At 37.8% G+C, this 245,048-nt stretch overlaps 5 protein-coding genes and 1 long non-coding RNA gene across 16 annotated transcripts; 2 read left to right on the top strand and 4 right to left on the bottom strand.

The window, feature by feature from the left end:
* Nucleotides 1–46,218: 46,218 nt before the first annotated feature.
* LOC124983262 (uncharacterized) lies at nt 46,219–59,595 on the bottom strand. 2 transcript variants are annotated; one of them, XR_007108388.1, is made up of 4 exons: nt 58,187–59,595; nt 53,529–53,634; nt 49,824–49,891; nt 46,219–46,394 (listed from the first exon to the last, which is right to left on the bottom strand). It is a non-coding gene; the product is annotated as an uncharacterized LOC124983262 (long non-coding RNA). The 2 variants fall into 2 exon arrangements; XR_007108387.1 differs by lacking the exon at nt 46,219–46,394 and having other exon boundaries at nt 49,542–49,891.
* Nucleotides 59,596–60,066: 471 nt separating this feature from the next.
* On the bottom strand, nt 60,067–91,183 carry Ndufa9 (NADH:ubiquinone oxidoreductase subunit A9). The gene is made up of 11 exons (XM_047550957.1): nt 91,069–91,183; nt 87,271–87,441; nt 86,876–86,973; nt 83,227–83,318; nt 82,052–82,193; nt 77,752–77,854; nt 70,472–70,539; nt 69,574–69,650; nt 66,991–67,086; nt 64,129–64,195; nt 60,067–61,650 (listed from the first exon to the last, which is right to left on the bottom strand). The coding sequence occupies exons 1-11, from the start codon at nt 91,115–91,117 to the stop codon at nt 61,480–61,482; spliced, it is 1,134 nt and encodes a 377-aa protein (XP_047406913.1). The 5' UTR covers nt 91,118–91,183; the 3' UTR covers nt 60,067–61,479.
* A 90-nt stretch (nt 91,184–91,273) lies between these two features.
* Nucleotides 91,274–114,701, top strand: Akap3 (A-kinase anchoring protein 3). 2 transcript variants are annotated; one of them, XM_047550676.1, is made up of 5 exons: nt 91,274–91,432; nt 96,543–96,652; nt 98,892–98,987; nt 105,383–107,677; nt 114,427–114,701. In XM_047550676.1, exons 3-5 carry the CDS (start codon nt 98,892–98,894, stop codon nt 114,580–114,582), a joined length of 2,547 nt encoding a protein of 848 aa, XP_047406632.1. In that variant the 5' UTR covers nt 91,274–91,432; nt 96,543–96,652; the 3' UTR covers nt 114,583–114,701. The 2 variants fall into 2 exon arrangements, with proteins under 2 accessions (XP_047406632.1, XP_047406633.1); XM_047550677.1 differs by lacking the exon at nt 91,274–91,432 and having other exon boundaries at nt 96,516–96,652.
* A 1,965-nt stretch (nt 114,702–116,666) lies between these two features.
* Nucleotides 116,667–164,668, bottom strand: Dyrk4 (dual specificity tyrosine phosphorylation regulated kinase 4). 2 transcript variants are annotated; one of them, XM_047551315.1, is made up of 15 exons: nt 164,631–164,668; nt 157,820–157,913; nt 141,455–141,535; nt 140,740–140,856; nt 139,319–139,457; nt 137,383–137,546; nt 134,766–134,902; nt 134,296–134,436; nt 132,289–132,427; nt 128,343–128,424; nt 125,872–126,044; nt 123,764–123,824; nt 120,054–120,183; nt 117,618–117,793; nt 116,667–116,911 (listed from the first exon to the last, which is right to left on the bottom strand). In XM_047551315.1, the coding sequence occupies exons 1-15, from the start codon at nt 164,666–164,668 to the stop codon at nt 116,667–116,669; spliced, it is 1,917 nt and encodes a 638-aa protein (XP_047407271.1). The 2 variants fall into 2 exon arrangements, with proteins under 2 accessions (XP_047407271.1, XP_047407273.1); XM_047551317.1 differs by having other exon boundaries at nt 116,667–116,908.
* A 1,824-nt stretch (nt 164,669–166,492) lies between these two features.
* Nucleotides 166,493–184,248, bottom strand: Rad51ap1 (RAD51 associated protein 1). 3 transcript variants are annotated; one of them, XM_047550557.1, is made up of 9 exons: nt 184,138–184,248; nt 180,859–180,908; nt 179,007–179,148; nt 176,641–176,750; nt 175,230–175,313; nt 174,576–174,725; nt 173,388–173,549; nt 169,671–169,820; nt 166,500–167,541 (listed from the first exon to the last, which is right to left on the bottom strand). In XM_047550557.1, exons 1-9 carry the CDS (start codon nt 184,152–184,154, stop codon nt 167,396–167,398), a joined length of 1,011 nt encoding a protein of 336 aa, XP_047406513.1. In that variant the 5' UTR covers nt 184,155–184,248; the 3' UTR covers nt 166,500–167,395. The 3 variants fall into 3 exon arrangements, with proteins under 3 accessions (XP_047406515.1, XP_047406514.1, XP_047406513.1); XM_047550559.1 differs by lacking the exon at nt 169,671–169,820 and having other exon boundaries at nt 166,493–167,541; XM_047550558.1 differs by lacking the exon at nt 175,230–175,313 and having other exon boundaries at nt 166,498–167,541.
* Nucleotides 184,249–184,603: 355 nt separating this feature from the next.
* C4H12orf4 (chromosome 4 C12orf4 homolog) lies at nt 184,604–227,218 on the top strand. Of its 6 annotated transcripts, XM_047551692.1 has the most exons (15): nt 184,657–184,683; nt 186,849–186,974; nt 188,413–188,607; nt 190,047–190,192; nt 193,936–194,117; nt 198,768–198,867; nt 199,314–199,435; nt 205,179–205,285; nt 205,651–205,848; nt 206,655–206,783; nt 211,249–211,323; nt 214,465–214,667; nt 223,095–223,152; nt 223,712–223,779; nt 224,298–227,217. In XM_047551692.1, the coding sequence occupies exons 2-15, from the start codon at nt 186,938–186,940 to the stop codon at nt 224,388–224,390; spliced, it is 1,713 nt and encodes a 570-aa protein (XP_047407648.1). In that variant the 5' UTR covers nt 184,657–184,683; nt 186,849–186,937; the 3' UTR covers nt 224,391–227,217. The 6 variants fall into 6 exon arrangements, with proteins under 6 accessions (XP_047407649.1, XP_047407650.1, XP_047407648.1 ...); XM_047551693.1 differs by lacking the exon at nt 186,849–186,974 and having other exon boundaries at nt 184,604–184,683; XM_047551694.1 differs by lacking the exons at nt 223,712–223,779; nt 224,298–227,217 and adding an exon at nt 223,580–223,691 and having other exon boundaries at nt 184,654–184,683.
* The last annotated feature ends 17,830 nt before the right edge of the window (nt 227,219–245,048 follow it).

The raw sequence follows: 245,048 nt of genomic DNA, 5'->3' as shown, positions 1-245,048 counted from the left end.
TGAATTTGAAGGTAAAACAATGGAAATCATCCAATCTACTGCCAGGTGAGGTGACACATGCCTGTAATCCCAGTGGTTTAGGAGGTTGAGGCAGGAGGATCACAAGTTTAAAGCCAGCTTCAGCAACTTAGCAAGGCACTAAGTAACTCAGAAAGACCCTGTCTCTAAATAAAATATTTTTTAAAAAAGTGCTGGGGACACAGCTCCACGGTCAAGCACCCCTGGGTTTAATCCCCAGTACCAAAAAAAGAAAAAAGAAATCAAGCAAATTGAACTATGGCAAGAAAATAGACTGAAAAAATAACAAGAGTCTCAGAGACCATAAGGCTATAACAAAAAACTTAACATGCACATTATTTTCATGGTATTGAAGCATATGAAGGAAAAGAGAAAATGTAAGACTAAATAGGAATTTTAAGAAATAAAGGTTATCCAGCATACTACAGTAATGCCGCCACATCAATGTTTATAGCAATGTTTATGTTTTCTCTGAAGTGGATGATTATACATAACAGCGGGTAGGGAGTAAGGGAAGAATGGAGGAAGGTTGGATTGTGTAGAGGGAATTGAGGGGTGGGGAGCGGGGGAAGGAAAGATAATGGAATGAGACAAACATCATTACCCTATGTACATGTATGATTACACAAATAGTATGACTCTACTTGGTGTTCAACTAGAGAAATGAAAGTTGTATCCCACTTGTGTACAATGAATAAAAATAAAAATAAAATTAAAAAGAAATAAAGGCTGAAAGTTTCCCAAAGTTGGCAGAAGCCATAAACTTACAGAGTTAAGCAGCTAAATAAACCCCAAATAGATCAGTGTAAAGAAATCCAAGCCAGAAAGCATCATAATCAATCTTCTGAAAACTAAAAGAAAAATCCTTGAAAGTAGCAAAAGAGACATAATAATTTCCACAATGAAGTTCTCTTGAGAGATCACAAAGACTCAAAGGAAGAAAAGAACATTTTTCAAGCACTGAAAGAAATCTGCCATCAACCCAGACTCTCATATCCAACAAAAATATCCTTCAGGAATGAAGAGGACATTCTCAGACAAAATATCTCACAAGATTTGAAGCCAGTAGACATACTATAAAGGAATGGATACAGAACTTTTCCAAAAGAAGAAATGATAAAAGAAGCAATCTTGGAACATCAGGAAGAAAGGATGACCAATAAAGACAGTAAAAATATGAATAGTAAGGCCTTCCTTTCTCCTCTTGAGTTTTCTAAATTATGTTTGGTAGATGGAACAAAAATCATGATGTTGACTGATGTTGTTCTCAAAATACTTAGAAGAGTTATTAAGACAATTATATTATATATGGGAAAGGGTAAAGGAATTTAAATAAAGTAAGGTTTCTACATGTGGCTTGAACTAATAAAATTGTGTCCCAGTACTTGGTGATGAGTTATGTATGTATAGTGATGATGGAATTGTTGTCAAGTATCTTGATTGCAGTGTGGGTTGCAAGAATCTATATATTATAAAATAGCCTGGAAATAAATATGCATAGTACCAATGTCAATTTTCTGGTTTTACTGTGCATTATAACTGTAAAACATATATATTCATTGAGGAAACTGGGTGAAAGACACATAAACTGTTTTGTACTATTTTTTCAAGTTTTTGTGAATCTATAATTATCTCAAGTTTAGAAATTTTTTTTAAAGCCTGGTCCCAACCCTTCACAAACTGACTGCTTACGTATATCACTTTCAGAAATTACAAACCACTTTAAAATGCAGAAAAACATAGCGGCGCCCTCTGGAGGTGCAAGGATTGGAGAACTGAGGTATAGAGGTGGGAAAGACTAACTTTTCATTGTATAGTTTTTTATACTTCTTAAATTCTGTATCATGCTATACAAATTATCTATTAAAAATAAAATAATGTGATTAAAATTGCATCATAATCTATGTCACTTTATTGCTATCTGGAATTGGACAGAAATTCACCCAGCTTGAAAGACCAGCAGGTGTCCCTTTTTCTGTGGTCCTTTCACCTGTCCTTCTCCAGTGGTGAGACTCCTCAGGAAAGGGGTCATGTGAATGTCCTTCTGGAAATACTAGGTGACCTCTCATGAATTCATCTCATCATTGCTCAGAAACCTAGGGTCCTGTTCCTCCAATGTTCAGTTTATAAAAATCACTGGGTAGCTGGACAAAAATGCAATTCCAGGTTTTAAGCCCAAAGAGTCTAACTCTAAAGGTCTCACGTGGGAGCTGGACATCTCCATTTTAACAAATGTTAAATTGCCAATTGCCTTACAGCTCAGCCCACTAGGAGCTCACAAATCCATAGGGGAGCTGGACCTATCTATGTAAGTCAGTGTGCTCACCACCCTGTAGTGGGCACTAACGTGGACTGCTGTTCACCTCATTGTGTATATAGTAGCAAATAATTAGTCACAATAATAATAATAATCTGACCTAAATGTCCCAACTACAGAAGGACTATTAAATAATTTATGGTGCATAACAGTTAATAAATTATGGCACCTCCACTCTGTAGAATATTAGAATACTATGTGCACTGAAATGAGACTACTGGAGAAAGTATGGAATTTAGAGTGAGATAGATTGTTTTACTCACTAGCTTGGGAAAATAAGGTAAGTTAGTTCTTCTTACTCGACCTGATTTTTTTCTTATCTGCAAAAGGGCATGTGTAACACGCCCCTTTGCAGAGTTGTTATGAGACTTGAGAAAGCCTTGGGAAGCACATGGCATTTTAATAAACACAAGACATTATCATTGCTGTGGGCTACATTTGTAAAAGGTCTTGAAGGTCATACTCTGACATGAAAAATGACTTGTAATAAAATTCTAAGTGAAAAAAATAGGCTAGAAAATTATTTAGGACACCTAAACCTGAGTTTCCTACATGATATCTTACAGGAGTTCTAAATAGCATCACCGTACCAGTAATATCCTAAATTTATTTAGCCTTACCACATTTGCTGTTAGAGGATCCCAGGCCTCTGCAAAATCTCCTTAAGTATTTCTCAAAGTTCCCAGAAGGATCTCAGAAACAGTCCAGCCAGGCTTCAGGTAGCATCTTACAGTTTTCCTCCCCGATAACACCACCTGAATGGTCTTTCCACCAACTCTGCAGCCTCACATCCCACACTGCTCTGTTCTGTAGAATACCCAGGCCACAGAATACCCAGGACTCTGAGTTATTTGCCTGAGCAAATTGAGTGTTGGTGGTGTCCCTAATGAAGGGAGAGAACGAAAGGGAAGAGAAGATTTGAGGGTAGACCATGAGGTCACATAGGTGTGATCCATTGGAAAGTCCTTTGTAAGAACAGGTATAACCAGTAAGCAAAAAGAAATATGAGTCTCAACCTCTGAGAAGAGAGATCAATAGCAGAAAATTCAGAGAAAATGAATAGCGTTTTTGAGAATAGAAGTGTGTTGGACTTAAACATAACAATGGAACATTCAACAAATACAGAAATATTTATGTTTACCATGTCCTAAACCCTAGCAGGGAAAAAAGTGATGATTCAACCATCAATAATTTTTTCTCTCCCTTGCCACAAATTTGGCAAGTGTTCCCATCCTATCTTCCAGGGGGAAGGACATGAGATGATATAACCCAGGAAGAAAAAATAGTAAGACTTCTGGTTAAGAAAACTTTCAGGTATAACAAAGCTTAAAGATGGTCTTTCCCACAATAACCAAGAGGATTAGAGAAATCTCTTCCACCACAACTCAAAGAAGAGAAAGAATAATACTGCAGAGTTGGAGAGCATCCTTGAATCTAGTACATTTGTACATAGAGTATTCATACATAGTGCATTTGTACAAGAGCTGATGGTGTAGTCAACAGAGTTGATAAATATTTAGCTTTGAGAAGTGGCACAGTAACAGAATTCTTTGCAATTAATTCATCAGGTTTGAGTGTCTATAAGAGAAAGATATTGGCTTTGAAAAACACACCAATATGAATTGCAGAATAAGGCAACAAAAGATGAGGAGAATCGAACCAGAACCAAAACATGGTTTTTTCATCTCATTCTTTATCTGCTTTGTTGTTTTGCTTTTGTTATTGTTCACCACCTCTGGTTGTGAGCTTTATGTGACAAGCAAGAAAGACTTGGCCAACTACCATCAGAACTACACTCCAGGATATGCAACTTTATACAGTCATGTAATTTACTTCCATGAGCATTTCGACTTAATTCTCTGAACGTTATTTGATGGATGATTTGAAGCACTGCCTTACCCACCAGCTGCCACCTGCCAGCAAACGGCTTAGTTTCCATTTCATTTAGGCGTTCCACTGATACTTTAAATAATTTAAGGTGACACTACCAGTTTGTACAAAAATTAGATAATGCACTTAGGAAAAGACACTCTTGGATTTCAGACAAGCAAGGGCAGTTGGTTAGGTGGGCAAGAAGGCCAGCTCTGTGTTACATTTCATTGACTGAAGAATCGACCAATGGCAGATGAAGAAGCACCACTGTACTTTTTAACTATCTGGAATCTACTTCTGCTTCCAACCATAATAGTGCAACTGAGACTGAATTTGCTCACCTGCCATAAACAGCTATACAAGTGAATAAAATATATGAGACAACTAATGACAGGAAGCAAATGGGAAGTAAAACAACTGTGATCCCTGGGAGATGGGAAACATGAGGGAGCTCTGTGTTTGCCCCATCTCTCAGTCTGGGGACCGTTTCACAAGCATGGCATAGGATGGTGAACCCGGAGCAGAGTAGGACAGTCCCAGTGACTGAGGCGTCAGAGCTGTTTGGGAGCTGCTAAAACACTCATAATGTGCAGTGGAGGGTACAAAGTTAAAGAAACTACTTAGAAGGAAGGGACATCGAAGTCTGCCTGGGGATTCCCTCTGGTCTGGACAAGTAACAGGTTGACTGGGTCTAGGGAGGAACTACACAAGGTCTAGCCTTGAGCCACTGCACAGGGCTGAGCACATAAAAGAGACACTGCAGTTCATAGCAGAGAAATCGTACTAAACACCCTCTGTATTCTGGAAAAGACCACTACTTGGGAGTAAGACCTGTGCCCTAGGGTAAAGACCACTCTCACCTACTCTAACAAAGCCCACAAGCAAGTCTCAACAACATCAAAATGAGTAGCCAGGGAGTAGCAGCCAGGATGAAACTCAATACGCTTGTACAACCAGAGAAACGGTAGTTATACTCCATTTGTGTACAATAAATCAAAATTAAAATGAAATAAAATAAAAAAGAATCATAACATTTCCAGGCACTGTGTTTCCTGTGCACACCTGTAATCCCAGCTACACAGGAGACTGAAACAGGAGGATTGCAAGTTCAAGACCAGCCTCAACAATACTCAACAATATAGCAAGGCCCTAAGCAACTGAACAAGACCCTGTCTCAAAAAAATAAATAAATAAAAGACTGGGGATATGGTTCAGCAGTTAAGCACCCCTGGATTCAATCTCCTGCATATATATATATATATATATATATATATATACCAGATATGCATATATATATACATATATATGTATATATATAATAAACCATATGCTTTAAAATGAGTGATTTATAGTCAGGTATGTTAGTATGTGCCTGGAATCCAGTTACTTAGGAGACTAGCCCTGGCAACTCAGTAAAACCCTGTCTCACTATGCATTTTTATTCATAAGTGATGAATCCTCTGAAAGAGAAATTAGGAAAACTACCCCATTAACAATAGCCTCAAAAAATTAAATATTTGGGATTCAATCTAACGAAAGAGGTGAAAGACCTCTACAATGAAAACTACAGAACACTAAAGAAAGAAATTCAAGAAAACCTTAGAAGATGGAAAGATCTCCCATGTTCTTGGATAGACAGAATTAATATTGTCAAAATGGTCATACTACCAAAAGTGCTATACAGAGTCAATGCAATTCCAATTAAACTCCCAATTATATTCCTCATAGAAATAGAGAAAGAAATCCTGAAATTCATCTGGAAGAATAAAAGACCTAGGCTAGCCTAAGAAATCCTGGTCAGGAAGGGTGATGCAGGAGGTATCACAATACCAGAACTTCACCTCTACTACAGAACAACAGTAACATAAACAACATGGTATTGGCACCAAAATAGACAGGGAGACCAATGGTACAGAATAGAGAACACAGAGATAAACCCACATAAATACCGTTATCTCATACTAGACAATGGTGCCAAAAACATACAATGGAGAAAAGATAGCCTCTTAACAAATGCTCCTGAGAAAACTAGAAATCCTTATGCAGCAAAATGAAATTAACCCCCTTTCTCTCACCCTGCACAAAACTCAACTCAAAATGGATTTTCAGGACCTAGAAATTAGACCAGAGACCCTTCACCTAACAGAAGAAAAAGTAAGTCCAAATCTTCATAATGTCACCTTAGGACCAGACTTCCTTAACGTGACTCCCAAAGCACAAGAAATAAAACCAGGAATCAACAAATGGGATAGATTCAAACTGAAAAGCTTTTACTCAGCAAAGGAAATGATCAACAATGTGAAGAGAAAGCCTACAGAGTGGGATAAAATCTTTGCCACACACACTTCATATAGAGCACTAATCTCCAGAATTTATAAAGAACTCAGAAAACTTTATACCAAGAATACAAATAACCCAATCGATAAAAGGAATTGAACAGACACTTCACAGAAGAAGATCTACAATCAACAGATGCATGAAAAAATGTTCAACATCTCTAGTAATAAGAGAAATGCAAATCAAAACTACCCTAAGTTCATCTCACCCCAATTAGAATGGTTATTATCAAGAATACAAGCAACAATAGGTGTTGGTGAGGATGTGGGGAAAAAGGAACACTCATACATTGCTGGTGTGGTTGCAAATTGGTGCAACCACTCTTGAAAGCAGTATGGAGGTTCCTTAGAAAACTTGAAATGGAAACACCATCTGACCCAGCTCCTTGGCCTATCCCAAAGGACTTAAAATCTGCTTACTACAGTGATGCAGCTACATCAATGTTTATAGCTGCTCAATTCACAATAGCTAGATTGTGGAACCAACCTAGATGCCCTTCAAAGGATGAGTGGATAAAGAAACTGTGGTATATATACACAATGGAATATTATTGAGTCATAAAAAAGAGTAAGATCATGGCATTTTCAGGTAAATGGATGGAGTTGGAGAATATCATGCTAAATGAGATAAGTCAATTCCCAAAAATCAAAGGCCGAATGATTTCTCTGAAGTGGATGATGATATTTAAGGCGGGGAGGAGGTAAGGGAAGAATGAAGGAAGGATGGATTGTGCAAAGGAAAAAGAGGGGTGGGGAGGGGGCAGAAGAAGAAAAGATAATAGAATGAGACAAACATCATTACTCTATGTACATGTATGACTACGCAAATGGTGTGACTCTACTTCATGTACAACCAGAGAAATGAAATTTGTACCCCATTCGTGTACAATGAATCAAAAATTAATTAATTAATTAATTAAAAGAAAAAAAATTGTATCAAGAATTTTTTGCCATGACATTAAACATTGTTAGGAAATTTTTTAAAAATCACCCTTTAGATACTTACAAAAAAGAAAGAAAGAAAGAAAGAAAGAAAGAAAGAAAGAAAGAAAGAAAGAAAGAAAGAAAGAAAGAAAATGTCAAAAACAAAATTTGCCAAATATTTTAAAATGGCATTTTATGATGTGAAAATAGCTTTTACAAAATCCGTAGATATTCATATCCTGAGAAGTTTTTTAAAAAGTTGACAGCCTGTTGATATTTTCCCTAGTGCAAATCCATTCTCAAGAGTGACCTCTTCCTGGAGTACATGTTAGAAACTAACATATTTAGCTAAATTTAATTGTGCATAATGTCAGTTATGTGAGAGAAATGAGTGATTTGAACTAGAATATTTCTACATAAATAAAATAATTATCAGGAAGGGAATAATAAATATGAAGTCATAGAAACTAAGCAAATGGAAAAAGCAAGAAAATTAACATTATGAAATATTTGTTCGTGAAATATCAAAAATATTTACACAAAAACATCTTGTACAAGTGAATTTGTATAAATATCTCAATTATACAATGGACAAATGTTTATTCTAGCTTCTTATATCATAGAGACAGTGATATTTACTATGAAAAGCACTCTGTAAGGAACCGTGAATCCTGGTGTCAGAACCTTCCACCAAGTCTCCATTTCTTTAAATGACATGCCTATAAGGGTAGGATCTACCTGAGAAAAGGAACAGCTTATGAATTACTTCTGAGGCTCTTTACTAACTATATAAAATGTGAATCATCATATCCTGTAAACCTCCTCTTAAGATGCTTACTACTTTCTATTATATAATTCAGTGTTAATTATTTTATCTCAACTAATAGCTTGTGACTTTATGGAAGTCAGGTTTATATTTCCTTTTCCAAGTGTGTTGTAAGGAGTTGATAATTTTTATTTAGTGAATAAATGTAATATATATTAAAAATTTTTAAAAACAGGTTGGGGACCAATACAGCTCAGTAGTAGAGTGCCCCTGGGTTCAATTCCCAATACCACAAAAAATAAAATAATTCACTTATAATGGTCAAGATATAATCACAAATTACAAGAAAACATGATCCATAAATAAGAAAATCAGTTGATATTAAACTAAGCACAGGACAGCCCAAATGTTGTAATTTAAATAGAATGACTTCACATGGTTCTTATAACAATGTCCAAGAACTTAGCTAAAAAAAAAAAAAATGGGCATAATGAATGAATAAATGGGAAAATCTCAAGGAAAAAAAAACCTGGAAATTCTAAAAAAGAACCAAGTGGAAATTCTTAAGCTGAAAATGACAGTATTTGAAATTAAGGATTCACTGGATGAATTTAACACCAAATTGATAACTGCAGGTAAAAAGGTCTTGAGTTTCAGGACATTACAATAAATTGCCCAATCCAAATGGGGGAAAAGGATTTTTTAAAAAATATTTAATGCTATAAATTTCCCTCTGAGCACAGCTGTCCCTTCATCTCACAAATTTTGGTAAATTATAGTTTCATTTTCCTTTAGTTCAAAACATTTCTCTTGAAATTTCTTCTTTGACCAATGTGTTATTTAGAAGTGTGCTATTTCATCTCAATGCATTTGTGAATCTTGCAGATATCTTTCTGGTTTAGTTCCTTTATGTTATAAGAGCATACATCTTATGGTGTTTATTCTTCTAAACTTGTGAAGTTGTGCTTTCTTGCTTAGACGTGATCAATTTCATGTGAGCTTGAGTTGAAGTATTACATACATGCCAGTTATACCCAATGGACTGGTGGTGTTATGGAGTTCATGACTCTATGCCTACAAAAGCTGTCTATTACTGATGGAAGGATGCTGGAAGTCTTCAGTGCTAGGAGCTGGTTCATCTGTTTCTCCTTGTGGTACTGTGAGGTTTTGTCTCATATACTCTGATGCTGTTATTAGGTATATACATATTAGGCATCACTATGTCTTCTTAGAGTATTGGCTCCTTTATCATTATCTACTACTTCCCATTATGCCTAAGAATGCTCCTTATTCTGAGTTCTGTCTGAAACTCCCACTTCTTTTAATTAGTTCCGTTATGGAATATCTTTCTCCACCCCTATACTTTCAGCCTGTAAGTATCTTTGGACTTCTTATAGACAACCTAAAGTTGGGTCTTATTTTTTGGCCCACTCTGATGATTTCTATCTTTCAATAGACATCTTTAGATCATGGATGTTGTAGGTGATCATTTGTATAATTTATTAATAATCATATTATATAATTAACAAGACTGTTGTATATGTGTGTGTTTGTTTTGTTTTGTATTGAGGTGATGTGTTACTGTGTTGCCCAGGCTGGTCTCAAACTCCTAAGATCAAGAGATCCTCCTGCCTTAGCATCCTAAGTAGCTTAGACTGAGATCTTAACTAGAAACTTTAGGAGTCACCATGATGGGACTACAGTCTCATCCAAAGTTGGGATGGCATGCAGCAGCATCAGAGCAGGAAGAGAGATGGTGAGAGAAGCATCTGCAGGTAAGGGGAAGGCTCCATACTTGTGCAGGGTGGTGACGATGGTGGTGGTGGTGGTCGCAGCATGTGTGTGTCTTTGTAGTGCTCTGAGTGAGGACTGATATTTTCACAAGGGTTTGGAGGCAGCCTGGGGTGTAGAATGCTTCTGGGGTATCTATAACTACAATTGTGAATTTTCTTAGCAATTTCTAATGTTGCCACAATGAGATTATTTGGAAGGTGGAGAAAGAAGAATGTGTAAAACCTTATCTAGAGATTTTTTTTTCATATTTATAGCTCTCTGAGAACAGTTTCCCACCAATCCTTCTTGAACTATATCCTATGGATTTTCTTATACCTTTTCAAGGAAAGCAGGAGAGAGCAACATAGAAGATAGATCATTATGAATATTTTTAGGTGAGTTTATATATGCACGTGATTGATAGCTGTTTTCATCGGCTTTTGTGTTGCTATGGCCAAAATAACTGACAAGAACAACTTGGAGGAAGGAAATTTTGTTTGGGACTCACAGTTTCAGAGGTCTCAGTCCATAGATGACCAGCTCCATTGTTCTGGGCCCAAAGTGAGGCAGCCTATCAAGGGGGAAGGGCCCAGTGGAGGAAAGTTGCTCAGCTCCTGGCAGGGTCAGAAAGCAGAGGGCCTGGGGAAGGGGCCACAGGGAGGACGCATCTTTCCAGGGCATGCTCCCAGTGACCCACCTCCTCCAGCCACACTCCACCTACCTACAGTTACCACCCAGTCAATCCATTCAAACTAGGAAGGACCAGTCAGATTACAACTCCCAGAATCTAGTCCTTTTACTTCTGAACATCCCTGCATTAACAGCAATTTTGGGGGGACACCTCATACCATGACAGAAAGCATGATTCTAAATATAGTTCATTTATTCAAACAATGGCATGACTTAAACTAATGGGGTGGCTCTGTGAAAGGCTCAGGCTAGGTTGATCCTGGGAAAGTCTTCTACCTTCCTCCCCTATGTTCTTTCTTCCCTCTCAGTGCAGCAGGAGATGAAGTCTTTCTGGCTTATCATTCTCTACCCTGGGCACTGTGTCATGAGGACACTCTCCTACCAGTTGACAAAGCTAGTTCTTCCTTTCCAGGGTTCTTGGATTGTTACCCCTAGTGCTTTAGGTCAGCGGTTTTTCTAGCCATCTTCAAGAATCTCCAGGAGCAACATAAAGATGCCCTCAGGGATGAAGCAAAGTCAGAGAGTGAACAATGAACTATCAGAGAGCTCAGGCTTCCATCCTCTTCACCAATTCTTGCTCCCACCACAATATCTTAACCCTTCCCTGTTCCTCCATAAGCTACTAGAGAAGGAAGATTTCAACTGAAGGAAGTTCTTTTAGTCAGCTCTTTCACTTCTGGGACTGAAAGACCAAACCAGAACAACTATAGAGGAGGAAAAGTTTATTTGTGGGCTCACAGTTTCAGAGGTCTCAATCCATAGACAGCAGACTCCATTCCTTGGGGCTCAAGGTGAGGCTGAGCATCATGGTGGAAGAGAGAGGCAGAGGAAGCAGCTCACATGATGATCAGAAAGCAGACTCCATTCTCCAGATACAAAATATATACCCCATAGCCACACACCAATAAACCACTTCCTCCAGTCACATTCCACCTGCTTCCAGTTACCACTCAGTTAATCCCATTAGTAATTAATTCACTGATTAGGTTAAGGCTATACCCAGTTATTTCTTTTCCAAACCATCTTGCATTGTCTCACACGTGAACTTTTGGGGGACACCACATCTAAAACATAACGAAAGTGTTAGGCTCTTACCAAAAAAAAAAAAAAATCAAAAACATTAGTTTTCTAATGTTCAAAATGTTTTATTTACTAAGACTGTAGGTGGGAAATCTCTGGTTGCATTACAATCTTCACTTCTTTGGTTACCAATTAGTAACTTAATTAGATGATCCCATTAGGATGATCTCTTCATAAGTTTATTTGTCAAATATCTTTGTGCAAGTGTTTCCACCTGGCTGTTGCACAGGCAAAGTTTATTCATCTTCCTCCTGTATAAACCTGTTCCCCTACCAGTGTTCCATGTCTTGGTCAATGGTATTACACACCATCCAGGTTCCCAAACCAGAAAGCTTGAACCCTAACTGTTCACCTTCATTTTCCACATCTAGTTTATCACCAATATGTGTTGATTCAACATCCTTGATTACTTTCGAACTGGTCTACTTCTCTCTCACTCTTGCAAGTTGTCTTATTTGAGTGACCCCAAATCCAGTAGGCCTCTAGTTCTGCCTCCTTTTGATCTCCTTTTGCAGTAAAATCAAAGCAATCTTTCCAAAGCACAAATCTTGATCTTGCTGTTTTCTTATAACACTTCAGTGTCTCCTGTGTCCCACTGGACCTGTCCAAAGCTTGCATGACTGACCCTGATACTTGTCCATCCAATTTCTCCATTGCACTCTGACTTTGTTTCCCCAGCTGGAAACATCCTTCCCTTTTCCTATCCTGCAAAGTCCAGCTTCCACATCAGCTTCCTGGAAATGGTTTTTCTAACTCCCCATTAAGTGGGCACTCCTGCAATTCCATGGTGCTTTGCTTGTATCTCTGAAACAGCACCACCTGGCTGTACTTCATCTGTTTATGTACCTATCATCCCCAAGACTTTGGCTCCTTAAAGACAGAGAAAATACATCTCTTTGTCTTTGTTTTGCATAACTTAGCATAGAGTTGGACACAAAACAGTGCCTCAATAAATACTAAATAAAATACTTAATAAATAAATGAAACAGAATGGTGAACTTGTGATTCTTCAAAATGTTTCTTGAAGAAATGTGTTCCTTTCTAAATACAATTTTATTTCTTCTCATTCATCTGAAGTCTTGACCCATCAAGTACCAAGATGGATTTTAAATATACGTTTCTGAAAATTCAAAAATCACTAACCTAAGCAGGGCACTGTGGCACATGCCTGTAATCCCAATAGCTTGGGAGGCTGAGATAGGAGGATCCTGAGTTCAAAGCCAGTCTCAGCAACTTAGCAGGAACCTCAGCAACTCAGAAAGACCTTATCTCTAAATAAAATATTAAAAAGGGCCGGTGATGTAACTCAGTAATTAAGCACCCCAGGGTTCAATCCCTTGTACCAAAAATAAATTAATTAATTAATTAATTAAAAATAAATCACTAACCTAGAAATCACTGAGGTTGGGATTTGAAACCAAACAAGCATTTAACCTCTATCCTGTGACATACATGGTATCAAACACCATTGACTGAGGAAAAGGTCACTTAGTAAATAACAGAAAAAGAAACACAAATCACAGATTTACTATATACTGTGTCATGAAATAAAATTCAGATATTTTAGAGTTAAATGCTAAGAAGTATAAGACAATACAGGTGTTAGTTTGGATCTGAAAGGCTCATGTGTTAAAGACTTGGTCTCCAGTACAGCAATGTTCAAAGTGGGACTTTTGGGAAGTTATTGGGGCATGTGGGCTCTGCTCTCATCAGTGGATTAATCCATTAATAAGTTCATTATTTGATGGCATTATTGGGAGGTGGTGGAAACTATAGGAGGTGGAGCCTCATTGAAGGAAGTGGGTCACTGAGGGTGCCCTAGAAGGTTATATCTTGCCCCCCACCCATTCCTTGCTCTCTCTCTCTTTCACTTTCTCACTCTCTCGCTTCCCAGCCACCATGAGGTAAGAAGCTCTGGTCCATCACACTCTCCCTGTCATAATGTTCTGTCTCACCACAGATCCATAACAGTGGTGCCACGTGACTACAGACTGGAACCTCTAAAACTTAAGCCAAAATATATCTTTCCATTTCTAAGCTTATTTTCTCAGGTATTTTGTCATGTCTATGAAAAACTGACTCACAGATTAGATATTATCTTAATACTAGAAAAGAGAAGAATAGCAGAATCCACAAATGAAATATTGAAATATTTAATAGATTTGACCAAAAAAATTAAATTTCTCTGTTAAAGTTAATTAAATAGTAACCAACTGGAAAAATATTTGCAACATATGGTATATGGTTAATAACTTTGCCATATAGCATGTTGTTACAGTCAGTTAAAAATGATTAAGAAAATATGCAAATTTCCTTCATAAAAGAAATACAATGACTAAAAAAACATAAGATATTCTGATCATGAATGATCAAAGCAATGCACATGAACAATCCAGTGACTGGGAAGACTGAGGTAGGAGATAGCAAATTTGAGACCAGCCTAGACAATTTAGTGAGCCCTGTCTCAATAAAAATTTTAAATGGGGTGGGGATGCAGCTCAGAGGTAGAGTACTCTGGGTTCAATCGCCAGTACAACAACAACAACAACAACAAAATGACAAAGATTTCAAAACATAATTATATATTCACCATTAGCAAGGATAGGTTACTGTTGGTGGGTATTATGGTTTGGATATATGTTGTCCCCCAAAAATTCATGTGTGAGACAATGCAAGAACATTCCAAGGTGAAATAAAATAGATTATGAGAGTTGTAATCTAATCAGTGTATTGATTACCTGTAACTGTAGGCAGGTAGGGTGTTACTGGAGAAGGTCAGTCACTGGGGGCTTGCCTTTGGGGGTTACATTTTGTCCCTGGTAAGCAGCTCTCTGCTTCCTAATTGTCATGTCCTGAGTGGCTTTCCTCAACCATACCCTTCTGCCATGATGTTCTGCCTCACCTTAGGCCCAAAAATATGGAGTCAGCCATCTATGGAAAGAGAACCCTGAAACTGTGAACCCCAAATATATTTTTCCACCTCTGCATTGTTTTTGTCACATCTTTTGGTCACAGTAACAAAAAAGCTGACTAAAACAGTGGGTATATTAGGCAGCCTTTCTAGAGACCTGTTTCTCAAGGATTATTAAAATGTTCACTCCCATTTAGCTCAGGAATTCAATTTCCTGAGGAAATAATCAGAAATGTGGGCAAAGCATACAGGAAATTTTTGCAGAATTACTTACAGTGTTGAGGCCACACATAACACTTTTGTTTATAGTATGCTGGCCCTCATCTCCAAACTGGGCAAACATAATACATATTATTGTAAATTACCTGCTCTCCTGAAACAATTTTTATTCAGGAGTGGAAATAATTTGCACCTCAACTTATGTTCTGGAGTTTCTATCTTAGGGATCTGTTTCCAAAATTAGCTTTGCCATTTCCTTTAAGAACAAAGGAGCCTAACATCCTTGTATAGAAAGGACTTGAGGGGACCATGCTGAGATCCCAGAGACTGGAGAGATTCTAAGATAATCTGCCAACATCTTTGGCATATTTCCAAGCATATCCTCATTCAAGGGTTGTTGACTCCCATGTGCTTTTCTTCAGCACTGACGTATGGTGCATGTGCACTGTGCACATCTGCACATCCAGTCCTGAGTTTAGCCAAAATGCTAGTCTCACTATGAAGGGATGCTAGCCTCACTCACTATGAAGGAATGCTTTCTGTAATAGTCTTTCCAAGAAAGAGCTTCATCAGATGTCAAACACGTTGCTCAAAGTTTTCAAATTTGCATACAAAATAATTCTCAGACCCATGCAGTACTTTCCCCACTTCTGAAACCTGCCCAGGGTTGGAGTACATATCCAGAGGAAGATTGGCAATTAGGCCTTACCCAAATGCCCTCTAAAGCTGGGTATAAATAGTTACTAGTATCGATAAACATTTTTACAAGGGTGGATGAAAGCCTTCCCAGTTAGAATAGCAAGTTGGTGGTGCAGCTCCATAGTAGAGTGTTTGTCTGGCATGCATGGTGCCCTGAGTTTGATTCCCCAGAACCCCAGGAAAAAGAAAAGGTACCAACTGGAACAGAAAAAGCCATAGAAGTATGCAAATGCATTTTAAAGGAAATTATCCTTCAATCTGACCTCTCAAATTCCCTCTGAAGTGATAATGGACCTTGTTTTGTTTTTAAGATAAACCCAAACCACTCCACAACTCTCTTGAAATGAATTATAAGCTACATTAGATCAACCTGGCACCCCCAGGCCATAGAAAAGACAGAAATGGCCAATCATATTCTTAAACAGACCTTGGCCAAGTTGTACCAAGAGACCCAGGAGCCCTGGATTAAGCTGCTTCCCATTGCCCACAAGAGTTTGAGCTTCCCAGGTTGTCTCTCCCTCTGGAGATAGCCCATATTCTCCCTTGAATGCATATTCTTTTAGCTTATCCCAAAGGCCTCTCTCTCTCTTGAGATTGTATGTATCTACTTTCCTAAATAAAGCTCTGTCTATGCCTTGAAGAAGAAGGAGGAGGAGGAGGGGAGGAGTAGGAAGAGGAGGAATCTGAACCCCGTAAGGAGCTGCCTAAAACTAAGCTCTTTGGAGATGCTGTATGGCAGGCTGTTCTTCACTGCCACTTTTTTGGCTTAATGAAGAAACAGACCACAGTTTACAAAATATTATTAATCTAGGAAAAATCAAGCAGGTTCATTTAGACTATGTAAATCAAATTTTGCCTGGTCTGACACAGGATCTTGCTCCACTTCCACAGGTGCAGCCAGGAGGTAAAGTTATGCTCAAAACATGGAGGAAGGGACCACCAGAGGACCAGCTTCAACCCAGTGGAAAGGGCCTCTCCAAGTGATGTTAGCCACTCCTACTGTGGTGAAGCTGCAAGGGATCCCCAGCTGGGGTCCTTTAACAAGGATAAAACATGTCCCACCTGATCTCCCACAGGATTCCTCAGAATCACATGAAGATACTTGTGAACCTATAGAGAACCTCAAGTTCCTGTTCAAAAGGCTAGACCTAGGTTTCAAGATGGCGGACTAGAGGGCGGCTGCATTTCATGTTGCTCCAGGACGCAGGATTCAAAAGAGGAGATAGTGAGAGACTTGGGACCAACTCAAAGCCGCCGGGTGAGTCTCTCCCATTGGGGAGGCATCCCGGATGGGGCAGTAGCCCCAGAACGCAGGGAACTTTGTGAAGTAGAGTTGCCCGGCGAGACGCCCCTCCCCCCACTGGAGTGGTAAACACGGACCACTGGGAACATCATAGAGGTGGCTGCTCAGCACAGCGCTTGGACACGGAGCAACCACTGGGGCTCCGGGCGGCTGCCTGAGGAGGAGCTGCGTGGTGAGCTGTTTGGACTCAGAGCGACCGCTTCTGAACACCAGGGAGCTGCCCGGAGGAAGAAGAGGAGGAGTGCAGTGGGTCGCTTGGTCTAGGAGTGACTGCATCAGAGCTACAGGCGGTTGCCAGAGGAGGAGCTGCGCGGTGAGCTGTTTACACTCAGAGCAACCGCTCCTGAACACCGGTGGCCTGCCTGGAGGAGGAGCGTGGTGGGTCGCTTGGTCTCCGAGCGACCGCTCCTGAACACCCGGGGGGCTACCCCAAGGAGGAGGAGGAACAGGGTGGGTCACTTGGACTCGGAGTGACTGCCTAGGGCTACGGGCGGTTGGCAGGAGGAGACTCGAAGTGAGTTGCTTGGACTCCTAGTGACTGCGTCGGAACACTGGGCAGCTGTCCGGAGGAAGAGGTGTGTGGCGGGTCTCTGGGTCTCGGAGCTATTGTACGGGGCTCCAGGTGGCGGCTCAGAGGAGGGGCCGCATAGCCAGGTGAATAGGTGCAGAGCAGGGTCCCAGGACCTAGGCGGCTTCTTGGTGGAAGAGCCGCACAGAGACACACCTAGGGGCGGAGTGAAGTTTCCAGGACTGCGGGCAGATTCTCTGAGGAGAGGCAGCCTAAGGAGACTCGTCTGCGAAGGGTGAGGCTCCCAGGCCCAGGAGGTAGGTCCGGGCCGCTGGGAACATTGCAGAGGAAGGCAGCCCAGCCCAGGCGGTAGTTGTAGATTGAGGGAAACCTCTAGGAGGGGAACTGACCAGCGAGACCTCCCCACCAGGTGAGTCTTCCCTGCCAGGTGTGGTTTTCCCACAAGGACAGTAAAACCAGAGACACAGGCACAAACAGGCCTTGCCTCAGCCCGCAGCCTAGTTCCCCTTTGGATGACCACTGGTCAACAAGTGGAGGCACCTCTGCCCACTATCAGGGAATATACCCCACCTGAGGGTCACCAACCCTAGAGAGGCAGCTTCCTTGTGGAGCACCGCATTATCAACTTCCTCCAAGACTTCGGGCTACTGAAGGATAAGAGGGGATATATTAGCAATCTTCAGGGACATTATAAGTCAATAGAGGAAATCTGCAATATCTTAATGACCCACTGATTCCTGAACAATACGAGAAAACAAGGGAAGAAAATGCCCCAAACAAATCTAGATGTTACATCAATAAAATCCAACGACAGCATGGCAGAAGAAATGACAGAAAGGGAGTTCAGAATGTACATAATTAAAATGATCAGGGAAGCAAACGATGAGATGAAAGAGCAAATGCAGGCATTGAATGATGAGATGAAAGAGCAAATGCAGGCATTGAATGATTGCACCAATCGACAGTTAAAAGAGCAAATACAGGAAGCAAAAGATCATTTCAATAAAGAGTTAGAGATATTGAAAAAAAACAAACAGAAATCCTTGAAATGAAGGAAACAATAAACCAAATTAAGAACTCCATAGAAAGCATAACCAATAGGATAGAACACCTGGAAGACAGAACCTCAGATATTGAAGACAAAATATTTAACCTTGAAAACAAAGTTGAACAAACAGAGAAGATGGTAAGAAATCATGAACAGAATCTCCAAGAACTATGGGATATTATGAAAAGGCCAAATTTGAGAATTATTGGGATTGAGGAAGGCTTAGAGAAACAAACCAAAGGAATGAACAATCTATTCAATGAAATAATATCAGAAAATTTCCCCAATCTGAAGAATGAAATGGAAAATCAAGTTCAAGAGGCTTATAGGACTCCAAATACACAAAATTACAACAGACCCACACCAAGGCACATTATAATGAAAATACCTAACATACAAAATAAAGACAGAATTTTAAAGGCTGTGAGAGAAAAGAACCAAATTACATTCATGGGGAAACCAATACGGATATCAGCAGATTTTTCAATCCGACCCTAAAAGCTAGAAGGGCCTGGAACAACATTTTTCAAGCTCTGAAAGAAAATGGATGCCAACCAAGAACCTTATACCCAGCAAAACTTACCTTCAAATTTGATGATGAAATAAAATCATTCCATGATAAACAAAAGCTAAAAGAATTTACAAAAAGAAAGCCAGCATTACAAAGCATTCTCAGCAAAATATTCCATGAGGAAGAGATAAAACAAAGAAGCAAATCAGCAAAGGGAGGAATTATCCTAAAGGAACTGTCAAATAAAGGAGGAACCAAGGTGTGTCAAAAAAATAAATAAATAAATAAAATTTTAAAAATGAACCAAATGACCGGGAATACAAATCATATCTCAATAATAACCCTGAATGTTAATGGCCTGAATTCATCAATCAAAAGACATAGACTGGCAGATTGGATTAAAAAGAAGAAGCCAACAATATGTTGCCTGCAAGAGACTCACCTCATAGAAAGAGATACCCATAGACTAAAGGTGAAAGGATGGGGAAAAATATACCATGCACATGGACTCAGCAAAAAAGCTGGAGTACCCATCCTCATTTCAGATAATGTGGACTTCAAGCCAAAGGTAGGCAGAAGGGGTAAAGAAGGACATTTCATACTGCTTAAGGGAAGCATAAATCAGCCAGATATAACAATCATAAACATCTATGCCCCAAACAGTGGCTCATCCATGTATGTCAAACAAATCCTTCTCAATTTTAGAAACCAAATAGACCATAACACAATAATACTAGGTGATTCTAACATGCCTCTCTCACCACTGGACAGATCTTCCAAACAAAATTGAACAAAGAAACCATAGATCTCAATAACACAATCAATAATTTAGACTTAACAGACATTTATAGAATATACCATCCAACCAAGAGCGAATACACTTTCTTCTCAGCAGCACATGGATCCCTCTCTAAAATAGACCATATATTATGCCACAAAGCTAATGTTAGCAAATACAAGAAGATAGAGACACTACCTTGTATTCTATCAGATCATAATGGATTGAAGTTAGAAATAAATGAAAGAGTAAAAAACAGAAACTACTCCAACACCTGGAGATTAAACAATATGCTATTATATGATGAATGGATAACAGAAGACATTAGGAAGGAAATTAAAAAATTCTTAGAGGTAAATGAGAACAAAGAAACATCATATCAAAATCTCTGGGACACTATGAAAGCAGTATTTAGAGGAAAATTTATTTCATGGAGCACATTTAATAAAAGAAGTAAAACTCAACAAATAAACGACCTAACACTACAGCTCAAAGCCCTAGAAAAAGAAGAACAGACCAACACCAAAAGTAGTAGAAGACAGGAAATAGTTAAACTCAGAGCTGAAATCAACGAAATTGAAACAAAAGAAACAATACAAAAAATTGAAAAAATAAATAGTTGGTTCTTTGAAAAAATAAACAAAATTGATAAACCTTTAGCCACACTAACAAAGAGAAGACGAGAGAAAACCCAAATCACTAAAATTCGGAATGAACAAGGAAATATCACAACAGACACGACTGAAATACAAAACATAATTAGAAGCTATTTTGAAAATCTATACTCCAACAAAATAGAAAACTTCGAAGACATCAACAGGTTTCTAGAGACATATGAATTACCTAAACTGAACGAGGAGGACATACACAATTTAAATAGACCAATTTCAAGTAATGAAATAGAAGAAGTCATCAAAAGCCTACCAACAAAGAAAAGTCCAGGACAAGATGGGTTCTCAGCCGAGTTCTACAAAACCTTTAAAGAAGAGCTCATTCCAATACTTCTCAAAGTATTCCATAAAATAGAAGAGGAGGGAACCCTCCCAAACTCATTCTATGAAGCCAATATTACCCTGATACCTAAACCAAACAGAGACACATCAAGGAAAGAAAATTTCAGACCAATATCCTTAATGAACATCGACACAAAAATTCTCAACAAAATTTTAGCAAATCGCATACAAAAACATAGTAATGGTGCACTATGATCAAGTGGGTTTCATCCCAGGGATGCAAGGTTGGTTCAACATCAGGAAATCAATAAATGTAATTCACCATATCAACAGATTTAAAGTCAAGAATCACATGATTATTTCAATAGATGCAGAAAAAGCATTTGATAAAATACAGCACCCTTTCATGCTCAAAACACTAGAAAAAATAGGGATAGTGGGAACATTCCTTAACATTGTAAAGGCCATCTATGCTAAGCCCATGACTAATATCATTCTAAATGGTGAAACAATGAAAGCATTCCCCCTAAAAACTGGAACAAGGCAGGGATGCCCTCTTTCACCACTTCTTTTCAATATCGTCCTTGAAACTCTAGCCAGAGCAAAGAAATTAAAGGAATACGAATAGGAAACGAAGAACTCAAACTATCCCTATTTGCTGATGATATGATTATATACTTAGAGGAACCAGGAAATTCCACCAGAAAACTTTTAGATCTCATAAGTGAATTCAGTAAAGTAGCAGGATATAAGATCAATGCACATAAATCTAAGGCATTTTTATACATAAGTGATGAATCTTCAGAAAGAGAAATTAGGAAAACTACCCCATTCACAATAGCATTGAAAAAAATAAAATACTTGGGAATCAATCTCACAAAAGAGGTGAAAGACCTCTACAATGAGAAATACAGAACACTAAAGAAAGAAATTAAAGAAAACCTTCGAAGATGGAAAGATCTCCCATGTTCTTGGATAGGAAGAATTAATATTGTCAAAATGGCCATACTACCTAAAGTGCTATACAGATTCAATGCAATTCCAATTAAAATCCCAATGATGTACCTTACAGAAATAGAGCAAGCAATTATGAAATTCATCTGGAAGAATAAAAAACCCAGAATAGCTAAAGCAATCCTTGGCAGAAAGAGTGAATCAGCAGGTATCGCAATACCAGATCTTCAACTCTACTACAAAGCAATAGTAACAAAAATGGCATGGTATTGGTACCAAAATAGAAAGGTGGATCAATGGTACAGAATAGAGGACATGGACACAAACCCAAATAAATACAATTTTCTCATACTAGACAAAGGGGCCAAAAATATGCAATGGAGAAAAGATAGCCTCTTCAACAAATGGTGCTGGGAGAATTGGAAATCCATATGCAACAGAATGAAACTAAACCCATATCTCTCACCACGCAGGAAACTAAACTCAAAATGGATTAAGGACCTCGGAATCAGACCAGAGACCCTGCATCTTATAAAAGAAAAAGTAGGTCCAGAACTTCAACATGTCGGCTTAGGACCAGACTTCCTCAACAGGACTCCCATAGCACAAGAAATAAAAGCAAGAATCAATAACTGGGATAGATTCAAACTAAAAAGCTTTCTCTCAGCAAAGGAAACTATCAGCAATGCGAAGAAAGAGCCTACAGAGTGGGAGAAAATCTTTGCCAATCATACTTCAGATAGAGCACTAATCTCCAGAATCTATAAAGAACTCAAAAACTCTACACCAAGAATACAAATAATCCAATCAACAAATGGGCTAAGGAAATGAACAGACACTTCACAGAAGAAGATCTACAAGCAATCAACAAACATATGGAAAAATGTTCAACATCTCTAGTAATAAGAGAAATGCAAATCAAAACCACCCTAAGATTCCATCTCACCCTAATTAGAATGGCAATTATCAAGAATACAAGCAACAACAGGTGTTGGCGAGTATGTGGGGAGAAAGGTACATTCATACATTGCTGGTGGGGCTGCAAATTAGTGCAGCCACTCTGGAAAGCAGTGTGGAAACTCCTTAGAAAACTTGGAATGGAACCACCATTTGACCCAGCTATCCCACTCCTTGGCCTATACCCAAAGGACTTAAAATCAGCATATTACAGAGATACAGCCACATCAATGTTCATAGCTGCTCAGTTCACAATAGCCAGATTGTGGAACCAACCTAGATGTCCTTCAATTGATGAAAGGATAAAGAAACTGTGGTATATATATACAATGGAATATTACTCAGCCATAAAGAATGATAAAATTATGGCATTTGCAGGCAAATGGATGAAATTGGAGAATATCGTGCTAAGTGAGATAAGCCAATCTCAAAAAACCAAAGGAAGAATGATATCGCTAATAAGTGGATGATGACACATAATGGGGGGTGGGAGGGGTTAGTGTTAGGATTAGAGTTAGGGTTAGGAAGGGGGGCAAGAATGGAGGAAGGAAGGACTGTATAGAGGGAAAAGAGGGGTGGGAGGGGTGGGGGGAAGGGAAAAAATAACAGAATGAATCAAACAACATTACTCCATATAAATTCATGATTATACAAATGGTATGCCTTTACACCATGTACAAACAGAGAAACAACATGATGTATCCCATTTGTTTACAATAAAAAAAAAATGGCTAGACCTCTGACTCCTTAAGGAATGTGGTGGCAACTTGTGGGGTTGTTGGGATTTTTTGTTTGTTTGTTTTGGTTTTGGTTTTGGTACCAGGGATTGAACCCAGAGGTTCTCAACCGCTGAGCCACATCCCCAGCCCTTTTTATGTTTATGTGTTGATACAGGGTCTCCTTAAGTTGCTTAGGGCCTTGCTAAGCTGCTGGGTCTGGCTTTGATCTTGGGGTCCTCCTGCCTCAGCTTCCTGAACTGCTGGGACCACAGGTGTTGTGCCACTGCACCCAGCTGTGGTTACTGTTATTGAGCTCCTATTTCTATACCACTAGGAGCCAGCCCTGCTTCCAGGAAAACACCTTTTCTGCCTCTTCTGGGTCTAAGATGAAATAACAGACATGCTTTCCTTCCTTCTCTTTTCCTGCCTGATTGTATGACTAAAAAATGGAATGACACCCTCCTAGTTGATATCTCTCCTAGTTGATATAGTGGCAGACAAAAAAAGTGCATCTAAAATTTAGACATGTCACCCTGGCTGAGGGGGCTCCCAGATATTAGTCTTTCCCCCAAACTCAAAATAATATCTTGGGTTCAGTTGTCATCCATGATTTCTCCTGTCACCCAGGAACCAGTGGCTTCTTCCTGGCACCATCCAGCCAATCTCCAACCCGTAGCTTTCACTGGATGTTTCTCACCCAGGCCCCTCTTGATTCCCTTGGTGCCTCTCTAGTCTGCAGTAGCAGGGGCTGTACCCCTGCACAAATAACACCCACCACCCTGAGATGAAAGGAGGGGATGTTTGGACTAGCCTTGATAGACGTGCCTCAGACCAGAATATTAACATAACTTAATCACATTTCAACTGGACAAACATTATAGCTTTTCCCCATCCTGCCTCTTAAACAAACTGTACCCCCAATCACACCCACACATGTATAGATAAGATTAACTCCCAGGGCTATAACTATACTAGCGTGGGTCACTTCTTGGCCTGGAAACTAGAGTCTATGGTTGGATTTGTTCCCAGCTTCTCCCTGCTCCTAGCATATTCTAATAACACTATTCTTCATCCTCAGTCCCATGTCACCAAACTGGTCTTCCTTGACCATCCTACTAGGGTAGGCTAGGAGAAATAAAAGATAGGTAGAAAGGAGACAAAAGGTAGGAAATATTTAAATTTCCACATACCTTTCCAAATCATTCCTAAAGTTAGTTCTTCTCCCAGGGTTATCACTCCTGAATTCCTTGGAAATCTATAAATCTTAAAGTTATTGTAAATTCACTCTCTTATGATAGATCCATTGTTAATTATCCAATGCAATAAGTAGTTTAAGAACAAAGTGTTATGATATTTTAAGATGTAATTTAGGGGACTTTCCAGCATTATTTATTGATCAGACAATGGCGACTACAACAGCCTAAGGATCCTAAGACTGACCAGAGCACTACAGACTTGTGATCACCAGACTGATGTCATCTCCAAATACCTCACCAAGGATCCTTTAAATGAAGAGCCTAGGACCCCAAAAGCATCTCTCACTCTCAAGATGACCTGAATTCTCCCTTGAATATGGCTCTGCTTTCCTAAATAAGTTTCTGTCTTTGTTCCTGATTTGCAGTGAAATTCTTTTCCTTCACATCAAGGACCACTCATCCTAAGGTGACAACCCTCTCCCTGGGAGCTCCCTAGACCTCTTCTGGTGACACTTTGGGGTTTGTTTGTTTGTTTTATTTTGGGGTCCTGAGGATCAAGCCCAAGGGAGTTTTACCACTGAGCTATGTTCCCTGGTACTACTTTTTTTTGTGTGTGTGGTACCAGGGATTGAACTCAGGGGCACTCAATCTCTGAGCCACATCCCCAGCCCTTTATTGTATTTTATGTGAGAAACAGGATCTCACTTAGTGCCTTCTGAGACTGGCTTCAAACTCATGATCCTCCTGCCTCAGCCTCTGAAATTGCTAGGCATGAGCCACTGCACTCAGCTTCTTCTTCTTTTTTTTTTTTTTTTTTTTTTAAGATAGGATTTCACTAAACTGCTGAGACTGACCTTGAACTTTAAATCCTCCAGGCTCAGCCTCCTGAGTCACAGAAATTACAGGCATGCACTTCCAAACCTAAGAGATTGGGTTTTAGATTCTACCTGAGCTCAATCAGTACATCCTCCCCAGGGCTATAGATGCATGTGTGCATGTCACTAGAGTCCTCCCAGATATTCAGATAGGACTTCGTATGGTCTCTTTTAAGTTTAGCCACACTTTGTAGGGGAACTGATTTATGGACATGTTGTCCCTGCATAAGTAGCAATCTACTATAAAACTGCAGACCTCCGGACACACTGGTATAAGCATGCTGTAGGACTGTTTCTCACAGGAGCCACAGGGGTAGTCACATCTCTTGCTCCCTGGAGCAGCTTTAGTTACCATGAAATAACACCAAAAGCCTTAACTTAAAGTCATTGCAAATGAGAAAAAGTGTGACTGATATACAGGCTGTCCTATAGCTCTCACTAAATTCCTTGGACAATATTTTCATTGAAAATAAGATGTTAGATTTCTTATTAGCAGAACAGGAGTTTGTGCACTTTTAAACTCCACCTGTTGCACCTGGGTAAACACTTGGGGCACCTGGAGGCTAAAACTAAGGAGATAAACACGGAAGCTAAGTGGCTACCTGAGTATAACCAAAGAGGATCTATGGAAGGCATATGCCAAATATCACCTAATCTCACCTGCTATGGCCTCTTTTGGAGCCATTAATCACCATCATCCTACTTATAATTTGGGGGCCTTGCATAAATAACATGATTGTAAGAATCGTGTCTTCCAGACTTCACCAGTTTCAAGACATGCCCATGTTCACCTGGGGATTTCAACCCATCCTGTTATATAGCTGGGGCCTTCTGGGAAACTGAAGCAGCATGAAGGTCCCCTCTTCCACCCCAATTCTTGCAATCAAATCAGAAAGATTTTAGACATGTTGCTCATAAACTCAGTAATAGGCACGAGTATATTAGAAGGAATGAGAAAAGAAAAAGGGAACACTCTCAAGGGAGGGAGTGGGTCTCCTCAGAGAGGACAGGAAAAGTGCACCTCTCCTGCCCTCCAGTTTTTTTAGGGGTCCTAGGGAAGTTTCCAGAGAGTCCCACCCAGGTCCACCTCTTGACTTTTGACTGACAGCAGGATGACATCAGACTTTTAAGTTCCCCCTGCCATGATAACTGTAGATCACGTCAGTCCATGCCAATTGGTTCTAATTGGAGCCTGCTCTCACAGATTTTATGGTCAGAGGAATGATCTTTATCTCCCTGAGTACTGGGATCTGATCTGTGTAAGTTCACAAACAGCCCCACCCCGACCCCTGCTTCAGATAACTTGTATTCTTGTAATTGGTGTTTTGGGGCCTGCCTACCTACCTGTAGATAGCAGGTGGTTTGCTGAGGAGTGGCACATACACCCTGGACTTAAGCCGGGCAGGGCTGCAGGTAAACTGCTTCTTAGAAAAGAAAGCACATGGAAGTCAGCACAGTGGCCCATTTTATTGAGATATTCCCTTAACCACATGTTCTCATCACTCAACCTGTCTCCTACTGTTGGAAATATTAGGGTGCTAGGCACCCAAGGATCCAAAATAAACACTCAGAAACTAATCAACTCTGTTGACAAGGCAAGAATTTTACTTCCACCAACAGAAGGGTGCATAGCAATAAAAAACTAAAGCAGGTACACCAAGCAGGCATTCTGCTCCACCTTTATCCCTGACCAAGGGTACTGGGTCTTTGCCTGTTGATCAGGCTGACCACACAGTCTTTGGTGCAAAAGCTATTGGGGAAAGAGGGTACTTAACCACTACTCATTGGTCAGGGCGACTGCACTATCTCCTATTGGGTGATTTAAAGTAATACATCTTTTGGTTCTCCCCACTTCCCTTTGCTCTCTCATGGCAGGAAAGTTCCCTGGTTTGAGAGCCTTTGGCACTTACTCAACTACGGAGGGAGTGAATGTGGACAGGGGTGCAGATTTTAGAAAGATAGGCAGTCGTTATAAGATGGCAGTCAGGAAGTGAGGGGGTTTAAAACAATTTCTCTGAATGGGTTTCTTTTTCCTCAATTTTCCCCTCTTGTTTTATTATACCATGTTTTCTTCAAATTCTTGTAGCATGGTCTTACTCTGATATTCTGGATCTTCCATTAACCATAACATGTTATGATATGGTGGGGGTCCTGTTTCAATCTGCTGCTGGGTGAGCCCTCTTGACACACGGAATGGCACAGCAACCCACAAAAATTAAGACTCAGACAGTCATAATAAAAGAAGTAAAAATAGAAGTCATTAACCTTTTCCATTTCCAAAACCCCTGTTCTGTTGGGCTTGAAAAGGGGTCATTGAGTTCAGGAGGCTGAGGCAGGAGGATGGTGAGTTCAAATCCAGCCTCAGAAACTTAGTGAGGCCCTAAACAACTCAGCAAGACCCTGTCTCTATATAAAATACAAAAAAGGACCGGGGATGTGGCTCAGTTGTTAAACGCACCTGGGTTCAATCTCTGGTACCAAAAAAAGAAAAAAAGAAAGAAAAGAAAAAAAGGAGGGTCATTGCTCCCAGGATTTTCTGCTAATTCATTAGCTAGCATGGTCAGTTCCTGTAAAACTTCGGGAATGATGCCATGTGGAGTGTGGTGTTGGAAACCAAGGTGCGGCATCAAATCACTATCATGACACAGGCAATTCCTTTCTTTGCCAACATCATGTCTAATGCTAGTCAATTTCCCAAGCCATTGTAGAGGTGGGCTTAGTTTTTCTGCAATTACCTCAATAGCATACCTGGTATAATTGACAAAACCGTGTCAATTATTGTACATATAATTAATCCAGTCTCCATTCTTATTTATAGTTGGCCACCAGAATAGTTCTGACTCAAACCCTGCAGCTATTTGGTTTCTAGCTGTAAACTCATTTGGAACTCCACAGAGGACCCCCTGGAGCATTAGTATAAACATGGGGGTCAAAGGAGCCTCAGGTGATTTTAATCTCGCCTGGACCATGTAGATCATGTGCTTTTAGATGGAGCTCAAAATGCCAGGGTTAAAGGGATTGTCAATTGAACCAAAGTACAGGTCTCACTCCAATTTTCCAGCAAGGACCTTATTAATGGTCCTCCACAGTACCACCAATTGCCTGCTCTTGGAGTTGTCAAAGCACTGCTATTGCCCAAACTTCCAAAGAATCGGCTTTCACTGCATCCTGTCACCTTTCTCACGGACATCAATCTTCCTGAACCCAGTGAGGCATAAGTTGAAATTGGCATCCTTATCTGGAGGTAGTATCATTCTTGGGGTTTGACCCACAGGTCTTTCAGGAAACAATAGTGACAATGTCGTGCATGACTTACTGCTCTAAGCCTTGGCATCCTGAAATAGAGCAATCTGAAACAGAGCATTCCAGAAGGGTGGGGTGACCATCCTAGTGAGAACAGAACAATTTGGGCAAGCATAACAGTTGCTTTTGTTTAAGGTGCAGATGGAATATTTTATCCACTCCAACCAGGCATTTGTTTCTTCATACCCTATTTCTACTTGAATTGTTTGTCTTAAGTCATTAACTTCTATCATACTTCAGCAGGATCATTTCCAGGAGGATAGAATTTGGGGGGCTTCAAGTAGTTGGCAAGATCAGGTTGAGGGAAGGGGTTAGCATGCAGGTAATCTGGAAGGTCACAATAGGGTCCCTCCCAGTTACATCTGCTCCCAATCCAAATTTAGGGAAAGGAATTCCAGTTGGAGTGAGAAGTGGTTGTAAGATGAGGAATGGGCGGGGGTGGGGGGAAGATAGGGGGAGCACTTGTTAGTTTTGCAGTTAGGTGGAAGGGTTCCTCTGACTACTGTAATCTTGTCTCAGTAAGGGATGAATTGAGTTGTGGGTGAATGCCCTGGTCCAGTGGATCTAGTTGGTTCTGTCTACCCCTGATATTGGGTGGTCTACCAGATATCATTCCAAAATCCACATGGGGCCAACCTGTTTGTTAGGGGGAAATGTACATGTCTATAGCGGTTGTCATTGGGCCTGTAAATTACCACAAGAGATTACCAAACAGGCATCAAAGTCAATGGTTAGAGGGTTTGTTGATTGTAAAGTGCCCACTATTACCCTGAACCAGAGAGTCAACAATACAAAAACTAAACAGAGCCACAGTTTTTCTCATAGTGACCAATCAGGTGAAGCAACAGTATATAGACCAGTAGCTCAGAAGAAAATCAGGAGAGCAAGTAGACACCCTAGAAAGCTTACAAAGAATATAAGATTTTAAGTCATTTTATGTGCATTTAAAAATTAGCTTGGTATCAGAAGCACCAGAGCTGACAGTTCAATAATTATCAGAGTCTGCAATCAGACTCTTCTTAACTCTAGTGTGGTGAGTTCATCCTCTCTCCACTGGATAACTGTTTCAGTTATCAGCAACACAACAAAAGGTCCTTCCCACATAGGCTCAAGTTTTTCTTTCTTCCCAGTCTTGATTAGGTCTTTGTCTCCAGGATGGAACCTGTGGCCTAGAAAGTCAAAGGGAGAAGTCTGGACTAGACAGCCTCAGTTCACTTTAAATGAGTTTAATTCTAGCCTACTTTGGAAAGATCCTAATATGGAGTAAGGGAGAGGCAGAGTCTTAAATCAGTGAGATGGCACTGTTGACAAATCTTAGGTAAAGTGGTTTTGGTTTTGTTTTTCTTCTGAAGCTGATCTTTCCTCTTAAATGTCATTTTAAATGTTCTCATATATTGTTTCCTGAGTCTATACAAATATCAATTAACACAATACAACATTACATCTGAAACAAGAATCAAACAAAAGCTAAGAGAGTTCCTAACTTTCTTTGTGTGGACATGTTCCACACTGTCAACCTTTAAACAAACCATGCTCTCCTATTATCTTCCAAAAATACATTTAAGTTCCCATCCCAGTGTAAAGAGTAACACAAAATTTTATGTATAACTTATTGATGACAGGTTATTTTTATTCAATTACAAAACAAAAAATGGCAATAAGAAATCCCCAACTAAATTTGTAATTTCTATATCAGTATGAAGGTAAGAGACTTGCTACAGACAACTTTAGTTTGGAGAACACCAACTTGATAAAGTATACTCCTATGCTTTGCATTTTAAGAGATTTGTCTATTTGGAGGACATGAGTATATCTAGTATACAAAGAAGCCAGTAACAGTTGGCATCACAATTACACTGATGTCCTTACACTAACCAAGTTTAACTTTTAAAGAAAAAATTAGAATCCATAGTGTAGTGTCATAATTGAAAACAGTTATTGGTTTAACCAGAGTTGTACAACCCCTAATTCCTTTAAGAGTAGTTCCCCTAAATAATAAAATCTAACAGACACAAGAAATTATCTTGATAGATAGGAGCAGAGCATGTTTCTAAGTAACCCTTTTTACTTCTACATGTAGAGAATTAGATTCTGGTTTACATCAGTACATTAATATTTGACCTTAGAAGGGAAAAAAACTTAAATAACTTAAACTGATGGTGCTAATTATAGCCAACTTAATCATACACAAACTTTTAGAGATTTACCCTCCACAAAACTTGTGCAACTTAGACACTATAACTTGTTTACAACTATACAAAATATTTCTCATCCAGAAACAATTTTTCTTCTAATTTTCCATACTAAAATTTATTTCCATACCTATAACTTCCTTATACCTCTCTTTTCCAGGTGCTGGCTCTTTTTAAAAATTTATATTTTGAAACAATCCTTATGAAATTTTTGAATTTTTTCCCAATTACTCCTCGTAAGATGAAATACTTTATGCTACTTAAAGTACTTTAATTGAACCATAGCTGACACTTTTTGTATCCTTTGCATATAGAATTACACCTGTTAGAATTTTAACTCTCAGTAACCCTGCTTTTAGTGAAGACCCAAAAACAAGACAATCTTAACCTTTTTTCATTTATCAATTTATAAAAACACATTCTGTTACAAAGAGCTGAGTCCTTGTCCCCAGTGCCAACTTATGCCAATTTATTAATGAGGATACAGTTTTGAGAAAAAGGAAAAAGAAGTTTTATTGCTTTACTAGCAAAAGAGAAACACAGGGTACTCCTGCCCCTGAGGCTGTGATTCTGCCCATCAGGAGGAACAAGGGGATTTTAAAGGAACTCTTCAAGGGTTTTAGTCCAGGCGTCCTCAGGTAAGGGGTCTCAGGGCGTCCTGATGGCATGTTAGATATTCACTTCCTCCTGGGTCCCTGAGCTCTTACCATTTATAAATTCTATCACTAATTGACAGATCCAGTGTTTGTCTGAGCCAGACTTTGGTCAAGAGACAGAAGGTTTTAAGATGGGTCCCTGAGTCCACATAAAACAGTAATATCTAATCATTAATTGCTTCTTTCAGCTTTAGTCCATGGATTCTCAATCCGTTAAGGAAGCATGAATCCAAGTGAACTGTCTGGGGGTATAGGCTTCTTTTGTTTCTCCTGTTTAGGAGTTCTCTCTTTTCTGGTTCTTTCCCATTTTTAAGTTGTAAAGAAAAATAGAGGAAAATCCCTCCCCCCAACCCCCACCAAACAATGGAGGAATTTGTTCATTCCTGATTGCTTGAGCTTTGTCTATCTCTGGCTGCTGCCCTTGGGGAAAGTTGGGTACCTCTTGACATTGGTGGGTCAATATAAACCCCCCGACTAGGAATCAATCACCCAATTGATTCCATCCTGAGTTATACAAGGCCAACACGGAACCGTGAACCAAGACTCCACACTTGCTTTGAGTCACCAAACATGTCTCAAGCACAGTCACAATCAGTCCTCTTAATCTCCCAACTACCAAGGTAGTCCCAAGTCAGGTCATCACCTGACAATGTACTTACCCCACTCCCAACCACCAAGGTGATGCCCTCTCACCTTGGCCTGTTGCACAGGGTTGCCTGATCATGGAGAAACTTCCTTCCTTGGGCCCTTTTTCCTTGCCATACTAAAGAGGCTTCACCATCTGGAGTCCATTCGCTGCCCAGGGGAGGACCAAATCCCAGGTCCTGAAGGTCACTGCAATGAGGCAATGGGACACATATCCTTGGGAAAAGGAATGGGCCCTATCCTGGTGGAACATGATCCCAGGTGAGCTCCCAGAATTGTTGGAAACACTGGGGGTCCTGGACACCCCAGGAGCCAAAATAAACATTCAGAGACTCATCAGCTCTGTTGGCAAGGCAAGAATTTTACTTCCACATGCAAAAAGGCACACAGCAATAAAAACCAAAGCATGCACACTGAGCAGGCTTTATTTTTATCCTTCACACAAGAGTACTGGGACTTTGCCCATTTGATTAGGACTGACCTCACATCTTTGGTGCAAATAGCTATTGAGGAAAGAAGGTACTTAACCACTACTCATTGGTTGGGGCCAACTATACTATCACCTATTGGATTATTTTAAGAAATATACCATTCAATTGTCTCCACTTATCTTTTGCTCTCTTGTGGCAGGAAAGTTCCCTGGATTGAGTGCCTTTTGCATAGTATACAACTAGTAAGGAAGTAAAAATGGAGGAGGGGTGCAAATTTTAGAAAGATAGGCAGTCATTGTAAGAAGATGGCAGTTATGAAGTGAGCAGGGTTAAAATAGAGTTTCTCTGGTTTGACAGAAACGACTGACAGTGTGGTAAGAGCTCTTCTGGAATGCAGAGGATCATGACTTGCACATGGCCACTAATAACTGTGCACACGTGCCATCAGTAACCAACTGTGCAGGAACCCCAAAACAAAGAGAAGGTAGTATGGTGCACTAGGTGTGCAAGTGCAAATTTGCTGTAAATCAGCTACAACTTGCCATAATCCTATCCAAACTCTGTTATAATTTTGTAGTATAGAATGCCCGATCAAAATGTATGTTGACTAGGGAAGACAAAGAATACTTTTTTGTAAGGGGGCATATATAAGACAATGCCAGCTCGGTGATCAGCCTTTGGATGCAAATCCACTGAGCCAGTGCCAGTACTAATAAAACGCTGCTCCTACTGAACACTCCAGTGCCCTTTATGTGCAAGAAATCCACATCATTTCTTGGGGACTTATGTCTGGAATTTAGAGGGTGATTATACGTCCTTTGTTTAGGGATGTGGGGCGTGGGACACCTGAAGAAGTGACTTCACCTGGTGCTAGCAGACCAATTGATCCATAAGGGATTAACTCTCTCAGGAAGCCAGCAGTGCAAGGACCCCTGGAAACAAAAATGAATCTGGTGGGACCCCAGGAACCAGCTCAGGGAGCTCCCCCATCGAACCTATAGGAACCCAGGTTAAAGAGGTAGACCTGCCCCAGGTGACAGAAGGGAAGCCTGATCAACTTCCAGAGTTGCCCCAGTAGTCTAGACTATGCAAGATGAAACTGCAACCCTAAGGTACTGAGCATTGGGTTGGAGACTTTGAATGCAAGTAAATAGTGACTGAGTGAGGCAGGCTAAGCCTGGAGTGAATAAGGAGTCCTGATCCGTGGGTCCATGGTGATCTTCATGTGGCTTATGGTAGCACCAGGCTCTCTACAAGGTCTATGAACCTGGTCTGGGTCCAGGTTTATACCGACCTGTCAATATTAAGAAATGCCTGAAAAATTCCCACAAGAGGACCAGAGAGGGACAAACACTCCCTTCCCCTTTTTACCCTCCTCCTCCTGTGTGTGATTGCTGTCTTTAAGGAGGAAAAAAATGTGGCAAACAGAGTAAGCTTATACCCCTAATATATATAATAAAAATTTCATAAAGAGATATTCTAGGGACTATGGAGTTAAGTCGACTCCCAGAAAACTCCAAACCTTCCGTGAAGTAGTTCATAGTTGGTTGGCCTGCCAAGGGTCACTAGATAAAAAACTATTTAGTAAGGTGTTCAGGGTTGTTGTAGGGGACTCCGGCCATCCTCTCTAGTTCTCTTACATTGACTGTTGGCAAGACACAGTCTTCTCTCAACCTCATTGGCTGAAGGCTTATCTGGAAGAGAATTGTAAAATTATGATGGCCCAGGTGATGACTCCATCAAAATGACAACCAGATCCAACAAGCCCATTGCATCTGGGGTGCCAGAGGAGATTCCCTCACCTTAAACACTCCTGTATCCTCTGCTGCTGCCTGCACTCCCTACACCTACTGCAACAAGAACCCTGCCAGAGGCTGCTCACACCCCTGCCACTCCTGCCACGAAGTCACCCAAAACTCCCCTGGCCATAGCCACCCCGGAGCTTCCAGTTTTAACCCATTATACTCCAGCTGGGAAGTGCCAGGAGAACTCTACTGGCAGGCCCCCCTCCCAATAGATGCTGAGGCTCCCTGCAGATACCATTGAGAGAAACCCAGGGGCCCACCTACTATGATCAAGATAGTCAGGTGCAAGTGGACAATGAGAAACTATACTCCTTCTTCACTGAGAAGCCTCAGGCTATGATTGATTTAATGCAATTCATCATTCAGATCCACAAACCCACCTGGACTGATTGCTGCCAGCTACTCCTGACTCTGTTTAATATTGAAGAAAACCTCCAAATTTCCCAGGCTTTAAGTGGTTGGAGGAACACGCCCTGGCAGGAACCATAAATGCCAAGACTAATACCCAATTTCCCAAGAAAGATCCCTGGTAGGCCCCTAATAATAACCAGGGATTTCAGATGCTCTTCTCTCACCTGAAGAGAGCCTAAGTCAATTCTATGAGAGGCTATGCAAAGCCTCCCATCTTTATAACCGCTTTGACCCAAAACTGCTGAGAATCAGCAAATGGTTAATGCAGTCTTCTCAGTCAGGCCCAGAGAGACATCTGGAGTAAACTGCAAAAGTTAGAGCGCTTCACTGAAAAGAATACAAGCCAACTCTTGGAGGTTGAGACAAAAGTATTTGTCAACTGAAACTAAGGCCCAGCAAGAGGCCAAAGAATGAAGAGGAAGTTAGATCTGCTTGCTGCTTGCTTACTTCCTAGTGGAAAAGTTGGGGCACTCCCAGAGTGGTGTCCAGTTGAGCTGGAGCTGAGGCCAAAGTAGGAGCCAACAAGAAGGACCATCTCACCCAGAGGTGAGATTAAGTTGGAACCAGTATGCTCACTGCCATCAAGGAGATCGCTGGAAGAATGAGTGCCCCCAAGTCAGAGGATTAGCACTTAGTCCCTAGAAGAAGGGGAAGGCCAAGTGATTCAAATATGGCACCAACCACCATGGCAACCATAAGAAACCCCTGAGGATAATTTTGTTGGGTTGGCCACCATGGGAAACAATGAGGAAGACTAGAATAGACCAGTGTTAGGTCCCTAGGAGCCGATGGTTCAAATCACCATCAGGTACTGGCCCATGAGCTTCATGATCTGGTCAATTACCAGTACAGAACATTCTGTGATGACTCAACCTTGGGCATCCCCCTTTGCAGAGATAAGCCACTATTGTGGGAGCCACAGGTAGCCAAGTTTATTACCCCTTCTTACTGCCTTGACAATGCAATTTAGGTAGCCATAAAGTTATTCACAAATTCCTATACTGTGGGGTTTTCCGGGAACCCCAGCCTCGGGCATGGTCAAGATGGCGCCTGACGCTGAGCCAGAGGCGGCCAGCTATACAGTAAACAACCAGCGAATTCCAATAATTGGCTAGTTAATGATGTGACTAGGGCATGCCCCCCCCTCGTGCACCCGTCCTGTGCCTGCAGCTGTCCGCGTTTATCTTGTGTACTCTCCCCTGATTGACTGAAGTGTATATAAGCCTGGTGGGTGGGAGAGTAGGGAGAAGCTGAGGAAGGGACGGAAGAAGCGGAAGAACCGGCGGCGGCGACAGCAGCGAGAACGGAGCTGGAAGGAGGAAGTACGCGGGAGTGGAAGGAGCTGGGAAAAGGAAAGCTGAAAGTGCGAAGAAGTTAGGGGTAAGAGAAGCGTAGGAAAGAACCTGTGCACAATAAACTTCCAAAGCTTCAGACGTTTGCCGTGTCTCTCTCTGCGGGCAGAGGGGACGCGACACTATACCTCCCTGACTACCCTGGAGCTTTAATGTATCAGGACCTATTGGGAAAATTTAGGCCCAGATAACTTTCAACTCTCACAACCAAGATGCCTTGACCCTAGGAAAGCCAAAAGTAAAAATCCTGACCCTCCAGTCTCCCAAGGAGAAAGGTGATGCCTCTACAGTCTCCTAGAAAGGCCATAACAGACACCTGAGATTCCTTTCAAGGTGCCTGGGGTGTGGACTGAAGACAATCTTCCTGGACTGACCCAGAACGTAACTCTAATAGTAGAACTAAAGTCAGGGGCTGAGCCTGCCCCACCAAAAGCAATATTTTATTCCTCACAAGGCACAGATTGGGATCCTAAGGCAGCTGAAGAGACTTCTCAAGTATGGAATCCTCCAACCCTGCCAGCTGGCCTGGAACACACCTCTCCTGCCGGTCCAGAAGCCAGGAATGGATGACTATCGGCTGGTTTGGGACTTAGGAGCAGTAAACCAGGACACCATTACCCTGTACCCAGTCGTCCCTAAACTTGTTACTGTCCAGGGTCTCACCACCACTGAAGCTGCCTTCTTCACATGTCTGGACCTCAAGGATGCCTTCTTCTGTATTCACTTGGCCCCTCAGGGTCAACCAATCTTTGCCTTCCACTGGGAAAATTCTGATGATGGAGACAAAGGCCAGTTGACATGGACTAAACTGCCTCAGTATTTAAAAATTCTCCAACCATTTTTGGCACCATGTTAGCCTCCAATTTAAAAGCCTTCCTAGTGGACCAACATAGCTGTATGCTGTTTCAGTATGTGGGTAATTTACTGCTGTTGGACAGACACAAGAGGATTGTATAAAAGGGATATAACAACTCCTCATCCTCCTGTGGGAAGCTGGCTACAAGGTTTCAAGGGAAAAGGCCCAAATCTGTCAAGAAAAAGTCAAATATCTCAGGACAACATCAACTCAGCCTAGAGAGAAAACGGGCCATCTGCTCATTTCTGGTTCTGTCAACCTGATGCCAGATTCACAGATTCTTCAGGGCTACAGGTTTCTGTAGACTCTGGATACCTAACTTCCTTATCTTGGAAAAACCACAAAGGGGGAAGAGCCAGAACCCTTGTTATAGGAACAAGCCCAATGAAAGGCCTTTGAGGAAATCAAGTGAGGTTTCACCAACATTCCTGGCCTGGGACTCCCAGAAAGAAGCCTTTCTTCTGAATGTACATGAGTGCACTGGTGTTGCGGTGAGAGTCCTAACCCAGATGTTGGGCTCATGGCATCGTCCAGTGGCATACCTCTCCAAGCAACTTGACACTCACTCAAGGCCAGCCACCCTGCCTGTGAGCACTTGTGGCCATGGCCCTCTTGGCATCAGAGGCTGACAAACTGACTATGGACAAAAACTAATGACCCAAGTGTCAGTACTGACGTTAATGAAGTAGGAGAGGCAATATTGGCTGAATAATGTGCAGATGGTCAGATATTAGGAAATGCTGTGTGAAAATCCACACATCCACCTACAAGTAGTAAGGACTTTAAACCCCATGACCCTACTGCCTGTCAGGCCAGGTCCACCAGATCATGACTGCATCAAAGTCATGGATGACAAGCAGTCTCTCAAATATCCTGATGCTGAGTATTTTACCAGTGATAGCAGTTTTGTGGAAGAAGGAGTACTCTGTGGTGACTCTAAATTCCACCATTGAGGTTAAACCTCTACCAAAATGAACTTCAGCACAAAAGGCAGACCTCATTATGCTGACAACCCCTTCCACTGACACAGGGATATGTGTCAATATATACATAGACTTCAAATATGCCTTCCCCACCCTCTATGTACTGGAGTTTTATATAAAGAAAAGGGCCTAATAAACTCAGGATGGAAAGACATAAAGTTTGGCAAAGAAATCCTTGAATTCTTAGATGCTTATGAGATCCTAAAAAGGTGGCAGTCACTTTGATGTCAGGGACATCAAAGGGGAAATGCCATAGTTGCTTGGGGAAATCATAACTCAGACTGAGAGGCAAAGTTCATGGCCTCCAAGAGGGCAACAGAACTAATGGCCCTGACTGTGGCCCTAATCCCTAGTCCACTGGCAAAATAGGACACCAATTACTCACAACATGAGAACACCTGGTTTAAAACTAAAAATGGAAGTTACCTCCTGGGTGGAAAATTGGTAAACAGCAATTCCTGAGGCTCTAGTCCCAGTCTTTGTCAAGCAGTTCCACCAGGAGACCTACAATTGACTGGATGGCTCTCAAGGCCACAATGGGCTGACATTTCTACATTCCCTGGCTCTCCAGCATAGCCCAAGCAGTGTGTGAACAACATGAAATATGTGCCCAGAATAACCCATGTCAGCACCTAAGGCCTTCCTTGGGGTACAAAGTATTGGAGGGGCCCCATTTGAAAATATAGTTGTGGACTTCACTAAACTTCCCCAGGCCCATGGCTATAAATATTTTCTGGACTTTGTACTTTCTCAGGCTGGGTAGAGGTCTTCCCTACTCACACAGAGAAGACACATAAAGTGGCCCAATGTCTCCTAAAGGAAATCATTCCCCAATTTGGAATCCCAATCACCATGGGATTGAATAATGGGCCAGCGTTCATGACTGAGGTGGTGCAATTGGTTGCAAAGGGATTGAAGATCACCTGGAAGTTACATACTGTATACTGTCCCCAGAGCTTCAGAAAGGTGGAGTGAAAGAACTGAACTCTAAAGTTACAATTAAGTAAACTGTGTCAGGAAACCCCACCTACGCTGGGATCAGGTGTTGCCAGTGGCTTTGTTAAGAATTAGGTCTAGCTCTACTAGACAGACAGGGTTCTCCCCTTGTGAGATTCTCTGTGGATGCCCTCTTCCTATTTTAAGAGGTATTTGAGGAGATCTGAAGGAACTGGGCAACATTATGCTGCGGCAGCAGATGCAGGCTCTTGGCTCAACCCTAACCACTATACATCATTGGGTTAGGGAACATCTACCCATGAGCCTGATCACTGATGCCCACCCTATTAAACCAGGAGATGCTGTTTGGGTAAAATCATGGAATGTCTAACCCTTAAACCCCTCTTTGGAGGGGTCCTTTAACTGTCTTTTTATCCACCGCTACTCCAATGAAGGTGGCCAAAGTGGTTCCCTGAATTCATCACAGCAGAGTGAAACCAGCTTCTCATGACTGAGAGTGTATTCCTGATCCAGCTGCACTGTGCAAAACAAGCAAGCTGCACACTGAGAGACCCCGAGGACAATGGCACTGCTATAGTCATCTCTGAGGCTGACTGATCTATGCATGGTAGAGGCTTGAGCAGTTGAGAGCCTACTAGGATGAATGGACGATTCTCATTTTCTGTGTTAGTCTTTTTACTGTAATGCTTTGGCACTGTCGCCCCTTACCCTCCCTGTTGCCATAATCTCAGCCTTAATTTTCACCGTAGGATTAGCAGAAACTGCTCTGGCCAACTGTCACTGAGTTGAAAATCTCTATTAGCAGTCTTTTACCTCCTTTTGATAGGATTTTCATTGCTACTGGCTGTGTCTTATCTGGCTCCCATTTGAACACTTAAGTCCCTCATCCTGTGACCCATGCTTTTGCATGACTTGATCAAGCCAAGGTATCACCACAACCCTACTTTATCATACCATTTCTCCTGCCAAGGAACAGTCTCGGGAACATGCAGGCATAATAAGACCATCTATTCTATCTGCCAACATGGGGATCAATATACTTGTTTCAATCCACAGTATTCCCCAGCTGAGAATGATTGGAAGTCCGAAGCTCAGGGGAAGACAATTTGTAATAGGGCCCATTAATTTACAGAGTTCATTTTACTAATCTAAAGCAGCCATACGGGGCATGAATGAGACTTGGGCACTTGCTGTGACACACCGTACGTCCAACACTTCATGTGAAGACTTATCTTGGAAAAGGAGGTATAAGTTCAACAAGTATATGTGCCAATAGCCTGCAAAGAGTATGTGGTCCGTAAGTACTGATTATGCCAAGTATTTTTGTCCCTCTTGGAGGTGTGTCACATGGGCAACTTGACAGAGTAATAGCAAAACTGCTATCCTTTGAAAGTGTTGCTGCACCCAACTGTAAACTGGGAGCCTGTAACTCTGTTAATTTTATTATTCTTGACCATGAAGACTCAGGATGGAAAACAGGCCACAGAATAGGCACAGATATAGCTGAATGAGGTACTGACCCAGGAACCATGGTATACATCAAAAGGGTCACAACTTCATTTAAGTATCCTTCCCACCAGGTCTTTCATTCCTTTTATGAGGAAATGGAGAAAATTCCACCTCCTATCTCCATCACAACTAGACACCTATTCCTAATTTGGCAGAGACTATAGTTCAATCTCTGAACATCTCTTCTTACTATGCTATGTGTGTGGTAGAACCAATATGAACGATCAATGGCCATGGAAGGCTAAAGAGCTAGACCTCCCCACAACCCAGGAGCCCTATAGTGAAACAACATCTCCCTCTTCAACTACTGGGTTTGGTTCCTCAAAACCTCAATTATTGGAAAATATTGTCTTGCCCAAGAGGGAAAACAGCTTAACATCACAGTCTAGACTCTAACACATCTGGGTCAAAAATTCCCCAGTAGCGGGGATCCTCAAATCACACCGAATCAAATCCCCACCCCCTATCAAATTTGTCTAACCTCAAACAGGCCTGGGACAATGCTGCCATAGAAATCAAATGTCAAGCCCCGAGTGGAATGTACTGGATATGTACAAGGGCTGCCTAAGCTAACCTGCCTGATTCTGGTCCTGATCTTGATCTTGTGTACTGGGGAGAATTCACCCCTCCTTTTTCCTCCTTCCATTAGCCAGGAGGAGCAATTGGGAGGCCCAGAATAGGAAGATCAAGAGGACCAAAGAGAGTGGCGAGCCCTGGCAATTCATGACTGGAAAGATGACAAATGGCCCCCTGAACAGATAATTCACTATTATGGCCCAGTCACCTAGGCAGAGGATGGGTCCTGGGGGTACCAAACTCCCATCGACATGTTAAATCGCATCATTAGGCCACAAACTCTAGTTGAAATTATAACTAACATGAGTGCAAAAGCCCTCCATTTATTGGCCAAACAAAATACTCAAATAGGCATACTATCTGTCAAAACCACTTGCTTTTAGACTACTTGCTTGCTTCTGAAGGTGGGGTATGTGGGAAATTTAATCTGAGCAACTGTCACTTACAATTGATGATGAAGGCAAGGTCATAGAAGAAATCACAGATTGTATGAGAAAGATTGCCCAAGGCCTGGCCCAGTCCAGACCTGGAAAGGTTGGAATCCTAGAGAACTATTTGGAGGATGGTTTTTAACTTTGGGGGGATTCAAAACTCTCATAAGTATTTTGGTTTTAATTCTGGGGACCTGCCTATTCCAACCCTACTTGCTATCCCTGATTATAAGATCTGTCTCCAATCTAATGGAGGCTATGGTTGAAAGGGAAACAGTCACACATGTTATGATGTTATGGAAATATAAGCTGTTAAATCAGAATGATGCTCTTTGATCTTGAAGGGATCTGAGCATCAAAGGGGGGAATGTGGAAAGATTTCTCTAGAACAGACAGAAAAGTGACGTGTGCATGCACCATCAATAACTGCGCATGCACCTTCAGTAACCATGTGCACATGCACCCTGAAACAAAGAGAAGATAGCAGAGCATACTCTGTACAGGCCCAGTTCTGCTGTAAATCTGCCTTGACTCTGCCATAATCTTGTGTGCAACAATGTTGCAAATCTGTTAAAATTTTAAGTATAAAATACCCAACCAAGGAACCACCATTTGACCCAGCTATCCCACTCCTCCGCCTATACCCAAAGGACTTAAAATCAGCATACTACAGAGATAAAGCCACAACAATGTTCATAGCTGCTCAATTCACAATAGCCAGATTGTGGAACCAACCTAGATGCCCCTCAATTGATGAATGGATAAAGAAACTGTGGTATATATATACCATGGAATATTACTCACCCATAAAGAATAATAAAATTATGGCATTTGCAGGCAAATGGATGCAGTTGGAGAATATCATGCTAAGTGAGATAAGCCAATCTCAAAAAACCAAAGGACGAATGATCTCACTGATAAGTGGATGATGACACATATAGGGGGTGGGAAGGGGGCAAGAATGGAGGAAGGAGGGACTCTATAGAGGGATAAGAGGTGGGGGAGGGGAGGGGGGAGAATAAAAATAACAGAATGAATCGAATCAGAAACTCTTACCCTAGGTAAATGTATGATTACACAAATGGTATGCCTCTACTTCATGTACAAACAGAGAAACAAGATGTATCCCATTTGTTTACAATAAAAATGAATTAAAAAAAAAACTTTGGGAAAAATAAATAAATAAAATAAAATACCCAACCAAAATGTATGTTACCATATAGGGAAGACAAAGAAAATTTACATGTAATGGGGGTGGTATACAAGACAATGCTGCTGCACTCGGTGGTCTTTGGATGTAAACCCACTGAGCCCGTGCCAGCACTAATAAAATCCTGCCCTGCTGAACACCCCCAGTGCCCTGACTGTCTGAGAATTCCACCACAGTGAGCTTGTTTTTCTCACTACCAATCCCAGGCCAAGTCTGTACTGCCAATCTTGCCGTTTAGATCAGGCAGTAAGAGACTGAAGGATCAACATCCATAAGTCAGCCTCAAGCAGCCAGGAAGACAGAGACCTCTTCCTTTTTTTCCCCTTAAGAATAAGGAGGATAATATCTGTCACAGGGGAATTAGGAACCAGAATCAGGGACAAAATGGCAAATTATAGAGGCTTAAATCATAACCTATTGCTTAAAGTCTTCCTACACCCACCCTTATATACAATGTGCCTTTTCTCACCCACCTGGTGTTAATCAAATCAACAATAAGCAACAGATGTAGGTGACTCCAGGAGATTATCTCAAACTCTTGGGCCTTTTTTTGCCTCTGAATGCTGGAATACCAGCATGATTATTTAATATCTTCTTCATTGCACACACATAAACATATGAACTCATGTACACTTATACATACATATATATATATACACATCTATGCACACATATGCACATAAGTACACAAATACAAACTATAGTATTTATACTATATAATATATATTAGTGTATTTTTTAGGCAAAAATGGGACTATATTCAAATGCACTTTTGAAACTTGTGTTTTTTCCATTTAAAATATCCATTCTCCATGTCATTCACATATAACAGCATTGCCTCTTTGGTTGGTGGTTTAATGTTCCACTGTGGGATGAAGAATTTTTTTTTTAGTGTCAAATCCCTTCTCTCTAGACCTTTGTGCTCTTCCTCTCCCCCATTTTTTTGAGGGGTGATACTGGGGATAGAACCCAGGACCTTGCTAGGCAAGCACTTCACCCCTGAGCTATAGCCCCGGCCCTGTTTCCTATTATTTTAATCATGACATGGAATTCTGCAATAAACACATATCCTGGCACATGTTTTTCCTAGAAGTGGAATTGTTGGGTAAACAATGCATGTCATAATTTGTTGCCTGTAAGGTATAAAGCCACCTTTCTCTCCCGTTACAGGAATTTCCGGCTTCCCCACCACCTGTCAATCTGCATTCTGCCCGCCTCTTGTTACAGGAATTTCTGGCTTATGCTGCCGCCATCTTGCTGCCTCCCACGTTCCGTTCTAACATGTTATTGGTCCATCAGTCAGTCTGCAAGAATTCTCCTCCACGATTGGTTCCTCCAAATACCTGGAAATTCCAATGTCTGGGAGAAGCCATGTGCCATGTTCTTCTTTTTCCTTTTTCCACCCTGAGTGGACCTTATCCGTCCCCATAAAATAAAGTCTTTTGCGTGAGTTCTTGTGTCTGTGGAGCGTTTTTCTGGGAGCTACCGGTGAGCCACAACTGAGCCAGCGACCCCTAACGTTACCCGCTTGTTAGGAAGAACTTGACACAGGCAGTGCCATTTCGAAACATCCTCCATCTTAGAACAAGAGTCACATTACAGTCAGTCTGACTCAGCCTGATCTAAACCCCAGCCAATACTTTATAATGCAAAGAAATCCCAGATAACAATTCATCATCATACAAAAAAAAGCAAATTGCTGTCTGGAACTGGAATCCTGAAAACACCTGGTTCCACACGGAACAGTGACCACCTCCAAGAATGGAGGTGACAACCACAAGGACCCTTCCCTTACAACCCCCTCACAACGGCCTACCCACAAAAGTTCCTGCACTCCTTCATGCCCCATATCTACCCCCGGCAGTAAGTGGAAGACAGGTTCCAGTCTCCACTGGCCCCCACCACAGGTTTGTTCCAAATAACCTGTGTCACTATTGAGCTGCCTCTCCTCTCTTTATTTCCTTCACTCGGTTCTTTCCTTACACCACAACAATTTTTTTCACTCTTGGGTCTTAACTCAAAATCTCACTGAAATATTTCACTCACAGCTTTAATTCACAGTCTTCACCTGCTAAACGTCTTTTCTTACTATCCCACTCTCGCAATGTATGAAATGTGCCTCTTCTTACCCTCCCAGCCTGAACCAAAGGTGTGGGATGGTGTTAATTGATACTAACAGAGCCTCGCCCACCAGAAACTCAAAGAAATTATCATGAAATACCAGACCCTTTCCCACTCACCGTCGCTGCATAAATAGCTGGCTCATTTTTTTCTTCCTTGGGGAATGGGACAACACTGATTTCTCTCTCAATCCACATTGTTCCCCTTCTGCTCAGGGTGAAGCCTCCTCCCCTCTTCTCTTTCTCTGACTCAACGTTGGCCTGTATATTTGTCTTTGTTCAACTCAGACTCCATTTCTACTCCATTTCTAGCCTCAATCTGTCTCACATGGCTCAGACTTAGGCCGGCCCAGACAAAACGATAATGCATGTCATGTCCTCCACCTCCCACTGCTCATGGGAAAACTGCTGGACGAAAAACCTGGGCCAAGTCCTGCTGCTGCCATTTACTCTCTGACACTTGGCACATTGGCCACTGTCCCATAAAATTAAGTATTTACTTCACAGGGGTGCTGTGAAAATAAGGACATATGAGGAGCACTCAGTTGAATTTAGGTCAAGTATGTCACAGGAGAGTAGGGAGCTGAAGCCCCAAGCCTCAGTTCTCATGCCTCCATGAAAGGAAACTTAGAGACAGATACAAAAAGTCAAGCAAGATAATTTTATTATGAGTGAAAATAAAGTTAGACTCAAGAACACTCTCAAGAGAGAAAGGGGATTGACTCTGAGCAGAAAACAATAAAGGAAATGCCACATCCAAATGTATTCCTGTTTGATGTTAATCAGAACTGGTTTCCACCTTCTGCAGTCTTCACCAGATGTTTTTCTCCTCCTTCATGTCAAGTGGGGGATTTTCGACCCTCCTTGGTCCTTTCCAGAACTCTCAGGGTAACTATCCTATTCAAGGAACTTCATCTACAAGTCAATTCTATGTGAATGCAGGTGCTGGTGATACAGTTTAACCGTGACGAGTTCTGCTCCTTCTAATGTTGAAGTTTGAACACTAGAGAAGCACGCCATGGCAAGCATATTAAGTAGGTTTTATTTAAAGGTAATAATACAGACTTCTCCTGGGAGGAAGACGGGGGCCATGGCTGATGTTCTAAAGTCCCCAGAAGTTGAGCGCACCCTACATCTTTTATAGGTTAAAGTCTCTTTTGTTCTCCAGTTCTCTCCCCGCTTATCTCTCCTTCCTGCCTAAGTGACTAGGCCTGGTTTTGCATTAAGTGAGAAGCCATGGGCAGGGGGAGGGCCAAGGTGATTCAGGCAGGTAAGGGTCCAGGGGGCATTAATTAGCAGCTCCTTGCTTGCAGTCCTTGATAAAGAAAGGTAAATTCTGTAATCAATGGGCTCTGGAGATCCTGGACATTCCATTCTTCCAGGGGTAGTCTCCAACTTCCAGAGGCAGATGGCTTCATGGCTTCATTTCCTCGATTTGACCCGATCCCCTATTTCAACACGAACTACCTGTCCTATATTCTGGCTTCACTAGGGTCAATGACTCGGAAGACTTCATCTTAATGCACCTGCTGAAATAAGTTGAGAAACCTATGACCATAATTCCTGACTTTACAATGACCTCAGGAGACCCTGTCAGGGAGACCCTTGATATTTCCTTTTAATGTATTTCTTAATTGGCTCCCTTTGTTTTTATCTGTTTATTCTCAGGGTTAGTACACCTGTTGTTTTTCTACAAGTCACCTGATTATTCATTAAAGGCAATTTAAAGAAACCCCATGACCCTGCTATATTACTGACTCACATTCCACTGTTCATTACTAACTACCACCTAACAATAATGCCAGAATTTATTGGTTATCAATAAATTCACAAACCACATTACTTTCATCAGTTTCAATTCCCCAAATATTCATTGTCTACTTGGTAGTCATAAGCCAGACAGTCATAGGTTATTTTATTCCAATCTAATCTCTATAATACTCAAACACACATAACAATTTACACAGTGTTACATACTACAGAAAGGCTAAGAAAGGGTTAAGGTAGTCATGGTTTTAGGAGGCTGCACTGTGAGCAAAGGCAGGAAGCAGATAGAAATGCAAAAGAGTCACAGGGAGATAAGAATGTGGGGATACAGAGAAAGATATATAGAATCTCAAAAAAGAAGCAGCCATGAGCTGTTGGAAAGAAACACCCATTAATCATTTGGAAAGCAAAACAAGCAATTCATAAGCAACCCATTCACCCTTGGCCCATGTCCTTGCCCTTAAAAAAAAAGTAACAGGATACAAAGGCAGTGTGCAAGTGCTAGAAAAACCCGTGTGAGATTGTGTTAACTCTACCCCAGTTTCACCTCTGGTCCAGTCACTAGCTACTGTCCCTTTATACATATTAACTTTAAGTGTGAAAGGACAGGAAGCAGAACTCCACGGATTCAGAGAAGCCTTTATTCCTTCCTGGTCTCGGGCACTGTTGGGGCTCATTTTCCAGATGGGAAAATGGCTGTCAGTTACAGAGGGGATTTTGGTTTTATGGGGTACAATGAGGAGGATGTAATCATTGGAAGCTGTGTAAGTGCAGTTTTGACCATCAGGGACTAGTTGTACAGGTTAAAACCAGACCCTGAGTACTCAAATCTTGCCCATGGTTATTTAGGACTAATTTGCCATAGGGGAAGTTCAAGGTTTAGGACTTGGCACCTTAATCCACCCCTTTCCCTCAGGGCCCATTGTTATCAGAATGCACTGGGAGAGGTTTAATGTTTGACCAATTTCCCCTCCCTTCTCCTGAGCCACACCATCCCTTTATTTTTCTTGGGGAGCTGTCTTATAGGAATATTATTTTCCATAACCCTTCTTTAACTCCAAGACCAAGAGGTCACTGTCTCTCACAATGTGTCATCTCAAGATGATCCACTTTCTCCCTTGAATGTGTATTGCTCGCTTTCCTGAATCAGTATTTGTGCCTCTCCTGACACAAGCTGAGATTCCTTTCCATCACAAATGTCAAGGGCCCTACTTGTCCAGAGTCTAAGTGTCCCTCTCCAGGACAATTGCAGGTGGTAAAATAAGATTATGCACTCTGCAGAGCAATCAGAGTGCAGAACTTATCAGAGTGCCAGAGTCCACTTAGCAGGCAGTTTCAAAGTGAGCATCATCAAGCAGGGGGATGGAGCTGAGCTGAAGCCCAGGGACAGAGAGTGGAGTTCATTCCCTGGTGACCCTGTGACATGTTCACAGATGGTCTGATGATGGGTGGGTGTGTGCTGCTGCAACCAGTCTTGGGGTACTACTCCTTTTATGGGTCTTGGGTGAGGGAGTTGCTTCATTTCGAGTTCTGGTGTGTTTGATAATCTCATGGACCTGATTTTTTGAATACCGGGTTGATATGCTCATGCATTCATGTGCTTCTGATTTAATTTGGTAAGTTCACAGGTGGTTATTATTAGCATGATTAATTTATTTATTTATCAGTTTGTGCCTCATGGTTGGCTAGGCAGATGGTGGTTGTTTACTTGTACAACAAAGGTGCGAAGTTGTTCTACCTTGGCACTTATACTCAGAATGTAGGAACTCAAGGCAAACTGCTGTTTCATAAAAAGGACTAACTCAGGGTTACGCACTACAACTGTTCTATTCATCATAGAGTGACAGTATGGTACAGCCTGCTCTCCACATCTGACAACCAGTGAGTTCTCTTTAACACACATTAGTGCTTTCATTAGTTGCCAAATTTTTAAACAAAGAGGTTTCACACATTCACAAAAATTATATTTTCAGCTTCCCTGGAACAACTGGAGATCTGGTGATACTGACCAACATCCCCTATAGCAAGCAGGTGTGAGCTGCCTTGTTCACCGTCCCCTTTGTTACAAAGTAATTTTGAAATGGAGGTAAAAATTGTGACTCTCAAGTAGACATAAAAATAAACACATATCAAATACATTGTTCAACTCTTACAACAATTGTCAAAAAAAAAAAAATCCAAAGATCAGCAACACAGCAATAAATGTGCCCATGGAGGGAAAACTGGGAAGGGAAGTTAGCTAAATCTCCACTAGACAAAATTGATTCACATCTCTACAGACAAGAACTATTTTGCACTGCTACCGGTTGTCTGTATCTTAGAGTTGTAAAATCACTTCCATAGACTCAGAATCAGATACCAGGAAGGTTGTATTTTCATCTGGAGTCTAGACCCCAAGCAATGCACAGTTTTCCCCCTATACTTATAGTTTCTATTGTCTTAGTTATGATTTGTTTTCCCTATCTAGATGCTACAAAGCTGTCACTTCTCTTGTTTTTCTCCAATAAAAAGTGGAGATTGGTCTGGATCATCTAAATTCTCTTAAAAATCCTTCATTCTGTTATAGGGCTGGGGGATTCTGGGAATCTAAGGCAGCACAAAGATACCATCTGAAAGCACCCAGAAAGCACTCCGGATGCCAGAACTCACACAAGAGATTTTATTAAGTGTACAGGCAGAGTGTCTCCCTACAGAGTGTGTGTGTGTGTGTGTGTGTGTGTGAGAGAGAGAGAGAGAGAGAGAGAAAGAAAGAGACAGAGAGAGAGAGAGAGAGAGAGAAAGAGACAGAGAGAGAAAGAGAGAGAGAGAAAGAGACAGAGAGAGACAGAGAGAGAGAGAGAGAAAGAGACAGAGAGAGAGAGAGAGAGAGAGAGAGGAGGAACAGAGAGAGAGAGAGAGAAAGAGTGAGAGAGGAGGAGAGAGAGTGCGAGTGAGAAAGGGAGCAAGAATGAGAAGAGAGAGAGAAAATGGTGGGGGAGCCAATCTTAAGTAGTGGAATTTCACTGGCTAATAACAATGGACCAATGACTGGCTTAGAAGTTTATGGGCTAACAATCTGAACCAATGACTGACTAGGAGGTTCAAGGGCTAACAATCTGGGCTGTAAAGTGATGTAGGGGAGGCAGAATAATGGTGGCAGCAAAATAGCAGATATGATGCCAATATTTCTCCCTTTTTGTTTTTATAGATACCAGGGGTGGGACGACGATCTTTCTTCTGTAGCTTCTTCCTGCTGGTTAGGGGGCGAAAAGTCTCATTCCTGTTAAAAAAAAAAAAAAAAAAAAAAAAAAAAAAAAAAAAAGAGGATTAGGGAGGGGTTTAGGTGGGAGCAGAGTTTTTGGAGTCAGAGGTGTCAATAGTGAATCACAGGTCTCAGCTTTGGGTGTCAGGGGCTGGTAGTCTTGAAGGAGAAGCAGTTGATTGGCTGATTGGTTGGTGAACTTGTATGTGTGTCCGCCAGTTCTGGAACTTGTGTATCTGATCTTGTAGGAACTTCTGTAGGAAATTTAGTAGGCATGGGCCTGTTTAGAAAGATCTGTAGACCTTAAAACAACCAAAAATTTCTGACTCTGGTAGTTTCTCTTGATGGTTATCAGGCACTCCTGCCTAAGATTCTCTTTAATAACCACCACTCTTATTTATTCTTGGGACTAACATAAGTGTACACCTTAAGTTATGTTTAACTATTGTTTTTTCTTTTAAATGCCCAGGAATGGCTATGTTTTGGTTTTAACTGCTAGGTATTCAAGATCAAGCTGGTCAAATTGACTTTGTTCTTATCTGTTGTTAAGCGTCAGGTGAGTTCCCACAGGGGTTCACGGGGAACTTGAGAGCAACTTAGAGAAGTTCTCCCATTCCCTGGGTTCAGGCTGACTCATAGGGCAAGAGGCAAATCTTGACCCTTTTGTGTTGGGGGCTATGCCATATGGACTATGCCAAGATGGCGCCTGGCAGTTAGCCAGAAGTTGTTTTGGTCACATTGGCAGTGAGGAGGTTGATTAATCACCCAGGTGATTTGTCATTGGCCCGTATTCAATTAAGTCCACGCACACAATGTGTGCGTAGGTGTTCCCGAGTGCTCCTAATTGTGCCTGCTTGGACATCTGGCTCCACGCCTAATCTTCGCACAATTGGTGTCAGCCCTACCCTTTGCCCCTTGGAGGGGATATAAACCGACTCTCCTCGACGCAGAGTTCCCGGGTTTCCTGAATCTACAATAAACCATTCCGAATTCAGAAGCCTCGCTATTAGTTTGTCTCCCGCGCCAAACTGACTCCACTGGACGGGCGTCACTTTTGTGTTCTTAAACTTGAATATCCAGCAAGCCAGTCTCACCAGTCATAAAGTAAGAGTACTGGACCTTAACTCTAATGTTTATGACTTTACAGTCATTTATCACCTTCTATTTAATTGGGGTCTATATTATCTGTTTGATAGGTGATGGATTATTATCTCAAATTATATTTAAGTTGTTTTTTCTTGAAATAGTACTTCTGCAAAACATTAATCAGGCAACAGTTATAGAGTTTACAAGGAAAATAAAAAATGAAATTAACAGTAAAAACATAATTAGTTTGTGTCATAGCTATCTTGAATTTTGGCTGAGCTATACATTATATTCCCTGTTTGAGGTCACAGTCATTCTGCAACAAAAATCAATCTTTTGAATATAACTTTAAATGAGTTGAAGTCTGGTTTACTTTGGAGCCACTGTGACATGTAGTAAGGTGCGAGGCAGAACCTTATCTCAGGTAAGATGGTGCTCTTCACAAATCTTAGGTAAAGAGTTCTAGTTCTAAAGCTGATCTTTGCCTCTTTCTTAAATGTATTTTAAGAAGTTTACATGTGTTGTTTCCTGAGTCTATGTGAATGTTAGTTAACACAATGACATTACATCCAAAATATAAATCAAGGAAAGGCTGAGAGAACTTTTAACTTTCCTTTTGTGTGGCAAAATGGCAAAATGCTTTCATGTTTCAGGATATTAACCTTTAAACAAATAAGACTCTAACAGGTCCTGTTATAGAACATTAAGTGATATAAATAAATCCCCAATACTATTCTTATTGACACAAAGAGGGGCAAGAGTGAAGAGAAGAACATAGGTGACAGCGGCAGCAGGAAGAGGCAGAAACACCCTATGGTGGATATTGGCCAGGGAGGAGGGGGCATGGTCAAGGCAGCTCGGGCCCTGATGAGGGGAGAGCCAGCAGGCAATAACCATGGACCCCAACCTGGGTTTCATCTCAGAAAAAGACTTTCCTACCCAGAAACATTTTCGTCTCCCTTCTACTAAATATATTTTTATACCTAGAACCTTTTATTTTTCTTTCCTATATGTTGACCCCTTTTTGTTCACATTCTGAAACAACTCTTACAAAATTTCTGAATTTAGATAAATTACTCCTTTTTAATAAGATGAAATATTTTGTTATATACAGTACTCTAATTGAAACACAGTTGAAATTTTTGGATCCCTTTGTATATAGAATTGTACCTGTTAGGACTAAAGTCTTAGTATCCTTGTTTTTAGTGATGACACAAAGAAATTTTAAACCCCTTTTATTTACCAATCTATGAAAACACCAATAATGTTTAAGTATGTTACTCCATGGAATTTAAGGAGTTAAGAGTACTTGACGTTATTTAACAGCATTTTAACTTTTTAAATTAATCAGTTGTCTCTAACAAACACATTTGAGTAATCCCATACATGTCAAATCTAATTTACTCATCTTATTGTAAAAAAAACAAGATATCAGACAAGTGTATAGAACAGTATCTGCCATCTCTTTCCTGTTGAACAAAAGTTCTAGAAACAATTGATATTAGACATTTTATAGACATCAACATTTTATTAACTTGACCACCTTGAGACTTGTGAGGTAAGTAATCTTAGACATTTTACCTTCATTTGTTTACCCAATTTTAAATTGAACATTTTAAAAATCATGTGAATTAAAGGTATCTGGATCCATTTTTTAAAATTTTAATTTTATGAGTGCTATATTTGGATGCACACATATAGACAGACAACAGTATCACATAACGCAAAAGCAAAGGCCTTGTAACCTTTTATAGGTGAATCTACATTGCAATGTAACAGATGTTTAAAAATAACTCTCGAGTTGAAAATAGGACTGATCAAAAAACCATTAACCTAGGTATGTAGGATCAAAATTGCGAGCTTCAAAAATATAGCATTTAAGAAAAACAAAACGAGTCCTAGAAGAAAAAATGATAATGGCCATTGATGATTTTATTAAGATAGCATGAGAGCAAGAGCAAGAGAAAGGCAGAGAGAGGGAGGGAGAAGGAGAGAGAGAGAGTTTGGGTTTGCCGGAAGAGCAAAGATAATGTAGGGAGATCTCTTTCCATTTCCCTGGGTGCTCTCAGAAATTAAACATATCCCTAAAAATGTTGGGATCTAAAGTGCCATTTGGTTTGCGGTCCCGGGTGAGGCAGAGGGACTCTTAAATTAACTAAGAGGCAACCCAGGGCGGTCTGGGTGGGGACTGAGAGGGAGCTGCCCATTGTGAAAGAGGAATTGGCGAATATAGAGGCGTCCCTCAGCCCCCAGGGAATCACCCAAGCCAAGGACAAGTTATCCAGGGAGTCGTCACTACCACTAGGTAAGTGTCCAGGCTAAGCCTGTAGGGGTACCTGGGTACCTGGGGCTTTCGTAGAGACGAAATGTCATTGAGAAAACCCAGGACCAGAGTAGGTCTTGAAAGAGGCAGTCCTCTCAGAGTCCCTGTCAGCCAGGAGCTCTTCCCCAGCAGTCAGCATAGGGATTCAGCTGTAGTTGCAAGAACCGTGGCTGGGGGTTCCCACAACCTGCAGAGAGCCTCGGGGTCACTTCCCAGGTAACCAAAGCCAGGGGAGAAGCTACTTACCGAATGAGGCCGGTGTCTGGATGTGGAGAGTGTCCAGGCAAATGGAAGGTGAGACCAGCGCCTGGGGCGGGGGTGGGTCTGCGGCAACAGATGGGATTCCACTTGCCTAAGTGGCAGTAGAAGAGCCCACCTGAGTCATGGCACCAATGAAAGCACCCAGAAAACACTCCAGATGTGGGAACTCATGCAAGAGATTTTATTTAGTGGACAGGCAGAGTATCTCCCTGCAGGGTGTGAGAAAGAGAGTGAGAGAGGAGGAGGAGGAGGAGGAGGAGGAGAGAGAGAGAGAGAGAGAGAGAGAGAGAGAAAATGACGGGGGAGCTATTAAGAAGTGGAATTTCACTGGCTAATAACAATAGACCAATGTCTGACTAGGAGATTCATGGGGTTAACAATCTGGGTTGTAAAGTGGTGTGGGGGAGGCAGAATAATGGCAGCAGCAAAATAGCAGATCTAATGCCAATTCTATCCCCCTTCCAAATCCTGATTCTGAAAAAGGAGAAAAGGGAATACTTTCAAGGGAGAAAATGGGTCCTCTCCAAGAAGAGAGAGACAGCATGTCTCTGCTTCACTCCAGTTTTATCAGTGATTCCAGAGAAGTTTCCAGAGAGTCCAATCTAGGTCCACCTCTTGACTTTTGACTGACAGCAGGATGACACAGACTTTCAAGTTCCCTCTGCCATGACAACTCTAGGTCACTTTGGTTCATGTTGTTGGCTGGTTCTAATTTGATTCTTAACCATAAATTCTGATTTACAGTTAAGAGGAATTATCCTTATCTCCTTAAATTCTGAGATCTGGTCTGTGAAAAGGGTCACAAAAGTCTCCTCCCTTCAGGATAGTTTGGGTTCCTCTTAATAACTTTATTTCAGGACTGCATTTCTCCTGCAGAAAACCAGTAGTTGGCTGAGGAATGTGACATATCCTGTTCACTTAGGTCAGGCAGGATTGTAGGTAAATTGCTTCTTAGAAAAGAAAGCATGTGGGTATCAGCACAGTGGGCCCATTTTATAGAACAATTCCCTTAACTTTGTGACCCACCACTCCCATTTATCTGTCCTCTTTCAGTTCCAGTTTCTTACTACTGCTTCCATCCAATTCCCTACCCACACTACCTCCATATTAACCAGTCATTCAGGTCATTATCAGTGAGGTGTACTAGCAGTGAGCTAGCAATAAGCAGTGAAATGCACGGCAAGGTCACAAGTGTTCTTTAAATCACTTTAGGGTCTTCTTTAAACTACTTTCAAAGTGGATGAGAAAGCAAAGGGTTAATTAATTTGTGGAAAAGGGGTAATTTATAGAAAATAAACAAGCAAAAGGAGCTAATTGGAAAATATGTCAAAAGTATTAATGGGATGAACTCTTGACAGGGTCCACTGAGGTTGGTGTGAAGCTAGGAATTACAGCTATAGGTGTCTCCACTTGTCTGGGAAGGAAGATCCTTTGGTAATGCAGGCACACTAAGATAACTTCTGACAGGTTACTGAACCCAGTGCCCATATTACCATGGGATTGTCTTACAGATTAAGTTCCCTACATGGATGGCCTCCATGACAGTTCTGGAGAGGACCAACTAAGGTCAGAAACTCCACCATCCAACATGACAGAATTGCTGAACACCTGGTTGGTGAAGGTTGCTAAAGTGGTCCCCAGTTCTCCTGGTAAACATCAAACAGTAATAAATTTGGAGACAGCATTATCTCCTTTGTCATTCTCTCTTTTGAGAATGCTCTCTGCTTGAGCCTCACTTTGCTTTTACCTTACTTTCATCTCACTTTCACTCAATAAAGTTCTCTTGCATGACTTTTGGTGTCTGACTTTAAATTTTCTTTTGTCCGAATATAAGAACCAAGGTTTGGAGTTTCAGCTCCCCACTCTTCCATGATGTAACTACTTACATTTGTGTTGAAATGTTAATGGGTGATGTTTTATTAATATGACACTTTCTCCTCAACATCTACTCCTACAGATTCAATTACCTTCCCAAATCATCATCACTTTCCCAAAAGCACCCCCAGGATCAGCTTTAAACATCTTTTTCTAAGAAGGCCAGTCTTGGGTCCACCAAGACCCTTGCCCCATAAGACTGCCCTTTTCCCCTTAACCTCTTCTAGTCCTTGGCCCCATTTCTGTTGGAGAAGAAGAATCTCAGTTGGTAAGCTGGGGAGGTAGATAAAGGAAAACACAGAAAAGTAGTAGTAACAAAGAATAAACTTGCACTTTAATTACTCAGGGGAGTTTTATTTAATATGCTGTCATATTACTGTTACCATCTTCCCACATCCTGGTGTTTGAGGCTAATTGCCTGTTTGTGCTTAGGATTCTATTCCTTGCACTTACTCCAGAGGCAAGCACCCTGATGGAGGCCCTCCCTATCAGCATCACTTCTTGCTCACATCAAGAAACTTAAACCTTCAAATCCTCCTAACCAAGACAGCTGTCTTAGCATTCCCTTCCATCTGACCAAACTGCCTAAAGTTCTTCCTGACATTAGGCCCCAACTTCCCATTTTTTATATAGCCTTTTTTTGGGGGGAAATTAGTAATTAAACATTCTTTCTTTGCCTCTTTGAAATATAAATCTTTTCCCAGCTTCTTGACAGTTTTACAACTCAACAATGTCTTTCTCAAGGACCTGGGAGCCCTCCTTTATGGTGGAATCATTAAAAGAAACAGCATCCTTATCTCCCAACTTCCATGGGTAAGATAAGGTACCTAACTCTGGTGCACACTTGGCTCCCATCTGCAGAACAACTTCTGTTTTAAAGAGCAGTTTATTTGTCCTTAGGATAAAGTCACTCAGATAGCCTGTTACCTCCCTTGACCCTTATAGAATTCATGTGGACTTATGTCCTCCAGGTCTTTTCTTTCCAACTTCTTCCTGGTCTTTGTATTCTACTATAATAGTCCCTTTGCTTCCCTTGCAATAATCTTTTCAAATAAGTCTCTTCTCACTCAATCTGGGTTTATCTTTTAACATCCTCAAACTTTACAATTGAGAGCTCTTATCCTCTTTCTCTCTCGGGTCTTTCCTCCACAGGGAAGGTTTTTTTCAAATATGCCTTCCACTTCACCCTCACTCCATGACCTTCTTGACTGTAAATCTGACAATGTATTTCTCCTGAGCTAAATTCTTAACTCTTTCCTGGAATAAGCCATTCGTTTGGTTTGGTTTGGGTTTTTGGTACTTGGGTTTGAACCCAGGAGCTCTTGACTGCTGGGCCAAATCCCTATCCCTTTTTTATTTTTTATTTTGAGACAGGGTCTTGCTAAGTAGCTTAGGGCCTAGCTAAGTTGTGCTGAGACTGGCTTTGAACTTGTGATCCTCCTGCCTCAGTCTCCTGAGTTGCTGCAATTATAGGTATGTGCCACCATGCCTGGCAAGTCATCAGATAGATCCAGGTCAGAAAACTCAGTTATTTACTATTGGGTAGGTGATTTACCTACCTGAATTGTGGCTTCTTTTTAATACCCTGTCTCTGCCATCTTGGTGTCCCTGAATTCCTACCTAACATTTTGTTATACTAACAGGAATGGACTAAGACAGTTAATAAAGGTCTTCAACCTCAAAAGACTTAAAATTTAAGTATAGAGAATGTAGTAATTCAAACTCTTATTTATAGTTTATGTAAAATCTAGGGATGATCTGTGAAAATTGGTATTTAAAGTATTTGTAACAACTAAGAATTTTGCATTTCAGAATCTAACATTCAGTGATTCTAATATGTATACTTAACTTAGATTTTTATTAAGTTGAAATGCATGAGAATTTTAGTAAGTTTACAAATACCATCATGATTGCCAGACTTTACAATCACTACCTATACAGCTAATTTATCAATCTTACTAGAATTTTTAAGTACTTGACAAAGTTCTGTGTATTAGCTGCAAAACTTTAAAAAGAATTAAATTTGAAAGTGCAGTTTAAAACATCCAAAGAAATTTAAGTAGTTCAATTACAAGAACTAAATGCTAAATCCACTAGATTTATAAATAATTAAATTGTGGATTAAATTTAAAAGCTTAAAAATTTGATTTATCGCTGGATGAAGTGGTGCATGCCCATCATCCCAGCAGCTCAGAAGGCTGAGACAGGAGGACTGCAAGTTCAAAGTCAGCTTCAGCAATTCAGTGGGGCCCTAAGCAACTTGGTGAGACCCTGTCTCAATAAAATATAAAAAAGGACTGTGGATGTGGTGCAGTGATAAAGTGCCCCTGCGTTCAATCCCTAGTACCAAACAAAAAATTCGTTTTATTACTTCAATAAATTACATAATTTGGAAAATTCTGTACTGATTAATTGCCCTCCTGGAAACCTAAAAATCTGTATGAGATGCAATGACTTGATATCACTTTTCTGCCATTAAACTAAGAATTCATTGAGTAATACAAGTGCTATCTTCCTACTTGTTACCTTGAATGAGAATGGCCACTCATGATATCAGCAGCTAATATTTATTGAGTACTAAGGGCCAGGCACTGTGATAGCACTTTATAATCTCAAGAACTCCTCACCACAACCCATTTACAGTTGAGGGAGAGAACAGCAATGACCCAGAAAGTTTCAAAAATTCCCAAGTTCACACAAAGTGTTGGACTACTGGGCTTAGCTCCAGGTTCTCAGACTTCAGGGTTACGCTTTCCCTTAACCCTTACCTTGTTGGTTGAATAGATGAAATTTCTTAGTAGTAGGGCTTGCGTCATTTGATCTGAGATGACAACATGCAATGCTAGATGTGAATTGTTCCAAGCAGACAGGTTAGGGATCCAGGATCCAGGTGGAGATTCCTGGACAATGTGAGAAAAATTAAAAAGCTGTGTCTTCCTTAAAAGACAGAAGACATGAAGATTCTGCAGGAAAGGAGAGAAGGGTGGAGGAGGAAGAGGTTTGGCTTCAATTGAAGCCGAAATGTTCACATTTTATTTGTGGAGATCCCGGGAAAATTTCTTTCAGAGTCTGGCATTTTGATTTGGAGCTGAGATATAATGCTGGATAGCCCAAACTAACCAAAATATGGTTTCTCAGGGGCAAAGGAAATGAAAGAGAAATCTTTGGTATCCGTCTAAAGAAGTATGAGAGGATAGGTATGGCTGGACAAATAATCCAGACCAAATAATTGTTTACGAGGGACTGGCCTTGAAGCGAAACCAAGCAAAACAACAAATCGTTTGACCGCTGTATTAATTTATGGCAAATTATGAATAGCAGGTCCATACTTTCAATCCACCCATCTGTAGTTAGCATCCAGATACAAAGATGCCATAGTTGTTTTTTGCATTCTGAATCTCAAATGTGTAATGATCGAAAAATCACTGAGAATCAGAATTAAAGTGGGAAGGTTGGAAACTGGAGTATGCCCAGAGCCTATCTGACAACAAAGCCAAAGAGAATATTATGTGCTCGGTTGGACAACTGGCAGGTAGGCAGGGCTACTTAACTCTGGTGAAATGGCTTCAGACTTTTAAACCATGATTATCTTGCCTAATTTCAACCAAGTCTCAAGACAAGTGTATAGTATAATGCCTTTCAAAGATTTTCATGGTGTAGATCATAGCCCTAGCTACAAAAGGAGTGGTATAAGCACCTTGGAAATCTGTTGTGCAATATTTGATTAGTACGATGATTGAAGAGCCCTATAGGCATTCAGTAGGAGTGATCTGGAAATGGTATATGTACCATGGTGTCAGAATATGAAAATGAAGAACTGAAACATATCTTAAATGATTTTCAAAACCAATCGATAGTCATTCCAACTTAGAATCTGTTTTACAGGTATAAATAATCTTTGGGTATTGGTTTAATATATTCTTTGTTTTCTAAGAGTGTAAATTCTATGTAAATCTAGGAAGGATTATATTTTGTTTTGTTCTGAACTTTGCAAGAAGTCATTTGCTATTTCAGAAGTTGATCTTACTTTCAAATAGCAATGCAAGTTATTACAGGCAGTGGTACATGCCTTGTAATCCCAGCAACTTGGGAGGTTGTTGCGGGAGGAGCCCAAGCTTAAAGCTATCCTCAGCACCTTAGAAAGACGCTGCCTCAAAATAAAAAATAAAGGCCTAGGGTTCAGTAGTAAAGTGCCCCTACCCCTCTGGGTTCAATCCCCAATACCAGAAGAAAAGAAAAAAAAAAGCAATGCAGCTCATAGTATAAAGTGACTAATAACTCTAACCCCTGCATCAAACCAGTCTGTATCTGTTGGTGTAGCATCCAATGATTTTCAGATGGATGGAAGCCACTGACAACTTCATTATGCTATCATTGTCACTGTGCTCACACATCTATTATCATTCAGTATATTACTTTCCTTTAATTTCTTGTTTAATTTACTACCTTAATTGTGTATTTTTCCTTCTTTATAAGATAAGGCATTATATTATATTTTGATTACATGTGCAGACAGGTTTTAGTAACCATAACTTAAGGGAAAAAAAACCCTGGTTGAATTAGTCTTAGAGAAAACAAGTATGTAGTATCATAAATTATGACACAAATAAAAGAGAAATAGCACTGCTAGAAAAATGTAAGTACTCTGTACATTATAGAATTACTATTTATTTCAAAGCAAATCTGCCCATCTGTGCCTATTGATCAGTTTATGGCCAACAGGAGAATTATCTAAAATAAAAAGAGATATCTATTCTGAAGAAAAATACATAAAGTAGGAGTTGAGCTCCTTTCCCTAGTATGCTGATTCTCACATAGTAATGTGCATAACAATAAAAATAAAATTTCAGGGATTCTGACTCAGTAGGCCTGGGGTGGAGCTGAAAATCAACCTGGATTAATAACAGGAAGCACACTGATCTCTGTAGGACCTCTGCTGGACAGTAGTGCTGTTCACATTTTAAAGTGCACATAGACTTCCCAGGAGCCTGGTTAAAATGCATATTCAGATTCAATAGATCTGGAATAAGACCTAGGAGTCTTCACTTCTAATGAGCTCCCAGGTGATACTGATGCTACTGATCCACGGACCAGGCTCTTGCCTACTTAAGGACAAAAATATTCTGGAACATGCAGAGAGAACAGATGGAAAATTCACCTTCGACATTCATGTACCTTCCTCTATAAATTACTATAACTGGACAGGGTTTTTACTGGCCTTCCTGGCATACAGATCAGGGAGCTGAAATCCAGTGAATAATGACAAACCTTGGGGTCCTTAGGATGATGATGGACTGACTTCGCCAGAAATCATGGAAGTTTGTAACCATACTGTACTGAGGGATTTGCCAACACTAAACCAATCATTCATTTGGATCTTGGCTGCAATATTAACAAATTATGAAAAAGTTCTAATTTGTAAGAGTTGACATCGCTGATAATAGGCTGAGGCATCTCTTTGCATGGGAAAGAATCTGTTTATACCCAAGTGTCTGAAATAATATAAAGGTGTTCCTAACAGCATGGGTGGGGACCTCAGCACAGATCCCAGATGACCATAGAGCTACTATAAGAGTTTGAGAATCCATGTCCACAGACAAGACTGTTAAATACACGTACTGCTGATTTTTTAATGTATAAACACCTTTAAAATAAAATTGTAAAATAGCATGAATAAATTTAGATTCCTCATGGGACTACATATTTTCCTAAAACTAAAAGTCAGTTATATATCCTCTGAGATCATCAATATTTTGGCAATAAAGAGGGAATCAAGTTTTCTAAAACAAGCTAGAAGTGGCTCGACAGGGAAATTCAAACCCTCCAACATTTCAGAGAATAAATAATATACATGTCATTGTTATATATATTTTTAAAAAATTATACTCAAGTTCTAAATGGCTGGAATTTCTTATTTTATAAATCAAGAAAGAAAACACAGCAGAATTTACTCTCGGACATTTAATAGAAGGATCTTATTCACTATGTATAGGATCCTCTAAAGAATGTAGGTTGCCGGGTAGCCCAAATGACACCAGAAATCAAGGCTGCTCAGGGGGCACTAATAGTTGATAGTTTTGGCGGGCTTCACATCCTCAATTTCAGAAGACAGCCAGCGATAAGTGCGATGACGCCGCAGCACCTCAATGGCCTTGAGTTCCAGCGGAGCTGCCTCAATACCAAGGTCTTCTAAGCCGGGCAGATGAGGCAATGTCAAGTCTGTGATGTGCATCTTTGAATAAACAAAGGACCATGCTGAAAATTAGCCAAGAACTCAAAGTGCTACCCTAGCAAACAGTCCAACATTAAGCTGGCCTGAGTCTCATTATTGAGACTCAAGTATTTTCAAAGAACACAAGGCAATTTTTGATTATTGGAACTTACTAAAAGTAGAACACAGAAAGAGGACTTATGCTGGAAAAAAAAGGAAGATCACCAAATATTAGATAAAAGTACTCAGCGCTACACACAACATAGGACATTGGCAATGGACCTGGTCTATGTACAGATGTAAACAGAACTAAATCTAGTGCTTGGAAGCACCAATCATCACATTAGACAGGTGGTTTAACAGGAAGGCTCAGGAATAAAATTGGAGGTAAAGCAGAGCACATCCACTCCCCAGTTCTCCTTTGTGCAAATTCTGAGCTAGGGTCCTATGCTTCAGTTTTAACTTTTAAATCAAGGAGATCATAAAGAATTTGTCCCTTGCCCATTAAGAGATAACCCATTAAACTTTTTTGCTCCAACTATACTCACCTGGTTGATCAATGTTCACTGTAAAGTTAAATACCAAACCCATCTCGTTTAGGAAATGAGAATGAACTGGGAAGTCCCAGCTCATCCCAAAGTCCTGAAATTGAACCAGTCTTCATCTAAATCAGCATCAATCCCTCATCCTACCCACCCCCACCAAGTGCTGAGTGCTGTAAGGCAGTCTCCAAACTAAATCCCAAATCCCTCTGTCCACTGTATCAACATCTTCTCAACTGTCAACTTAAGAGGCATGTTAGTGTCAATCAGGTCTCTTGCCCAGGGTTTCAACATAGAAGGGACATCACAGAAATGACCTCAACTTTCCAGATATACCCCTCAAAGGGGAGAATGAGCTGCCTATTCACATCTGTTTCCTGATGATATTTTCTCATCTTCTCTACACTGTAGCTTCTAGGTAACATTCAGACAACAATTTAGCTGCTGCTTGTCAATGCAAGGTCTGCAGCATTTCTAAGGTATACCTGGTATAGGATTTTTATTTTATTTAGCATCCTCCCTACAAGCACTTGCACACATAGTGGGCAAATGATCAATGAGTTAGATGAGTGCAAGAGACAGGAGAGTCAGGGTTTTGGAGTTCAGCACACTGCAGGACAAAAGTGGTGGCAACAATAGCAAGAGCTAGCTAAAAGAGGAAGAAATGATGTCTGATGGATTAGGGTGGGTAGAGGACAGACAATTATACACTCTGCTTTTCTGTAAGCTGTAAGCTTCCAATATTATTACAAACATTTTCATAATAAAAAGAGGGGAACTAAAGAAGGAGTGCTAGATCTGGCATCTACTTTGAGAGTTGCTGAGGGTCTAGTTCTGTGAGACCCAGTATAATAAGCCACTCATTAAAATTAAATAAAATTCAAATTTTATTTCTGTGATCACAGCAGCCACACTATTAGGTACTCAACAATCACATGTAGTCAATGGCTCCGTATTAGTACAAAGACGGAACATTCCCATCATGCAACAAGTTCTACTGGTTAGTGCTCATTTAAATCTAGAATTTGGGAAAGGAATCAAGGGGGTTACTAGATTTTTGGCATAAGCACTGGAAAGTAGCACTATTATTGAAACAGGTTTGCAGTTCTATTTATGGAGTTAAGTTTCAGAAAATTTAATATAAATTGTTAGATGTAAGACTCAAGCTCAGGGGGGTAATTCGGGGCTAAAGATAAAATTGCAGCCATGACCTTAAAAAGTCAGCAGCTGGAACCTGAGATGAGGTGAGCAACATTTACAAAATGAATAAAGATAGAAAAGAAAGACACAAGGACAGAGCCTGTCGGTGTCCCATCACACAGAAATCAGGAAGCGTGTGAGGGCAGGTGAGGCAGAAGGGAAGCCCTGAAAGCAACTCAGAGAGAGAACAAAAAGCAAGAGACAGAATGCAGATGGAAAGATAAGTTTCCAAATGGAGAGAAGGGTCCCCTCTGATAAATGCTGTTCACAGATGGAGTGAGATGAATTCAGAGAACTGACTACTGGATTTGATGGTGTGGCGATCATGAGTGCCCTTGGAAAGAGCAGGTTTAGGGCACAGAAGAGAATAAAATCTGAAAAGGCTAAAATGATGATTAAAAAGCTATGAAGAGGACGTAGAGAGGGCTCTTTGAGCTTAGGAGGTAAAATGACAAACAGGAAAGTGGCTAAAAAGGACATGTGAGGTTTTGGCCTTTAATAAGCAGTGGGGTATTAGACATGTCCATATGCTGCTGATGGGAAGGATTCAATGAGAAAGAAAACCTGATAGTATCAAAGAGAGGATAATGGAGCAAGATGAGAATGAATGAATTTTCATGCATGAGTAGAGGGGCTGACCTTAGCCAGGCCGAGTATCAGACAGGAGTATAGTAATGTTCCCAGCAGGCCAACAAAAGTAAATTTCACTTGCCCGTCTCTACAGCTTTCAGTCCAGCATGTGCCTGGGAAGACTTACCCGTTCCACTTTATCCCTCGTTGTCCAAGGCTCAAATGGGTTTATTTCAAAGAGTCTTGCTATCAATCTGGAAAAAGGAATATATATGGCACATGTGATAAGCAGTATCTCTGTGCCTAATATTTAAGTTACCCTGTAAGACCCACAGAAGAGGGGCTTCTGGAGAGGCAGAAATTCAATGATTTTTTTTTTTTTTTTTTTTTTTTTTTAATTTAAGAAAATAATGAAAATTCCTGGTCCTGGCTCTACTACCTGTAAGACTAGCTCTGCTTTTGATTCCTTATTTTCTTTCAAGAAAACCCAGCTGACTGCTAGAACTGAGGGCACATCCTATTCTCCACAAAGAGACATCGAATCTTAAAAACTGAAAATTAAATAACATATTACCAATGAACAACAAAGCAAAAAAAAAAAAAAAAAAAAAAGACAGAGAGAGAGATTACAGCATTCAATCAAGTCTGTGAAATTCAATCTAATCTAATTCTCGTTCAAATATGATGTGCAGGATGTAGGACAAGCTAAGTGGTGTGTAAAATACAAAACATAATCCTTAAAAGGAGGGGCCTTTGGAAACAAAAAATTTAAAATTAAAGATAAGCCTAAGGTCTAACTCAAATCAGGAAAGAATATAATAACGCAGGACAAGAGGGCTCTGGGCTCTGCAGTGCTAATGACAACTGAGGGTTTTCCTTAGCTCTCGTTGGTGTTCCCATCAGTAGCATCCTCAGGATAGTGTACTTTCAACTAGCACAGGTGGAATCCTAGGAATTCCTTGGGCCCCCAACAGAAGCCTGGGGGTCAGGGATAGGTAATATTCCTCTGTCATAACAGCTAGACTAGCTTCTCTTTTATCTCATTTACCTAATGGAGTTATATGTAAAAATTTCATGCTATGAGGCTCCAAATCTTTTTTGTTTGTCTGATAATGAGGATTGAACCCAGGGGCACTCTACTACTGAGCTACATCCCCAGCCCATTGTTTTAATTCTTAAATTTTGAGAAGGGGTTTCATTTAGTGGCTTAGGGCCTTGCTACGCTGCCAAAGCTAGGCCCAATCTCCTGCCTCGGTCTCCTGAACTGCTGGGATTACAGGTGTATAATACCATACCTCACAGCTTCAAAGTTCCACAGCTTTTTTCTTTGGCAGGTACTGGGGATTGAACTCAGGAGTCTCAAACACTGAGCCACATCCCCAGCCCTATTATTATTTTTTTTTTTAAGAGACAGGGTCTCATTGAGTTGCTTAGCACCTCGCTGTTGCTGAGGCTGGCTTTAAACTTGTGAACCTCCTGTCTCAGCCTCCTGAGCCACTGGGATTACAGATGTGTGCCACCACGTCCAGCTAGCTCCATGGCTTTTTAAGAACTTGAAAAACATCATTTCCATGGATGGAATAAAGAAGTAAAAAAGGAAGCCAAAGGTTGGCCAGAATTTCTCTAGCATCATATAAAAATCTCAGATTCTAGTCAACCTGTCCCAATGGCAGAAAAAAGTAATTTACTGGGCTAACATAACTTAAAAAAAATTAAACCCCTTACAAGCTTCCAACTCCCCATGCACTGGTTTTACACTACTATCTCCTCTGGTCTCTATTTTAGTATCCTCAGTGGGTCATACCACATGCATATGCTATCTCTGTCTTTAACTCTCAATTTTATGTACAACTACAAAAGTACCTTATTGCAATCTGGTTTTAGCCCCTCCATTACATTGATGCTACCATGGGTATCTTTTGTTCCTTTATCTTATTTGGCTTTTCTGGAGCACTTCTGTGAATAAATATTAACAGAGTACCTTTTAAGTGCTAGGCATGGTTCCTGGTGCTAGAGGTACAGATGTGAACAAAACAGCAATGTCCCCTTCTCTCGAAGCATTCATTTTCTTAAAACCTCCCTTAAAACCTTTGGTATCTAGGCTTCCAAACTCTTTTCACTTGCCACTTAACTGATCCCTCTCTGAGCTGCTGGGTAAGTCGTACTCTGCTGGTCCTTTAATGGAGGCATATTCTCCAGGCTTCTGTGGCCGCCCCCTTCGCTCCCTCCACACATTTTCCCTACCTACTTTGTAGAGTCATTATAAGTATTAGATGAAGAAAACAACACTCTTGACAAATGCTGTACTCTAATTCTCTATTTTTCTTTTTTTGGGAGGTTGGGGGAGGTGCTGGGGATAGAATTCAGGACCTCATCATGCAGCTCCCTCTGAGCTACACCACTAAGGCCCCTTGTCTATTTTTCTAATAACCCTATAGACCATAAGGTTTTTGAGGGTTACTACAACATCTTGAGTAACTAGCACATTACCTAAGGCATAGTAGTCATTCAATACATACTTGTTGAATGAATGAATATGTTGAACAAAGGAATAAGAGAGTGAATTGCCAAGTTGATTTATTAATCAACCTCTGAAAAACTAGAGGTGAAAATCTCCCTTATCAGACCACTATGGTGTGACCTGAGGAGTCCAAGATTTTAAACACACAAAGGGAAGAACTGAACTAAGAAGCAGGAGAAGAGAAGGCAACCACAGGACCAACTCTGAATCAGCTTTGCTCCTCTCCCCAAAAACTTCACTGGAAGAGTTTAATAAAAAAAGAGCCTGTTCTCACCTCTTGGAGAGCAGTATGAGAGAGAACTGTGATTGCTCCCTTACACAATCTGCCAAGAAGGACACTTCCCCAAATTAAAACTCAGTCTTGATTCTTCCTAGGCTAATGTCATGACAACAGGAGTAACTCCTTGTGAAGTTCAGACTGGCCCTTCACTGTCTGGCACATACTCCCCATTACCCTAAGGTGGCAGTCAGGAATAAGTGTAAGGAGTTAGCTCTTTTTCAGATGGTGCATAAAAGCACTTTACTTACCGATAGGCAAAACGTGGCACGGGATAGGGGAGAAAGGGTCTGTGAGCCATAGCAAAGATATACTGTACCAGGTCAAAGAGGAGGTAACGATTGGGTCTAGAAAAAGAAAACACAGTTCTTCAAATTATTTGCTCCTTGCAAATTTTTTGATTTAACAAAATAACATTTCTCTTATGAATAAAGAAAACATAAACACTATAGCCAATATAGATTAACCCAAAGAAAAATCATCCATAATCCCATTGCCAGAGATAAAATTAATATATTTAACATATAGCCTTTTCATTCTCTTACATATATATACGTTACCTTTCACAAATATAAGATTATACAGTACATCCTGTTTTTAAACATTACACCACAATCTTCTTTCTGTGTGATTAAATATTCTAATGCATCTGTAATGATGACACATTTTGTATAATTATTTTACCAATTCCCACTTCGGGACTATTTAAGCTAATGAAAATCTTTATCTTTTATGAAACAATGCTTGAAACATTCTTATAGTAAATATTTGTATGAATGCATATTATATATTTAGGATACATTTCTAAATGTAGAACAGGGTCAAACCATATTTTGAAATTTTAAGGCTTTTATTGAATATTTCTAAACTGCCATACAAAATGGTTATATCAATTTACATAAAGTGATAATAATAATGCCCTTCACAAAAATGAGTTTAATAAAAAAAACATAATTTCACTTCCATAAGTAAAGTACTTTAGTGTTTTATTAGCATTTCTTTAATACACAAGATTTAACTTCTTCATCTATTTTTGGTGATTTACACATATATCTTTTCTTTGCTCTTGGGAGTTCCTGTCTCTAACAATGATTTGTAAGAATTCTTGTTTTGGTGATACAACTGGAAATACCTTTTTGTGTGTCTGTGTTATGTGTGTCCCACATGGCATTGGGGATTGAATGTAGGGTACTACACACGCTAGGCAAGCAAGGTTTTATGCCTCTTTCTTGGCCTCAAAATAACAGAAATAAAGTGTTTTCCTGTGGCTGAAGAGAAAAAGAAATGTATGGTACATATCTACAAACTCCTAAGAAAAAATCCTACACTGACACGTGTAGTATTAATTTTTCCAAAATAATGCCAAACAAAAATAAAATACTGGAGCTTAGCAAAGAGACTAGACTTAGCAAAGAGACTCATTTCCACTGAGCAGTAGGCAAGAAAAGATCATAGAACTATTTCTGTTCATTTATTCCTAGGAATCATAGTTTTATACCTCTTCAAGGAAGTCTGATGTCTTTTGAGTCTAGAGTTCTATGGAACCTGGGCTAAATATATTTTTTTGTGAATAATTTTCCTAGAGTATATGACTGATTGCATGCTAAGGTACCAAGCAGGGAATTAAAAAGAGATATATTTTGCAACAACTAGTTGACATAGAAAAATAATATATGCAAAGAAAAAAGATTTTCACTAATCTAAATTAATAATGATAGTGAAATATATCAGTGTATATATTCAGAATACTAGAAATATATATTATCACCTCTAGCTTAGAGAGAAAAGTGTCATTTTCTCTAGAAGCAAATATTTCTGGGAATCACTTAATATTTCCAGGCTATCACTTAATTGTTGAATAAGATTCCCACCTTTCATAGAATATCAGATATCATTAATTTACACCACAGACTGATGGGTTCTAGACCACTTGAATTTGTCTCAACTTAGTAGACTGATTTTCAGTTTTCAACTTTTAGTTAATTCAGCAAAGTGGTCCTCTACCTAGCTATGACATTATCCTTAATAATTTCAGATAAGTCACATAGCTTAACTATACCTACCTATTTCTAAGAGTAAATTTTAACAGAAAGAGCAAAGAGCAAATGATCACTCTAGCATAGCATAGTAACTATATCTATCAAAACTAATTTGGTTTGCAACCATAGTCACTCTCTAAAACACTCTCTTATGTTTTAGAATTTATTGCAATATCATTTTATATATTACAAAAAAATCATTGTAGTAGTAACAAAACCAACTTTAATGATCACTGACCAAAGTATAATCAGGGAATACATTCCAGCACCCTCCAATTGACACCAAAATCTGTGAATGCTCAAGTTCTTTATATGAAATGACATAGTACTTGCATACAACCTAAGCATTGATCATCCTGTGCACTTTAAATCATCTCTAGGCTACTTATAATATCTGAAACAATGTAAATGCTATGTAAATCACTGGGGAATAATGACAAGGAAAAAAAGTGTACATGTTCAGTATAGAAACAAATTTTTTCCCCTATTTCTGACCTGAAAAAGGTTGAACAGACAGATGAGGAACCTATAGATTCAAAGGGTTACTGATTTAATAGTCTAGGACAGTGGTTCTCAGACTTTGATGGCAGAAGAATCATAAATTAAAGCAGATTCTTAGGTTCTCTCAAATTCTGAATATAAGCATACAAGAGTTTCTGATACTATAAAACTGTAATAAATAAATCTGTTAATGAGTTGTTTAGAAAGACTGTCATTATAAACCAATATGATTCCTTCATTAAAATAATTATGATTCTTTCATTGAAGTCAAATTTGTTGGGTGAAGGCACTTACCCAACAAAGGCAAAGGTTTTTCCTCTGGCATCTGGGTCTTTAATTGTATTAATAATTCCTTTGGATACATCTGAAACCTACAGAAATTTAATATGTTTAAGTAGCTACTGAAAGAGAAAGAAAAGGAAGTGGAGAGATAAGAAAGGAGAAAGGGAGGGATGGAATAACAAAGGAGAAGGAAAGGGATGACATCTTCACAATAAAAATCTGACAAAATTTTTTAAAAAAGGCATTGTATATTTTCAGAAAGCTTTTTAAAGAACCCACCTTTTCAAGAGCTCAAATAATCTCCTCATTTGAGGCTCACCTAAGTAATTTCTCTAGAAGCATTTATCTTTAGATGGCTCAGGCCTTTCTGATTAGTCTTTGCCCACTATCTCATCAAACTCATCTCTTACCACTTCTCCCAACTCTGTTAATAAGCCATCACAAACTACTATCCTGAACCATATGGAATAATATGTTAGTACTATCAATAATGCTAATATTCTACCTTTTTATTTTAAAAAATAGTAATTTTATATGGTTTTAGGCCCATGGGATGATTCTGGTCCCCAGAGAACATCTGACACTGTCTGGAGACATTTTTAGAAGTCATGGAGGTGGGGTGCTGTTAGCAATTTGAGGATAGCAATTTGTGTCTGCCTAGTTAATATTTCTATATTTATAGTGACATGTACAATAGATTCAACAGAGGATTTAATGAAACCTTCTAAAATAAGTGAATAAGTGAAGACATGGAAAAGACATGCACTTCTTAGTGAGAGCCAACCAGTTGAAGCAAACTGACAAAGAAGAAAATGATGAATTTACTGGATTAGAATTAAATGAGAAAATTGATTACCTAAATCTGAAGTTAGCTAAAGTCCACTTTAAGCCCTTTCACCAGGGTACTTACATACACTGGTTGTTTCTCAGTCTTCCTGCCCAAGGAAATAAGAGGTACACCACCAAACCAACGAATATCTGACAAGAGAAACGAGAACAATCTTTAGAAGGCCTAAGCTACTATAAAATTCACCAATCTCTAGGCTAACAATTGTTTTACATAACAGAAATCATGGCTGGAGCTGCAGCTCAGTGGTAGAGCGTTTGCCTAGCACATGTGAGGCACTGAGTTTGATCCTAGCACATAAAACTAACTAAATAAATAAAACAACAGAAATCATATAATAGATGTAGCTGATTCTAGGAAAGCTAATGATCCTAATAAGGAGCAATCATGTGTTTTTCAGACAATAAACATGGAAAATAGAAATAACAAGTATTTAAGAACATATAGAGCAAGACAAACCAGTCAAGTGGCTTGGCAACCACACTCCCATTCTATAGTGCCAAATGCATGTGCACTCCCAGACTAGACTGTAACTGTATCCTAAGGAAGAACACAGAAATCAATAGATGAGTGATACAGGAATCAACAGATGAGTGATAAAGTATAGGTAACTTAGAAAAAGAAAATGGAAATTTAGCATATGACGAATACACTATCACAAATCTGTGGCAAATGAAATGTTATTTAATATATGATGAGGAGACAATGGTTCTACTATTTGTAAAAACAATTTTTAAGATAATGGCATACTTCTCACTACAAACCAAAATCCCAAAGGAATTAAATAAAAAGTAAAAATGTTTTTAGAAGCATTTAAAAGTAGAAATTATTTACAATAGCATCAGAATATTTAGAAATAGAGGCTAGTGTTGTGGTTCGGTGGTAGAGCATGTGCCTAGCACATGTGAGGCACTAAATTCCCAGTACCACATAAAACTAAAACAAAACAAAATAAAGGCATTAAAAAATACTTAGAAATAAATTTAATCAAAGAGGCAAAAGATTTGCATGCTGAAAAGTATAAAATATTGCTCAAAGAAATAAAAGAAACAAGCAAATGGAAAGACATCTGAAGTTCACAGAAGTCTTAAAGTTGTTAAGATACCACTATGGCTTGACTGTGTCTCCTAAAAATTCAGGTGTTGCAAATGTGATATTAATGAGGTGGGGCTTTAAAAGGGCATTAGGTCAAGGAAGCTCCTCCCTCACAAATAGGATTAAGGCCTTTATAAAATGGGCTTCATACAGCATTCAGCTAGCTTGCCCTTCTGACAGTATGGTCTCTTTTACTATTCCACCTTCCATCATACAGCATCACCAGATACTGACCACCTTAATCTCAGACTTACTAGCTTCCAGAAATGAGAAATAAAATTTATTTTTATAATAAATGACCTAGCCTCAGGCATTTTGCTGTAGCAGTTCAAAACAGACTAAGACAGATGTCAAAACTATCCAAAGCAATCTTCTGACCTAACCCAATCTCTATCAAAACAGCAAGGATGGTCTTCACAGAAACAGAAAAATCCATCCTGAATTTCACACAGAATCTCATAGAACCCTGGACAACCAAGTTAATCTTAAAAAGGTACAAAGCTGAAGGTCTCACGCTTCCTGATTTGAAACTCATGAAAGGTCACAATAATCAAGAGTGTACAATAATCCAAACAGTGGCATAAAGACAGACACTGATGCCAATGGGATAAAATACAAGAAAATAACTTATATGTATACATGGTTAAATGATTTTAAACAAGACAAGACAACCTAAAGTGGAAAGGATAGTCTTTCAAAAGCGTTGAGAAAACTGGATATTCATATGCAAAAGAATCAAGTAGGACCACACCTTATTAAAGTTAATTCAAAATGGAACAAAATCCAAACCTAACTGCCCAAATCATAAAACTCTTAGTAGAAAACATAGTGAAAAAGCTTCATGATATTGGACTTGGTAAAGATTTCTTGGATAGGATACCAAAAACAGCAAAAGTAAAAATGGATAAATTAAACTACATCAAAATTAAGATCTTCTTTTCTGCAAAGGACATAGTTAACAGAATAAGAAAAATTTTTTGCAAATCATATCTGATAAGTTAAATATCCAAAATACATAAAGTGCTAAACTCAACAACAAAAAATAAACAATCCAATTTAAAAAATGGGCAAATGACAAGAATAGACATTTCTCCAAATCAGACATTCAAGTGACCAAGAAGCACATGAAAAAAATGTTCAACATCATTAACCACCACCACCAAGCAGGCACATGTAAATTAAAACTACAATGAGAAACTACTTCACACCCATGAGAATGGCTACTATTAAACTAAATAAATAAATAAAAGTGTTGGCAAGAATATGGAGCAATTTGAATCCTTGTGCACTTCTGGTAGAAATATAAAATTGTGCAGCCACTATGAAAAACATTACAATTGTTTGTCAAGAAGGTAAAAATAGAATATTGTAAGGCCCAGAATTCTATTTCTCACTATATACCCAAAAGAATTGAAAGCAGGGTCTCCAATAAATATTTGTACAGCCATGTTCATAGCAAACTTATTCACAATAGTCAAAAGAAGCAACCCAAGTATCCATTAATGGTTGGATCATGAAACAAAATGTGTTCAATGAAAGGAAAGCATATCACTTAATATACCTAGGATGAACCTTGAGGACATTACGTGAAGTAAAATAAGTCAGTCACAAAAGGACTGATACCGTAAGGTTCTACTTACATGAGTGCTATTATTTGAGTATGTTTTGACCCTTCCAAAATTCATGTTGAGATTTAACACCCATATTAAAAGGTAGAACCACTGAACACAGTGGTGCATGCTTGTAATCCCAGCAACTCAGTAAGACCCTGTCTCAGAATAATAAAAATGGGTGGGGGATGTAGCTCAGTGGTAAAGCCCCTCTGGGTTAAAGTTCCAGTAACCATCTCCCATTGCCCACCCCCCCTAAAAAAGGTAGGAACAAATGATACTGTAAAGAGGTGATCAGGGTTCTGCTCTCATAAATGAATTAATCCACTCATGCAATTAATGGGTTATCTCAAGAGTGGATGTTCTAAAATGTAGGCAACACTCCAACAAGTCAGCTTAAGAAGACTTCTAAAGCACAAGAAATAAAATACAAAATCAGTAAATGGGATGGTATCACAATAAAAAGCTCTGTATACAAAGGAAACAATCAAGAGTGTAAAAAGTGAGCCTACAGAAAGGGAAAGCTTTGTCACCTGCACCTCAGAGAAGGCGTTAACTTCCTAATATACAAAGAACTCAAAAAGTTTAACACAAAAAAACCAAATAACCCAATCAATAAATGGGCAAAGGAATGAAACAAACACATCTCAAAAGCAGTACAAATAGTCAAGAAATAGATGAAAAAATGTTCAACAGCTCTAGCAATAAGAGAAATGAAAATTAAAACTATGCTGAGATTTCACCTCATTCCAACTGGAATGGCAATTATGGAGAATACAAGTAACTAAATGTTGGCAAGGATGTGCAGAAAAGGGTATGATCATATATTGTTAGTGGGACTACAAATTAGTGCAACCACTCTGCAAAGCAGTATGGAGATTCTTAAAAAACTAGGAAAGGAACCACCATTTGATCCAGTTATCAGACTTCTCAGTATATATCCAAAGGGGTTAAAATCAGCATACTGTAGTGATGCAGCCACATCAATGTTTATAGCAGAACAATTCACAATAGCTAAACTATGGAACCAAACTAGATGCCCATTAACAGAAAGATGGATAAAGAAATTGTGGTATATATACACAATGGAATATTATTCAGTCATAAAAAAGAATAAATTATGGCATTTGCAGGTAAATGGATGGAGTTGGAGAATATCATGCTAAGTGAGATAAGCCAATCCCAAAACACCAAAGGCCGAATGTTTTCTCTGAAGTGGATGATGATACATAACAGGGGGGTGCGGAGGAAGGAAGGTTGGATTGTGTAGAGGGAAATGAGGAGTGGGAAGGGGGCGGGGGGAAGGAAAGATAATGGAATGAGACAAACATCATTACTCTATGTACATGTATGATTACACAAACGGTGTGACTCTACTTCGTGTACAACCAGAGAAATTAAAAGTTGTACCCCAAATGTGTACAATGAATCAAAAAAAATAATAATAATAAAAAGAAATTCAGTGGAGTAGACAAAGGGGAATGAAGGAAAGGGTGGGGGGGATAGGAATAGGAAAGACAGTGGAATGACTCTGACATAACTTTCCTATGTATATATGTGAATACACCACATATATATATACATTGTGTACATCCATAAGACCATAAGCTGGGATCCTAATTAGAGTAAGATATATTCCATGCTTGTATATCAAAATAGATTCTATTGTCATGTATAACTAAAATCAACAAATAAAATTTTTAAAAAGATAAAGAGTAGATGGTTTGGCTAGGTCTCTCAGTGGCCATTCTGGTTTCTTATCACATGGTGGCCAGCACAACCTCAAGAAAAATCACCAAGAGCCCTTGACCTTGGACCAAAAGCATGAGTCGAAATAAACCTATTTTCTTTATCACTTTCCCAGTCTGTGGTAGAGTACTATTAACAACAGAAAACAGTATAAAACAATGAAGTACTAGCTATAGTAGTGGGATTAGTAGAAATTAGAAAGTGGAATGGTGGCTGACAGACACTGGGGGAAGAAGAGAATGTGGAGTTGTTGTTTAAATGGATATAGAATTTCAGCTCTGCAAGATGAAAAAATCCGAGAGATGGGTTGTACAGTTGTAGGTGATACTTGGTACTCCTGAACCAATACTCTTAGAAATGGTTAAGAAAATGTCTCAGTCTTAAGCCCTAAAAGTCTTAACTCCAGCATGAATTCTGATGTCTAAAATCTCATCAAAATATCATCTACCTCAGATATGGGCAAGACTCAAAAGTACAAGTCATTCTGAGGCAAAATACCTGTCCAGCTATGAAACCATATATGTTATGTGCTTCCAAAACAAAATTATCAGCTGGTATAGGATAGATATTCCCATTCCAAACAGGAGAAATAGGAAAAGATAAAAAGGTGATCAGATCCAAACAAGTACAAAACTTAGCAGAGTAAATCATATTAGATCTGAATTCTCAAGAATAATCCTCTTGGGGTTGGGGAGATAGCTCAGTTGGTAGAGTGCTTGCCTCGCAAGCACAAGGCCCTGGGTTCAAATTCCCGGCACCACAAAAATAAATAAATAAATAAATAAATAATCCTCTTTGCCTCAGTGTCCAGCCTCCCAGACTCACTGCGATGGTGGTCTCATCCTTTGGGTCAACCCTGGTAGCTCCAAAGGCTCCAGAGGGCCGGCCCTCAAAGTTCTAGGCATCTTCACCTCCAAGACTAGGTAGGCTGGCCTCACCCGCAAGGCCTCTGGCAGAAGTCATCTGACTTATTGAAACCATGGCCCCACCCTTGGAAAGCCAAAGCAGCCCTGAACATAACTGGAATGTCTTTGGGGCCATTATTCACTTTTTTTTTTTGAAGAACAGCTCTGTGATCCAGTCCTGAAGGTTCTAAGAAGTCTGGCAAACTTTCCTCATTCTATCCCAGTATCTCTGTCTCCTCCAGTTCAAATTGGCAGTGGCTTAGTTGATATAATCCCACCTCTGTTCTTGGTTTCTGCTAAGATAGCGGTCACACCTATGACTTCTGTATCAAATGGCTGTGCAACCACATCCTTAGGGTTCCTTACAAAACAATCTTTCTTATTTTCTGCAATAAAATTAGCTGAGAATTTTTCAAATCTTCAGGTTCCGGTTCCCTTATGCTTAAGAATTACTTCTTCAAAGCATGTCTTTCCTTTTACATTTCACTATAAGTAGTTAAGAAGAACCAAGGCACATCTTTGACACTTGGCTTAGAGATCTTTTCACTTATATAACCAATTTCATCACTTTCAAGTTCTACCTCCCACAAAACATAAGAACACAGATCAAATTCATTTTATAACATAGATAACACTTCCTCTATTTTCCAATAACATGTTCCCTATTTCCACCTGAAAACTTATGAAAATTTCCCTTACCATTCATATTTCTAGTATGTACCTCAAAATTCTTCCAGTCCATACTTACTATTCAGTTTGAAAGGCACACTATATTTTCAGGTATTTATTATATCAGTGCCTTGCTTCTTAGTGCCAAAATCTGTCTTTGCCTGCTCAGGATGTCATAATAAAATACCAGAGACCAGGTGGCTTAAACAATAGAAATTTATTTCTTCAAAGATCTGAGGCTTGGAAGCCTAAGATCAAGGTGCCAGGACAATTTGATTCCTGGTAAAGGCCCTCTTCCTGGCTTGTGGGGCTAATTTCTCACTGTATTCACAACATGTGCACGGAAGAAGAGATAGCTCTCTTTTCCTCTTCTTACAAGACCACCAATCCTATCAAATTAGGACCCTTATAACCTCATTTAACTTTAATAATCCCCCAAAGTCAAAACTCCAATTAAAGTCACATTGGGAGTTAAGGCTTCAACATATTAGGGGGACATAATTCAATTCACAGTGAGCAGTAAATTTTATATTTATGTATATTGTACCACAATCCTAAAAGCAAACTGGAAATGAATACAGAATGTCAGAAGACATAATCAGGGGAAAACACAAACAAAAACATCAAAACTGGATGAAGAAACAGATACACCCATAAAGAGAATACTATCCAGCTATACAAAGAAATGAGGTATCAAGCCACACATATACACACAAAACAAACAAACTTGGACAGACCTTAAATGCATATTGCTAAGTAAAAGAAGTCAATCTGAAAAGGTTATATATTGTATGATTCCAACTATATGATGTTTTGAAACTGGCAAAATTATGGAGACAGTGAAAAGATCACTGGTTGCCAGGTGTCTAGGGTGGGAATTGGGGGTTGGGATAAGTATATGGAACTGAAAGGATTCTAGGTCAGTGAAATTACTCTGTGTGGTATTCTAATATACTGCCAAGGTTGCTGAGCTAGTGAGGCCAAGATTTAAACTCAAGCCTCTGACTCCAAAGTTCATGCTCCTACTCATCTAAGTTGCTCCCTGGGCCATGCACTCCTACTGCCTTCAACAGCTGCTGGAAAACAAATTGTTATCTAAATAATTTCATTGGCACCACCAATTTAACTGAGCCTTCACCACTTCCCAGAAACAGGAAGGACCATATTAACAATAAAATTTACCTTTAGAAGAGAAAAATGCAACTGAGGGAGAAAAATACTACCTTATCTGTCAAGTCAGAGAATGCTGTTATTTGTGCTCATCTTGAACTTGGTTAACCAATATCCCTCTCTTGTATTAAGAAAGAATACATACTTGCAAAATGGTTGAGGAATCTATCCTCTCTTCCAAAGATGTCTGATGGTTTTATGATGGTAGCTTCTGGAAATGCATTTCTCACTTCCTTCTCTCCAACAGCCTAAATAAACAGTCAGAAACAAAACTGTTCTGTTCTGAGACTATTGAACAAAGCTTCCATTCTTTCCATTATTGGGACACTACTTATATTTCAAAAGTCATATTTCCTTTGAGATGAAGGAATAATATTACTCACAAAACTCAATTACACAGAATGGTAAACACACACACACCCTGCCTCTTATAACCTTTTTTGGGCTTCTTCCCATTTTCATTCTGTAAGAGCTTACACTGAAAAAGAAAAAAAAAAAAAAACAGTAGAATTTTCCAGTCTCCAATTTTCCTCTTACTTAGAGATTCTCTGGATTGTGTCAACAACCTAGCAGTCTGACAGAGAAAGGACAGCATGGTGGCAGTGGGCTAAACCAAAGAAAGTGGTGGCAGTGCACACCTATCCATAGGTCATTAACCTTTCTAATCTCAACTACTTGTTATCCACTACTAACCTCCCACACAAGTCCTTTGTTCCATGAACACACTGGCCCCTAGTTCAATCTTCCTTTTCAACCTACAGCACATTCTGGATGACATCAACACCCATGTGGAATTGGACCTCTCAGATTCTTGAGTTTCTGAGAATCTCAGAAACTCCACTCTTAACAATCTCTTCGTTCTACTTCTGTCACTCACAACTCAGTTACATCACAGACTTGATCAATGTTGGAAAGTGATCTTCTTCTGAAATGTTAAATGAAGACATACTACACTTAGATGAGAATCTCCTACATATTCAGCCTGTTTATTCTTGGTTTATCTATTCCTGGGACACCTGTTCCTCAACCTTCTCAGAGACTGTAGTACACTAATTCTATTTCCCCTATAATCAGCCCCTCCTACCTTTCCTGCCACCCACCGGCTGCCAGTTCAGTATCACATATTAGAATCCAAGGCTCATCTTTTCAATCACTCTCTTAACAATATTGTAAACGACCTTGTCCCTGTGTCCTCTACTCCATCCACCAGGTAAAATCCTAAGGGAGGAATGCCATTAGCCTCCTTTAAGTCATGTACTTCCACAGCCTTTAGCAGGTGGAAGAAAATAAATAAATAAAAATCATAAATTAGGACTATGCCACCAACTTAAATGATCCCAACAATGTGTGTTTTCCTCTAATTAACTTACTTTTCCTTTTTTTTATTATTATTATTTTATTGTAAACAAATGGGATACATGTTGTTTCTCTGTTTGTACATGGCGTAAAGGCATACCATTTGTGTAATCATAAATTTACATAGAGTAATGTTGTTTGATTCATTTTGTTATTTTTTTCCCTTCCCCCCCACCCCTCCCACCCCTCCCACCCCTCTTTTCCCTCTATACAGTCCCTCTCTCCTCCATTCTTGCCCCCCTCCCTAACCCTAACTCTAACCCTAACACTAACCCCTCCCACCCCCCATTATGTGTCATCATCCACTTATTAGCGATATCATTTGTCCTTTGTTTTTTTGAGATTGGCTTATCTCACTTAGCATGATATTCTCCAATTTCATCCATTTGCCTGCAAATGCCATAATTTTATCATTCTTTATGGCTGAGTAATATTCCATTGTATATATATACCACAGTTTCTTTATCCATTCATCAATTGAAGGACATCTAGTTTGGTTCCACAATCTGGCTATTGTGAACTGAGCAGCTATGAACATTGATGTGGCTGTATCTCTGTAATATGCTGTTTTAAGTCCTTTGGGTATAGGCCAAGGAGTGGGATAGCTGGGTCAAATGGTGGTTCCATTCCAAGTTTTCTAAGGAGTCTCCACACTGCTTTCCAGAGTGGCTGCACCAATTTGCAGCCCCACCAGCAATGTATGAGTGTACTTTTCTCCCCACATCCTCGCCAACACCTGTTGCTTGTATTCTTGATAATCGCCATTCTAATTGGGGTGAGATGGAATCTTAGGGTGGTTTTGATTTGCATTTCTCTTATTACTAGAGATGTTGAACATTTTTCCATATGTTTGTTGATTGCTTGTAGATCTTCTTCTGTGAAGTGTCTATTCATTTCCTTAGTTACTTTTCCTTTTGAGCATTTTCTATTCTACTCAAATCTCAAGCTCCTGTTTCTTTCCTCTTCTTTCCAAATGCCCTCACCTTCTAATTTGAAGAGAAAAATATAAGAGCAGAAGAAAACCACCTCAAGTTCTCACCACGAACTACCAATTTCTCCTCTGGCAACTCACCCTTCACTCTCTATATTCTAGATTCCACTTCAACACTTGCACTGAAACAATTTTTTATAATATCACTGATGACCTCCATGTCCACAATTCAAGACATTACAGTTCTCATCAATGGCACTCCTAAGTGACTCTTCCCTCCTCCCAACACTGTCTTCCCTTGGCTTTCATAACATTGTACTCTCCTGTTTTCCTTCTACCTTCCAGTGTCCGCACCTGTTTCAGTCTTTTTGTTTGTTTTGATTTGGTTTTTGCAGGTACCTATTCCTCTCTCAGATCACTAATCACTGGTATTCCTCTAGGCCAAGTCCAAAATTCTCTTCTGAATCTACATTTATTCAGTAGGTCATCTTATGCCCTCTCATTACTCCAATTATGGACAAATGCTGGTGACTCCAATTTCTATCTACAACACAAACTTCTTATCTGAACTTTTCATAAAGTCCTCTTACCAGTGCTATCTGAATGACTGTTACACATCACTGAAGCCCAAGACAAGAACAGAATCACCTTCCATTCTCTCAAATAAAATAGAGCCTCTCAATCTTTGCTGCACCTTCCACCCCTGTAGATTCTGTTTTTATTTGTGACTATAGTGCAGCCTGGGCACTGGGAATTTTAAGAGCTCTCTCAGTGGATTCTAAGGAACAACTAGGGTGAAGAAGCACTGTCCTAAAGCCTAGTACCTCTCAAGTATTTCTTATTCAACAGTGCAACCACCACCCCAGTGGCTAAGCCAGAGGGCTAGGTTTTGACTCTTCTCTTTCTCACCACCAACACTCCCATTCCATCCCAAATATCTGTGAAATCCAAATCATTTTTAAAATGATAGGGCAGAGGCAAGCACAAGTGCTCTCATGCTCATTTCCTCTTTCTTCAGTGGAGCATACAAGTGGTAAGACATGGACATGCTGTGGGCCAGTTTTGTGACTGTGACAGACAAAGCTCACAGAAGGAGAAAGTCAGAGCTAAGAGAAGCAGAAAAGCAAAGCCAGAGGCCCAAGAAACCTTGGCAACAATTTGTGGTGTGTATTCCCTATTGCCAGATTTTTCAGATACATGAGCCTACAAATTCTCTTTGCATTAACCCAGTTTACACTGGATTTTCTGACACTAGTAATTAAATGCTCCTAACTAATAGGTGCACTCTCTCCCTGATTATACACTCCTGTAGCACCCTTTGCTACTTTGCAACATTTAATACATCTGCACTAGAAACTTAATTTAGACAAGGACATGCCTCTTATTCACTACTATATGCACAGTGCCTAATAATATTTAACACACAAGTCAGTGACTGGTAAACAATTTGTTCAAGAAGTAAATGCCAAGAGTAAAACATCTGGAGCCATTGTCAAGGTTTGTTTTTTTTTAACAGTACGACTCAAGACAGAATCATTATGGTAAAAAACAAATGCTAAGAGCAGTCAGACACTGACATCCCTTTTGACTACCTGATAATGAAGACATTTCAGGTTATAGTCTGACTTCAAACCAGAGTAATCAAGCATAGTATTATCTAGACTATGTGTGGTTTCTGGGAATAGAAGAAGACTAAGCCTTATGTGAAGAGCCCTTTGCCCTGGCACATATTTGTCCCTGTCATTCTCTTCACATCACCCTTGTAAGAGTGGCATAAACTCCTGACTATGTAAGAGGTTTGAGGGAAAAGATGGTCCTTTACCCCTAGCAGGTAACACAGGTTTGCCTCTTTTGGCAGAAATCATACCCTACCTTTTCTGATCTTTTCTGTATAATGATACCATGGCCCAAAGAAACTTTAAGCATCTGAGGGCAAGTAATAATACAGTCTATCTTTGAAACCCCTTAGCATTCAAACAGAAGGCACTCAATCAAAATGTCACAATAGAGCACACATGCACATCTCAATCTGGATACAGAGAATTAGAAATCCCTTTAATTCTCAATGCATTGATGAGAAACCATTCTCATTTACACCATGTTTCAAAGGAACTAAGAAACTCTAGCTCTGTGAAACCCAAAATAACTTGTTAATTACCTTATTTCTCAGATATCTAGAAGAGCTTCTAATGTCTGCATTCAGATGGGAAACATGGATGAATTTTTCAACTCCAGCTTCCTTAGAAATTTGAGCTATTGTATGGGGAATCTTCACAAAAACATCCTCGAAATCAAAGTTTCTGGAAGAAAAGAAAAGGGATTAGTTCAGAACTCAGGATTTCAAAGCTCTCCAGGCTAAGCTGGTTTTCATAGAAGTTAAACTTTAAAACAGTAATGATTTAACTATAAGCCAATATTAATGCTTTTATAGAGCTTACAGGCCTTATTGCTGTCATTATTATAAATAGTTTGAGGCCTATTCTGAGTTGTAAATCCAACAAACATAATATCCCATGTTCTCAAAGAATCACGAGGTTGAGGTCCTATAAGAAAACCTGACTATAATGGTTAGTAGGAGGAGGAAAGTGTGGGGACTTGAAAGGAAATCACTTTTTATTCCTGAATCTTTGTTTCTCTCAAGGGAAAGAAAGAAACTCAAAAACTCAGTCACCAATTCAATTTCCAACATTAATTATATGCTTGCTCTGTATAAGTCACTATGTTGGTCATGATGAGAGACATAAAGTTGAGTTCGACTCTGCAAAAACTTAAAATATTTGGTGAAACAAAGAAATCGAAGTCCAATTTTAGTAAATGCTAAAAAAAAAAGGTGTGAATAAAGTGTTACTATGGAACTACAAAACATTGCTTATTGATAACTTACACAAAAGCCAAACAGAACTATTCAAAGTAATACTTATGCCATCTTCAATTAAAATTACAGAGAAGCAATCTAGAACCCTGTCCACAAAAGAAAAAGCAATGGTTAGCCTGATGAACAGAACAGGCAAAATCCTACTTCTAATTCCCCACTAGACCGACAGATTCAAGCACAGCCCAACATCAGTCACTATCTAGCTGATATCATCAATCACACTGACAAAACCCACACTTGCTTTTTAAGGGCGTCAGATCACAACGACTTATACCAGACATACTCCCAATTGAATTTAACAAGTGTCACTACACATATATACATATGGGTCAATTAAACAATCATTATTGATGGGCTAACTGAAAATGTTACAACTGAGCCTGGCACACAGAAGGTGCCCAATAAAAGTCTACTGAACCTTTAGATTTACACAAAAAAGTATAAGAGACTAAGATTACCTGGTTTCCCAATCTCGTCCAACAAGATTGATGACCACATTACTGTGCTCCACTGCTCTTCGGATAGAATCTTTGTCTCTCCCATTCCATTCCTATAGCAGTAATAGCCAATCAGATGAAAATGTAAGGGGCCCAACCTTGCACCTAATGCTTCTATAGACACCTAGGTAAATTTTAAAATGGACCATCTACTCTAGTCTCAATATGGTGCCATTTCATACAGGTTCCACTGATTACAACAGAAATGAGGCCAAGGTCTCAAAACTCCTTGCTAATTCTCTGACTCTCCTGGGGCAAACAGGTTAAAAACATTTTACTCAGGAAGCCAAATGACAGAACTAGAGGAGAGGCAGTTCATATTTAAGATATTAATTTTTGTCTACCCAACTACCCAAGTTTATGAAGGAATTCAGTAATCGAATTTCCCTTCCTGAAACAACCAAAGAACCAAGGATCATTTAGGAGACAAAGATGCATCCCCTATTTATCAACCATTTACAGACTGAAGATACAAGGTCTTTTAAAGTCTAGCATTATTTGGAGGTGTGGGGGCGTTCTGTGACTATTTCCTTATTTCTTTGTAATTCTTTCCTTTTCTATAATCCCAGATCTAATAATTTCTACTTTTTTTTTTTTTTTTTTTTTTTTTTTGGTGCTGGGGATCGAACCCAGGGCCTTGTGCATGCAAGGCAAGCACTCTACCGACTGAGCTATATCCCCAGCCCCAATTTCTACTTTAAAGACATGAAAACTAGAGTCAGAGAGAAGTAAACTAAAACCTCAGGTTTTGTCATAAAACTATACTTTTAAGCAGTTTATAAATCATTTAGGATTTAAGTGTCAATGATAAACTTATCCAAAATAATGACTAAGAATTAAATGACCCAGACAAAAGGACAAATTTCCTATATTAAAATGAAAATTGAAACTTTGTAAACACTTCAATGAAAGGTAAGTTAACAACAATTTTCTAGAGCCAAATATTAAGTGTATGTATGAGTCAGTACAATGAGACAGGGAAGGAGAAAGAAGAGGAGCAAAACAGGGGGAAGGAGGCTAGGGAGCAGTGGGAGAGAAACAAAGAGAAAGAATGAACATGAATGTACAAGAAAAAAAAAAAAGGAAAATCAGAATCAAGAACAAAAAGATGAAGCCCCAGCAAGAACCAGTTGGAACTGATGATGGAGTGTGGGGCAAACAGTATAAAAAGGTAGCGTTGGAGTCAGACAGACTAAATTTGTACAAGTTAGCTTTCCAAGCTCCAGGTAAAATTAGAAAATACCAAAGTTGGGTATAGTGGCCCACACCTTTTAATTCCAGTTGTTATTAGGGAGGCTGAGAGGGGGATTACAAATTCAAAGGTCAGCCTAGGCAACACAGTAAGACCCATTTCAAAATAAAAAATAAAATGGGCTGAAGGAATAGCCCAGTAATAGAGTACCTATGGGCTCAACCCTCAGCAAAAGAAAGAAAGAGACAGAGAGGCAGGGAGGGAAGAAATACAACCTACTTCATGGGGGTACTCTAAGAACTACATATACATCAAGTCTGCTGCACAGTGAATGATATACTTAAAAAAAACTAGCTAGAAAAGACACCAAGGACAGAAGTATTCCAAATGACTCAGAGTAGAAGAGCTTGAGGTATAACTGTGTGAACTGTCTAACACCCCAGGAGAGAAATCAAAAGGAAACCAAATTCTCAAGGATAAGGCCCAATGGGCATAGGCAGGCTAAGAAACCAAGCAGGCATTTAGATAACAGTTTCAAATGGACTAAAGTGGGGGAAATCATACCCCATACCCCAAACGGCCCATCTTTCTCAAAAATAAACACATTAAAAAAAAAAAAAAAAACTCAACACACAGGACTGAGTTCCCTTATATCTTATTCATCAAGACATGCTTTAAAGCTCACCTCAATATTAGGTACTCAGTAAATAACTATCTGCAGGAAGAACAAAATAAATGTCATATGGCTCAATTCTAGTGATTCCATGTTTGCAAGCTAGCCAGAGGTTTCACCTATCTCTTGTGAAATACTTTTTAATTCAGAGGCACTAACAAGGTGACCAATAAAATTAAGTCACAAATAACTAGAGAAAGTTGGGTGCAGTGGCACATGCCTGTAATTCCAGTGAGTTAGGTACTGAGGCAGGAGAATCACAAGTTGGAGACCAGTCTCTACAGTTTAAGGAGACTTTGTATCAAAATAAAAAATAAAAAGGTCTGGGGATGTAGCTCAGTGGTAGAATTCCCAGTGCAAGGAAAAAAGATTTAAAAAAAAGACAAACTAGTTGAAAGCTTAAGTTTCTGAAACTATAACCCCAAGAAGATATTTGATAATAAAATATTGGAAAAGAAAAATATTTAAGAAACAAGAAAGGTCAAACATAAATATTACACTTAGCTTGTGAGTATTCAAGAAGGAACAAATGAAAATGTCATCAAAACTTAGTCAAAATTTAAAAGGATTTCAAATCATCTGTATGAATATAATGTCAGAGATGTTAAAGATGTTTAGCAGAATTTTTTAAAAGGGAAAGGTATAAATGGAAGAGCTCAGTTTCATAGAGTATAACAAAAGTAGGAAGTTGGCTGAAAGCACAGTTGAGTCAAACATCAAGGTCCAGAGAGGGCAGCAATCAATAAGACAGCTGCAGGCATTTTGGGCAGCAAAATTCTTTATGGGAAGGGACTATTCTGAGCACCACAAGATACTGAGCATTCTTGGTCTCTATCTGATAAACCATTATGGCTCTATAATCACTGTACAACTTAGGCAATTTTAATCACTCCCTTAAAGGTTCTCCCCGTCGCCCTCTCCCTGCCTTGCCCTATTGGCAACTCTGGCCTAAAGAAGACCCTGTAGATTAAAGAATGACAACAAGGAATGTTTAGGAAAGCTGTTTTAAGTTGAATCCATGCTAAGTAAACCAAGTTATAAAATAGCCTATTGGAGATGGTTTTCTGATAATAAAACACCATTCCACAGAAATATAACATGAAGTACATACGCAATTCTGAATTTACTACTTTCTGGTCTACTTTCTAAATTTTCTAATAGCCACATTTCATTTCAAAGAGTAAAAAGAAATAAGAGAAACTCATTTTAGTATACTTTTATTTACCTTGCTATATCTGATACACTATTTCAATGTGTAATAACTATTAAAAAATCACTGATATATTGAATATTGTTTTCTTCATACTGAGTTGTTGAAATTTGCATTTTACACTTATAGCACATCTTACATTTCAAGTGCTCGAGAGCCACCATGTGGCTAGTGCCAAGCATATTAGACAGAACAGGCCTAGAGTAGGAATTAGCAAACTATAACCAATAGGTCAAGTCTGGCCTGTAGCCTGATGTTGTAACAAAGTTTTAAAGGAATGCAGACATACCATTTGTTTATATATTACCTATGTCTGGCCTAAAAAGTCTAAAATATTTATTATCTAGCCCTTGCATAAAACACCTGCCAACTGTTGCACACCAAGACAAGAGATCCAAGAGCCTAACTGAAAGAACTTGCAAATACAGGGTACCCCTGGTCCATTCTAGGATAAAATTATACTGCCTCTTTCTCTTAAAAATGACCTTAGGAATTTACATTTGTCAACTCTAATTATCAGTCATGAAGGCCTTACCAGAAAGATAATCTGGCCCAGGTCACCCATGGGTCGAAGATGCATAATGTCATAAGGATCACATCGATAGGGTATGATCACCTGTGACCCCATCCGTCCTAAAAAATGGATTGAAACATGGATCAACATTGATAAAATATGGATATGTTATACAATAATGATATGGTAAATAAATTCTATATGATATTTAAATTGACAAAAAGCATATTTTGCCATACTAAAGATGCTGTAACTCTTCAGTCTTAATGTCTTAAGTAGGAAGCATGAGGATGTTCATAATAACACAGAAGTAACTAGTAATACCATTAAAATGAAGAGAAACAGCTCATGGCCTCTCACTGGGCAATTCTAACCAATGGCAGGGGAACAGACTGAACTCAAGGAACTTTACTTACCGAGATGGTTGACAACATATCGGCCAAGGAATCCTGTTGCTCCAAACACAGTGGCCACAACCCCACTGACAGAGGAACGTCCACCTTTTCCATGAGGAATGAGAGCATGATGAAGCTGGCGACAGGATGGGCCATGAACCACAGATGTGGCTACTGCAGAAATGGCAGAACCTTGAAAAAGAAACCCAAGATATATAAAAACAGCACATGATAATATAAAAATAATTGTGAATACATATCTTTCTTTTCCTGGAAACATTATTTTGTGATCAATATATCAGTAATTTAGCAATAAATTAGCAAAAGCAATAAAAAACATGAATTATTGCAACACAAAATCCCTAGGACATGAGGAAATATATAAAAATCAAAAAGTAAACTTTCTGCCCTACAGGATATGATTTACCTAGGAAGATAAATCACATTAAGTCATATTGTCATGAGGAAGAATTCCTGAATAAAATGTCTTCAGAAAGGTTTTAAAGAGGAATAGCAGAAAGAATAGAGCTCCATGAGAACACATCATGTATAACAATGTAGAGGTTAGAAAGAATAAAACTAGCGCAAGTTAACATTAAAAGACCTATCTGGAACAGATTCTGAAATGATGACTAATGAAAAATAAAGTTGATGATGTGAGTTAAAGGAACAGAATTGTTAGCACAGAGCATTAAGGGGAAAAAGATGCAATTCAGACAATATAAAACCACTGGAAAACATCAAAAATGATGACTTAAGGAGCAAAGTATTTGCAAAAAGATTTTCTAATTTTTGAAAAGTTAATAACAACTGTTTTTTGTCAAACCTCCTACCATTTCTCTTTAATGGACTTGGTTTCTGGGTAGTTGAAGAAACCCTCAAAATCATATTGGTACTTACAGCTCTGCATAGTATGTGTGCAAAGAGACTACCTGGCCTTAGCAGGTGCATATGCAGGGTTGGGAAATTCACTATTTTCTATAGTAGCCCATTCCAATTTGAGCCATCCTAATCATTAGACAGTTCTACCATAAGGGGGCTAAGTGACTGATTCTCAGTACTTTTATTCCTCATCTTCCTCCAGAATAACAAAGAACAAGTGTAAATCCTCTTCACGTCTAACTGCAGCAATTACAGTCCCACTAAGTAGTCTCGTCTGCAGTTTAAACATCTCTACTTCCATCAACTACCCCCTCCTACAGCAGATATGTAAATCTCCTTTGCATATGTTCTGATTTCCTAGTCTCTTATAACTTATTAAAGGAGAATTTTAGAGCAAGTTACCCAACTTTCACATAAGTAGGAATAACTAAAAGGTTGAAAAGGCTGAAGAGCTTCCATTCCAGTCAGCAAATTTTGGAGTTTATCATTGGCACTGTGTATACTTGGAAAAAAATGAGAGACAAATGGTAATTTCTTTAGAAAATCTGTGTTTATTTTCTGGGAATAACTTCCCAGTGGCAGTCTGTACAAAACTGTTTTTCCCTATCAAAAAGTAGGAAATTATGGCCAGGCATGGTGCTGCATACCTGTAGTCCCAGGTACTCAGGAGGCTCATTCTAGATCACTTGATCTAGGAGTTCAAGGCTAGCCTGGGCAACATAGCAAGACTTCACTGCTATGTTGCCCAAAAAATAAAAACAAAACCAAAAACCAAAGTATAGAATTGGAGAAATAGCCTGGCTTACAGAATAATAATTGAAACCACAGAAATTAAAAACAAACAGATCAGACCCATAAAAACAATGTAACAGTTAAACTTAGAAAGATCTTACCAGGTGTCCAGCATCATTCTAAGTGCTTAATAGATATTATCTTATTAAATGTTATCTTAATCAGATGAGGAAACTAAGGCTTAAAGAGGTTAATGACGAGCCCAAAGAGCCAGTAAGAGAATGAAAAACAGATCAGTGAAGTAAGAAAAAACAAAAGGAAATGGTATCCAGAAACCAAATGAAATGTTTCAATGAGAGAACAATTAGCTCTATCAAATGCTGCTGAAAAGCGAATAATGGGGAAGATCACAGAATCTAGAAGATGGTGGTGACAATATCTTAACAAGCAATTCTGTTGTATTAGTGGGAATGCAAGCCAGAGTGGAGCAAGTAAAATCTCAAGAACATGAAACAAGAAGAAGTAAGAGGAATACATATAATTCTGAGAAGAAATGTAAGGGGCAAAGAGAAATGGGACTAGACATGAGGACCAGGAAGGACTGGTTTTTTTCATAATATGAAGTATTATATTGATATGCTGACAAAAATGACCCAGTAAAGCGGCAGGGGCAGGGTAGAGGTGCTACAATTCTCCACTGGCATGCCAATGTACCCTGGCTACCTCAAATGACATTACTCTTTCCCTTTTCTAATTTCATATTTTATTTACTAGTTTTCCACACACAAGTGTATACAATTGTTTTACAATAGTTCTGTTCTACATAAGTGTATACAATAGTTCTGTTCTACGATGTCTGGATAATACTACATACTAAACTTGCCTCTTCAGAGTTTACCCCTTACTTAACTAGAGACAGTAAAGCACAGTAGTTAAGAGCATAAGTCCTTAGTAGACAAAAGGAAAAGCCCAATAAAGAAAAAATAATCTAGAAAATATCTAGAACTGTGTTAAACAGACAGCAAGTACTCAAAAATATCAGTTATCATTCAGTCTCATTATATCTAATCCAATAATTTAATGCCTTTGCAAAGAAGTCATGGCTACAAAACCATCCACTATTACTGACATGCAATGCCACATTCCCAGCAGTATGTAGGAATCCTAACCAAGATGGAAAACAAAACAAACAAACAAAAAAGAATGCTGAACACTCCTGAATCTTACCTCAGGTGAACATTAGAACTACCTGCAATGCTTTTAAAAATTTGAGGTGCAAGGAGCTAATTCTGATTCCACAGTTCTACAGGGAGTCTCCACTTCTATTCTTCATAAAGCTCCAACAGTAATTCTGACATGAGGCAATTTTAAGAACAAGTGACTTTCTTAATAACTAAAATATACAGAGAAAAAATATAACTCTGGGGGATTGATTGGCATGTTTATGGAGGAATAGAGTGAAAAGATGATAATGGAGTGTAACTGAATTCCTAATGTCTTTGCTTTCCTTGCCTACTAATGACGGGAAGAACAAAGGTATGTTTTCAATTTGAGAACTGAAAACAAATCCAATGAGAACAAGGGAAAATAAACAATGGTGACAAAGTATAAGATATCCTTCATTCTTCACATTTCTTTCCGCCAATCTCCTTATTCTTTCTCCACCAACATCCCCCTCTCCACACAAATCACGGAGCCTCGACCGAACATTTGTAGAGGCACTTTTGGTTAGAAAATTACTTTTATAAACACTTCATCTTTCATAGAGACTCCCTGACGTTGTGTGATTATCCATTACATTGTGACATGAAGAATCTAAAGTAAGACCGATTAAGGGTTTGCAGAGGTAATAAAGTCAATCCATGAGAAATCTCTCTCGTTTCCTCTCCCTCAAGTTCCTCTCCCCGCTCCACTCAAGTGTTTCTCACAACCCCAAACCCTATCCAAATTCTGATTATCTCGATCCTTTTGTGTTCCCTACTTTTTTCCTTTTCCCTTCCCAATGCTCAAGTTCTCAGGGCGCCTTCCCAAGGGCACAGTTTAATTAAGCAGAGAAGGAAAAGGAAAGGAGAGACTGAACACCGGCAGCTCAGAACCTACACAAACGAGGGTGCCGAAGGAGTCGACGACACGGCTCCACTCCCCAAACCTTAGATCCCAGCTTCAGGATCCCGAACCAGGGCATCAGTTGCCAGTGACACTTACGTGACATTGGCAGGGCCCGGACGAACCGGGGTTGAACGGCGGCCGCCATCTTCTCCCACAATCCCCCACGGCCGGCCTCCGACCAACTACGGCTCCTGAGCTGGCTCAAACGTCCTCTTCCTCTCCTGTCTGCGCAGACGCTAACCGGAAAAGGACCGGGCAGGGCGCAGGTTGCAATAGAGTGCGATCGAGAAGGGAGCCGGAAATGAGAAAAAGTGAAGCCGGAGGAGAAGAAAGGGAAAGAAAAAAATTGGGGGACCTCAGGTCTAGAATGGTCCGTAAAGATAAGCTCATTAATCAGGAACCTGAAGTTCAAAGTCAACCAGGGACTGACACAAGGGCATACAAAATGGCAGAACCCGAGGTAGAGGAGCTCAACTTTCTTGACTCTGAGTTCACTGTGCCCTGAAATGTCAGGGCAACCCTGGTGAGGCTGGGGTTAAGGAGGAAACGTGGCCCTGCGCTTGCGAAGTTCCAGGACCCAAGAAAGAGAAAGGATGTAAAAGCGGGATCGTGGGGGTCAGGGGGGGGACAAGTGGAAAGAGAAATAGAAATGAGGATGGGCCTCCAGCGAATAAATACACCTCGAGTCGTGAAGCACGTTTTCTCCTGCCCTTGTGCTTGCTGTGCCCATTTCTGGAATGCTTACTGTGATAACTGTAACCAGTTCAAGTCTCTGCTCATAGGTGACCTCTTCGGAGGTGGTGATCATTCCACCTGTCCTGTTTTGTTTGGGTTTGAGTTTTATCTACCAAAACATTTACCACCTAACTTGTGAATCCAGGATTTCTTAAATGAGAGGGCAATTCGTGAGTGGGCCTAAGAAAATCTGCCAAAAAAAAAAAAGCTATCTTACCATTTTTCTACAAGGAAGCTGCAGATGGCTCTCTCTAGAACAATGGTTTGTGATTTTTTTTTAAGTATGGATCCCTTTGAAAATCTGCATTGTTCTAGAAAGAGCCACTTGGTACTGAAAGAAATTCCAGAAAGATGAACTGCTTGCATTTACTTTATTCTAGTAACCTCTGGAGATCCCTGAGTAGAAGATAACCAGTGATCCTAGGAACATACCTTGGGCTTAACAGAAAACAGCCTAGTTTGGGGGATCTTTCTACCCTTGATAATTCTTTTAGTGCTTGGATTTTTCAGGAAGAAAGACCTAGTATTGCTGAGATAAACACCAGGCCAGCAGTGAGTAGGGGTTGACTTTTGCTATGTTATAAAGTGCTTATTTCCACTCTATTCCATCCCTACTGTTTACTGAAGTGTCACCTCCACATCAAATGGGAAGTGGAAAGAAATCATTAAATTTCATATGAGAAGCTTAGTAATACTACAGCCTCTTCTATGTTTACTTTCCATTTACAATTTGCTAATACTTGATTTGGAGATTGATATGAATGTTAACATTCTTTTCTGGTTCTGGTCTATTGAGAGACCCTGCCCCACTATCAGCAGCTTCTAACCCCTTAATAACAAGTATGCTATTTAACATTTCTTAAGTCCAACACTGACTCATGTTCTCATTTTTAGTTCCAAGGTGTCATGATATTGTTGAAAGAGCACTAATTTTAACACCCAATATATAAGATCCAGTCCTAGTTCTATTAGTTACTGGTTGTGACATGAACAAGCTTCTATACTTATCTGACACAGAAAATAATACCTTCCATGTTAACCTCAAAAATTCTTGTGAGGATCAGATGACATGGACATGAAGTCGCTTTATCAACTGCAAAGTTGTTCAGTAATGTGTAGTTCTATTCAAATACACTGAAGTATCCAAATCATAGAAGCTAGAACTGGAAAGGATCATAAAGAGATCTACAAACTCAATTACTTTATTTGAAAGATGAAGAAACTAAGACCTAATATAAAAGATAAGCAATAGATAAATTAACTTTGAGAAGGAAATCTATAATAAACCAGTCTTGATTTATTCCATTACAGTTTTAATCTCGTTTAATAACCTTGACTAGAAATTTTTTGTCATGAAAACTATATATTTTATACTTAACCATTATTTACACAGTGTCTATGGTACATTTTCAAAAACAATATACTATAAAGTCTTCTTCAAGTTTAAAAGGAATCACCAGCCAAACTTCTCTTGATCTGATTTATCCCAGCAACCTCTTCAGGTCAAAATTTACAAAGGATGGATTAGTACTACTGTGTCTTTGCCCAACTAAGAAAAATATAACCTGGAGATGGTCAGGTAAAGAGAATCCAGCCTGGATCTTACAAAATGAAGTGAGTCCTTGGCTTTGTATAAGAAGTTTAGTTGACTCAGAATTCTTTTATATATACATTACTCTCTGGAGCCATCTGGATTTAATAAATAATACTTATTCTGCTGTTTTAAGTGAAATCCATTGGCAAAAATTTCCTTTCCCATACTCCCCCACTTAAACACTCAAAGGGGAGAAATAATTAGGAGAAAACAATCCTAGTCCTGTCAAAGGAAACATGGAATCTTAAGAGTATATCTTCACTCCTCCTCTCACCTTTTGCACTATTCAATTTCTGGCAGCTTCACACTGTTGCTATAGAGATGGTGATATCACCAGTTGTGATTCTGATGTCACTCCCCAGTCCCAACAAGGGGGAGGTACATGGAAAACTGGCGGAGGAAACAAGATCTTGAGCTGAGCAAGAACATCCCAGCATCTTCATTGACTTTTAAAGTGTTTTCTGGCGTCTTCTGTGGTTCACTATTCCAGAGCTACAGAGGTAGGAAATCCCATTGGATAGGTAAAACAGCTCTTTTCCATCCTCTCTGGTTAGAAGGGAGAATTCAGTGACAAGTGATGGACAACTTGATTTATATTCAACCCAGTCTTGTTCTATCCAGCTAGTTTTAATTTTCCATTGAATTTTCTGAAAATAAATGAGTTTCTTCTTGAGCAGCCTTCCACCCATCATCTTTACTGCTAAAATTTTCTTTTATTACAGATTCGATCAGATATTCCTGGCCATCCTGCTGAGAGCATGAGGGTTCTTCTTACTCCCTGTTTCTCAATGTTACACTGATGGTAGAAATTTACCTACCTATTGACTTTTCCTTTTCCTTTTCCTTTTTTGGCTATTCCACAAGTTCTTTCCAGTGCTCTGAGAGTAAAATCAGTATGGTTCTGAGTCCAGTTCTCAACCATTTTAATCTTGTCATTGTTATTTCTGAAGCCTTAGTCATACAACAGAGTACTAAGAATGGGTAGGATATATATACATGAACCCTAGATGAGAGAGAGAGAATATCTATACTAACAGGGCTCTAGAGAAAGAAGCTATTACTGAGGAAAAGCAAAAATAAAAATAAAAGAGTTCCACAGGAAAACTTAACAATGAATGGTCAGACACTCTCTCTTCTAATCTTTATTTAAACAAAATCTATTGAACCTTTCATTTCAGCAACAACCAAATTTATTGAGCTGTAATGTACCAGGCACTTACAGAAAGGGAGGAAGAAAAAGAGAAAGGACATAATAAATATATTCATCCTTCTTAAAACTAGTCATAAAACCTGGTTGCATAAGCCTCAAAACTTAATCAGGTATGTAGCAACCTTATAAGAGCTCCATTTATGCTACCTATAATTTAGCTTTTTAATGACTTTAGGAATGGAGAGTGAACAGAAGTCTTTTAAGATTGATACTGGAGAAAAATGTCTTGAGAAGGAGCTGTGGTCTAGGGTACAAGCAACCATAAGCCCACCCCTGCATTGCTTATGTCCTCCTCACTGCCATTCATGATTTACACTCTTCAAGTTGTAATAATCTCATTGGCATTCTCAAGGAATGTTTCAGGTCAGTCCTGTGGCCACAAAAATCCCCCTACTGGGAGCAAGAATATATCACAGCTCCTGTGATGCTAAACTGCAATTAGAGACTAAAGGCATATATTCACTGGTTCTAATATTCCCTTCCTGGGCATCAGGCATTAAGATGAGGTATAAGAATAAATGATTTCTAAGATTAGTTAAACACCTGACATTTTGTATATAGAGGACTGTCTCTCCTTGTGTTAATAGATAACACGAAGTATCATTTTCTCTTATGTTTCCCACACTAGGTATATTACTTTCAGGATATTATTAGCAAGTTGTGAACTTCGAACTTTATGAATACATTCATTGAATCCACTTAACTCTTAAACTCTTCCTTTCTTCATTTCCATTTCATGTTGGGAAATGTATGCATTGATTTGGAAAAATGAAGGTTTTATCAAAAGTATTTAAGTATCTCTTGATATATGCTATCATCCAGGACGAGTCAGTAACAAGCTTCATGGATGCAAGTAAACACAAAGAGCAAAGAAATAGAATAAAAACATTGGGACATAAAAGTTAAATACTAAATATATTTGATTAGTAAGTGCACTTTCTGTAAAAAGACAAGCACTTTGGGGATGCTGATCTATTTATACTGAAACTGTAAGATCTGTTAGGAAATTACTTGATAAGCCTTTGGGAAGAACTTATTCCCAAAAGGAGTCAACATCAAGAAAACTGGAATATATAATTTATCACCATCACAAGTTTCAGCAAACCATTTCTTTTTTGTTCTCAGATTCTCCAATTTGAGAAAGAAAGAAAATGAGCTATCTGGAATTAGAAATGGGAAGAATTTGTATATTCATTCTTTCAGCAGTAATTATTAAGCACCAACTTTAAGGTACTAGCTATTATCAAGGACACTGAGATGAGTAAGAAAATGCCTCTGTCCTCATGGAGCTATCTAATAAAGGAGATAAAATATATGTTAGCAATTAAAATATTAGATAAGATGTAAAGGTTGAAACAAAATAAGATGGAACTTCAATGAGGCAGTGATCATCATATTCAATAAGGCATTTAGGAAATATTTCACAGATGGTGTATCTTTTGTCCTGGGCTCTAAAGTAGGGATGGGGTTTAGAGAGACATTATTAGGGAGAGAGGATGCTGAAGGATATTCCAAGGAGAGAGTATAATGCCTTCTGTTGGAATGTCTTGACAGAGATAGGAGAAGGAAGTTAATTGAATTGAAAGACATTAACTGTGACCTCCCTTTATGAGGATGTATATTTCAAGTCTTTAAAGGAATGTTTGCTATTTTAATATCCATGAATTCAGGGCACTTACTATTCTCCATTCCATCTGTCTTCCAACTTTCTATTCAGATTTGAAATTAAGCTAAAAACTTTGCAGTGTCCTCATTGTTAAATAAACCTATATATCAGTGATTGCAGGTGGAAAATAACAAGTCATGTAAGAAATTATTGACCAGGAAATGGAACCCTTTTTTGTCATCTGGGCCACTGTCAAAATGTGCCAGGAATAAGATGTGGATTCTTTCTATGAGATTTGAATGTCGTTTGTACTCATCACTTGTGATCACATATAAAATGTCAAACAAATCAGAGTTATTATTTGTTAATAAGAGCAATTGGGATATGTAAAATTAGTCATTTTTATCTTTGTCTTTCCATTGCAGATTCCTTATCTATTATTACATGGCAGGAGGGGTGGGTAAACTTAGGGACAGAGAAGACAACAAATTAATCAAGAACTTTCCTCTTATCTCAGATCCTGTTCTCAGTAAAAGTAAGTAATCACTTAATTTATTAATTTTCATCTTTTTAAATTTTAGTAGATTGCTTAAATAAGGCAGTAGATCCTATTGATTTTGTTGTTTTCTATCAGAAGCTACTCATTAGGATGAAATATAAAATGGAAATTAAGAGACACATACTTGGCTCTCACTTGCACTGTCAATGATCTAGGACAATCTGCTTTCAAGTCAACCCGTTCTTTGGCCAAACATGAGTGCCATTAATTTCTTTCTTCATGATGCAAGCATAAGAATATTTTTATATAGTAATGAACTGCTAAGGACAATACAGGGTCTATTTCATAAACATTAACAATCCCTTATTAACGAAACATTAAAAGATGACACTAAAGAAGGTTAGAAAATCTATCTCAGAAAAAAAAATTAAGAAAAAAAGAAAATAATTATCTTTATGAAGCTGGCCAATCTTTCTCAGAGATGTTCTATCCAGGGAAACCCTAGCCCAGTAATTAATTCTGGATGCACATTAGAATCATCCAGGGGGGCTATTAAGAAATTTAATGCTTAAGTTTCCCCAAACTAAAACCCATTGAAAGAAATTTTCTGGAAGATTCAATATTTTTATGGTTTTCTGAGTGATTCTAATGGTTAATCAATTTCAAGAACCTACTATTTACCCAGGAATCTATTGTATTATGGTACCTGGAAGAGTAATAAAAAGCTGTTTTGCTAGCCCAATAATCTGAATCCATGACTGAGGTGTGAAAACAGGTACAAAGCCTTTGGGGACAAAGAATAATAGCTCTAGAAGATCTTACATTTTCCTTACAATAATTATCTGTTATATTCTCTGTAACAAAAATTGTATATCGGGGCTGGGAAGATAGCTCAGTCGGTAGAGTGCTTGCCTTGTAATCACAAGGCCATGGGTTCAATCCCCAGCACCCCCCCCCAAAAAATATTGTATATCAGCATGTGTTCTTAACCATGTGTGTAGTCTGTCTGAACTTGTTGACTTTATAACTGAGGGAAGATGTCTACCTCACCACAGCCATTAACCAGATAAACACTCTCTAATAGTATTTCACTTATTTCAAGCAGTTCCTTAATAAATAGTTTCACTATTAAAAATTAGGATAAGTGTTGGGCTTCATTGTAACAGAATTTTAAGCTAATGTAAAAGTGTATGTCTGTTTCATAAAGATGTTGAGCACATTGGGAAGGAAATAATGGACATCTTATTCCATCCCACTCTTTGAATAATATAGATCTGAGCAAATTTTGTAATGAAAGAAAGGAAATTTCAGTGGAGAGTCCTAGAAGTGAAAGTCTAACAAGGAAAATGAGGGCAAAGAGAAGTTTCTCAGACCTTTAGATTATCAGTTGATAATGTAAGTCATTGTGATAGCTGGCCATGTTTTCAGAGAGTGTCACGATGAAATGTGGAGAGTAGAAAAGACTAAAGACAAAGGTGAAAAGAGTATGTGGAATAAGGACTGTGATGCTCGGTTGTGAGATGAGGTGATGAAAGCAGCAAGTACAAGTGATTTAAGAAAAATAACTACAAATGGAAGATGATAAAAGTAGTAGCTAGAGGGAGGCTTAAGGTAGAAGAAGACAGGTCAAATGAATCTGTTTTCTGACTCATAAGACCAGATAGATGATGGAATCATTACTTAGATTAGAGAATAGAGCAAAGTATTGGGAGAACTGTGAAAGAATCAACATTAGCACAGACATCCCTGCATTTGTGGACACTGAATAGTGAATATGATATCTCTGTTTTAGCAATCAGAAGTTTGACTGAATCATGGAGATGGAGAATTCCCCCAGGATCCTTGTCAAATTGGAGGGGGGACTAGTTTTAAGAGCTCTAAGAGCTACTAAACTTAATGATAATATAAGTATGTTAGTGCTCTAGCAATTAATAGAAATAGAGCATCTTTTACTTAAAAATAAGAACAGGCAAGTTAAAGACTCAAAGAGCAGAACAGGGCTACCTAGGTTCATTCATTCAACAAATATGTATTAAGCTCATATAGCATATACCAGGCACCAGCATCATCACTAGAGAGGTTAAGAAATATTTCTGCAGTTGAGAACTGAGAATGAAAATACCCAGAGTTAAATGGGTTTGAAGTAACTCTTGAGATAGGTCTCTATTGAAATCATTGCTCCTATTTTCTATACCTCGACCTTTCACCTTTCTTCCCCTTATTTTGATATAACCTGTCCTTTTGATGACTTTTCTCATTTTTTTTCTACTTCCAGATGTCAGAGAGGGTTGACTGGTTACAAAGCCAAAACGGAGTGTGCAAAGTTGATGTCTATTCACCTGCAGACGGCCAACCCCAGGACTGGAAAATGGTAAGGGTAAACCTCTTCATGAACACTAGGTTAGGGATATGTGGGCTTATCAGAAGTAGCCTTATTCTCTCTGCCACCACCACCACCCACCTCTTACTATTTTGTAGTTTGATGGGATGAATGTAGACTGTATAGACAGAAAAGGAAATGTAGGTACTTAGTTTTCCAGTCAGTCACTGTGGCTTGATTCTTGGTAGGAAAAAAATGAGCTCCTATGGAATAAAAATTTCCCAATTTTTCCCAACAAATTCTGTAGTTTTGTATTGTAAAAAGTACCTGTCATATGGTCTTTAGAAGGAGAACTGTGCTATAACTAATAAGGAAAAAAAGGAATGTATTATACCTGTGAGATTCTTAGTTTTTCAGACAGATAAATTTTGGAAATGTCTGCAGGCCTCATAGAAAATATTTTCTTAAATGTAAGATGCCTTAAAATTCTGAGAACTTTAAACTTTCATCTCAGTAGCATTGTCAGTTCACCTTTACCATTTAATGAACATTTTTAAAATGTTTACTTACTATCAGGCAGTGTAGCAGTCAGGATCCCATCAGAGGATAGAAACTACACAGTAATTTAATATTTAAAAATTGTTTACTAGTAAAAGATAATTAACTACTAAAACAAATATAAGAGGATTTTAATAATTGAGAAATAACAAATGCAGAAAGCAGATACTACCCACAGACTGAAAGAGAGTGAATAAGGAAGAAACTAAGAACACAACAAGCTCCCTCTCCCTCAACCAAGGCTGCTTCAGGTTTCTATGGAGGGAGTAAGGCTGCCACAGGAAGCTTGGCAGAGAGTTCCCAGGGACCAGAAGGGTAGCCCTTTCCTCCTTCCATGACCATGCCCTTCCAGTGTTGTCTATTAATGAGGACAGCTACCAAAAGAGAAATGTTTGAAGGACCCAGCCCAAGCATCACACAGGAAGGCAAAAAGGGGTGGATTTGGAGTTAGAGACAATAAATCAACTGGCATAGACACTGTGTTGAGTGTTAGGGTCAGAGACATAAAAGTAAATTAGAATTCTCTCTTTTTAAGGATCTTGTAAATCTAATGTAATCACTATTGCAGTCTTCACCCTTGGCATTAACATTTATCAGACACCTCTTTGTATATAATATTATATGACCCATCTTCTGTTTACCCCAAATCTATTTCCTTATCTATAAGCGTCTAAAAAAGAAAACATTAACAAATCTACATAAGGCATTAAAACTTATGGACAATAAATATTGAATTCTGGTAGAGTAAGGATCAACCCTAAAATGCTTCTATTCAATCTTTTATTGACCCCTGCCTTTCTATGTAGAGAAATAAAAGGCAGATCAGAGTCAGAATTAAATCAAGTGAATCAAAATCCTTGATATTTTCACTGAGAAGCACTCTGAGGAATACAAAAAAGAATAAAATGATTTCTGTCCCTCTGAGCTTTTCTATTCACATGTGAAAATGTAAATGTAATTTAAAGGCTCTAAGAAACTGCTGCATATTAATAAAAGATAGTTCATGATTATTTGCCAAGTGGATTTTCTAGATGGTAATTGCTCCAGGTATTTAAAGAAAGGAACATTTCAAAATGGAAGGTGGTCAGAGAAATTTGTATTGGTATGTTTAATTGAGTTAGATATGGAGAAGAGTAATAGGACAGGGAAGTTTACAGTTGGCTTCAACTAAGTTGCTGAAGCAAAAGATAGCTGAGCAAAGAAAATTAAACCATCAACCCTTTTCTGTATTCTCCTTCACAAACATGAAATTTTGCTTGGCCTTAAGAAAGACTCTGATATGATTTGGCATCTTCCTTCCAAACTCCTCAGAATACTGTTGTATAAGAGGAGGATGGCTGAAAGAGGCCAAAGGAGATTGAAGGGGATGGATGGTAGACTGGATTGACAGAAGAGGAAATGTGGGTACTTAGCTTTCCAGTCTGTCACTGTGACTTGATCAACCACTTTTGCAAATTTCTTGTGAATTTGGTGGAATAATTGATATAGGCTGTGCACATTTTAGATTTTAACAAATAGACAGTGAAAACCTATAAACACAGCAAGCTGACGTAATTCTGTGTACACCATTGTATGCTGTAGGTTTGTCATGGTTTAGTGTTCTGCAAAAAAAAATTGAAAAGAATTAAAGAATAAACCCCACATCTGCATTATAGTAAAATCTTCACTGTAAATACTACAGCCCAGTTATGGAACCATGCCTATTTGTAGGTCTTTGTTCTATCTGGAAATAACTAAGTAATATTAAAAGGTAATTTTCCACAAAGGGCCAAAATCAACATCCTCATACAGATATGAAAATGAATATATGTTAAAAACTTTATTTAGCTCATTAATGAGGAGTTTGGTGGGGTGTCATAATCAGTTCAAAGGAGAATTAGAAAAGATATTTATACATCAGGAATATTGAAATGAATAATGTACTGAGGCAAAACTGGCCTCTTCCACCAAGAGAAAAGGAGGTCAGCTGAACCTTCATTAGGCAGAATTTGCATGTCTGCAGACAAAAATTATTTTGCATTGCTTTCAATTATTTATTGTAAATAAGCTCCCACAGAATCAGAATCAGGTAATGTGAAAGGCTGGAGACAAAGCTTGTTCTATAGACAATAGTCTATAGATGATACCTAGTTCTCTATTGAAGCGTAGATTTTTCCCAAGTCTCTCCTCCATTTTGATAAAAATAATTGCAAAGTAAGATTTTTCTTGATCACAAAATAAAGTTGTTCTCATCAGATTTGAGCTGATTACATAGGTGCAACAGCCAACTAGGTTGACCACCTTAAGTGAGTTTTAATGAAAGTTTTCAGAAGAAATCTCAGATTGGATTTTTAAAGCATCTGTTGTTTGCTATCCTGAGATCAGAAAGTCAAGCCTGAGAAAACAGTCTCCACCAGATTTCACTTGCAGTCTTAGAAAAACAGTGCTGCCCACAGTTCACTTTCTCTATAACTATTCTTTCTAAGGATAGTCTCTACCACCTCTTTCAAGCAGAACTTTTAACCAGAGTACTTTGTATTCTTTATACTTCACAAAGAGAATTGAGTGAGGGGCAGTGGTGTATATCTGTGAACTTTCACACCAACTAAAATGCAGATGAGCAGAACTCAGGAACACATGTGAAGTCAGCTTCCTACAGCCACAAATATCCCTGCTGCAACATCTCTAAGTGGCAAAAATGAACATATTTATTAACAGACCCAAAGATATAACCTCTCTGTAATAAGAAAAAAGCATATAAGCTTTCTGTTTAGCCTTCAGTGCTTCAGTATTTAATGTTATTAGAAACATATCCAGGGGCTGGGGATAATGCTCAGTTGGTAGCATGCTTGCCTCGTAAGCACAAGGCCCTGGGTTCAATCCCCTGGGTTCGATCCCCAAGCACCACAAAAAAAAAAAAAGAAAGAAACATATCCAATGAATATACTAACTCAGCTTAATACCAATCTAATGGTATGTTATGTAAGATATTGGAAAGCTATAATCAAGCCAACACACTGTAAAACATAATCACTGTTGAAGTGAAGTGAAGTACAAATTTACATTTTTCATAATCTTAAACATTAAATAGAAAGAGGGGTGGGAGAGGTTGGGGGGAAGGAAAAAATAACAGAATGAATCCAAACACCATTACCCTATGTAAATGTATGATTACACAAATGGTATGCCTCTACTTCATGTACAGAGAAACAAGTTGTATCCCATTTGTTTACAATTAAAAAAATAAAGAAGGAAAGAAAGAAGTAATGCTAGATTATTAGATCTATATAACTTGTATAAATTTATGAAAGACAAATAAAGTAAAATAAAAATGTGTATTTGTATTATACTTAATACTGATAAATTAGAAAAGACAAAATTGTTTTTATTAAACCAGAATTATTAACCCATTCTCACTTGCCAAAGGTTTACCTAACTTATGTGAACTTGAGTTCCTAAAATGTTTCTGAGGTTAGGCTGTATAAAAATACTTTTTCCCCTAGCACAGGTAAAATATTAGAAGTTTGTTTTCTTTATTTTAGAGTGTCTCTAGAATATTCAGTGTATCTAAGACTTATTTATATATCTAATCCACTTGGAATAGAGACTGACTTTATAATCTAACTTTTAATACTAATTATTAGTGGAGGTAGGAAGATATTACTACTTATGTTCCGTACTTTTCTGAATTACAGACACATAATGATATAGACAGTGGTAGATACAGTTTATAGATTCAATCTAAACTTTTAGCCAAGGATCAAAAGTAAACACAGAAGCACAAAACTCCCCATATCAAAAAGCACTTCTCCTTCCAAATTGGCATAAAATTCACAAAGATTTAAGCTTCAAATGAAAAAAAAAATACTAGCAAAACAGATTTTCTGTTGTCTCTCAGTCAGTAAAGGATCAATCTGTAAACTATTAATCCATTAAAGAGATTGCCAAAAGTAGTCAGGCAATAAACCAAATTCCCAATTACTGCTGCCACCAATGATTAGTAACTGTAAATGAACCAAAATGAAAACTAAAAGCAAAATTAGTGGGTAGGAAAATTAAAATTAGAAAAACAGAACCATCTGCAAAGTCCTCTTGCCACTCTGGGGACCAAGAAAAGAAACATCTGCTGTACCTCTCTCATGATGACACCTTAATTCATTGAATCTACTGGGTATCTTGGTGGAAGGCCCAAAACCACCAAACAGTAATTTTCAGAGAAGGGTAAAATAATGGGTAAAATATGTATGTAAAAATAAATGCGTGTTAAAGATTTGTTTAACTCATTAAAAAGAAACTGATGAGATTCAAGAGTCATATATAGATCAGAGATATTAAAGTATATGTGCATAGGGAGGCAAAGCTGAGGAGGAACTCCTCAGCTCAGTCAAACCTCTCCTTGACTATAGCAAGAATTATATTGCCTTGCTGATAGTTATCTACAGTTTACGGTATTGTAAAATAGCTCCAAGAAAATGAGAGGTGATATGGAAGGATGTGTTATAGGCAATGTGCCGTTTTCCATTGAAGCACAACATTTTTCCTATCCTTCTAATCAGGAGAACCATTAGGAGGATTTTGAACCAAGCTATTAACCCAAACATGACAACAGGGAGCTTAAAGTAATTTAGCAAAGAAGGAGTACAGTCACTCCTCTCCTTTCCAAGTTGTCAGGACACAGCAGGGAACCCTAGGGATAGACAGCACCAGTTTTAGAGGAAGAACTGGATCTGAACAAGAGTCCCCATCAGGTACTCTCTATGAGATGCTAGCCAAATTATTGAGCTTCTCCATCTCTGTTCCCTTACCTGTGAAGGTGGAAGAGTGAAACCTTACAGAATGAGTATGGGGTTTAAGTATATGTAACCATTCAGCACAGTCCCTGGCAAACATTACAAGTATTTAACAAATGGTAGCTAGTAACTTTTAATTTGGTTATATACTGTTAATTTGGTGAAACACTAGTAATTCAGTAATAAAAAATACTTATTTATTCTTTAAAGATGGACCATATTTGTGGTTATTCCTAGATAGGCATATGAACCCCAAGGATCCTTTATATTTGATAATACATAAGACACTCCACATACATTGTCTTATTTTATTCTATGTTCAAGGGAAGACTTTTTCAACATCCAGATTACATTATGTAAACCTACAATATATGCATATAATTATCATGGCTAGTGTCCATCAGTCTGTATTCACATAAAACTAATAAATTGCTACATATAGTTAACTCCTCAATTTTGAATCAGACCATTAATTTAATTGGTATCAGCTAGACCACTGGAAAGCCATTTAGTATATCCACATTGTGCTTGTGTAGCCTGGTACTGACTCATCATGTACAATTTTCCTTGTGAATTTTCTCAGTTTTTTTAAAAACTATACTTACAATGAGACCTAAATAAAAATGGATAAACCACAAACAATAGCAATTAATATCAATACAAGAAAAAAATAATCTGATTCATTTCAGATGCTAACTCTTCTATGGAGCTTGTGACTATCGGACATATGTTCTTAGAAGCAACATAATGTAGTTAACTGAGGGCACAGGCTCTGGAGTCAGACTGCCTGGGTTGGAATCCCTCCTCCATCAACAATTAACTGTATGACTTTAAATGAGTACCTAATCTAACTTAGTTCTTCCATTTTCTCCTTTGTAAAATGAAGATAATAAGAGCTCACATTTGAGTTTAATATGAGAATAATACTGAGTGAAATAATAGTCTTAAAATATCTGAACCAGTGCCTGATACATAGTAAGCACTTAATACATGTTATTTTTTTGTGATGATTGAACCAGCTTGAGGGATGACAATTTTTGTAACTAGCCTTTAAGGTTGTCCTGAATATCCCATATCTTTACTTTATTATAGTCAGATGAAACCTTGTCTGTTTTTAAGGAAGCCGCAACAGATCCTGTCAGAGTGCTCAGCTGGCTCCGCAGAGACCTGGAAAAAAGCACAGCTGAATTCCAAGATATTAGATTCAAGCCTGGAGAACCGTCTCTGGGTGAGGAAACCACCAACTCAGGAAACAAAGGTTTCTGTGTAGACTACTACAACAACCCCCACAGGGGCAGTCCAGGGAGACTGCATTTTGAAGTAACTCACAAAGAGAATCCCTCCCAGGGCCCCTGTCCTCAGGCTGGTAAAGGGAGTTCAGTAGATGAAGTTTCCTTCTATGCTAATCGCCTCACAAATCTGGTCATAGCCATGGCCCGCAAGGAGATCAATGAGAAGATCGATGGCTCTGAAAACAAATGTGTCCATCAGTCATTTTATGTGGGGGATGAACCTGTACCCAACAAGAGCCTGAGTACGGTAGCATCAGAGCTGGTGAATGAGACTGTCTCTGCATGTGCCAATAATACTGCCCCAGACAAGGCTCCTGGCTCTGGAGACAGGGCCGTGGGATTATCACAAAGTCCCCCAAATTTGAAGTACAAGAGCACTTTGAAGATCAAGGAGTGTACCAAGGAAAGCAAGTGTCCAGATGACAAGTCTGCTTCTAGGAAGTCTTTTTTCTACAAGGAAGAGTTTGAATCTCGGAATGCAGGTGATGCCAAAGAGGGTGGAAGGCCCCTACCTGGGGAGAAAAAGATGTTCAGTGGGCAGGAAAGGCCTAGTGACTTTACTGCTTCTGTTAGTCAAGGGATCATGACCTATGCCAATAGTGTGGTATCTGATATGATGGTTTCCATCATGAAGACACTGAGGATCCAAGTGAAAGACACCACCATTGCCACCATCCTACTGAAGAAGGTACTGATCAAACATGCAAAAGAAGTTGTCTCAGATCTCATCGATTCCTTCATGAAGAACCTCCACAATGTTACTGGGACCCTTATGACGGATACAGACTTTATCTCAGCTGTGAAAAGAAGTCTCTTCTCCCAAGGAAGTCAAAAGGCTACAGATATCATGGATGCCATGCTAGGTAAACTATATACTGTGATGTTTGCCAAAAAGTTCCCTGAAAATCTCCGGAAAACCAAGGACAAGTCAGAGAGTTATTCCCTCCTCTCCATGAAAGGAATGGGTGACCCTAAAAACCGAAATGTGAACTTTTCAATGAAATCTGAAGCTAAACTGAGAGAAAAAATGTATTCTTCATGCAAACCAGAGAAGGAGAAGAGTTGTGCTGAAACCCTGGGTGAGCACATTATCAAAGAGGGGTTGACCATGTGGCATAAAACTCAACAGAAAGAATGTAAATCTCCAGGTTTCGAGCGTCCAGCTACCAACAAACAGAAAAATCCTGTGCCAGACATTCCCTTTGAGTGTCTGGATCCTTGCAACCTCAGCCCTCCTCTGAATTTCCCAGAGAAACCTGAGAATTTTATGTGTGATTCAGACTCCTGGGCCAAGGACCTGATTGTGTCTGCCCTACTTCTGATCCAGTACCACCTGGCCCAGGGAGGAAGGATGGATGCACAGAGCTTCCTTGAAGCTGCTGGCACCACCAACTTTCCCATCAACAAGGCCCCTGTAGTTTTAGATGAATCCAGCCTCAAGACTCCTCATGTGGTATGTGACCAAGAACAATCTGAAAAGAAGGATCTAATGAGCGTTTTCTTCAATTTTATCCGGAACTTACTTAGTGAGACCATTTTCAAGGGTGATCAAAGCTGTGACTCCAAGGTTCCAGAAAAGCCAGTTAAGGAAAAAGATCGCAACCAGTGTGAAAGACCCATGACCCCTTCTGTCAAATTCTGTGAAGGTGATGACGCTGGTACCTTTTCTGGGCTGACCAAGATGGTTGCCACTCAGCTAGATGGCCACATGAATGGGCAAATGGTAGATCATCTGGTGGACTCAGTAATGAAGTTGTGTCTCATTATTGCCAAGTCCTGTGACTCTCCCTTGGCAGAGCTGGGAGATGAGAAATGTGGGGATGCCAGCCGGCCAAATTCAGCCTTCCCAGAGAGTTTGTACGAGTGTTTACCAGTTAAGGGCACAGGGACGGCAGAGGCTCTCCTACAAAATGCCTATCAAGCCATCCATAATGAATTGAGATGTGTATCAGGACAGCCCCCTGAAGGCTGTACAGCACCCAAAGTGATTGTCAGTAATCACAACCTATCTGACACAGTTCAGAACAAGCAACTCCAAGCTGTTCTTCAATGGGTAGCTGCTTCTGAGCTCAATGTCCCTATTTTGTACTTTGCTGGTGATGATGAAGGGATCCAAGAGAAGGTAAGGAAGAAAGGTCAAAGGATTTTGGAATAATTTATTAAGGGTTAATTGGGATTTTAGGTTCTTTGTGCTTTCTGAATGGAAATATAACCACAGGAGGGGTGGAATAGGAATGGTAAGAATTTTAAGAATATGCCTCATGGCAGAGATAATCAATAAAGTAAAATTAGATTTTGCCCAGAGACATATCAAAGAGGGGAAATATAAATGATACTTTTCTCTGTTTTCTGCATTTATTGATGGGAGTACACAGATGAGGAGCCTCCAGAGAATTGATGAAGGAGTCAGATCAAGGTCTGGGCCTGAGACTGACTTTCACATAGAACAGAATTGTCAAAGAATAAGACAGAACTTTTGGAAAGTATCCCTGGATTATCTCTTAATTGAGAAAAGTGGAACAATGGCTGTTATCAATCAAGTACTAAGGGGGTGGCACAAGAGGCTAGGGTTTTTTAGAACAATTTATCTTCAGGGCTGGGGGTGTAGCTCAATAGAGCACTTGCCTAGTGTGCACAAGATCCTTGGTTCTATATGCAACACCAGGAATAAAAAAAAAAAAAAAAAGGGAAGAAGGAAAGAAAAAGAAAAATCGTACTCACAGAAACTCTAAGATATGGAGAAAGAGTCTTTCTCTTTTGTAATAACTAGTGTTAGTAGCCCTTGTAACTGGGTTACTGAGTTTATCTAATAACTTGGGGAGACAGGATTAGATAGCTTCCAGATAAGGCTACATCAAGCCTATACAAGAAATTGTATGATCTTGATTTTAGTCTTAGCAACACTTTTAATCTTAGCAAGACTGTGTTTACTATTTCAAGTATTATCTGTGGACTACCAGCATTGGCATCCTTTGGGAAATTGTCAGAGGTTTAGAATCTCAGGCTTTGCTCTAGATCTATTGGATCGGAATCTTCATTTTAGCAGAATACCAGGTGATTTGTGTGTATGTTCAAGTTTGGGTTAGAGGACAGAACATGAAGTTCCAATACTAGATATACCCCTAAGGGTTCTTGGCAAGCTCTGTCTCCTTATAGGATTTTCAGTGTATATCAGACAACTATTTTGGTACATGGCAATTAGCTGTGCAGAGAGTGGGGAGAGGGAAGATGAAGGCTATATTCAGGCAAAAACTTTAGACTGATGAAAAGAAATCTAAAAGCAAGCATAACCTTCATGTGCATAGGGTGTGACAAAGCCATTTGTTTTGTAGTCCACTGAGGCTGGCTTTGAACTTGCAGTCCTCCTGCCTCAGCCTCCTGAGCTGCTGGGATTACAGACATTTGCCACCTTGCCTGGCTGTAGCCAGCTTTTAAGTTGAACTCATATATAACACATTCCAGTCTTTGATAATTCTGAATTAGAATATCTGTAATATTTTCATCTAAAATAGGAACAGGAGACGTGCAGTCCCTCCTTACACACACACACGCACACACACACACACACACACACACACATAAACACGCACGCACTTTTGTCCACTCTAAAGATACAGTCCTCTATTCTTAAAGGAAAAGAGTAGAAAGAACAGCAGCAATACAAACTTCAACGAATGAGTAAATTTGCATTGAACATTAGCATATTTTAATAACAGTTGTATGACATATACACCAAAGAAATTACATAAAAGTGATATTTTTTGCAAAGTGATTAGTTATGCAGATATTCTCATGTTGATCCAGGTGATGGAATTTAATAACAATGGAATGCCTGTGAGCCCAATTCCTTTAAATAAATTTGTATTTATTTTTAGATAGATGTTATGTTTGTGTAGTTCAGAATCCAAAAGCACAAAAGGATGCACAGTGAAAATTAAGGGTGTTTCTTCATCCTAGTACCCTCCTGGAGAAAAAACTATTCTGATCAATTTCTTGTTTATTATTCCAGAAGTGCATATTCATACACGAGTGTATGTATGTTTTTCTTAACAGTCATAAATGGAGTGTGACACACACACACATATAAGATACATGTATATATGAATATGTCTTCTGCAACATATAGAGCTGCCACATTTTAATGGCTTTTTATTACTTTATAGTTATGAAGATTTTGTAATTTAACTCTCCCCTATGTTTAAACATTTCAACTGACGATATCTTGCTACTATGATCAATGCTGCACTGGATATCCTTGCCTCTACATAATTTTGCACAGGTTCAAACGTACCCATATGTGCTAAGTACCTAGGAAAGGAATTTCAAGGTTACTTTGTGTGTAATTATGTATATTTGACATATATTCCCATATTGCCTTCCTTAGAGCTTGACCAATTTGCACTTCTATTAAAATAATAGAAGAGAGTGCCTATTTCCCCATGTTTGAACCAACATAGTACACTAAACTTTGGATCTTTGCCAACTGTTGCTTTACTTTGCATTTTTTTAAATTAGGAATGAGAGTGCATATCTTTGCACATGTTTAAAAATCATTTGAATTTCCTACTTGGGGGATGAATTGTTTGTTCATAACCTCTGCCAATTTTTTATTTGTGTTGTAGGTCTCTTTCTTCTTGATCTTTAAAAATTTTACATATTACAAGGAATCAGCCATTGTGATGTTAAATACTAATTTTTCCTTTGCCATTGGTCTTTTGATTGTTGTTTTCTGTTTTAGGTTGGTGTTGCCATACAGAATTTAGTCAAATCTAAGATAGTTTTTCTTTTATATTTGCTGGGATTTGTGTCAGATTTTGGAAAACATTCTTTGCTATACAATATTAACAAACCTTCCCATGTTTTCTTTTGATGGTTTTAATGATTTTTAAAAATATTTAAGACTTTAACCCATTTTTAATACTTTTTTTGTATAAGAGATGAAATAGGGATGCAAATTGGCTACCTGTCTTTGATTCTTTTTCTGAATTTTCTGTTGTTCTATTGAATAATCCATCTCTTCTTGGACCCATTACATACTGTTCTAGTCACTGTAATTCTACAACATTTTTAAATAACTGATAGGACCTGGAGACTCTTCAGTCTAGCTTCTTACCTGTTTTCATTCCCAGTTTCCACTCCCATCCACAGGCAACCACTGATCTGTTTTCTATATTTTCGTTTTGCCTTTCCTTGACATTTAATCTGATGGAACCATAAAATAGGTAGTCTTTTATATTTGACTTTTGTATTTACCATAATGTTTTTGAGAATTATCCATGTTGCATGTTATTAGTAGTTCATTTTTTTACTAGTGAATATTATTTTACTTTATGGATATACATTTAATTTGTCCATTCATCAGTTAATGGAATTTGAATTATTTCTGGTTTTTGCTATTATGGATAATGCTACCATGAGTATTTACATGCAAGTCTTTGTGTAGATATAGGTTTTCATGTCTCTTGAGTAGATACTGAGGAATGGGAATGCTGCATCTTATAATTTCTTAAGAAATTGTCAAACCGTTTTCTAAGGTGGCTATATCATTTTATGTTCTCACTAGCAATTTATGTGAGTTTCAGTTCCTCCACATTTATGTATAAAGTAATCTTTCATTTGTTATAACAAATTATAGTGGTATCTCATGGTCGATTAATTTGGCATATGAAAATTAAAATGACTAAGGATATTCAACATATTTTATGTGTTCATTATCCATTCATATATGTTCTTTGGGAAAAAAAACTGTTAGCCTGTATTTTGATTGAGTTTTTTACTTCTTGATTAGTTGCAAGATATCTTTATATATTCTAGAAACAAGATCTTTATCTGATATATGATTTGCAAATGTTTTCTCTTAGTCTGTGATTTGTGTTTTTACTTAATGGAGTCTTTCAAAGAGAAAAACTTTTAATGATGAAATCATAATTTGTCATTTTTTTGCTCTTATTGCTTTTTGTACTTTTGGTGTCATATCTAATAAATCCTTGCCTAACCAGTTGTTCTTGATTTAGGGAAAATTTTGATCCTCAGGGGATACTGGCAGTATCTGGAGACATATATGGCTGTCACAACAGGAAAGAGGGTTCTTTCCTGTGGAATCTAGTGGATAGAAAGGCCAAAAATATTATTAAACATCCTACAATGCACAGAACAGCTGGCAATAGAATTATCTGGCCTATAAGGTCAAAAGCAGGAAGAATTAGAAACCCTGACCTATCCCAAAGTCTTGAAGATTTTCTCTTTGTTTTCTTCTAAATGTTTGTTAATTTTTAGCTCTTATATCTGTTGATCTACTTTGAGTTAAATTTTTTATATGATGTAAAGGGGGGGTTCAAATTTATTCTTTTGCTTGAAGATATACTGGTGTCTTGGCACCATTTGTTGAAAAGATCAATGGGTTTCTGGCTCCTCTGAATTATCCATCCCCTTTACAAAAACTCAAATGACAGTAAACATTAAATTCAAGCTTTATGATAATCAATGTTTGCATGGCACATTTTTTTCATGATTTCACTTTTAACCTACATGATTTTACTTTTAATCTACTTATTATATTTGAAGTGCAGTTTTTTTGTAGGAAGCTGCAGGTGGGTCATGTGTCATGCTCATGTTCATATGGACAGAAACACGAATAACTGTAGGTTGACTAATTTCTTATGTGTGGATTTAAGTATACCAGTTTATTATTTGTTTGTTTCTTTTCTTTTTCCTGAGCCATCCATTAGTTGAACATTTTTAATATTCCATTTTAATTATCTTTTGTGTTTTTTTATCTTTGTGTAGATTTTTAGTGATTCTCTATGGATTATAGTATATATATGATGTGTGTGTGTGTGGTTTTTAACTTTTCAGAGTATAATTAGAATCAATAGTTTGCCACTTAAACTAAAATGTATAAATATTGTTATGATGTAGGTTCCTATATATTCTTTATATTCTAGTTGTCTTCTTTGTTTGTTTAATCTATATACATTAAAAAAATCCTGAGATGATGTTACTCTTTCTTTCAATCATAAAACACATTTTAAAGAACTAAAGGGGCAATCTCTTATTTATACTGAGAGTTTTACTGTTTCTATTGCATTTCAAGTGTTCCTACTATCCTTCTGATATCACTGTCCCACTCTCTGAAGAACTTCCTTTAGAAATTCTTCTAGAACACATTTTTTGACAATAAATTCTCTTTAACTTTCTTTAATCCAAAAATGTCTTTATTTACCCTTCATTTCTGAATTTCTTCTGGACCTAGGATTCTAGTTTGGTAGTTTTCTTTAGCAGTTCAAAATGTGCCACTTCCTTCTGACCTCCATATTTCCTGAGGAGAAATCTGCTGTCATTTCAATTGTGTGTTCCCCTTTGAATAATGCTCTGGTTTCTCAGGCTATTTTGAAAATTTTATTTCTTTTTCTTTAGTTTTCAGCAATTTGATTATGATAGATGTTATAGTGAATTTCCTTGGGTTTGTTTTATTTTAGATACACTGAACTTCTTGATTCTATAGGTTCAGTCTTTTGGTGAATTTGAGAGCTTCCATTCACATTTCTTTAAATATTTTTTCTGCACCATCCTCTCCTTTGGGATTCTAATGATATAAATGTCTGAAGATCTTGGGGTTCTGCTTGTTTTTTCAGGCTTCAATTTTTTATGTCATTCAACAGAGATAATTTCTGTTGATCAACCTTCAAGTTTACTGACTTTACTCTGTTGTCTTTGTTTTGCCATTTAGCTCATCTAATACATTTTTTAGATATTTTTATTCTAAACTCCATTTAGCTCTTTTCATATCTTTTATTTCTTTGTTGTGACTGTTTTCACTCATCCTCCAGAATATTCACATCAGTTTCTCACATGACAGTGTCTCCTCCTGAAAGCGTGTTCATGATATGTGGCCCATTTATTTTGACCTTGAACTCATTCTTCCTTTTTCTTGCTATTATTTGGGGTGGGGCAGTGTGGGGGTGGAACTGAACCCAGGGCCACACACATACTAAGCAAGTGCTGTACACTGAGCTGTATCCCCAGCCCTTTTTATTTTATTTTGACTCAAGGTCTTGCTAAGTTACTGAGACTGACCTTGAACTTGTGATCCTTCTGCCTCAGCCTCTTGAGTAGCTGAGATTCCAGGCATTTCTTATAAAGAATCAGGAGCAGAATGCACAAAAATCTTATTACTTGAAATAATTTGTTGCCTGTAGGATTTCAAATGAATGACAATAATACTGTGTTCATATTAGAATGCTTGCCTCAACTAAGTTTCCTCCATTTGTGTTTGGAAAGAGTTATAATGAGTGTGAATTTTGACCCTATGAAATACTGGCAGTGACACTCTGAGGTCTCTTCCCTCTCTGGGTCCCACCTCTCTGAGGTCAAATTGATCTCTGATGTGTCTTCCTGCTGTAACATTACAGAATTCGCTGGTCTATGGGGCATTGTCCACATTTGTCTACTAGATATTTTTCTCTCACCCTGTTGGTCTTAGGGCAATAATAGAGACTATTTTATGATATTTTGGTTTAAAACTTTAGAAGCCCTAGAAGGCAAGAACACTATTGATGAACATTCACTGTAAGCATCTCTTTATAGGGAAATAATAGGACAATTTTAGTCTTAATGAGAAATCCCATTTTACGTGTCATGGCTGGTATATATTAACACCTTTCTTTGAATTAAGGGTGACAACACCGACTTCCTTCTGTCAGACAGGCTGATAAACTACTCTTAAGGAAGTCTTCTCAATTCTAACTTGAGTACCTTCTGCTGCACTTTCCTGAAGTCAACCTGGCCTCCTGGTTCTAACCATGTCAGGTTGTCCCTGGACTGCCTGGGAACCCTCTGTCCCTCCACTACTGTTTTCTCTGCTTTCCACAGCTACTTCAGCTCTCCGCTGCTGCTGTAGACAAGGGACGCAGTGTAGGGGAGGTTCTGCAGTCGGTGCTGCGCTATGAGAAGGAGCGACAGCTGGACGAGGCGGTGGGAAATGTCACACGGCTGCAGCTGCTGGACTGGCTGATGGTGAACCTGTGATCGTGCCCACCCACTGCATCCCCTCTTCCAGCAGTGGGCCCAGCCCTTGTCCCATCATTTCCACAGCTCCCCTCTCCTTATCCTCACAGAGCCCTAACATTATCTTCATACCACTCACATGAAAGACATGTCATCTAATACTAGTCACTGGATTTTGCACATTTTCCTGTCCATGCGAGCAAGGACATAAAATTAAAAAATTAAAATTAAAGGGCTCCATGTGTTTGGTTTTCTTGGGATCCAAAGGGTAAAGATTCAATAAGGTAAAGATATCTCAGGAATGAAAAAAAAGGTAGATAGCAGAGGAGGCAAGCGGAACTGCGCTGGACTGAGGCCCTGACAAATGTTGATGTTCACCATGTATCTCCTGTCTATGTGCCACAATTTACAACTCCCTTCATTTTAACTCTTGCCTTAAAATAAGCCACAATTCATCAAGAATTCATTTTTACCTTTTATAATCATGAAAATCAGAAAACATTTCTAATACCCAAACAAAATCAGTCTAATGTGGTCAAGGACTTTACTTCTTGTGTGTCTGCTGAGCTGTAGAACCACTGTCAACCTGCAACTGTATCCATGGTTGAAGGTGGTGACAAAAGAGGTTCCTCAAGGCTGAGGGTGTAACTCAGTGGTAGAGTGCTTGCTGCACATACAAGAGAAGCCTTAGGTTCAGTCTCCAGCACTGGGGGGAAAAATTTCCCAAGACCTGAGTTCTCTTCCCCAGTTCTGTGACTTTCTAGCTATAGAACTGGGACAAATGGTGGCACTGCTCTGACTAAATGCCCATAATACCCCACTAAACATTTTCCATTCCTACCCACCTCCCTAGAAATGTTTTTCATACTTTTCCTCCTCCTAGAAACTTTTTCCTCTTTGTCTTCTAATTTTCCTGTTTCTCTAGATCTCTTGGGGTCTCTATCATGTTCTAATTTTTTATCTTTCCCTGAACTTTCTCTTGATTCTGCTATTTTCACTGTATCATCTTCCCTGAATGATCTCATCATGGATCTCAAATCCATGGCTTCAACTACTTGATATCACCATTTATGGAATATTATGAAGTATTTAAAAAGGAAACTATGAAGCCAGGTATATTTTCAATGTTGTTTTTGATCTTAAGTTTCATGTCATATTTTGTCTGTCACGTGATATGATCATATAGAAATTGTGATTTATGTTGACAGAACTGAGAAGGGAAATATGTGGACATTATTGAATTTGAGGGGTGGTGGATGAGTGAACATATCCTGCTTACGTACTCAACTTCCCTCCTTTTGGAAGCACTCCATCCCCTACTCCTTCCTAGAGAAGCGTCAGTCATGGCATTTTCAACACAATTTTACAAGGTGGACTTATGATGCAGGTGAGGACCACAGAAGACCACAGTCCGACGCAGTTAATTGGTTCAGATACAATCATTTCTGAGACTTCCATGCCAGCAAGGAAGACTATATCTTTTGACTGATTGTTGGTGGTCATCTTAACTTCTGGACTGAGCTTCCAGTTGTAAGGATGACGCTAACTATAGGAATATCAAGGCAGAGGAGAAAAAGAACAAGAAGAAAGAGAAAGATGGAGAAAGAGAAATAAGACTAATAGATCTGAGCCCTTATGGCCTAATTTGAATTCCTAGGTACAGCTGTGCCTGAAACTGCATCTACCCCTCCTGATTCCACAGTGATATAAGACAACAAATGTCCCTTATTGTTTAAATTAATTTGAACTTAGCTTCTGTTATTTCCAAATAAGGATTTTGATTGACTTAGGTTGACAACCATGGGCAAGAAGAAAAAACATTTAAAGTAACATTAATGATGCTATATCATTAAGTATTTAAAACTAACCTCTCCCCACACACACACATACACAGATAGCTACAGAGTGAGTTCAGGTATGAGGACATCCACCCTCATCATTCATAAGAGGAATCAGGCTACTTGGCTTTGTGAATAGAGTGTTGATTTCTTAAAAACAAACCTTTATGCATTGAAAAACAACAATCTGAAGTATTGTACAATATAAGTGCTGTCTTGAATACAAATCACTGGAAAGGAACAGGACACAGGACCCTTCAGCAAGGGTCATACAATACGTGGTAAAATGTTTGTATTATTGGGGGAGGAGTTTTGGTCACTTTGTTCTGTGGAGGTGCTGGCCACCTCTGGTTCGACAACAGCCTCTGGCTTTCTGCTAGCTTCTGCTAGAGGAGGCAGCTGGACAATCTCAGTCGTGTGCTGGAGAGAGTCCTGATGATCATCTGAATTCTGAACATGCTTAGTGGCACCATCTTTTATTTTGTCTGCAGTCTTTTTGGTGATTTCATCTGCTAAAGGAAGAAGGCAGAAAGACTGTGTTCAAATGCAAATTACTTCATATTCTAACTTTCTGTTAGGCTGTAAATCACTTTTGGGAAATTGTGGTTATAATGCTATAAAAATAGTTCATTTGTAAAGCACATTCTAATGTGCCAGGCATCATTCTAAGCGCTTCACTGATTCACTTGATTTTTTCAGCAACACTACAGAATAAATGTTATTCTTATTTTCATAAATAGGCAAATGGGTATGCAGCATGGCTAAGTAAATTGCCCAAGAGCCAACACCTGGTAAGTGACAGAGCCAGAATTTAATCCCATGTTTTGGTACCAGTGGCTTGTACTTTACCTCTAAGCTATATTGCACATAAAAGATTTGCGTAATGCCAGAATTTGTCACTGGTAAAAATTCAAAAGGTAATTATAGGGCATAAAGAGGTGGACACAGTAAAAGAAAAGGGGAGAGGAAAAGGAATTGAGTATGGGAGAAAAATGGAAAATCCCTGATAAGAGGGGGGGAAATGTGGCTAAAACCCAAGTTTCTTCAAAGAGAAAAATTCTCAAAATAAGAAAGAGCAGAATATAGTAAGAATGTAAGAATGTCACAGCCAGAAAAGAGTTATTGAAGATTGAGTTCAGAGAAATTGACATGTAAATTCTCCAGAAGTACCTGTCTCCCTGAGCTATGGGAAGAGGACTGACTGGCTGAGGGCTGTACCTGTTTTGCTTGAGTGATGATACTCTTGAACCTTGTTCTTGCTTATCTCAGAGGGAAAAGATAAATTGGATTTCCTCAGGGTCTGGGGCCTAGGTCGTGGTTTGAAGTTCCGTGGTTCATGAATCCAAGCATGCTTGAGGGCCTGATCAGGGGTCATACGAAGAGAAGGTTCCCATCTGCACATCAACAAAACCTGGCATGGATTACTCTTTCATTTTCTTTTAATATTAAAATAACTTTAAGAACCCAATAAAGATACTTTTCAGTCAACTGTGTCATAATCTCAAAGATATTATCACAGAACAAAGATTACATCATATAATCTAAAAGTACCTGGAAACAACTATTAGAAACAATTTTTTAAAGAAAATTTGTATGTGAACTGGGGAATATATTAAGTTTTTTAAGTTTTCTGGATTTCTAGAAATTCCCTTATAAGAAATATTATTTAAAAGTCTTAACTGTTGGGATTTAGGATTATATAAGCTAAAAAGATACTTAATTTCAATTCCCAATATGTGGAATTTGGACCTCCAAAATATCATAAGGAAAATTATAGAATTTTAGAATATTAAGATTTATAAGGGGACTTGGATATAATTCAGGCAACCTAACACAGTAACCAAATACCTTTGACAGAATTTCCAGCACAAAATTATGCGGCCATTCTCAAGTAATATCAGTGACTTGGCATAAATCACAGATCTTCCTATTCCAGTTTTGAAAAACTCTCATTCTTTAAAAGTTCTTCATTTTTATTGGACCAAAATTGGTTCACTTCTCAGTGAATTTTACCCAGGTCCTAATTCTACCCGTTAGCATTAAATAATCATATATGTCAGAGTCCCTCAACTACCTGAAAACACATCACTACTATTAGTCACAGCTAATAGTTTCCACCATCTGACTATCTTCCAAGGTGGGAATTCTAGCTATTGTCCATCATGCTGGGAATGAATAGCTGCCAACTGCAGGGAGATGGTATGAACAGTCCAGACTCAAAGTCACAAGCAACTCAAGTTCCCAGTTCTTTGTCAAATGAACTGCTTCTTAAACTTCATCTCCCCTCTTCTGGACTTCTGTTCTGGAACCTGCCAATAAAACCTAGACACAAAGCTAGGTGTTTACTAGCCCTGTTGACTTAAGCTTAAAAAATTTAGTCTCTCACTCCATAAATTGCTGATTAGCAAATATATGGATTAGGGAGTAGAGACCCCATCAGCTTGACCACCTCTTACAAGTTTTGAGCAATTGATCTTTTACGCTAAAAAGGAAAATAATATTTTTCTTGGTGCTGAGCTGTGTTCAAGATGGTTGGGTTTCTGGGCAACTGACCTGTCTCAGTGGGCAGTTTGTGGCACTTGTTAAGGCATATTCCCTCTGGCTTCAGCATGAAGTTGGGGGACATAGTTGTAAAAATAGGGTACAGAATCCTCTATCTCGGTTATTCAGAGAAGTAAATAGTGTGACACTCCCCCAGATGAGAATATTTTTAGTGGTACCTGATGGTTTTCCCTCTAAGCTAGCACCTAAATTATAGAATGCACAAATGCCAAAGGAGTGTTTTGCTAAAATTACTCTACCCCACTGGAATAATGAGAGAATAATAATAAAGATATGGTCTTCTAAAAACAAACAACTGTAAAACTGATAGAGAAGGTACTTTAGAAATGCCCCCATTTTACAGAAAAGGAAACTGAGGCCCAGAGAGAAATGATAGCTCGTCAAATACCACTCAGCTAATACTTGCACTCAGTGGAGACAGACTTGCAAAACCTCTTTAATGGTAGTAAAATAGTAGCAATAGCCAGCGTTTTCCAAGCACCTTATAAACTGGACACTGTGTTGAGTGTTTCATGTGATGATTCCTTTTTCACTGTGACTTGACCAAAGTACAGAACCTAATTTTTAAGATTCAAAATATGCACATAGATTGTAAAAAGTTGTACATAATAAATGGTTTACAGCTCACCTGTCCTCCAGTTCCCTAATGCAAGAGGATTTGGGTACTGAATCCTAGGGGAATAGGCAGGGGCTCTGAACCTAGTGTATACTGGGTGTACAATTGTAATAGGCCCAGTAAAGAGGTTGGCTCGAGTTCAAGAAGCAGAAAACATTAGGATTTGCTTACAGTCTCACTGCCAGGCAGCTTGAGGTCAAGAAGATGCCAAATCCTAATCACACACTATAAAACAAATCACTCTTGGAGTCCAGCTTCACATCTGCAAAACAGAGCAGATATCTGCTCTGATCATGACACAGCAGGGGGAAAGCACTGTCTCTTGAGACAGACATAAAAGCAATTTGGAGTCTTCAAAACTCTACCATTGACATTTTTATAACTATCTCCCAATCTTAGACGTTCACTGGCAAACCCATGTGAAAGTACAGTAATTAAGAGGAAACCCAAAGGCAAAGACACCCCAACAAACTCACACCAAACACCTTCTGAGAAAGTCCAGGAAGCTGGTGTCATAGGTTTTCAGCACCACCGTGAGATCCTTGGAATCCGGGTATCTTTTTTTCCCCCTGTTGTTGGTTATAGTTTTAGGAAAACCTTTGGAATCTTTAGAGATACAATATTCTGTATTTAGTTCCAGGTGTAAATATTCGCTGGTCACATCACAGCTGTCCACTCAACCATACTGCTTTCTGAAGTGATCTTTGCAGCTCTTTTACTTTCTGCCTTCACATACCCACCCCAGCCCACCCATCCCCATACACACAAACACAATCTCAACCACTTTGAAATAGCCTCATGTAGACTATCCCATGAATACAATTAAAATTAAAAACAATTTTTCCTATTATTCAGTAGGTTCTAAACCTTTCACACCACTTTTCCCCAAATCAAACGATAGTTTAAATAGTTGAACATTAACAAAGGAAGATAATAATGATAATGATGATAATGATGGCAATGATAATAAATCTGAAGTCTCAAAATGCCTTTGAATAAAAAGGATATAGTCTCTTCTTATACTATCTGTGGCCTTGCCTCTTCCTCACTAGCCCAAGTGAGAATTTGGAACATCCACAGAGTATAACAAAGAAAGCTATCTTAGAAGAATGCTCTCAGGGCTCATTTACAAGTCATGCAAGCAAATCATCCGCATTACTCCTTTACAGTCATACCAAAATTTTGACCATAATTGGAATAATCACTTGGTTGGTTGCTGAAGACACAGCTTAGAATGGTAAGCGCTCACCAATGTATGATTTTTCATCCCTGAAAAGAAGCCCCAAATACAGCTCCCAAGGTTTCTGAGGATATTTTGTGTAATCCTTTGAAAGTAAGATCATTCGTCTTCACATTCAGATCCTTGTGTGCATGCTTTGAAAAGTTGACCACTTATGCTTATACTCTGTACGTCTGCACCTAAGTGGTGAATGTGTATATGCACATGCACGCAGTTTGCACAACTGAATTCTTATGGAATTCAGTGGAGTTCATGTAATGCACATTCTAGAGGGTGAAAAAGTTCTACTACTTTTGTAACCAATATAATTTTCAGGTCCTCCAAAAGACATCCACTCTTACTGAGTTACTAGGAAACTCCCATAAATGTGTACATGAGCATGTGTGTACATACACACATAGCTATTTATGTATTAATATGCATAAAATAACTGGGGGAATTATGTTGCTTTTTTTTACAGATGACCGCAGAAGAATCATGCTCACAGTTCTATAAATACCATAGCTCCTAAAGTCATATTTAAGTAATTGTTTTTCTCACCAAAGTCTTCCTCACCCCTCTGGGCCTCCCCACTATCTAATCATTCTCTCCATCTTCTTCCTGCTGCTGCCTGAGGCACCTACATGTCTCGCTATCCTTGAGGCAGTATCACTTTGCTGCTTTTGAGGAGCATTAACTAGGAGTGGCTAGGAGTTGAACTGTTTGCAGCCCAAACCTGAGAAAAGGAGAATCAAGAACTGAAGTGACCACAGCATTTGCCAAAGTCACCTTGTCAGAAGACTCATAAGGAACTTTTGTCAAAAATATAGAATCTTGGGTCCTGCTTCAAACTTATCATCTCATAGGTCTTAGAGAAGGATCATAGGAATTAGCATTTTTACCAAGTGCCCAAATGATTCTTGTAATTCGATAAGTTTGGGAAACACTGGAGAGGATGCTGCTCCCATCAATGGCCCTTCTTGCACAGGAAGTGAAACTGTGAATGTTGCTACCCAAACCCTATTGCCATCCTATAGCCTAGTGCTGATAGTAGAGATCAAGTACTCTGTGAAGGGGACATGCATATATGTCTTTGATATCTTCCTACCAGGATGTCCCTTCCTTCTAGTTCCTACCATAATACTATCTCAATGAGGTCAGTGTTAAAGTCTTAGAATGTGACTCCTCTCCAATGTCTTTGTCTAGCAGGAGGAAACATCAATATCCCCACTTTTCTTCCTCTAAGTCCTTCAGAAATCCAGAAGGTTGAATTATGTAAGTGGTGGGTGGGAAAAGTATGTGAGGTCAAAAGAACAGTCCCATTGCTCAATGTATATCAGCAAGTCAGTCAAAGCTTCTGCCTACCATCTAACAGCTCCGAAGAAAGGTGAGTATGTGGAAACCATTCTGTGGCAACTAGGACACACTCTTGCTCAGAGAGAAGGTCTTCAAAGCCCTATCCACAATTGAAAGATGATGGATTTTTTGTATTGTTCTTTATTTGTATAATTATTCCTCAGAATATATTTGAGAGATTCATTTTTTTTATTCATTATGGGGTGAAGTGAAGGAAAATAATAGAATGAAAGATGATGTTTTAAGATATTTAATCACTGGAAGGGCCTGGGACCTACTAAGAATGGATGACACTTCACCACTGAATGAAGTAGGACCACAGAACATCTCTGCTTGCTGAGCTTTAGCTTTCAGTTTGGGGATCATGGGGAGTCCATTGAGTACAGGGAAAAGGGTCAGAAATCCTATAGTTGTGATGTTTTACCAAATGATACAGAAGGAGACTACAGTATAAGCCCCACATAGCTGAACCAGTACACACTGGCCAGCATAAATGAAACAATTTTGCCTCAGTGACTCCTGCATGAGAATATTTTGACTGTCCTATTGATGGGGCAAGTTGTGGAGAAAAATTGTGTGATTTACCTATCCATTCTGTGGTCACTCTCAGTTGAAAATGAGAGTGGAAGGGCTAGGAAGCTTGTGGTGGCATAGCCTGCCTAAGCCTATGAACTAACCTGACAACAGTAGCTTGTCAAAAATGTCGTTCCAGATGGCAGGAAGGCCCTATCTGTAGAATCTTCTCTGCCCTATGTCTTATTTTGCTCCACTTTGATAACCTTAAGGCCAATATGGCCTTTTCTACCTGGGAACCCCTTAGCTTTATGTGGTTCTTCAGAGAGAATTTAGATCTGTGTCCTGGAAGGCCTACCTCAGTTGGAACCTTGTTGTTCCATCTAGTCACCTGGTACAGCACCACTCAGATAGAAAGGCAGAGGACCATAGAATTCAAGGTCTGGAAATTGTGATGAGAGGGGCAGCACAGGGTTACAGATCACACTGAATCCCCCAAATCAGACAGATGACCCAATCATAACCGACCAGCAATAACACATCTACACCAAAATTGTTCTGACAGCCCTTAATTACCCAATTTATGGCAGAGCTACAGTGAACCTGGAACAATAAGGGTCTTGGGGATTAGAAGAATTTGGGCAATAAAGAACAGTGTCCCATTAATGATAAAATATAGTAGTGAAATTTCCCACTACTCTTAGAAGGAAGTTTCTGCTCTGATTTTTTTCTATACAGTGCATGGTTTGAGAGTACAAATTGCTTAGGAAGGTAGGGAGAACTTCTAAGAGAAGATCATTACAATCTTTTGAGGTTCTAACACTTGCTGATAGATCTTCTGAGTGGGAACCTGGTCATTCTGCTCCAGTGCATTCATATTGCCAAGCCCCCCTTCCCATTGTGACTTCACCCTTCTTATCTCCAGCATGCCATCTGGGACCACTTTTCATTGCCTGTCAAGCTCCTAATCACATGCTGCCCTTTGGTATGGGACAAGGGAAAAGCAAAATATGAGATTTAGGGCTTGGGAAGTACCTTCAAGACTTGTGACACCTTGTTAGATGCAATGAGATAAAGAGTTAGACCTGAGAAACTTACCAAAGAATGTCTGTCTCCTGGAGGCTGTCTGAATGAAGCGGGCTGGCGGCAGACCCAGCACCTTCAACAAGCACAGTGTAGTTGGTTCACTCTTGGTGGAGTCACAGACTCAAAGACTGTTAAAAGCTAGGTAGTACTTTGTCCACATTTCACCTTTTATAAATAAGAACTTAAGGATATTAAGTGATGACATCAAGTCAGAAGCATGGCAAACCCAGAGTTCATGTCCCTTAACTCCTAATCCAGGGCTATCTCAATATCTTAAGATTCAACACTAGTCATGCTATTCTAAACAGACATCAGCATCAACAAGAGGCAGGCCACCTTAATAGCAGCCAGATCTCAATGTCAGTACATGCTGATCGCATTGAATTAGGAATAACATATCCCAGCATGCAACAATGGGAAGGGAGAGAGGGAAAGGAGATACAAATCACCAGAGGGCATATCTTGTAAGACAGACTCCTTCTTGGAAAGAAAAGTATAGACCTACTTATTCACTTTTTCTTACTGAACCTAGAGGGGTGCACAGATAGAGGAATTTATGGGTTGCCCTCAGCCGTGGGTTCCTGGTCATAATCAGTGCATGATTCTGCCTTCCTGCCTCTCAACCCTATAGAGGTCAAGGGGAAACTGAGTCAGCCCTGGGGCAGTGGAAAGCTCAACCCAGATGCTCCACTAACCTTGGGATTGGAAGCAGGAATGGTTCAGGGATCTTTCATAAAATCATTACCAACCTTCTAAGTCATTTAGTCTGAACCCCCTTCCGCATTTTCTAGTCCAGATCAAGGAAGTGACTTGCCAAAAAGTCAGAACCAGGACTAGACCCAACCAGGCCAGTGTTGATTCTACCACAGTTACCATTTCTACCTGTTTTCATCTAAATGATTTCAATATTTTATTATTAGTTTCAAACTTCAAATGAAATTATCTATGTTTAATACTTCTCAAGGGCATGTGTCTGATTAACTTTGAGACAATCTAGAAAATAGAAATTTAGCATTTGATTAGAGAGATTCACAGTCAAAATATGAATCTATTTACCAGGAAAATCCTAAAATGTGAATTTTTCAATTTTTTAGTTGTTTTCCTATTTTGTCTAATTTAGCTCTATAAGAAGACTTTATTAAAATAATAAGATATGATTACTAATCTTGTGAGGAGTCTTAGTAAAACCTTTTTATTGGGAAATAGTCCTCCCAGGTTAAAAGAGCAAAAGTCATTATTGAACACTACTTATTTTTTGTCAGATAATTTCCAATTATTTTTATCAACTGATAGGTTGATAAAAATAATTTCTGATGATAGATCACTATTCAGTTGTTACACAGAATGAGGCAACATAGCTAGAAGAGGTTTCCTTCTTGGGCTCACACCTATGGGGCCAATGTATTGGAATGGCATGGTCCTGAGCCTGTTCATTCCAGCAAGAAGTAATGTTCACATACAGGTATAAAAAATAATTGGAAAAAGAGAAAACTCAGTTCCATTCATTCTTCTAAGAGATATATACCCAATACAGTATGAAGTAAAAGTTCACATTTTATGCCTCATAATTATCCAAATTTATGCACTAGTTCTATTTTAGTGATCTCATGAGAAAGAAATTTCTACACATTTAGCTTATAATAAAAATTTAAGTTTTAGTGATTGATAAGATATTTCAAAATAAAACTATATTAAGTTAGAATAAAATTCTGTGTAGGAGGTAGAATAGAAAAAAGTTCCTTCAAGGAGGAAAAAGAACAAAGTTAAAGGTACAACTGTTAAAGAACTTGTGTACTTTTTTAGGTAGATTTTGGTGAGTATCTTTTATTTTAATTTTTTGGGATATAATTGAAAGATTGGTTTCACAGTTTTATTTTTTAAATGTCATAATTTACAATAAAGGTGAAATGTCATCTTTTGAAACTATTTAAATTTATAATAAAAATGTTAGATCTCAGCAATGTACAAGGGGTACATAACTTCAAAAATACTTTAACGGAAACTTTAACCAAAGGAAAAAAATTAAGATGCAGACCACTGCCCTAGATGAGTCTGATGCAGCCTGATGTCAGGACTGAAGCCATCCAGGGACATTAGCCCACGCAGGCCCTCCTCCTCACCTCCATGATGCAGGCCAGCTGCTCCACCTCATTCTCCCCAGGGAACAGAGGGCAACCGGTGTACAGCTCTGCCAAGATGCAGCCCAGGCTCCACATATCAATGGCCATATTGTAGGGGTGACCCAGAATCACCTCAGGGGATCGGTAGAACCGACTTTGGATATAGGTGTATACTGTTAGAGCAAAAATAGAGAAATCTGGTATAAGAAAGATCGCTTCCTCTCCAGAGGCCCCTCTCCAAGATACCTTGGCAGCTGAGGATGGCTGATAATTTAGACTCCCCATCCCCATCTTCTTACCTTTTTGGGCTCTGCAGAAAAGGTAAAAGTACAACTGGCCAACACTTATGAGTCAAATTACCTCTCCAACAAAACATCATCAAATCCTCACAGCAACCTGATTATAATGAAGGTATATTATCCCCACTTTATTGATAAGGAACTTCAAAAATAGGCATTGTTCTGAGCAAGTTAATTTTAAGTCAGACAAGCTTTTAAAGAAGCAAACCATAAAACTAATATAGACTAAATTTTCAAATTGTCAGATGAACTTTGGGGATATAACTTCTGATAGTATTGTGATTTGGCTCTGGGGGAAGCATATCAGAATTGTAGAAAATGCAAAATTTAAAGTCAATGTATATTCAATATATTATGTACATTTATTATATAATGAAGTATTAAAAGAAAAGCTCAGAAAATGAGGGTAGAAAGAAGATTATATTATATTATATAGATTTTACAGTTCAGGAACCTAAAGCCAGAGAAATGGAACATTTTGATTATATCTATGTTGTGATTACCTGGATAGGGGGAATCCAAAGAAATGGGATATTTTGATTATATCTATGTTGTGATTACCTGTAATCACTTCTTCTTCTTTGCTTTTTAGTTGTTGATGGACCTTTATTTTATTCATTTATTTATATGCAGGGCTGAGAATCGAACCCAGTGCTTCACACATGCTAGGCAAGTGCTCTACCACTGAACCACAAATCACTTCTTTATTGTCTAAATTAGTTATAAGAATGTAATAATTTGGCAACTTAAAATAAATGTTTGATAAAAATGACTTTTACGCCCTGCCTCTTCCAAAATGAATTTGAAAACTATGCCAAGTTTATATACACAGGGTTCTGTAAAAGATGAATTTAATGGCACCTGTGTGGTGCTGAACATGTGCTAGGCACTATTCCAAGTGCTTTATGTAGATGAATTCTTTCAATTCTTATAAAAGCCCTATGAAGCAGGTATTATTTTGTCTCCACTTTAACGATGAGAAAACTGAGGCATATAGAGGTTAAATGAATTGTCAATATCATTCAACTTTCAGTGAACAGAGCTGGGATTTGAAACCAGGAAGTCTAATTCCAGTATCCATACTCCAAACTGCCTCATGGTTAAAGATAAAAGGAAAGTCAGGGGAAATATAAAGGAGGAAGTAACTGTCAGAAAGCCAGATAAAGTAATGGCAAACTCAGTTCTGAGCATCCTACAGCCCAAGATAAATAGTAGTTAATAGGTTACACAGTTGCCAATATCTGAAGAGAATAAACATACAAGTTCTTTATAGGGAACATTGTTTTCTAGATGGAGTTCTTATAGCATCCACATAGAAAAATATATGAAGGACATTGGTTCTCCAAAGTGGCTCTGGAGACTATTTGGGAATACCTATCTACTAGTCCTTTCTTCAACCTCAGAAGGTTCACTCTGATACCAGGAAGACTGGTCCCCAAGTCTCTTTGTGTGTGTGCTCTTAATACAACCTATGTATCTTTCTAATCATTCTACCTATTTTATTTTAATTTATTTTATTTTATTTTTATTTTGTCTTTCTGTCTCTTACATTATACATAAGCAACCCAGGAGAGGTGTTGTTCAGGTTTTGGTTTTGGTACCCAAACCATCAAATGACAAATAGCAGAAAATAGACATTAGTAGGATGGTACCATGTTTTCAACATCAAACTTGACAGAAGCCAAGTCATTTGAACTTAAATCAAGTCTGGTAAAGGTTAATGCAATTGTGCTCCAGGGCTACTTACTGCACTGCAGTTTGAAAAAAGTACAAAGCCTAGAGAATCTAGGACAGTGAATTCTAAAGATTAGAATAGTTATTTTCTAAAGTGCAGTCTCCTGGGTGCTCTTCAGAAATTTAGTAGAGTGAGGCCCTGGAAATTATAATTTTTCAGAGCCCCAAGGTGATTCTGATAAACATCTAGTTAGTTTTATAACTCCATGCTTATTGCTAACTTCATGTCCACAGAATATAAGAGCTTAAAGAGCCTCTATGGTATTTGAATCTAATTTCTCATTTTATGAATGAGGAAAACAGACTCAGAGAAGTGAAGTACCTTGCTCAAAATCATACTGGCAACCATTATGGTTGATCCTAGACTGGAACTCAGGTAGTCTTCTGTGTAAAGGGAGAGAAAATGCAATGGGAAAATTCAGACAGTGAGGAACTTACCTTTCTGGTGCTCATAACAACTGGATCCAAAGTCAATGACTTTAACAGAGATTTGGCCCTTTTGGTACAGCACTATATTCTCCTAGCACAAAGAAAAAAAAAGATATGTCAAGCTTATAAAAATTAATGTGACCCAAGGCACTCCACTTAAATGTTCACCCCTACAGGGCCCAGTTTTAATCTGACCACCTTCAAACTCCCCCTCTGGCATCTTCTCCATATTCCATCTCCTCCTGCTTTGATTTCGCATTCACTTTTCGTGTACATCTTCTTTGGATTCATTACTCACTGTTTTGCATGTATTTTCCCCTGTATTGATTATGTAATTCCTGAAGATTGTGGGTTTATTTATACCTTCTTGAACATCTGGTTCTGTGTCTTGCTGGCCTTACAAATGCCACAGAATTTTTTAATGCTAACATTAAATGCCCCTGCAGACCTACTGCTATGACAGTAAGGAGCATAAATAAGTAAGTAAGTAAGTAAGTAAACAAATAAATAAATAAATAAGTAACAATTTGGGGTTTGTTTTTCTCACACTGACTTTGGGGAAACCATGAAACCTGGTGTTTCAGATGAGTCACAAATGACAAGGTGGAACTTCTGGGCTCTCTTTCAGTATGAGAGTGTACTGGCTGAGGTTGGAAGATTAAAGTCCTAATTGTGCCTCAAGGATCTCCCCGTCAGATGAATTGATCACTGAATACATAACATGGCACATATAACGTAGCAGGTCTTGTCTGAGGCCTCTGGCACCACAACCTAAAAGTCCAAATTTAACCCACAGTATCTTTTCTAAAGAATGTTTGTGTTATACAAGAAAGATAATTAGTAGAAACCTTAAAAGAATTTCTAGTGTGTCTGTAGCCTAACAGAAAGGCTCCTGCACTAGATGGAGCTGGCCCTTTGTTATGTTAAAAGCCCAAAGGCTCCTGTGTTGAGGACTTGATCATCAGTCTACTGTACTGTGGGGAGGTGAAAGGTCCTTTAAGAGCCAGAACTAGTTGGAGGAAGTTAGGTCATTGGGGGTGTACCTTTGAAGGGGATATTGGGACCCCTCTTTCTCTTTGGTTCCCAGCTGCAGAGGTAAGAGCTTTATTCCACTATGGACTCCTTAACACCATGTTCTGCCTTATCACAGGCCTAAAAACAATGAAGTCATCCAACCATGGAGTGAAACCTCTGAAACTGTGAGCCAAAATAAACCTTTCCTCCTTTTTTTTTTTTTTTTTTTTTTTTTTAATTTATTTATTTTTTTTTACGTTTACATAGGGTAATGATGTTTATTATATTTTTCCCCTCCCCCCCACCCCTCCCACCCCTCCCACCCCTCTTTTCCCTCTACACAGCCCTTCTTTCCTTCATTCTTACTGCTCTCCTTAGCCTAACTCTAAACCTAACCCTAAACCTAATGCTAGCCCCTCCCACCCCCCATTATATGTCCTCATCCGCTTATCAGCGAGATCATTTGTCCTTTAGTTTTTTGAGATTGGCTTATCTCACTTAGCATGATATTCTCCAATTTCGACCATTTGCCTACAAATGCCATAATTTTATCATTCTTCATTGCGGAGTAATATTCCATTGTATAAATATGCCACAGTTTCTTTATCCATTCATCAACTGAAGGGCATCTAGGTTGGTTCCACAATCTGGCTATGGTGAATTGAGCAGCAATGAACATTGATGTGGCTGTATCTCTGTAGTATGCTGATTTTAAGTCCTTTGGGTATAGGCCAAGGAGTGGGATAGCTGGGTCAAATGGTGTTTCCATTCCAAGCTTTCTGAGGAATCTCCACACTGCTTTCCAGAGTGGTTGCACTAATTTGCAACCCCACCAGCAATGTATGAGTGTTCCTTTTTCACCACATCCTCGCCAACACCTATTGTTGCTTGTATTCTTGATAATCGCCATTCTAATTGGGGTGAGATGAAATCTTAGGGTGGTTTTGATTTGCATTTCCCTTATTACTAGGGATGTTGAACATTTTTTCATATATCTGGTGATTACTTGTACATCTTCTTCTGTGAAGTGTCTGTTCATTTCCTTAGCCCATTTGTTGATTGGATTATTTGTATTCTTCGTGTAGAGTTTTTTGAGTTCTTTATAGATTCTGGAAATTAGCGCTCTATCTGAGGTATGGTTGGCAAAGATATTCTCCCACTCTGTAGGCTCTCTCTTCACATTTCTGATAGTTTCCTTTGCTGAGAGAAAGCTTTTTAGTTTGAATCTATCCCAGTTGTTTATTCTTGCTTTTATTTCTTGTGCTATGGGAGTCCTGTTAAGGAAATCTGATCCTGAGCCAACAAGTTGAAGATTTGGACCTACTTTTTCTTCTATAAGATGCAGGGTCTCTGGTCTGATTCCGAGGTCCTTGATCCATTTTGAGTTGAGTTTTGTGTAGGGTGAGAGATAGGGGTTTAGTTTCATTCTATTGCATATAGTTTTCCAGTTTTCCCAGCACCATTTGTTGAAGAGGCTATCTTTTCTCCATTGCATATTGTTGGAACCTTTGTCTAGTATGAGAAAATTGTATTTATTTGGGTTTGTGTCCATGTCCTCTATTCTGTACCATTGATCTACCTGTCTATTTTGGTCCTTTCCTCCTTATAAGGAGTTTATCTCAGGTATTTTGTCACAGGGACCAAAAACTGACTAACATACCCTCTTGTCTCCGTTTTTGGTAGAAAGAAGTCCAAGGAAGGGATATATGCAATGAGCTGTCAGAGTTCATTCATACCAACCAGGAAGTTCATATGAATAATCCCCCAATTCTTGAATCAACACTCACAAAATACCCTGCTGGTTGTGTGTATAGTTTCCAGAAGGATGCATATATTTGGTGTATTTGATCTATTTGTCAAGGAAATCTGTTACCTGATATTTTAGCCACTAAGTGTCTTATGAATTTTCTTGGTGAAAGTCACTTCCAATGACCATGGGCATTGTGACTCTTTGGAGCTGCAAAGCTAAGGTAGGAACTTGGATGTGGAAAACAAAACAATGTTCCCCCATCTTGTGAGACTCCAATCAGCCATGAGAAAACAACTCTATCTTTACAATCATCCCCAATTTATGCCACAGTTTAGAAAGTTACTGTTTAAAAAATTTAATCATTTTTGTGGGTGCAGAAAAGGGAGTAAGGAAAAGTTAAGGGATATTTACCTTGTGAGGGTCAGGTTGTTTTTGGAACCAGCTCCTCACCTTTTGTCCTTAGTTACCTCTCTGTATTACTTCTTCACATTTGCAATCATTGGCTCATTTAACAAGCATTTATTTATTGCCTTCCATTACTCTTACAGGTACCATGTGAGGTCCTGGGGACATGACAAGAGTCCTGACCTTGGGAGAGCTTGCAGTCCAGTGGGAGATACAGAACAAAGCAATCAGTGCAACTGTAGAGCTAAGTATGCAATACTAGCATGACAAGTAAGAAGGGCACAGCCACTGGAGGAGAGAAAGAGGTCTGAGTTGTGCCATACCCAGCAACACACTGTGGATCTCTAAGGACTTAGTAGAGTAGAATAGTAGAATAGTCCTTCTGCCTGAATGACACCTGCCTCTGCAGAGCAGACAAGGGAAATCTCTAGAACCCAGGGAAAATTCTTAAGAACTATAAGTGACTAACGATTGAAAGGGCAAAGTGGTTCAACCCAGACCCCAGGACTACTTGTAGCACATCTTTATACTCAAGACAACCACTACCCATCCCTACCACTTCTGTAAGAAATCCCTCAGACTCTCCTGTTCCTAACTACCTCAAGTACACTACAACTCTCTTAGTCCCTTCCAATATCTGCGCCTAAGTCTTTCTGCATCTCACTTAGCCACTAAGCAGGGACTTTTAGGCTGCCACTCTGGAAGCCCTGGCCATGCTGCCTGCCCCAACAACCACTAAGGAGTGGTAAGAACCCGCTCGTCTAGCAGGACAGAGGTTATACTCACAGGCTTGAGATCACAGTGGATGATTTTCTCTACATAAAGCATTTGCAGGCACTTCAAAACGGAGAGGGTAAAGCGCCGAACTATCGATAGACTGAAACCTTGAAAGCTATTGTTCTTCATCAACTCGTACAAGTTGATTCTGAGAAAGACAGAAAAAGTAATGAGTATAAAAATTATCTAAGTTTGAACCTACAAGCAATTATGTGTCATCTGGATCCCTTCCAGAAGGAGGCAAAACTCAGACCAGGAGCAGGGTTTTTCTTTCTGATAAGCTGGGCCTTCTCACTGACTCAGGATAGACCCAGATTGGCACTCAACCATCTGGATTCTTGGATATGCCCTGATTTCTTATGCGACGAGGTCACGTAAGTACTTTGTTATATGTTTGGGTTCCGAGATTGGGTCAAATTTCTACAATAGTCGTAGTTCTTCAGATCCTTGGAAGGACACTGGAAACCCACTAGTCACTCAACCAATTAATTCCTGCCCTGACCTAACAAGGCTGTCTAAATATTGCAGGTTCCTGACAAGTATGGGGAAAGGGGGTCGGCTGATGAGAGCTAAGACAAATGAGGGACTGCTACTCTATCAAAGACAAATGTGGCTGCTTGGTCCCATCTTTGGCCTTGCTGTAATGAAGGTTGGCTCTTGCCAGATAATCCTCAGTTCTCCAGAGTAGCAGAATTCTAAAATATTACATAAAAGCATATTGAATTATATGAACTATGCTAACTTACAAGTCTTGGAAACTAACGCCAAGTTTTTAACAAAGAAAAACCTGTTTGTAAGTTGCCAGTTTGTGACCTCTGTGTGAACTGTGAGATGAAGATAGGAAGGAAAGAGAAGGACCTAGAAATGACTCTGCATCAACCTCTGGGAGACTCTTCCTATTCTCCCATTTCTAAGATTATCTAATCCTGGTGGTATTCAGAAAGCCATTCATTCTTGAGGGAAGTGAGAATTGGCTCTGGTGCCATCCTGACCTGTGACCCTGGGCAACTCCCAACCTAACTGGGCTTAGTATTCTCCCTCCACACAACATCTTTCTTGACCTCACAGAGCCCTTTTTAAGTACAATGAAGTCCTAACTGCACTGTGATTAAAGGTCAAGAAAAGTAGCCCAGACTGTCTGTTTTGCTCCTCAGAAGATAATTTACCTTTGCACATTGTAGGGCAGACGACATCATGTAATTACAAGAGACAGCGACGGAGTGCCCACACTCCTTCTCAATCAAATTTAGCCAGTTCCTAGAACCTCACCATCGGTGATAGTGTCATGGAAGCACCACGTACTAACTCAGGGAATCCAGTAACACAAGTCTTCTAAGGACTCACTCCTGCTTTTTCTCCTTTGTTAAATATCTTCTGGGTTTCTGGGTTTATTTAAAGTGCATCATACTGATTTCTCAGAGGAAAGAATAATCAAACTAGTATGCTTTTACAATTAGAATGTTTTTTCAGTTCTAATATTCACCCAGATGATTCCAATCTATTTAAATCAAGATTCTGCTCTCTTACCCAAAATATCTGCTCTTGTCCTTCTTTACTCAGAATCAAAGTCCTTTTCCCACTCTGAGCATCCCAGCTTCCTGTTCTTTTAGGTTTCAACCTCTGCACCCATTAGAGTTGGGAAGCCAGTGTGTGGGATATGCCCTGATTTCTTATGTTTAAAAACCAGTCCTTTTAAACATGTTTCAGTTTAGCTCTTGAGGGCAGAGGCCTTGTTTTGGTTTTTCCATCTACTTGGTACTCAGTACTCAGTACCAGGGAAGCACAACATGGGTATGCTGGCAGGTGACAGGTTTACTGAGGAAAGGGATGAGACCTCAGTTTTGGGTCCCATTCTCCTCACTCCTGGACCTTCTAGATAACTATGCTGCTGCTATATCTACATCAGTCACTAGATATTCATATCCAGAAAAATCTAGTTTTCTGATCTCAAAGTTTTTCTTCTGTCACTTACGCAACTTTTCCAAAGAAAATGAATCAAAAAGATAAAGCACTGACCCCAAGAGTTCAAAGGTGATGCAGAGATGATTGCGGAAGTAGAAGAAATCCTTCATGTGTACCACATTGTAGCTGTTGTCTTTATCCTTCCTTCTGAGGGCTTCCAAGATCCTTAGCTCCACCAAGGCCTGGTGGTGAAATCTGAGGTGATTGGGGAGTGGCAGGTAGGGTGAGGAATGAGGACAGAAACACAGGTGTCATGTCATGCTGTAGCAGTTAACCCATGTTCTCAGCCCCTCCCACAACCCCAACAAAAATGTCTAACATGGCGGAAAGCACTAACAAGTCCACTCTCTTTCTTCCTTTTTGCCCCTTCATGGACTCAGACATGAAGAGAGAGAGAAATAGGAAAAGGAAAGTGAAGAGAAATATAAGAGGAAGAGGCAGAGTCAGAAAGGTTTGGCGTCCTGAAGAAGCTAAGAAGCCAAGCAGTCCATCTTCTATGGCCTATGTCATCCATTGAGCCACACCTCTTTTTGTTCCTGATGATTTTCAGGGCCACCAACTCATTGTTTTTATGATCCAAGCACTTGGCCACCTGTCCAAAGGACCCTTTTCCGATCATCTCCAGAACCTCATAGCGGTAGGCAATGTGGTCATGCAGGACCTGCAGAAGCCAGACCAGTGGTGAGGAAAAGAGCCAGACCCTAGGACCTTTGGATCCCCATCCCTAGATCATGGGTCAGTACTTGGAGGGGGTGGTTCTGAACTCCCACCCTTCTTCCTGCTATTGTAATGTTTAGGTGACTGAGTGAATCCAAGACCACAATGTGGCACCAGGGGCAGTTCCACAGGCTCCACCCAGGTCTTTGGAAATGTTGGGTGCTAATCCCAGCCCTCTAGTCTCCTGCATGTCTTTCTTAGGACCTACAAAGTAAGGGGGCTAGACAAAAATTGAAAGTCCCTTCTATTTTGGACATTTCAATTCTTCAAATTGAGCATTAGCTCCAGTTTGTGGGGGTTCCATATCTGCCCCTTCCATCAATCAGAGAAGTCTTTATGTCTACTTTTCCCCTTCCTGACCAGATTTGGTCCTCTTTAGACTTATTCATATTTAGTCCTCTTCCAAAGTTAGCAGGATCTTTCTTGGTGGGAGCAATATTTCCTAAAAGCCAGAGTCACCCATGACTATCCTTGTGCTAGAAACCAGGAAACAAGTGTTCAGTTAAAACTACAGGAAATTTTCCATTAAAGGCTTTAGCTAGGTGACTTCAAATAAGGCACTTATGTACTCTGAGCTTGAGTGACCTCATTTGTGAAGATGAACATGAGAATCTGGATAAGATAATCTCTAAGGACCCTCAGGCTCTGTGATCTCTGCTTTCTAGAGTTGCAATCATGAGATTGAAAGAGGTGAAGGATAAGTGTGTACAAGATGTCAGGTTGGTTTGTGACTGTATGTGTGAAGATGAAGACTGTTCACAAAGAATAATCAAGACTATAAATTTGCGCATGTAAAACTGTTTACTGACACATGGGAGAGGGTTAGTTTGATTGTAAAGGTCTATCATGAAAATAGGACAGCATCTGCACAGATGTTGACCTAAAAGTACATATATATTTTTCAAGGTTTTATGCTTACCTTCATCTTGCCACCAGTTTGGCTGCATTATAATTACTTGCTTACATATCAACTTTGGCATTGATGGTGCTTACTTGACTCATTTATGATGGTTCCCTTTATATTTTCAGAGTTTAATAGATGCCCAAGCTTATGACAAGTGCTCAATAAATTATTATACAATTAACATTTGTTGTCAGAATAAATGTGAAAATGTACCTGTCATTTATTTAGGAATTGGGTTGTACACATCTTTTATTTGTGTGTGTACTAGAACGAAATAGGGATAAAGATTTGGAGCTTATGGAAAATGTACATTACCCCTCTGTCCCCACCAAAACTCTACTTCTCTAAGAATTGAGACTGAGGAACTGAGTTCTTGTGAATTCACATAAAAGTATTACTGACAACCCTAGGAAATTTCCTAAAGACTCCAGGTTCAGGTAGGACAGAACAAAGGAAGGAGCAAGGAGGGAGGGGTTGAGGACATGTGATTGATTTGAAGATAATGTTTATATTGAAGATTCTTAACCAAGTACTCATTAATCCCCCAAAACATTGCACATGCACAGCTTGATTTTTCTGGAATGGGCACCAAAAGGGATCCTTGACCTAACATTGTTGAAAACCAGGGCTCTAGATGAAGACTGTGTGATAAAATCACATCCTTGCTTCTTGAAGAGTTATCTAAGGACCTGTGATATGGGCTTTACCAAGATGCTTTTCAGAAATGCAAAACCTCAGGTCCCACCCCAGGCCTGCTGGATACAAATCTGCACTTTAACAAGAATTCAAAGTGATTTATGTGCACAGCAAAACTTGAGACACATGGTATTAAGAAAATCTGTCTCTTCTACGAAGCCATCGTAGATTCATATCTTAAAACTAAGTTGTGAAGAAATGTTCAGAAAAGTCCAGACAGCTCACAGCCTGGTGGACTAAGTGTCACTCATGCAGCCAACTTAGGAAGAGAGGATCACTGTCCAGCTTTCACCCTCAGGTTGGGAAGAGGCATTACCCTGGGATCTCCAGAGGCACAGTCAGAACAGGAGGAGTCACTGTGATCAATTTTTGGAAAATGGAATGTAGAGAAGCACTGTGCACCAGGGACTACAGTGACAAAAATTATTCTTGTCTGTGGAGGGAATGACATCTGCTATAAAACAGAAAAGTGTCCATGAATGGGCCTGTGTGAAGGAGACAAAAAAGGGGATATAGAGGCTACCGCATCTTACTCCAGACTGATCTTTTCCAAGAGAATAGCCTGTGGGAGTTCACTCAGGATGCAAACTTGTTATCCCAAATACCCTTCAAGAAAATCACCATTCTGTTAGAAGATTTTGCATACTAAATTGCATGTTTAAACACGGTATTTATTTGGTTTAGCACCTATTAACATCCTTTGGAATGCCTAGTTCCTGATATCTCAGCTCAAAGCATTATAAAATATCCCCTTTCATTTTCCTTTCCATACTCTCTATTGTGCCCAAGCCACCTGAGGTCACTGTGAACCCCTCCCTCATCACCTTCAGATAGGAGCCATGTTCATCATCAAAACTTGTTTTGCTGAATTTCTCAGGAGCCACATTGAGTTTCTCAGCATCAAGTCCCAGGAACCACAGCTCTGTGTAGCCCAAGATTTCACTTTGCTCATAAGGAGACAGCTGACTCTTAAAACTCTTTAGGGCTTCTATGTGAAAAAAACAGGACAATTGTCAGTTAAGTTGAGACAACAAGGGGATTTACCCAAGGTGCAGAAGATGTGATGTCTTTTCTAGTTCACGAGACTTTTCCTCAAATAGGTGGTTTCCTAGAGATCATGAACACAGAATATTACCAGGTGGAAATGTAGCAAGGATAAATGCCAAGGTTTTGTAACTATTTCAAAAAATTCAAGAGGAAAGTACAAACAGGAAAAGAGAGAATTTAGTGCCCAAAGAGCTTTGAGTTGCTGCAGAATAGGTAATAATAATAATAATAATTATTATTATTATCATTATAATAAATACTTTAAAAATAATAAATCCAGAAGTAGAGTCCATAACAACAATAGTATATCATTTAAGGTGATATTTACCCAAGTTCATGTGGAATCAGGTCACACAAATAGTCTATTTTGAGAGGGTTTGAAAACTGCAAGTTTTCAGGACCAGGCAGGTGACATAAATGAAGCCTTAAAAGTCCAGCAGTTACTCCCGCTCCAGCCTACAGGGGAGCCAGCGAAAACCTCAATCACTAAGGGAATGCTTGTCAGTGCCTCTCTAAACAACATGGGACAGATCAATGAGGGGTGAAGGGAAGAGAGGTGGAGAGTGAGATTCACACTTGAATAAAATGGAGAGTACTCAGAGACAAGAAACCTGGAGCAGGGGAGGAGGAACCATGTTACCTGACAAACTGCTAAAAAGTTGAACTGTGAGGAAAAAGAAAAAAAAAAAAAAAGACACAGGTCACATGACCACTGCCTTCATACCCCTGGAGAGCAGTTATGTCAAAGTTAAATAAGGTATGTTCCTTGCTCGAAGGACAGGGAAGAATCAGGACCCAAGATAGAAGGAGGCAGATACCATCTCTCTGAAGACATAATGAACTCAGAACTGAAATCATCTCCTCGCAGGGGGGTCACTCCTGGGATCATTTAAGAAGAAAGGACAACAATTTCAATTTCATCACTATGGCAGAAGAGTTGTGAGCAATGGACAGTGTTGGCATATACCAGGTGCTCAGTGGACTTTGGTTCTCTTCCTTTGAATCCTAAGAGGTCATGAAATCTCTGAACCTCGTGAGGAGTGTGTGTGATCTTTCAGATCTCACAACAGGCAGTTACACAGGCTTAATGTGGCAGGCTTCATGGGGGCAGCTGTCCTCCCACACCAGACTGGGTGCACAGCCCAAACTTGTAGTCTGACCAGAGCTGCTGCTGAGGGCTGAGCTGCCCTGGTAAGTGACTCTCTAATACACAGGAGCCTGTCTAACCAGGAGCCCCCACTCAGAGTCCATCGGCCCCAGCTGAGGCCTGCCTCAAGCACCTCTGCCAAGACCCCTTTGTCAAGAGAAAGGAGGAGCAGTCAGGGCACTTTACTCTGACTAGTATTCTGTACTTCTCCACCCCTAGCTCTTCACGCCTCACTTTCCCCTTTTCCCCTGACAGGAGCCTTTTGTCTGGGCTCCCCAGGCAGTGAGACAGTGCCCTCTGTCTGCACTAATGCATCTGACCCTTACTTGGCACAGTTCCAAGGTAGGTAAGCGAACAGCACGATGCTGGTACTTACTCTTACCCAGCCTCTTGATCATACTGTTTCAGTGAGAGGGTAAACCTACCCTACTTCTTTCATTTTGATCAGTTGACTACTCCAACATAGGTCAGCTAAGCCCTCTCCAGCTCAGCTCAGCTCTTGACACTGACCACCCACAACCACCCACTACCCTACACTGCTACTGCCCACCCCACCAGTGTCATACCTGCTGCTGTCAGAGGCACCTTGTGCTTCCTTGGTAATTTCTCCTCTAACTTGGGATTCTGAGTTTTAATGCTGGAGCGGAAAGGTGTTTCTGAAGCCTTGTATTCAGAGGTCAGCACACGATTGTGCGTTTGAGTTTCCTGTCCGGGGAAAGAAATTTGCAATAAAGGACTACTTCAACTTCCTGTGGGGGGCATAAACTGTTTATCTGTCCCCAAACACTCACATCCAGACAGGATTTTTCCTGCCTTTCTAGGGAGAAAGCAGTAGTTAAGGGACAGTAGGTTTTCTCAACCTTTCTCCCAAAGGAAGTATCTGTCTAATTCTCATATATCATACCCCGGGGGGCATGCATATTAGAGTATACAGTTGACAACTCCAGGGGTGTGTCACTGTAGAAAGAGATGAGAATAGTTCTTACCATTGCTCTTGAGGAGCCCAGTTCCTAACTAGATGAAGTAACTTGCTTCAGCGCATGTAAACTTGAATTTATATATGTATGACACCTTTTTAACTTATCACTTTCCTACATATTATCTCATTGGGTCCTCACACAAAATAGCAGATGACATGGAAGGAAAACAATATTTTGTTTTCTTCTACCATTTATACACAAAAACTTTATTTTTCCTTTCCTCAGTGAATCACCCTGACAACTCCAAAAGGATCCACTTTATAGATAAGAAAAAGTTTTACCCAAGTTCATATTGAGTACAAAGAGTGAGAAAGGACTTGAACCCAGCTCTTTAGCTGATACTCCTTTACCTTACCTTCCTGAATTTTTCTACATGTGTGATGGGCTGACAGATCTGACTCCATGAGAATGTTATAGGCCAGACTCTAAGGGAAATGACTAAGCAGACTCCATTTTGCTCTGAGACTCCATGTTATGCAGGAAATAAGCTTCTCTCTGGGAACACCTGCTTCTGTGCCCATCATCAGTTACTTGATGTGACATGTTTAATAATATACAATGGCGACTCCTATGTAGTAAAGAATTGCTCTCTTTTGATTCCTATTGCTCCTAAGCAATGTACCATGTGAACAGTGATTGTGTGGATGTTAGTAACCATTCTTTAGTTTGTACCTAGGTAAGGGTCATTTTGACCCACTTCCCCCTCTGTCGATGATCTCATGATGTTAATGTGTAATTTTGAATCATAGCAACAGACACTTATGATTGATGTGATTTTTGGTATAAAAAACCCTACAACCCTGTGGTTGGGGTTATTCTCCCAATAGCCATTTTTTGGGGCATTGGGTGAGACAGTCAGCTGGCCGGCTTAATAAAGACTCTCAAATTTGGACTTCTCAGTGGTGATTGGTCTGTTCTTAAGTTGCGCCCCATAACACATGTGGTTCTGAACTGAAGCTAGGTCTTTCACCTGTAGCTTAGGGGCATGTCCACTGCCCTGTACTCACCCGGGACAGAACAGGTGGCTTCAGCAGAATTTTGTTACTGATGCGTGGGAGGTTGAGCATGTTCTTCTTCCCCTGGGCATCCACAAAAGGGAGGGAAGTAATGCTGGTGTTTGTACTCTACAAAAGGAAAAATGGGATAAAGTATAGAAACCTCAGGTAAGAAAATGTCTCCAAAAGTCATTTCTTCTAGCCTCCTCCCCACAACAAGGATGAGCCTAACCCAGATTCTTGGAAGAAAAAAAAAGTAGATCCAGGAGCAGAGTAATCCAGCAGATAGGTTCTGGGATTGACTCCCCCACTCTACCACTCACTAGCTGTAGACACTGAACATGTCACATTGATTCTTTCTCTCAGCCTGAATTATTTCATCACTATCAAAAATGGGACCTACCTCATAAGACTTTGGGGAAACTATGTAGAGTATTCCACAAGTGCTAGCCATTATTATTCTCATTCCAATATCTTACCATTCAAACATGGGGAAGGCCTTTCTACTATACAATGTAAATCTTTCTTGGTGCAACATACACTCCCATTTCCTCTATGGCTACTTTACCTTCTCACTTGGATCCCTGCCTTCCTACTTGATTGATTGATTGGGAAAGAGATAGTCTAACTATCAACAAATACCTGTATTTAAACTTATGTGGAGAGACCTATCCCTTCTATCTACTGCCCTTGTCCTTTCCTAAAGTCACTAACCAACACTTCCTACCTTAGGCAAAAATCGGGTCATTCTGAGGTTCTTGATCTTAGAGGGCGGCTTCTGGACTTGAACCAAAGGTTTACTCTCAACCTGAGTCAAGTAGAAGAAAAGTGTAATAGGGCTTGACATGGCTTCATCCCAAGTCGCCTGGACATGTATTTCCTTACAATAAGCAAGACATACTTGGAGCCAGCTTTCCTGACCCCAAGTTAGGAAGAGTTCAGAGAAACTCGTAGAAGAACTCAGTGAATGCATGAATGAATTACTACCCACAAATAATCTTTCTGGAAGTGCTAATGATGGATCCACTTGTCTTGTGATTTTCATACCTTAAAAAATCAGTATAATGCTTTCTTCCAACACAACCTTAACCAGCATCCTTGTCACATGGGAAGGAATAAAAGCTGAGCTGATGTTGTCTTGCTCTTTAGGAAAGAAAATGCTCTTAGCCTTGCCCAGAACTCAAAATGCCCAAAGGTGCCTTAGTGGAACCTGTCAGAGTACAGGTGCCCAGCCTGAACACCTGTGATCTCATCAGAAAAGACTTCACATCTAGAAAGGGGTGGAGAGGAAAAGACCACACTCTTAGAACAACTTGTCCCAACGGTGGTAAGCACACCATGGAGGTATATGACATAATTCTGTGTAGTATGCAGATAGACAATCACCTAGTGGCTATGCATTTATTTTGCTACCCATTTGACAAACTATAACTGATACATTAAGCATGTAATTTTATGGTTGTTATTACTTAGGATGAAATTAAAACTAAAGTAAAAAATAAAATAAGCATAATATATGGCAAAAATTATGAAGGCAGCACTGAAATAACTAAAGTTTAGCAAACAGACTTCAGTTTGAACACAAGTTCTGTTCTTCAAAACAGAACATAAGAGTTCTTCTTCCAGACTTTCCCTAGAGAACTAAAGGATGCATATCCAAAGCAGAGTCAGACCTTTTCAAATTTTGCAACTGGGGTACAACTTTTATTATCCTCCACAGAGTGTTACTGATGGGGGCGTTTAGAATATTCAGTCTTGACCTGCTGGAATATGAAGGTGATCTGAGGGAGAGGGAATTTCACAGTGTACATTCAGGCCATGGTCTCAGACCACAATGGCTAATTTCCTAATGGGCTCTACATGTAGGATTTGGTTATCTGTGGAATGGATAATGATGATATCTAAAGAAATACTGCATTTGTGAATCCCAACTTCTCATTTAAGTAGGCTTGTGAATATCAAAACTCAGAAGTATCAGCAATAACAACAAGCTGGCATTGAGAATACAGTGGAGAGACTGACAGATGAATGGAAAGTATGTAAACAAACTACAACCCAGACTAAGTATCAGACAAAGGGCATAGGTGAGTGTCAAGTGTCCACAAAAAAAGGGAGATATCACTGTGATGGGCTGACAGATCTGACTCCATGAGAATGTTATAGGCCAGACTCTAAGGGAAATGACTAAACAGACTTCATTTTGCTCTGAGACTTCATGTTATGTAGGAAATAAACTTCTTCCATGGGAACACCCCGCCTCTGTGCCCATCATCAGTTACTTAGGGTGACATGTTTAACAATGACAATTCCTATGTAAAGAAAAATTGCTCTCTTTTGATTCCTATTGCTCCTAAACAATGTACCATGTACCTAGGTAAGTGTCATTTTGACCCACTCCCCCCTCTGTCGATGATCTCATGTTAGTTTGTAATTTTGAATCGTAGCAACAGACACTTATGATTGATGTGATTTTTGGTATAAGAACTCCTACAACCCTATGATTTGGACTGTTCTCCCAATAGCCATTTTTTGGGGCATTGTGTGAGACAGTCAGCTGGCCGACTTAATAAAGACTCTCAAATTTGGACTTCTCAGTGGTGATCGGTCTGTTCTGAAGTTGGGCCCCATAACAATCACCATAAAAGCAATGAGCCCAGTGTGGGAGTGGGGGACTTTTGGAATGTGTAGGGCTTGCTCTGGGTTTAACTGAAAGGGAGGGAAGACAACATGCTCATTAGGTGAAGAAACAGTATCCAGGCATGCTCCCTGGGTCTCCACTGATCAGGAGGGACAAGCTGGAGCATAGGGTTGGCTGTGGTTTGCAGGAGCATTGAAAGCTAGGCTAAGAAACTTTGTCTTCATCCTATGGGCAAATGTGAACCATTGTACAGTAGGTGCAAAGCAAAGTAGCACTTCAAAAAGATTGTTTTAGCAGCCCTGTGGCATAACAATAGTCAAGGGTATGGACTTGGAAGTCACACTTTCATTTTAAATCTAGCTCCACTACTCATTAACTATTTGAATTTGGGCAGGTTATTAACTTCTCCTCCTATCACATGAGGTTATTATCATTAACACACTCATAAGGTTGTTGTGAGGAGGAACGACTTAATACATATATAACACTTAAACTAGTACCTTGCATATATTAAGAGAGATAGAGTTCAATTTTCCTCAGTTGCAAAATGCAGGAAGTGATCTTTGCTCATTTCCCATGAAATTGATGGAGGATGAACAGTATGGTTAAAGAGAAAAGAATAAAACAAAACAGAAATGCTGATAGGTTAACATTCTGATAACTGTCATACACATATATTGGAAGTGAACAATTAAGAAGTAGACAGCAGCTGGTCACAGTGGTACAAGCCTGTAATTCCCAGCAGCTGGGGAGGCTGAGGCAGGAGGATTGAGAGTTCAAAGCCAGACTCAGCAATGGTGAAGCACTAAGCAACTCAGTGAGACCCTGTCTCTAAATAAAATACAAAATAGGTCTGGGGATGTGGCTTAGTGGTCAAGTGCCCCTGAGTTCAATCCCTAGTACCTCCCCCAAAAATAAGTAGTAGGTAGATGATAGAAACCAGGTTTATCATTGTTGGAATGGAAATTTATGGATCAGAAAGGTCTAATCAATATTAACATCATGTTATAATAGATTGTAAATGGAGGTATAACACATGTTTAAGTTTATATGGATATGGATGGCTACATGTAGAAATATTTATAGGTATGTGCATATACATACATGTGTGCACACACACACATTTGCTCTGTCAGCAGAGAGGAGCTAAAAGAAATAATATTCCAGAACAAATAAGCATGTCTAGCACCCAGATATTGGTTTCTAATATCATTCTCCAGTGAAAGGAATCAGGGATCCTTGGAGAGATGGCTAATTCTGGAACAAGAAATATACAAGATAAACCTGGCACATATTGTATACAAAGAAAGTACTTTTAAAAAAACCATATTGATGGGAGCATGTCAAAGAAGAATAGAGTTCCCAATGGCCAAAGCTGAAACGATTTGAACAAATAAAATAGAACAGTAAACTAAGAGAATAAGTGAAAAATGAGTATCCCTGAGTCCAGATTGATCTAAATATATGATTCAATAAAGTAATAAATGTGAAGAAGAGACAGATCTCCCTTGCAAAAGGATGTTATACAGATACACAACCCTAGAAAAAGGGAAGCATAAATCCTCACTCCTTAAGTGTGGGCTGTGCCTAGCAAATAATTTCCAAAAAGTGAAGTTTGGATAGGGAAAGAAAGAGTACTAGACAAACTGTCCCTAAACCAGGTGATCAAAGCCAAGATAAGCAGTCTTAAACCATGTGAATAGTATGCACCCTTGGTATGATTTGTCAAAAATGGCATTTTTTCTCAAAGGAAGGTTTCCTCCCAAAACTCATAACCCCAACCAAATCAGGATTTTAAAAAAAAAGTCATCAAAAACAAGGGAAGTCTGAGAAACTGTCACAGCCAAGAGGAGACTAAAGAGACATGTCGACTAAACAAAATATGGGATCCTGGAACAGACAAAGGACATTAGGTAAAAATTAAGGAACTCTGCATGAAGTATGGAGTTTGGTTAATGATAATATGTCAATATTGGTTCATTATTTGTAACAAATGCACTATATGATAATAATAATAAAGAAAGCTGAGTGCAGGGTGGGGGCAGTGTATGGGAACTCTCTTTTATCAATTTTTCAGTAAATCTAAGACTATTCCTAAAAATTAGTCTTTTATTAAAACAAACAACATTCCTACAGGAAGGGCTATCATTTATGACGTAGTATAAATTTTTTTCTGTGTGGGGGGATTATAGGAAAGTAGCTCTGTCTGGTTCAATAAAATGAAGGATTTTTATAAAGTTTAGAGTTGCACACTGAAGCAGTGAGTTCTCCATCAGGTGGAGTCCTCCTGATGATCATCTGTGAGAAATGTGCATGGAATGGGAGGCTGGCAAGATGTAATCTCCAGAGTCCTTTCAGTTTGTTAGATTCATTCAAGTGACTTCTGGGTGTGTGTCTTAAATGCTTTCTTCAGCTTGGATCTTCAATGTCCTCCAAAGGCCCATGTGTTGAAGGTCTGGTCTCTAGCCTAAGGTGCTACTGGGAGGTGGTGGCCTCCTTCTGTTTCTCTTTTTAATATCCCAGTCGCTGTGAGGTGAGCAGCTTTGTTCTAACGCATGCTCCCTGTAATGATGTTCTGCCTTGCCACAGGCTGAAAACAAGGACAAGCTACCATGGACTGAAACCTCTAAAACTCTGAGGCAAAAATCAATCTTTTCCTCCTTATATGATAATCTTAGGTGTTTTGTCACAATAACATAAAACTTGCTAACACAAACCTTCGTCTTTCCACTCATAGAGCAAGAGCTGCAATCTGTTGAACAGAGCAGTGCTTCCCAAACTTTGTCACATCATGGCATATACAGAAAAAGTGTAATACTTGTCAGCAACCTAGGATAAAGAGGGCAGGCAGCTCACAGCCCCAGGTTGGACCAAGCCACCCCAAGGATGGATGGCTTCTACATTTCATCCAGATCACAATATGTTGCTGCACAAGATTATGAGCTTGGTGACTGTTTGTTTCCTGCAGTTTCCCCAAGAGGCACACAATGTCCCATCACAACACTTCATTCTACCATAGGATCCCTTGGAAGCAGGAAGAAGAGGGTGTGAACTCCCATATTCATAATAGCAAAATGGCATTTTTCTTTCAGACAGTGAGTTTTAGTGACATTGTCCTTTGGTCCCTCATTGATTTCTAAGTCAATGCAACAGGAGTCTCTTTAATCGTCTCCATATCTACATTTAAGATCTCCAGTGTAAAAAAACCCCATTCACTGGGGCACACAGCGAAGGTGGGGCTTCCAGTGCTGCCCATGAACTGTGACGGGTGCTGGAAAATAAGACAGGGAACCAGGGGAAGCTGATAGAACGTTTTCCACTTCTCCCTGTGTGCATCGCTGCTCTTTAAAGTTTCCAAAACAGTCATAAGTGAACTGTGAAGCGCCTTCACTTCCCAAATCCTTTATATGAATATGTACTGCTTTTATAATTTAAAAATGCTATTGTTTAAAAACAAAAGGGCCAAGTGTGATGGTGCAGGACTCTGGAGGCTGATGGAGGATTTCAAGTTTGAGACCAACCTCAGAAACACAGCAAGACCTGGTCTCAAAATAAAAGATTAAAAAAGGACTGGGTCATGTGGCTCAAGTGGTAAAGTTCCTCTCTGTTCAATCCCCAGTACCAAAAAAAAAAAAAAAAGAAAAAAGAAAGGTAAGTATTAAGGGTTCAAATCAATGATGGAGCAGGGGTACTCTGGACAACTGAAGCTTGGATAGAGTGGATTAGGCTACAGAAGAGGACAGCAAGGAACCTGGGCTGGGAGAAACTTGGATGATAGAAACAGGAGATGCTGTCTGAGGTTGTTAAGATTCTCCCCAGTAGAGGCCCTTATTTGAAATTTGGGGCTCCAGTTGTGCTTGCCATAGCCTGGTGACAAACCCACAGGGACTGGATACCACATGAAAATTCAAGAAAGGGGCTGATCAGAGCCTGGAGTTTCTGGTCCTGACCCAGGGCCCTCCTCCACCTCTCTTGTGTCTGTTTTCTGAGCTCGCTGGCTAGTTCTCACTAGGCCAGGCACTTAGGTTCACATACTTCTTTTCTTTTGTCAGTCAAAACTTTAAACCATGCTTTGGGGGTGGCAAATTCTACCTGGTGCTTTACAAAAGCCAGCTCATCTTTCTCAAATATAGAAGCTGGGTTCAATTTAAAAGCTGATTAGGAGACAAGTGGGAAATTGAAACCAGCTTCCTCACCCCCCACCCCCACCCCGCCCCTCACCTGCCATTTCTGCAAAATAGCTGCAAAGGTGCCAAACTGGTCAGGTTACCAGTTCCCCTGATCAAGAGCCCTTCTTTCCAAAGGATGAATGATCTCGCTGATAAGCGGATGATGACACATAATGGGGGGTGGGAGGGGGGCAAGAATGGAGGAAGGAGGGACTGCATAGAGGGAAAATAGGGGTGGGAGGGGTAGGGAGGAAGGAAAAAATAACAGAATGAATCAAACACCATTACCCTATGTAAATGTATGATTACACAAATGGTATGTCTTTACTTCAGGTTCAAACAGAGAAACAACATGTATCCCATTTGTTTACAATAAAAATAAATTTTTAAAAAAAGAGCCCTTCTTTCCAGCAATATCTCCCTTCTACTTCTGTAAGCCAGAAGGATGCATGGAATTACAGTGCTAGGATGGCCCTTGGGGATGCATTCATTCTCAAGGTACTCACTGAGCTCACCCATGTGCCAGTCACTGTGCTAAGCACAGAAATCACATGGCCCCAACTCCCAAGTGGCAGAGACCAGAAGGCCCCCAGGTGAGTTCTATGAAGCCAGATTCGGGAAGAACATTCTAATGGAAACTCCCTTTGTTTTCTGTTATGCCATTGATATTTATGTAGCCTTTCTAAATTTTTTATGAATTATTTTTATCTCCTCCCACAAGCTTCTATGGCAATGAACATTAGGCCCTACATGATTTGCCAGTACTGGAACCTCAAGAGCAGTCAGTCCCTCTAACTGGCTCATTTGGGGTGCCGCCTTGTGTCACCCTGTGTGTCAACATCCATGTCATTATGACAAGAGCCAGGACTGGGCTGGGACCTCCTCCCAGACCAATTTGGATCTGCTGAGCATCTCGTGATGTGGGTAGGGTCTTTAAGTGCCATCTTCCTTACTGGGGGAGCAGGGTCTGATGTAGACTGCCTCTTTGTAAGATGTCATAGGGAAGGGCCTCCACAGCAAATCCATGTTAATCAACATAAGCTGGCTGCATTAATCATGAGCCTCTCCCTTGCAAGAACAAGCATGAGAAACCTCTATCAAACTTATAATTGTCACTTATGATCTCTTACCATGAATAGAATAATTGTATGAGAATAAAGACACCACTTCCAGACCTTGTGTCCATCGTTTCCCTAGTTCAGGTACCTATTGCCATGATCTCCTTCTCTGCCCTTCCTCTAGGCGGCTGCCTGAGTGGCCTTAGGAATAAATGTGAGCATTGACCATATTACTACATCACCTACATTTCCCTGTGACTTCTCAGGGTGCAACAGTCCGGGTATACAAAACCCTCCCAACCTCATCCCTTGTCATGGTCCCTCCCTGGGCTTTCATCACCCATCATTGAGAATGTTTGCAGTCTCCAAACACCACGCTGTTTCACATCTCAACACATTTGCTCCGGCTCCATTTCTATGGGAATCATGTAACCTCTATATCAGAATGAAGGAAAGAGGTACACAGAAGGGTGGAGTCCCCAACCCCCTGTCCCATGTCATGTCCTCTGCCTGGGCATTCTGCCTTCTCCCTTCCCTGGTTTGCATTCTCATCCCAGCAGGCCCGACCCCAACATGCACATGCTCTAGGGTGTACCCTGCCTCCTCACTCTGAAAGCCAAATGCTACCAGATCTGGTCCCCATTTAGGGCTAGTTACAGCAGAATCTCAAGATTCACTGCCTCATCTTATTACCTTGGACAGAGCTCTGGATGTCCTCATCTGCACAGTTCAAGGGAGAAAGCAATGAATACTGAGCAGGCATCAGGTCACTCTGGTCCCCAGGGCCTAGACCACCCAGCCTTTTCAGAAAGGCACACCTCCATCGAAGAATCCAGCCTCAGTCGAACCTCACAAGTTATTTTTCTGTTTTTTTTTTTTTTTTTTTTTTTTTCAATCGGCCCCTCCTTGTTTCTTCCTCCTCTTCATTTAAAAAGAAAAAAAAAAAAAAATCCCTAGTGCCTGGTTGTGACTGGATGGACAGGTGAAGCTCAAGTTCGGTGATATCAACTCACAGCTTCCTCCTTACAGGCTCCATAATCCTTTCCCAGAGGTCAGAACAACCAAGAGTTCAAAACAAATGTATTAACACAGGGAGGCAGGTGATGAGGAGAGAAAATCTTTAGGGATTCTCTACAGAACACAACAGTTTAGGCAATTAGGCCCAGCAGACCTTTGCAAAGAACTGGGAGAAGAAAATCTCCAGTCAAGGGATTTAATTATTACCACCAACACAGACCTTAGGCATATCATGGTTTTTCCCTCACTGCTACTTCAAGCCAAGAGTCTGCCCTTAAAGCCCCTTTGTGGTGCATGAGGAAGCCCAGGATGCCTAGACAGGAAGGAGCTGCCTCCTGATTACACCCACAGCCAAGGCTGGACTCTGGAGATCCATTAGCACAACAAACATGACTTGTCATTTGGGAGAACCAGGTTCTCACCTCGCTGATGCCATATCCTCCCTGGAGGCCTGCCCACTAGCCTCTGCCCCTGGTGGAGATGGAGGAAGTAGCCCTGGCCATCCTTGAGTGAAGGCATGAGACAAGCCTGGAAGTTCCGAAATCTGGAGTCATTTTCAAATGCACTTAGTGCATGGTGCTGGCTTCTGGATTTCACTAAAGGAACTTGGAAAACCATGATGCTAGAAGTAAACTTAGGGAATATATAATATGATGATCTCATTTTACAGATGGAGAAAGAGAGGCTAAGGTCATCCAAATGACTTGTCCAAGATAACACAACTAATGGTAGCAAACCTGAGCCTACAGCCTAAGCCCTCAAATGCCTTTTTACTATGTCATGCTGCCATCCAGTGATCTCCTCTGATCTCTTTTGTGTCCTACCCTGAAATGTGGCGACAAGAGATTATAAAATACTTCCACTCCAAAGGTCTTGAATTATAAATGAGTTCATGCTTTTATTCCAGTGGTACCTGGATATGGATGACAACAGAAGCATTCAGAAATCAAGCATTTTTCTATAACTTAGACACTAAATTTCCTATAATATAAAGCAGATTTGTGCATCATGCAGGCCGGTTAGAGCAGATGATTTCTGAGGCTCTGTTTCCATTCATTGAGAGTTAGTCCATCCTATGCATGTGTTATTTTTTTCTGCTTGACTCCCTCACTGTAGCTCACAGTTCCTTGAGCAACTCCATTGTTTCCGGGCCTGTGATAAGGCAGAATATCATGGCTGGTGGCAAGGGTGTGGCAGAGCAAAGCCACTTACTTCATGGCAGCCAGGAAGCAGAGAGAGAGAGAGAGAGAGAGAGAGAGAGAGAGAGAAAGGGGACAGGGACAAGATACACTGGTCAAGGACATGACCCTAGTGATCCACCTCCTCCAACTAGGCCCCACCTCTCAAAGTCTCCACCACCCCAGCAGCACCACCAGCCAGGGACCAAGTCTTCAACTCCTGATCCTCTGGGGGACATTTCAAAATCAAACTATAGCAGTAACAAAAATCCCAAACACTGACAATATCAAATGCTGAAGGTGACAATTCTCATTCACTGATGGTGGGAAGTCAAAATGGTACAGCCATTTTGGAAGACAGTCTGGCAGTTTCTTACAAAGCTAAACATATTTTAACACATGACCCAGCAACCATACTCCTTGGTATTTGCCCAAATAAATTGAAAACTTGTTCACAAAAAAACCTGCACATGTATATTTATAGCAACTTTATTCATAACTTCCCCCCAAAGAGGAAGCAACCATAATATCCTTTAATTAGGTAAAGGAATAAACAGGTATATCCATACAAAGCTGTATTATTCATTGAAAAAAAGAAATGAGCTATTGAACCTCAAAAAGACACTGAGGAGCCTTACTAACATATTGCTAAATGAAAGAGGTCAATCTTAAAAGGCTTAGTACTGTGTGATTCCAACTACAGAATATTCTGGAAAAGGCAAAATCATAGAGATAGCACAAAGAGTAGTTGTTAGGGTTTTAGTGGGAGGCAGAGACAGGATTGAATAGGTGGAAAATGGGAAAATTTTAGGTTACTAAAACTATCCTGTATCATACTGTGATGGTGGATACCCAACAATATGTATTTTTCAAAACCCATAGAATGTACAACACAAAGAATGGGCTCATTACTAACCAATGTGTCTTTAGTTAGTAACAGTGCATCAAATATAGGTTGATCAATTGTAATAACTTTACACTAATGCAAGTTATTAATAATAAGATGAAATGTGGAAGGTGATAGAGTACATGGGAACTCTGCATTCTTTTGTTCAATTTTTCTATAAACCTAAAACTGCTTTAAAAAATTAAGAACATGAAACAGACAAGCCAACAAATCATGAGAAGGTATTTGCAGCATATGATACTGGGAAGGATTAGTAGACAAAATATATTAAATATTCTACACATTAATAGGAAAAAGACAATGCCATAGAAAAAATATTTACACAATAAAGATAAAACCAGATAATTTAAAGAAAAGGAACTACAAATGGCCTATTAATATATGAAAGGGGGTTCAGTCTCCTTAATAACAATAATCCAAATGCAAGTTAAGATACAACAAAAAATTGTTACATACCTACAAAATTGGCAAAATAAAAAGTTGTACAACGTCATTTGATAAAATAAATGGATGTGAAACAACTGAAACTTGTGCACACAGCTGGTGACAAAGTTCACTGGCACCGATGCTTGGGAAAACAGTTTGACATTACCTGGTAAAGTTAAGCATTCATATACTCATTACCCAGCAAGTCCCTGCCTGGATAAATACCCCAGAAATGTCTGCACATTTGCACTAGTAGACATGCACAAGAATGTTCAGGGAAGCATCACTTTTAATAACAGAAACACAAGAAGAAACAGAATGTCCAACAACTGATGAGATAAACATGCCCAAGCAATAGGACACGGCAGTTAAATTGATGGCTAATCGGGTTACAAGAACAGAGGTGATATTTATTCACAATATCCGAGATTCAAAGCACAGGGAATGATCAATCAGAATAGAGACCTGGACAATCCAAGGGAAAGACAGTCACATGCAGTGCCATGTAGACTGGCATAGAACTGAGCAGGAAAATCACATAGCAGAACACAAAGAGTATGATTCCTGTATATCAAAAATGAAAACATGCAAAATTAACCAACACATGCTGTGGAAATCTTGGAAATATACACAGGAATATACACGGGCTAGTAGCTGTAAAACTCAAGAGAGAGATTAGCTCAGAGGGATTAGGTGAGATTCAAAGAGGGAAGAACACTCAGGGGGCTCCTTCAACTTCATGTTGGGCACACACAAGGGTGTCCACAATATTATTATTCTTTATAACTTATGTATATTTCTTAAATGTCCTTTTATATATACTAGTAAGAAGAAACAATTTTTAAAGGCATCCATGAAATACAAAAGAAAATGTGAATCCTGATTTCAGGTTTTATTAGTAGGATGACTTTGATACCTTGCTTAATCTCTTCAGATCTCTCTTTTCTCTGTAAAATGGGGGTGTGATAACTACCCTCAAGATTTTTGAAAGGAGCAAATATAAAAATCTAAACCCATGTGGGTCAGGTGGGGATTGTCTACTAGCATCTCCTTAAACACCCATGTTGGACAGATACTCTGTTTTTCATGGACTCAAAAAGCTTTCAATAAAAGTATCTACTTTTTCTGATTCATTTTAGCAGTCAGAGACTCCCTTCTATGCCAGCTCACTTAAGCATCCTTTTCACAACAAATGAATGTAATCTTCAATATTTATTCTCTTCTCTCTCCAAATCAGAGCAGCAATGGGAAGCAAAACAAAGGAACTGGTACTTACCATGCAGATATCAGAAGGAAAAGTGGGACCCTGGGAGAGAATAGAAGGAAATTGGGTAACTGTGCTCCTTCAAGTACCCAAATCCACTCCAAATTACATTACATAGTAGTATATTCCTAACTTTTATTCAGCTGCCAACTCTAGATTGATTGCTTGGGGTTACAGTTTACATGGTTTAAAGGTTTAGTTCATGAGCATTACAAGTTCTTCTGGTCAGAACCTTTCATTTGCAATTTAAAGGTGAATTTATTACCATAGATAATAGTATGCTAGTATATCCACCTCCAAAACACAAACAAAACAAAACAACAACAACAGAAAAAAAACCCACCTAAACATGTCTGGCAACTAGAATCTGCTCTTTTCTATCTCTTGAGTTTTGAGTATAATTTCCATTCCTTAATAATACAAACTGATTGGATTTGATTTCTGTGTTTAATTTTGGTTGTTTTATTGTTTTTTGTTTTTTGTTTTTGTATAAGGACTGCTGATGGGAGGCAGAAATGAGACAGAGGAAGAAGCCTCAGATACCTTCTTTTACTGTGTGAGACTCAGTTAAAAGTCTATCTCTCATTCAAAACCCCTTTCTGTTAAATGGAGAGAGAAGGGAGAAAGTATATTCTAAAATCTGCCAACCAGAGAGCTCATGTTCTCTTACTTTGTTAATGCCACTGCAATCAGGGAATGTGAGACTAATTATTCCAGTTTCACAAATGGCCAGGTACTTAATGACCTAATCAAGGTCTCACAGCTGGAGTTAAAATGAACATCTGTCCCCACGTGATAGAAAATAACTAACAAATGTCTATAATCCCTAGAAATTCTGATTTCAGTAGTCTTTAAAACTTGACTGGGAGATTCTAAATATGTAACCAAGGTGGAAAACCAATGTCAGTTGCAACCCTATACCGCACCAAGGAAAATGAGAGCTGGTCATTATTATTCTCAGCATTTCACCAAAATATCTGGCCTTCCTACAGAGAATCTCAATTTTAAGCCCCATCAGAATATGTTGGCCTGTTTTCTTTATCACTGTATCTCAAACACCTAAAACAGTGTCAAGAAACAGAAACAAGTAGACACTCACTAAATATTTAGAAGGGCAAATGAATAAACACTCTTGGGTTTTATTCCACAAAGACATGCTAGTCTGTGCTACGTTCTGTCCTAGTTCTGGGGATTTGGTACTGATCCAGTCCAAGGATACCTTTGCTGTTATGGAGTGTCCCTTTCAGAGCAAGTGTTCCAACATAAATATAATGCAAGCTACCTAGTTTAACTTTTCTAATAGTCACATAAAAAAGTTAAAAGAGACAGGTGAAATTAATTTTAATAATACATTTTACTTAACATATTCAGGATACTAGTTTAACTAACATGAATGGATTCAAAGTTATTTTTACAACGTTCGTAAGGTATGAATTGATATGTTATATTGATATGTAACCAAGGTGGAAAACCTTAAATAATTCTTAAATAAAAATTGCCCAATTCTTAAATAACATTTAATAAGTTATTTTACACTCATCCAAGTCTTCGAGATCTACTGTATATTTCACATTTGCAGGACATCTCCATCCGGCCACACACCAAGGGCTCTGTAGCCTCATATGGCCAGAGGCTACCATGTTGGACAGTACTATTGAGGAAGGTGAGGCAGGCAATAACTGAAAAGGGTGTGAAGGGAAGACCTGTCTAAAGAGGTGAAGCCAGCAACTGAATGATTTAAAGGATTTAAGAAAAATAAGATATTAAATACCTGCACTCACAATGCAGAAAATAGAAATTGTCTATAGTACAATTCTGGATATATTTTGTCCCATCTATTTGTTAATTGCCAGGGATACTGAACAGTCCTATCCTAAATTAACAGCACTCTCTTTCCTACATACTTCTCCAGGTTCTCCTCCTGGCATGACCTGACCTGAGACCTGGAGTCCTGACAGCTCCTCAAGTCCCAGAAACCAGCCGCAAGCCAACGATGTTTTCTTTGAAGAGAGAAGCAGGAAAGTCAATGTCCTCCAGCTCAGTAGCTGAGATGCTTGAGGTTCAGAGGGAGTATTTGCTGCTTCTCCGGTAAGTTAGGATAAACTATAACACAGAACATTTCCTAAAGTGCATGAGGACCACTGTGAGAGTTCTTTGATCCCCACCAGCTAAGCAGAAAGGATGGAGAATCTCCACCAGCATTAGGCAAAGGGCAAATGGCTCTCTAGTAGTCACATTATACATTTCCATCAAATGAATGGGAGCATTGCGAAAAGAATCCCTTAAGGACTAGATGGAGAAATGCATCATTGTCTTCAAGGCAAATGAAATCAATTTAAAAAAAAATCCCTTGACTAAATTATTACCAAGTTACAGATTTAAAATATTTGAGACTAGAATGTAGTTCAGTGTATAGTACTCACCGAAACAAGGTCCTAGGTCAAATCCGTAGCATAGCAAAAGAATAAAAACAATTAAATATTTGATTATTAATATAATTTTTGTTTAGCATATAGACTAATAAATGTTGTGAAAATAGAAATTATTATTAAAGTGCGTAAATATTTAAAATACTTTTTGGGAGCTGGGAATATAACTCAGTTGGTAGAATGCTTGCCTTGCACGCACAAGGCCCTGGGTTCAATCCCCAGCACCAACAAAAAATAATAATAATAAAATTCTTTCTCAACATGTGGTTGGGGCAGTTGACATGCTTAGATTCACAGCTCTGCCACCTCCAGTGTTATTTTAAGTGAAGGGATTATAATTCATATAATTCATATAATTCACGCTTATCCTCCAATTAACGGGATACGTGTCCACTGAAACTTAAAATTTCACATGCAGAGGACAGTTATTGACATGTTTGCATTTCCTTACTTAATCCTATTAAATTCAAAAGGAAATGCCAACAGATGGTGAAAAAAGATATTTATTGAAGGCCCAACAGAATAATTAGTAATGTAAAGATCAGAAACATAAGTTTAAATTCTAGTTAAAAATGATACTATGAGTTGGGCATAGTGGCTCATGCCTATAATCCCAGTGACTTGGGAGGCTAAGGCAGGAGGATCACAAATTCAAAGCCAGACTCAGTAAAAGTCAGGTGCTAAGCAACTCAGTGAGACCCTGTCCCTAAATAAAATACAAAATAGGACTGGAGATGTGGCCCGGCGGTTGAGGCTCCTGAGTTCAATCCCCAGTATCAAATAATAAAATAAAATAAAATAATTTTTAAAAAATTTAAAAAGGGTTGGTGATATGGTTCAGTGGTTGAACAAACCCTCCTGGGTTCCATCCCTGGTACCAAAAAGGAAAAAAAAAAAAAAAAAAAAAAAGATACCGTGAACTTGCTGATAGTTATTGTAAAATACAACATAAATGAATTGATCTGAAATGTGGTATTTTTATTTTTCATAATTCCTTTCATTATAGTTCCAGTGAATTTGCTTTCCTTAAAATTAACTTAAATGTGTAAAGAACTTTTTAGAAATATTTAGCAGAGTTGGCACTACTCAGCAGAGAGGCACCAAACAAAGTTGGTAAGTGTAAGGGTGTGAATTCTGTCCTCCACTCACTTATACCTGTGATCTAGTTAACCTTGCTTGTATATCAGTTTACCCATCTGTAAAAAGAGAATAAGATCACTTGCCTCTAAGGGTTTATGTGAGAGTCATTTGACCCCTCAATAAATGAGTTCAAGAAGATTTAAAGACAAAAGAAGAGAAAATTTAAAAAGAATAATTTCAAGTTGCAAAACTCATGAAGATTTTGCTAAAGTAAAATTATGACTTCTTCATTCTGAGGGTGTAAAACTCTAAAACTGTGATCTGAGACAGGAGGATCTGTGGAAGGCCCTGGTAGGTGGCTAAAGGCTGACTCTCCCAGTAAGTAATGCAGGTTGGATGCCTCGGGCTATAGTTTGCTGCAAAACATTCTGAACAAAGATCCCAAACAATAGGAGCTTTTGAATACCCTGAGAACGTCAGATTGAGTGAGATTAAAAAATATACCTAATACAGAGGTTGATCTCATAGATGGTAATCACGGTCACTCTATCATGGGGTCTTATCTTCAGGGCTCTGCCTTTGAGGCACAGTAAAAAGAAATTATCTCTGCATTTGCATTTTTCTGCAAGTGATTTTGAATACTTGTTCAGAACTATTGCAGGACATTGTCAGTATGACTGCAGGTATGCGGATAATAAAAGGCACTGTGGATAAGTCACTAGTCCAAGTGCAAGTTGCCTGGTAGATGAAATCTTCCCAGTCTAGCTGCTTTTCCCTTCAAGCCCACCCAGATCTCCACCAACCAGCTGGGTCCTTTCCACCTTCCCCATATACTGTCCTCAAAGGTGCTTGGGTATAACAACTGCCAGGTCCCAAGATTTCACAATGATACCTCTTGTCACCAGTTGAAATTCAAGGATCTTTACCTTCACAGAGGTGAAATTTTGCTTCTTTTTTGCTTTCAAAATTGGGAAGGAAGTCAAACTTTGTTTCCTTGGTTTTTTAGCATCCATCTGAGTCCTGCAGGAAGGAGAGTAAAAAAATAAATTGGCAGTAGGAATAAAACACAAGTAATGGTTCACACACTCAGGAGAGAAGAAATAAGGACAGGCCTGAAGAAAAGAAGGGGACAGACACAAAAGTGGGGGCGGAGTCTCTGCTTCTCTTGCTTCCATTCCAGTGGTCAGATAGGGTTGGAGGGCAAAGGGAAGGAGGAGAAAATCAGGTGGTGAACAGTTTAAGTCATCCAGCAAACATTTCCCCTAGCTAATTGCAAAGGAAACCTCATTCAGTTGCCTCAAATACAATATTCCCCTACAATATGCATATACTAATGGGCTACTTGGATAGATTAATGCCTACAAAAGAAGAAAAGGGGGAAAGTTGGTAGAAACTTTTTCTCTGGATCTCATTCAACCATTTTGTTCCTCCTTCATTCAGAGCACAATTCTATGAATAATTAACTCACTGCAAGATGGAAAAACTTGGAAATGGGGAGGGACGAGGGAAGTGCTGGGGAGTGACATTGGCCAATTATAGTGTTATATTGTGTGCATGTATAAATATGGAATAACACATCCCATCATTATGTAAAACTATAATGCACCAATAAAAATGTGAAAGAAAAAACAGATGGAAAAACCTGTATAATACCATGGGATCTAGTTAGAGTAGTGATTTATATAACTGGAAGGTGAGTCTTAGAAGTTTCCTGGGACACTTATACAGTAGCAGAACACTGCTGAATCTCCACTTTTTGTCCCTTGGAAGACCCTTCTCAGCCTCTAACTCTAGCAAGAGCTAAGGGAATAAAATACACAAGAAATAGGGGAAGAACAGGGACCAGCGCAAAGGTCATCAAGGCTTGCACATCACTCCACTGGTAAGCTCTTGCAGATGCTATAACCAACAATGGTGGTGTCACCATTTTGAAACTATTCAAAGACTGAAGACAACTCATGGTAATATTTATTGCAGCGTAAATATTTAAAAATTAGAACTTGTCTCTAAATGATGGAAAGTTTAAAATATGGCACACATATGTTTTATGGGACGTGATGTTATCTTTTTAAAAAAATAAGGTAGATCGAATAGGTCAATCCCCAAAAACCAAAGGCCAAATATCCTCTCTGATATGTGATGTTAACACACAAATAAGGGGAAGGGGAGAGAAGAATAGACAGAGGGGAATGAAGGGAAGGGAGGGGGAAAAATAGGAAAGACAGTAGAATGTCTGATTAGACATGTTTCCTATGTTCATGTATGAATACACCACAGTGAAACTCCACATCACGTACAACCACAAGAATGGGAAGTTACACTCCATGTATGTATGATATGTCAAAATACATGCTTCTGTCATGTATGTGACAAATACAAAAAATTTTTAAAATAAGAATAAAATAATCACTTTATAGTTATCTTAAACATTAATTCAAATGATATGGCATAGGCTTAAGAAAAAGTGACACTCAAGGAATATTACAGATAGGTTTATTTTGTATTGTTTATTTAATCGATAACCAGCTAATAATCAGTAGCAACTCAATGTTGGAGGAAGGAGTCACCACTGAGGAACTGTTGGTATAAGTGATGGAAAATTTGGATTTATATCTTATTTTATATATCTCTATAGATCCATGACTGAATTTCTTTAAAAATAAAGAAAAGAAACCTGAAAAAATAAATAAATAAAACGGTTAAGATTGTACCTCAAAAAAATGAGGTAGATCTGTATATATGCCCATAACATATTGAACAAAACCAGTAAAACAATGTGTATAATATGATTCTTTATTTTTTAAAAAGATGTCTGCATATATTTTTATACAGGCATAATGAAGGATTTGAAAGAAAGGAATTATTTAAAAAATTACTTCTGAGAAGTGGGACTGGGGAAAGTAAGTGAGAAGATCAAGTTGTTTGTTTTTATTTTTTAAGATACAGGATCTTGTCATGTTGCCCAGGCTGGCCTTGAACTCCTAGGCTCAAGTGAACCTACTGCTACAGACTCTCAAGCAGCAGGAACTATGGGGTTGTGCCAGCACACCTGGCTAGGGGAACATTTATTTTAACACACACACACATGCACACACACACACACACACACAAAATCAGAAAAAGTCCTTTGAAAAGTAAACAAAAATTATGAGTCTCTACTAATAATCATAGTTTCATTTCTTCCTTGCCTTCCTTCCTTCCTCTCTTTCTACAAACATTTGCTGAGTCAGTTCCACCAGATGTGGTTTCTGCCCTAAAGAAGAACTTGTTCCCTAGGAGAGGAGACACATGAAAGAAGAATGTTATAGAGCATGTGATTAACACACTAATGGGCATGCATAAAGAGTGCATGGAACACACCTTGAGATGCTGGCTGACCCTGCTGAGAGAGTTGCATTAACCCTCACACCTGAGCAAAGCAGACTGTTCCTGAAGGATGAGCAGGAGGGGCACAGAGCCAAGGGAAGATGGAGGAGTCTGCACAGAGAATAAAATGTGGAATTTCCAGAAATTGCAATCACAGCAATCAGACTTTGTTGGCTGAGGGTCAGAGAGATGGGCTAAATTGGAAAAGGTCATTAGCCCAAGTTAAAATCTTGAGGGCTATATGCTTGCGCTAAATCTGAGCTGACAAGATCAGATTTGCTTTTTGGGAACATCTCTCTGGCAATACCACAGAGCGTGATTTGGAGGAGCCCATTTTGGGCACATAGGTGAGAGGGACGAGGGCCTCAGCCAAGGCAGTGATGGAGAGGACAGATTTTGTGCAAGTATGACCTTGTGAATAATTTGGGAGACTGAACAGGTAGACTTTTCACCTTCAATTGGACATGGGATCTGTAAAATCCCAACACTGGAGAAAAATGAATACAGCATGCTAAGGCTCTGTGTCAATCTTCCTTTCATCTTCTTCCCAGGGAAACTGGAGACTGTGGAAGTAAATCTTTCCAAACTGAAGCTCTTTCCTCTGTTCAACTCAGGTAGCTCTGTATGTAAGGAGAAGAAAACCCTGAAGACAATTTGGGAACTCTTGGAGTCTAGCTTTGGTGCTGCTATGATTCTGAATGAGCCCTATGTCTTCTCCAGATTCACTTCCCTTGTCTATGAAATGACAAGACTGAACCAGATGACCTCTTAAAATTCTAATTCTACAAAAACACTGTCAGACCGAAATGCACACACGCACGTGCGCGCACACACACACACACACACACACACAGACACACTTTTGTGACTTATTCCATAATTTCCCTTCCTTTCAAGATTCTATAGTTATCACAGAGTATTTTGTGCCTTTCTTTATGCATTCAATCTGACTTCCAAAAATAACTCTTAACCCCTACTCAAAGCTTTGAAAATGCCACTTTTTATCCTCAAAATATATGGCAAATGATGAAGAAAAAGAATTAAAATAAATCTATATTTTGTTTGTATCTTGTTGCATGAAGGATTGAAATACAAACAGTTCAGAGCTAGAGTGAATGTTCCTTTGAGAAATAAATCTAAAATTCAAAAAAATTCATTATTATCTTATATGTAGATCAGAATTTCCCTCCCTCTCCACAACACTCTTTTTTGTGTGATTCAACAGTACTTTTTTCTCATTTTGTCACCTGATCAATAGCTTTAATGTTACTACTTAATTATCTTAGATGTGTGCCTCTTGGGAGCGTGAATGATGAGCTTATATTTATTTATTTTAATTCCTCATAAGAATGAGTGAGGTCAGTGACTTGTCTATTGAAAATTCTTGGCACCTATTTGCTGGAAGAATAGAAATCTGAAATAGTTTAGATAATTCAACAAAAATGTTCAGAGCATCAACTGTGGGTCAGCAACTTTGCTTAGCATGGGGAATCAAAGATAAAGAAAACAGAATCCTTGTTTCCAAGGATTTTGGAGTCTACAGGGTAAGACTGGCCACAAACTATGGTACCAGCATCATTGCACTGCATAGCGTCTTATACATATGTATTATCTTTGTGTAGAGTATTTCAATGTCCACAAAGAAAATTTCTTCTGAGATTTACCTGATAGGGTTTTCAGTATTTCCATAGCCATTGTTAGTGGCTTAATCTTTATTCCCTGGGGCAGAAAATATGGCAGTGTGGGAATGTAAATTAGTATAATACTGCCACAGTATAGAGGTGCCTCGAAAAACTAAAAATAAAATTTCCATATGACCCAGCATATACCCAGAGGAGTTAAAACCTTGATACCAAAAAGGTACTTGCACCCCCATGTTTGATGTAGCACTCTTCACAATAGCCAAAATATAGGCTCAACCTAGATACCTTTCAGCAGATGAATGGATAAAGAAAATGTGGTATATTTACATAATGGATTACTACTCAGCCACAAAAAAAAAAAAAAGAATGAAATCGTGTCATTTGTAGCAACAAGGACACATCTGGATAATGTTATTTTGAGTGAAACAAGCCAGACAACGAAAGGATAAATACCACATGTTCTCATTCATTTAAGGAACCAAAAAGTCAGTCTAGTAGAAGTACAGAACAGCATAGTGGTCACTGGAGATGGGGAAAGGCAGGGGGAGGTGGGAACAGTGAGCAATTAAAAGGGAATTTTAGGGACTAGGAATGGTGCTAGAAGGAAGGGGTGAGGGGAGGGAGGCTTTAATGGAAGAAGGGAGGTTGGACATAATGCCCAATGTATATAGGCATGGAAATATTTCAGTGAAATCCATCAATTTGTACAACTAATATTTGTTAATAATTATATAAGAAACACTGACTACTCCCAAAAACTGAGAAAAAAAAAAAAAAAGAAAGAAAGAAATTGTGGCAGTGAAGATATAGGAGGGACCCTCATACCTCTCATTTCTTTGAAAAGGAAACGATGTGTTTAATGTATTTAAGTGACACTCAGTTCTGCCAGGGAGAATTCCTCTGCCCCTCTGCATTGTCCTTGAAATTCTTCATGGTCCAGTGACTCCTAGACTCTTAAGAGGTGTAACAGACTTTAAAAACCATCTTGTCCATTTTCCCTGCCTGGGCAGGAATTCTCTCTACAGTTTCCCTGACAATCACTGGTCTGTGCTGGAGCATTCCTGAGATACAGCACACTGTTTTTCCAGGTAACCCATTTCACACTCAGCTGTTCATTTACATATGGTTGGTGCTTGATAAAAATTTGTGGGAAGAACAATTGATAATGAGCAAAATATCTTCTACTGATCTTTTGTTATCCTCGGTGAAGCAACAAAGAACACATCTGCCTTCCTGTCTACTCAAAGAGTTCTCAAGTGTTCAAACCTTGAACAGAAAAAAATTTTTTTCTCTCCTCTGCACCTACTCATCTCCAGGCATTCCATAGTAGCGCATGATCCAGAGTGAGCCTGCATTGTGGTTGTTCTCCTCTATTTTCCGTTTTTTTATGATCTATTAACCTGGCTACAGTTGTCTAGAGCCTAGCCTCTGTTATAGTCATTACTAAATCAGGTAAGGAAACCATTACATTCCTTGATGTAGTCATTGTATTTCTATTAATGCAGCTGTCACTCCACACTCACATGGGGGTTGGAGTCACCTAAAGCCACAACTCTCAGCCCCTGGTCCTCTACAAGTCAGAGAAGCGTGCATTCTAGCCACCTTGTAGACAGCAAATGGAGTTGGAGAGGGCAAAGTCACAGATATGGCTGGCACTGCTAGAGATTCCCTTCAGGTTTAGCTTTACTCTCTGAATAAAGACTAAAGCAGACAAGGTTTAAGTCTCAGGACCAATTAGGTGTCATGCATGTTTGAAGAATTCCTTAAAACTCCTAGATTTACACATCTATCACATGCAGGTGATGAAAATTCCTCAAGCAAGACAAAGGGCATTTATAGTAGTTGTTTCCAAGGTGGTTTGAATTTTTCTATTTCAATGGTCTAGTACTTTTGCGGAATCTCCATTTAAGTCTGAACAGTGAAGTCTGAATTAAGATTAAGTGATGTTGGTAGTTATTTAAAACATGTTAGAGAGGTCAAAGTTTCTTAAACCCAGACGGGTTTACAGATACTTCAAACATAGCAAATTCCACAAAATAACTAGACTTTGAAATTCTCAGTTGGCATCTTTCATCACCTTTTTTTAAAAAGGAAAAACTTGTTAACATTCGGGATTTTCTAAGAGCAGGAGGGAATACCACCCGGAGAGCAAAGCTTGCTCCAGATGTGTGATGCACACACACTGTAACACTCTCTAGTATCAAGGGGTTGACCTGCAGCTGAGCACAGAGGCGATCAGGCATGAGGGGTGGTTGGAAATATGTTAATGCCACCCATAACCTCATCAATTCCAGGCGTGTGATTGCGGACCTCCTAATTACCACTAATCGAAACTGCAGTGAAAACAAAGACAGGAGGAAGGAAATTTCAAGGATCAGTTGTAGGGGTCAGGGCTCGTAGCAGTTTCCGGGTAGGCCTTGTAAATTCCCTAGAATCTCTCCCTTTCCCGCACTAAGCTGGAGTTGGCGTTGCAAAGTTCTGTTAACAGCAAAGCATACAGAGCATGAAGCGCCGGAGGAGCAAGATCTAAAACAGCATTTTCCTTCTCCGCGCACCCACACCCGCCCACTCTCTCCTCTGACCACGCTGGCCCATCTACTTTTTTGCATTAGTTACACCTTTCATCCACCCGCTCCCACCACCAACGCCCCAGATGCTTCTTCCCTGGAGAGACTTAGCCGGCCCTGGCTAGCTCAGGCTTGCGCCCTTCCACCTCCTCCGTGCTTACTTTGTCCGGGTGCGGGTCAGAGGTGGGAGGAGCTGCATCCGGCTGGCGCAGACTGCCCAGGGGAGTGCAGGAGGTAGGGTGAGTGACCTGCGGAGTGCAGGGGAGGACCACACCCTCCTTCCGTCGCTATAGGAACGACTTCTGGCCTTTTTGTGACTCTGGAGCTGAATGGGCTTAGGCTCTCTGGTCCAGTCCTAAATCACCTTTTACATCAACCTGAAGAATATATCTTTCCCCCTCCTCCCCTTTTTTTGTCCCAGTTTTTTAACGGACCAGGTAAGACTTGAACGAAATCCAGGGTAGAGAGATTAAAGTAGGTTAAAAAGCAGATCAGACACATGAAAGAATCCCTTCCCTCCCCTCCTTCAAAACAACAACAACAACAACAAAAAAAAAAAAAAAAAAAAAAAAAAAGCATGTGGAAGTACATAGCAAAAGTTCTGGATATAATTTATTCATCAGATGAACACTTTTTTGAGCATTTGGTCTGCACCAGGTTTTAGGGACGCAGGAAAAGGAAAGTTATAGTTCAATGACAGTAACGTGCGCTGGAATACAATGTCTGGTGCTGGGAGAAAACAGACATTCCAATGAAGCTAAATTGAACTTAAGCTTCAAGACAAATAGAATGTAGTGTTGTAAAGAAGGCAAGTATATTCCCACCAGTCTGAAGGCCCAGAGTCATGGGGAAGTTTGGTATCCTGGGTACCAGTATTCAAGTTTGGTGGGGCAGGTGTCAAAAGTGCACAGGGGCAGATGAGACAAGGTTGAAAAGGCAGACTGGGATCAGTCGGACATGAAGTGGCTTAAGGTGTGTGTGGATTGTAAAGCACAAAGGTTCATGTTCAGATTTTAGAAAATTCCCCATAGTAGTTAACAGTGTGGAAGATAGGAAGAGTAGAGAGAATGAGTAGTTTCAAGAAATTTAGAAAATGGAATAGAGCTTGGTAGCAAGATGCAAAGAATAAGAAATAGACTGAATTCCAGGATTACAATTTAGACAGCCTTGATGGTGGTGTCACCTAACAGAAAATTCTACAGGAAGTCTTTGAGGGATGAATTGAGCCCGACTCACTTCAAAGTGCCATACACCAAGCAGTAGGTCTGGTGTCAAGATCAAGATGTGGACTAATGATCATGATTTGGAAGTCACTGTCACAAGAAGTGACCATTGAAGTTTGAAGACATCTAAATTTGAAGAGGGGGGGAGAGGGAGAACTGCACAGAACATGATCCTGTGGTAAGAGATGGTGTAGGTGACAAAAGGATTAGAAAGCTACAAAATAATAAAGAATAAGCAGGAGATGGGGAGAAAATAACAAAAGGTGTCACATAAAATGTTTTGATTGGGGTGTGATGAATAGGGCATATAAGATGAGGTGAGAAAGATGTACATTGGATTTGGCAACTGATGGTTAATGTTTTCAGCCAGGCCAGTTTTTAAACACACTTTAGGATAATTTTCAAATAGAAATTATTAATATGACTAACAAAACAAAGGAGTTCTCAAGCAAGTGCCTGATGAATAATCAATGATATCAGTCCTAAACCAGAGCAGGCCCTAATGTTTATTATTGAAATGCATGCACTACAGAGTAACTCAATACTATGTTAATTGGAAAATAATGTTTAAAAAGCAGGGTAGGGTAGGTGAGGTGGTATAGGCAGTATAAAAATATATACTAGGTAAGAAAAAAATAGTACAACAGGGCAAATGCTCACTTTAATCAAAATTCAAAATTACTTATTTTCATGTCAACATAGAAAGTTCCACAAGAACTGAGCTAAGTAGTGCACAGTTTTAATGGTTAACATGACTGAAAATTTATTATTAAACAGTGAACAGGAGTGGGTTGAAATTCTCACTATAAATATAATCATCACTATCTTTATTCACAATAAATTCAAACCAAAGCTTCCTAAAAAGCTCTTAATATCATAATAGGGATGACTAAGAACTTGACAGCCACTCCTTAAAGTACTAGCTTAAGATACAGTGATTTCTTTTAAGAAACAGCTTCCCCTGGTTTGTGTCTTCAGCAGAGCTTATTTTTCACAAAACTCCCATTTTATTAAGAGATATAGACAATAAGACAGATAAATGCAATGTTATCAAAGAAAAGAGCATTTTTAAACTTTTTCTTTTATTTAAGCTTTTGACAATGAAGAGTTCATAAAATGTCATTAAATTTTATTTGCTATACAATAATCATTGATTTCCAAGTAAGAGACATGCCATAGTGCAGTACCCATTTCAATATGTATAATGATTCTTTATTCTTATTTTAATATTTGGCTAAAATACAAAATATCCTTGTAGTAAAACTGACAATATAACTTAAGTTGCTTATAAGATTTCAAAATGTCTCCTAAAAGAAATGTGAATGTTTTCCTTTATCAGATACACTGAACAGTTACAGTGTCACAAACTAGACAAAGTTAGGAAGGAACATCATATGACTAGGAAACTACAGCACATGATATGGACTTCCTCCACATTAAACTGACAACCACTAAAAAAGACAATGACTTATGATACATAAGAAACAGAACAGCTCTTCAGAGAAATGTCATAAGAAGGTATTTCTTATGAACAAACCTCTTTTTGAAGTCTTGAAGAACTCTTTAGAGAATATAATTACATAACAGATTATTTATGTGACATGTTAAAGGATTCTTCTATATTATAATAATCTCCTTAATCTTAAACACAAGTCAAATATAAAGACACTTGCAAAACTGTGATTCTATCAAACATTTCTTTGCTACCACACTTGGCTACTAGTGGCATTTGGATGCAAAGGCTTAACTCGTGCTAATCTGGATAAGCCAAGGCGGAGACTCTGATTTGGGGACCTAACAGACACTCCTGCCAGTGGACTGCTGCTGTTGCTGCCACTTCTGGATGCCGCTGAAAGAAAACACAAGATGTAACAAATAATGTCAGAAATCTCTTAACAAAGATCAATTCATAAAACAACAATAAAAAAAAAGTTAAGCATTATTTTGCTTTCCAGAGTCTATCAAGCAATAAACTACACAATCAAAAGAATGGCAAGCATGAAAGAACAGAAAGAACAGTACAAGTAGAATATCTCTAATCGGAAAATCCAAACTGAAAAACTTCAAAATCTGAAACAAACTGGTCCCAAGCACTTCAGATAAGGAATACTCAATGTATTGCCCATTTTTATTATCCCCAGAAGGCAAGGTAATGAAGCAAAACTTCAACCATCAAAGCTGAAATGAAAATTGGGAGAAAATAATACTGATTATAAGAGCAAAAAGAAATATAGACAACTATAACTTCTAAAGTAATGAAAAAAAAATCATATATTTTTAAAGTCCACAACGTTTATAAGTACTACTTGAAAAGAATCTATTTTTCAATTATTAAATAAGGTTTAAAATGGCAAACAGATTTTCCTTAATTACTAGTAGAGTGAAACTCTTCATATTTCATAGTTGTATTTCTTTGGAGGCACTGGGATTTTTACATCCCTGGATCATTTTTCCTTTGGGATCTTGATGATTTTCTCATATTGTATAAGACAGGCAACAAACTGGCAACCTAGGACCAAATCTAGCTTTCAGAAATGTTATTTGGCCTACATGGTTTTAAAAAAGGTCAAATTCAAAAATGAGGAGATTTCACATTAAAATCTGAATTTCTGGCTTCTCTTGAAAAGATCAGATCTGCAAATACCAGCCTATCACCCTGCATGCAAACAATCTGACAGCTGAGTATCTCTGCTTCCTTCAAAAGGGGCAGGAGGTCTCAAGTCCAACAAAAACCCACTCACTCGAGTCTATTATAGGGGCCCAATTCACCCAATATCACTTGTCTGATCCTGTCACACACTCAATCTGTTAGCACTGTGTGCTTTATATTAACTCTTTACCCATCATTTCACTATCTCCTTTTAATTTTTTTGATCATGCTACTTTTTAATTTCTGTATTCATCATATAATTTCTTTTAAATTTCTTCCATTTAGGGATCACTATTTTCAGAAGAAATATATTAAGGATTACTTTTTAAATAATATGATATCATTATTTCAGTAACTTTTCCACCTTTCCTTCTCCAAAAACTTTTAAGTTCTCATTAAAAATCTTAACCAGAAGGAACTTTAAAGATTGTATTAGTTCTTGATAATTCTGATGATGAAATGAAGACTCACAGTTGAGGCCTAACTCTGCCTTTTAATACCTAGCCATCATTCAGGAAGAGACCAGCATGAACCAATCAAAAAAGGTCACTCAAAAGAAGTAAAACAAGAGTAGATTTGGAAGGACTCTGAAAGGGAGAGAGGACAAATAAAGAAAGATATATCAGACAGGAAAATGATAGAGACCTAGACAGAAGAATATATACAATGTGTTTAAGGGATAGAAGATGGATCCATTTGACTAAGGTAGAGGAGACCTTCAGTTGGCTGAAAAGTAGACACAGGACTGGTTGGGAGGCAGCAATATTTTCAGCCTAGAATAGGGTTTTAATAATATCAAGAAATTAAGGTCTAGGGAATTCTTAAAGGATCAGAGAGATTTGGCTGTGTAGCAAAAGAAAAGAAAGAGAAGTCAAATCCATAAGAGCCAGAGGCTACGTTTACTAAGGCATGTGTTAAATGCTGGAATTCCCATGAACAAACCCCAAGGCTTTGGTGGGAATGCAGAAGTTAGCAGTTACTGAGCAAAAGATTTGTTGCCAGAAATATAAATATTAGGACTCTCAAATGTTTATATCCATTGACATTGTAATTCTACTAGTGGGACTTTTACCCTAAGAAAATAATCAGGGATGTGCACAGATTTCTACAATAAGGATGTTTGTGCTTACGGCAAACTTATTTCTAACCATGAAAAAAAATCACATATGACCTGGATGCCTAATAGCTGTATAAATGCAGCAACTGAAAACAATGGTTTTGAAGAATATGTAGTAATATGGGAAAATGCTCACATATAACATTTAGAACATTTACCTACAATTGGTAATTTCCTAAACCCCTTGCCCTTGATTGCAAATATACCATACCTGGTGGGACCCACTTTGGTCTCTTGCCTTCAGCTGAAGGACTGTGTATTTGCAATGGTTTCCTAGTGACTTCTGAAGAAAGATAAGCCTTCTTGGGTGAAGTCTGAGATTCTGATTTAATGGCAGCTGCAGCAGAGTCTACCGGAGTCACTTATTTGAAAAATACACATAAAAAAGTTTGTCATATGGGAAGATAGTTCAATCTAGCATATATGCATAAAAATTATAAATTTTATAACCTTATAAAATTTAAAAGGCAATATCACAAATTTGAAAAACTCTTCATTAGTCAACAAACTTATTGAAAGTCTAAAGATTGTCATCTTTTTTTTTTTTTTTTTTTTTTGGATAGGGGGAATTGAGCCCAGAGGCACTTTACCACTGAGCCACACCCCAGGCTTTGCCTTTTTTTATTTTTGAGATAGGGTCTTGCTAACTTGCTTGGGCCTTGCTAAATTGCTGAGGCTGAACTCAAACTTGCAATCCTCCTGCCTCAGCTTCCAAAGTTGCTGGGATGACAGGTGTACACCACTATACGCAGCTAGGATTGCCATCTTTTATGAAAATTTAAATGCCAGGCAATGTGATCTCACACACACTACCTTTAACTTTTTACAGCAACTACAATACAGAAGGAAACACAGGCTAAGCAATTTGCCTGTAGTTTGACACCTATATGTCTGAACTGGGATTAGAAATTCGGTTTGATTCTGAAGTTCAGAAGACACAACTGTCTTGGGTCTCATCAGTATGTGTCAGGGAGACAATAAGCTCTAGGGTTATAAAAAACATATATAACTCATGGATCCTACTCCCAAGGAATTTGTGGTTCTGTCACTGGCCTGGGAAAGACAAGAAAGAGGTGTATCTCTAGAAGAAGGAACATGCCACTCTCTAGAAGGATGCCCAGTAGAAAGGGAACTTAAAATCTGATATGTGTTTAGAAGTCACAGGAGGAGGGTGAGGCTGGGCTGAACCAAATCAAGGCTGAAGGGTAAAGATGAATTGAGGAAAGTTTTCTATGCAGAGGGAATACAGCATAATGCAATGCTGTAAAGTGTGACACATTCCAGGACCAGTACTGGTTCAGTATGGCTAGAGCAGGAATCTTAATAGGAAAGGTAAGACACACAGTCAGGGTACAATTATTTATGAAGAGCTTTTACAGGTCATATAAAGGAGTCGGGTCAGTTCACAATTATGTATTAAGTTTTCTCAGGAGTGACTTGCATTTCAAAAACATCTTTCTGGTGGTAATGTAAGGCAAATAGACAACTCAGAAAGCTATTATGGTAATCCAGGAGATGTGATAGGAGTCTGAGCTAAGGTGGAGAAGAGAGGGGATAGCAGCAATTAAACATGTTTCAGTAATTAGATGTGAGGAGGTGGCGATGGAGATGAAGAAATAATCTATACTTGCAAGTTCCTGTCATAGGGAAGGGCTTTGAGGGCGTTGTTTACCTTGAGAATGAATGTAAGAATGGGAGCGGGTTTGGGTACTTTTCATTGGGGAGGGAAGTGAGGGATGAGGAGGGGAAGAGAGTTAAAACAGAAACTCAATTTCGGATAATGTTTGCTTTAAGATACCCAAGGGATATCTAAATGTATACAAATATGAACACTTTGACTACATACTCTTCGTAAAGTTAACATCCACAACCCTTAGATAGGAGCCATCTAATATAAACATGATTTCTATGATGATAGAAGTTTTCTAAATATTGTGTTGTCAGATATGGTAGTCACTAGCCACATATGGTTATTGTGCACTTGAAATGTGGCTAGCAAAACTGAGAGACTGACTTTCAAGTGTTATTTAATTTTGATTCACTTAAATAGAATACAGCCCTACATGTAGTTAGTGGCTACCATGTTGGACAGCACTGCTTTCAAAACTTTCTCTACAAAGGGAAAAAGTATATGTTCTAGATGAAAGATTCTCAAAGTTAGTAAATTATTAATAGAACTAGAAATATAATCCACTTTTCCTCATTCTTAATCCTGTTACTTAACAAATAAAATTTACTTTGAACATTACATACTAATGGTCCCTTGCAAAGCAACTTGTTCCAAGATACGTAGAAAAGACTTTAAATGGTAAATCGCAATTTGAAAATTGAAATTTTAGTTTTTAGTGTGTGTTGGTGAAGAAGCATATACCTAAAGAATGCATAAAATATATTGTTATAATCATTTTTTCATATTATAGCTAGTGGCAGGCAGAATAATGGGCCCTGAAAGATGATTATATTCTAAGTTCCAGAACATTACCATACATGCAGATGTGATTAAGTTAAGACCTTATGAGGGATATTATCTTGAATTATCTGGATAGTGTAATCACTAGGGTCCTTATAAACAAAAGTGAGAAGCAGGAGAGTCAATATTAGATTGATGTGATGTGAGAAAGTCCAGATGGAAAAGAGCCATGGGCCAAAAAACAGAGGCACCCTCTAGAAGCTGAAAAAGGCAAAAGGCAAAAAGTATATTCTCCCCTAGAGTTCCACAAAGGAGCACAGTCTGATGACAGCTTGATTCTAGCTAGCCCTCTGAGAAACCCTTTGGACCTCTGGCCTTCTAAACTGTAAAATAATTACTGTGTTGTTTGAAGCAACTTAGTTTGGGATAATTTGTTATAACAGCATTAGGAAACTAATACAGTTTTATCTCTAAATGCACCTACATTAAATTTTAATATGTAGAAACTAGATGAATTTGTCAATTTAAAAAACATTCTAATCTAAAGGTCATTAATTCAAAATTTTTTTTTTTTTTTTTTTTTTCAGTACTGGGGATTGAACCCAGGGCCTTGTGCTTGCAAGGCAAGCACTCTACCAACTGAGTTATACCCCCAGCCCGCTTAATTCAAAATAGAACAGAAGGAAGAATATGACTCAATTGGTATTTAATATTTAATTCTTAGTAAATACTTAGCACCATGCTACTTAATGTTGAACGTAACTCCTAAACAGAAAGTCTGACTAGTAGAAATTTTAGTTTCAAATAATAAATATACATACATATATGAAAACTAAGGCAGAAAAATTGGTAGCAATAACAAATTTACTTAAAGAGTGTTATCTTTTATAATTATAACATAATAAACTCAAAAAAAAAACCTTTTTAACATAAAAAACAGGTATTCCATGTTAAAGTCATCAAAAATTCCAAGTTTTACTATAAAATGGTTTCTAACTGGATTTGTTTTGGGAAAAAAAAATCAAAAAGTGCCCTAAACATGTGGAAAAATCTCTCAAATCAAAGATAGGCCAAGCACAAAAGTAAGAAGTTAGAATCACGCAAGCTGCCCTGTTTAATTGCCCAGAGAAAATGTGGTCTAGGAGATAAGAGTTCAACCTCTGAATTGACAAACCTAGATTCAAATTCCAGCCCCTCATTTATTAGACATAAGACTTTCAACAAATATTTAACCTCTGAGCCTCAGTCTGCTCATTGTAAGATACAGGTGATGATGGAGTTCACAGCAGGTGGTTGTACTAAAGCATGAAAATACATATTTGGTGCTAGCAGTTAGTGGGGTCAGCAGCATCATCTGCTTTGTCCCCCACCCCCACCTTACTCTGCTTCTTTTTATATTTTAACTAAAAATGAACACTAGCAAAATATTATGGAGAGGAAAGGCAAAGATAATAAAAATGCAGCAATCAAACCCAACACATTTCCTACATAAAATTAAGTATTTGGGACCAAGCTTACCCGAAGTATTACATTTGGATTTAGATTTCTTCTCTTTCTTTTCTACTGGGGATTTTACTTTCACTTCTTTCTTTTTAATTTCTTTAACTTTACTTTTTTTCATAGTAAAGTTTTCATCATTATCATCACTCTCATCAAAATCAGAATCTTCCTCAGAATCACCTAAAACGGAAGATTACGTATACAAAACAGAAGATTATGTATGCTTTGTTGTTGTTCTAAAAAATAAAGCTTCTGGTGACTCCACTTTACTTGCAGTTTTTGCATCAGATTCCTGGGCATTTTGTGATCTACCATTTCCAGCACCAGAACACTGTAGTGTTGAAACTATGAGAGACTGGCTTAGAATCCTGCCCCCCTATACATGTTGTCTTGACAGTTAACTAACTTCACAATGCTTCAGTTTCCACTTCTAGAAAATGGGGCTAACCAAAAAACTACAGATTATTGGGATGTGCCGATTTTATGAGTTAATATATATAAAGCATTTAGAACAACTTCTAACACATATCAAATAAAATATAATTGTTCTCTATTATCATTATCACTATAATTTTCCATCAGTAATCCTTACTTCAGATCTTACTTTTTTCTCAATAATTTTTGAAAAGGGTAGAGTTTGATCAAAAACTAGTCTTTCAAGGCAAATGACATTTATGAAAATAATATACTTTCCCTTAATTACATATGCTTCAACATTCTGGAATAGAAATTCACTGGAAATTAAGAAGAGATTATACTACAACAATTTTATTAACGGATAATCCTGTATTTGATTTCATTTAAGCAACACCCCCATGTCCCACAGGCTCTTTTCTGTTCTGCCTGGGATGATATAAGCCAGTGGTGTAATATGGAAAGTAATATAGTGGTTCTAGAAAAAAGTACTGACTAAACTCTGGTATGTACACTTGTCTACTTCATTGCTCATGTTTTTTTATCAGACAGAAATACAATTTTATCCCTTTAGTTGGTCTAAAAGATACTCATTTTTCAAGGCAAGGCTGAAAGATTATCTCATAGACAAAACTTTCCCCCCAAATGCCACAATTGAATTTAACTGCCCTATTTGTTCTTCAAGTTTGCATACCCTAAAGGTTTAGCACAGTGTTTTGCATACATTAATGGCCTCCAAGAAATTTTTACTCACTTCCAGAAGAATTAATTTTGATGCAGGGTATACCTTACCAGTTGCAATATCTGGCTCGGTGTCATTAGCACTATCACCATCACTGTCTTCCAAAAGCATCTTCCTCTGCTGAGCCACAGCTTTAGATGCTGCTTTTCTTTTCCCTTGAACACCACAAGCATCATCTTCCTCTGTGATCTTGTTCAAATCTTCAGGAGAGGCATAAACATCAATGGAAAACTTCATGTGATAACTAATATTTCAGGAACAGCAAAGTAGACTATGACAACTGTTGTCTTTACTTGACCAGGTTCATCCCTCCCCTGTTCCTAGTAATAAGACTACGTAGTCCAAGCTGAGTCACTCATAGCACATCAGTACCCTGGCAACAGATTCTGGTTTTAAGGATAAATTCAAGATTGTCTTTCCCCAAGAATTTTCAAAGTGTAACTAAGAAGATACAGTGCCTTTCTCTTCAGTGGTCAACTGCTGTAGACTAGCAGCCATGGGTAGTCATGACTCTCCAACAGGGAAGAAAGTGGGTATGTAGTAGTTAAGAGGACAAGACTAAAACTTAAAGAAACAAGAGCCAAGAGATAAAGAAAGTCTTGACAATTATAGACCTTGATTCTAGTTGCAGTTTCAGGAATTTAAATAAACATTAGAAAAATAGCATTATGGATGAAAAAAAATGTATATCATCAAAAACTTACCTAAATAATCACTGGCTATACTGCAATTAGAGATATGAGACTTATTCATTATTTCTGTTTTACTGTTGCCATGTTTTTCAATGCCTAAATATTAGGAATAAGAAAAAATTCAGATGCACCTTAATAAACTGATATCTACAGGAAAATTAGTGCTAAAATGTAACAGGATCTAGATACTGATAAATGATCCCAAACCTAAACTAGCACAATGATTTTACTTGGAGAGGCTAGCATATGGTTAGAAGCTTGGGCTCTGAAATCAAAAAGACTTAAGTTCAAATTCAGGCTCTCCCACATAAACTGGCTTATCCTAAGACTCAATTTCTTCATCGATAACATGAAGATAAAAATTGTGTATTGTAGGATTAGTATGGGAAATTAGATATAAATTTCATGTGGAAACTACTTATGCTGCACAACACAGGAAATAGTCAATAAATATTAATCGTCACTTCTATGTAGGCACAGACATGCTTTTACTAATTTTCATCCTCTCTAATCATTATAATAACCTTTAAATGAAACATTTTAAGAGGACTTTAAGTCATGATAATGGGTACTTTTAATCCCAATGCTAAGTGTATCATTCAATGGGAGTGGTACTTCTAAGAAACTCATACTATCCATTTTACAATGTCTTTTAAGAGAATAATTTCATTTTCTCCATTTTAGACATAATACATAACAATTTTCTTTTGAAGTTTTTCTGACTTCTAATTCCTAAAAGTCTCCCTAATCAACATTGTTTTGTTTATTTTTAAATAGGAGGTAATACTTACTGATTTAAAAAACGAATACCTCACTTATGCCCCTAAATAAGATAATGGGCTAAAATGCTCCTAACCTGAAAGAATTTAAGCCAAAACAATTTAATCCAAAAATCATCTTAGAAACTTGAGGTTTTTTTCTCTCTCTCCATATCTCAATATTACCAGAAAAAAAAAAAAAATTCAAAGAAGAAAACCCACAGAGAAATTCAGAAGTCATTCACTTAAATCTATTGAACCAGCAAACTAAATTAGTACCTTTAAACCTTTGTCAATAAAAAAAATTATCATAATTAGGTCATGTTTAACTAATTTGAATTTGGAGAAAAAGGAGGTTGAGCTAGAATTATATAGGTCATTTGATCAAGAAATTAAATTTTCACTGTATACTACGTTGTAATTGACCTTCCAGGCTCACAGTGTATGTCCTCAAGCTTATTTCAGGTTCTAGGCAGAGATATATATGTTTGTATGAAATTGACACTGCTGAATCGAGAACTGAATTCAACTGTACGCTCATACAAATTGTTCTATCTACAGTTCAAAGTACTCAAATTGTTTTCCTTCTACTGTGAAGGCCCACCCCAAGAAATGATTACTAAAACAATAAGGTTTTAATGATAAATACACAAAAACAAAGTTACTTTTATCTTGAGACTTCGTCACATCATTGGTGACTGTTGGAAGTTCCTTCACTGACAAAGCTAGAGCCACTTCTAAGCCTCTCTGGAAGAGCTTATCATCTAAGGCCATCCTGAAATAGACAAGCAAAGAGTTTTTAAAAATATCAATCTCAACTAAAGAACAAAGTTTGAGATTTTCCTATATTACTATTTAAGAGCTGTTAACCTAACAAAATATTTTTAAGTAATAATCATCATCAACTGACCTTGGATGATAAGACTCCTAAAATGTTATATATACACACACTGTTCCTTCAAAACTGACAGGTTATATATAATGTTACAACATATAACATATTGTAACTATATATATGTTATATATATGCATAGCCTAACAGGTTTGAAGGAATGCTGTGTGCCTTTGAACTTACTGTTCCCTTTAATTGTAATGTCTCTCTTTAACATAAGTTCTATCCAGGAAGCACCTGCTCAATCTAAGACAGACTTAATTCCAATATCACTTATACTTAGATAGCTTCCTTGACCTTATCCACACCCCTTTAGTTGACATTACAGTTCTTATATTAAAAAAAATATTTTTTACATCTGTTTCTCCCAATCTGACTTAAACAAATATTTTACTAAACACAAGACACTGCACTAGTGAGAATACTGAAAGTACACTCAAGAAGTTTGTAATGAGGAAGGTGGGGAAATAAGACAACTAATTGTCTCATTTAAAACAGATTATAATAAGTCTCCTATTCAAGTTGGTCAAAAGTGCTAAGAAGCATAAGAGAAAGAAAAATCAGATAGGTGAGGAAAAATTATTTAACTTGAATTATTATTATTATTTTAAAAATAGATTTTATTGAAACAAATTCACATACCATAAAATTTCACCCTTCTCAAGTATTCAATTCAGCAGTTTTTATTGTAATCAAAGCTATGAAACCTCCACCACTACCTAATTTTGGAATATTTTTAGAACCTGAAAAAGAAACCCCATATCCACTTTTCTCTCCCTCAGATGCTGGCAACCTCTAATCTACTTTGTTTCCATGGACTTACCTATTCTAGGCATTTCATATAAATGGAATCATATAATATGTGACCTTTTGCATGTATTTTTTCATTCATGGTGTTTTCAAGGTTCATTCGTGTTGCAGCATATATCAATAGTTTATTTATTTTATGGTTGAATAACACATTGTCTAGATACATCCCATTTCTCCATTCATCAACTGATAAGTCATTTAGATTGCTTTCATTTGTTGGCTATTATAAATAATACTGTTACAAACATTTATATACAGGCTGTTGTGTGGGCATGTTTTCAATTTCCTGGGCTACATACTTAAGCTAGATCATAAAATAACTATGTTTTTCAATCTGGCTGCACCATTTTACATTCCCATAACAATATATGAGAGTTCCAGTTTCTCCACACCTTTCTTAACACTTGTTATTGTCTATCTTTTGACTACTGTCAATTAGAGGGTATGAAGTAGTATTGTACTATGGTTTTGATTTGTATTTCCTGACAGCTAATGATGTTGCGCACCTTTTCATGTGTTTATTGGTTATTTGTGTATCTTCCTTAGAGAAATGCTTATTCAAATCTTTTTCACTTTTTAAATAGGTTATTGGCTTTTTTACTGTTGAATTTGAGTTCTTTATGTACTTTGGTTGCAAGTCTCCCTAAGTTATACATTTGCAAATATTTTCTCCCATCTATTGGCATTGTTTAACTATGTTTAATACATGAGAAACTCAAAAACAAAGAGTGAAAAAGTAGAGCTTGATATGGAATAAATTTGTAAATGCTAACTAACTTTTCATAGAGAAACTTGTAGCAGTAAATATTACATATCCAACGTGCCAGTTAATAATTCTCTTTGCCCCATCTACTCCCCATATGATAAGTTTCGAGTCTCTCAGGACTCCCTTCCATCACTCTCCCTTCCCTCTTGGTACCAATAAAGGGAATTCCAGGATTAGATTAGAAACTATAGGATGTCCTCACTGCTGGGCAAATCACAAGATAAGGAGAAAGTATCATTTAGCTGCAGAAAAATACATGGTTTAAAAATTGAACTGTTTATAGGTGTAATTTTTAAAAAAGTAGTCTTGTAAGATTTGAGGACTGCAGATGCAGGCACAGGTCCATAATTATTATTGTCTCAATATATTAAGGAACATATGTTTATGAATTTCTTTTTTAAATGAGAAAGGAAGGAGTTTAATAGTATGTTCCTATCCTCTCTGACAGTCACTAAACAAGATCTATAACTCTGCTCAAATTTTAATTTAAACTGAGAATTTGAAACTGTGTCTCTTAAATAAACACATCTAATGTCATATATTTACTTTGTCTTACCTCTCACCTTTTTTTAGGGGTCTTCTCTTGTAGTTGAATGTCTTCTTTCTTGGGATTCTGCAAGTTAGGTTTTGGTTTATCTTGTTTTGACTCCTTTGATGTTGTTCTGGATTTCTTGTTTAAAGGTATAGTTGCAGAAACAAAATCATCTATGTGTAAATCAAAAAGAAAAGAAATAAAATGATTTTCTTAGTTGAAATTCATTACAGAGTATTCAAGTTTTATAGATTAGCAAGTTGTTTAATTTCCATAGTTTAAAAATCTTTGTTGGTATTGTTTGTCTTTATTCTCACTCAACCCCTCTTATTTAGGTGGTCTTTATTTTTAAAAATATCAGTCTATCAAAAAACAGTTCACAGCCAAGCGAGACGGCACATGCCAATAATCCCAGTGGCTCAGGAGACTGAGGTTGGAAGATCATAAGTTCAAAGCCAGGCTCAGCAAAAGTGAGGCTCTGAGCAACAAAATAGGGCTGCGGATGTGTCTCCATGCCCGAGGTCAATCACCAGTACCAAAAAAAAAAAAAAGAAAAGAAAATGCAAAGGATTTAAAATGATTAATTAAAAACCTGTAAAACCATTAGAAAAATTGTAAATTTTTATAACAATAAAAAGTAGAAGGAAATGTTTTTTGGTCATAATAAGGACTGAACCCAGGTCCTTACACACAATAGGCAAGTACTCTAATACACTGCTGAGCTACATCCTCGTGTTTTTTTATTTAATTTTGAGACAAGGACTCACTAGGTTGTCCACACTGGCCTCAAACTTGTGATCGCCACTACCCCAGTCTCCCTCCCAAGTGGCTGGGATTAGCAAATGATTTTTAATGAAACATCACAAAGTAGCCAAGTACTTTTCCAAAGGCACATGACCTATTCCTAGTACATTCACCAAACTAAGGAAAGTAAGAAGTATCACGGGAAGAGAATTTTTCCAAAAGTAGTGGGTTTTTTTTGTTTTATTTTCTTTGCATTACCATAATGAGCTTCCTATGATCCCACAAAAGTAACTTCTTAATTTCTAGAAAAGGAATGTTCTTTTCCCATCCAATACTGTTTCTCACAGATTTTTCTGTCCTGTCACATCTCAGAACTGTTGTTGTTCTCTTGACACTTAATATAAAACTGCTACTATGACTTTTAAACACAAGTATGACACAAGTATGTATACCTTAAGGGTCTATGTAGTCTTAATCACATACTTTAGCAATTATTAACATATGCAATCTTGTTTATGCTTCCCTACATAGGAATACGATAATTTAAAACTTTTGGCACCTCTACCCCACCCAGTATGCCGAACAAAACTGGCAATTTATAAATATCTGCTGACTGATGACTATATTAAAAATCTAAAAGTTATATTCTATACTACTTTTTCCTCAAGTTATAGGCATACTTAAGGCTGTGCCCTAAGCCAGAAAGATCTCTTCAAATCTTAGAATTACTAAAATATTGAACTTGGGCACTCAACTCAAATGATTTGGGAAAGAAATATAAAATCTTCCTCTCGGCTGGGGATATAGCTCAGTGATAGAGCACCGACCTAGCATCTCTGAGGTCCTGTGTTTGAGACCAAGCACCAGGAAAAGAAAAAGGGGGAAAAGCCTACTTCAAAGTATATTGTAATCTAATGTTTCTCAAACTTTTGAATCAAAGTTCTCTTAAGGCAGAGACAAGTAAGCATATAATAAATATGGCAGAGCTTAAGTCTAACCTTTCTTCAAGGTCTTATTTTTTTCAAACCTACCTCATAATACAATTGGGGAATATTTAATATTTGAACTATATGTGTTATATAAATACAAAGGAAATAAAAGTCCAAATCATTTAAGCAAAAATAGGCAACTCTACTTACCATCACTATCAGAGTCCTCAAACTGTGAGTAATTGACTGGTTTCTTATGTCTATGGCCAAGACAGAAATTTTTCATTAATACAAATGTTAATTTCTTATCTTCACTCATGAAGGTTATTAATAGTCTTGAATAATAGTCTTGAATAGTTTAGATTCTGATAAAAATACTTAAATCTAGAATAGGATTTGCACTTTATAGCAGGAACTTAGCATTAGTCAATACAGTTAAATCTACACTTGATATAGAAAAGAAATTAATCTAGATAGCTCACAAAGTAAAGATAACCTATGTAATTAACAGTTATAATTTAGATACTGTTTAGTTGTTACTGGACATTTATAAATTCCTTTTGTATGTGTTTTATTGTTTTATACTTGCATTCCATCTTCCTTATTAAACTATAAACCTGATATGAAAGTCATTCTTTTTAAAAATATCCCTGCAATATCACATAATACTTTTTATGCGATGGACCCTTAAAAAAAATGGTAAGTGACTTTTTTCCTGCAACTAAATGAATCTTTATACTACTTTAGAGGGCATTAGAATAAAATGATATTCAAAGTGAAAAAAACCTTTCCTCCTTCCCTTCTCTTTGTAGTAAATGAAATGTCTTCCAATCTTTGTTTCTGTCTTCTGCCAAATGCTCAAGTGTGAACAACCTAGTTAATCAATTTTTTAAAAAGAGGTTAGTTCAGCTTATAATCTTGCAGGTGCTGTTCCTCGAGAAAACCAATATTCTTTAGTATGTAGAGTGCTTTATGTGTACTTCCCATATCCTCACATACAATATTAAAAAGAAGTGTACTTTCGTTACACTCTCCTCAGAGTTAAAGAATTTGAGAGTTGAATAAAATTATGAAAAGTTCTTTAGAAATTCTGAGGATGAAAAATAGTAAAATAAAATCAAAAGTCTTTTAAAGAGAAGTACACCCAAAGGTTGAGCTATAGTAAATATAATAAGTCTTACTTCAAGCACACTTTTCAGTGAAAATGGGATTTTTTTTTTTTAACTTTTGAGTACATAGCATTTAAGAATGCAATGACTTCTAGCAGTCTGGTGCTACTACCTTGATTTGTGCCAAATCATCATTTACAGTACAAATGACAAAACAGTGGAAAAAGCAAATAATAAATATTATTATCAAAACAATACTGACCTAATGGACCCCCTGAGGTTTCAGGGATCCCCCTACTTGGGACTAGTGCTTTTCCTAACACAAATGGATTACATCTTCACTACGTCAATGTTTAAAATCCACTTTAAATTTAATATGTTGAAAAACAGAAATCTTGACTCCCCTGTTCCTTTCCCAATGTTAGGTAGTAGCAAGCAATGAGCAGTGAAATGCATGGTAAGGTCACAAGTGTTCTTTAAATTACTTTAGGGTTATCTTTAAATATCCTCAGAGTAGATGAGAAAACAAATGATGGCAGTTAATCTATAGAAAATAAACAAAAGCAAGAGGTATTTGGAAAATACGTCAAAAGAAAAGGATTCATAGGAGCAACTTTTGACAGGATTCACTAAGGTTGATGTGAAATTAGGAATTATGGCTATAGGTGTCCCAATCTGTCTGAGAAGGAAGATTCCTTTAGCAGCACAGGCACACGAAGGTAACCTCTGACCAGTGCCCACATTAACATGGGATTGACTTGTAAGTGAAGTTCCTTAAATAGGATGGCCACCATGACAGTTCCAGAGAGGATCAACTAAGGTAAAAAATTCCACTGCCCAGTGTGAAGGGGGAGTTGAACACCTGCTTGGCAAAGAGTGCAGGTGGTCTCCAGTTCTGGTAAATATCAAACAGTAATAAATTTGAAGATGGCATTATCTTTTTTGTCTTTCTTTGCTCAGAGTTGGCTTTCTTTCTTTCTGAGAGCGAGCTCTCTGCTTAAGCCTCACTTTGCTTTGACTTTACTTTCAATTATAAAGTTCTCTTGCATGGCTTTTGGTGTCTGACTTCAGATTTTCTTTAATCAAAACAAAAGAACCAAGGTTTAGCGCTTTAGCTCTCCTGCTTTCCCAGACATCTTCATCTCAGTTAATACAAAGATCATCATCCATTTAGTAGTTCAGACCAAAAATAGTAGTCATTCTTGATTCTCATTTTCCCTTACTTCCACATCCACTTCTGTCAATAATACCTCCAAAATAGATCCCAAATTCATCCAATCTATTCCATGTCCACTAATAACACCATATTCCAAACTAATACCCAAAGATAAAATAGCCTAACTGCTTCCATTCTGGCACCATCCCCCATTCGATCTCCACCAGTGATCTTTGTAAAAGCAAAATTAGATTTCTCTCCCATATTTAAACTCTCCCATTCGTTTCCCAATGTACTTGGAGTAAAATCCAAACTCCTTTAGCAAGACCTACCTGCTCTGCTCTTATTTATCTGACCTAATCCCCCAAAATTCTCCCCATTGCTTGCTAATGCTACAGTTTCAATCTGTACCTCAATTATGGTCAAATTGAGGGCCTTGACTCTTATTCCTGCTACCTGAATTGCCCCATATTTTTGCATGGCTAACTCCTCATAATTCACGTGCACACATTATCTGCTCAAAGAAGTCCATCCTCCTTAAGTTACAGTTAAGGGTTTACCTCCTACTTATCACATTGGTTTGTTTATTTTCAGGCCCCTATCAACACCTTATACGAGAATGTAATCACCAGCACCTAGTACAGTACAGAAGTAAATATATTTGATGACTTTACTAAATGAATGGCTTACCCTAGGCTTCCACGCTACTCAACTGTGATAAGTATAGGAACAGTTCCTAGTGGTATAATGGAAAGTAAAGGATCTGGAGCCAAATGACTTAGGGTTGAATATTGTCCTGCTATTTACTAGCTGTGTGACTCAAGAAAACCGGCCTTTATGTCTAGAAGTTTAAAATCCGTAAACAGGAATGCATTCTCTTTCTATACCAAAGCATTAGTGGTGAACGAACAAAACGACAAATAAGTACGTGCTCGCTGAAATGTCAACATACAACAGTCTTACTTGAAAGGAGGCGGGGGCAGGGTAAAACTAACGGCAAGAGCTGCGAAGTAAGAAGAGGATACGAGCTACTAAGCTAGGATACCTCTGAGCAAAGGGTGTCTCTTATTGGAGACGAGTATTTCCCAGTAACCGTCCATCCCACTCCTCCCATCGCTGTCCTCTCTCTTAACCGGCCCCTTTCCCACAATCCTGTATACAAGTTGCCTACAGTGTCCCCTTGCTCCATTTCCCCACTCCCGCCGAATCTCTTGACCTCCTCACCTAACGGGCCGCACCATGTTCCGAGTCAAGGCTGAAAACTTGCTGCGCTCAACTCAAGTTCCAGCTGGCAGCAGTGGCGGTTTCAATTCCCGCCCAAAACCTGACATCTCGCTCTCCGCCCCCGCTGCCAACTGGTCCTCCAATCATGAGCAGCCAGACCGGGCGGAGCCTGTGCTCTAAGAGCTGGCTGGCTCACTCCCGTCCCCAGGCACGCCCTTCCGCATCCGGTCCGCCAGAATTCAGTTTGTACTATTTCGTTCCACTTTCGTCACGAAAGCGACTGTAACTTCGTCTCCGAAATACATAATAACTGTTTAGAAACACACCTTCTTGCTCTTTTTAAATTACGAGATTAAAATATGCTGGAAAAGGTGGCAATTTGAACCAAATATTTTTCTTTGAAGCTACGTAAAACAGGAAAAGATGAGTGAATCTGCCGTGGGGAATCTGCTGGCTGTAAAAACAAGCCGGTTAGTCAGCTGACGTTCCCTACGCCCAGACTCCTTGACAGCTCGCAGTGTGCTGACTACTTCGGGACCAACCGAGGTGAGCTCAGAACCAAAAGGGAGGAAACCACTTAAGATCGAAACCTAATTAGGGGTCAGGTTCCGTTCCTCCGCCTCCTCGGCCGAAGCTTCTTGGCTCAGCAGTTCTCAATCCTTTCCTTAATGTGAGCCTCAGTGCTTCCGCTGTTGGTTATGTGAGTTCGGTCCAGCCCTTTTCCCATTCCATGTTTGATTTAACAGCCACTAAAACTGAAGCTAAAGCTATTACTAAAAACCAAAATAGTGGAGGGAATTGTAACTGTATTACCAATGTATTGAAACAAGTCTAAATGTTGAACCGATTGAAACTGGAGCTGATAGTTTTATTACTGAAAGTACTGAACCTGAACTAGATTAGACGGTGTAACTTGTATTTCTGCAACTTTCAATTTCTTGCTACATGTTAACACCTTTACTACCTCTGATTTTATCGTAGCATATGATTTCTATGGTGTTATGTTCTTAGATATTTTATTTCTGGCTTCCTTTTATTGATCATCTTATGTTTGTCAGATGTTTCATATTTATTTTTGATTAATCCTTATGACACACTGTCCTGCACGTTAAATGGCATTATCCCAAGGAGTGGGATACCTGGGTCAAATGGTGGTTCCATTCCAAGCTTTCTGAGGAATCTCCATACTGCTTTCCAGAGTGGCTGCACTAATTTGCAACCCCACCAGCAATGTATGATGTATCTTTTTCCCCACATCCTCGCCAACACCTATTGTTGCTTGTGTTATTGATAATCGCCATTCTAATTGGGGTGAGATGGCATCTTAGGGTAGTTTTGATTTGCATTTCTCTTATTACTAGAGATGTTGAACATTTTGTTATATATCTGTTGATTGCTTGTAGATCATCTTCTGTGAAGTGTCCGTTCATTTCCTTAGCCCATTTGTTGATTGGATTATTTGTATTCTTGGTGTAGAGTTTTTTGAGTTCTTTATGTATTCTGAAAATTAGTGCTCTATCTGAAGTATAAGTGGCAAAAAAGAAACTGTGGCATATATATATTACTCCGCCATAAAGAATGATAAAATTATGGCATTTGCAGGCAAATGGATGAAATTGGAGAATATCATGTTAAGTGAGATAAGCCAATCTCAAAAAACCAAGGGAGGAATGATCTCGCTGATAAGCAGATGATGACATATAATGGGGCGTGGGAGGGGTTAGCATTAGGGTTAGGCTTAGGTTTAGGGTTAGGGTTAAGGAGGGTAGCAAGAATGGAGGAAGGAAGGACTGTATAGAGGGAAAAGAGGGGTAGGAGGGGGGGGGGGAAGGAAAAAATAACAGAATGGATCAAACAACATTACCCTATGTAAATTTATGATTACACAAATGGTATGCTTTTACTCCATGTACAAACAGAGAAACAACATGTATCCCATTTGTTTACAATAAAAATAAATAAATAAATAAATAACTACAAAAAAAAGGCATTATCCCTAATTGTTCAGGTAGCAATTAAATGGCAGAATTAGAATTTGAACTATTTGAACAACAGAATCAAAGGGGGAATTCTCTTACTAACCACACCACTTTCTTTATGCAAATGTTTGCCAGAGGTCTATATGTACCATGTTAGGGGGCTATCATTCAACTATAGATAAGATACAACCCTCAGGATACTCATAGTAGAGGTAAAGCTGAAGATGTAAATAGGGTTTAGATTATGAAGGGCCTTGAATGCCATGCTAAAACATTTTGGAAAGAGATAGTGGGGAGTTTTAAGTGAAGGGAGCCTAAAATGTAGAAGAGTGGGAAGGGGTGGTCCATTGGTGTCAAGGAAATTAGACCAGAGATGATGATGCCATACACAAAGTCTTCTGCATGTCTTTTAGTGAACATATATGTGTGTGTATTTGTATATATATATATATATATATATATATATATATATATATATATATACACTTAGGAGTGGAATTTCTGTATTATAGAACAGACTTGTTGTAGTTTTGGTAATTATTGCCAGTTTTCTAAAACTGTTGTACAAATTTACATTAATTTACATTTAATGAATATTAGTTATTCAATTCCATGAGTACAGCATATGTTTTTGTTCTCTCTCTGTCTCTCTCTCTCTCTCTCTGTCTCTCCCCCCCCCCGTCTTGAAATGTCTCTCTTTGATTCCTCTCTCTCTTTTCCTTTTTTTTGCAGTGCGGGGGATCAAATCCAGGACCTTGCACATTCTTGGAAAGCACCCTACCTCTCTGTACCCCCAGCCCAATATCCTGTCTCTTTGCACTATGATGAAATATTTTGTACACCCTACATACAGCCTGGGTAAATCAAATCATCAGTACTACCACCCACACTGAAAAAGTCCTTTGAATTATTTTTAAATGTCAAGTGACCTCTTTTTATTAACATGCTAATTGTACATATTAATGGGTTTCATGGTGATTTTCAGACATGCATACAGCATGTGTTGATCATATTCAACCACCCTTCTTCCACCCTCATTCCCACAATGTCCCATGCACCCTTCCCAGTCCCTAGTATTACTTTTCTACTTTCAAGCAAGTGACCTTTTTTTAAAGCACAATATGAGTAACTATTTATTGTCTTCTATATTTTTTTCAGAGAGCACCATAAAATTAAAACACCATACAATTTAACATCTGTCTGTTAGCTCTTGCTATTATATTCCCAGAATCCTACCTGGTACATGGAATTTATTTCCTTTCACTTGAAGTTAACTATTCCAGTGAGAGTAAGAAAACATCATGATTCAGATAAATACAGACTAATAGTATGAAAACTTGTACTAGGGACCCAGTACAGTTTTTGTGAGTTGATGCAGGCTTCTGGAGGCTATCTGAACTAGGACCCAAAGAATGAGTAGTTGTTATCCAAGAAAATTTAAACTAGTAAGAGTACCCTAGGTAAAACTTAATTCAGAAAACTTAAGAGTGGTAAAAGAAGTTCGGTATTGACAGAAGTTCAGTATGACAGGAAAGTAAAATTTGCAAATCGGTGTGTTAATGAGGAAGAATGTAGGTGCACCCCAGAGAAGAGTCTAGAGGTGCAAACTGGAATATAGGGTTTGAATATTATCTTGAGAGCAATGGACTCATAGAAAGGTTTTAAGCAGATGAGCAACATGATCAAATAAGCATATTCATTTTTAAAGAAAGGTTATTATGACTTCAGAGTAGAGAATACGGTGAGAACTACTTTGATGGGAAAAGCCTAGCAAGCATAAATCCAGTTGGGAGACCAATGAATTAATCTTTAATTGATGCTGATTCTTATTCACTTTAACTAGATTTTCTTTTTTTCTGAATACTGTCCAGTTTGCCTTGTGGTAGGCATCCTGTGTTTTCTATTCTTGCCACATGGAGATCTTTCTAAGACTTTCTTATCCCCTTCTCCTATCAGAGATCTCAAAATCACAGCCTCTAAGATCGCCTGGATCACTACTTGGTCCCTGATCTGTTTCTTTCACTTCGTTTTCATTAACTCTTTCCTAGGCTCTGTATCTACCCACCTACATATCCCTTCTTAAGAATCCTCTTTATTATTAATCTTTCCCAGTTCTTTCCCTAATATTGAGAACCCTGCCTGAGAATACCACTTGGAAAAAACTGAAGTAGTTGGTTCAGAGTCACACAAGTAAAATTATTCAAGTGGTGGAATATATTTTAGAAGTGCTACAGCCATAATGAAACATCATGGTTTTATAATATAACTGGTTGCTTTTTTTGTTTTTGTTCTGTAGAAATCCTGTCAAAGAATATGAAGAAAAACCGAGAAAGATTCTGCCACAAAGAAAGGGAATTTGTGTATAAATTCAAAGTGGGAACTGAGTGCTTAGAACTGAGAGTACCCCTCAAATTTCCTGTTCAGGAAAATGCCAGTCATTTGCATGGACGTCTGATGCTGCTTCATAGCTTGCCATGCTTTATAGAAAATGGTACGGACTGATTTTTTTAAAGTAATACCACTTTATTATTTTCTTATGGCCTCTCTCATTAAAAGTTCCATACTAGAAAGCATAAACTTAAGAAGCAATGGAAACAAAATAAGAATTGTTTAAGTGCTTCCAAGAATAAGAGATTTCTCAGTCCTTTGCTTTATTATTTTCCCTATAACCTGTGTAATTGTTATAAATCAATTTAATGAAAAATAAATTACATAATGAAAAGTTTGTTACAAGGTCTGGATGAAAACTCTTAACATTTGAATTTAGTTGGGTGGATTCATAAGGTATTTCAGCTATTACTAATTACAGTATTATAATTATAGAATTATATCAGTAAACTGGTTGGCCTTTGAATGATCTGGTCATCAGTTCTTAAGATTCCATGGAACAGAGGAGTTCTAATCTTTGAAAAATATTTGATTACCTAAATTAGTTTCATAAAGTGGTCTGTATTAAGCCATTTTTAAAAGTCTCTGTTCTATTTCTCAGACTAGGACAAAATTTCAAATTAATAACATGTTGAATCACAGAACGCTAAAATTATAAAACAACTGAGAAACTTTCTAGCATAATCACATCGTATAAATAAGGAAACAACATAAAGAAGTTAATTATTTACTTCAAGCAGTAATTCTCAAGGAGTGGTACCTAATCAGCACAACCTGGGAACTTGTTACAAATGTAAATTCTTGACTCCATGCTGTTCCTACTGATTTAGAAACTCTAAGGGTAGTCCTGAAGCAGTTGGTTTCAGCAAGGCCTCTGGGGGATTCAAGATCGTGGACCCCTGGTCTAAAGTCACAAGCATAGTGACAGAATCAAGGCCAGAACCCATATGTCCTGACTCCTATTCTAGTGCTCTTTCCATTATGGCAGTCCCTAAATAGTGTCTCTAAAATTGAAACCTTAGATTACCTGAATTAAACTGGTTTTAATATAATCAATTTTTTTTTCAGATTCAAAAGCTCTAATAATATACTCTTTAAACAGATATAAGAAGCTTTTTCACTTACAGTAACCTCAGACTCTCAAAATATGTAGACTTTTCTTTATATGCATTTACTTGTTCAACTTCAAACTGAATTATTTGGTTTAAGAAATTAATACTACTTAATTAGTATCAAGCATTTACAGAAGAACTAAGAATGTTGACCTTTCTCCATGTTATAACGTGATAAAGAAAAATAATTGTTATGAAATAGTTAAATGATCCTCTTAAACCAGTTTTTTTTTTCTGTGCTGGGGATTGAACTCAGGGTCTTGTGTCTGCCATACAAGCACTGTACTATTGATTTTATTTTAATTGAAGATGATATTAAGGGTGTTAGTTTGATAAAATAAAATTTTGCATTGGAATGCTTAGCCAAGTAAAATTTTCCCTTTCTGTACCTGAATTTTGCTGATGATGGCATTTATTGTTCCTCTTACAGACTTAAAAGAAGCTCTGAGCCAGTTTATAGAGGAAGAATCCCTCAGGGATTATGATAGAGATGCTGAAGCATCTTTGGAAGCTGTAAAATCAGGTGAAATAGATTTACATCAGCTGGCAAATACATGGGCCAAAGCTTATGCTGAGGTAAGAAAATAAGTCAGATTGTATATTTCAAGGATATTCTGAATTTGATGAGGAATTTTAAATTGCTAACATAATACTGAAACAGTTTGGGGAATCCTTTTTTATCTATATACCAATAATATTCAGTATATGTTACTGCTTTTGTGCTTCCTTCCTTTATCAGTATGAGCACATAAGTCAAAATATGCTTCATAGAATACTTTTGTAAAATAGGAGCTACTTTTCTATATCCAGCCAATATAGGGTCACCAGGTTTAGTAATTAAAGTTACAGGGTACCTAGTAAAGACAGAATTTCAGATAAGTGAATAATTTTTAGTATAACTATATCCTGCATATTACATGAAACATATTTATACTGAAAAATTAGTTATTCTTTATATGAAATTCTAAATTAACTGGATATCTTGGCTTTTATCTGGCAACCCTAAACCAATAGTAGCTCACTTTAGGCTTTGATTTACTTTTGTCTTCTTACTTCATTGTTGTTGTAAAGCTATGTTAACACCATCACTTTTCTTTTTAAGTAACAAACACTGTTTCATAAAATCTAAGATGCCACACATACCATTATTTTATTTACTAAGAAAGAAACCACCATCAGTTAAACTGATAGAAAGCCAAGATGCCACTATGATCTAAAGAAAATACTTAAAGATATCATTAGATTTATCAAGTACTCTTGTCTATGGAAGATTAGTTTCAATGGATTAGTGGGAGCAGAAACTAGATTTCAGATTTCAGTGACTTTAAGAATATGGAATAGGAAGAAGGAAGAATGAGAATATATAACTCCAGAAGTTTGGCTATTTGAGACACTTGCTAAATGGGAATACAGGATCAGAGGTTTGTTCGTTTTGTTTTGGTTTGGTTTGGTTTTGATGGTAGTATTGAAGTCTAGAAAGGATAGAATCCAGAACTGAAGTGGAGAATTAACCTTAACTGAGAAGAAATATGCTTCTTTCATTATTGCAGATGTGAAGCAGGAAAGATTAGATATAAATTCCAAAATTTTTGCTAACTGTAGTAGGAAGTTGATGATATTTTCTTCTGATTGCTTCAACTTTATCTGAGAAATAGAAAAGATAGATCATTTGTTTAGATGAGGTAGGGAGTAATTAAAGAGTTGAGTGTTTGAGGACAGAATTTTCCAAGGAATGGTGGGATTGTAAAGCATCATTGAAAGGCAAGTTAGAGTAGCCTGTTTGCTGCCATGAACTTTGGAGTTGTGTGATTTTTTTTTTTTTTTTTTTTTTTTTTTTGCTGTGGCTGTCTAAGCCTGATAGCAGGCAGACAGAAGAATAAGATTAGGGTTTTATTAAATGGATCAGAGAGATGACATCAGTCAAGAGAGTTGAGGATATTGGCAAGACAGTGGTTGAATGCTGGGCCACAGAATGTAAGCTATGTAGAGAATGAAGAGAATCTCAGTAGGAATTAATGACTGATAAAATGAGCTGGTAGGAGAGGTTAAATACTCAATTACTTGGGAATAACTGAGTGAAAAAATCTTGGTTGGAGGTTATGGTCAGAGACTTGAATGTTTGAATTTTAAAAGTTAAACTGTTTGTGATGAGAAATACTGCATTAGCCAGCTTTCCATTACTATTAAAATTAAAATTAAAATTCCTGAGATAATCAACTTATAAAGACAAAAAGGTTTATTTGGGCTCACAGTTTTAGAAGTTCCAGTCCATGATTCTTGGCCCCTTTGTTTTGTGCCTGTGACGAGGCAACCCATCAAGGCAAGAGTGTATGGCAAAGTAAAACTCTTCACCTTATGGCCAGGAAGCAAACCAGAAAAGGAAGAGGAAGAGATAGGTATTCCACAATCCCCTTCAATAACACTCCCTAAGGACCTCCCATTAGGGCCCCTTCTATTAAAATGTTTTGCCATCTCCCAATAGCACCACTGTGAGTCAAGCCTAACATGTGACTTTTGGGGGACACTCAAAATTCAAACTAAAGCAGTTAATGAAAGGATGACTGAGGTAGATTGGAGAACTCATGAAAGATAAAGAGTTCAGGAAAGTAAGAAGATGGAACATTGGATGGGTTGTCCATAAGAACATCCAAGTGGACCAGGTTGATGATAGGATTTGGCGCAGAGAGGAAGACTGATCTTGGTGCCAAAGCTTTAAATTAATGACAGTAAGTGACAGGTGGATTGTTTTATAATAATGACCAAGAAAGATTATCAGTGCTGAATGGTGTAAACCTCAAAGAAACCAGGTTTTATGCCTGAGGGTGGAGGTGGAGGTGGGCAGTGAATAGTTTTCTCTCTGCAGGTCTTTCCTTCATGCCCAACCTCTCTTAAGGGAATGGCATGAATTAGATCAAGGAAAGACTGTTCAGTGCTTTTTGTGTAGGCAGCTTCTGATTCATAAGGCTTGTACTAGACTGAGTTTAAAATAGGTGCTGCAGCCATTCAGATCCTAAAGATCTTGCACTGGCTCCTTCCTACACAGTTTCAGCCTTAGCCTGAAGTGAATTTTGACTAGAGGGTAAGTCACCTGGGCTGGTTATAATTCTTAGAGTGGCACCTGGTGGAAAGACATAGAGATATAGAGATGAAATCTGAGTTCCAGGTTCAGCTAGTCCTCTGAAACTCTTCCCATCTGCTGTGTCCTTTGTCTGAAGGATAAGTGAATGAGAACAAAGGGGAAAGTTTACCTGTTAATTGGCCAAGTTCAAGATACCTATTTCTATGATTTATTCATTTGCTTTAAGGTAAGTTATGATTCTAGGTCATCTTACATTTCAGTTTTAATATATTTGTTGATAAGAAAAGAGAAGAATTTTTATTTTTTAAAAAACATATCTGTTTGCCCAGATCAATAGTGGAAAAAACACCAAACATTTTGTTTTATTTTTATTTTTCTATTATTTGCTATGAGCTTCTGCATGTGTTTTGCATGTATCGAGGTGACTGTCTTTGAGATAGGCATCTGTGCCTCCCAGGGTGTATCTGTATGAGCCTACAAGATCCCAGTGTGGGCTCTCTTCCAGTTCTACTTTTTTTGGTTTATCAGTGCTTACACTGTCCTTTATCATTTTGATAGTTATCATTTTCATATGCTTATATTTTTAAAGCATGCTTATATTTTTAAAGAAAGCATATTACTGTTTTTTAAAATGAAGATAAATGAAAAGATCAAAGTAGGACAATTACACCTTTAGCTTGGACATAGGTATGCATGAATTGGGTATTGAAGGTTAATGTATCACAGGTGACTACATAGATAACTTCATTTTCTAAATATACAACCTATAAATCCTTCATAGAGCACATTTGTAATAATGAAAAGTTTTTCTTATTATATAATTAGTACATGCAAATTATTATAAAATATAAAGGTCACCAAAAGTCCCACTATCCTGAAATAGTCACCATTATCATTTTGTTGATCTCCCTTTGTGTGTGTGTGTGTGTGTGTGTGTGTGTGTGTGTGTGTGTGATTTCACAAAAATAGAATTATAGAATACTCTTTTTTTATTTTGGAAACTTGTACACCTTCCTCCATATTAGTGCTTCATCTCTGTTCCAAGGTAGCTCAACTTAGCTTAAATCTCTCTATATTCGTTCTGCCCTCATTCTTATATCTCTACACATACATACATAGAGGGTCTTGCAGTCCTTGTCTGCTATAGAAAAATGGAGCCATAATATGCATATTTTTCTAGTACTGTGTTAAATAAAAATACTGTGTCTTGATGGAGGAATGTCTGTGTATCATCTTATAGAGTACATTAGAGCATGCAAGGCCTGAAGAGCCCAGCTGGGATGAAGATTTTGCAGATGTATATCATGATCTAATACATTCTCCTGCCTCTGAAACTCTTCTAAATCTGGAACATAATTATTTTGTTAGTATCTCAGAACTGATTGGTGAAAGAGATGTGGAGCTGAAAAAATTAAGAGAAAGGTATTTCACATTTCTTAAATTATCATAATTGAATATTACAATGTCATATATGATGACCTGCAGAACAACTTGTTTTCATTTTTTATAAAATTAAATGATAAAGTAGAAAAATTCTTTTAATATTAGAAATCAATTATCTTACATATTTAAATGTGTAATTTCAACTGGGAAAGTCCTTATAGATTTACAGAACTTCTCAAGTGATTTATACAAATAAATTGTGCTGGCATTACATATTCTTATTTCTAACAAGAGGAATAGATTACCTCTGCTGAAGATTTGCTTTGCTCTGAGCACTGCCCTATCTCCTTTGATCTTTACCTCAACACTACTATTATTATTCTCATTTTACAAATGAAAAAATTCTGGTTTAAATAAAGTAAGTAACTTGTCCAAGGACAGGACAGAATTTTTTAAACCAAGGAATCTAACTACAAAGCTAGTAATCACTGTACTTTTTTCTCTCCCTAGTCGAAACTTCTTCATCGCCCTGCTCTAAGTGCATGGTCTTTTAGATCATTTTGTTAACTGATTTACATTAGGAAGAAAAAATAATACTCGTGTTATTCAAAGAAATTTTAGTCAGGAATTACTTAATACAATATGACAATGATGTATTTATGAATCACTTCAGAGTGAGTATTAAGCATGACTTTCCAGGCTGCTTCCTCATAATTCTGTATATTGTGGTATTAGCGCAGGACACACTCCTCCAAGATAATCATTTTAATTTTGCAGACTAATAACATTACCTTAAAACATTTATTTTGAACAATGTATAAATTTTTAATGTTACTGAGGTAAAATGTCTTTGGTTGTGAAAGCATGTTAGAACAAAATCACATTTAACTTTTTTTAATTTTTGTGACTTATTTAATAATTAATCCCAAAGAAGTAAATTTAAAATAGTGTACTGGTTGCTTCCATTTCCCATTAACTTCCCATTAGAAAGCATTAAAATGAGTGATATGAAAATAATCTTTTATTTTGAAGGTTATCATAAAAAAGAACAATTTGAAATGCAAAAAATAACAGAAAAATGGATTTAATAATTGATCCCTTCTGGATTTCATATTGACATTTTTAGTTTTTTTGCATAGATTTGTAAATTTTTATAGTAATTTATTTCTTTGGAATATTTTTTCTCATATATCGTAAAATATTAGAATGATCTCTTTGTTGAGAATAACATGATGTTTTGAGGCATTTGTACTTCTTATGGGTTTTGATTTGTTGGCCAGCTGTGTTAAGGCAGTTTATTCCTTTCTAGATGGAATACCTACAGTATGGGTAGTTGCTGCGAGGTAAGCAGTAGACGCTTTGTCTCATAAATTTTATTTTTATTTTGTTTTGGTAGTAGGTATTGAACCCAGGGGTGTTTTACCACTGAGCTACATCCCCAGCTCTTTATTATTTTTTATCTTGAGACAGGGTCTAGCTAAGTTGCTTAGGGCCTCTCTAAGAGTTGCTAAGGCTAGCCTCAAACCTGCTATCCCCCTGCCTCAACCTCCTGAGTCCCTGGGATTATAGGCATATGCTACTGTGCCCAGCTAGAACTAGATTTTTGAATATATAAAAATATAATTACCAAATACCAATTACCTTTTGTTGATGTTAATGAGACATTCATGTTTCAATTTTCCTACTAAGGCCTATGAACAATATAACCTTCAGTTCATTTTTAATCGGTTCTTAGATCTCAGGTTTTCTGAGACTACAGTTATTCCATATTTTAGTTGGCCCTCTGTATCTGTGGATTCAGCCAAATGTGGATCAAAAATATTCAGGGGAATAAACTGTACCCGTACTGAACATGTACTGACTTTTGTATTTTGTCATTATTCCATAAACAATAGAGTATAACAACTGTTTATATAGCCTTTACATTACAGTAGGTATGAGTTATCTGGAGATACTTTTAAGTTTACTGCAGGATGTACATAGGTCATATGCAAACACTGCATCATTTTATATAAGGAACTTGAGCATTTTGGTGCCTAATCTCCCCTGGGCCCCAGAGATAACTGTATAATGGTAAATTCCTATCTTGGCTGTCTGTTACTGTATTTTCTTTCAGCTGGCGAACTGCCCTAAAGTGCAACATACTTCACTGCCTACTCACTACATCTCCCAGAAAACACTGTGTCTGTTCATCAATAGTCTAAAATCATTCTTAATCTAAATCAGAAGAATATTCCTATCCTACATGACTCTTCATCTCTTGAGAAACTAAATTAACCTACTAATTATTTGCCTTTATCAAAACTTTATACTTTTTCTAGAATGGAATAACTTTTTAAAGCAGGAATTGGTTTTGCTTTATTTTATTGTTTGACATGTCCTCTGATGAGATTTTTTAGTGGGGCTCTGCCTTTTACTTTTCTTTCTAAACATAAATAATATTTGGATGCATCTATTTTAAAAGCAATTTTGTAGTTTTTTTTCATATGTCCAAACTGTTAGCTTGACAAAGAAAAAAAAGTTGTCTTCTGCTAGTAAAGTAATATTTATTGCAAAGGTGAACAGAATGACTTAAGAAGTAAGTTGAAGTTCATTAGTGTCTGCGGAGGCTCACCTAGAATTTGGATACTTAAGTCATTTATCATGTTCATGAGCAGAAGTGAGATTTTTTTTATTTGTCCTTTCATTTTATTGCCACTTTACATGTTTAAAAGACCATTTCTCAGCATACCCTCACTATAGTTTTAAGGATCTTTTTTCTTTAAATGACTTTAAGATAATCTGCAGGTTGCAGAGTTGTCAAATCTGATATACTGAATCAATCTATATTTAGTATTTCATCTGAAATACAATAAAATTTCCTTTGATCTTAATCATAGACTATATATATTTATATCATTTAATACATTAAACACATTTAGGATGAAGTAAATGTTGATGCCATTTTATTTGTTGAATTCTTGTCTTTTTTTTTCCTTAGAAGAAATTTGATTTTTTTTTTTGTCAAACCAGATTCTAGATATTTCTTTCAACTTTAAAAAAATGGCAATGATACATTTTATCCACTAGAGGGAACATGCATAGTATGAAATATTAATGTAAATTTATAATTTAGCAATTATTTATTTCTAAATAAAAACTCATTTGCAAGTATAATATTTACCTGACCTATAGTAATTATTAAAAACATAATAGCAGGGAAGGGAGCAGGGGTATGAAAGATGGTGGAATGAGACAGACATCAATACCCTATGTACACATATAATTACACAAACGATGTGAATCTACATTGTGTACAACCATAGAAACGAAAAGTTGTATCGCATTTGTGTACAATGAATCAAAATGCAGTCTGTGAAAATTTTAAAAATTTAAAAATTTTTAAAAGTAAAAGCATAATAGAGTCACCAGCATTAGCCCTAATGATAATATTAAGCGATATTAAATCTTTAATGCCAGAAGGTATATATAGAAATACATATTTTTACATAAATATGTAATAAGAATGAATTTAATTTATCACATATATAAGTATTCTAATCAGTTTACTTAAACCATTGATTAGCTTTTCCTTTAAGAAAAATCATTCTTAATTTCTGCCTTCTTAAATTATCATTGGATAAGTATAGAAGATAAGGCTATAATATATCTTCAGACTGTATTTTACATGCCTTTTAAAATTTTTTATTCTAATTAGTTATATGTGACAATGCATTTATGCATACATAAATGGGTTATAATTTCTCATTTTTCTGATTATACCTGTTGTAGAATCTCATCAGTTATGCAGTTATATATGTAAATAAGGTAATAATGTCTGTTTCATTCTACTATCCTTCCTATCCCCATATTCCTTCCTCATTCCCCTCTACCTAATCTAAAGTAACTCTATTCTAACCTGGCACCCCACCCACCTTATTGTGAATTAGCATCTGCATATCAGAGAAAACATTTGGTCTTTGGATTTTGGGGATTGACTTATTTCACTTAGCATGATATTCTCTAACTCCATCCATTTATCAGCAAATGCCATAATTTCATTCTTCTTTACATACCTTTTTAAAGGTAATTTTGTGACTTAGCAATTTGACTCTTAGAACCTATTTGGCAACTTCTGGATATAATATAAACAAACTTTCATAGCTTAAAGTCATTTTAGTTCATATATAAATAAAAAAAACAATTTAAGTTGGAATTGCAGAGTATTTTCTTTGAGGAAAATTTCAGATGAAAGACATTTTGATTATTGAACATGAGCCATAGTAATTGAAAGGTCATTTGGATTTTTTTGTTTTATATTTTTTAGTTGTAGATGGACACAATACCTTTATTTTATTTATTTATTTTTATGTGGTGCTGTGGGGATCGAACCCAGTACCTCATACGTGCTAGGCAAGCACTCTACCACTGAGCCACAACTGCAACCCTAGTCATTTGGATTTTGACTGCTTTCATTTATGCATTAAGTTTAGAGCTATACAAATGATGTTGATTTTATATGACATTATCTTCATTATTTCCAAATCTCCATTCAGAGCACTTTCCAGTTATTATAGTTCCCATTCCTGGGCATAGTTCTATAAAATAAAAGCTTTATTTTCACTTTGTAGGAATTGTTCAATGAATCAGAAGTGGTCATATACCTTGAAAATTTGATGAATATACCTGATTTGCTAATTTATGTTTTAGACAAGGTATTGAAATGGAAAAAGTAATGCAGGAATTGGGAAAATCACTGACAGATCAGGATGTAAATTCACTGGCTGCTCAGCATTTTGAATCCCAGCAGGTGAGTGAAATACAAGAGCTTTTAGGTATGTAGTTGCATTTTCTTTTATTTATTTATTTATTTATTTATTTATTTATTTTGGTACTGAGGATTGAACCCAGAGGGGCTTAACCATTGAGCCACATCCCTAGCCCCTTTTATATATATATATATTTTATTATTATTGTATACAAATGGGATACATGTTGTTTCTCTATTTGTACATGGAGTCAAGGCATACCATTTGTGTAATCATAAACTTACACCTTTTTTATATTTTATTTAGAGACAGAGTCTATCTGAGTTGCTTAGAGCCTCACTAAATTTCTGCAGCTAGCTTTAAATTCATGATCCTCCTGCCTCAGCCTCCTGATCTGCTGGAATTATAGGTGTGCACCATCACACCCAGCTTTCTTTTATTTATTTTTATAAAAAAAGTTAACTAGTTGGCATATTGTCTCTTTTAGGACTTAGAGAATAAATGGTCAAATGAATTAAAACAATCAACAGCCATCCAAAAGCAAGAATATCAGGAATGGGTGATAAAACTTCATCAAGATCTAAAAAACCCCAACAACAGCTCACTCAGGTATCATCCATGTACTGTTCTTATTCATATAAAAATCTATTGTTAGTAAAAGTTTATATTTACTATACAATTGAGCCTTGTTACTTGTATATATTTTAAGTTACCAAGGTCAAGATAATTTTGTGCTTTTTTTGAATATATTTTTATACATTTGTACATATTTTTAAGTTACCACGTTTTAAGATAATTTTATGCTCTTATTCCCCACCTTTTCTATAGAGGCTATATATAGATTATTTTAGAGCTGGATGAATGGTAACTAATTGGTCTAAAATAGTGATTTCACCTCTAGAACTTTAGTTCTCTAAACCGTTTAGGTGTACATACCTAAATACTACTGTCTTTTATTTCTTTAAATTGGTTTTTGCTCAGTGCAATTAGTTGAATACTTGCCCAAGTGGCACTTATATTCTAAAAAGAGAATCTGACCTGTAAATAACACAATACCATGTAGATTAAGATATATAGAAATAGAAGCATGTACAAGGTACAGAAGTGGTACGGGGGATTTTTCATAACTTATATCTTGTATGTCATATATGGCCTAAGTAAACTGTTTTGTGTATTGCCTTAGAGCTTAACCATGCCTAAATTATTTACTAATTATATGTATATATGTTTGAAAATTTCTTTATTCTTTCAAATCCTAAAGTACATTAAACTAGAAATAAACTAAGAACAATATAATAAACCTATTTTTAGAATATGCTAGTATATGCTATAAACATTTAAAAATAGCATTTTATTTATGTGATGTCAGTTTCTCCCACTTGTCTTGCTATTATGGTCTGATAATGAGTGTCAACCAAAAGCTCCTTTTAATGCAGGAATATTCACAAGTAAAATTATTAGATCGTAAGATCAGTAACCTAATTAGTCTATCCTAGTTTGATTGGACTGACTGGATAGAAACTCTAGGAAGGTGGGACATGGCTAGAAGAGTTGTGTCACTGGAAGTGTGCCGTGGAAGGGTGCATCTTCCCTATGGCCCCTTCCTGCCCTGCTGCTTCCTGACACTACTATGAGCTGAGTAGCTTTCCTCCAGGGGGCCCTTCCTCCATGATCAGACTCAGACCTCTGAAACCCTGAGCCCTAAACTTCCTCCTGCAAGTTGTTCTTGTCAGGTATTTTGGTCACAGTAACACAAAAATTAAGTAGAACACTTGCCTTGAAAGCAAGAATTATATCTATTTTGTTTGACTTTTTGTTAAACCATTGTGTACCAACTCCTTGCTAAGTATTTAGCTCTTGGCACTGGCACATAAGACATGCTCAGTAAATATTTATGGAATGGATGGATTGACAGATGGATAGATTATCAATGAACTCTTTCCCTGATCCCTATATCATCTCTTATATCCTATGTTATAGGCTTTCATTTGCCTTATTGTTTTCCCCAAACTCTTGGTTGAAGTCTTTTAGGAACCATTCTGGAACTTCACTCTCCAATCAACCTTTTAAAAATAACAAATAGAATAGAATTGAGTAGGGAAAAAATGTCAGAGTACATTATGCATGAAACTTTACATAAATGAATGTGTATATTTAGCCAAAATTTAAAACCTATGCAGTATATTGTAGACAAAGAAGTTAAAGCAACTGATTTAAGGAAGCTGAAAAAGCCCCTTGCTACAAGTTATCCCTTATTTTGCTACTGTAGTTTCAGAAATTTAATTCATAGAATCAATTTAATTGTGCATTGGCCTCAAGCTGCTGCTTTTGCACCTTCGTGTCCCTTTTACACCCCCTTTCCTCTTCCCAGCCCGTCAACCTGTTCTTTTTCTGTCCTTATAGTTTTTATTTTTCCAGAATGTCATATAAATGGAATCAAAACTTATGTAGCCATTTATATCTTGCTTCCTTCACTTGGCATAGTACTTTTGAAATTCATTTATGTTGTTCTGTGTATTATGTTTCTTTCCTTTTTATTATCCTTTAGTCTTCTCTTGTTCATTTGTTTATCTGTTTACTTGGTGATTGACATTTCGGGCATAGATTGGGGCAATTATAAAATAAAGTCACTGTAAACAGTCATGTGCAGGTCTTTGTAAAGAAATGTTTTTATTTCTCTTACATAAATATCTAGGACTGTGATTTCTAGGTCATATGGTAAGTGTTTGTTTATCTTCATAAATAACTACCAGATTATTTTCCAAATCGGTTGTGCAGTTGTGCATTCCTCCCACTAATGTATGAGAATTCCAGATGTTCCACTTGTTTATCAACACTTGATATTGCTTTTCAACCATTCTAGTAGTTTTTGTAGTTGTATCTCATTATACTTTTACTTTGCACATTCCTGATGGCTAATGTTGAACATTTTTTCATGTGTTAATTTTCTGTCTCCTTTGTGTTTTCTTATTATTAAGTTGTAAGAGTTTTTTAAATACTCTGGGTACAGTCTATCCTCAAACAGGTGTTTTATAAATATTTTCTCCTAATCTGTGGCTTGTCTTTTTTTCATTTTCTTAATAGTGCTTTTTAAAAAGCACATTTTAAATTTTTTTTCTTTTTTTGCCATACTGGAGATCAAACCTAGAGCCTTATGCATGCTAAGCAAGCACTCTGCTTCTGAGTTGTCACCTCAGCCAAAATTTTTCATTTTACTGAAGTTCAGTTTATCAGTTTTTTTTTTTAAATTAAAGACTTTAATTTTTCAGGGTAACTTTAAGGTTGCAGCAAAATTAAGAGAAAGGCACAGAGATTTACCCCTTGACCCACACATATATATTTTTCCTTGTCAATATTCCCCAGAAGCATGGTATACTTGTTGCAGTTGATAACCTACATTGACAGATCATAATCAGCCAAAGTTCATCGTTTACATTTGTAAACAATGCATATTCCTGTTGCATATTCAATGTGTTGGAATACAAATGTATAGTGATGAATGAATAGTGACCTCTATTCATATGGCAGTATCAGAACCCTACGTACTCTGCCAATTTATCAGTTTTTAAGTAGTTTGACTTATGTAAGATATTTTTGCCTAAACCAAGATCACAAAGATTTTATCCTGTGTTTTCTTCTAGCAGATTTATAGATTTAGGTTTTACATATAGGTCATGATATATTATTTCATGTATATATGACATATGTATATATATGACTAGCATATGTATATCTGTATGTATGTATATTGGTCTATAGTTTTTATTATAATATCTTCAGTTGATGTTTTCAGTGTAATGATGGCATTTTAAAATGAGTTATCTGTTATAATCTAATATGTTTTATTTCTTATATTTTCATATTTTTTCTTTTTGTTGAAATTCCCTGTCTATCCTTGTATCTCATCTACCTTTTCCACTAAATCTGTTAACATATTAGTCATAGGTATTTGAAAATCTCTTTCTTTTAGACTCAATATCTTTGTTATCTCTAAATTTGTTTCTGTCGATTGCTTTATTTCTTGACAGGGGGTTTCTTTTTTCCCCCTTGTTTTTCAGAGTATCTTTCTTCCTCCTCCTGTTCAGCATCTTCCCCTCAACTTCCCCTCTTCCCTCTCCTCCCTTCCTCTTCTTCCTTTTCCTTACTCCCTCTTCCTTTTCTTCCTTTTCCTTTTTTTCTGACTGCTAGATAATGTGAGTATTAGCATAGGAGACTGAGGCAAACAGTATTATGTCTAGAGTGAACAGGCCATGAATATGAGTGTTGTACAATCTTATCAGCAGTTGAGCAGAGTTTGTTTTTTGTTGTGTCCCTCATTACCATCAGTATTCAATGGATTTCATTTTCTACGTAATGGTCTGGACTGTTACTTTATGCTGGGATTGGGAAGTTGGGGTTCTAGAGGTTTTTGTCTGTGATTCTTATCCATCCTCAGCTTTCAGCAGTGTGCATGCCTGTAACATAGAGAGAAGTCTTCCTCTGTCCCATTACTCTTCCTCCCAAAAATGTATTATTGGCACTAGGTTCATAATTGGGGGACAGGGGCAGGTTACTTTGTTCATCTGTTGTCCAGTTCTGTTATCTTTGTCCAGCTCCAGTCTTGGGCAAACTACATGTATCTAGACCTTGAATATGGGATATTCTAATGACTTCTGACCCTGCCTCCAAGTGTGTTCTCTTGTCTCCTGCTGCAAGTCTTGGAAGCACTTGGTGGAGGCTAATGGGGAAAAGTTTTCAAGTGCATGAGCCTGTGGCTCCTAACTATTCCAAACGAACATGCTAGCCCATCCTTGGCTTTTAAGAAGCTATTAAAACTTTGCTGATTTCTGTTTACTTCCTTGTATGATAGCAACCTATTCCAACCATGTCCTGACAAAGATGAAACTGTGTCCTATCTCTCATTGGAGGGGCATGTCACTTTTTGGAATTAAGTTTCCTTGGTTGTGTTGTTACCTCAAATCTCTGGTAGGCTTCAGAAAAGTTATGATTTTGTAAATTATCTGACTTTTTGTTGTTACAGTGGGGATAACATTGTCTTATGACTTTCTACCTCCTAAGAGGGTAATATTTTACTAATAAAAATTTATTTCTTAATTTTTACCATATTTATTAATGAAGTCAGTCAGTGAGTGAGATTAATGAGGCAGTTTGGATTAACCCCCAATTTTAGTCAGTAGAGTAGATGACTCATTACATATTTACCCTTAAAATTTTAATTGAATAGTTGTACAAGTTTAACTTCTTTTTGGAAACCATTTCAGGAAACACAAAGAGCACAGCAGAGCAAAGAGAGAGATCATTTTGTGGGAATAAAATGTTGGACACTAAAAAACAACAGGAAATGATGAAAAAATAGAGGATGCAGATACATTAAAATGAACTTCTTTTTTATTACTTATATGTGTTATAATTTTCATTGCTATCACAATGTTCCATTGCCCCACCCACCTTTTTTTTTCAACAGTACTGGATACTGAACACAGGATATTACCACTGAGCTACATCCCAGCCCTTTTTATTTTGAGACAGGATCTCCCTATGTTTCCCAGGTCGACCTCAAACTTGTGATCCTCCTACCTCATTCTCCCAAGTAGCTAGGGTTACAGGTGTGCACCACTGTAACTGGCTTTTACCTATTTTCTAATTCTGCCTAAGCTAGCCTTGGTATAGGATATATCATGTATTTTAAATAGACATAATGTCATCCATTTGCCTGCAAATGCCATAATTTTATCATTCTTTATGGCGGAGTAATATTCCATTGTATATATATGCCCTATAATGGGGGGTGGGAGGGGTTAGCATTAGGGTTAGGCTTAGGTTTAGGGTTAGGGTTAGGGATGGGGGCAAGAATGGAGGAAGGAAGGACTGTATAGAGGGAAAAGAGGAGTGGGTGGGGTGGGGGGGAAGGGAAAAATGGCAGAATGAATCAAACAATATTGCCCTGTGTAAATTTATGATTACACGAATGGTATGCCTTTACTCCATGTACAGTGAATCAAAATGTATCCCATTTGTTTACAATAAAAAAAAACTTCTGTCAAAAAAATAGACATAATGTGATTTTAAAGTAAGAAGGTAACCACTTAAGAAATTTTAAACGGTAATATGTTAATTGCTATTGTAATGATTGAGAAGAATTATGTAAATTACTTACTATGAGAAAATGAAAGAACAAGTGGATATTTTAGAACTGGTTAGTGCTCATAGTCTTACTTGTCATCATTGGTTAAGGATGGTTGAGAAATAAATTAAGTACCACTTTCAGCAGTTCACTTTTGTCTCATAAAGTTTAAGAAAAGTTTTTGCCAAATACCCAGAGAAAGAAAATCAATAATTTTATTAATTTTAGTGAAGAAATTAAAGTTCAGCCAAATCAGTTCAGAGAATCTGTGGAAGCAGTTGGAAGAATTTATGAGGAACAGAGAAAGTTAGAAGAAAGTTTTACCATTCACTTAGGTAAGTATTTTAATTTTTTTTTTGCTGTTATTTATTGTTACTTCTGAAACTTTTCTTTTACTCTAAAAGAAAAATCCTTAGCATATAAGTAAAGTGTACCTATGTTATCTTTAATTCCAAAGTATGTCCTGCTCCAAAAAAACCTATAGTTTGTTGGCTGTAAGTTTTTTGTTTTAGTTTATATGTTATTTTTTGCAGATAGATTAAATTTTAATAGTTTTTAAAATGAGAAGCTGCAAAGTCCATTTTTAATCATTATTTGTAGCAAAGACGTATCTAGATTTTTGCCATGGAGATTTGCATTCTGTTATACTGAATTTTTGTAGCTATTTAAGTACCTTTCTGAGACTGTTGCCTACCCCCAGGAGCCCAGTTGAAGACCATGCATAATTTGAGATTGTTGAGAGCAGACATGCTGGACTTCTGTAAGCATAAAAGAAATCATCGAAGTGGTGTGAAACTCCATCGGCTCCAAACAGCACTGTCACTTTATTCTACATCTCTCTGTGGTCTGGTTTTACTAGTAGATAATCGGATTAATTCATATAGTGGTATTAAGAGAGGTAAGTTGACATTATTCATATTTATCTTATTAAATTTCTTTAAATACTATCTTTATAAAGAAATGAATTGTGGAAAAACTGTTCCTTTTTAATACTTGCTCCCAAAAATCAAGTAGACCAAATAATAAACATAGCTAGACAAAGCTATTTTAGATTTGTTTCATACTTAGCACTGGTAGAGTGCTTCCTGACATTTTTTTTTCTTACCGTTCTATTACACTGTATGTAACACTCTTTTAGGATATTACTTCAGGGTAAAATAAAAAGAATAATCAAGATACAAATGTATTTTTCAATTTAGAGGCAGATTCTGGCTCAGTGAATTTAGTTCATTCATTTATTTCTTCTTTCTTTTTTTTAATAGTCTGCCTCTTAAATGTGCTGTGGGAAATTCTTCTTCATAGTATCCTCACTTCTTATTTCAAAATTTTTGAATATATAAAATGTATTGAATTTTATAGCTATTTCTGGAAAAGGCTTGAATAGAATTTATTGCTCATAAATACAAGAACCCTCTTGTATTTTTGTAGCATTTTGGAGGTGGGTTGTGATCAACATATCTGTTAAAGTCTTGGACTTATTTTAAAATTTCATTGTCTACTAATTATTTACTCTGTTGAGTGAGAGGTTAAGTTTCTGATGAAAATGAAGATGCTCTACCATAACTTCATGGTTATGAGAAATTACAAAAAAATAATACTCAGCAATTTCATTTTCTATTTGTCTTAGATCTCATTCTCTGTAAGTAAATATTAAATATTTGATCGTTTACATTTAGAAGTTTGTTGATGTTTTGGGTCTCTTAGATTTTGCCACGGTTTGCCAAGAATGCACCGATTTCCATTTTCCCCGAATTGAAGAGCAACTGGAAGTTGTCCAGCAGGTGGCACTTTATGCTAGAACCCAGCGCAGGAGCAAGTTGAAAGAAGCACATGGTTAGTAGAACTCAAATCTTTAACTCACTTTTAGTGTACTCTGTCTCTAATCACTCTAATGGCACACAGGTGATCAGTAAAATCATATACAAAATTATATTGGTAGAAGTTGGAGGAAGAAAAGAGCAAATTTAAGATCTTCAAAATCTTGAATTCTGTTCTTGGTTTCCTTTTTTTGAAAAATGATTTTCTTCAAGATCGTTAGTAAGAACCATTTTTAAATTTTAGTACTATATATCTACTTGAAGTAGACACTCAGTGTAAAGTTGATCTTTTGATCCAATTTCTACACCTCTAAAATGGGCTTAACTATTACTACAGAAGGCCCTGAAAACAGAGTAAAAGAAGCACAAAATATAGACCTTTTATATATTCCATCTTAAGTACCAGAAACTAATTATTGTTTGAATTGTTTTTGGTTTTTCTTTTAAAAAATCACAAAGTCCTTCTATGATGACTTTTTCTGTATGTATCCACAATTTAATGTCCTTTCCAACTATTTAGAAAATGTACTAGAAATTTTTCAAAATTTATTGAGATATTTGACAATTAAAAGTTGTATGTATTTAAGATATGTAATTTGATGATTTGATATACATATACGTTATAAATTAATCACCTCAACTAAGCAAATAAATATCCATCACCTCAGATGTTACTTTATTTCTTATGGTGAGAACACTTAAGATCTGTTCTATTCGCATATTTGTTATATATCACATTGCTGTATATTAGATATCCAGCACTTATTCAACTTGCATAACTTAAATTTTGCACCCCTTGACCAACATCTCCCCATTTTCCCCTTTCCCTACCTCCTATTAAGTATCATTCTGTTCTCTGTGAGTTCAACAGTTTTAGATTCCACATGTAAATGGTATCATACAGTACAATATTGCCCCCTTATCCACAAAGGTTATGTTCCAAGACCTCTAGTAGATGCCCAAAACCACAAATAGCACTGGACCCTTCATACACTGTTTTTTTCCTATACATGTATACCTATGATAGACTTTCACCTTCTCACTTAAAGGAAGCACTTTATGGCTCTTTTTTGGCATATCTAAATTGCTAGCATCACTACCCTTATGCTGTGAGGCTGTTATTAAGTAAAATAAGGATTACTTGAACACAAACACTATGATAATATGACAGTCAATCTACTAACTGAGGCAGTTACTAAATGACCAATGGGTGGGTAGCATATACACTGTGCCTATGCTGGACAAAGGGACAATTCGTGTCTTGGTTGGGACAACATGAAATTTTCTCATGCCATTCAATTTCAGATTTATAAATTGGAATATTCCATTTTGTATTTTCAAACCACAGTTGACCATGAATAACTGAAGCCACAGAAAGTGAACCCAAAGATAAAGGGGGACTACATATTGTTTTTCTGTATCTGGCTTATTTCACTAGTATACTGACCTCCACGTCCATCCATATTGTCATAAGTGGCAAGATTTCCTTCTTTTTAAAGGACCTATCTGTGTGTGTATGAATATATACACATTTTCTTTATCCATTCAGTCATTGATGGGCATTTAGGTGGTTTTCCTATCTTGTCTATGAAGATATCATTTTGGGATATGAATTTCACTTCCCTTGGATACATATACCCAATTAGGATTGCTGGATCATAAGATTGTTCTGTTTCATTTTTGAGGAGCCTCTGTACTAGAAAGTATTTTTAAAACTTAAGTAGCGTTCATAGCATCCATCTTTCATCAGGAGGTTTCTAACTACACACAAGAAGAGAGAAAAGGGAGGATGTAGCTAAAAGGAAAAAAACTGTTAAGTTACAAATCAGTTCAACTGTTTTTGATTGAAAAATTAAAGTTTAAAAAGTAGATTCATTACAAATTAAATTGATTCCATAAGTTTGTTTAGTTAGGAGCTAAATATCAGCATAGTAGTCACTTCAAAATATTTGTAAGGTGTGTTTATCTTATTTCTGACATTTCATATGCTATCACACACATAAAATAATAACACATATGCTTACCTGACTGATGCTTATTATGTCTTATAAAAATTCAGTTTTAGTGCTCAGAAAATAAAATATTGTAAGTTTTAAAGTTGGGGCTGCTCAAACCTTCAAATCTGCTGCTAATACTTTGGTGACATTTTTTTTGTCCCTAAAGTGTTTAAAAGAAACCAGTACAATAATTTAAGTACATATATTTTGCATTTTGTAGTAAGCAGAGAGGTATATAAAACTTTGCTTGGTGTCTTTGTGTCTTTCCTGTAAATGTAGAATTCCTCGCTTTCTCCTAAATCTGGAATGTGGCATCTAGTCTTAACTTAACCTGTATTCACCATAGTTTCCTTACCTATTCAAAAGACTTTAGCAATGTTTTACCTATGTTTTAGTTGTTTCTTAAATAGATAAAATGTTCTCAAGATTCACAGTTCAAACTGCAAAAGAGGGTACAGTGAAAGTCTTCCTCATTCTGTCCCCTTGTCATCCAGTTTCCCTCTCCAGAGGCAGCAGGGGCTGTCTCATTTGTAACATCCAGACTTTTGTTTACATATATATAAGCACATATATGTGTGCTTTTATATGATTCCCTCTTTTACACAAATGACAGCTTTATATACACACTATTCTGTGATTTGCTTTTTGTACTAATTTATTTTGAAGCTCATTTCAGATCAGTCCATAAAGATCATTCTCATATCCTTTTGCTGTTTCATAGTATTCCATTGCAGGATATCCTATTACTAACCAGTCTCCTATTGGTAGATATTTAATTTCTTCCTAGTTTTAAAATTATAAGTAGTAATGCATGAATAACCTTGCATATGAATCATTATGCATATGTATGAGCAATAAGCCCATCTATAGAATAGATTCTTAAAGAAAAATTCCTGAGTTAAAGGACACATATAATCATAATTTTTACAGCATTGGCAATCCCTATAGCAGCTGTACCATTGATTATTCCCACTAAAGGTAACTGTGACTTTGCTGTGGCAATATGTGTTTATGTGTCAAATCCAGGCCAAGTGTTAGAAAGTCAGTATAGAAGTGTATCCTAAAACAGGACCTTTCAGAAATGTTTAGTATGCCCTTTTATTTTTCTGCCATCTTTCTCCATCTCATTCAAATCAGCAATGATGTGATCAGAAACATCTTAATATTATTCTTAGTAGTGACTAAAAATGTGAAGATTGAGATCATGATAGGTGTGGGAAAAGGAGGAAGATTCTAAGTATGAGAGATAGAAAGTGTGCAGTAAATGACAGGAAGTTTTTAAACCACCTATGGTTAAGGCAGTGCGTGTATATCATGGTATTATTTTGTCCTTGTTCAAGCAACTACTTTGTGGTTTAAGTGAGTCAGTGAAGCAAGTAGGTTTATAAAAGACAACTTTCTTAAAGGAACCTGCATGTTATAGAAGAACTTTGTGAAAATACTTCCTCTGACTTCTGTACATGCCTACCTATTTGTTCTGTAAGTTTACATTCTGATAACACAAATACTTGTTTATTCTAAGGCATTCCATTGTTTTTCTTACTGTGGTTTTTATATTATCATCTTTATAGTTCTGCAGTCCATGATAAGTAAAAAGTTTTAGGTATATTTTATATGAATTTTTAAAAATAAAAATAGCCATCTTTTCAGTATTACTAAACAAGGTCTCATCCATTGAAACAGGAAAAGGGATTAGAGTATGAACTGTTCTCTCATGTTTACTTAATAGGGATTCTGTTGTTATTATACTTTCAAAAATCACTGACTGAAAAAAGTAGTTCTGTTTGAAATAGAGTCTCACATATTTCTTTGAAGTTAATTGTATGTAGTGTCAAATAAAAAATAAATTTCAGGAATGGGCTGAATATAAAGTGATTCCTGGTGCTACAAGCCATTTATATGTAGTCCTGAACAAGTTATATCAACAACAGTGACTCATGTTCTAAAAATAAAGATGGCCACACCACAGCTATCTAATGAAGTTATTTTATGTGTAGTTAACCTAGTGCCTTGAACCTTCCAGATGAAAATTAAACTATTGAAAAGTCTAATATGGTCAAGACTACAGGATTTAGGATTTGAATGTATGGGTTTAAGGTCCAGTTTTACCTCTTATCTGTGCATTTTTGGTTAAGGTACTTAACTTAATCTAAGCCTTTTCCTCAAGTATAGAATAAAAATTGTCCTGGGAGTCCAAAACAGTGGTAGAGTATGTGCTTAGCACTCACAAGACCCTGAGTTCAATCCTCAGCACCAAAAAGAAAGAAAGAAATGAAAATAGTAATCTTACCAACATCTTAGGGTTTCTGATTATAATGGTTTTGTAAGAATTAAATGAAGCCATCCATGTAAAACTTGTAGTAGAATGCCTGGCACATAGAGGTACTTAGTAAATTTTTGCTGTTATTGTGCTTATAAAAATAGTGATGGTAATGTGTTTCATATGTTATTATGTTCTTTCATGTTGCATTATCTTATGAATAGATTCTGGAAACCAAAATGGAGGAAGTGATGATAAGAATAAGAATACTGAGAGAAATTATTTAAATATATTACCTGGTAAGTATTATTTTATCTTAAATTACTATTTTCTTATAATCATATACATTAAAATCATAGATTTGAAGTATAAATTCTCATGGTGTATACTATGAAGCATTTTCCAGTATATCATTTTGAAAAAACATTTTTATCTATATTACATACTTTCTCAGATGTTGTTCATTGTAAATTTTTTTATACTAGTAATAACCTATAGATTGTACAAGAAAAATTATTCAAAGTTGCTTACTTTTATTATTATTTGCTATTTAAGATTTATATGTTGCATCTTAGTTTCTTAGGAAATGAACCAAGAGATTATTTTTGCTCTTAAGTATAAGCAAAAATACATAGAAATATAAATAGTTTAGTTTGTAGAAAGAACATGAGCCATCTGATTTAGAATCTTATTTCCATTTCCCCTTATCTTTTCCTGCTTTCCATTTCTTTTATTTCCTTTGTTGTTCTTGGATTTTTTTTAAAAAACAGGAATTCAATCTCTCCCCCTCTTCCTGATTGAATTCACTATGATGATCCTTTATAGTGTTTGTAAGACAGGGTGTAATAAGGAAGGCCTATTTGTGTACTTCATAAGCAAAAAGTCTTTTAAACTAAGTGATAAAGTTTTTACAATTTCAGAAATAGCCATCTCATGATAATTTTCTATTCTTCTTTAAGGTAGTCTTACATTTCCTTCCCCAGATCTTTGACATGTAGGTCACATTATATTTACTTTAAGGAAATATCATACTCATTTTTGGTATTCATCTTTTCAGGCCCAGTCAGTTTGTGGTTATCAGCCTCTGAGTTTCCTCCCGCTTTCAGATATCTAACCTATGTAGAAAAATGTTAGAATCACCACATTCTGTTTCTTCCACTTTGTGGAACAGGAAACCATTCTTCTCTCCATCTGAAAAAAAAAAACAACTTCAGTGAAGATTTATCATATTCTTCTTCATAGATCCATAATTTAAATCATTCATATTCTGTGGCTTTCTTAAAATTTTATCAATTTAATTACTAGTCCAGAGGTATCAGTATCTCTAGGTTTAAACTTAATTCTTTATTATTATATTATTTCTGTCCTTATTCCTTTTTTCAAAAAAGCCTATAGTATCATTATTATTGCCAAATTAGGAGGATAAGTCTGAGTAGAAAAGGATTACTAAATTATTGAGTTAGATGTCCTAATAGTACAGAGTTTCCATTTAGGTAAAGGATGCCTGCACAACCAAGATATTTACAGGTGGAAAAAAGAGCTAATTGCAAATCATTTAAGATTTTTAAATTGTGAAGGAAACAGTTTTATTTATATATTTGTAAATTTATGTTGTAGCTTAAAGTTTTTATATTTTAACTCATCAAGTTCTTACAACAACCTTGAAAGGAAAGCAGTGAGTCACTATTCTTCATATTTCATACACAGGGTATAAGATAAAAAATTGAATTTATTTTCCCAAGATTACTCACCCAAAAAGTGCTTAAAAACAGATCTCTTTAACATCCAGTCTAGTCTTTTTTCTCCTATATCATATTCATTTGGTTAGTACTGCCAGCTCAAGGACTGGCCCCCATTTTATTAATGGGTAAAATGAGACCAAGAGGGAAGTCATTTAAGGTCGAACAAAGCAGTGCCAGATTTGGGATTAGAAGCACCTGACTTGTCCACTAAGTCATCCTACCTCATTGCTGGACCAAAGCCCATATTTAATGCTGTGACATTCATCATTTGAATTCATAGTAGGAGTTAAGGAGGTACCACTCTTCATTGGGCCCAGACTGATACTGTCTCATACGGTTCACCAGATTTCTGATAAGTAGCCTGTGTCTTTCAGTGCCTTCCTGGGAAGTCATAGTTACTCTATTCCTCACTAATTTCCTTTTTACTTTCTCTTTGTTCATTTCGTTTTGGTGTTTCTATCCCTCCTTTAATTTCTTTTTATGTTTATCTAATATCTTGTTCAAGTTAAAAAAAAAAAAAAAGAAAAAGACCTTTTCCTGAGGACTATGAGAGGCATCTATGAATACAGCTTATATACACTAGTAACTAGAAATATTAAGCATAGTGACAAAGTATCTTAAGTACTTTTAAATATAAATATACTATATCTTTAAAAGTAAAAACCTTGGATAATGACTTTAATACAAGCATAAGCCAAATTTGTGAGGGCAAGGGTTAATGTAAAAGGATAGACATGAGCAGATCTTTCCTTGAAGGACATATCAGGACTTCCAGGTATATACATATGTCAAAACACATTTTTTATGTTTTATGTGTTATTTACTTATATTGAGAGAACCCATAGAAAATAAAAGCTAATGAGGTTTTCTTTTGTTGTTATTGTTTTATACAATTTGTACTTAAATCACTCTGACTGTGGTAAAGAAATGGTTTATAGTTGGGCAAGAACAGGCGCAAAGAGATCAATTAAGAGAATATTACAGAAATCTAGATGAGAGATGATAGTAACATGAACTGCTAGGGTGTTAGCAATAAAAGTAGAACGCTCAGATTTGGGATATTTTTGAGAGATAAACCTGGAAATAGTGGGTAGTGAATTGAGGGATAGGCATTGAATGAAAAAAAGGAATTACGGACAAATTCTGTGTTTCTGACCTGAGCAACTAATGAACAGAGACTTATCCCATAAATTGAGATGAGGGAAAGTAGACTTAAGGTGTGAAGAAAGCAGGTAATCAAGTAACATATTTTTTCATATTAAGTTTGACATTTTAACATGTTTTGTCCCATTGTCCCAGATATGAGACATGTATACAAACTTAAACTGAGCAACAAATATTCCACTTATGGTAACTTTGAAATAATGTTTGAATACTTATTATGTTCACTGAATTGAAAACTTAGGACTTAATGAGTTAAGCATTTACATCAAACTAAAGATGATAAATACTCATTTGATTTACCTATTACTTGGTGGTCACTTCATACCAGTTTATGACCCTCTTGAAAAATTGGCAGTTATCTCTTATTTTTATTTCTTCCTTTCCAAAAATTAAGTAGCTTCATGAGCCCCACATAGGTTCCTGATACTCCCCAAATAGCTCAACACATGAACTGCTCATTATAATTATTTTTAATGCCCATTGATGAATATGATTTATGTATTTGAAAATCATGATTATATCTGTTGTTCACAGGGGAATTTTACATAACACGACATTCTAATCTCTCAGAAATCCATGTTGCTTTCCATCTTTGTGTGGATGACAATGTGAAATCGGGAAATATCACTGCTCGTGATCCTGCCATTATGGGACTTCGAAATATACTCAAGGTTTGCTGTACCCATGACATTACAACAATAAGCATTCCTCTGTTGCTGGTACATGATATGTCAGAGGTAAGCAGATAGAAAAATCTTTTCAGTGAATATGATACATATTCATATTTTTTAATAATCTACTTTGTTTTAAAAGATCCCTCCTTTTTTTTTAACTAATAGACCTTTATATTTTCTATCAAGCTAATCGAATTGACTGACATAAAACAGCGACTAACACAACCATTTATGTTTAGAGAATTATAACGTTTTCCTATCCTCCTCCTTTCCTACTCCATTTCCTTCTTCTCCTCCACTTTTGCCTTAATTAGCAATAGATTTACTTCCATATTTAAGTTTGGTTTAAACCAATATTAAAATGAGTTCATACTCTCTGAGTAGACTAATAGTAAGTGGAAAAAGATGCTAGATGACAAGAAGTCCGCCTCAGGTTAACATTTTCTCCAGGTTAAACTTGTAGTCCCCCTGCCTCAGCTTCTCAAGTAGCTCAGATTATAGTTGTGTACCACTGCATTGGGAGACATTTTTAATTTTAAAAATCTCTTTTTGTTTTAAAAATTCTCTTTCTGTTTCTCCTCTCCTTTCTTCCTTTACCCACATAAAAAGAAAAAAAAAAAAAAACAGAGGGCTAAGTTTGGAAATAATACAAAGACCAAAATTCAACTTCAGATAGTCTGGAGGAAGAAAGGAACCTTAAGTCCAAAGGATGCTATGAGTCCTGGGAAGGCCAGCTATCAACCTGGTGATGAGGGCCCATATCAGCAACTCTGTGCTTGCTTATTTTGAGGAGAGATTTTAAAAAAGCAAAATTGATGACTATTAAACAGATTGTAAATTTTAAGAAGGAAATTTGATCTTGATTGTTGAATGTTACTAGTAAGTAAATAAATGGAAATGCAATATTACAGAATATAATATAAAAGATATAATTTTTTTAACATTTTAGATTAAGATCCCACTTAGACTCATTATATTACAAAGGCTTCATTTTAAATTCTATATTAAATGCTATAATTTAATACAATTTAAAGATAACCAGTTCCATCTAAGACAGGATATTATATTTATTTCCCATTTATAGTCTAGTCTGGTGGTTCTTCACCATATACATTATTGCTTTGGTGAAGAGGATTCTGACACTATCCTGTGGAGGCTGCAGTAGACTTCCTCACTTCTCATTCCACTTCCGTTGCCTCACTCATACCTAATATGGCATCAGGAGAGATGGACAAACATGTTTTTCTATTCTCAATGTAACTTTATAAAGTTGTACTTCCATCATGAATTTTTAGCTATTGTTAAATTGTCATCACTAACAAGCCCATCTATAAAACGGTCTTTGGGGAGTAACAAACTTTATGATGAATTCTTGCCACAAGGAAACATTCAAATATTCCTGCAGCTGGACTCCTGGTTAACCAGTTTATAAAAATGGTTATATGTAGGTGGGAAACAACCTCAAAAACAGTGTTTCCAAAAGTCACTAAGTTCAGATTTACTTCCAGACATCTGATACTACTAGCATTCCCTCTCCCACAATGTCACAAAAGTTACATGTTTTAAATTGGGACAGGCAGCTGCAGAACATTAAGTTTGTTTCTAAAGTGTCCAATTTAATTCACAAAAGTATATTGAGCCATGATCCTTCCATTTGTTGTATTTAAATATCCATTCAAGGTCAAGAAGTTTATCCTATAAACTCAGATGACATTACAAGGATCCCAAAGCATTTTCAGGTGGTATTTTTCTCAGACAGAATAGCTAGATACCCAGTTACTACATGTTAGTGTATGCAAGGTAATGATAAGGTCTGAAACAGTCCATGTCCTATGATAGGTAAAGTGGCAATCAAATTTACCTGCAGTTTACAAAGAAGAAAGACAAACCAGTTTCATCTCTGTAGATATTTGTGATCTGAAAATACTGCCATATTAATATCAATGTAATCTAAAAGATGTGGAATGAGTCTACAAGTAAGAAATTCTGAGTTCCTGACTTTTTTGGGTATACTACTAGCATTAGAAATAATTTGAAGCTTAAGGGTTTAGTTTTGTAATTGTTATCACTGAAGATTTTGTTTTTATTGCAATACTGATAATACTTAAGTATTCAGTTCAGATTTTCACAAACTGAGCAAGCATGTAACCAGAACATTACCAGCACCCAAAAACCACCCTCATGTTCTCTTACTTAAAACTCTCCCTCCACAGGGCAACCACTATTTTCATCTCAAAAAAGTATGGATGGGTTAGACTTGTTTTTGTGGTTTATTTTGTATCTGATTTCTTTCATTTGATAGTATGTTTATGAACTATCCAGATTATTGTGTTTGGTTATGAATTGTTCTTTTTTGATGTTTCATATTATTCCACTATGTGACTAGACCACAATTATAAACCATTCTACTGTTTATCAGCATTTGGATAGTGTTTGGATTTTCGTTATCTTGACTGGTATTGTTATGGACATTCCAGTACACATGTTTTGACTTCTTTTGGGAATGGCACTTAAGGTGGAATTATGGAATTATTTAACTCTCAGGCTACATATGTATTTTTCTTTGATAGAAACAGCCAAATAATTTTGTAAAATGATTATACCTACACTGGTGTTTTTTTAATGTGGAAAATAAGAAATTAAGCCAGACTTTCACCTTCTGATAATGACTATAAAACTGATTAATACAAGTGTTTCAGGTATCTCATAGGCACATACCTGAGAAGGAAGAAACAATCTTGAACTCTTCCCCATTAGAATAAACTCAGAAAATAATTCTCATATCCGACTTCAGAGATGTACAATGAAGACTTTAAAATACCTACTAACTCCACAGTTCAGCCTTACCTTAAACCAAAGATTCGAGTTGAGAATAAACATATGGCCACTAACTTTAGATAATAGAAAGTATTGTCTCAGAATTGAGATTTTAATTTGTTTCATGGATTTAGAATTGATTCTATGTGCAGTTTCCACTTATCGCCTAAAATATAACAGTTGGAGCCAAATTTCTGCTCCAGTTCCAAACCCAGTGTTTCACATGACCCACCCAGCTTCTTCAGTATATTTCTTTCACAATGCATTCTTTCAGACATGTCACTAAGATATAGTCACTCTGCCATTACCTACAATGCATGAACAAAAACTTCATATACCATTAGCTGACCCATCAGGTTCTAAATTCTACCTACTGTGCAATATATAGTAAGCTTTGTTTCAAGAAGTGAGCTCCTTATAAAACTGCTGGCTACATCCTATGATGACATCTGATAAATCATGTCCTGTCATGACCTTATTGACTTCTAAAGCTTACTATTTAGCCTTTTTCAGATATCCAAACTCATTCTTTTTAGGTTCTGATTTTAATCAGAGACAAAAAGGACAAAAAAACTGTCAAGCATCTACCTTAAGCTTGGGGTAGAGTCTCTATGTAGGCATATGAAAGATTCAAAAACAACTCAAGTATATGTGTGTGTGTTTTATATTCATGTACATGCTGCAGTCTAGCATTTTCTTTCAGATTCCTAACACTGCTAATCAGCATTAAGTTAAAGTAAAGCTCATATGAAATCATATGTCATCTGAAAATGAAATTGATTTTATAATGTAATCTGTCACTTCAAAGCTACACTAGTGTCCTACCATTATTTTATTTTGTCATATTCTCCAAATTGCATTGATAAAACTTTGTCATTAATTCACATCATTTCAAGAGTGTGAAGTTCTTCATTTATCTCATAGATACTTCTTGTAGACCATACTATTAATCATACAAATGTAGAACATGAGAAAGCATATTATTAATGGATAAAATTTGATGATCTTTGGACAAGTGATGAGTTGGTTACTTTCTTCTCCATCTACCATCCCTTTTCTAATTTGTGCTGTAATCTTTCATCTCTGTATTGTCCTAAGTTTAATGCATTTGAATAATATCAATTTTATTGTTGGTTTTCAAAGCTCTGTGCTTATTAACTTACATTACCTGTCCTCATGTGAGTAGTACTTAGACTCAACCTTAGTCAAGTAATTACTGAAATTATTCAAAGGTGTCACTAAACTAATAATGAATTATAAGATAGTTACTGTCAATAATGCTTTATATATATCTATATTATGTGTGTATGTGTTTCCTATATAATGACTTAAAATTATATGGATAATAATAATTCCTTGATTCTGATTATTACTGTGGTGTTTCAAAACATTTTATTTTAGAGTAATGTTTTAAAGTAATGCTAATACTCAGTTATATCTTAGTATTTATTCCAACATATAATTCTTTTTTTTCAAATTAGGAACACTAAATTTACTTCTTTTTCTTCCTCCTCTTTTGTGCTTATTTTAATATTTAATTTTGAGCAATGAATCAAACAATATGAAAAAGCTAAAAAATTTTAAAATAGTGAATTTCAAATGCGATTAAATAATTAACAACAGATTTTATGAACAGATTTCAACAGTTCTTTCAATTAAAAAATTTTTTTCATACATGTGTATAGGGTAATAATGTCCATCTCATTCTTCCATCCTTCCCATCCTCACTGTCCAACTCCTCCCCTCACTCCCCTCTCTATAATCCAAATTCTTCTATTCTTCCCTACCCACCCCCCACTATGGATCAGCATCCACTTATCATTGAAAACATTCAGCCTTTAGATTTTGGGGATTGGCTTACTTAGTATGATATGCTCTAGTTCCATCCATATACTTGCAGATGCCATAATTTCATTCTTCTTTAAGGCTCAGTAATATTTCATTGTGTATATGTACCACATTTTCTTTATTCATTCATCTGTTGAAGGGCATGTAGGTTGGTTCCATAGTTTAGCTATTGTGAATTGAGCTGCTATAAACATTGATGTGGTTGTGTCACTGTAGATGCTGATTTTAAGTCCTTTGTGTATAGGCCAAGGAGTGGGATAGCTGGGTCAAATAATTCCATTCCAAGTTTTCTGAGGAATCTCCATAATGGTTTCCAAAGTGTTTGCACCAATCTACAGTTTCAACAACAATGTATGAGTGTACCTTTTTCCCCACATCCTTGTCAATGCTTATTGCTTTTATTCTTGATAATTGCCATTCTAAATGGAGTGAAATGAAATCTTAGTTTTGATTTGCATTTCTCTAATTGCAAGAGATGATGAACATTTTTTCATATGTTTGTTGATCGATTGTATTTCTTCTTCTGTGAAATGTCTCTTCAGTTCCTTAGCCCATTTATTGATTGGGTTATTTGGGTTTTTGGTGTTAAGTTTTTGAGTTCTTTTTAAATCCTGGAGATTAGTGCTCCGAGGTTCGTGTGGTAAAGATTTTTTCCTATTCTGTAGGCTCTCTTTTCACATTATTGATTGTTTCCTTTGCTGATAAGAATCTTTCTAGTTTGAATCCATCCCATTTATGGATTCTTAATTTTACTTCTTTTGCTTTAGGAATCTTGTTAAGGAAGTCAGGTCCTAAACTGACATGATGAAGGTATGGACCTACTTTTTCTTCTATTAGGTGCAGGGTTTCTGTTCTAGGGCCTAAGTCTTTGATTCACTTTGAGTTGATTTTTGTACAGGGTGAGAGATAGAGGTTTAATTTCATTTAGTTACATTTGGATTTCCACTTTTCCCAGCACTACTTGTTGAATAGACTATCTTTTCTCTAATGTATATTTTTGGTACCTTTGTCTAGTATGAGATAACTGTATTTATGTGGGTCTGTCTCTGTGTCTTCTATTTTGTACCATTGGTCTACATGTCTATTTTGGTGCCGGTACCAGCCTTTTTTTTTTTTTTTTACCTGTTGCTGTGTAGTATAGTTTTAAGGTCTGGTAGTGTGATGCCTCGTGCTTCACTCTTCTTACTAAGGATTGCCTTGGCTATTCTGAGTCTCTTATTTTTCCAAATTAATTTCATGATTGCTTTTTCTATTTCTATGAAGAATGTCATTGAGATTTTAATAGGAATTGTATTAGATCTGTATAGTGCTTTTGGTAGTATGGCCATTTTGACAATATTAATTCTGCCTATCCAAGAGCATGGGAGATCTTTCCATCTTCTAAAGTCTTCTTCAGTTTCTTTCTTTAGTGTTCTGTAGTTTTCATTGTAAAAGTATTTCACCTCTTTTGTTAGATTGATTCCCAAGTATTTTATTTTTGTCAAGGCTATTGTGAATGGAGTAGTTTTCCTGATTTCTCTTGCAGTAGATTCATCACTTATGAATAGAAATGCATTAGATTTATACTTATGGATTTTATATCTTGCTACATTGTTGAATTCATTTATTAGTTCTAGAAGTTTTCCAGTGGACTTTTTGGATCCTCTAAATATAGAATCATGTCATCAGCAAATAGTGACAACTTGAGTTCATCTTTTCCAATTCGTATCCCTTTAATTTCTTTTGTCTGTCTAATTGCTCTGGCTAGAGTTTCAAGGATGATGTTGAATAGAAGTGGTGAAAGAGGGCATCACTGTCTTGTTCCAATTTTTAGAGGGAATGCTTTCAATTTTTCTCCACTTAGAATGATGTTGTCCATGGGCTTTAACATAGATAGCTTTTACAATGTTGAGGTATGTTCCTACTATCCCTAGTATTTCTAGTATTTTGAACATGAAGAGGTGCTGTATTTTGTCAAATGCTTTTTCTGCATCTATTGAGATAATCATATGATTCTTGTCTTTAAATCTACTGACATGATGTATTACATTTATTGATTTCTGTATGTTAAACCAACCTTGCATTCCAGGGATGAACCCCACTTGATTGTAGTACACTGTGTTTTAAATATGTTTTTGTATGCAATTTGCCAGAATTTTATTGAGAATTTTTGCATCTATGTTCATCAGGGATATTGGTCTGAAGTTTCTTTTTCCCTTGATGTGTCCTTGTCTGGTTTTGGTATAAGGGTGACACTAACCTCATAGAATAAGTTTGGAAGGGTTCCCTCCTTTTCTATTTCATGGAGTAATTTGAGGAGTATCAATGCTAATTGTTCTTTGAAGGTCTTGTAGAACTAGGCTGAGAACTGGTCTGGTCCTGGGCTTTTCTTGGTTGGTAGGCTTTTGATGGCATCTTCTAGTTCATTGCTTGAAATTGATCTGTTTAAATTGTGTATGTCCTCCTGCATCAATTTGGGTAGATCATATGTCTCTAGAAGTTTGTCGAAGTCTTCAAGTTTTTCTATTTTATTTGAAATTTTCAATTTGTATTTAAATTTTCAATATAGTTTCTAATTATCTTTTGTATTTCAGTAGTATCCATCTTGATAATTCTTTTTCACCATGAATTTTAATAATTTGAGTTTTCTGTCTTTACCAACATATAATTCTTGAATAAAATGTTTAACATAAGTAGGCCCTTAAGGAAAATGAGACACCATGAGTGAGAATCAGCAGAAACAACCAAACATAAAAACAGATACACAAAGCCTTGAGATACAAGAATTAAGAGACATGGATCCCAAATGATATGCCTTTACGCCATGTACAGACAGAGAAACAACATGTATCCCATTTGTTTACAATAAAAAAAAAAAAAGAGACATGGATCCTAAAATAGTTGATCATTGTGTCTAAAGAACACATTACTACTCTTCTCACTAAATTTTTTTGTTTTGGAAAATATAGTTTTTTTTAATGTTATTTATGCTAACACTAAATGGATTTATCATTGTTTTTAAACTAAATCAATATTTTTATATATATCAGTTTTAATTTCTAATGCAATGAATAATTCACATAAACAAAGTCTTATTGGAGTTCTTAGTCATTTTTAAAGTGTTAAACATCTGAGACCCCAAAAGTTTGAGAATCATTGTAATGAAATAATAAACATGTTTTATAGTTATAATTATGAATACTTGCAACATAATTAAATAATTCTGGTACAGTAAAAAGAAATAGAATTTAAAATGGCATGCTCACTAATCACATGGTGGAAAATTATAAAATGTATTGGTTGTACTCTGACCCTGGGATTCAGGTGTGCATTTGGACAAAGATTAGAAAGCAAAATAGAAAATAAATGGATTTGGTTCATTAAGTAGCTGGGATACTCTCTTTGTTTATTTCCATTACTTTTGCAATTACATATTGTTACATAATAAATTTTTTTAATTTCATTGTTTATGCAAATAGCATACAATTTAATAATTATTATTTATCCATTTAATAATAATTTATGCAGACATTAAGAGTAGTTGTGGAATTTTTGCATCATAGTTATCTTTAAAATTTAATCATGAAAGTTTTAAGGATATTTCATTTTATAAATCATGTTTGCTAGGCTTGTTAAATTAATTTGCCTTTCTCAGGTATCATCTAACAACTAGAAGAAATTCTGTTCCTAAAAACCAGAAGAAATTCAGTTGGGATTAGCAAATAATTGTCTGAATCTATTCACAACATGAACACTCAACATTATAGACAAATAAGAATCTGCCTGTATTTTTAATTTTACAAATTTCTGTTAAAAACAAATGATTTGTTTTGTTTCTGTTTTTAGGAAATGACTATACCCTGGTGCTTAAGGAGAGCAGAACTTGTGTTTAAGTGTGTCAAAGGTGAGCAGAATCTCACATTTAACAACCAACTATATTTCTTCCCAAATGTCGAAAGCAAAGCAACCCGTAAGAAAGGATGTAAAAGTTACCTCTGTTGTCTGATGCCTTTTTTAAGTAGTTAATCAAATATTTCTTAAGAGACCTTATAATTTATATTTTTCCAGTCACAAAATAAATTCCAAGTCCTCCTGAAATACCAGAATATTTGAATGTTATTTACATTTTGTTTGAATTCTAACTTGTTCTCTACTGCCTTAAAAATTATTTTTTAAAAATTGAGCCATATGTTTAAACTTAGTCTGTTTTAGCTTCCTTGTATGGGGGCCAACTAGGACTTGAGAAATCATGTTAGAGCATGTTAATAAAACTGTGTTAAACCTCTCTGACATGGAGAATTAGGGATAGCAGAACTTTATCTGTCTTTTAGGGTTAGCCTTTCCCATAGACAAGTGTCTACCTAAAAAGTCAAGACAGGAAGCTCCACAGTGAAATTCAGCTATCTCAACAAGTACCTGGGAGACTGGAAGGCCAAAACAGCAAAGCCTATTGTCTATTTTAGGTTTCATGATGGAAATGGCTTCATGGGATGGAGGAATTTCTAGGACTGTGCAGTTTCTTGTACCACAGGTATGTTATCTGAATAGATCTCACCCCAGTTAAATCTCCTTTATAATATTCCTCACACATATGGTAAGGTAGGTAGCCTTAAAACTCATAAATATAAAAAAAAAGCTAACAGCTTCCTATTTTTTAAGGGGAGTATCATTTGGATGCCATAAAGGCACTTAGATTATTGTCAAAGATGTCAACATTTACTATTCAAGAGATATTTTATTTACCCCCAAAACCAAACTTGACTTACCTGTCCTTCATTTATTTCTACATTTATGTCATACAGACTCTGAAGGGTTTGTACATAAGGGCATGAACAGAGAATGATTCTGAATAGAACTTAGAAAAATTAGTAGCATTTTATTTCAGATTATACTAGGGTTACCAAGAGGATTTTCTAGTAATCAGACTTATTATTTAACAGAAACAACACAGGTTCTCAGAGGATAGAGTCAGAAAAACAGCCCAGTCCATAGCTGTACAATTAAATCAGTCATGAACACAAACTTTTTGTGTTTTTTTACCTTTTGCAGAGTATTTCTGAAGAAATGTTTTATCAACTTAGTAACATGCTCCCTCAGATCTTCCGAGTTTCATCAACACTCACTCTGACATCCAAGCACTAAACCCTTATAGGTGGACACACTGGCAGAAGCGGATTGTTAAACTCTCCAGGAACTTGAACTATGCTGGAATCCTGTCAAGCAAAAGATGTCCAGAAAGCGAACCTGCAACCTAAGCCACAAATGAAATCATGATATATGTCTGTGAAACATTCCAAAAATTTGTATACTGAACAGACTAGTGATCAGCCCCTAAATGAAACATTCATTCTTTATGTCTTTTTATGAAAGAATATCATCCTTTTTCTACTTTTATGTCCTAAATTGAATGTTAGTAAGTTAATACTTCCTTTTTATCACAAACATTTGCTATAGGAATCTGTTGAGTACATTTTTTGTGGAGACCTTTGACTTTCCCAGAAGGCTTGAATTACATACCAGGTACAAGCCATAACTACTTTACTTGTCAAATCAAAATTAAAAAGCAGTGAAATATGCATTGAAAGTATGGGTTCCTTGTGGAAATCTTTCTGTAGAAATACAAATATTTGAGAAATATGTGCTTATTCTTTTAAATTGTCTTGCCTCAAAGCCTTGCTTTTAATCTACTCTTTCTAAGTTTGTATAAGTTAAGAGTCAGAAAAGTCTTTGAATTCTTTACCTCTGTCTCATCTTCCCTCTGTGACCTTGCCCTTGTCTATTAATAACATTTCATGGGCTGGGAAAATAGTGTTCTTTTTTGCCAGCCTGATGTAAAGTTAGTCCAAACCAGCACCTGGCAGGATTTTAGTGCTCAGCAACACTGTGACAATATTGTGACAATCAAAGAATGAGGGATTATTTTTATTTTTTCTGTTCTTCCTGCATTCTCAGCTTTCTTACCCATTCCTCTACCCCTTATTTTCTTTGCAGATAAAAGTATCCCTATTTCTTACTGATTCCCATCCTTTTCCATTGTCTTTCTTCCACACTGTGTCATCTATCTCATCTGTAACAATTTTGCCATGACTACATTAAACAAAAGCATGCAGACATTTATAAAAGCTATAGTTTCATCAAACCCAAGTTGTGTGAATATTGCAAGTGGCCAATGGAATGAAATGGAGGGTCTTTGGTGCCCTGATAAAGTGTTATATCTTGAATATAGAAACAAAAGCATTATAACTAGGAGTGAATAGGTGAATATCAGAGACTTTTAGTTCTTAAATCAAGATGGAGGTGGGTATAGTGGGATCAAATAAAAGGCATTCAAAAAGAGACGTTAAGAATCTTTCCACAGAATTCTGTAATCTAAGATTACAACCAACAGCTTGAAGGTCACATCCTGTATTGGTGTACAGGAGCAAAGATTCATTCATTCATGGAAGTTCAGTAAATGTTGCTAACCAACTCTGTCACCTCCAGGCTATTTTATTAAGTTACTTATAAACTGGAAATTTCAACTTTTGATCAATGAAATCAAGATATAATTACTGAATATCCATTTTTCAGTTGGAACTGTGTTATAAGAGATACATAAGCAGTAAGCTTTGGAAAATCATGCCTATGATATTACATACTATTGATGGAAACACCAAGCTGATGGCAAATATGTAATTTCAAATACCACTCATATGCATTTAAATGGTAGGGATTTAATTAGGCAGTAATTAAGGAAGACTAGAGTTTTGTATTTGGGCCAAAAAGGGTAAGATTATGATCTTTTTCTGAGTGTCCTGGAGAGCTTCTTGAAGGGAAGTAGTTTCAGGCACTTTATAAAGATGTTGTGCTGATCTTCTTTCTGTCACTCTGTCAGAACACCTGAGGTAATCAACTTTGCAGTAGGAAAGATTTATTTTGGCTCATGGATATAGAGGATATAGAGGTCTCAGTCCATGGTTACTTGGCCCTGTTGCTTTGGACTTTTAGTAACACAGTACATCATGGCAGGAATGTGTGGTCAAACAGGACTGTCCACTTCATGGTTGGAAGAAAGTAGACAGATGGGAAGATCTGGGGGTCCCAATATCCCCTTCAAGGGCATGCCCCCAGTGACTTAACTTCCTTCCACTAGGACCTACCTCCTAAGGATTCCACCACCTCCTATAATAGCACCACAGGCCAGACATTTAGCACATGGTCTTTGGAAGACATTCAAGATCCACAGATCTGAAAAAGGTACCTTAGCAGACTGAGAATAGAAAAAGCATTCAAGCATTCTAGGTATAAGTGCAGATAGGAGTCATGATGAATGGCCAGTATATTGAGAGAAGCTAACCTCAAGAGTCTTTGGAGTGGCAGGGCGGGTGTCTCAATGAGCAGAGTTTTCCACTTGTATAAATAGTTGATTATTCCCAAGACAGGCAGTGTCCTCAAGGCCTTAAAAGTATACACTGGGCTCCATTCTGTATTGTTCTTTCCTTCACTCCCTTGTGTCTGCTCTCAAAACACCAAACCAAGCAAGACTATAACCTTGCCATCGATCTAGAAGTATGGTACCAGCATGTGTGACCAAAATGGAAGAAATATATGAAAAAGATTTTCAACAGAAAGAATCTTGATTGCCTGGGAACTGGAACATCTCTTGTTGACGCAGCACATGCCATCATTTATGTCATTTCAGTTGGAGCCTGGCTAATTCTCACAAGAAGCAAATGTTTCACTAAGGAAAGATGAATCCATGGAGACATTCCTATTTTAGAGGCCCTAACGAGAATTCACAGAGCTGTGTAGAAAGAATAAACAAAGCTTAGAGACTGGAGCTATGTCAGTTTCTTGTTGAAAAAAGTTGCTTTTCTGTGACTTCATTTTTCCCATTTAGATAAAATTGGACTGCATTGCTTAAAAGGACTAACAGCAGTGTAAAAATAATTATCCTAAATTTGAAATAATAAAACTATTTTACCATCTGTGCAAAAGTACGTCTTCAGAACCATTTAAATTAGTGATGTTTCTATCTTCTTACCATCCAGAAATCTTTTTATTAGCTTCCCCATATTTTTCTGAAATACTTTGAAAATTTAGCAAACAATTGAAATTATTTGAGCAAATCTGTGGAGATAAGCTGATTGACAAGTGATACATAGTACTATCACATAGAATTATTGTATAATTACAGGCAGATTTGCAAAAACTAAGACAAAAGCTTGACATTTGATTTAACTCGTGGGATTTCAACCAAGTGACATGTATTTTTTGAAAGATCATTTAAATAACTTGATGACATCTTAAAACACCACTAATTCCAGGAACTCTAAGTTGTAAACCATGACTTTAAACAGAAGTATGTACATGTGAATATATTAAAACCCAAAGGCAGAGATAAAGACAACATAAGTAACCGGTTCCCTCTAAGGATCACATTCAACAACAGTAAGCGTAAACAGTGTCTTCCATGCAGAAGAACACAATGCTAAGTGATAGTTGGCCTCTCGAAGTTATGCAAAAGCCATGAGACTTGTAAAGCAAGACAACTGTCAGGCATCATCTGTGATGCTGACAATCTAATGACCAAGATGAAAACCCATTTAAAACTAGGGAATAGATGAATGAATCTTGAGATTCTCTGCAGGACCAACATGTGCTTGTGACATCGTGTTCAACAGTGAAGATTATTATGACACGCTGCAGATTCCTTGTGCTGTTCTTTTCCTGTTTTCTCACAGGAAAATGCTTCCTGATACACCCAAATGAAGACTTGACTGAACTTCATGCCACACAATCAATTCTCATTAATTGCAGATTCCACATTTTTTAATTCACCTGCTTCCTAAAATTTATTTTTATCTAATAAAGGAATTTACAAAAGCAATAATTTCATCAAATCCAAGTCAGGAATGTGTTGTAAATTTCCAGCAGAATGACATGCACTTTCAGGTTCATTAGCAAATATTCACAGATTGGCAGAAAATTTGAGTCATTCAAAGCACACCTTCCCAGTTCATATGGGGAAACTTTGCCATCTTGCTTCAGCTCTCATACTGTAAACAAATGTTCTTTCCATGGTCTATTTAGTGGCAAGTGTTTTGCATTTTTGTACTCTTTGCTGGTATTGTCTATGTAAAGTACCCCCTAAACCCCCAGCATAGTTAGTGCTGAGGTGCTATCTTACTGTTCCCAAGTGCAGCAAAGCTCTATGTACATTATGGAGGAAATACAGTCAATATAATGCTGTAAATCAAGAGTTCGATGTCAATGAATCAAAATGTATATTGAACAAGGTGTCTTTAAACAGAAACATGCATAAGATAAGGTAATATGATCGTCAACTGATGAGAATGTGGCCAGAGGCTTGCAGGAATCTAAACTCTATTGTCCCATAAGTTTAGAATTCACTAATTCAGTGTTCATAGCAACTTTATAGAACATAACTACTGTTAAAAATGAGATCATCTGTATATGTCTTCTTTCACAGGTAAGAGAGCATAAGAACTATCTGCAGATATCTTTGGTATATGGAGAATGGAACCTAGAACACATTATCAAAAAAAGCAAGTAGATTCTTTCTAGAGATGAAACAGAGCTGCACTGTCTGTCACAGGTTAGGTGTGATGCTTGCAGGAAGAAAGCAGACCGAAGGAAAATGTCATAGGCCTCTCCCCTCCTCTCTTTCTTCCCTGCTTTCTAACTTTCTCTTCTTTTTTTTTCTTTGTAATGAATCCTGGCTTCCTATTATCAGCTCATCTGTGCTCTAATGTCACTACTCTAAGCAACAGTATAGCAGCAAAGGTCAGGAGCATACTCCCTAGAGTTACACAAGGCTGGTTCAAATGCTGGCTCTCCAATTTATTCACTGTGACTTGTTACATTGGGCATATTACCTAACCCTCCTAAGCATGTTTTCTGATTGGTAAGCTAGGAAAAATTAATAATAGGATCTACCTCACTGAGTAGTTGGAAGGATTAAATAAGAAAGTACACACTACCTGGCATATAGTCATTCTATAAATATTTGCTGCTATTATCCTTCCTTACTTCATTCCTTCCTGTCTCCTCTTCCTTCCTTTCTTCCTTCCTGTCTGACCTTTCTCTTTTTCTTCCTTCCTCTCATTAGATAGTAGGGATACTAAGTCACTCAAAACATTATGACCTCAAGGAATTTATAGCCTAATTGAGTTGGGAAGAGAACACATGGTAACTCACAATATCAGCAACATAGACTAAGGCTATACAGTCAGTGCAGAATAAAGCATACGCAAAGTGCCATGGAAACCAAAGTAGACACACCAGCAATGTGTTGGACCAAAAGAGATGCTGAGTCCATTGAGAGCAGCCTGCTTAGCCCTGCCTCTCTCTGGCATCGAGTGGGTATCCTCTGAGAGCCCTTGTCACTCTCAATAGGTCAAGCACAAATCCTCCTGGCAGACAGACAGAATGCCACCTGTGCCAGGAATGAAAACAGCTTCAGATACAAAGGACTAGGCAGGTTAGAATGTCAAGAGGAAGTCACAAGGTAGATGACTAACCCTGTATTTATTTGGTGGAACAGGAAGGACTAACATTTTTATCAGGTGAACCTAGATTTTAGACATAACAATAGTATGAAGTAGTTACAGAATTTAAGGTCTCCTACAGTGCTTCTATAGTGCTTCCCCGGTGTCATCTCTTATGACTCTTGTCAGTGAGCTGATCATATGTTTCCTGTCTTCCAGGTGACCAACTGAAGCAAGAGATGAAATGTTAGGAAGGAATAGAGAAGATGTCCTGGATGAGAGAAGAGGATTAGGATGCAGAAATGACTAACCTACTTAGTCTACTGTGTGTGGGTGGGGATGGTGAGCAGGGTTGGGCAATAGGACAATACTGTTCTTTGCTTTTTAAACCATTCATCTCCTCTATCTTGGCTAGTATAACACATTTTCTTTCCTATCTGAATTTTCTTTTAATGTGAAATACTTCAAATATACAGAAAAGTTAGGATAATTGTATGTGTAACACATACCCATGTATTTACTACCTGTATTTGTTAACATTTTACCATATTTTCCTTAGGGCTCTCTTATTTTTAACACATAAAGCATCACAGTTACAGGTTGAAGTACTCCACTTTCTCTGCTCTTCAGATCTATTCTTCCTCCTTGAATGAGCTTTTCTAATAACAAACCTATCCAAAACTTAGTGGCTGAGAAAATAAGCATTCATTCTTTGTGATTCTATGGGTCATCTCAACAGTTCTTCACCTGGGCTTGTTCATGGGTCTTCAGACAGATGAAAGTCAGTTAAGCAGCTCTGATGATCTTGGCTGGACCCATCCTATGTTTGACATTGACTGACTGCAGGCTGGAATAGATTACCTCAGCTGGGACAACTGGACTTTCCTTCACTGAGTCTCATCCCTGGACACTAGCCCACACTTGTTCACATAATGGTAGCCAGGTTGGAAAAGAGAGAATTAACACAACATCATTTCTACCACATTCTGTTGACTAAAGCAAATATCAAAATGAGCTAAGAATCAAGAGGTAGAGTAATAGACTTCACATTTTGATGAGAGGTGCTTACATGAGTCACTTTACAAAGAGCACAGGATGGAGAAAAGAATTGGGAATCTTTATGCCATCCATGTGTCTGTTTTTCTCTCCTCAGTAGTAATCACTATCTAGATTTTGTTGTTCCTCATTTTATGGGTTAATTCATAGTTTTGATGCATAGTTTTTACACTATATAGTGTAACTGTGAAATATATATAGTGTTACATCAAAAGCTTCATTTTCTATATATCATTCAATAACTTCCTTTTTAAAAATCCAATGCCATGCTTTGGGAATTTAATCATGCTGATACACTTATAGCAACTTTATTAATCTTGGTGGTAGCATGTTATTTTTGAATACTCTGAATTATATGCCTATAGCCCAATTTGTTTATTTATCCATTCTATTTATTGACAATGAGGTAGCTTCCACCCATTTGGTCCCATGCTGCAACAGCCCCATTCTTACACATGTGTTACTGTGCACATATGTTCAAACTTCTCTAGGGTTTATGAGTAGGTTTTCTGGATTGTAAAGTATGGACATCTTCGAATTTAATATATATGTTCTAAATTTAACTCCAAAGTGATTATACCAAATTTCCCTTCTACTGGCATATATGAGGGTTCCTTTTCCTCCATAGCCTCATATAAACTACAGGAATTTTTCTTACCATTCTGATAAGCATGAAATAGCATCTCATTATTGTTTGGCATTTCCCTGGGTTCTGGTGATATTAAGCAGTATATGTGAGGTGTTTTTGTTTTTGTTTTTGTTTTCAGTATTGTCTGAACCCAGAAGCACTTTACTACTGAGTTACATCCCCAGCCCTTTTTATTTTTTTTATTTTGAGACAGGGTCTTGCTAAGTTGCTTAAGGCCTCCCTAAGTTGCTGAGGCTGGCTTTAAACTTGTGATCTTTTGCCCCAGTCTTTCTTTAAAGTTTCTTTTTATTTGCTCTATTTAGTTATGCATGACAGCAGAATGCATTTCAATTAATTTGTACACAAATGGAGTACAACTTTTCATTTCTCTGGTCGTACACAATGTAGAGTCACACCATTCATGTAATCATACATGTACATAGGGTAATGATGTCCATCTCATTCCACCATCTTTCCCACCCGCTCCTGCCTCCCCTCAACTCATTCCCCTCTATCCAATCCAAAGTTCCTCCATTCCACATCCCCTTATGTATCAGCATCCACTTATCAGAGAAAACATTTGGACTTTGGTTTCTGGGGATTGGCTTATCTTGTTTAGCATGTTATTCTCCAACTCTATCCATTTACCTGAAAATGCCATAATTTTATTCTTCTTTAAGGCAAGTAATATTCCATTGTATATATATCTAGGTTGGTTCTACAATTTAGCTATTGTGAATTGAGCAGCTATAAACATTGATGTGGCTCCGTCACTGTAGTATGCTGATTTTAAGACTTTTGTATATAGGCAGAAGTATGGGATAGCTGAGTCAAATGGTGGTTCCATTCCAGATTTTATGAGGAATCTCCACACTGCTTTCCAGAGTGGCTGCACCAATTTGCAATCCCACCAGCAATGTATGAGGGTACCTTTTTCTCCACATCCACGCCAACACTTATTGTTGCTTGTATTCTTGATAATTGCCATTCTGACTGGAGTGAGATGAAATCTTGGAGTAGTTTTGATTTGCATTTCTCTAATTACTAGAGATGTTGAACATTTTTGTGTATTTGTTGATTGTATTTCTTCTGTAAAGTGTCTGTTCAGTTCCTTAGCCCATTTATTGATTGGGTTATTTGTATTTTTGTTATTAAGATTTTTTAGTTCTTTATAAATCCTGGATATTAGTGGTCTATCTGAAGCACATGTGATAAAGATTTTCTCCCACTCTGTAATGTTCCTGCCTTTTGACACTTTATCAAAGAACTAAGTGGGAGAACAGGTGTGCATCACCACACCCAGCTAGCAAAACATATGTTTGTTGGCCGTTTGGATTTCCTTCTTTATGAGCTGCCTGTGTGAATTCTTGGCCCATTTTTTTCTTAGATCGTTTGTCTTTTTCATATTGGTTTTGCAAACATTTTTCTATATTCTGAACATTAAACTTTACTAGTTTTTCTTGCAAATTTCTTTTCACAATTTATGGTTTATACTTTCACTTTTTAAATTAAACCTTTTAGTTGTTATTTTTGGGGTGTTTTATTTGTTTATTTTTTATTTTTTGTCTATTGTGCTGGGGATCAAACCCAGGGTCTCACACATGCAAGACAAACTCTACCACTGAGTTCATCTTTTCACTTTTTCTTTTATTTTATGTTTTACAGAGGTTTGAGATTTTAATGAAATATAATTTCCTACTCTTTTCCTTTATAGTTCGAACTTTTTGCATCTCATTTCAGATATCATTTCTTACCTCAGGATCATAGCTATGGCTATCTACTCATCTGTTTCTTTCTAAGAGTTTTAATGTTTTTCTTTTTATTATTTAGACCTTAATCCATCTGGTATTCACTTTTGTGTATTGTGAAGTAGCCTCCAGTTTGGATATGGAGATATGGATATGGAGAGAAACAGGGAGAAAGCAATAAGACATTATAGCTAAAAATTTTCCAGAACTTTCCAGAACACGAATCTTTAGATTCAGGAGGTAGGTTGAGATCTGAGCAGGAAAGCAAAAATAAAGCTGCACCTAGACCCTTTGTGATAAAACTACAGAACATCTAGAACAAAGAACTTTAAAGTCTCTAAAATTTTACATTAAATCAAAGAAAGAGATATGAATGATAATTCCAGAGACCACAGGTTTCTCAAAAGGAACAATTTCTTCTCAAGAGACACCAGAAGATGGTCAGTGTGAAGGGAGAATAACTGTGAACTGAACATGTGTTTTACCCAGCTGAACAGTCATTTAATTCTTACCCATCAGCTCCATTGACCAATACCTTGGACAAATTATTTAACTGTTTTAATCCTGGTTCACTCATCTATAAAGTATAATTAATGCCTTTTCCTCTCTATATAGAACCACACAAGGAAAAAATGATAGAATGTTTTACAAAATATAAAGTTATGGGCTGGGGAGATAGCTCAGTTACCTCACAAGCACAAGGCCCAGGGTTCAAGGCCCAGGGTTCAATCCCCAGCACTGCAAAAAAAAAAAAAAAAAAAAAAAAAATATATATATATATATATATTATATATATATATATAAAGTTATAAAAGTTGAATTTGATTCTTGAGAGCAGGATTAGAGTTGAGTATGAAGATTTTCATGTCTTTGGGGAGTTGAAACAGGGCATGAATGAATAAATGTGTGGCTGGAGGAAGGAATAGAATCATGCATTAAATAAATATTCACTGAGTATCTGTTGTGTGCTGTGCTAGAAACATTGTGTAGTGATGAATGCAGCAGATACTAGAAGCATTGGCAGATATGACCCCATCCCCTGTTTAGTAGGAGAGATACATAGTAAATCAATAAACAGATATGTATGTGATTATAAATTACCATGGGTCCCATGGGAAAATAACAAGCAAATGTAATTGATATGAAAATAAAAGAAAATTTTTAGGAGGAAATGACATTTAATGTAAGACCTGAAAAACTGGTAGTAACTAGCCAAAGAATAGAGGAAGATGCTTTTCCAGGTTGAGGAAACAAAATAAAACAAAAACAAATGAACAAAAACAAAAAAATAACAGCCACAGCATGTACATGAATGAATGAATGAATGAATGAATGAATGGGAGAAACTGAATATCCACATTTCTGGCTAGAAGACTGAAAATAGAGACACAAGGAAAGTGTCAGAAGCTCTCCCCTAAAGATGTTTATGAATTCCTGTGCTCACTCCAGAGGTGTGCCAGTGTGGGTCTGATCCTAAACACCCTGCCAAAGACTTTGAGAACTGAACCATGGGACAGACCAACATCCAGACTGCAGACTCCACTGAGTGGCACTTAGGTGAGAAAAATTCTTGTAGCGCTGCAAGTTTTTGAAAATGGAACTAACATTGAAACCATAAGCCCCAAAAGGTTGATCTGCATGTTGAGTCCTGACACAAACTAAGCTGATTACTAGTAGGATAAAAAGGTCAATATTCTCCATAGGACTGAAACAAAATTACTACAGTCTGATAACATGATAGTAAAGTGTCCTGGATACAATCTAATGCTGTTTTAGTCAGCTTTTTCACTGCTGTGACTAAAAGACCTGACAAGAACAATTAGTGGAGGAAAAGTTTATTTGTGGGCTCACAGTTTCAGAGGTCTCAGTCCACAGATGACCAACTCCATTCCTCAGGGACCACGGTGAGGTAGAACATCATGGTGGAAGGTGTGGTAGAGGAAGTGGCTCAAGACATCACATCAGGAAGCAAAGAGAGTGAGAAAGCTCTGCTCAACAAGGACAAAATATATACCCCAAAGGCATTCCCCCAGGTATCCACCTCCTCCAGCCACACCCTATCTGCTTTCAGTTACCACTCAGTCAATCCCTAGCAGAGGATTAATTCACTGATTGGGTTAAAGCTCTCATAACCCAATCTTTCACCTCTAAACCCTCTTGCATTTTCTCACATATGAGCTTGTGGGGCACACCGCATATCTAAACCATAATGCATTCAAAGAACCAGAAAAATCTCAAACAAACAGAAAACAAACCCAACAGATGCCAATTCTCAGACAACAAAGATGTTGGGATTTTACAATCAAGACTTTAAAACAGATACTACAAAATTATTTAAGTACAAATGAACAAAATAAACAAAATAAATGAAAATAAATATAAAGAAAGACCTAATGGGAGTATTAGAGCTAAAAAACAGAATCCCTAAAATAAAAAAAAAAATTTAAAAAAAACTTACTCCATAGCAGAATTAAGAGGACAAAAGGGTTAATGGTCAATGAACCTGAAGATGGATCTATAGAAATTTTTCATGTTGAACAACAGAGAGAAAAAAGATTGGAAAAAAAATGATTTAAGCCTCAGGGTTCTATGGGAAAAATGCCAAAAAGTCTAAATTTACATCACTAGAAACCTAAAGAATGACAGAAAACATGTGGTACTAAAATTTTTTAAAGAAATATTAGTTGAAAACTTCCCAAATTTAGTGAATAATATAAATTATAGAGTTAAGTTTAGCAGATCCTAAACAGGAAAAACTCAGTGACGGTTACACCTATAAACATCATATCAAATTATTGAAAACTAAAGGCAAAGAAAAAGTATTGAGCACAGCAAGAGAAAACCAATGAACTACTCCTGGAGGACACCAATTTGAATGACTGCAGGTTTCTCATGAGAAACTACAGAAGCCAGAGAGAAAAAACAACATTTTTAAAGTGCTAAAAGACTGTCAACCAGAATAATATACTCAGTGGAAATATCCTTCAGGAATGAAGATAAAGTCATCCTCCAAAGAAGGAAAACTGAAAGAATTTGTTGCTGGCTGACCTGTTTGAAATGTATTGGTAAAATCGATGTGAGGGCACATGCCTATAATCCCAGTGATTCTGGGGTCTGAGACAAGAGGATCACAAATTCAAAGCTAGCCTCAGCAACTTGGTGATGCCCTAAACAAGTTAGCATGACCCTGTCTGAAAATTTAAAAATAAATAAAAAGACTGGAGATGTACTCAGTGGTAAAGTGTCCCTGACTGGTAACTCCCCTTCCCTGAAAAAAAAAAAAAAAAAAAAAGTATTGGTAAAGAAGGTTCTTTAAGCAAAAGAAACATGACTTCTAGGCGGAAACTTGGAACAATGAGAAATGAAGGAAGAGTCATAGAGATGGTAAATTTCTGGGTTAATACAGTAGTCTGTTTTCCTCTTGTGGTCTTCAAAGTATGTTCTAGGGTGGAAAGCAAAAATTACAGCATTATCTAAAGAGGATTGCAATGTATGTAGATGGAACGCATAAAACAACTAGAACACAGAGGGAGTCCTATATAGTGACAAGATTTCTATATTCCACCAAAGTGGTAGTACTGATTGTAAGTAGACTCTAAAAAAGACAAATATGAGACAAGACTTTGGTGCACTCAAGGAAATAGAAGAAGTTAGTATGGAAGGACTAGTAGGTCTCTACTGTTGCTTCTTCATCTTAGAAAAATTCAGATGAAAATCTGGTCTCATGGGCATCCCTCTCACATACTCCCTTACCTGAACATTGACCATATCCTCCTCAGTATCTTTTACATCTGTCCATTTCCCTCCCTTCCACCACTGCTTCCTAATCAAGGCCCTAATTTGTCATTTATGTACCTTCCTCCCAATCGGTCTTTTCAACTCATTTTACCTCTTCTCCTTTCTTAATCTCACCTTAATTACCTAAAATTTAAATATCATCATGTTGTGTTTCTGCTTTAAACATGTCAACTGTTCCTTTATTGCTTCTAAAACAAAGTGAACTCTTTACAAAGTCTTTTCAAGTCTGTCTCCTGATTACTTCTCTGGCCTCATTTCTTGCCATTCTCCAACCTCTCCCCAAACTATATTCTGTGCATCAACATAGTAAATATTTTAGGCTTCGTGGGACAAATGTTCTCATCACTATTGCCCAATTCTGCAGCTTAGTGCAGAAACAGCTGTAGTCAATGTTGAAAATGGATAGGTGGAACTGTGTTCAAATAAAACTTTAATTACAAAAGCAGTTGGTTGGCTAGATTCAATCCAAAGTTCATTATTTTGTGATCCTTGCTTTAACCAATGACCTAGCTACAAACCTGTGACCGTGGCCTCTTTCCTCATCTCTTGAGTGCTGCACTATCTACCCTGCAGTGCTTCCCTCATTTTATCTGCTACCTTCAATTCATAACCAGGTCTCAACTTGGTGCCACGTCTTCAAGGGCTTTTTCCTGTGCTCCCTACCCACCCACCATCATTCTTGTCCTTACCACACTAATATATTCACCTGTTTTACTTGTCTATCTCCCCACTCCCCCATCCCCATTTGTCTGTAAACTTTTGAAGGGCAGAAGTTACCATAGTCACACTTTAATCCCTGTGTCCAGCAGAGCACTAGGTACACAAAGCTGTTCTAGCTCCATGGAAGCTGTGCTCTGTTTTTGAGTAAGCCATCCCTTCCCTTCACCCTGGCTTCTTCTCCAAAGGAAGTAGAGGTCCAAAATTAAGGACCAATCCCTGTATCTCATCTTGGGTAGCATTCATCTCACCCACCAGGCAACCCAGAACTCAGCTCTGTCTGACCCCACTTCCGGCAAGCACTCTCAGCCACTGACTTTAAAAATAAGCCCCAAGGGGGAAATTACTATATCTCTTTCCAAATGTTGTTGTGAATGCCAAAAGTGGTGGACACTGAACCACTGTGGTTAAGGGTGGAGAAACCACCATTCAGCTGGGCGTCCTGGGGACTCTCCCGTCTCTTAGGCATCCTCCCTTTCCAGCCCATCACCAACCAAGTGTACAAGGGGCAACTTTCTCTGCCAAGCCATTAGGCAATTAAGCAGCTGAAGGATCAGCTCTGTGTCCTGTTCTGAACTTGTGCTGATTCTCAGTTGAAGACCTAGACCCTTCCTTCAGGCATTACAATCTAGTTGAAAAAAGCAAGACAAACACATATGACTCATTTAGAGGTTAGTAAAATTGTAATTTATTCTCTTACTCTTTCTCTTATTTAAGTGTCTATTCAGTGCCAGGCACCGTTCAGGATGCTGAGTTACAAAGATTAAGAAGGGTCCTTTCAGTCAGGCATGGTGGTGCATGCCTAAAATCCCAGAGGCTCGGGAGGCTGAGCCAGGAGGATCTTGAGTTCAAAGCCAACCTGAACAAAAGCGAGGTGCTAAGCAACTTAGTGAGACCCTGTCTCTAAATGAAATACAAAATAGGACTGGGGATGTGTTTCAGTGGCCAAGTGTCCATGAGTTCAATCTCAGCACCCCTCCCCCAAAATGGGGTCCTTTCATTCAAGGGACCATGTCTACTAAAGTTATGCCAGAATAAGAATATTATAAATGCAAAGAGGGTTTAGAGTCTGAAGAAGTTGATAAAGACTAGAGTTTTCACAGAGCAGGGAGTTTGAACTGTCTCAACAGATGAATGGAAGGAGAAAAAGATTTCAGTTATAGGATGACATATCTAGAAGTGGGAAGGGTGGGGAACTGAGTAGTGGGAGAGGCTGCAGAGATAATGAAAGACCATACTGTGGAAAAGCTTGAAGATCCAGAATTTAACTCCAAGGAGGAGGGATGATAATATGATAATATCTTTTCTCTTTTTTCAGGTTGAACTATAATTCATACCATAAAACTTACACTTTTAAAGAATAACATTCAATGGTTTTTAATATATTCATAAACTTACATAACCATCACCACAATTTGATTAAAGCACAAATAACATCCTTCTGAATATTTCTGAACAGGGAATTCATATTATTGAAATCGTACTTCAAACAGATCACCCTAAGTGACAAGAACGGGAATGACTATGGGGTCAAAGAATTGGACATGGAGGCAAGCTAACAGTCTCAGAGGCTTGGGGACCTAGACCAGAATAAGTTACAGTGCCATTTACTTTCTGGGTCAGAATAGGTTACAGTGCCATCTGCCTCCCACCCATCCACAACAGTGGAATTTATAGTGGGATAACTTATTGAGATAAAAATCTGTATCTTTTTCTCCTTGCATTTTCCCTCCCACATTCCAAGAACATGGCCAGATATATGTGTTCTCTAACCTAATCAGTGCTGGAAGCTTGACTAAAACCAAGTCACCTGTAGACAGCCTCCTTTCCTGACTTCTGTTTTATGAATTCTGAGCTAAACACTGAAATTATACTGGGAGAGAGGAGAAAAGGGATGACATGGGGCTGTAGGAACTGAAGCTGAGAGAGCAGATGACAGCACAGAGGGAGATTTTGCCAGATTTTGAAGAACCAGTGCTTTCTGATTCAGAGAGAATTAAAGACCTCAGAAGGAGTGATAGCATGCTACCTCTCAGAGACTTGAACCAGGCCCCAGAGCTCCAGCCTCTAAATCTTAAACAGGACTCCTGCATCCACATAAGGCAGAGAATTCTTCTTGCAGCAGGATTGGAGAGTGTACATATCAATTCTAAGTGGACTAAAGACCAGAAGAGGCTCTCCTAAGAATTTGACTCTGCCTAAAACTCCCAGGGTTTTTCCCCTGTCCTAGAGATTACATTAAACTACCAGTTGAGCAAAATAGGGCATAATGTCACATTTAAAGCAGTTGAACTATTATGTGTTTCTTGAGAGGTCACTGAACATTCGTGGTTAGTAGCATAGATTCTGGCTCCTGACTGCCTATAATTGAGCCTCGACTGTACTATTTCTTAGCTGTAGGGCCCTGGGCATGTTACTTAACCTGTCTGTACTCGGGTTTTCTCCAAATGGAAATAATGAGAATCAACTGTCTCACAGTGTTGTTTCAAGGATTAAACGAATGAGTATGTGTAAAACAAAAACAAAAACACTTATAACACTGCCAGCACAGAAGTGGGATAAAAATGCTTTGCTTATTATTAATGAATGAGAGGAAAATAGATCATTAAATCAGGGTGATAGAGTATCATTCTAAAAGAAAGGACAACTAGTAGATGGAAACAAGGGTGAGAAAAGGCATAAGGGGGAACAAAGAAGAAAAAAATAGATTAATAGGGGGAACATGAAGGATGAAAAACTTTTAGAAATTGTTTTTAATTGAAAAAAATTTTACACATTTATGGTGTACAACCTGATGGTTTGATATATGCAAACATTGTGGAAAGCCTAAATCAAGCTAATTAACTTATCTATTACTTCACATATTTATTGTCTTTTTGTGATAAGAACATTTAAAACCTACTCTCTAAGCAAATTTCAGGTATATGATGCTTTCTTTTTTTCTTTTTAACTGTGCCGGGCTCAAATCTAGGGCCTCATGCATGCTAGATATGAGCTCTACTACTGGTCTACCCTCCAAGACCAAAAATGCATTTTTATTACCTCTAATCATGTTGCACGGTAGATCTCCTGAACTTATTCCTTCTGTCTAACTTAAATTTTGTCTCCTTTCTTCAACATCTCCCTGATCCTTTCTTCTCCTCTAGGCCCTGAAAACCTCCATTTTGCCATTTCTATGAGTTCAACATTTTTTTTAGATTACATATATAAATGAGATGTTGCACTATTTGTCCTTCTGGTTTATTTCACTTTTATAATGCCTTCCAGGCTCATAAGCAAAATACAGGAATGACTTCTTTCTTAGGCTGCCTAGTATACCATAGTCATTTATACACTATAGTGTGTGTGGGGGGGGAGGGGTGTGTATGATTTCTTTATATGCATGTATCCATTGATGGACACTTAGGTTGATTTCATATCTCGGCTATTGTGAAAAATGCTGCATGAGAGTGTAGTTATCTCTTCACCATTCTGATATTTTTTGGATATATACCCAGAAACAGAATTGTTTGTCATGTGATAGTTCTGTATTTTTAGGAAACTCCATCCTATTTTCCATGTGGCTGTAATAATTTACATTCCCACCAACTAAGTGCAAGGATTGTCTTTTCTCCACATCTACAACAGCACTTGTTATCATTTGTCTTTTTGATAATAGCCATTTTAAAAGATGTAAGGTGACATCTCATTGTGGTTTTAATTTGCATTTCCCTAGTGATTAATGATGTTGAGTATTTTAAAATATGCTTCTTGACCATTTGTATGTCTTCTTTTGAAAAATGTCTATTCAGTTACTTGGCCCACTTTTTAAATCAGATTATTTGTTTTCCTGCTACTGAGTTGAGTTTTTTATGTTTTGGGGTTATTAGCCCCTCATCAGATAGATGGTTCCGAAATATCTTCCTATTCTTTAGGTTGCATCTTCACTCAGTATATTGTTTCCTTTGTTGTACATAAGCTTTATAATTTGATATAATCACATTTGTCTATTTTTGCTTTTGTCACCTTTGCTTCAGAGATCATAGCCAAATAAATCTTGGCCTGGACCAATTTCAAGAAACTCCCCACCCACCACCACCAAAATAGAAAAGCTTTTTCCTTGCTTCCTTCTATTAGTTTTACTTTCAGGTCTTACACTTATTTAAGTTTCTAATCCATTTTGGGTTGATCTTTGAATATTAGGTGGGATAAGGTCCAATTTCATTCTTTCACATATTGATATCCAGTTTTCCCAGCACCACTTATTGAAAAGACTGCCCTTTATCTGTTGTGTGTTCATGGCACCTCTGTTGAAGATCAGTTCATAATAGACATGTTGATTTATTTCTGGGCTATTCTGTTCCATTGGTTTAAATGTCTATTTGTGTGTGTGCCAGTACATGCCATGCTGTTTTGATTGCTATGACTTTATAGTAGATTTTGAGATCAAGCATTATGATACCTCCGGCTTTGAATTTTTGCTCAAAGTGGTTTTGGCTCTTCAGGGTTTCTGCAGTTCCATATGAATTTTTGAATTCTTTTTTATCTGTAGAAAATACCATTGGAATTCAATAGGTATTGTATTGAAATCATTGAATTTGTAGGTCACTCTGAGTAGTATGAACATTTTAACAATATTCTTAAAATTCATAAACATGGGATATCTTTCCATTTATTTGTGTCTTCTTCAGGTTCTTTATCAATGTTTTATAGTTTTTAGTGTTCAGATCTTTCAATTTTTTGGTTAAATTTACCCCTAAATATTTAATTTATTGATGGTATTATAAGTATGGTTATTTTCTTGATTACTTTTATTGGATAGTTCATTATGAGTGTATAGAAATGCTACTGATTTTTATTATTGATTTTATATCCTACAACTTTACTGAATTCATTCTTCTAACAACTTTTTGATAGAATCTTTAGGGTTTCCTGTATAAGATGGGTCATCTGCAAACAGAGACAATTTAAGGTAAATACCATTTAGACATAAAAGAAGTAAAGAGTAGATATAAACAGGGAAGTAAAAACATAAATGAGCCTTTGGAGGGTGATTGGATCATTAGGACTCTAACCTCATCAGTGGAATCATCTACTGATGGATCCATAGTTCAGAGTTCAATTGGGAGGTGGTGTACACTTAGGTGGAGCTTAGTTGGAGGAAGCAGATGTCTGGGGGGCATGCCCTGGAAGGCAATCTTGTCCCCAATCCCTTTCTCTCTGTCTCTGTCTTTCTCCCTATGTCACTTCTCTCTCCTGCAATGAACTGAACAGTTTTTCTCCACCATGTGCTCCCTTCCATGATGTTCTGCTTCGCCACAGGCTTAAAAGCAAGGGAGCCAGCAGACCACACGCTGAAACCTCTGACACTGTAAGCCAAAATAAACCTTTCCTCCTTTAAGTTGATTTCCTGAGGTAGAGTTGATTTTCTCCATCACAGCAATGGAAAACTAATGAACCAATGGAATAAATGGCTTCCAGTCTTGGGTGGAGAGGAGATTGCTGCACTAACCCTGCCCCTCCTCTACCCACCTCAACTCCATCTCTCTAACCTCCAGATGATATCTCTCTTCCTCCACTTAGGAATTCCCTATTCTCTGTTCTAACAGTTTAGAAATCTGTTTTCTTCTGTCTTTCTAATTGTTTTTTGTGTGTAATTCTTGTCTGCATTTCAGAAGACTGTGTCCCCAGTTAAAGTGGGTCTACCTGTCTACTTTTAGTATCCCACACAGTCTGGAACTAAGAAAATGTGTTGAAAAGCATATGGCATAGAAACTGGGCTAGGAGGAGCACTCCAATTTCCAACTACTACTGTCACCACCCAGTAGGATACCACCAATCACTCTTAGGAGGGTCATTTCCAAAAGTGTAACCTAGAGGGAACTTGTCTAACTTGCTTTGGCACAGAAAAAATAGATGCAATATCCAGTGATCCCTCCCACTCTGCACCTCTTTGGGGTCCAGACCCTCCTAATTCTGATTTTTTTCTATAAATAATGAATCTTCCCTAAAAAATTAAGAATTCCCAGAGAGCAGAGACTATGTGGACAGAGTTGTGTAAATGTAATGAACAGGAGCTTGTATTCTGTATTCATCATCTCCAACCATCTGAAAACTTCTACCATCTTGTAGTTGATGTGCATGATCTTAAGTCAGAAGTTGTGTGGTAAGGAGCCTGGAGATTTTAGTATAAGAAAAAAGACATAGAATTTCCATTACACACGTCCTGATTATAGGACAAGGGCTCTCTTAGGATCCAGAGAGACTTCTGGTCATTTCGGCCAAATGAAACTCCCCCAGATTGATCTAAACCAGTTCTTTTCCTCCTAGACAAGAGGAAGGAAAAGTCCCATTCTTAACCACAGAGAAATAAATTTCTTCCTCACTGATTATATACAATTTGCAGCAGAGTGTTTCATTTGTTGCCCAGGAGCCTGTAATAGCTGGAATTACCCTTGTTCCTCTTCCTTTTTGAAGGGTCAGAGTTGAGAAGTGCTCTGTGATTATGTGTCAAGGGATGACATCTCCATACCAAACTTGCCTAACTCTGGTCTTGTGTAGTAAACACGAGTGTGTATGTGTATCTGCTTCCAGAATCAAAACATTCCCATCTCTTTGCACAGGTTTTCAACTCACAAGTAATGAATTTAAATGTTTTTGTCATTTCACCTAACTTCTTTTTCTGAAGAGAAAAATAAAGGAGGAAGGGAAAGATGAAAGGAAAGAAAAATAAAAAAGTGTGTTCCCCATCCCACAATTTTAGATGTGAATTTAAAACTCCAGTATGAACAAATCAGAAAAAAAAAAAAAAACATGAAGTGGGTTGTGCTGTGATGTATTGATGGTTATCATAGGACAGGAGAAAAGAACTTGAAATAACAGACTCCCTAGATTCTGAAGGTGAATGCTGCCAAATGGAGTTATCCAGGGCTTCACAGCCCTGGGTAGAAGCCCTGGGTAGGGGGTGCACAATATGGACATTAGGAGCCCTAAGTTTGGGATTACAAACTATTTCTATAAAGGGCCAAATAGTAAATACTTAAGTTTTATGAGTACAGTGGTTTCCATTACTGTCATTCAACCATGCCATTATAAAGTAAAAGCAGACATAAACAAGTTGTAAACAAACAGACATGACTATATTCCAATAAAACTTTATTTACAAAATTAGGGGGTTGGATATGGCTGGCAGGCCAGAGTTTACTAATCCCTACTGTGAGTTTTGTAATATAGTGAGGACCTACTTTTGAAAATTCTTGAGACTTTGTGAGTAAGTACAAAATAAAGGATGAAGAAGGAGTAGGAGGAGGAGATGAAGAAGGAGTATAATTGTTTTTAGATTAAGGACAACTTGGAATATCTGGGTCTATGGCCCCAGCTCACA

The sequence above is a fragment of the Sciurus carolinensis genome, chromosome 4 (genome assembly GCF_902686445.1).
Source record: "Sciurus carolinensis chromosome 4, mSciCar1.2, whole genome shotgun sequence".
NCBI classification, from domain to species: Eukaryota; Metazoa; Chordata; class Mammalia; order Rodentia; family Sciuridae; genus Sciurus; species Sciurus carolinensis.
The sequence above is the reverse complement of the archived record's forward strand: the minus strand, read 5'-3'. Positions and strand labels throughout refer to the sequence as shown.

Excerpts from the sequence above, each read along its gene's own strand:
- Ndufa9 (XM_047550957.1), bottom strand. The coding sequence starts at position 91,117 with ATGGCGGCCGCCGTTCAACCCCGGTTCGTCCGGGCCCTGCCAATGTCA. Across the intron at positions 67,087-69,573 it reads AAAACCTTTGCCTTTGTTGG|ACCCAATCGTTACCTCCTCT; the intron begins GTAAGTGCCTTC and ends TTCTTTTTCTAG. Across the intron at positions 64,196-66,990 it reads GTGCCACGTTTTGCCTATCG|ATTGATAGCAAGACTCTTTG; the intron begins GTAAGTAAAGTG and ends TCCTTTTTCCAG.
- Akap3 (XM_047550676.1), top strand. The coding sequence starts at position 98,892 with ATGTCAGAGAGGGTTGACTGGTTACAAAGCCAAAACGGAGTGTGCAAA. Across the intron at positions 98,988-105,382 it reads AACCCCAGGACTGGAAAATG|GAAGCCGCAACAGATCCTGT; the intron begins GTAAGGGTAAAC and ends TCTGTTTTTAAG. Across the intron at positions 107,678-114,426 it reads ATGAAGGGATCCAAGAGAAG|CTACTTCAGCTCTCCGCTGC; the intron begins GTAAGGAAGAAA and ends TGCTTTCCACAG.
- Dyrk4 (XM_047551315.1), bottom strand. The coding sequence starts at position 164,668 with ATGCAGCTCCTCCCACCTCTGACCCGCACCCGGACAAA. Across the intron at positions 134,437-134,765 it reads ATCATCAGGAACAAAAAGAG|ATTTCACCACCAGGCCTTGG; the intron begins GTGTGGCTCAAT and ends CAATCACCTCAG. Across the intron at positions 117,794-120,053 it reads TTTCTCAGAAGGTGTTTGGT|ATGGGAACCTTCTCTTCGTA; the intron begins GTGAGTTTGTTG and ends GTTGATGTGCAG.
- Rad51ap1 (XM_047550557.1), bottom strand. Across the intron at positions 176,751-179,006 it reads GAGAAGACCCCTAAAAAAAG|GATGGCCTTAGATGATAAGC; the intron begins GTGAGAGGTAAG and ends TGTCTATTTCAG. Across the intron at positions 175,314-176,640 it reads GACGAAGTCTCAAGATAAAA|GCATTGAAAAACATGGCAAC; the intron begins GTAACTTTGTTT and ends CCTAATATTTAG.
- C4H12orf4 (XM_047551692.1), top strand. The coding sequence starts at position 186,938 with ATGATGAAATATTTTGTACACCCTACATACAGCCTGG. Across the intron at positions 188,608-190,046 it reads GCCATGCTTTATAGAAAATG|ACTTAAAAGAAGCTCTGAGC; the intron begins GTACGGACTGAT and ends TTCCTCTTACAG. Across the intron at positions 223,780-224,297 it reads TGCAGTTTCTTGTACCACAG|AGTATTTCTGAAGAAATGTT; the intron begins GTATGTTATCTG and ends TACCTTTTGCAG.